This window comes from Molossus molossus, unplaced genomic scaffold (genome assembly GCF_014108415.1).
Source record: "Molossus molossus isolate mMolMol1 unplaced genomic scaffold, mMolMol1.p scaffold_m16_p_13, whole genome shotgun sequence".
NCBI classification, from domain to species: domain Eukaryota; kingdom Metazoa; phylum Chordata; class Mammalia; order Chiroptera; family Molossidae; genus Molossus; species Molossus molossus.
The window spans coordinates 59,740,672-59,982,116 of NW_023425348.1; the positions used below are offsets into that span (position 1 = coordinate 59,740,672).

General features: G+C 38.3%; 3 protein-coding genes and 2 pseudogenes across 12 annotated transcripts in view; 2 read left to right on the plus strand and 3 right to left on the minus strand.

Annotated features, from left to right (window-relative positions):
* Positions 1-1,189: 1,189 nt before the first annotated feature.
* PIK3C2A (phosphatidylinositol-4-phosphate 3-kinase catalytic subunit type 2 alpha) lies at positions 1,190-122,857 on the minus strand. 5 transcript variants are annotated; one of them, XM_036260136.1, is made up of 33 exons: positions 122,747-122,857; positions 95,027-96,165; positions 79,515-79,618; positions 70,217-70,374; positions 67,894-68,014; positions 66,392-66,503; positions 65,144-65,223; positions 64,847-64,910; positions 48,352-48,495; positions 47,037-47,079; positions 46,742-46,952; positions 44,383-44,505; positions 42,934-43,101; positions 37,346-37,457; positions 36,328-36,473; positions 29,189-29,377; positions 28,621-28,714; positions 27,823-27,917; positions 27,274-27,454; positions 24,692-24,796; positions 22,636-22,728; positions 21,020-21,149; positions 16,785-16,921; positions 14,309-14,478; positions 13,573-13,729; positions 12,607-12,716; positions 9,900-10,107; positions 8,078-8,202; positions 6,695-6,812; positions 6,527-6,599; positions 6,086-6,195; positions 5,873-5,998; positions 1,190-2,942 (listed from the first exon to the last, which is right to left on the minus strand). In XM_036260136.1, the coding sequence occupies exons 2-33, from the start codon at positions 96,098-96,100 to the stop codon at positions 2,760-2,762; spliced, it is 5,064 nt and encodes a 1,687-aa protein (XP_036116029.1). In that variant the 5' UTR covers positions 96,101-96,165; positions 122,747-122,857; the 3' UTR covers positions 1,190-2,759. The 5 variants fall into 5 exon arrangements, 4 of the variants coding, with proteins under 4 accessions (XP_036116029.1, XP_036116033.1, XP_036116030.1 ...); XM_036260137.1 differs by lacking the exons at positions 1,190-2,942; positions 5,873-5,998; positions 6,086-6,195; ... (1 more) ...; positions 6,695-6,812; positions 8,078-8,202 and adding an exon at positions 9,596-9,714; XR_004959341.1 differs by lacking the exons at positions 1,190-2,942; positions 5,873-5,998; positions 6,086-6,195; ... (1 more) ...; positions 6,695-6,812; positions 8,078-8,202 and adding an exon at positions 11,427-11,542 and having other exon boundaries at positions 10,001-10,107.
* A 3,969-nt stretch (positions 122,858-126,826) lies between these two features.
* LOC118628629 lies at positions 126,827-127,656 on the minus strand (annotated as a pseudogene).
* Positions 127,657-177,952: 50,296 nt separating this feature from the next.
* On the plus strand, positions 177,953-233,034 carry NUCB2 (nucleobindin 2). Of its 6 annotated transcripts, XR_004959237.1 has the most exons (16): positions 177,953-178,053; positions 180,162-180,274; positions 183,600-183,756; positions 190,125-190,268; positions 191,112-191,219; positions 199,408-199,534; positions 211,099-211,202; positions 213,968-214,153; positions 214,347-214,437; positions 215,294-215,352; positions 215,455-215,547; positions 216,573-216,662; positions 225,047-225,217; positions 225,489-225,567; positions 227,614-230,260; positions 232,124-233,034. XR_004959237.1 is itself a non-coding variant. In XM_036258653.1 (14 exons), exons 3-14 carry the CDS (start codon positions 190,125-190,127, stop codon positions 227,619-227,621), a joined length of 1,260 nt encoding a protein of 419 aa, XP_036114546.1. In that variant the 5' UTR covers positions 177,953-178,053; positions 183,600-183,756; the 3' UTR covers positions 227,622-230,450. The 6 variants fall into 6 exon arrangements, 1 of the variants encoding a protein (XP_036114546.1); XR_004959236.1 differs by lacking the exon at positions 180,162-180,274; XR_004959238.1 differs by lacking the exons at positions 180,162-180,274; positions 183,600-183,756.
* Positions 210,424-210,481, minus strand: LOC118629136 (annotated as a pseudogene).
* A 7,071-nt stretch (positions 233,035-240,105) lies between the features above and the next one.
* Positions 240,106-241,445, plus strand: part of NCR3LG1 (natural killer cell cytotoxicity receptor 3 ligand 1) — an 11,455-nt gene continuing 10,115 nt past the window's right edge. The window contains exons 1-2 of the mRNA XM_036258757.1: positions 240,106-240,497; positions 240,895-241,242. Of these exons, the coding sequence (XP_036114650.1) occupies positions 240,404-240,497; positions 240,895-241,242 (442 nt within the window). The 5' untranslated portion in view covers positions 240,106-240,403. The remainder of the gene's footprint in view (positions 240,498-240,894; positions 241,243-241,445) is intronic.

Below are 241,445 nucleotides of genomic sequence, written 5' to 3' on the forward strand. Positions count from 1 at the left end.
AGACTAATTGCCATATTCATTCATATTTGCACTGCTAGCCAAACAGCATGTAAATCAATCTATACATTATAGTAGTGTGGCTTTAGTCCTTTTTGATCTGAAAACTAAGTATCAAAATTGAATGTTTTATTTTTTAAATGCCACAATACCTGAATCCTAGAAAAGAATGGTTAACCAACTTAAGGCAAGATATTGAAACTTTTATTCAACTTTAATTTGAAAAGAATACTTTATCAAAGATCATACATGCCTTAACATTTAGATACCTATTCATTCTTATAAGGCAGTAATAAAAACATCAGTGCAAGTTCTACATTAGGTTCCTCAGTAGAGAAAACGAGGTTCTGGGAGTAAACTATTATTTTCAAATCCCAAAACACTTTCAGAGGAAAGAATTTTTTCTGGTGTGGGACTTATATAGTGTGTAATTATTTTTACTCCATAAAGATAGAAATAAAATGTGATTATACATAAAATTAGTGTCTTGGCCGGTTTGTTTAAACTTCTCTTTGATTTACTTGAAAAAAAAACCCAAATGATTTAAAATCTATTGATAGTACTAGTGCCTTTAAAGAGGTGCCTCTGTCCCCTTATTTTTTTATTTTTTATTTTTGGTAAGGGCTGAAGATTAGCATTTCACAAAGATATAACTTATATTAAAATATATGTAAAGTGTGTGTGTGGTGTTTTAATGACCAAAGCAAGCACAAAACGACTTAAATTAAGAGAAAACATTACCACTTGCTCTGAACTCTAGTTAACTATACAATATTAATCCTAATATACACTTTTAGATAAGAATCCAGATTTCTTGTAATAGAAAAGGGACATCACATTTTCTAGCTCTATTATTTGTGCTAAGAAACACTGCAGTAATTAACTGCAAGTAGACAATATATATTGAGTTCAGTTAACAATGACCTTTTACCAAAACTGTACTTTTACAATGGCTAAGTGACAACTTGTGGAATGGATTAGGTCTCAAAAGCTTAAGTGAAAATATCTACTATTTCTTCTGTACATTTATAAAGTTACTTACATAGTTGAAGAAACTGTTAACAGTAGGAAAAGGAAAAGGAAAATAAATGGTGGTGCTTTGATCTGTATTTTAATTATTGTATTAAATAGATGACAGATTTTAACATTAAAAAAAAAGACATTCATATATCATACTCATGGGGTTTTCTACAAATGGACCATTAGTGTTAGGCACCAAAAATTTCAAGTTTTTTTTTTTTTTTTTAGCCTGTCCCACTGATATATCCTCAACTCATCTACTTCTGCTCTGCAGGTATCACCATGTACATTAAACATTTGCACAGTTCATAAAAATTCTGTTCTGGACAACTGAATTGCAAACTGTCCTTTCTTTCTTGGTATTCTATATTGCATATTTTGTCAGTTATTTCACAGCACCCAGATTGTTACAATCTCTATTATCACCTAAAAAGTGAATTTCTATTTTAGCCATGAGAATATTATATATACATATTTATCCAAACTAAACACAACACTGAGCGTGAAGTTGATTAACTAATAAAAATGAATCTTATTCTTAATGATTACTGTAAATAATTTCAATCATGTCCCTTATGATTCGAAGTCACATTATATTAAGGAAAAGAATTTTTGAATGTACAATGTTTACAAATGTAAGACAGTCTACGAGACCAACTTTGCCATAAAAATCTACATTAAAATTCAGTCTAGACCCCAGAATTCTTGTCCTGGGCCTGTGAAGAGTCTGCCCTGCTCACTGGAGTTCTACAAAACAGGAATGAGTACATGGGTAAACAATTTTCACTCATTTAATGAGGGAGTAACATACAGATATATGGAAGTGAAACTACCAAACTTCAACTCTCACTCCTGGGAATAAATGTAGAACTATAATGGAATGATGTAATTTAGTGTACAGCTACATTGATGAATCTCATTCAATAAACAGATAACAAAAACAAAAATCAAATGGCTGACTTTAAATAACGAAGTCATATATCAGAAGTAGAGAAAATGATCTTTCTGTGGGAAAAACAGCAGTAAATGTAAATAATTCCTTGTCTTGAGTGAAAACTACTTACTATTTATCTAGCCAGGAAAAATAATCAGAATGAAGTACCAGGTAAGCATGTGAAGTTAAGGCACCATTATTTACAACTTCAGTAATTGGCACTTAATTCTGAAAAAGGCTTTAAAGACATGAAAATAGAAAGCAATATTATTTCCTCCTAGGTCTATAAACTACTTAGTAGTTCTTAACATATCTATAGTTTGTGCTTTGCTTTTCCACCCTGTGAATAGCAGCTGCATTTTACGGTAACGTCCTGCACCTTTCCTTTCCTTTGGTGTTTGCAAACATGCACAGTGGTAAAGGCTGTAGAAGGTGCAAAACAGGAAAACAAACCGTGTCTGTGTAAGAAACAATGAAAAACAAACCAAACTAAAGCTATTACTCTGAATTACTTGAGAGGATTAAATTGTTCAAGTCTTTTTCAGACTTGTTATATATTAAGTTTAGGGTCTGTAACATTCTATATAATGACTTTAAAACGGCAATGGTTTCAACAAATTCATAAAAGTTATGTGACTGTTGGTCCAACATGTGTGTTGAAATGTAGCAAGTACATTTACTTTATAATTTCTGAACAAGTATAAAAATACTATACAAAGTTTTCAAGTGTAGCGTGTGTACGTGTGTATGTGCGTGTATCCACATAGTTACAACTATTCTTACTTCCAAAGCTCAGAAATTCACTAGCTTACAAATAGGTTGCTGCAGTCAGCTGGTACCACTTAACCGTCTCTTTGCTCAAGTTGAAATCTTTCAAAGGCAAGGTTATTCCACCCAAGAAAAAATTTTCCCGCAGAGATTCTGCACTGAGAACACTTAGTTGAAGTTCTCTCTGTCTTAGGGTTTCTTTGCTATATCCATTGTACACAAGCTACAGCAAAGGCAAAAAGAAAACAAAAGTTACAAATTATGTATTTGTTTCTTGGATTATTTTAAGTAACAACATAAGTGAGATCAAAGAGTGACTATAATTCATGACAATGATTATGACACAACTGGTGGAATCTGTCCCATGCTTTAGGTGCACATTTTGTAATTCAGGAGTCCTGAATTGTATTATCAGCCATCTGAGAGCCTGATATAGAAATGTACAAAGTAGAAAGTTATTATGACTTAAAACTAAAACCATGGTTTTTCTGAGATAGAGGTATAGGGAAGGGAAAATAAATTATAAGGCAGCATGCACTAAGATGATCTAATAGCTGGGAAAAAGAGAATAGAAGGAAGTTGAGACAGCATAATTATAATTTTACAAAAGATGAGGGCCCTGGCTGGTGTCACCCAGTGGTTAGAGCATCAGCCCAAGCACCAAAGGGTCTTGGGCTTGATTCCTAGCCCCAGTTGGGGCATGTGCAGGAGGCAATTGGATGGGTCTCTCTCACATCAATGTTTCTTTCCCTCCCTCCCTCCCTCCCCCGCTCCCTTCCTCCCTCCCTCCCTCACCCCCTCACCCCCTTTCCCTTCCACTCTCTCTAAAAATCAATGGAAAGCCTACAGGTGTGGCCCAGTGGACTGAGTGTTATCCCATGCACCAAGAGGTCACTGGTTTGATTCCTTTTCAGAGCACATGCCAGGGGTGCAGGCTCAATCCCCAGTAAGGGGTGTGCAAGAGGCAGCCAAATGATGTTTCTCTCTCATAGATGTTTCTCTCTCTCTCCTTCCCCCTTACCCTCTCTCTAAAATCAATAAAAACACATTTTTAAAAAGTCAATGGAAAAAAAAAATGCTCAGGTGAGGATTAACAAAACAAAAAAGAGGGATTAAAATTTTCTTTTTTCTTTTTGGTCTTTTTCTGTTGGATTTTATATACAATGAAATGATAATTTCTGATTATCTATAATCCAGTGCAAACTCACCAACTACAAAAGTAGTTAACAGCAAATCTGGAGTACTGAAAAGCTACTCTCTTTCAAATACATTCAACACTTAGAATTTTTATTTTTCAAGAAAGTTTCACAATGAGAAACATATTCCCTAGTCTAGTCCTTTTTCATTGTTTGACTCTAAGAACTAAAAAACTGACCCATTTCATTTTATTGAAAGCACAACACTAACTAGAAAATAGCCAATACTGCTTTTAATATATATATATATGTTTTTATTGATTTTTTAGAGAGAGACAGAAACATCAGTGTAAGAGAAACATCTATTGGCTACCTACTGCATGCCCCTCACTGGGGATCAAGCTTGCAACCAGGGCCTAAGCTCTGACTGGGAATTGAACCAGGACCACTCAGTCCATGGGACGATGCTCAATCCACTGAGCCACACCAGCCGGCACATTTTATATGTGTTTAATGGGCTGAAAGGATATTCTAAAGTTTTAATACATTTATAATCTTGATGAAAGTTCAGAACTCTTTGCTTTCAAATTTCTATCCTGACATTTTTGTGTGGATATAATGTTAATGTGCACAAATAATGTTGTGTTTATCCTAAAGAAGCAGCTGACTAAGAATTAGTGGGTTTTAGCAGATGAGGAAGTCTGTAAGTTGACCGTGAGTAGCTGAGCAGTCACAGTTTTGCCAGTTCAGTCCAGGCCCTGCCTGCTGCTTTCAGTTTGGAGCACTCTATTTCAAGAGGGTTGTGACAGAATAAAACAAATTAGGAGGAGGATAGTTTTGAAACTACATCCTATCAAGCAAAGATAAAGGTAATGAAGATATTTTAGAAGTATTAACAGAAAAAGCATTTAAACTTCAATTATTTGAAAGGCTGGCATGTAGGAGGAAAACAATAATTCTGTGTGGTTCTAGGAAGAACAACTGAGACCCACAGGTACAAACTATAGGGAGGGAAGATTTCAGCTCAGTATAAAAAAACACAGTCCGGACCTGGACGGTTTGGCTTAGCGGTTAGAGCGTCGGCCTGCAGTCCAGAGAGACCCGGGTTCGGTTCCCACTAAGAGCACGTACCTTGGTTGCAGTTTGTCCCCAGCCCTGGTTGGGTCGTGCGGGTGACAACCACTCAATGTGTCCCTTTCATGTCGATGTTTCTCTCTCTCCCTCCCACTCTATCTGAACAAAATATCGAAAAATGTCCTCGGGTGAGGATAAAAAAAAAAAAATACAGTCTGCCCTCTTTTATTGCGGTTAATCAATTCCAGACTCTACCACGATAAATGACTGTCCGCCAAGTAGGATACTTTATTTACACACAGTCATCCCTCGCCACTTTGAAGCTTCAAAAACCGAGATAGAGCTCTGGCTGGTTTGGTTCAGCGGTTAGAGCATCGGCCTGCAGTCTAGAGAGATCCGGGCTCGGTTCCTGCTAAGGGCATATACCTCAGTTGCAGTTTGTCCCCGGCCCTGGTTGGGTTGTGCGGGTCCAGTCACTCAATATGTACCTTTCACGTTGATGCCCCCCCCCACTCTGTCTTAACAAAAAATGGGAAAATATCCTCGGGTGAGGATAAAAGAAAAGAAAAAAACCAAGATAGAGTGAAGCCGCGAAAGTTGAAGCGCAAAGTGGCAAGCGACAACTGTAATCTATGAGTTGGAGCTGCCCAAAACAAACTAGATTGCCTGGAAGTATTTCAGCACAGACTGAACATCCTGTTTTGAAAATGCTGTAAAAGGGGTATGAGCACTAAAAGGGTAACTGAATAATGGTCCCTAAGACCTTCTTAAAACCTTACGGTCTATGACTGAGGGTTCAATTCTGCATCACTTTGTTAAATACCATTGGACAGCTATTGATTGCTTTACTAGTACAACTAATACCTAAATAATTTAAAGTATTTGAAATTTACAATCTCCAAACAACAAATCTAGGAAACTTTTAGAAATGATTTTAACTTACCATTTCATTGAATGTTGGGTTCCTAGTTTTTCGTGAAATTTTGGTTTTACGTTTGGATGTTTTGTGGGGATCTGGAAGTAGGTAAGTTTTGACATATGGATTTGGGTCAGCCCCATCTTCAGTAACCTACAAAGAAAAGCATTCCTTTTACAGTAATGTTTCCTACCAAGATCTGGGTTTCCTCTACAATAACCATTGTTTGTAATTACTCACAAGGTCTTTGATGTGCATCACCATGATGAAAAGAGTCCCATTTCGGTAAGAGACAGATAATTTCACTGATCCTCCTATTTGGCCTGGAGTAGGACTGAAGGGACACACATCTGAAAATATAAATATGTTCATTTTTATTTTATCTTGCTTCAAGGCACAAAAAATTTTTTGCTTTAACTCCAGGACCATCACACGTGCAATAAAAAAAAGGTAAAGGACCTGGCAGACTACTGGATATATATTTCTTTAGTAATCACATTCTATTGGAAAAACTATGTTTATCTAGAAATAGACTAGCTTAGAAAGAATTCCTCCTCTCTTCTCACTGGCCCACAGCCAGCAACCCCACTGTCACTCTACCACATCCACTGATTAGTTACAGACTGGCAGGCCATAGGGAAGCCATAATCTATCATATAAAGAGGAAAAAAATAATCTTACCTGCAGACCTAGCTATTCCTTCAGCTTTCTCATCACGAAGTAAAGGGTGAAAAAAAGTACAAACAAGATCACACTAAGATAGAAGAGCAAAAAAGATCAATTAGTGTAAATATTATGTATTATGTAGCACAAAACATAGTATGTTATTTTTTCAGATAGGACAGTCACCTCTGCTACATCCATTGAAGCACTCATCAAACTCTGTAAATAACTGTTTAACTCAATTTTTCTTTTGGCTGCTACATCTTTTATGTGTGTTCTTCCTAGAACCATCCTATTAGGAAAGCTACAAAAGAAAAAAGAAACAATAAGTGAAATTTAAATTATTTCATCTGAAAGTATTTATAGAATCAAGTACAATATTTACTTAGAAATACACTTTTTCATATACTTAAATATAAACTGGAGTCTTAATCCACTATAAAGTAAATGTTGTGATTTCTCTTCAAAGTACTGGAGATGAAACAGTTCAAGTATCCATTATCCTTTTATGAACCCTGGTACAAAAAAGTACATGGTTTTGCTAATTTGCTATATTTTAAACTTATTTTCTTCTCAAGATTAACCATTCACAGATATTTTATGCAGATCTTATCCTTCAAAATAATCATTAACCAGCCACAGCTGTTGTAGATAACAGTAAAATCCACAAATGACAAAGGGCCCAAATCAAGGTAATCTTAACTCTGCTTATTTTGGTGGTAGTGGGAAAATGAGAATGCGCATGGAAATAAACTCTGATACCTATTTTACTGTCTCTTTACTTTTAAAATTTAGACTGAGAAGAATATGAGCAACTTGACATAGGAAATCTGCTGGTCACCAGCTACATTAAAACTGAGGGTCTATCTCTAAAGGGCATCAGATACAAAACTAAGCAGTAAGATTCTGATGAACAATCTCAATGCCTAAGCTTTTTATTATTCAGAGGAGCTCAGTATGATCATAATAGATTATTTCTGCAGTGATTTAAAATGTTTTTTAATTTTTTCAAGTTCCTGTTTTTTTAACCCTCACCCGAGGATATTTTTACATTTATCTTCAGGGGGGAGGGGGGCGTGGAGAGAGACATCAATGTGAGACAGACACATTGACTGGTTGCACCCGCATGACCCCAAATGGGGCGGGGACGAACCGTAACCAAGGTACATGCCCTTGGCTGGAATCAAACCTGGGACTCTTGATACTCTAACTGCTGAGCCAAACAAGCCAGGGCTAAAATCTTTTTTTTTGTAAAACCAAGATTCCAAAGTCTTATCTTGTATTGCTTACTATGGTAGAAACAACAAATTTAAAGCTTCAACTAAAATGAGAAAACTGTAAAATCACAAAATTTAAGATCTTGATCATTTAGTCATTAACTCATTCATCAACAACTTATAGTTCCTTATCTGAGTCTAGTACTGCACTAGGCCCTTGTGATACAAAGGAAAATAAGTCACCCATGGTCCATAGTATCTTACTAAGTATTAACACAAAACTTTCAACCTACACTTAATAATAAATTATTTTCTATAAAAAAAGGATTAATGTACATAAATGGGAACATACCCTGGTAACTTCCAAAGTGGAAAAATAATACTGAGTTTGTTGTGAAGTTCCTGAAATTCGTCAAATGTCCGGAACACAAATGATGGCTCAAGCTGTCCTTCCCTCAAAATTCGGACTACATAAACCTGAAGAAATCACACCCAAACACATTAGATTCATAATAAAACTTTTCCTGACAGAAAGAAAATTTACAGCTTGTTATATATAATCAAAGTGCTTTTAACTTATCGATATATATGTCACCAATAGAAAATAGCAAATATAAAACTTATATTTATAGTACATCTATCTATATTTTAAAAGTGATCTTAACCATTGAGCAATATAGAAATAAGAACTGGAAAGTGCAAGTCGTCCTATATCCAGGATTAAATCAAATAAATGTACTTCCCAAATTTATAAATGTAGTACATTCCCAATGAAAATATTAAGTTCATTTAAGAGAGTAAATAAGACAAAAGGCAAAATTTATGTTAGCTGGGGTATGAGGGAAAACTTATCTTACTAGCTGTTTAAACTATTATAAAGTCACAGTTCTTTAAAGAGCAAAATACTGGTGCAGAGTCAGATATATCTACAGAAGAAATAAATTCAGGAATAGGTATAAACTTAGTGTATTTAAAGGTGGCATAATAGCCCGGCTAGTGTGGCTCAACGGTTGAGCGTCGTTCCATGCACCAAGAGGTCACAGGTTTGATTCCTGGTCAGGGCACATGCCCAGGTTGTGGGTCCAATCCCCAGTGGAGGGCATGTAGGAGGTGGCCAATTGATGTTCTCTCACTGATATTTCTCTCTCTCCCTCCCTCTCTCTCTCAAATTAATAAAGACAAAAATAATAATAAAGGAGGCATAATAAATCATTGGGGGGAAAATGGACGACTCAATAAAATGGTGTTAGGATAAAATGATCAGTAAACCTATAAAAATTTACTAATAATAAAATAGGTGAAAATTAAAATAATAGTAAAGTCACTTTCTAAAATTTATCAGTTTGTCAAAAATGTAAAGATTGACAGTACTGCAAAGTATTATGCAACAAAAATATTATCAAAAGGGTGAAAAATGACAGCAAAAATTATGATAATGCTAGCCCTGGCTGGTTTGGCTCAGCGGTTGGAGCATCGGCCTGCGGTTCAGAGAGACCTGGGTTAGGTTCCCGCTAAGGGCACGTACCTCGGTTGCAGTTTGTCCCCGGCCCTGGTTGGTCGTGCAGGTGGCAGCCACTCGATGTGTCCCTTCACATCAATGTTTCTCTCTCTCTCTCTTCCTCTCTCTCCCTCCCGCTCTATCTGAACAAAAAATGGAAAAATGTCCTCGGGTGAGGATAAAAAAATATATATATATATGATAATGCTATACTATAGTGGGAGGAGCACACCGAAGACCCTATTTTTAAAAAACAAACTTTATATGTTTGTGTGTGTTTGTTGTAATACTTCATCATTCCTAAAGAGTAGAGTAAGAACTTAGACTTCTACTTTATATGCTTCTACATTGGTTGAATTTGTTACAATAAGCAAGCTTTACCTTTGAAATTAAGAACGAATTGAAGATAAGGAAGAAGAAAAAGCGCTACCCTTTTAGTCTCGTCTCTGAAAAGAAGAATATCATTTGTCCCTCATGGTTTTGGAGCAAATCTACCAAGAAATAAATACCAAAAAACAATTAGGGATGCTCCAAGTACATTTATTTATTTTTGGGCCATCCGTGATAGAAAGGACTATGAGAAGAACAAATGCTGGAAACTTCAGCCGAGTCAGTGAAGTAAGAAAGAAAGAACAATAATGCAGACATGAGTCTCTACAAATCAAACCAAACTTACGTAATGTTTATCTGGGTTGTATTTCTTATGGTAAGTGAAAACAGAGACTTCCTTGATTCGACCATCTTGTCTAAAGGAATATGTTTTGGGTGAAAATGAAAGGATGGGCTCATCATTGGAAGGAAGACCAGAAAAACGCAGTTGAGCAAGGTTGTGAATGAAGAAGTTAAACTTTGTGGCAATGCTTCCCAAACTTGATTCAATCAGCCTACAAAACAATCAGAAAATGTGTTAAGAGTAAATGTTCATGAGAACACATGACTAATTCTTTTAACATAATAAAAGATTAAAAAATACTTTCATTCCATTTAATATATTAAGCAGATTCTCACTCTGCTGAGTACTCCTTTCTTCTATAGGCCAAAAACCCATTAAAATACATCTCACCCCAACAAAACATACAACAGTCAAAATTTTAGTATAAGAGTCTATTCTATCCCATCCCACTGTCTCCAAGAAATGATGCTTTTATTTCTTGGGTCTTCTGGGGTCTAATACTAATTTAAAACTTTCAGCAAGAGAAGATGATTGATATAATGCCAAAAAGATGACTTCACTTTTTTATTCCCCTGTAATAAACGGGGGCGGTGACAACTAAACAGGTATAGGAGGAAGCATCCACAATAATTCAATTTTTTCTTTTGTTAATCCTCACCCAGGATCTTTTTCCATTGCTTTTAGAGAGAGTGGAAGGGAGAGAGAGACATGGACTGGTCGCCTCCCACATAACCCCAACCAGGGCCAGGGATCAAACCTGCAACCCAGGCACATGCCCGTGATCAAGAATCAAACCCGAGACCCTTTGGTCCGCAGGTCCAAGCTCTAACCACTGAGAACACCAGCCAAGGCAGTAATTCAAATTTTCAAAATCTCTTCTATCAAATGGTAGAAGAGTAGAATCTGGTATCAGAGTCCTTCAGATAATCACAATTTCCTTAGTTGAGAAAAGAAGTTTTGACAGGATGGGGAGTTTGGTAAAAATCAATTTGGAAGGCAGAAAACATTTTAGGCAAGCAAAGGAAACAAAACCTCCCAGAAACAGGATAAAGGAATCCAGAAAGAGAAAGGAGATTCAAACAGAGAAGTGAGAGAACCTCACCCAAAGATTTTTGCTTTGCTATGGACTAAATGTTTGTGTCTCCCAAAATGCATGTGTTAAAGCCCCAATGGGTAGGTTAGCAATTAAGGTTAAGGGTAGAGCCCTGATCCAAAAGGATTAGTATCCTTATAAGAAGAGACAAGAAAATTCATGCTCTGTTGCTCTATCCGCCTCTTTCATGAGAAAACAGAGAGAAGGCAAGTAGTCTGCTAGCTAGAGCCCTCACCAGGAAGCAAACTGGCTGATACCTTGATCCTGGACTTCCCAGCCTCTAGAATTATGAGAAAATAAATTTCTGTTGTTTAAGCCACCTCATCTATGGTATTTTGTTATGGCAGATCAAGCAGACTCATATATGCCTACTTTACAGCCTTACCCAGAGGAGCCAATGAATTTCTTTAAAAAAACAAAACAAAATCCAACAATACCTAAACTATCAGGATTAGTTTGGAAGGCTATACAAAAGTCAGCTTCCTTCAATTCAATTCAGCCCAGACTCTTGAGCCTAGGGAAGTCCAGTCCAATGTCTTCTACCTCTGCTCCACTGAGAGGAAGAAGGCAAAAGAAAAAGGAGAGAAAAGAACATGAGCTCATGTGCTCCCCTCGCTATGGTAGTATGTGGTTACACCACTAGTCACACTAGTCAGTGACCAACCTGGTCACCAGACATTTAGAACATATTTGCTTTTAAAGCAATAACGACAAGTTCAAATACAATTGGAGTAAATGTTTCAAGTACTACACCATAACAATTTACTATAGCAGTGTTGCAGTTTGCTGTTTTAAGCAATTAAGGTATCCATAAGCCCGGACGGTGTAGATCAGTGGTTGAGTGTCGACCCATGCACCAAGAAGTCACTGGATCGATTCCAGGTCAGGGAACATGCCCAGGTTGTGAGCCAAATCCCCAGTGGGGGTATGCAGGAGGTGGACAATCGATGTTCTTTCTCATTGATGTTCCTATCTCCCTCTCCCTTTCTAAAAAAAAAAAAAAAAAAAATCAATAAAGAAAAAAAAGATATCCATGAAAATTATTATGGTAGAATCTTTAAAAACAGATAAGAAAAACATACCTCGTATTTGGCACTGTAGAAAATATGCTTCACAGAAATAGTTCATAAAAAGGATTTTTTTTTTTTATTTTGGTTTTTTTCCTTTTATTGATTTGAGAGAGGAAGGAAGAGGGAGAGATAGAAACTTCAATGAGAGAGAACATCGATTGGCCAACTCCTGCATGCCCCACACTGGGGATTGGGCCCACAACCTGGGCATGTGTCCTGACTGGGAATTGAACTGGCAACCTCCTGGTATATGGGTCGACGCTCAACCACTGAGCCATACTGGCTGGACATAAATAGGATTTTTATCATTGAAATCATACTAAAAAAACGAGATCATGCTTTCAGAGAAAGAAACTAATTTTTTTAAATGTTGCAAATCCTTTACACTTATTCAGTAAACTTTTGACAACCTACTATTTGCTAATACTGTGAATCAATTTTTTTCCTATAAATCAGAATTTTGATATATAGCATTTGTTTATACTAAGGAAGACAAATCAAAGCTAAACTGTATGTGCTTTATCTAATATACGTAAGCATGCCTTACCTAGTAAAGAAAATTGTGGCTTCTGCATCTGTAGTTTGGGGTTGAAGCGCATCTCTAACATATTTCAAATCTTGAATATTTGTAAGTTCTGGTAACCCTGAGGGAATCATCTATAGAAAGGGAAAAAAGTTCGCGAGTTAAATTTTTTAAAAGGCTATTCCCCATTCTTCCCTAAAAGTTGTCCAGGTAATTAGAACTAAAGTAAACAAAAACAATCCTAGTTTTGAGGAGTTTATGTTCTAGAAATCTAAGTGATTCTCTTATAAATAAAAAAAAAAATTGAGGAAATTGAAGTCAATTGTTAGAAGTCACAAAGTCAGTTTATGGAATGTAAATTGTAAAATCCAGACATTTTTTATCTATTACTCTGGTTTTTTTTTATCCTCACTCAAGGACATTTTTTTCCATTTTTTGTTCAGAGTGGGAGGGGGAGAGAGAGAGAAACATCAAAGTGAAAGGGACACATTGAGTGGCTGCCACCTGCATGACCAACCAAGGCTGGGGACAAACTGCAACCGAGGTACACACCCTTAGCGGGAACCGAACCCAGGTCTCTCTGGACCACAGGCCAACGCTTAACCACCGAGCCAAACCAGCCAGTGTTGTTACTCTGTTTTTATATTAATTTGTCACAATAATCATAGCGAGGTTTTTTTGGTTTGTTTTTACTTAAAATACATCCAGAAAAGTACAGAAACCTTAAGTGTATAGCTTAATGATTGCTCACAATCTGAACATACCCAGATTAAGATGCAATACATCTACCAGCATTATTTTTTTTTTATATTTTCTAAAAATGGTGTCTGCCACATTTCAAATCGCAGCAATTTTTAAATATGTTGGTAATATTTGACATTTGAGACTATAGTAAGTTTTATTCCAAAATCACAATATACTTTTATTAGTTATTGAAATACAGAAGCATTAATGTAAAATTAATTAAATGCTTGTAAAGAAAAGTGTTACCAGTGAAAGGAGGTTAAGGAAGAGGTTTGTTTGCTTTCTTATCAAGTTGTAGGCCTGACAGCAGAGGTCCACAAATAACTGGAATCGAATGGTGGGCTTTTCACCCCCATTAATGACATATGCCATGTCAGAGGTCAGCACAAAAGGAGCCCGATCCCTATTTAAAAGGAAAGTACATATAAAGTATTATTTACAGAAGATGTTCAAATAGTGCTATTGCTATTACATGGTTACTGAACTAAAGTATATGAGCCATAGCAATTTCCAATCTGGAAACAGTATCAGGCAGTTTCGAATTTTCATAATTCTTAAAAATTCACATTTTCAGCAAAGTGATCATCTAATCTCATCAGTCAAATAGAATTTATATATGAAAATTTTCCCCAGGTGATATTTATAAATTTACACACTCAAATAAAGATTAAAAATCACTATAGTTACAAACATACAGAGAGAAAAACTTTATAGTCATTGACATTATACAAATGGGAACATTTCCAATTAGGTACCACTAGCTAGACAAAATAAAATACTCCAAATTCATTTCAGCAAAGGTTACACACACTTCATTCTTGTGGTAAAGTAATCTCTTAGGGCATTTTTCATTCCCCATTTATGTTCAAAAGGGCTACAAGGCAAAGAACAGCAAAAAAAAGCAGGGGGGAGGCTTGAGACATTAATTTTTGAAATTGGAAGTGCCTCTCTTCTTCAGCAACAACAATAACAGTATTAGTACCTTTTGAAGCTACCAAACATCTGTGCATGGCCCAAAAACTTCCCAAAGTCAATGTGAAACATGTGTCCTGTGCTTCGAAGCATTATATTGTCATTGTGTCGATCACAGATGCCTAAAACATAGGTGGCTACACAGCATCCAGCACAAGAATAGATAAAATTCTCAGAAGCCTACAATAAAGATTTAAATAATTTTAGGAAAAAATATTTTTAAAATCTATAATAAAGATATAAAATTATTTTAGAAAAATGTTATTTTAGGCAGTTACAAAGATTAATGTAATTCACCCATCTTTGAAATCACTATTGTAATCCACTTTCTAAACAGACCCTAAATTGGATTATGGTAAAAACAAAAACAAAAGCCAGCCTTTCGACAATTCAAAAACAAAAACACCCTTCTAACAGTGGTGATTGCCCCCTCTCTCTAGCTTTGTCCTTTAATATGGACAGAGATGCTACCAGGCCCTATGTAGGGTATGCACTGCCGTTGGGTATCATGTTTGTGAAACCCTGCTCCTCACAGGCTCTGCTGCTTACCACAAGTGGTAACACTGAGACAAAGATTAATCTGAAAACAATGAGTATTTTTCTGTTTTGGTTTTTTTTTTTTTTTTTGGCTTGTAGAGAAGGCATGTGTAAAGAAAGTCAGTTTATATCTTTAAACGTCCAATAATGGCCCAGGCTGGTGTGGTGCAGTGGTTGAGCGTCAACAGGTTGCCGGTTCGATTCCTGGTCAGGGCACATGCCCAGGTTGTGGGCCTGATCCCCAGTGGGGGCATGCAGAAGGCAGCCAATCTATGTTCTCTTTCACTGATGTTTCTATCTCTCTCTGCCTCTCCCTTCCTCTCTCTAAAAATCAATAAAGAAAAAATAAATAAAATAAACATCCAATAATGTAATGAATGTATTTTGTTGCTCATTTGGTGACTCATTATATGTCAGCTGTTAAATTTCTCAAAGCTGGACACTTTAGCTGTTCTTGGATTATATTATACAGACAGATACAGCAAGATCCATACAATGATTATTTTATCATTTAGTGTATTCTCAAGATACTACATTTCTGAATAAAGCTGTCATATGGTTCTATATGTCCATGTGGTTAATTTTATTCCAAATCCCCCAGAAATCATTACCAATGGTGACGATGATAGCAAATGTTCACATAGCATTTATCACAAACCAGGCACTGCACTTTCTCTCTCTGTCCCCCCCACCACAGACACACATTCACAGTACATGTGTGTACATGTATGCATATATGTATGTATGTATACATTAACTTATTTTAAATCTCACAACAAACCAATGACATAGGTACTATTATTGCCATTTTACATATGAAAGTAAAACACAGAGAGGTTATTTGTCCAAGATCACATAATTGTTAAGTGGCAGAGCCAAGATTCAAACCTAGACAATGAAACTCCACTATATTATATTCCCCAAATAAAAGAGACAAATGCATAAAAGGCACTCAGTGTATGTTACCTGACCATTATATTGTGTCAAACAACTTACCCGGAATCACTAAAAAGCCAGCACTACTATAAACAAGTATTGGCTTCTGCTGCACTGCTTTCCCCAAACCATAAAGTAAGAAAAGGAAGATTTTGAAAGACCAGCAAAATCCTTTACTTTCTTAGGTAAATAGATAGCATCTGTACATCTCTATCTGCAAATATGATGCATTAACGATTTGACATAAACTAGGCAGACAAATGACATGAAAACTGGGATCTTCTTACATCAATCACCATTGAAAGTATTCTTGAGTCTTCCTTAGGCCAATTTACGATCATTACAGGCCTTATGTCCTAAGAGACTTCTCTTTCCTCTTAAGTAATACAAAAGTATACTAAAACAAAAAATTGATGCCTCCAATAATAATAGCTATCAGTTACAGAACTGTCTATGTAACACTTTATATATATTAATTCATTTAATTCCCATAATAACCTATAGTACTATTTTTATAACCATAATATATACTATAATACCATAAAAATACTACAACATTTTACAGCAGATGTCACTAAGGCACAAAGAGGTTAAACAATTTTTCCAATGCTGTATATAGCTAGTGAGTGACTTGGGACCTGAATTCAAGCCCAAAAGTCTGGCCCATAATCTTGCTCTTAATAACCACACAATGTAGCCACTCATTTCCATAAGTTTTCCCAAGACCTTTGTAAAACAGAACATTTTGAATTATAAAAATAACTGTTTTGCTGGCCTCTAAATACATTTGAAAAGCTTTTTTGGTAATTTAGCATTGGTTTCACTCAGATTCCTACCATTAAATGCATTCTGTTTTTATATTATTTTTATATTATTTTCTTTACTTGGAGAAAGATACTAATTTCACAACTTAGACTAAATGACTGACACCAGAGCTAGAAAACAAAAACACTCAAAACCTATGTAATACATTTTTAACAAAGTTATTTAGAATAAGGAGACATGCTAATCACCTTTTCATATTCCTCTTCAGAGGGATTATATTTCCTCAGCCACTCTGCAAGTGGTTTATCTTTAAAGGATCCGGTCACACCATATTCAACTTGGATTTTCCTGAGGGTATCTGAAGCAGGAACTAACTCCACCATGCCTTTAACAACAAAACATTAAGCTATGTGAAAATATCTTCCAAAAGCAAGCCTTTAAAAAATGTATAGCTGTTAGCCCTGGCCGGTGTGGCTCCGTGGGTTGGGCATTATCCCATGTACCTAAAGGTTGCCAGTTCGATTCCTGGTCAGGGCATATGCCTGGGTTGCAGGTTCAATCCCCAGTAGGGGCGTGTAGGAGGCAGCTGATCAATGTTTCTCTCTCACATTGATGTTTCTCTCCCTTCCTTTCCCCTCACTCTAAAAATCAATTTAAAAAAAAAAATCAATTTTAAAAAATTGATAGCTTTCGATCTTTAACATAAGATACCAGCTAGCAATTATTGTTTTGTTTGGTTTTTTAAAACAACTCTAGAAGCCCATGCTAGAAAAAGTGAGCAATTCATATTATTTTTTATTTTTGGAAGACCCATAATGTAAAAGTTAATTTTAACTATGTAAGACTCTATAATCTATATACCCATGTGCTACTTGCCTCCTGCCCCTCGAAGAATAACAATTTTAATTACAAACTAGATAATATGAACCTCCTTAATAAAATTACTTATAAGATACATGCCGTCACACAATACTTTCATAAAATACTTTCTCTAATCACCTATTTGGGCAACATGAGAGTGTTTCAGAATACATTAAGCCCTTTCAAAGGGAAGAACAGACTAAGATTGTCCTTGTGACATGCTTAAGTCTCAAGTGGTTTGTCTTCCTAACTGAAATGTACATGTCTGGCTGGGTAAATAATTTTGTTCTATTTATAATTCCTTTAAAATAAGTATCACACAAATACATTATGGGACATCTACACAATGAAATAAAATGAGGTAGATCTCTAGGTGCTTATGCAGAAAGACCTCAAAAATATGTTTTTAAAGACAAAATTCAGATGGAGAGCTATGTTTTGTGTTTAATATCAATCAATTAATTAAAGAGTATTATGTATGTTGAAATATACACACAAAATTTATTACATGCTATACAGATATTTTACAAAGTGTACATATTATTTATATAATTTAAAAATTAGTTTTATATATTTTAAAAATCAAGAAAATGCACTGACATCAAAATATGGATACAGAGGCCTGCTCTGGACAAAGAACTAGAAGAAACCAAGCAGGCCAAGGCCTCTAGGCTACCCCAAAAGAAAGTATGCAGGGCTAGATTATAATTCTAGTTAAGTCTAGTCACATAGGGCAGAATTAATTCATTTGGATCTTTTATGTTATTTTGGTTGCATCAGCTGGTTTATAATTCATAATGACATCCTTTTTTTCCATTACTACCTGCATCCTGATTCTATGACTACATTTAATCTAATTATTAATATGCATACAAATTTCTAATTTCATCACCAAATATACATATGTGCAAATTACTATGTACAAAATGCTGGACCAAAGTTGATAAAAAATACAAAGTACTACTGTCTGTGTGATAAGACACAGTCCCTAACTGAGGGAACTTAAAATCAATCCAGTAAGGAAAATATAAAACATGAAGTAAATGTCTGGTGAGTATTAAAGACAATTGCTGAGTCTGGAGAAAGGAGGAATTAGTGTAGACTGAGGTACTTGTTAAAAACTTCAGAGAGGCCCTGGCCGGTTTGGCTCAGCGGTTGGAGCGTCGGCCTGCGGTACAGAGAGACCCGGGTTCGGTTCCCGCTAAGGGCACGTACCTCAGTTGCAGTTTGTCCCCGGCCCTGGTTGGTCGTGCGGGTGGCAGCCACTCGATGTGTCCCTTCACGTCGATGTTTCTCTCTCTCTCTCTTCCTCTCTCTCCCTCCCGCTCTATCTGAACAAAAAATGGAAAAATGTCCTCGGGTGAGGATAAAACAAACAAACAAACAAACAAACAAACTTCAGAGAGGATGTGGATATGATTTATTTGTTTGAAAACTAAGGATACAGCTAGATAACACAAGTAAAAGGCTTAGCACAGCCCTGGCCAGTGTGGATCAGTGGCTGAGTGTAGTCCTATGCACCAAAAAGTCAGTTCAATTCCTGGTCAGGGCACATGCCCAGCTTGTGGGCTCAATCCCCAGTAGAGGGTGTGCAGGAGGCAGCTGACGGATGTTTCTTTCTCAGATTAATGTTTCTCTCTTTCTCTTCCTCTATCTCTAAAATCAATACAAACACACACACACATATGTATATGTATTAGCACAGGGCAGGACACAGAGTAAGCACTCAATCATTAGTTAGAAACGACATAAAAAACAAGAGCAATCTGATTATCACCAAAGTTACATGGAATTCCATAAAAAGAAAGAGACGTTCAACTATATGCAATAAAAGTGTGACACTGAAACTAATCTAACGAGGTGGTAGACTATTGTTGAGGAAACTTACTTGATAAAACTTCCACCTTACAATACATATGAAAAACAATCAGCAAGAATTCTTAAATTGACTGGACTTTTTGACCAGATAAAATTTGTACATCCTAACCTGGAGGTAAAAAGTTACAAGGCTCTCATGTTGCCCTGATGGATAAAATGGCAAAATGTGGAGTGGCTGATAGCAAATTGAAATAGATAAGTAACCAAATAAAATACAATACCCAGAGATTTAGCAATCACTTGAAGGGAGATCTCTAGTGACTTTGCCACAAGGTTTGGTGCTTGGCCCTTTCTTAGTGAACATGTTTTTCAATGACTTACCAGAAGCTAAAGAATATACATTTTTCAAATCCATTCATGACACAAGCTAAGAGATTCAATGACAAATAACAAAACTCAAATTAAAAAAAAAAAAAACAAAAAACCAACAGGCTGAAAATAGATCGAATATAAGAAGAAAGTTAATAGTGAAGGTCCTACACTTGGGTCTAAGAATCAAAATGTACAAGTACAGAATGGCTAAGATATGGTTTAACAGGAGCTAGCATGATGGTTTTATTAGTTAACAAGCTCCTTATGTGTAACACTTTGCCCACCCTTTTGCATTCTACAAAATCCAGGCGCCATTCTTAGAGACTATAAATCAACCACTTGAGCCCCTATGGAGAAAACAATGAGGTGATAAAATAAGTTAAAGTCACATATGACAAAATCACTGAAGAATTTGAAACTCAGGATCACAATAGGTTATCATGAAGGATTCAACATTATATAATAGCCTATGAACAGAACTGGAACAGATGGTTAGAGGGAACCAGGAGTCAGTTTCCATTCATCTGAATACAAGAAAGAACTTTACAGCCATGAGAGCTATCCAGGACATAATGGACTAATTCAAAATACAGTGAATTCCTTTCACTATAGATATTTAAGCATAAACTGAATGCCAAATATTAGAAGGGTTAGATAAGATAATCTTTCAGGTGACTTCCTAGTGTCTATGATTAGAATCTGTAAAGCTTTTCTCATTTCCAGGAAATATCAGTGATCTTTCTCTCCTTTAAAACCCATAGCTTTACCTTTGTAATTATTCTTAGAACTTTTAGCTTACTAAAGCATTTTCTAATTACTTGCATATGCCTTCAGTCGCTTTCCTCTAAATATAAGCACTATTAGCATTCTATACATGATAGCTGCACAACAAACATTTGTTGAATAAGAATAATAATAATGGCTGCAATTTACTGAGCACCTAATATGTATCAGATATTAGGGTAGTTTACATTCATTATCTCATTTAAGTATCATTATGAGTGTAGTACTATTATTTTTCACACTTAATATATGTGGAAAGAAATAAAGTATTCAATAAATAATAAAATGAAGTTTATTCTTAGTAGAAAAAAACTTTGTAACTATTATTTCATTTTGCAGTAATAAAATCAAAGTTGGTTTGTCTTAGAGATGGCCTTAATTATAAGTCAAAAGCTAAAGACCATAAAGTCCTTGTTGGCTCAAATAATAAACACCTCTGATTACTGCAAAGCATTTATTAGGGCTACTTACTGAGTTGTTTAATCATGACCAAATGAATCAATAAAGCAAGACTAAATTAAAATAAGAAATAACTGAGATCATAGTACACCAGCATCAGAATCCTTAGGGCAGGTACACTGATAAGTTCATGGGAAAAAAAAAGAAAGAAACAACCAAAAACCCATTAAGACACAGCTTACAAGTTTACCTCGATCTCTGCCAGTTGAAAGACATTTGAAAATCACCATCCTCAAATCTAGTCCTTCTTTAAGCCAGATTTTGTCCATAATCTTTATCATCTGTAAAGCTAACATATCCTGCCGAAGATCTTCACCAACCTTAAAGTCAAGGAAACAAGATGAAACTTTTACCTTTCCAAAAGACTTACGTACTATAAAAGAGGGAGGGGAGAATAGTGAAGAGTAAAGAATGAGATGAACTGCCTTTTAATTTTTCTGCAGCATTCTAGAGACAGTTACTTAACCTTTTTATGTCTGTTTCCTGAACTGTATACTTTAAAAGGTTAGGTTTTATGGTTTGTGAATTATATTTAATGTTTTAAAAGGGTAATATGAGGGATCTTTGTGATGATTGAAATATTCCATATTTTGATTAAAAAAAAAAAAAAAGCCCTGGCCGGTTTGGCTCAGCGGTTAGAGCATCGGCCTGCGGTCCGGAGAGACCCGGGTTCGGTTCCCGCTAAGGGCATGTACCTCGGTTGCAGTTTGTCCCCGGCCCTGGTTGGTCGTGCGGGTGGCAGCCACTTGATGTGTCCCTTTCACGTCGATGTTTCTCTCTCTCTCTCTCTCCCTCCCACTCTATCTGTGCAAAAATGGAAAAAAATGTCCTCGGGTGAGGATAAAAAAAAAAAAAAAGAAATATTCCATATTTTGAACATCAATGCCAATATCCTGATTGTGTTATTGTACAACAGCTTTTGCAAGATGTCATGATTGAAGGAAATTGGGTAAAGGGTACACAGGATCTCTGTATAATTTCTTATAACAAACTATGAATCTACAATTATTTCAAAATAAAGTTTGTAAATAAAAAAGCTAACCCTCCCAAAATTAGTTAATTCTAAGTGGAATCACATCAAGTTTTCATTTTCTTTTTTAAACTGGATAAAATAACTTAAAAATACAAAATGATTGATATTTTTGAGATTGATGTATAAAATTTCTGTATTCTGAGACAGTACCATTTTTAAAAAAGGCATATACATTAATAAAATAAGAGAGTCCAAACTCCAGATCTGAATATTTAGAAAGTGTGTGTGTGTGTGTGTGTGTGTGTGTGTGTGTGTATATATATATATATATATATATATATAAACTACATATATTTGGAGATTCAAGAGAAGCTATTTTTATGAATCTGCACTAATCAAATTCATTGAATTAACTAAAACTCTCCATTCAAAATATACTAATTATGATCACAATACACAGAAATTTGACTGATAATAGAGTACTCAGCAGAGTACTACTTCCCTGCTGCTTCCACAGGTAAGTTTCCAAAAAACCAAAGCCACTGCTCACGGTTTTGCAATTTCATACTGCACAACTCTAGGGGGTACCATTCACATAGTCTTTGTGAAAGGCACTGCATGGAGTTATGATGTGCTCAACTAGCATGGCAGAAGCTCTAGTTCAGAGTTGCATTTATTTCCAAATCTTTTTGAGAACAGTTTATGTCAGTGATAACCTTTCATATAATTATTCAATTTAATTACATATTAAATAAATAAAATTACTTTTGCAATCTTGGAAAAGGAACTTGATAAAAAGAATTTAAAAAATAAAGTAGCCTTATTTTGCTCACCTTAAACATGACATTAATTTCTTCCCCCATTGGATCAGCATTCACCATTGTGACCTTTAGGGGCACAGCATTAGAACTGAAGAAGGAACATGACTACAAATACAACACATTAAGTATTAGAAAGATAACACTGGAATAAAAATGGGTTTAAGATTTTTTTTTTGTCCTAGGCATTTCTCCTTTCACCTGTTTCTCTGAATTATGGCAAATGGAATAACACAGGAGAGCTGCTTTTTAAATAAACTGAAAGATAAGAGGTATATCAAAATACTTTTTGAAACTTAAACATAGCATATAGGAGTAAAATATTATCTACTACCCTTTGGGCAGAGAAGCAAAACTTAGAAACTTGAAAGAGCCCTGGCCATGGTCTTAGTTGGTTGGAGCCTGGTCCTGTACAAAGGGATCAATTCCAGGTCAGGGCACATACCAAGGTTTCAGGTTTCATCCCCAGTTAGGGTGAGGCAACTGACTGATGTCTCTCTCTCACACTGACATTTCTCTCTCTCTCTTTCTGCCTTCCTCTCTCTAAACACATCCTCGGGTGAGAATTAAAATTAATAATGAGAAAAAAGCTATTCAAGTTTGAGCTTTAAAAGTATTATAATTCCTCCACAGAACACAAAATTGCATATACGCATCTTTCCTCTAAATCAGTGTAATCTGGAATGAGATCTTTACTTTTCTTATTTATGGTACTATTATAATTAATCATTAACCATGGAATCAACTACTGACACTAAATTTAACAATTTCATTAGCAAAAATGATATCTTATTTTAAAATAAAACTGGTTGAAGAAATAATTTAAGACAGTGAGACCAACTTAAAGGTAAACAACAAAACCAAACCAAAGGGGAAAATGTAATTATTCTATCCCCAAATGACATAATTATACAAGTCAGGTACCCATGGTTAAATTTCAATAAAGAGTAGCCATGTCAACTTAAAAAAAAAAATTCAAATCTGAAACTCCATTACGGATAGCTGTATCCTGGCCTTTCAAAACCACACTAATGGATAAATTAATTGTTTGCTTTTGTTGAATGCATGGTAGAGAAAATCCACTATTTGTATTACTATTAGTCCAGCTGAAAATACAATTACTTAATTTTGATGATTACTCAACTACTGTGTTTTAAATATATTTTTCTTGATTTTATTTATTTGTTGTTAATCCTCACCTGAGGATAAATTTCCACTGATTTTTAAAGAGCGTGGAAGGGAGGAAGGGGGCAGGGAGAGAGGAAGACTGAGAGGGAGAGGGGGATGGGAGAGAGAGAGAAAGAGATATTGATTTTAGAAAAACACATTGATCAGTTACCTCTTTGCATGCCCCCAAGTGGGGCTGGGTATTAACCTGCAACCCCACAACCCAGGTACATGCCCTTGACTGGGAATGGAAACCGTGACCCTTTGGTACGTGGGCCAATGCTCTAACCATTGAGCAACACACCAGCCAGGGCTATTTCTGTTGATTTTAGAGAGAGAAGAATGGGGGTGGTGGGGAGGGAAAGAGAGAGGTGAGAGAGAAACATCCATCGGGGTGCCACCCACATGCACCCTTACTGAAAACCAAACCCAAAACCTGGGCATGTGCCCTGACCTGGAACCTAACCAGTGCATGGGACGACACTCAACTAACTGAGCCACACCAGCCAGGGCGCCACTGCTTGTTGATGGCTCTAAAAGTGCTATAAACCCAGGAAAAGTTTATCTGGCTATTCACAAAGAAGGGAAAAAAATGCCTATCTGTGTGTGACTGAGTAGTTTTACCATTGCAATTACAACATATGCCTCTCATGTAGCTATTATACCACAGTAAAAATAATTTAATTTAAGGCAGTAAATAATTTTACACTGCTTTTTCTTTCAGGAATAGTGATTAGGAACACTGTACTGAGATAAATATAGACCTTACACCACAGACATCCACAAATACTTATAACCAATCTATACAGGTTTTATCCTCACTTGCTTTAAACACGACTGCCCATTTCTCTTCTTTCTACACATTATTTTGAAATGTAATATGAACTTATAAGTATTTTGTCACCTTAATATTTAATTCTTTTGCCACAAGACTTGGATTGAGAGGGAGACGACATTTATTTCTTAGAAAAAAGGACTGTACTCGTTCCATACTCCTTTGGAGGACAACCTAGGAAAAGAGATCGATACTGTGAGTACACAATGAAAATGAAGATCTGTTTTCAAGAAAAAATTATGATGCAGATCCAATTTTTAAAATGCCCAATTGCCAAATGTTGCTAAAGAGAATTAATTTTTACTATAAAAATAAAATTAGAAAGGTCAAAGGCTAGAAACATAGGAGAGAAAGTACGTATGTTCATATTTAACACATTAGTTAAAACTCACTAACAACCAAATGAACAGAAATTAAATGAAAACGAGATATAATTTTTCATAAGATGAAAAACTGAAGATAAGATCCAGTGCTGGCAACAGGGTGGGAAACAGATTCTTTCATAATCTATTGGTGGGAAAGGAGGTATATAGCAGCATATATAGATATATATATACACACACACATACATACATACATATAAATTTTAATTTTGGGGGGCACAGCAATCTAATAGAAACTATTATAACTAAAAATGTACATATCTCTTAACTATTTCACTTGTAGAAATATTCTATAAAGAAATACTACCAAAGGGGCAAAAACTTATAAAGTTCATTGCAGGACCGTTCAAGAAAAATATGTAAACAATATACATAGAGGTAGTTAATGGTTCATAATTTATGTTACAATTGGCTTATAATATTATGTACCCACTAAGAAACATGAAGTGTAGTAACTATATATGTACTGACATAAATTCTCCAAGATGAAATAATAAGAACAATTTTCAAAAAGGTGTAATTGCTAAAAAAATTAAAGATCTAAAAAAATGGAAAGACATCCCATGTTCATAAACTGAAAAACTTATTAAGATTGCAGTATTTTCCAAATCAATTTACAGATTCAACGCAATCCTTATCAAAATTCCAACTACCTTTTTGTAGAAATAGAGAAGCTGATCCTAAAATTCACAGAGAATTGCTATGCACTTCCAAATAGCTAAAACAATTTTGAAAAAAAACAAACCCAACAAAGTTGGAGAATTCATACTTCCTGATTTCAAAACTTATGATAAAGCTATAGTAATAAAAACATTATGGTATAAGGATAAACATATAGGGTGTCCCCAGAAAATGTATACACAGCTTTGAATAATTATGAAGCCAGTGTTTATTAAAATATATTTCATTTTCAAAATGTAATAGAATCTACAGACACCTTGTATAGTTCAATGGACCAGAAAACTGAGAGTCCAGAAATAAACCATTTTATCTATGGTCAAATGATTTTCAACAAGTGTGCTGAGCTCATTCAATGGAAAAGAATAGTCTTTTTAACAATAGTGCTGGGACAACTGGATAAACACATATAAGAGAATGAAGCTGGACCCTTATCTCATGCCTTATAAGGAGTGAGTGATTAGAGAGTACATGAAAATGTTTTGGAATTAGATTGTGGTGATTGTATAACACTGTGAATGTGCTAAAAGCCAATGGATTGTACACTTTAAGATGGTTAAATAGTGACCTGGCCAGTTTTGCTCAGTGGTTAGAGCATCAACGGAGGGAGTCCCAGGTTTGATTCCGGCCAAGGGCACTTACCTCGGTTGCAGTTTGTCCCTGGCCCTGGTTGAGGTCATGTGGTGGCAACCAACTGATGTATCTCTCTCACACTGAGGTTTCTCTCTCTCCCCCCCCCCCCCCGTCTGAAAATAAACGTAAAATAAATAAAATGGTTAAATAGTAAATTTTATGTTGTGCAAAATTCACCTCAACAACATATACATGTGTTTCTATAAAAATATATTTGAGCCCTGGCCAATTTGGCTCAGCGGTTAGAGCGTCACCCCGCAAACCAGAGAGGCCCAGGTTTGGTTCCCGCTAAGGGCACATACCTCGGTTGTAGTTTGCCCCCAGCCACAGTTGGGGTTGTGTGGGTGGCAGCCACTCGATGTCTCTCTCTCACATCGATGTTTCTTTCTCTCTCTCCCTCCCTCTCTCCCTCCCACTCTGTCTGAGGATAAATGCAAAAAATGTCCTCAGGTGAGGATAAAAAAAGAAAATTTTTGATTCCTAAAATTTTTGATTATATATACTTTAATTAAGTGTATATATAAGTAAAGTCACCAAGAATAACCAAGAAGGAAACAACAAAATGAACAATAGACACCTACAGATAGAAAATAAATCTGAAAAGGTCTTAACTTTTTAATTCTATAAAGTTTTTCATTATTTGGATTTTTTAAACTTTGGCATCTAGTCAGTTTTAGTATTTTTACAGTTAAAAAGCAAAACAATAAAAGAGAAACTCGAGAGCAATTTTAATCAGAAAGGAATTAATAGGCACGGGAATTAAAAAGCACTAATTTTCTGAGGTAGGTTGTGAATCTTTTCCTAAAGATTTTAATAACCTTTAAACTCATCTGCTCCAAATAGCATAGGTGTAGAGGTCTAGTAAATGTTTAATGACACAGAATAACAACCTCACTTGTCAGCATTATAAAGAGCCTTTAATATCAAAATATTGATGTTCCTCTTTTGAGTACATACCTGTCTGGCTGATCCACTAGCCTGCTTTACTTTTTCTGCTACTCCTCCTAAAAGCTGTACAAGTTTTGTCTGCTTCAAGAGTTCTTCTCTGAGTCCTTTTCCTCCTACTGAGAGGAGAGCACCCAGAACATGTTCATATCGGGCACCAAACTGTGCATCATGCAGGGCATCCTTGAGAAGCCTAACAGCAAAATATTTGTCAGCCACTTCTGAAAAGTGAATGAACATCTCTCAAAAGCCAATTTAACAAGTTCAATTTTAGGTATCTAGAAACTTATTTTAAGCCATATAAGCAAGTAAAAATTCATTAATTATCATAGAGCTCTAACATGCCAAATATCTTTACAATAGATAGTTTGGGGGGTTTTTTTGTTTGTTTTTTGAAAATTTCTAAATATACAAAAATTTAACTTTCATATCATAATGCCTTTATAAAACATCTGGTATCCACAGTAAGTGGTCTGGGCATACCATTTAAACTTTCAGAGTATATCAACTGTATAAATGCCAGGAATGGAAATACAGAACTGAAGAAAATTTAAATCTTACCAATATAAACTGTGTGCTATCTGTATATTTTCCAATGCCCTGGACAGAAGGAAGCGCACTAATGAACTGTTCAAATAAATTTCATATTTCAAAGCCTACACATAAAGGAAAATAAGAATTACTAATGGTCAAACCCATACTACACTGTTAGGATAAAATTATCAAAAAAGAACTTATATAAAGCCCATTCTTATTGATGAAAGATGACATTAATAAAAATGAAACAGATAGATTAACAGGATAAATTAATAAAATCAAGCAGAAAAGTGTGGACCTGAGAATAACTTTCATTAGCTATGTTTAAATGGCCAGTAAAGAGCCCGACTGGTGTGGCTCAGTGGTTGAGTGTTAACCCAAGCACCAAGGGGTTGCCAGTTCAATTCCTGGTCAGGGCACATGCCCAGGTTGTGGACCAAATCCCCAGTGGGGGGCATGCAGAAGGCAGCCAATCAATGTTCTCTTCTCTCATCAATCTATCTCTTCCTCTCTCTCTCCAATGAAGAAAAACTTTTTAAAAAGTCCAGTAAAAAGAAATAAAAGAAAGGCTCAAGTCTGGTTTGTTCTGAGAATCTAAAAGGTCAAATCTAAAATTAAAAATTCAAGGTACATATATGTAGTATTCAAGTGTGGCAGCTGATAGTAGTAGAAACAAAAGTCACACTAAATCCAAACGCAATGCACCTCAACATTCCCACAAGTACTTTTTATCAAAACAGAAGGGAATCTCTTAAGCAAGTTCCCTACTCATAAAAACTAGAGGGGGAGTAAGGACAGTAGGTAACCAAGTAAAAAACTCACCTGTACAAACTGTGGAAGAAGATCGGTCAGCTCATCATCACTAATAGCCTCGATCCAAGTCACAGCTTGGGACCTCACTTCCTGATCAGCAAATCTAGAAGAGTATCACAAAAATCAAGATTTGACGGTGTAATGGAGCTACATTTCCTGAAAACACAATCTCAACTTATTCCCGACAATGAATGCTCAAACAGTTCTTTATTCAAAAGCAGTGTGTTTCTTTTTTTTGTTGGTAGGAAGAAAATCTTACTGTGCTATACAAATTCTATTAGGGGGCTGGTTTAGAAACTTTAAGCTCATGAAAATTAATTTTGGCCTACATCATAAAGATATAACAAATTATTCAAAATTTACAACCTAATTCTCTTTAGATTAGTTTTAAAAATGACATGCCCTTTTAATAACTTTAATGAAAAGGTATGTAAGTAGAAATAAACTTACACATTTATATTGTCTTGAACTGCTTTCATGTTAAAACAAAAGGAAGTACTCCTACAACATAATACCTTACTGAAAAAAATTAACAATGACAAGACAGAGCAAATAAATTCAGTTATAGTTGACTTACTTTGAATCAAGAAGCTCCAATGCAGTAAGTGGGTGTAATGGAGGCCACTGCTGAAGCAATGAGTAAATTTTGGCAAGATTAACCCATTTCCAGTTTGGGGCACTTGCTAGTATTTTAGGAAGACAATTTGGGTGTTTGAGGCAATAATAACGTTTCTCCCACAAAAAGGCTTTGTCTTCTTTAGAAAGTCTGCATACATAACAGAACTAAATTACTTCTCAATGCTATCATAATAACAGTTATAGTTTCAATGATTAAAAATACAAAGAAGAAATTTTAGGACAGCTGTTGCTTAGTAGAATCATTAATACTAATTTGGAATGGAAAAGCACAATGAACAGCAAACAGCACTAATTTACTCTAATTTGGGGAATAGAAAATCATTTGCATTGATAAAAGAGTCTTAGTTATGAAAATGAAGGATAATTCAGTACAAAACAAAATTTATTGAGCTCTAACCAGATGTCAGGCACTAGAAAATCAGAGTTGAATAAGCAAAATCCACCCAATAAGCAGGAATTTAACCCATTCTATATGAGTAAAAGCAAATGTCATATAATACACAAATGCTGTAACAAAATGTTAGAAGATGATGTTAAAACTAAATTGAGGAATATTTAAAATGAAAAGGACTTGTTTTGGAGATTCTAATTTAATCTTAATGACAAATGTTTGTGTGAATGAAAGATTTCACTATTCCCATTCATCTTCTTTTGCATATATAATACACACACTGAAATGTATTCGTCTTATGTGGAATACTGAAAAAAATTCACATATTGAAAAAAAGTCCACAATGAGTCTACCTTCTTCTAATTCTCCTACCAGTTGTAATTGTCTACACTTACATATTCTTTCAGAGTACATTTGTATAGAAGCATATACATACATGTATGCAGATCTTTTTTCTTTAATGGTAACACACCATATACACTATTCTGCTCCTTACTCTCTTCATTTAACATATCTGATATATTACTACATAACTATAACTTCATTTTTAATAGTTACATGGTACTCAGTTCAATAAATATACCATAATTAACCCACATTGATGGACATTCCCTATAAGTTTTACAATAATTCAAATACATACTGCAATTTGCTTGTCTCTGTAAGCAAATACAAAAGGGTTTCTTTCCTCTAAGATATATAACTAACTGTTAGTGGACTTGTTAGGTCACAGACTATGCACACTGTGACCTCTTTCGATTTTGCCAAATTGCTCTCCAAAAGCTTTTTAGAATTCTGCCAACAGTATAATCTCCATTTCTCTGCATCCTTCTTTCCTCATCAACACTTTCTATCATGGGACATTTTAATTTTTAACAATCTGATGTGTGTGAAATGGTATCTTATGTTAATTTATATTTCCTTGATTACTGAGAGGCTACCATCTTTTCAGATGTTTAAAAGACATTGTAATTCTTTTCTAAAGAATTATCTATAGGGGGCCACAAACAGCAGAACACCAACACCCACAGGGAGAACCTGACAGGCTCCAAAGCCCATAGTGATAGCCAAAATGGTGAAACACAGAAACAGAAGCCAAATGAAAGAGCAAGACACCTCCACCGAAGATGAGATCAATGCAGAGCAATTAGGCATGTTAACAGAGCTAGAATTCAGAGCCATGATCTTGAGGAAGCTGAACAGCATGAGTAAGGACATAGAGACACTGAAAATAAGCCAATTGGAAATTAAAAACCAACAAGAAGAGATAAAAAATGACATATCCGAAATGAAAAACACATTGGAAGGTTTAAAAAGCAGAGTAGGGGAAGCTGAGGACCGGATCAGTGAATTAGAAGACAGGGTAGAAAAAATCAACCAATCAGAAAAACAAAAGGAAAAAACTATTAAAAAACAGGAAGACAGCTTAAGAGAACTATGGGACAACTGGAAACGTAATAATATTCGCATCACAGGAGTCCCCGAAGAAGAAGAAAATGAGCAAGGGATAGAGAATATATTCAAAAAAATAGTGAGAGAAAACTTCCCTAATTTGGTGAAGGAAGAAGGCATTCCAGTTCAAGAAGCACAGAGAGTCCCAAGTAAGAAGAACCCAAACAGGCCCACACCAAGACACATAGTAATTAAAATGCCACAAATTAAAGACAAAGAGAGAATCCTAAAAGCAGCAAGAGATAAGCAACAGGTTACCTACAAAGGGAACCCCATAAGGCTCTCAGTGGACTTCTCACAAGAAACACTATAGGCCAGAAGAGAATGGCATGAAGTAATCAAAGTCATGAAAAACAAGAATCTGAATCCAAGACTACTCTACCCAGCAAGGCTATCATTCAAAATAGAAGGTCAAATAAAGAGCTTCCCAGACAAAAAAAGGCTAAGGGAATACATTAGCACCAAACCAGCACTGCAAGAAATGTTAACAGGACTGCTGTAATTAGCAGTAGAAATGGGAAGAAAAATAGAACCACACTAAACAAAAATGGCAATAAATAAGTACATATCAATAATCACCTTAAACGTTAATGGATTGAATGCTCCCATAAAGAGACACAGAGTAGCTGATTGGATAAGAAAGCATGACTCATCTATATGTTGTTTACAAGAGACCCACCTCTCAACAAAAGACTCACATAGGTTGAAAGTGAAGGGATGGAAAAAATTTTTCCAAGCAAATGGAAAGCAAAAAAAAGCTGGGGTAGCAATTCTCATATCGGATAAAATAGATTTCAAAATGAAGACCATACCTAGAGACAAAGACGGCCACTACATAATATTAAAAGGATCTATCCAACAGGAAGATATAACCTTGATAAACATATATGCACCCAATATAGGAGCACCAAAATATATTAAAAATCTTCTGGAGGACTTCCAAGGAGAAATCGACAACAATACAATCATAGCAGGGGACTTCAACACCCCATTGACAGCACTGGATAGATCCTCTAGGCAAAAAATTAGCAAGGAAACAGAGACTCTAAATGAAGCACTAGACCAAATGGATTTAATAGATATCTACAGAGAATTACACCCCAAAACTACAGAATACACATTCTTCTCAAGTGCACATGGGACATTCTCAAAGATAGACCACATGATAGGACACAAATTAAATCTCTACAAGTTCAAGAAGATTGAAATCATATCAAGCATCTTCTCAGATCACAATGGCATGAAACTAGAAATCAATTGCAACAAGAACATGCAAAGACATTTCAACACATGGAGGTTAAATAGCATGTTATTAAACAATGAATGGGTCACCGAGGAGATCAAGGAAGAAATTAAAAACTTCCTGGAAACCAATGAAAATGAACACACAACAACACAAAATCTATGGGATGCAGCAAAAGCAGTTCTGAGAGGGAAGTTCATAGCACTACAGGCCTACCTCAAAAAACAAGAAAAATTTCTAATTGACTGTCTAACCTCACAACTTAAAGAATTAGAAAGCAAACAAAAAGAAAACCCCAGAGCAAGTAGAAGGAAGGAAATAGTAAAGATCAGAGCAGAAATAAATGACATAGAGACCAAAAAAACAATTCAAAGGATCAATGAAACAAAGAGCTGGTTTTTCGAAAAGATAAACAAGATTGACAGACCCTTAGCTAGACTCACCAAGAAACAAAGAGAGAGAACCCAAATACACAAAATCAGAAATGAAAGAGGAGAAGTAACAACCAACACCACGGAAATACAAAAGATCGTTAACAACTACTATGAACAACTATATGGCAACAAATTCGAAAATCTAAGCGAAATGGACAAATTTCTAGAAACACACAGTCTCCCAAAACTATTTCCGGAAGAGATAGAAAACTTGAACAGACCAATAACAACCAAGGAAATTGAAGAGGTAATCAAGACTCTCCCAGCAAACAAAAGCCCAGGCCCAGATGGTTTCACGGGGGAGTTTTACCGAACACTCAAAAAAGAACTAACACCCATTCTCCTCAAACTATTTCAAAAAATTCAAGAAGAAGGAAGACTTCCAAACACGTTCTATGAGGCCAGCATAATTCTAATTCCAAAACCAGAAAAAGACACTACGAAGAAAGAAAACTACAGGCCAATATCCCTGATGAACATAGACGCCAAAATCCTGAACAAAATATTAGCAAATCGGATCCAGAAGTACATCAAAAAAATTATTCACCATGACCAAGTGGGATTCATTCCAGGGATGAAAGGCTGGTACAATATTCGCAAATCAATAAACGTGATACACCACATCAACAAAATGAAGAATAAAAACCACATGATCATATCAATAGATGCTGAAAAAGCATTCGACAAAATCCAGCATCCATTTCTGATAAAAACGCTCAGCAATGTAGGAATAGAGGGATCATATCTCGACATAATAAAGGCCATATATGAAAGACCTACAGCCAACATCATACTCAATGGACAGAAACTAAAAACATTTCCATTAAGAACAGGAACAAGACAGGGATGTCCACTTTCGCCACTCTTATTTAACATTGTACTGGAAGTCTTAGCCACAGCAATCAGACATGAAGAAAAAATAAAAGGGATCCAAATTGGAAAGGAGGAAGTGAAACTGTCATTATTTGCAGATGACATGATATTGTACATAGAAAACCCTAAAGACTCCATCAAAAATCTATTAGACTTAATAAATGAATTTGGCAAAGTAGCAGGATACAAAATTAACGTCAAGAAATCGACGGCATTCTTGTACATCAATGATGAACTCATAGAAAGAGAAACTGAAAAAACAATCCCATTTACCATTGCGCAAAAAAAATTACGATACCTAGGAATAAACTTAACCAAAGAAGTAAAGGACCTATTTGCAGAAAACTACAGGTCATTAAAAAAAGAAATAGAGGAAGATATAAAAAACTGGAAGCACATACCCTGTTCATGGATTGGAAGAATTAACATAATTAAAATGTCCATACTACCCAAAGCAATCTATAGATTCAATGCAATCCCCATCAAAATACCAACGACATATTTCATAGAACTAGAACAAATACTTCAAAAGTTCATATGGAACCAAAAAAGACCCTGAATAGCCACAGCAATCTTGAAAAAGAAGAACAAAGTAGGTGGGATCACAATACCAGATATCAGGTTATACTACAAAGCGACTGTAACCAAAACAGCCTGGTACTGGCACAAGAACAGGCATATAGACCAGTGGAACAGAACTGAAAACCCAGAAATGGACCCAAGGCAATATGCTCAATTAATATTTGACAAAGGTGGCAAGAGCATACAGTGGAGTAAAGACAGCCTCTTTAATAAATGGTGTTGGGAAAATTGGACAGCTACATGCAAAAAAATGAAACTAGACCATCAACTTACACCATACACAAAAATAAACTCAAAATGGATAAAAGACTTAAATGTGACCCGTGACTCCATAAAAATTCTAGAAGAAAATGTAGGCAAAAAAATTTCGGACATCATACGGAGCAGAATTTTCACTGATACATCACCTAAGGCAACAGAAATAAAGGAGAAAATGAACACATGGGACTACATCAAACTAAAAAGCTTCTGCACAGCAAAAGAAACAATCATCAAAATGGAAAGGCAACCCACTGTATGGGAGAACATCATTGCCAATGATGTATCAGATAAGGGGTTAATTTCAAATATATATACAGTGCTCATACAACTCCACAAAAGGAAGACAAAGAACCCAATTAAAAAATGGGCAGAGGAGCTGAATCGACACCTCTCCAAACAGGACATACAAATAGCCAAGAGACATATGAAGAAATGCTCAACATCACTAATCATCAGAGAGATGCAAATTAAAACAACAATGAGGTATCACCTCACACCTGTCAGAATGGCCGCCATCAACAAATCATCAAACAACAAGTGTTGGCGAGGGTGTGGAGAAAAGGGGACTCTAGTACACTGCTGGTGGGAATGCAGACTGGTGCAGCCGCTATGGAAAACAATATGGTGCTACCTCAAAAAATTAAAAATTGAACTTCCATTTGACCCAGTGATCCCACTGCTGGGAATATACCCTAAGAAGCCTGAAACACCAATCAGGAAGAATATATGTACCCCCATGTTCATAGCAACACTATTTACAATAGCTAAGATCTGGAAACAGCCCAAGTGTCCACCAGTAGACGAATGGATAAAAAAGCTGTGGTACATATACACAATGGAGTACTATGCAGCGGTAAGAAAGAAAGATCTCTTATCCTTTGAGACGACATGGAGGGACCTGGAAAGTATTATCCTAAGTGAAAGAAGCCAAGCAGAAAAAGACAAATACCACATGATCTCACTTATATACGGAATATAATGAACATAACAGTCTGAGGAATACAGTAGACCCAGACACATGGAAGTAGGGCACATACTGACATCCCTCAGAAGAGGGGATGGGGGGTGGGGGGATGGGAAGAGATAAACCACAGAACTTATATGCATGTATGCATGACCAATGGACATGGACAACTAAGCCGGGGACAGGGTGGAGGGGGGGTAGGGTGGGGGGGTGCCAATGTGGTAAAAAGGTAAAATATCTGTAACAAAAAAATAAATAAAAATTCATAAAAAAACAAACAAACAAAAAAAAGAATTATCTATTAATATTTTTTGACTAATTTACTACTGAGTCGTTGGTTTTTCTACTGATATAAAAAGGTTCTTTATACACATAAAAAATTAATCCCCACTGGTCAGTTTGGCTCAGCGGTTAGAGCATCAGTCCCAGGACCGAAAGGTTTCGGGTTTGATTTCCGATTTCGGATTCAATTCCTCATTGAGGGCACGTGCTTGGATTGTGGGTTTGGTCCCCGGCTCCAATTTATCCAACTGATAAATGTGTTTCTCTAGCACCGATATCTCTCTGTCTCCCTCCCTCCCTTCCATTCTCTCTAAAAACCAATGAAAAAACATCCTCCAGTGAGGATTAACAACAAATATATATATTTCCTATTCTGTTGTTTACCTTTTGATCGTGTAAAAAGTTTGACCTGTACAAATTTCTGAACTTTTATGTAGTCATAAAGTCTTTTTGTATAATTATAAACAGATACAGAAAACGTTCCACACCAAAAGCATTGCTAAACCATGAACTAAATCGGGGCATTTAATAAAACATTAACTTGAGCTTTATACTGTAAAAGATAACCAGGCAAAACAGAGTCAAAGAAGCATACCCAAGTGATGAATCTTTGTGAAGAATATCAAGAAGTTTCCCTTTTATATCATTTTCCAATGTTTCTAAGTTGTGGTCCTGTACAATACTTCTGTCAACTTGAGGAGTGGTATAAATGATATCAAACGTGGGAGAAGGAAAATCAACCTTAAAAATTTAACAGAAGTTTATCAAATTACAGCTGAATAGGCCATACATTTATATTAACTTCTTTGTCTCTGAAAAAATGTTTTTTTTTCCTTAGCCATCAAGGTGAATTTTAGACTGTATATTAAATTAATGTCCTTTTGATGAAAGTGATTATCATTGTTGGTAATTCTCAATAGCACATATATTGCTTGGGATGGGTACAAGGGCATATTTTACTATTTCTCAGAAATAGGAAATAGTTTATTAACATTTAAATTTAAAATAGATCCTAGAGTTGAAATAAGATTGATTAGGCTTCTTTAGTAACAATCCAAATTATGGTATACATACATTCTTTATAAAGAAATTTAAATTTAAATCTCTCCACATGTCAAGAAGTACCATTATCGTCCTGGCCAGGTGGTTCGGTGGCTTGGAGCGTTGTCCCAGGTACCAAAAGGTTGGGGGTTCAATTCCCCGTCAGGGGACATACTTAGGTTTAGGTTTGATCCCTGGTCCAGATTCACAAGGGAGGCAACCGATAGATGTTTCTCTCTCACATCTTTCTCTCTCTCTCCCTTTTCCTCTCTCCCTAAAATCCATAAACACATCCTCTGGTGAGGATTTTAAAAAAAAGTACCGCCTTGGTCAGTTTGGTTCAGTGGTTAGAGCATCGGCTTGAGGACCAAAGAGTCTCAGGTTTGATTCCAGCCAAGGGCACGTATTTGGTTTCAGTTCAGGGTTGTATGAAAGGCAACCAATGTGTCTTTCTCACATCGATGTTTCTCTTTCTCTCTCTTCCTTCCTTCTTCCCTTCCTCCCTCCTGCTCTATCTGAAGATAAATAAAAAAATGTCCTTGGGTGAGGATTAAAAAAAAAAGTACCATTACCTGTAACACTATTCTTTCCATCACATATCCTTTTTTGGAGATTGTTCCAGGAATAGGAGTTATATGTGACGAAGTCCAAAGATATAGAAGCTTAGTTCCACATGTTAAAAACCTTTATAATGTAAACAGAAGAATACTGTGGTTTTCATTTTAAAAATTAATTCAAAACTCACAACACATGGCAATGAATTTGAAATGTTAGCATTCAAATACTTATGAAGAATATCATCTCTGAAAACATATCAGGAGTCACTCTCCATAGAGTACTGATCTTTAGGTAAATGAATTAACGTGTGGGAGTTGGAACAAAGGAATAGAGAATGAAGGAACATATCTAAAGAGGAATGCAGTTGAGGGTAAAACAGAACACACTGTCCTGAAAACAACTTCTATAAACAAGAAGGTGAACGATAGTCTTTGAAGATCATCTACAAAGAAATCTGGTTTACAGAATTATTCCAACTTCTACCCTAAGAACAAAAACATATGCCAAAAAACCAGTACCTATTTTGTGACAGCACCAATCATTTGAGATGTTTTATTGGTATCCTGAACCAGGGGTCAGCAAATATTATCTCTAAAGGGCTAGAGAGTGATTATTTTGGGCTTCCTGGCCATATAATCTTTGTAGCAAAGACTCAACACTGCCATTATAGTGCAAGAGTAGCCATGAACAACACATAAATAAATATGTGTGCTGTATTCTAACAATATTGTGTTTACAAAAAAACAGGTTGTAGGTTGTAGTATGCTAACAATTGCCTTAGACAACCAGTTTATGGCCTACTTAAATAAAAACATTTATCAATAAAAATACTGACATATCTTTCCACAGAAAAAATTTCTGAAAACATGAAATACATATAAAAGCTGAAAACTGCCCAGCCGGTGTGGCTCAGAGGTTGAGCATCAACCCATGCACCAAGAGGCCTCCGGTTTGATTCCCAGTCAGGGCACAAGCCCAGGTTGTGGGCCCGATCCCCAGTGGGGGCATGCAGGAGGTGGCCAATCGATGTTCTCTCTCATCGATGTTTCTCTCTCTCTCTCCCTCTCCCTTCCGCTCTCTCTAAAATTAATTAAAAAATTTTTTTAAATAAATAATAAAAGCAGAAAACTATAAACTGCATTAAACTTTGTTCATTTTATTAAAAATAGCAAAATCCTTTCCAAAGTTAGACTCTGGTCCTAATGTTTTCTCTTACAGGTTAACAGTCTTTAAATCTTTGACACATTATATTTTGTCCTTTTCAGGACCACTCTCACCCCAAACTAGATTATTTTAAAGTAAATTCCAGTCACATTATTTCACCTGTAGATACTTTTATATATCTTGAAATGTTAAACAGTTTTATTTTTTATTTTTTTATTTTTTTTGTATCCTCACCCGAGGACATTTTTCCATTTTTTGTTCAGGTAGAGTGGGAGGGAAAGAGAGGAACAGAGAGAGAGAGAGAGAGAGAAACATCGATGTGAAAGGAACACATCGAGTGGCTGCCACCGCACGACTGACCAGAGCCGGGGACAAACTGCAACCGAGGTACACGCCCTTAACGGGAACCGAACCCGGGTCTCTCAGGACCGCAGGCCGACGCTTTAACCGCTGAGCCAAACCGGCCAGGGCAACAGTTTTATTTTTAAATAAGTACAATGCCATTAACACTCCTACAATAATTAATAACTACTTAAAATAATCAGCTATCTAGTCAGTATTCACATTTCCCCAGTTGTCTCAAAAATTTGTTTTATACTTGTTTTGTTCAAATAAGGATCCAAGCAAGGTCCAATACTTGCATTTGGTAGATATGTCTTTTTAAATATCTTTTATTTCAAGGGTCAACAAAACTCCAGCCTGTCACCTGGTTTTGTAAATAAACTTTTATTTTAACAAAGCCACACATTCATTTACATACTGTCTATCACTGCTTTTGCCTCTGTGACAGAGACCATGTGACATGCAAAGCCTAATTTACTTCTATCTGGTTCTCTTTACAGAAAAAGTTTGTAGCCCGGCAGGTATGGTTCAGTGATTGAGTATTGACCCACACATCAAGAGGTCACCAGTTTGATTCCCGGTCTGGGCACATGCCCAGTTTATGGGCCAAATCCCCAGTGGGGGGGGCATGCAGGAGGCAGCCAATTGATGTTCTCTCTCGTCAATGTTTCTATCTTTCTCTCCCACTCCCTTCCCCTCTCTTTAAAATAAATAAATAAATAGCCCTGACCGGTTTGGCTCAGCGGTTAGAGCGTCGGCCTGTGGTCCGGAGAGACCCGGGTTCGGTTCCCGCTAAGGGCATGTACTTCGGTTGCAGTTTGTCCCCGGCCCTGGTTGGTCATGCAGTGGCAGCCACTCGATGTGTCCCTTTCCCATCGATGTTTCTCTCTCTTTATCTCTTCCTCTCTCTCCCTCCCACTCTATCTGTACAAAAAATGGAAAAATGTCCTTGGGTGAGGATATAAAAAAAAAAAAGAAAAATAAATAAATAAATAAATAAATAAATAAAAGCTTGCTGATTCATGTTTTAATGTATACATCCTTCCTATCTACTCCACCCCCCTGCCATTTGTTGAAAAAACCAGGTCTTTTGTTCTGAGAATTTTCTTTATCCTGGATTTTACTAATTGCATTACTCTTATTATTTAGCATGTCTCTTTATCATCCTCTATATTTTCTGTAGTAAAGTAGTAGTTAGATCTAAAGGCTTGATCTGCTTTGGGTTTAGTTATCTGTCAAGAATACTTAATAGGTGGTATTGTATACTATTTTCTATTGCCTTAAATAAAGAGGCACACTTGTTTGGTTTATCTCTCTTCCTGTGCTAACATGATCAGTCTATTTAGATGCTTTCAGTCTAAACCATCCATTATAAAGTTCCAGAAAAGCTAATCACTTAATAGATTTTAAGCAGGTATTGATAATCACTGCTTAAATCAATGGTTCTTAACCAAGAGTGATTTTGCCCCCAGTAGACATTTGGCAATGTCTGGATACATTTTTGGTTGGCAACTGGGGTGCTACTGGCATCTAGTGGGCAGAAGCCAGGGATGCTGCCAAACATCCTACACTGCACAAGACAACCTCCCACAACTATCTGACCCAAAATATCAATAGTGCTGAGGCTGAGAAACCCTGGCCAACATCTAACTCTGACCTAAATTATTTCAGTAGGAGTTGCAAAATTATGATATTCTATCATTCCTTCTGCATTTATTAGCTGAAATTTTTCTATAAAAAACGTTCTCACATCAATTATTTGGTAACCCTGAGATACAATTGTAAAGGAAAGGCAAGTTAAAGGCTCGATTCTAGCCCTGGCCGGTTTGGCTCAGCGGTTAGAGCGTCGGCCTGTGGTCCAGAAAGACCTGGGTTTGGTTCACGCTAAGGGCATGTACCTCGGTTGCAGTTTGTCCCCGGCCCTGATTGGGTCATGCGGGTGGCAACCACTTGATGTGTCCCTTTCACATCGATGTTTCTCTCTCTCTCTCTCTCTCTCTCTCTCTCTCTTTCTTCCTCTCTTTCTCTCTCTCTCTACCTCCCTCCCACTCTATCAGAACAAAAAATGGAAAAATGTCCTCAAGTGAGGATTAAAAAAAACAAACAAAAAAAACAATCCTCACCTGAGGATATTCTTAAAGGCTTGATTCTGTTTATTTAAAAATGAGCTAACTGCCCTGGCCAGTTTGGCTCAGTGGTTGGAGTGTCGGCCTGTGGTCCACAGAGACCCAGGTTTGGTTACTACTAAGGGCATGTACCTCGGTTGCAGTTTGTCCCCGGCCCTGGTTGGTTATACGGGTGGCAACCACTTGATGTGTCCCTTTCACGTCGATGTTTCTCTCTCTCTCTCTCTCCCTCCCATTCTGTCTGAAAAAAAAATGTCCTTGGGTGAGGATTTAAAGAATAATTAATAAATAAATAAATAAATAAATAAATAAATAAATAAATAAAACGAGTTAACTAATTTGCTGCTGAGGCTGACTGAAATGCCTCTAAGTCATTTGGTTTCCATGACAGTGACTTCAGCAGGCTGTATAAAAGGTGCCCCATAACATAAATTATTTTTAAAAAAGTGTCAAGACCAGGCCCTGGCAGATTTGCTAAATGGTTAGAGCATCAGCCTGCAGCCCAATGAGCTGCGAGTTCGATTCCAGTCAAGGGCATGTTATCTTGGCTGCGGTTCGTCCCCAGCCCTGACTGGGGTCGTACAGGGGGCAACCAGTTGATGTGTCCCTCTCACATTGATGTTTCTCTCTCTCTCTCTCCCTCTCACTCTATCTGAACAAAAACGGAAAAATATCCTAGGTGAAGGATTAAAAAAAAATTTCAAGACCAGGATTTAGGATTATGATCCTATAGCACATTAATTACCACTTTGTTTCTCTATATGCATTAATGTAAAATCATCTTCCCTCTTAATTTCTGAGTATCTTTTAATGTAAAGTACTAACATTACCTAGATTTACTGCACTACTTGGCAAAGTCTCAAACTGAATGCCATCTGATCACTATTTTATTAACAGCAGAGTGCTAGATGCAAATTATTTAATTGTCTAACATCACCTTACTCTCTTAAATTTTGAAAAATGTTATATCCTTCTCCTACAAATAAAATTCTACCACTTATTAGCTAAGTACCATAGGGCAAGTCACTGAAGCTCTCTGTAACAAGAAAGGGATAATAGCAATGCCTACCTTCATAGAGTTGCTGTGAGGAATATAAGGATATGTATCCAGCACTCAGACTAATAATACCTAGCACACAATAAATGCTACAGACTTATCAGAGAGTAACATTGTTATTAAACATAATAGGTTTCTTGACCCCAAAGGTAGCAATATGTACTTGAATATGCTAACATGCATTATCACTCTCCAACATGTTACCATGTAGCATATGAAACATATCCCAAACTTAATTTCAATTGATTTTTTTTTTCATTTAGAAAGACTCTTGATGGTCTCATGCAACATACTGCTACTTAAAACATAATTTAAATTGTAGCTGAAAGGTCAGGTAGATTACACTATCCTACTATTAGTAAACACAAAGCTTGGAATGAATCCCTTCACCCCTAAGGATCATTGAGTTTTTGTACCCATGTGGAACCTTTGGAGATTAAGGGCCAGGAGCCCATAGCAGTAAGGGTAGATCAGTCAGGTAGTCAGGTAAGAAGAGAATAATATTTAGTTGTAAACTCCCTGAAATTTGAGAAGTATGAGATAGGGATGAGAAGAGGAAAAAAATGGAATTGTCTCAATAATATCAAGGGCACCTAAAAGACCATAAGTATTATGTCAATAATATAGTGCTTGCATAAAATGACAGTTAGTGAACCAGTTGCTGCTTTTCTCCTGTAAGAGTGAGTGGCAAACAATCCTTTGAATACCCATATAGATATGTTCAAACTAGAGCAGAATAACTTTTGGTTTCCTCTGATCTGTGTCTCTGAAATGACCTCCTTTTATCACATTGAAAAAATTGAGGCAGCTCATTATCTCAGGTTTGTCATTATTCCCCACCCTGTTCTCTAGCCAATTTTGAGGCTGCAGATTTGTCCACAGTAACTCACCATCACAACTCAGTAACACTCACCGTTTAAAATCAAAAAGAGGTAAAGAAACTTTGCCCAAAACTTCTGGCCCCTTTCTCTGCTTATTAGAATCAGGGGAACTTCCACTGCTCTGATTTAAAATTCCAAAAAGAGTAAGGTGAAGAAGTGATTCTAATGGCAATTGTGAGATCTGGATGGGAAAAATAATTCTATGGGGGGAAAATGTATTAATAGAAAAAACACATTAGAATGAATATGAAGATTAACCGTTTAATGAAACTGACAATTTTAGGTATTTTATTTGACTTATCAAATAATCTTTAATCCAGAGTCTCCTTTACTTAGTAGAAAGACTGGCTAACATGTATGATAAATTTTTTAAACACATTTTATTAAAATTTCAAATATATAACATTTCTTTCTTCAAAATTTGTTAGTACCTTTATTCAAGACTTATAATGCTTATTTCTAGGCAAAATTATAGTAGTCATTTTTATTTCCTTTAGGAAAAACTAGATAAATGTTTTTGAGTATTTCTGATTCAGGATGTATACATGCACATACATACACAACAGTTATATATATGTTTACAATTTTTTTTTTAGTCTGAAAGGACACATAAGGTCAATAGGTCACTCTGAGGAGCCATGAGATGGTTAAGTGTTGAAAAGAAAGTGACACTTTTACCTTATGTGCATTTTATATTATATGATTAGTTTCACAGACAAGTTATTTTTGTAATTTAAAAAAGAAAAGAATAGGAAATCATTTAATAAATACAGGATAAAAAGTAAAAAGTTCTGCCCGGCCAGTGTGGCTCAGTAGCTGAGCATAGACCCATGCACCAAGAGGTCACTGGTTCAATTCCAAGTCTGGGCACATGCCCAGGTTGTGGGCTGGATCCCCAGTAGGGGGCATGCAGGAGGTGGCCAATCGATATTCTCTCTCTCTCTCTCTCTCTCCCCCTATACCTTCCTCTCTCTCTCAAAAAGCAATAAAGAAAAAAATTTTAAAAAAATTTAAAAAAAGTAAAAAGTTCTGCAATGGCCCAAGTAATGGAAACATTCTAAAAACAGTATTTTAAAAATATTAACAGTGCAAATATCATATTGTACATGGACTCGAGATCATTTTATCTGTTTACCAAAAACTTGGCTTCATATATACAGTATTACAGAATACTAAACTAAGCAATGTTATAACATACTACCTTTCTTGAGTTATTTGTAAATTTGTATTTTTAACTTGACAAAGTCTAGGAAGAATGGCATATTTCTGCAATTGCAAAACATTTAAAAGAGTATTTCAGATTTTTAAATCAGAATTTAAATCTGTTCTATAGAATCATATCTAGAAGAAACCTTAAGATGTCTGTAAAAATGTAATGGATTTTAATGAAAATTTGTAATAAAAATAAAAACTAGGATGCGTACATGGAAAAAAGTAAATAGGACATACTAAAAAAATCAAAAGTCATAAATTTCACTTACAGTTCATCCCATTTAATAAGATAGAAGAAATTCTTATAAGTGCCAACCTTCTTTGATTGAATAGGTTTAAAAAGATCCTTTCCATTGTGAGACAGGGAACATATCAAGTAGTACTTTTCATAACTGAGGAAAAAAGAGTATAATTTAATTTTTAATTGATAATACAAATTAGTTGACTAATACAAATCCATATATCATTAGCCTTCCTTCCTAAAAGTGACAATTATCTGAAATAATTTGGTCACCATTCATTTGAACTTAGGAAAAAAACCCTCAAATTTAACTACTGTAAATTCTGTAAAATAGAGAAGAGATATAGCAAAGAGAACACGTATCCCTAGCTGCTAGTCTAAGGGGGCAAAATGATACCAGCTAGAGAACTTATCTAAATTTTGTGCTCAGTTAATTTCTAGCTTCAGATATTAGCTGAATGACATTGAGTAATTATTCATTTCTGGGTAAATTCTAGGAAAAAAGAGTACAAATATTATCTCCCTTAGGTGTCATTTTCCTTTGCTAAGCTACTGAAATACAGTCAGTTAAGCATATGAATAGGGCATTAGTCTGACTTGCACTGAGTCAGTCTTTATTAGGAGGTATCCATCTTTGGGGACAGATGCTGTTATATTCTCTCATTAGACAGCAACAATTTAGCTGCAAATTGCCACAAGTATAGAGCTGGTTAGATATAATGAGGCAATCTTGTAGGACAGAAGTCTTAGGTGCAATAAAACTATATTTTACTAGTTTTCTAACTTACTGCAGGCTTACACATTAACCACTTTGTTCATATACACAATGTGTTATAAATATTTTTCAAATCTAATCTCATTGGCCCACAACACAACCCCAGCTAAGGATTTGATTGTTTTTCTCAATTTCATTCCATTTGTTCTTCTTTATTTCAGCATTTTATTAACTTTATTTCTTACTTATCATTGTAATTTTCTGCCTTGTCTTTTGCTAAGTATCTGTTCTCTTTATTAGTGTCCCTAAATTTATTTCTGTGTGTATAGATGATATAGAAGATATTATCCCTGTAACTAGTTAAAAGAAGAAATACCTTCAGAGAGCAGTAATACCCCTTTAAATGCAAGTTCCAGGAGGGCAGCATTTTGCTGCCTTATTTACTGCTGAATGTCTAGTAGCACAAAGAACACTGCCCACAGACAGCTCAGTAAATATTTCTCGAATGAATTAATACCACATTCAATTCATCATGTTATTTTTTATATTTCATTTTTTTATTTTATTCAAAGCTCAATTTAAGCAGAAGTGATGTTGATATCTCTTTACTAGGCTTTATTTTATACCTCCAACCTATTATGAAACTATTTAATTTAAAATATTCAATTCAGACTTTTCAGTTTATATTACTTATTTGTAAATAAGTTGAAGTTGGCAAACTTTATGGTATTGACAAAAATGAGAAAGGAAAAACCCATATTTAAAATTGTAGAAGAGCTCAGGTCAGTGTGGCTAAGCTGGTTCGAGGGTTGTCCCGCACACCGAAAGGAAACAGTTTCGATTCCTGGTCAGGACTCATGCCTAGGTTGTGAGTTCATATGGAAAGTAATCCATTGATAGTTCTCTCTCACATAAATGTTTCTTTTTCGTGAAGGAAGGAAGGAAGGAAGGAAGGAAGGAAGGAAGGAAGGAAGGAAGGAAGGAAGGAAGGAAGGAAGGAAGGAAGGAAGGAAGGAGAGAGAGAGAAGAGAGAAGAAAGAGAGAGAGAAAGAAAGAGAGAGAAGAAAGAAAGAAGAGAGAGAGAGAGAGAAAGAAAGAAAGAAAGAGAAGAAAGAAAGAAAGAAAGAAAGAAAGAAAGAAAGAGAGAGAGAAAGAAAGAGAGAGAGAAAGAAAGAGAGAGAGAAAGAAAGAAAGAGAGAGAAAGAAAGAAAGAGAGAAAGGGAGAGAAAGGGAGAAAGAAAAACAATGATTTTGTCCTCTGGTGAAGATTAAAAAAAAAAAATTATAGAAGAAAGCCACTCTTGTAGACCTCAAAGCCAAGCAATCACCAAACTACTAAAAAGGAAAAAAAAATGGCATGAAGTCTAGTCCCATCACACTGTTCCAAATTATTCTGGTTCTAAAGAAAAGGAAAAAGAATAGCAGTCGTAAACTGACTAATTTATTAATCAACGTTTGCTCTTATAAGTTTAAATATATTTTCCTGCCTTTTTTGCATGTAGTGGAAGTGATATTTTTTACTGGAACAACTCCAAAAATCTGTAATTTTTATGAAATCCACAAAGGTGTCTGGTGATTTAAATACCAAAATAACAATGAGTGCTGACATTTTATAAGACTGGAATAACTTCTAGGTAAAGCTGTACATATCTTCTTTTAAACAGTTACTTACGTTGACACCCAGTTACTTGAAATTCCATGTGCAGCAAAAATTGTAAACTGGAGCTGTTCTGCTGTGGTCCATGCTTCCTTGATATTTTTGTTACTTTGGGCACAGTCCATAGGACTCCTACCGGAATTTCCATGGAGTCTGAGAAGATCATAAATTGCTGCAGTTAACTGGTCTATGCTTACTTGAACAGGATTTTCAGGATTCAGCGAGCCTAGATATAAAGATATTGTTAATATAATTATCTGAAAAAGCAACAGTCATTGTTAAAATTTTAAAAACTTAAAGACATACATACCTCCAATTGAACTCTTGCTAGTCTCTCCCTTTCCAGAAGTCACCTGCATACACATACAAATCAGTCAAAAAATTGCCTAAGAAATAATTCAATTTTTTAAAAATCAGAGTAACTGAAAATTACTGCAAAATATACAAACTCAACAAAATCTGCCTCATTAAACTAAATTAAGATTTGAAACCCAAAGTAATAAATATTCTAATACAGTATTTTATTTTCCATTGGCTGCTCTACTTATGGTCTGCAATAAGGATAGTCTTAAAGAAACTAGAACTCTATTACCATTGAGTGTCTCAAAACTCTATTACCATTGAGTGTCTCAAAACAGCTTTTATAATTATTTAATTGAGCTCTCTTCAGACTCTCTGCTTCTTTATCCAGAAAATTAAAATAATGAATAGAAACCTCAAACAGTAGACCATGGTAGTTGATCACCTCCAAGTGATTTTACATATATTTAAAATTTTTTTAAAACAAGCACACAAGAAGGAAAACAAGCACACAAGAAGGAAAAAAGAGTCATATTTCTGTATACCATATTGACAGGCTTTCTGACAATAAATGGATTGAGCTATCTCCTAGATATTTGTTGAGGGGCATACCATCAACATAACTAAATTTATCATGTTTTGCGATCCACATTCTCTCAGTAAAAGCTATGAACATCCCTATGAACAGAATCAATTAAATCTCCATGGAAATACAATGGGGAGGGCTTTTACTAAGAGCAACAGCAAGCTATCAAACAAGGTCTCCAACCCTGGCCGGTTTGGCTCAGTGGTTGGAGCATCAGCCTGCAGACCAGAGAGTCCCAGGTTTGGTTCCCACTAGGGGCACGTACCAAAAAAAAAAACCGAGGACTCCTAACATGGTTTCTACTGAGGCAATAAGTCACTATTACTGAGGCATTTGGATCTTTTCAACAAGGAGGAGGTATAGTCCAAAAGAGGATGTCCCCTTTTGGTAGTCATCCACATTCCATCCAGGGGGAGAAATGGTACCTGCTACCATGCAGGCAGGTCTTTCAAGCCAACCAACTCATTTATGCTAGAGTTCCTGCTCTACATATAAAAGATTGAGAGCTTGGCATCCACCTATTCAATGTCAACTATCAAAAAGTTCTTCCAAGGCAGCCCATCTCCTCTTAGGAATTCCCCACTTCATCAAGTAAGTTACCCAATCAACTCAACAGTAAAAACTAAGTTAAAATAACCTTTCGTCCAACAGGAGCAGAAATCTGCCAATCTAAGTGATAGATGCTCACTTAAGTACATATCTACATGTAATAAAATGCTAATTACTATAAAATACTCACATCAGCACTTTTACTCCTTGGAAGATTAACTGCTCTCTTTAGCTTCTTTACTGATTCTGTAATAGCAGGAGTCTCTACACCATCTAAAGCACTACAGATTTTTCTTACGGCTCTAATTACTTGATCTACTGCTCGGTGCTGGTTCTTTAAAGATAAAAAGTAAAATAAACATAAGTATGTGAAATTAAAAGAATCAATTTCAGACATGAAGTCAGAAACTAGACATTTCAGATATACCTAAGAACAGATATCCTTTACTCTTTTGTGATGAAAAAGAAAAGAAACAAGATAGCATTTCAATTACATAGTTTACTTTAAAGTAGAAAAAAGCACGCCTGGTTAATTTTCACTTTGCCTGACACAATTATTTATATGCAATGTCATTAATTTCACATTAGAATCAGTTGTAATAGCAATAAATTACTGACAAATTATTAAATCACTTAAAAAATTATCTTTTTAAATTCTCATTTGGGAATAATTTCCACATTAAAAACATCAACCCTTGTCTCCCTCCTGCAAAAATCTGGTACCAAAAACCAAGTTATTGACAGGTTAGTAACATAAAATAACTCTGGGTAACAGTTACTGGAAATGAGCCAACTTTTAAGCATAATTTGTATTTATACAACCATCATTTTTAAAGTTCTATCCAATGAAAAAAGTTCCTTGAGCACAATCCCTGTGAATTATTCAACTACAGCTGATTTCACCATGACTCAAAAGTATACACGTACAAATATGTAATAAAACCATTTACCTGATAAGACTGATTTAAAAATACTTCTCCACTCCCCATCATCATTTTAAAGTATACATACCATTAAGAAACATTTTTATATAATGCATTAAATCACTAAATATTTATGCCAAACTTACATGTCAAGTACTGTTAGAATGGGCTGAAACTCAGTACTGTACCACCCCTTAAAAATTAAAATTTTTCCACCCTTGAGGCTTGGCTACCATAAACCGAATGTTCCCTTCACCTTCATGTTTAAATGAAACCACTTCATTTTCTCAAATACCTAATTACCCAGCAGTCCTCAGGGCCTGAAGGTCTGTTATCTAGCTCCCCATTTTTTGGTTACTTATATTTCTGCTTACTATTACTCCTCCACCTTCATGCAAAAACTTTCCAGTTTTGAGGCCCATGTAATTCTCCTATACTTTTCTTCATCATTTTTTATGTACCAATTACCAAATTATTGTGTGTCAGTTTTGAATCCACCCTTCTTTGGAACTAGACCCTGTCAACATTTCTCTTTTGCCATTTGGCACAATGTTAGGAATTGTCTATAGAGGGCATCAAAGGGATACTCAGAGGCACTAGTAGCACAAAAGTAACTCCACACCCCCCCCAATTGATTTTAGAGAGAGAGGAAGTAAAAGGGAGAGACAGATAGATACATGGATGAGAGAGAACATCGATTGGCCGCCTCATGCATGCCCCTCACTGGGGATCGGGCCCACAACTTGGGTATGTGTCCTGACTAGGAATCGAATCAGTGACCTCTTGGTGCATGGGTGGACACTCAATCACTGAGCCGCACCAGCCAGACGAAAAAGATTTTTTTAAAGGCCAGATAGTAAATGTTTTAGGCTTTGTGGGCCACACAGTCTCTGTCACAATTTAATTTTGTATTAGGACATGAAAATTGACATGAATAATTCATAAATGAATAAGCATGGCTATCTTTCAATAAAACTTTATTTACAAAAACATGTGACAGGCTAGATTTGGCATGTCAACAGTATGCAAATTCCTGCTTTAGAGTCCTCTTTAACCCTTTGTAGTAATTAACTACATTTTACTAATTAACGATTATTTCAATTTCCCTGTTCAAATAACTATTATAGTTTCTTTCTCCTGAGTTGGCCACTGACTTAGTGATCTGCCTTGCCATTGATGTGTGGTCACTTCTCCCACTGCATTTTTGTTCTGCATATTTATCTGACTTTCTACCCTATATCCTATAATAACCCTCAGTTACATAAATGTCTGTGTGGAAAACTCACATATCTTCAAACCCAAAACTGTACCCTATCAAACTCTCATCTACAGTGTCATGCTCGGATCACAATCACCTTTGCCTCCAGCCCTCACACTCTCATTCTGACAAAAAACGCGTTTTCTGAGCTCTGAAACTTCCTGGCTTCTTCTACCAGACAGTTCTTAAAAAAAAAATCTTAACAACCATACAGATTCAAGAATACCCAGTTACAGCAGGAAGCTGCATGCCACTGAAGATTCATTTTATCTGTCTTGGTCAGTTCTCTTTCCCATTTCTCTTAGAATATAAAGCCAAACCATATGTCTTGCCTCCAAACCCCTACTATAACCCTAACTTCATTTTATTAAAATAAATTAACATCGTTTATCTAGAAAACAAAAGTGAAGAGGAATTAAAACTTCTGCAACTTCCTGACCTCCCCTAAACATATGCAGGAGAAATTAAAACATATATCCACACAAAGACTTATACACAAATGTTTATAGCAGCATTATTTATAAGCAAAAACTGTAAATAGTCCAAATGTCATTATTTGTTGACTGGATAAACAAAAAGTGGTATATCAATACAATCGAAGTATTCAGCAATAAAAAAAGGAACAAAGTATGGATATACCCTATAACTTATATATTACAACATGGACAGGGCATAAAAATAGTACAGTATAACCTGGTCGGTTTTGCTCAGTAGTTAGAGCATCGGCCCGAAGACCAGAGAGTCCCGGGTGCGGCTCTTGCTAAGGGCATGTACCTCAGCTGCAGTTTGTCCCGCCCTGGCTGGGGTCATGTGGGTGGCAACCCTTTGATGTGTCTCTCTCACACTGATGTTTCTCCCTCTCTCTCTTCCTCCCCTTCTCTATCTGAAGATAAATACAAAAATGTCCTCAGGTGAAGATTAAAAAAAAAATTACATACGGTATGATTCCATTTACGTGAAATCTCTATTAAAGGCAAACGTATCAAGACAGAACCAGACGGTAGTTGTTTGGGGCTAGGAATGGGGAACGACGGCAAAGTAGCACATGTAAACTTTTGAGAATGATGAAAATGTTCTAAAACTGGTAATAATTATACAACTCTATGTATTTACTATAAGAATCACTGAATTGTACACATCCATACAATGGGTAAATTTTATGGAATATAAATTATATCTTAACAAAGCTATAAAAATATGGGGAGTAAATATGATAGTTACTCTTTTAGATAAGATGGTGAGTAAAGAACTCTCCGATAAGACATGAGCACAAGCCTTAATGAACTGAAAAGATAAGCCATGCAAGTATATGGGGGAAGAGCCTTAATAGAAAGAACAAACACAAAAGTCCCACTTGGAGGGCATACCTGCAGATCAACCACAACAAAGGAGGAGGAGGCCAGATTAGTGAGGTAGTAAGTAGGAATATATAGAGCCTTGAGGCCACAATTAGGGCTTTGAATTTTACTGAGATAGGAAATGAATTTTTTAGCAGAAGAATGGCATAATGTAACATTTTAATAAGGTTCATAAATTGTATTAATCTTTTCAAAGAACCATCTTTTTGGTTTTGATTTTCTTTTTTTTTTTTATCCTCACCCGAGGTCATTTTTCCATTTTTTATTCAGATAGGGCGGGAGGGAGAGAGAGGAAGAGAGAGAGAGAGAAACATCGATGTGAAAGGGACACATCGAGTGGCTGCCTCCCGCATGACCCAACCAGGCCCGGGGACAAACTGCAACCGAGGTACATGCCCTTAGCGGGAACCGAACCCGGGTCTCTCTGGACCGCAGGCTGACGCTCTAACCGCTGAGCCAAACCGGCCAGGGCTGTTTTGATTTTCTTTTCTTTTACATTTGCTTTCTGTGCTTATTTTCATTTTATAAAATAAATCTTTTATTTTGTAATAATTTTATATTATAGAAAAGTTGCAAAAATAGTAAAGAGTTCTTGTATAGCATTAAAGGAAACTAATTTAAGTAGCTTCTTACATCTCCCTGTTACATTTGTCAAAATTAAGACATTAGCACTGGTACATTACTATTGTACTTTATTCAGATTTCACCAGTTTTTCCATTAATTTCCTTTTCGTCTCCCAGGATAAAATCCAAGATACCACACTGCATTTAGAGACTTATTTTTAAACGATCATTTTGATTATCTGTGGAAGACAGACCACGTAAAAATAGAAGCTGAGAGACTGTAAGGAACTACTGTAATTATCATAATCGACTAGGACTGTAGCTTTGATAGTGATAAAAAGTGGTTACATTCTCAATATTTTCAAGGTAGAACAGGCAGGAATTAGATTGAATGTGGGATAAGAAAGATCTTTTTCTTGAGAAATCAAATATGACCCCAAGATTTTGGCCAGGGCAAACGGAAGGACAAAGTTATCATTTATTAAGAAGGGGAATTGAGCCCTGGCCGGTTTGGCTCAGCGGTTAGAGTGTCTGCCCGCAGACCAGAGAGACCCGGGTTCGGTTTCCGCTAAGGGCACATACCTTGGTTGCAGTTTGTCCCCAGCCCCGGTTGGGGTCGTGTGGGTGGCAGCCACTCGATGTTTCTCTCTCTCTCTCTTCCTCCTTCTCTCCCTCCCACTCTGTCTGAAGATAAATGCAAGAATGTCCTCGGGTAAGGATAAAATAAATAAATAAAAAATATTTTTAAAAATTAGCAAAAAAAAAAAGAAGGGGAATTGTGATAAACAGATATGAATAGTATTAAAAATTCCATTTTCTAGATCTTAAATTTGACATGTCAAGTAATAGATATCTGAATGTGGAGTTTAGGAAAGAGGTTAAGTCTGGAGATATAATTTGAACCATAAGCATGTGTAGGGTTATTAAAGACAAGAAATTATGTGAGATCATCTAGGATGTGAATACAGAGAGAAGAAAAGAGGTACTAGAACTGAACCCTGAGGCATTCTAATATTTAAACATCAGGAAGATAAGGAGATCGGGAGGAAGCCACAGGTAAGAGTGAGAACAGAGCAAACATTGGAAGTAGGAGAATAAAGAAAGTGATATCCCAGAGGCCATGTGAGTGCTTTAAGAAGGAAGAAGCAATCAACCATGCCAAACACTGCAGAAAATTTGAGAAAAATAAAGACAAAGAACTTATTACTGAAAACATGATCATGGAAGTCCTTTATAATCTTTATAATAAATGCAGTTTTAGGGAAGTACTGAGACTGAAAGCTTGACTGGAGAGGATTCATAAAAGAATGGGAAGAGAGGAAGGGGAAGCAGCAACAATAGACTAACTTTCAATAGTTATGATGCAATGAGAATAGAAAAGGGGGGGGAGGTGCAGCAGGGAAATATGGACTTTTTTATTCAAGGTGGGAGATATATCCAGGACTCAGTCCTTGAACTCTTTTTTCCCCCTCTACCTGCAATGCTGCTCTCATCCAGTCTACAGCTGAAAAATACCACTTACAGTCTGATAATTCTCAAGTTATCATCATCTCTAGCCTGGATCTCCTCCATTAAATTCCAGATTCATATCCAACTGTCTACTCAACATTACTATTTGGATGAATAATAGTCATATCAAACATAATGTCCAAAATTCAGTGCCAGGTAATCCCCAAAAACCTGCTCTTTTATAACTTTCCACATCTCATTAAAAGACAATTCCAAAGATCTAAATGTTCTGGTAGAAAATCTTCAAGTTACCTCTCTCCTCTCTCTCATGTTCCACATCCAATCTATCGCTAAATCATCTTAGCATAAACTTGAAAATATATCACAGAACTCAGTCCCTTCTTACCACTTCTACAGTAATCATCCTGGTCCAAGCCATCATCTCTCCTAAGGCTAGCAAAATATTTTCTTAATTGATCTGTTTCCACTCTTGCCCCCCTCCCTCATTCTATTCCAGCTACAAAGGTCCAGTGGACCTTAAATATATGGAGCATACTCCTCCTCCAGATCACTTCTTTCTCTCCTCCATCAGTTCTTCACTCAAATTCATCTTCTCAATGAGGCCTACTCTGATTACCTTATTTGAAAATGCATTACTCTCCTCCTTTATTTTTCTCTATAGTACTTAACCACCTGATATCATATAGACTTCGTTAGTGCATTTTGTTGTCTGTCTCTTCCAACTAGAATTAAACTGAAGTCAGGGATTACAGTTTCTTTTGTTTACTCCTGTGTCCTTAACACCTACAACAGTGCCTCACAGTGAGGAGATACTCAGTAAACATTTATTGAATAAATGAAGATGTATATATATTGATAAGAATGTTCTGCTTACTAGCCAGAAATAGCGAAGTTATCCTATACAATTTCTTACATCTCATTACCTATGAAAACCTTATTTTCTCTCCTAAGTATTGTTGGTCAGTTTCCTCCTTTTTAACCTTCACCTGTCATTATTTTTCACATAGATTACTATATAAAAAAACAACTTCCTAAGTAGTATTCCTAAAACCAGTCTTGCCAACCCTAAATCTAACTTCCACAGTATGGCCACAGTGATTTCAGAGCTCAGAACTAACCATGTCACACACTAAATCACACCCAACTCCACTTTCCACTCACAGCTAAAAACACCTTACATTGCTATAACAGGGATTAGCAAACTTTGTCTGTAAAATGGCAAACAGTAATTAATTTAAGCTCTGCAGGATATATGGTCTCTGTCCTAACTACTCAAATCTAGTATTAGAGCACAAACGCAAACATAGACAATTATATAATCAAATAGGTATGGCTGTGTTAAAAAAAATATTATATTTAATAAGAATAGACAGTGGACTGAATATAGTCCCCTTATCTAGAGGATAAAGTAAAATTCTTTAACATGAATTATAAGATGGTAACTTATGCCTGGCTTTCTCCAATGTCATCTCCCAACTTTCACTTCATAGTTTGTACTCTATTACATAAGTTCTTATATCTCCAACATATGTATCACACCTGCGTGTTTTTGTTTACATGCTCTTCCCAACTACCTTCTTCTAGTAACTCATAGTGTTTAAGAGGTAGCTCAGGCAACATCCCTTCTTAGAAGCCTTCCTTGTACCCTTAAGTTGAGAAATGTATCCTTACTGATCTCCCCAAAATCCCAAAGCATAACTCTGTCTTACATTTAATACTAAAATTTTGTTTAAATCCCCCATCACTAGCTTCAAATTGCTGGTAGATAGGGACTTGGTCACTCGTTTTGATAACTCCAATAACTAGCATATAGTAAATATTCAATAAATGCTTTTTTTGAACTGAACTAAAGGTTCCTCTTAGTAATAAAGCTGAAGTGAGAGTAGACGTGTTGACTTAGCATTATTGACAATTTTTGTTAATAAGCTGGGTCAGGAAACAAGTCATCAAACATCAATATCAAGAATATAGTTTGGTCTGGGTGGTGTGTCTCAGTGGTTGAGTGTCGACCCATGCACCCAGAGGTCGCTGGTTCGATCCCTGGTCAGGGCACATGCCCATGTTGTGGGCCCAATCCCCAGTGGGGGGGCGTGCAGGAGGCAATCAATCGAGGTTCTCTCTCACTGATGTTTCTACGTCTTTCCTTCTCCCTTCTCTCTCTAAAATCAATAAAGAAAAAAAATTTTTTTTAAGTTTTTGGGAAAAAAAGATGGCAGCGGGCAGCACAGGAAGGAGGTTGAGTGTGTGAGAGTGAGCAAGTGTGTGAGAGGGAGTAAGTGGATGTGAAGGTGAATGACCAAACTTGTGAAGTGCAGAGACGCGGAGCAGAGGGTTGCTGTGCTGTGAACAGGGAGCAGTCAGCTACCAAAGTAAGCGCTTCTTCAGGCCGCTTCTCCCTGCGCTGCAGGGAGGTCCCACCATTTTGGAAGATCCCAGGTCTTTCCTGGGAGGAGTCAGTAAAAGTGGCTAGGGCCCAGAAACCTGAGCCCACCAGTTCATCTGGCACCATCAGTCCAGTGGACACCCTGTGTCAACACAGACCAGTGCACAATAGTGGAGCTGCCGAGGTATGGTTTGTGAAAGCCACAAATGGCCGGAAGCCCAGCACCATCCCCCACAGTAGCAGCCCGATCAGACTCGAGAGACACCTCCAGCAACAAAGGCTGGGGAGCAGACATCCATCCCCAGGCAACAGAAGCACAGATCAGTAGCAGAGACCCATCCCCCAAAATACAGCAAAGGCTGGACAGGAGCTGAGCCCCACTGGGCAGTAGCACTTCCCAGCCACCAGCAGCGGGACCTGGGGCTCCATTGGGGCCTGTGCAACACAGCTGTCCACAAGAGCAGTGGTGAGCCAGGGATCCATAGGGTCCTGTGCGACCCAGAAGCCCACAAGAGCAATGCGGAACCGGGGATCCAGAGGGACCTGTGCGACCCAGCGGTCTACAAGAGTGATGTGGAGCCGGGGCCCCAGACAGACCAGTGTGACCTAGCTGCCCAAAGTGCGGGCAGGGAGTATAGCTCCAGCAGGGCCTGAGAATACGGCTAAAGATGGTACCAGCGACCAGCTGGGAACACAGCTTCAGAGAAGCCCATGCAATCCAGCAGCAGCACCTCCCAGGACACACCAATACCAGCCCTCAGTAGTAAGTCCTCCAGGATCCACAGCAGGCAAAAGGCGATACGCAACAGAATAGTCTGGGAGGCACAGTAGCCATATTTGATACACAGTGACCTGCCTACACATCCCTCCCCGGGGTCTAGAACTACCAGACGGCTAAAATGGGGAGATAAAGAAACAACACTCAAAGGAAAGAAAAACAGGAATCACTAGAAAAGGAATTACAGGAAATGGAAGAAAACAACCCGTCAGATAAAGAATTCAAAGCAGTGATTTTAAGGGTGCTCAAACAATTTGAGAACTACAATCAACTTAATAAGAATTATGAAGAGCTCACTGGGAACTACTTCAGCTTAAAAAAAGAGGTAGAAGCTACGCATAGAGAGGTAGAAGCTATGCATAAAAGTAAAGAGGAAATAAAGAACAACATAGCTGTTATGAAAAATACCTTAGAAGGGTTCAATAGTATCTTAGAAGAAGCTGAAGCCCGAATCAGCGACTTAGAAGACAAGGTAGAGAAAACACGCAAATAGAGCAGCAAATAGAAAAAAAAGTTTAAAAAGCAGGAGGAGAGTTTAAGGGAGCTGTGGGACTAAAGAGGACTTCCAGTCAAGATGGCAGTGTAGGTAAACGCGGTAACACGTCCTCCCACAACCACATCAAAGTTACACCTAAACTACTGAACAACCATCATTCAAAACCGCCTGAAATCAAACTGAATGGAAGCCCTACAACTACGGAATTAAAAAAGCAGCCACATCGAGACTGGTAGGAGGGGCAGAGGCGGTGGGGCTGGTCCCACACCCACGTGTGGCATATAAAAATCAGGAGGACACCTCGGCTGGGAAAGTCCTCCCTGAGGACTGAGGGGTCCCCGTCCCACACCAGGCACCCACCACAGGGTTCCAGTGCCAGGAAGAGAATCCCCATAACTTCCGGCAGGAAAAACAAGCGGGATGAGGCTCAGGGAGGCTGAGGCAGCTGGAGCCCCAGGCAGCTCCTCTTAAAGGGCCCACACCAGACTTATCAGACTCACTCCCTCTAAGCTTGGAGGGGATACAGCTCAAGGGGTGCCAGAGACACACAGCAAAGAACTGAGCCATTTGGCATTGGAGCAAGGGCTGGAGAAGGGGCTTTCTCGGGGATAGATGTGCTGTCAGAGGCCTTTGTTCCTTTGGTGAGCCCTTCCCTGGGGTGGCAGACAGCCGCCATATCTGGGACTCCAGCAACTTGGCTCACACTGGTTGCCCCGCCCTGGTGATTCCCCAAGGCCCGGCCCCACCCAACTTTCAGGCCCACCCAAGCTGTTGCCACTTGCTTAACCACAGGATTGGCCTGTCTTGGATCCTGCTTCAGGTTTTCCTAAATTCTTTCAAACAAGCAGCATCTGGTCTCAGGTAGCCCCATACCTCTTGTTAAGTAATACATAGAAACAAACACAGGGAGGAAGCCAAAATGAGGAGACAAAGAAACAGGTCCCAAATGAAAGAACAAAAAAAACCTCCAGGAAAAGAACTAAGCGAAATGGAGATAAGCAATCTAACAGATGCTGAGTTCAAAATACTGCTTATAAGGATGCTCAATGAACTTAGTGAGAACCTCAGCCAACTTAGTGAGGGTCTCAAGAGCATAAAAAAGGACCAGTCAAAAATGAAGGATGCACAGTCAGAAATGAAGGAGGTACTAACTGAAATAAAGAATAATTTACACAGATTCAATAGTACAGTAGGTAGAGCCAAGAAACAAACCATCGATTTAGAATCTAAGGAAGCAAAAAACACCCAATCAGAACAGCAAAAAGAAAAAAGAATCCAAAAAAAATGAGGAGAGTGTGAGGAGCCTCTGGGGCATCTTCAAGCGTGCCAACATTCGCATCTTGGGGGTGCCAGAAGAAGAGAGAGAACAAGAAATCGAAAACCTATTTGAAACATAATGGCAGAAAACTTCCCAGACTTGGTGAAGGAAACAGACATACAAGTCCAGGAAGCACAGACAGTCCCAAACAAGATGAACCCCAAGAGGCCCACATCAAGACACATCATCATCAAAATGCAAAAGGTTCAAGACAAAGAGAGAATCTTAAAAGCAGCAAGAGAAAAGCAGTTAGTTACCTACAAGGGAGTTCCCATAAGATTTTCAGTTGATTTCTCCAAAGAAACTTTGCAGGCCAGAAGGGAGTAGCAAGAAATATTCAGAGGGATGAAAAGCAAAAACCTACAACCAAGGTTACTCTATCCTGCAAAGCTGTCATTTAGAATCGATGGACATATAAAGAGTTTCCCAGACAAGAAAAAGTTAAAGGAGTTCGTCACCACCAAACCGTTATTATATGAAATGTTGAAGGGTCTTTTGGAAGAAAAACATAAAATATATGAACAAACAAAATGGCAATGAATACATATCTATCAACAATGGAATTTACAAACAAAATGAACAGGCAGAACCGAAACATTCTCATAGATACAGAGAACATTTTGTTGGTTACCAGATGGGAGGGAGCTTGGAGGAATGGGTGGAAAAGGTGAAGGGATTAATAAGTACAAATTGGTTACTAGACTGATAAACCTCAAAGGGAAGGGGGTTAGAGGGTGAGAAGAGAAGAAATAAACCAAAAAACTTATATGCATAATCAATGGACGCAGACAACAGTGTGAGAAAAGGCAGGAGCAGGGCGGGAGTGGGGAGGAGGGGGTCAATGGGGGAAAAAAGAGGAACATCTGTAATACATTCAACAATAAAGATTAAGAAAATAAAAATAAAAAAACAAAAAAATAAAAATCAGTGAAGAAAAATTTTAAAAATAAAGTTCTGATATGCTACAAAAAAATAAAATAAAAAATAAGGGAGCTGTGGGACAATACAAAACATAACAACATTTGCATATACCAGAAGGAGAAGAATCAGAGAAAGGAATAGAGAACCTGTTTGAAGAAATAATGACAGAAAACTTACCGAAACTGGTAAAGGAAAAAGTCACACAAGTCCAGGAAACACACAGAGTTCCAAGCAAGATGAACCCCAGAAGACCCACAGCTAGACACATCATAATAAAAATGGCAAACATTAAAGACAAAGAAAGAATCTTACAGGAAGCAAGAGAGAGACAGAAAGTTACCTACAAGGGAGCTCCCATTAGACTGTCAGCTGATTTCTCAATAGAAACACTGCAGGCCAGAAGGGAGTGGCAGGAAGTATACTAAGTAATGCTAGGCAAGGGTCTGAATCTAAGACTATTTTATCCAGCAAGACTATCACTGAAAATTGAAGGAGAAATAAAGAGCTTCACAGATTAAATAAAGCTAAAGAAATTTACAACCACCAAACCAGCACTGCAAGAAATGCTGAAGGGACTGTTGTAAAAAGAAGAAACAGAGAGAGAGAGAGAGAGAGAGAGAGAGAGAGAGAGAGAACACAACACAGGCATAAAATTAAAAGGGCACCCTGGCCAGTTTGGCTCATCAGTTGGAGCGTCGGCCTGAGGACCAGAGAGTCCCGGTTTCGGATCCCCCTAGGGGCACGTACCAAAAAAGAAAAAAAATTAAAATGGCAACTAATAACTATCTATCAATAATAACCTTAAATGTAAATGGATTAAATGCTCCAATCAAAAGACATAGACATAGAGTAGCTGACTGGATAAGAAAACATGATTCATATATATGCTTTCTACAAGACACCCATCTCACAACTAAAGCCTCGCACAGGATAAAAGTGAAGAGATGAAAAAAAATTTTCCAAGCAAATGAAAATGAAAAAAAGGCTGGTGTAGCAACACTCATATCTGACAAGATAGTCTTCAAAACGAGGGTCAAAATAAGAGACAGAAAAGGTCACTACATAATATTAAAGGGATCAATCCAACAAGAGGATATAACACTGGTAAACATATACGCATCAAATAGGGGAGCAACAAAATATATTAAAAAACTTCTGGAGGACTTCAAGGGAGAGATCAATAGCAATACGATCATAGTGGGTGACTTTAACATGCCACTGACACCACTGGATAGATCTTCTAGACAAAGAATTAACAAAGACACAGAGTCCTTACAAGACGAACTAGATCAGTTGGACTTCATTGATATTTACAGAACATTTCACCCCAAAGCTGCAGAATATATATTCTTCTCAAGTGCATATAGAACATTCTCAGACAGACGACATGTTAAGACACAAAGCAAATCTCTAAAATTCAAGAAGATTGAAATTGTATCAAGCACCTTCTCAGATCACAGTGGCATGAAACTAGAACTCAATTACAATAAACACACACAAAAACATTCAAACACTTGGAGGCTAAATAGCATGTTACTAAATAACAAATGGGTTACTATTGAGATCAAGGCAGATATTAAAAACTTCCTGGAAACCAATGAAAATGATCACACAACAACACAAAATCTATGGGACACAGTGAAAGCAGTCCTGAGAGGGAAGTTCACAGCACTACAGGCCTACCTCAAGAAACAAGAAAAATTCCTGATTGACTCTCTAACCCTACAACTTAAAGAACTAGAAAGTAAACAAAAAGAAAAACCTAGAGCTAATAGGAGGAAGGAAATAGTAAAGGACGGAACAGAAATAAACAACAGAGGCCAAAAAAACAATTCAAAAGATCAATGAAACAAAAAGCTGGTTCTTTCAAAAGATAAACAAAATCAATGAACCTTTAGTCAGACTCACTAAGAAACAAAAAGAGAGAAATCAAATAAACAAAATCAGAAACAAAAGAGGAAAACTAACAACTGACACCACAGAAATACAAAGGAAAATCAAAACATACTATGAACAATTATACACCAATAAGCTGGACAATCTAGAAGATATGGACAAATTTCTAGAAACACACAGCCTCCCAAAACTGAACCAGGAAGAGACAGAAAACCTGAACAGACCAATAACAACAACAAAGGAAATTGAAGATGTAATTAAGAAACTCCCAGCAAACAAAAGCCCAGGCCCTGGTGGCTTCAAGGGGAGTTTACCTAACATTCAAAGAAGATCTAATACCCATTCTCCTCAAACTATTCCAAAAAATCCAAGACGGAACACTTCCAAACTCATTTTATGAAGGCAGCCTAATCCTAATTTCAAAACCAAATAAAGACACTACAAAGAAAGAAAACTACAGGCCAATATCCCTGATGAACACAGATACCAAAATCCTTAACAAAATATTAGCAAATCGGATCCAGCAATACATCAAAAAAATTATTCATCATGACCAAGTGGGATTCATCCCAGGGATGCAAGGATGGTACAATATTCTCAAATCAATAAATGTGATACACCATATAAACAGAATGAAAGATAAAAAACCATATGATCATATCAATAGATGCTGAAAAAGCATTTTACAAAATCCAGCACCCATTTCTGATAAAAATGCTCAGCAATGTGAAAATAGAGAGATCATATCTCAACATAATAAAAACCATATATGAAAAACCTACAGTCAACATCATACCAATGGGCAAAAACTAAAAGCATTCCCCTTAAGAACAGGAACAAGATAGGGATGCCCACTTTTGCCACTCTTATTCAACATAGTACTGGAAGTCTTAGCCACAGCAGTTAGACATGAAGAAAATATAAAGGGGATCCAAGTTAGAAAGGAGAAAGTGAAACTCATTATTTGCAGATGACATGATATTATACATAGAAAACCCTAAAGACTCCATCAAAAATCTATTAGAATTCATAAATGAATTTGGCAAAGTAGCAGGATACAAAATTAACGTCAAGAAATCAACGGCATTCTTACACACCAATGATGAACTCATAGAAAGAGAAACTGAAAAAACAATATAATTTACCATCGCAGCAAAAACGTTAAGATACCTAGGAATAAACTAACCAAAAAAGTAAAGGACCTCTTCACAGAAAACTACAGGTCATTGAAAAAAGAAATAGAGGAAGATATAAAAAAGTGAAAGCACATACTTTATTCATGGACTGGAAGAATTGACATCATTAAAATGTCCATACTATCCAAAGCAATCTATAGATTTGATGCAATCCCCATCAAAATACCAACGACATATTTCACAGAACTAGAACACTCCAAAAGTGTATATGGAACCAAAAAAGACCCCGAATAGCCACAGAAATCTTGAAAAAGAAGAACAAAGTAGGAGGAATCACATTACCAGATATCAGGTTATACTACAAAGCTACTATAATAAAAACAGCACGGTACTGGCACAAGGACAGACAGATAGATCAATGAAACAGAACAGAAAACCCAGAAACTGACCCAAGACAATATGCTCAATTAATATTTGACAAAGGTGGCAAGAGCATACAATGAAGTCAAGACAGTCTCTTCAACAAATGGTGTTGGGAAAATCGAACAGCTTCTTGCAAAAAAATGAAGCTAGACCACCAACTTATACCATACACAAGAATAAACTCAAAATGGATAAAAGACTTAAATGTAACTTGTGAATCCATAAAAATTCTAGAAACTGTAGGCAATAAAATTTCAGACATCATACACAGAATTTTCACTGATACCACACCTAAGGCAACAGAAACAAAAGAAAAAATGAACACATGGGACTACATCCAACTAAAAAGCTTCTGCACAGCAAAAGAAACAACCACCAAAATGGAAAGGGAACCCACCATATGGGAGACCATAACTGCCAATGATGCATCAGATAAGGGATTAATTTCCAAAATATATAGAGTACTCATACAACTCAACAAAAGGAAGACAAAGAACTCAATTAAAAAAAGGCAGAGAACCTAAATAGACACCTCTCCAAACAGGACATACAAATGGCTGAGACATATGAAAAAATGCTCAATGTCACTAATTATCAGAGAGATGCAAATTAAAACAACTGTAAGGTATCACTTCACACCTGTCAGAATGACTGTCATCAACAAATCATCAAACAACAAGTGTTGGTGAGGGTGTGGAGAAAAGGGGACTCTAGTACACTGCTAGTAGAAATGCAGACTGGTGCAGCCACTATGGAAAACACTATGGTGTTACCTCAAAAAGTTAAAAGTTGAACTGCCATTTGACCCAGTGATCCCACTTCTAGGAATATACCCTAATATACCCTAATAATATACCCTAGGAATATTGGTGTTCTGAAACACCAATCAGAAAGAATATCTGTACCCTCATGTTCATGGCAGCACTATTTACAATAGCTAAGATCTGGAAACAGCCTAAGTATCCATCAGTAGATGAATGGATAAAATAGCTGTGGTACATGTACACAATGGAATACTATGCAGCTATAAGAAAGATCTCCTATCATTTGAGATGACATGGATGGACCTGGAGAATATTATGCTAAGCAAAACAAGCCAAGCAGAGAAAGACAAATACACATGATCTCACTTATTTGTGGAATATAATGAACTAAACAAACTGATGAACAAAAGTGACCCAGAGACATAGATATAGGGTACAAACTGACAAACCCCAGAAGAGGGTATGTTGAGGGGGAAAGAGATAAACCACAGAACTTATATGCATGTATGCATAACCAATGGACATAGACAACAAAGCTGGGGAAGGGGCGAGGTTATGGGGAGGAGAGTGTCAATGGGGGGAAAAAGGAGAAACATCTGTAACAAAAACAAATTAATAAAAATAAATAAATATGCCCTGGCCAGTTTGGCTCAGCAGTTGGAGTGTTGGCCCACAGACCAGAGATGGTTGATTCCCACTAAGGGCACGTACCTCGGTTGCAGTTTGTCGCTGGCCCCGGTTGGGGTTGTGTGGGTGACAACCAGTCAATGTGTCTCTCTCACATCAATGTTTCACTCTCTCTTTCTCTTCTCTCCTCTCTCCCTCCTGCTCTAGCTGAAGATAAATGCAAGAAAATGCCCTCAGGTGAGAATTAAAAAAAAATAATATAGCTTAAATAGCCTTTTATAAACATTTTATCCAATGCCAACTCTAGCATTTAAGAGAACAGAGACAAGAATCTGTAGGTCATTATGCCAAAATGTGAATTAAGACGTACTTCAATTCGAAGAGCCAGATCCACTTGGTTGTGATAAGAATCTAAAAGTTCTTCAATAGGGTGTCTGAAATAAAGAACAATTAGTTATTGTGGCTGAAGGATACTATATACAAAAATGATTATCTTATTTACTAAAATAAATGTCTTGCTATCCAAAAGCAAAGTTTGAAAACCTGCAATTAATACCTTTTTTTTTTTTTTGCAATTTTTATTAATTTATTTTTGCTACAGATATTTCTCCTTTTTCCCCCTCCTCCTGGTCCCACCCCCCTGCAATTAATACTTTAGTTGCCACACCTTGTCATGACTTCTTTATAAGGTTTTTCTATTTGATGCAGGTATTTGTTTAAATCCACAGGTGTTTCATCATCTTCAGCCTAAACAAACATATATAACACAAATATTTACCAAAATATAAAATCCATTCTTCGGTCTTTCTATTGCCAATTTAAATATAGTTAAAATGTATGATAAATTCTTAAAACTAAAGTGATTTTTCAAAACTGAGGTTAAAATATTATCAGAATTATAAATATTATTTATAACTGACTCCAAAAAAGTGACTCAACATCCTGAAATTTTTGTTTTTTAAATGAGTAAACATAAATGTTTTTAAGTCTAGTTTCTGATTCATAAATAGCTCCCAAAGCAAAAACTACTTCTGTTCTACACACAGAGACTAGGAAGCTAAAAATACTTTTAAAGATGGCTGACAGCCAAATGAAGTAGAGTGCATTTTTTTCCTAATGATATTCAGGTTTCCCTCCACCTTATTCCCAGTAATGAAGTACTTACTGGTCTCTCCTACCATAAGTCCTTACAACACAAATATACTCAAGAATATGGTTTCTTAAGAAAGTGAAAAGAGAAGTTACCAATTATTGCTAAAATGTACTGAATTTTGTAAAATACTTTCCACCAAATTGAAATAATTTCTACCTAACATAGAAGCAAAATTTAAGAAAATAAAAGAGAAAGTAGAAATGACTGATATTTTTCCACCCCAAATTCTACCAAATGAAGAGTAATTCTCCTTAGAGATTAAAATTCATCAAGTGCATATACAGTAATAAAATGGCCTCATTCCCTGCCAGCTATTTTGCTTAAATCTCCAAAGAAAGCACTGTACTTTAAAAACACAGAATTAGTGTTCATTTGGTGAAAAATAATGTATTTTGGTTCAAAGGTCAATATGGTCATGCCCTGCCCCAAACCATACTTAGTATTCAAAATCTTTCCTTCTTCCTCATTTGTCCTTGACTAGATCCTGATGTTTTCATTCTTGTGCAAAACTACTACAAATCAAATTTTTAATCTCTCTACTTTGATGTTCAAATAGGCCTTCAGCACTGAGTAGTATGCTACCTAAAACCTCCATGATTAAAAGTCACCTGCTTCTGCTGAAAAGATTCCTGTTGAGTTAAAGAGTTCATCATTTCCAGTCCAACCCAGAAATCTTGGAGAATATACAAACTGCAAATTGGCTCATTAGCAGAATTATTCAGTTTTAACTAAATGCAATTCAATTATAAGGTAAACACTTACTGTTCTGGCCAGATTTTGGCACATTGCGCCTAAGGTCAAAAGTTGCAGTTTAATCTCTGTATCCCATTTTCGACAGTTTTGAATATGTTCATGACTTCCAAGGCAATGATTACTGTTAAAATATATTAATTATTATTCATCAATGTTATTTTCTTTAAACTAGAAATTATAGAGGTGAAAGTAAAATATAAATTGTACCTGTATCAAAAATTGAAGAGAATAGTAAAATACAGAGAGAGTTTTTTTAACCAAGTGTGAGTATTAAAATAGAGGAATAATTCTACATGAGAAGAGTCAAAGCAAAGAAAAAAGAAGATGAAGAAGAAAATAAGAAAAACAGGGACAGGACATTTTTAGTAGCCTAAAAGGATGAAATCAGTAATATAACTAACTGCCAGATGCAATAATTATCTGGTTCAGAAAGTCATATAGTTATTTCAGGTAAAAAGAAAATCACAGTTTACCACTGTGTATAAAGTAATGGTGCAGCCCTGGTCAGTTTGGCTCAGAGGTTGGAGCGTCAGCCTGTGGACCGAGAGTCCCAGGTTCGGTTCCCGCGAGGGGCACATAAGAGGGGGGGGGTGGGGAATAATAGTGCATGCTACAAAAGGAAAATAGAGTCTGTAATAAATGATGTGACTATCGACCCTTTGCAGAAAGAAAAAAAAAATTACATTTACTTATCAACTAATTGCCCACCACTCTTCCTATCTGAGACTATAAGCTTTTTATTTTTCATTTTCATTTTCCATTACTGATTTTCAAGGGGGAGGGGCAGAGTTATTGTTTCGCTTATTTATGCATTCATTGGTTGACTCTTATATGTGCCCTGACCAGGGACTGAACCCACAACTTTGGCATATTGGGACGATGCTCCAACCAACTGAGCTACCTAGTCAGGGCTGATACCATAAGCGTTTTAAGGGAAATACCATTGTCTTTTTCTTTATCCTCACCCGAGGACATTTTTGCATTTATCTTGAGATAGAGCAGGAGGGAAAGAGAGAGGGAGAGGGAGAGGGAGAGGGAGAGGGAGAGGGAGAGGGAGAGGGAGAGGGAGAGGGAGAGGGAGAGGGAGAGGGAGAGGGAGAGGGAGAGGGAGAGAGAGAGAAACATTGATGTGAGAGAGACATATCAAAGACACATCAACTGGTTGCCACCCACACAACCCTAACCAGGGCTGGGGATAAACTGCAACCGAGGTATGTGCCCTTAGCAGGAACCGAACCTGGGCCTCTCTGGTCCGCAGGCCAACATTCTAACTGCTGAGCCAAACTGGCCAGGGCACCATGTCTTAATCATCTCTGAAATCCCTCCATTGTCTTAGACATGATTTCTTAGACAAAGTATATCTTGATACAAGTTGATTAATACAATGAATCAATTCATTTAAGACCCAATGTATTTTGGAATTACAAAATGAACTTGAAACTTTTCTAATTTAAGCTGTTAAAAATGTAATTTCCAATGATGTTGCTCAGTAATTAAATAAATAAACTTACTTCTGCAGCACTTCCTCTTGACCACAAACTTTCAAAACATAGCTGCCAACATCAACTTCATTCAAGTCATCATGCACCCAGCAAAGGGCTTGCATTATAATGATTTCTACAGTAGAACTCACTGTAAAAGAGTTAGTCATCATTTTCATTTTGCTGATTTAAGTCTAAGTATACATTTATTCAGATTGTATTTCTTATCATCTAAGACAGCACTATGCAGTAAAAATAAAATGCAGGTCACATGTATAATTTAGAAATGTCTAGTAGATACAACAAAAAAAGTAAAAAGAAACAGGTGAAGCTAAGTTTAATGTTTTACTTCATCTAAAATACCATTTCAACCTATAATCAGGAGTTTTAAATTTCTGATGAGATATTTTACATTCTCTTCAATTAAGTATGTGAAATCCAGTGTGTATTTTATACTTAGAGCACATCTCAATCTATTAGTCAAGTTTCAAGTGCTCAATAACCACATGCAGGTAGTGGTTAACTATATTAGGGCAGATCTAAGCTAAAAAAGCCACCTCCCTATTATAGACACTTCCAAGAAGAATGACATTTAGCAATATCTAGCAAATAATGATTTATATCACATCATAAGGGAAAGAATTACCATTTTAAATGTTTGACATTTGCCTCATAAATCTTCCGATAAAGAATAAAAATCTAACATGTAGGAAGTATTGTTCAATTACTCTGGGCAATAGCTGGATACTGAGATTACAACACGTTAAAACTAAGGTAACCTTTAAAGTAACCTATTTCTATACTTCAAACTCCTATGTTCAATTTAGAAGACATTGATTACATTCAAACCTCATGAAAATTAACAGCTTGGCAGAAAAGGCCATAAAACCTCTAATATAATGGCTACATTTCTGAATAGGCAAATTATGGTAATATTTATAATTTGAACAAACCATTTGTACCATAATATGGTTGCATTTCTTAACAGAGATGTGCATTATAAATGTGCACATTTATGAAGCACCAAATAGGCATTTGAAAATTTTTAAGCAATCAGATCTTGACATAGCCAAGTCAAAATCGGATACAAATTAAAACATTTGTTATCAGTGTGTAAGCATTGATGCTCATGCTTATTTCAATCAAAAGGTCTATTGTCTTTTTTCCTTTAGTTTTAGTATTAATTCTTACCGCATACTTAGATTTAAATGATTCCGCAAACCAAAATGTGAAATATATTTAAAAAGAATTCTTCCTTTAGAAACTAAAAGAATGACTGCTTATAATTGAGTAATATTTTTGTTTCAGATTATATTTTTCAAAGGGCCTTGAAAAGTACAAAGCTACAAAGAAAGTATCCAAATATTGGACACATTCCTAGTCATAACCATTAAAGAAAAAAAATGGCATAATTTTTAGGCCAAAGTACTATAGAAATAGAGGATCTTATTCTACTGCTGAAGCTCATTACAATAATGTACACTGTGAAAAGCAATAAACTATATAAAAAATAAATAAAAGTAGTTTTTAAACTTAAAACAAAAAATTTCCTACAGACTTGGGGATACATCTCTAGAAAGGATACCCATATCAAATTTCTAAGACTTATAACTAAAGGAGAAATAACTTCTCCTTAGAGCAGCGATTCAAACTGGTATGCTGTAAAAAATTTTAAAACGTGCAATTCCTGACTATTTAGTTAGAGGCACTGACTTCTTTCCCCTTAGATTATCAAATAAAAAAAGGACAATAGCCAACATTATAGCCAACTGGTATAAATGAATCAAAATTATAATTATTATTTTTTGTCAAATTTGCAAAAATTATATTTTTGGTGTGCCATAGAATTTTAGTAGTTAGGTTATGTGTGCCATGAGATGAAAAGGGTTGAAAATCACTGCCTTGGAGGAGCTTAGCAAGATAAATGGAATTTCAATCTCACTGACAGCTTTTTATAAACAACCATGCTTCTTGCCATAAAACAAAAAAAGAAAATAAAGAATCGGACTTTCTATTTAATTAGCTACCTATTTATTGGCCTTTTTATCTAATGTTTTGAGGCCTTGGCCAAGAGCCACTGATTAACCAAAGTTGCTCAGCATTTTTCAGAGAAATATGTACAGTAGTTACAAAGGTAAACTGTTTTCCCACTGATCCTAACCAGGAAAGTATTCAAACAAAATGTCAAGTTTTTGAAAAGGATAACTAATGAATGTTAAGTATTTCAACATAATTTTTTAAAAGGATACTAATAACAGAGTTGGTTTCTTAAGAGAAAGAAAATTATGAGCATTTTAAACATTTCCTCTCTAAATCAGAGCAAAACAGGATGGTTGGGGAACTATAAACCTACCATCACATGTAAAAGTAACCGGTAGTTGAAATCCTTCAATTTCAATGGAGACCTTCACGCTAGTATTTTCTCCACATATGTTTCTTTGCACTGTGACTGGACTTAACAAATAGCCTGGATTTGTGCAATGATCGGTATGTGGAAAGTTGGTCTTCAATCTGTTCACAAGGAAGAAGAAATTAAATTCTTTTTTTAAAAGCTGCATTTATTTGAGCCTTGAACAATGCTTTGCATGCTTACAGCTATTCAATTCTGTGCCTTTGTTCAATTCTAAAGCAGCTCATGAGAACTGCAATGAATGGAACCCTGTCAAAACTCCAAATACCAGCATTTGCCTTTTAAATCAAAGGACTCCAAGGAAAGAAATTAAGTACTGCCAGGATATCTTTGGTAACATTATCAACATTAACCAAGCACACACTGAACACATGGCACTAAATGAGGTGCTCTTCTTCAGATTCTTTGCTACATAATAATTATACAAAATGGTACATTTTTTACTAATACTGATAATATGGGTGATGCAGTACTACACTAACTGCCAGAAGAATAAAAAGTTTGTTGTTTTGCCCTGGCTGGTTTGGCTCAGCGGTTAGAGAGTTGGCCCAAGGACCAAAGAGTTAAAGGTTTGATTCTGGTCAAGGACATGTACCTCAGATGTGGTTTGATCCCTGGCCCTGGTCAGGGTCATGCAGGAGGCAAGCAATCAATGTATCTCTCTCACATAGATGTTTGTTTCTCTCCCTCCCTCCCTCCCTTCCTCCCTCTCTCTGAGAATCAATAGAAAAATATTCTTGGGCGAAGATAAAAAAAAAAGTTTGTTGTCTTTCAAAATTATTTTTTCTAAGATTCTTTTTCCTAGACATGGTTTCTAGTTGTTAGACAATGGTTAAAAAACAAACAAACATAGAAAATGGGTTTTATAGTACTATAAGGCCTTTATTTCCTCAAAGGAATGGTAAGAATGGCCCGTAAAAGTACCCATAGCATTCATAGATATTCAGAGGAACAATATAGTTTTTTTGTTGTTGTTGTTAATCCTCACCTGAGGATATTTTTTTTTTAGATAGAGTGGAAGGGAGGGAGGGAGGAAGAGAGAGAGAAACATCAATGTGAGAGAAGGACATCAATTGGTTGCCTCCCGCATGACCCTGACCAGGACTGGGGATCAAACCTGCAACCCAAGTACATGCTCTTGACCCGGAATCAAACCCTCAACCCTTTGGTCTGCGGGCTGACCCTCAAATGGCTGAGCCAAACCAGTCAGAGCCAGAGGAGTAATATCATTTAAATTTAAATACATAAGCATGGTGTATGGCTCATATCCAGACAGTACTTCTGTTATCAGAAGACAAAAGAGAGGATATGATGCCTTCTTTAAACTAAGGGGCTTCTTTTAACTTTTTTCTGGAGGTTAAAAGACAAGTTTCAATCTTCCAAATTGCTTTTTCACAGAAATGTAAATAGAATGAATACTGGAAGTGTTGTCTATTTGCTTCTGTAGAGATTAAAATAATCAAGTCACAGGAATAGAATAAAACAGTTTGGGCTAACAGAAAGAAAGGTTCTGGGAGGCAACAAGTATAACAGTTTGTGCACAACCTCTAGAGCCAGTCAACCTGAGCTTAAATCCTGATTTTACAACTTCCTAGATGTGTAACCTTAGGCAATATTATTGAATCTCCTTTTTGCTTCAGTTTCCTCCTCTATAAACTAAGGATTATTACTACTAACCTCATAGGGTTACTGTGAGAATTATGTGAATTAAGTAATTAAAACACTCAGAACAGGGCCTAGTATATGGAAAGTACTCTATGTACTGTCAGATAGATGAAAATAAATAAATGAAAAAAGTGAATGAGTAAATCTGGTTTCTACACTATGATCATGAGGGCCACAAATGATTTCATCATTAAAAAGAAATGAAATTGAAAACAAAAGGTAATGTAAGTAATAAAATTAAATTGATATTGGAAATGCACCCTTAGATGCAGACACATTATCTTCAGATATTTGATTGCTGACAAGCTTACTCCTCTGCCACACAATGTCAAGATCTTTATAGGACCCAGCCTAAGATTTTTTTTCTTAATAATCCTTACCCAAGGATACTTTTCCATCTATCTTCAGATAGAGTGGGAGTGGGGGAGGGAGAGAAGGGGTGGGAGGAGAAGGAGAGAGAGCAAGAGACAGATACACAGACAGACACATTGACTGGTTGCCTCCCGCATGACCAGGGATGGGGACCTAACCACAACCGAGGTACATGCTCTTGACCAGAATTGAACCTGAGACTCTGATCTGCAGGCTAACTCTCCAACCACTGAGCCAAACTGGCTAGGTTAAGATTTTTTTTTTATTCTACTAATTTTAAAGAGAGAGGAAGGGACAGAGAGGAGAAAAACATCAATTTGGCCTTCCACTTATTTATGCATTCACTGGTTGCTTCTTGTACATGCCCTAATCAGGGACTGAACCAACCTGGCATATCAGGATGATGCTCTAACCATCTGAGCTACCTGGCCAGGGATGACCTAGCCTAAGATTCTTATTGTTCTGCACATATTTGGTATTTTCTTGTTTTCTACGGTATGAATAAAATAGATATTCACAGCAAATCATATAATTAACTAATATATGAAGTGGTATAGAATTTTGCCTACAGTTAAGCAAGTTTTTGATTTTCAGAAATCTTTAACGATGATAAAAGGAAAATCAGAAATTCCTTATGACAGCTCAGAAAGCAAGAATTTATTAGACAAAAATTCCAGTGATAAAAACTGTATTCAATGAACTTGACTTGGGTAGGGAATAATTTCCTTTTCTTAAAATAAGTCCTTTTTTTAATACAATAATGTGAATGTACTTAATGTCACAGAACTGTATGTGTAAAAATGGTTAAAATAGTAAATTTTATGTCATGTATATTTTAGTACAAAAGAAACAGGTTTTTATAATGAGCCATTTTTCTCTCTGCTTGACATCATAGAAGATAGTCCAGAAAAATACAGTAATTTTCACTTTTTTTTTCTTTTTTCATTGACATTGGTTAATAAAATTTTTTAGATTTCAGAATACAATACTATAATACATCATCTATATACTGCCTTGTGTGTTCACTACCCCTAGCTAAGTCTCCTTCTATCACCATTTATCCCTCCCACAGTAATTTTGTTTTTCTATAAAATTGATAATTTCTTCTATTATTATGGTTTTGTCTGCTTTACAAGAACTTTGGGAAAAAACTAAAGTGGTAACAGATTCTTTAAAGTTGGGCTTTTTGGCCCGGCTGGTGTGGCTCAGTGGTTGAGCATCGACCCATGCACCAAGAGGTCGCCAGTTCGATTCCCAGTCAGGGCATATGCCCAGGTAGTGGGCCCAATCCCCAGTTGGGGGCGTGCAGGAGGCGGCCAATCAATGTTTTCTCTCATAGATGTTTCTATTTCTCTCTTACTCTCACTTCCTCTCTCTAAAATCAATAAAGAAAAATAATTTAAAAAAAAAGAAGTTGGGCCCTGGCCAGTTTGGCTCAGCAGTTAGAGCGTTGGCCTGCGGTCCGGAGAGACCCGGGTTCGGTACCCGCTAAGGGCGTGTACCTCGGTTGCAGTTTGTCCCCGGCCCTGGTTGGTCGTGTGGGTGGCAGCCACTCGATGTGTCCCTTTAGCGTCGATGTTTTTCTCTCTCTCTCTCTCTCTCTCTCTCCCTCCCACTCTATCTGTACAAAAAGTGGAAAAATGTCCTCGGGTGAGGATTAAAAAAATAAAAATAAAAAAAAATAAAAAATAAAACTCAACAACAACAAAAAAGAAGTTGGGCTTTTTGTTTTATGTTGGTAACTAAACACACAAAATCAAATTAAATGAGTAAACTGATAAATGCTGAGTAAAGCATTCATTTTCAATATAATAAACTATATAAGGTATTTTTATGGACACTTTAAGCCTACATAGCTTGATATTCTTAAGCAATTACCTGTAAAGAGTCTTTTTTAAACTTCGATTTTCTTTTTCTCTAAAATTTCCATTTCCCTATTACCAGCAAAGAAACAGCTTTGTTTTTCTTTTAAATATGTTTCTTTTGCTTTTTTAGACAGAAAACAAGGGACAGATAGAAAAATCAATGTGAGAAAGAAACATTTATCAGCTGTCTCCTGAATGCACCCTACTGGAGATCAATCCCACAACCCAGGCAAGTGCCCTGAACTGGAATCAAACTGGGACTTCTCAGTCCATGGGACAATGCTCAATCCACTCAGCCACAATGGTCAGGTTGTTTGTTTAAAGTGGCTCTACATTTTGGGAAATTTAATATCTTTATGCATACAGTAAAATCTTTTACAGTTTACTTTCCTACTATGTGTTTGGTCAAGCTAAAATTACATATAGACAGAGCCAAATCATGCAAAATCAAAAGGATGGAGAGATTAAAGTGAGGGGTCACAGGTCCTATTCCCAGTCAGGGTACATGCCAATTGGGGGTGTGAGAGAGGTGGCTGATTGATGTTTCCCTCTCTCTCTCTCTCTCCCCGTTCCTCTCTCTCTAAAATAATCAATAAAAACATTTTTAAAAGTTAAAGATAAAAATAAGGGCCTAAATGGAATGTCACTTTACAGAAAAGTATAGACTCAGAGTTGATTAAAATAAAATTAACTAAATGCAGAGGTGCAGTTATTGAAAACATATAGGCAGTCCTTGGGGTCAAGACACTATTATCAAGATGGCGGAGTAGGTAAAAGTGGTATCGTGTCCTCCCACAACCACATCAAAGTTACAACTAAACTACAGAACAACCATCATTCAAAACCACCTGAAATCAAACTGAATGGAAGTCCTACAACTACTAAATTAAAGCAGCAGCCACATCCAGACTGGTAGGAGGGGCGGTGGCGTGACGGGCTGGTGCCACACCCAAGTGTGGCGGATAAAAATCAGGAGGATACCTCGGCTGGGAAGGTCCTTCCTGAGGACTGAGGGGTCCCTGTCCCACACCAGGTGCCCTGCTCAAGGTTCCAGTGCCAGGAAGAGAAGTCCCCATAACTTCTGGCTGGAAAAACCAGCGGGAACTGAGGCTCGAGGAAGCGGAGGTGGCTGGAGCCCCAGGCAGCTCCTTAAAGGGCCCGCGCGCACGAGAGACATACAGGGAAGAACTGAGCTGTTTGGGGCACTGGAGTGAGGGCTGGAGAGGGGGCTTTCTCCGGGACAAACGTGCTGTCAGAGGCCTTTGTTCCTTTGGTGAGCCCTTCCCGGGGTCGGCAGACAGCAGCCATATCTGGGACTCCAGCAACCCGGCTCACACTGGTAGCCCTGCCCTGGTGACTCCCTGAGGCCCCGCCCCACCCCGCCCAACTTTCAAGCCCACCCAAGCTGTTGCCACTTGCTTAACCATAGGATTGGCCTGTCTTGGATCCTGCTTCAGGTTTTTCCTAAATTCTTTCAAACGAGCAGCATCTGGTCTCAGCTAGCCCCATACCTCTCGTTAAGTAACACACAGAAACAAACACAGGGAGGCAGCCAAAATGAGGAGACAAAGAAACAGGTCCCAAATGAAAGAACAGAACAAAACCCTAGAAAAGAACTAAGCGAAATGGAGATAAGCAACCTAACAGATGCTGAGTTCAAAATACTGCTTATAAGGATGCTCAATGAACTTAGTGAGAACCTCAGTGAACTTAGGGAGGGCCTCAAGAGCATAAAAGAGGACCAGTCAGAAATCAGGAATACACAGTTAGAATTGAAGGAGGCATTAACTGAAATAAAGAATAATTTACACAGCTTCAATAATAGAGTATGTAAATCCAAGGAGCAAACCATCGATTTGGAATATAAGGAAGCAAAAAATGCCCAATCAGAACAGCAAAAAGAAATCAGAATCCAAAAAAATGAGGATAGTGTAAGGAGCCTCTGGGACAACTTCAAGCGTGCCAACATTCGCATCTTGGGGGTGCCAGAAGGAGAAGAGAGAGAACAAGAAATCGAAAACCTGTTTGAAACAATAATGGCAGAAAACTTCCCAGACTTGGTGAAGGAAACAGACATACAAGTCCAGAAAGCACAGAAGAGTCCCAAACAAGATGAACCCCAAGAGGCCCACACCAAGACACATCATCATCAAAATGCAAAAGGTTCAAGACAAAGAGAGAATTTTAAAGGAAGCAAGAGAAAGGCAGCTAGTTACCTACAAGGGAGTTCCCATTAGGCTGTCAGCTGATTTCTCAAAAGAAACTATGCAGGCCAGAAGGGAGTGGCAAGAAATATTCAGAGGGATGAAAAGCAAGAACCTACAACCAAGATTACTCTATCCTGCAAAGCTGTCATTTAGAATCGATGGACATATAAAAACTTTCCCAGACAAGAAAAAGTTAGAGGAGTTCGTCACCACCAAACCGTTATTATATGAAATGATGAAGGGTCTTTTTGAAGAAAAACATAAAATGTATAAACAAACAAAATGGCAATGAATACATATCTATCAACAATGGAATCTACAAACAAAATGAACAGGTAGAACAGAAACACTCTCATAGATACAGAGAACATTTTGTTCGTTGCCATTTGGGAGGGGGGTTGGGGGAATGGGTGAAAAAGGGTAAGGGATTAAGAAGTACAAATTCATTGCTAGACTGACAAACCTCAAAGGGAAAGGGGTTGGGGGGTGGGAAGAAATAAACCAAAGAACTTATATGCATAACCAATGGACACAGACAATAGTGTGGGAAAAGGTGGGAGGGGAGCGGGAGTGGGGAGGAGGGGGTCAATGGGGGAAAAATGTGGAACATCTGTAATACATTTTACATCCAACAATAAAGATTAAAAAAAAAAAAAGACACTATTATAGAATATAAATATTAGATCTGAACCATATATGAAGAAAATAAATACAAGGCTACTGAAAATGGAAAGTCTAAAGTGTAGTTTCTCATCATATTCTAGGAAACCACAAAAGCAGCAGCAAAAACGTCTACTGGTACCTAATGTTCCTCTAAGAACATTCTCTGAACTGATAGCTAGTAGATACAGCAAGCTTTGTCAATTAATGTTGAGTGTGAAAGAAGAAAACAAAAAATGAAAACCACTGCCTGGCTGGTATGGCTCAATAGTTGAGCGTCGACCGGCACCGAGAGGTCACTAGTACGATTCCCAGTCACGGCACATGCCCAGGTTGTGGGCCCAATACCCAATGGGGGGCATGCAGGAGGCCGCCAATTGATGTTCTTCCTCCCTCCCTCCCTCTCTATCTGAAGATAAACAGAAAAATATCCTCAGGTGAGGATCAAAAAAAAGGTAAAGAGAAACAGTTTTGCCTAGCTGGTATTGCTCAGTGGATTGAGTGTCCTCCCATGGACTGAGAGGTCTCGGTTCAATTCCTGGTCAGGGATCATGCTGGGGTTTCAGGCTCGATCTTCAGTAGGGGGCATGCAGGAGGCAACCAATGGATGAATTTCTCTCACATAGATATCTCTTTCTCTCCCTCTCTCTCTAAAAAATCAATAAGAATATACTTTTCAATAACAACCCCTCCCCCCACCGTGGCAATCCACTTTCCCTTCTTTTTTTTAAATTTATTTTTCATCCTCACCCGAGGACATTTTTCCATTTTTTGTTCAGATAGAGTAGGAGGGAAAGAGAGAAACACTGACGTGAAAGGGACGTGGCTGCCTCCCGCATGACTCAACCAGGGATGGGGACAAACTGCAACCGAGGATGCGCCCTTAGCGGGAACCGAACCTGGGTCTCTCTGGACCACAGGCTGCCGCTCTAATTGCTGAGCCAAACCGGCCATGGCCACTTTCCCTTCTTTTGATAACATATCTCATCCCCCTAGCCACAATGTTTGTTGTTTCACTTTTTCCCTTCCATGGGTTTTTTTCTATCTAGTGCTGGCTGAGAGGTCTCCCTTTTGTCTTTGCTAGCAAGACATTTAGAATATGAAATCTAACCTATAAGTGGCTATATTTCCTGCCTTCAAAACACCATCTGCAGTATAAGAAAATGAAGCCAACATGCATGCAGAAAGAACAGGGGGAGAAAAGACAGACAGAAGGATAGAAAATGGGAAAGAGTCCGGCTGGTGTGGCTCAGTGGTTCAATGTCAACCCATGCGCCAAGAGGTCATTGGTAGTCAAAATATATCACTGGTTAAGATTTTTTTTTAAATTCTTACCCGAGGACATGTTTAGAGAGAGAAACATCAATGTGAGAAACATTGACAGGCTGTTTGTCTCTCACACACGCCCCCACCAGGGATTGAACCCACAACCTGGGTATGTGCCCTGACTGGGAATCAAATCCACCACCCTGTGGTGTACGGGATGATGCTCCAACCAACTGAGCCACATCGGCCAGGACAGGATTCCCAGATGTTATAAAAGCAAAATACAGCCCTGTCCAGTGTGGCTCAGTTGGCCAAAACATCATCCTACACACATGCTCAGGTTGTGGGCCTGATCCCCAGTGGGGGTCATGTGGGAGGCGGCTAATTGATGTTCTCTCTCATTGCTGTTTCTCTCTCTCTCCCTCTCCCTTCTTCTATCTCTAAAATCAATAAAGCAAAAACAAAAAAGAAAAAGAGAGTCCAAAGGGAGGGATCCTTACAGTGTTTGAATTCCCGGATCTGACTGTCACTTAGCACTGTCCCATCCTTCCTCTTTCTGTTGTATGGGTTTGTGAACCAATATATAACCTTTCTTGATTGAAACTAGTTTAAGATGGGTTTCTAGTATGCATAATGGAATTCTGGCGAATACAGTGATGTGATAGAAAGAAAACACACTGAACGAGAGGCAAAGAAAATCTGGCAGACAAGCTGAGTAAGCTTTGGTAGGAACTTTCCTGAGTCTCAATTTTTTCATCTATAAAGAATATTAGATTTAAGATTAAAATTTTCAAAATGCATTTTCTCACCTTTAGAAAATATATTTACTCCTCTAGTCATGCCTGTTATTTCTTAAGTATGACAGTATTTTGAATGATAGAAAAGTATGTGGCAAAACTAAGTGTCCCTAAAACAAAAAGAAGGCATATCGAAGTGTACTGAAACTTGAACGTTTAAGCCACATTTTCACTGGTTAATAGAATATAAGGGATCTATTGTGTGACTTCAATTTTTCTTCTAAATACTCAGAAATCTCACAGATAATATAGGTTCAACTGTAGTTTGTTACTGTGCCAATTGAAATTTAAAGCCACAGGGAGAAAACAATTAAAAATTTAAAATTTTTAGAATTATTAGCATTAAACTAATTTTCAAACAAGCATTTAACAAAAAATAATCTTTAACTTATAAAGAAAAATTCCTTACTTTGTAATGGATTGACAAAATGCTGCCACTTCCTCGTTTTGTACTTCAATTTCTTGTAGAAGAGAACTTCCAGTTGGCAAACTACTGGTCCCATTTGGGTCTTTCTGTAATCAAAAAAGTGTTTTTATTTTAAAAGTAAAAAATCCCCAAAATGCTAAGTAGCAAAATAACACAAACGCATTTTTACAAAAATAGGTACAAAGATATGGAGGTAAAATAAATCATATCAATAACAAAGTTTTAAATTACTGACTTCTCTATCCATACAAGTAATGCCAACTTAAGCTTTATTTTTAAAGTTCATTGGTTTTATTTGCTCAAAAGTAGAAATATGCTATTTCATGTATTGGTCAGTAAGAATGGAATGCTAAAGACATTTCCATTCAAAATCTTCGTGCAATGAACAGGAAGTTAATAGCTGAATGAAATTAAAGGACTAGCCCATTTGAGACTCCCCTAATAAACCAGGAATTCCAAATGCAGGGTGGGGCGAAAGGAGGTTTACAGTTTTGAGTACATGAAATACAGAGTTTATTCTTGTATTATTATTTATTAATCACTGTATTATCTTCCATACAAACAACAGTAAACCTACTTTTGCCCCACCTAAAATTCCAACAAAGCAGCTGGTTCTTTATGTAAGACGGCCTTGAATGAGTTCTAGGAGTTAGTGGGTATTTTCTATGTTAATAAACTTACGCAAACAACCTGATAGTCCATCAAAAGTTGAGTTTATGTCTGATCAAAATTTGTGTGTAACACTTAGGAGATAAATTTACCACCCAAGCAAAGCCAAATAGCAGAGTTCATATGTAGAAGCATTTTATTTACAACATAAAAATACTTAATTTGGCACAAATTTCAAATGTAAATTTCCATTAAAATTAGAATTGGAACATTCACAATTCAAAATTAAGTGAATCAGAACACAGTGTATAAATGTCAAGAGTTATAATGAATTTCAATGAACATTTTGTCAGAAAATTAAACTGGAAACTTAAGGCAATAGTTCCTTTAAGAATTTTCTTCTTTTATTTATTTATTTTTATTTTTTTAGAGAAAGAAGAAGGAAGAGAGAGATAGAAACACTAATGTGAGAGAGAGAAACATCAACTGACTGCCTCCTGCACGTCCCCTACTGGGGATCCAGCCGACAACCTGGACATGTGCCCTGACCAGGAATTGAACTGGGACTTCTCAGTCCATGGGACAACACTCAATCTACTAAGCCACACTGGCTGGGCAAGAATTTTCTTCTTTAAAACATGGCAGAGCCCTTTCTGCTGGAATGTGATATGCACATTTGGGGATGAAAACAAACAAACAAATCTTGAGTTCCAGAACATCGCATCTAAAAATAACAAAGCTTATGAGAAAAATAGTTAAGGCAGATTACTCAAAGTCAGTGTAACTTTATAATCAAGGCTCCAACCTACACAATAAAAAAAAAGTATAAAAACACTAGCACAGTTATGTCTCCACTTGAATTTGCACCTAGAATTATGGTCTCTGAACCTTAAACCCTGGAGCTCCTGCTTCCTGACTTGTGATAATGGATTCTTGAGGGCATTTGCTTCTAGCCAACCAACTGAAATTAAAAATATTATCTAGGATATATATTTCAACAACAACAAGGTTCTTAATGTAAAGGAAATGTCTTCACAGCTTCTTTGTCTGTACTAACTGCTTCACCAGAGAGTTTAACACTGGTGGAATATGAAACCAATCTTAGAGCTATTCATCCAACCACCATTTTTACTAAATAACACTTCTGCAGGATTTTCAGTGTTTTCCTTAATATTTTCTTATATTACTAATACTTTCTTCTTAATTGGGAGAACGTTTGTTCTTGATTGCTTTAGTAAGTTCTGTAATTTGTTTTTTTTTTAATCCTCATTTGAGGACATTTTTCCATTTTTTGTACAGAGTGGGAGGGAGAGAGAGGAAGAGAGAAAGAGGGAAACATCGATGTGAAAGGGACACATCGAGTGGCTGCCACCCGCACGACCAACCAGGGCCGGGGACAAACTGCAACCGAGTTACATGCCCCTAGCGGGAACCGAACCCGGGTCTCTCTGGACCGCAGGTGGACACTCTAACCGCTGAGCCAAACTGGCCAGGGCTGTTCTTGATTGCTTTAAAATGTTAATATGCTGGTAGAGATGTGTGAACTAATGCTACTTTCCCATTATACTGACATCAATCTTATATTTACCAATTACATCAGTTAATTTGTGATATAGAAACAAGCACTGAGCAAACAGATCATACTACTCTAAAACTCAGATTTGATGTTTCTAACAAATCCTTGGTCTGACACTTCAATCTAATCCAATCATGTTTCTGAGAACTTCCTAAATGATTTCTGTGTTCCAGTTAGCTTGAATCATATCCTGTTCCTTTTAAAAAAAAAAAATTTGTTTCCCTTTATTAATTTTTAGAGAGAGAGGAAGGGAGAGGGAGAGAGAGACAGAAACATCACTAAGAGAGAACATCAACTGACTGCCTCCTGCATGCCCCTCATTGGGGATTTGGCCCACTACCTGGGCATGTGCCCTGACTGGGAACTGAACTGGCAACCCTTTGGTGCATGGGTCGATGCTCAACCACTGAACCACACCAGCTGGGCTCCATTCCTAATATAACACAAATGAGCTATCCTGCCCTCGGAAACTTTGTCTTCATTACCTTCCACCCAAATTTCCCTCATAAGTGTAAAACCTATTCATTTTAGGGCCCAACAGAATGCCACTTCTTCTATAATGCCTTTTTATAATTACTCAGTATGAAGCAATTCTTCCCTCCTGGCATTTTTAAAACTACTTAGTCTGAACCAAACACCGTATCATTACATCCTGTTTAATATTTGACTTAATGTAAAAGCTCCTTGAGGATAAAAATCAACCCAGCAAGTGTGGCTCAGTAGTTGAGCGTCAACCCACGCACCAAGAGGTCACCAGTTTGATTCCTGGTCAGGGCACATGCCCAGTTTGTAGGTCTGATCCCCAGTGGAGGACATACAGGAGGCGGTCAATCGATGTTCTCTCTCATCAATGTTTCTCTCTCTCTTTCCTTCTCCCTTCCTCTCTCTAAAATCAATAAAGAAATAAAATATTTTTTAAAAAGATAAAAATCAAATTTTACTGAACTTTATATTTTTGTAGAACTTTTTATATCCAGTTCAGAAGGCACGCAAACCATTGGTTCAATTTGTTGAATGTTTTTCTCCCTCTAAACATAAGTTAAAATTCACTTACCACCTCACAGCCATTAGGATGGCTACTATTAAAGAAAAAACAGAAGACATGTGTTGGTGAGGATGAAAAGACAACAGAACCTTATGCACTGTTGGTCGTAATGTACAATGGTACAGCCAGTATGGAAAAACAGTATGGTGGTTTCCCAAACAATTAAAAATAGAACTACCATATAACTCAGCAATTTCATTTTGGGGTATATACTAAAAAAACCTGAGAGCAGTTCTTGAAGAGATATTAGTACACCCCTGTTCAAAGCAGCTTTTTTTGCAATGGCTAAAATGTGGAAGCAACCCAAGCATCCATCAACAGATGAATGGATCAGCAAAAGAAATATATACCCACAATTAAATATTATTTGGCCTTAAAAAGGAAATTCTGCACTATGCTACAACATGGATAGACCTTGAAAACATTATACTAAGTGAAATAAGCTAGTTACACACCCAAAAATACTGTATGGTTCCACTTACATGAGGCAGAGTATTCAAAAACCATAAAGTCAAAAGGTATAATGGTGGTTGCCAGGAGCTTGGGGAAGGAAGAAGGGGAAATTGCTGTTTAATGAGTATAGAGTTTCAGTTTTACAAGATGAAAAGAATTATAGGGATTAATGGTGGTAATGGCTGCACAAAAGTATACATGTATTTAATACCAATGAACTGTAATATTAGAAAAGGCCAAGATGGTAAATTTTGTTATGTGTATTTTACTGCAGTCAAAAATATATCCAGAAATTACTGAGCATTTATTAGATGTTAGGCTCTGCTGTAAGAAATTTACTAGTAGGTATGTATGTATTATTTATTTCTAACAAAGCCCTAGTAGGTGGGTACTATTATCCCCATTTTACAGATAAAAAATGAAGCACAGAGAAGTTAATTAACTCACATAAGGTTACACAACTAATATATTCAGTCAGAATTTCAACCCAGATAGCCCAGCTTCAAAATCACATCCTTAATCACCATGCCATTCTACCTCTCAAAAGTCTCTTTAAAAAACAACAAAAACTGCAATGAGAAAAACAACATGTGTGACCTTTGCAGGAGCAATGTTATAGAAAACCTCTATTTTTGCTCGACCCAATAATCACTTTTCCTTCTTTAACTGTTTAGCATGTTTCACTTATTAACAGATTTTAAATCTCCTTAGTGACATTTCTAGATTTTTAAAAAATCAAAATGCTGCATTTTCTACAGTGCCATTCACGAAATTAGTTCCATCCTTTCAAGCATGTTATAAGTTTCAACTGACAGTAACAAAAATAGATTATAATAACTAATACTCTAGTCATACATTAAGGTAATAATAAACTCTGGAAAGTTAACTCAAAAGTTCTGTCCACAAAGTAAAAAATAGCTGGGCTTGCCCAGGCAATGTGGTTCAGTGGGTTGAGCATCATCTCATGGACTGAGAGGTCCCAGTTCGACTTCTGGTCAGGGCACATGCCAGGGTTATGGGTTAGATCCCCAGTGGGGGGCATGCAGGAGGTGGCCAATCGATGTTCTCTCTCATCGATGTTTCTGTCTTTCCCCCTCTCTCTCCCTCTAAAAATCAATAGACAAAAAATAAAATTAAAAATAGCTGGGCTGCCAATGATTTGTCTCACACATTAACATTAGCGTGTTTTTTTTGTTTGTCTCCCATCTCTCTTAAAAAAAAAAAAAAATTTTTTTTAAATTGTACACCTAGTCCCTCAGCTCTCGTCCCTAATCCCTCTCAACTCCATTCAAACCTAAGCATCAAAGCATCTCTTTTCTCCACTGATCTTAACACTTTTATGTGGCGCTCAAGGCTTTCTATTTTGTACTGCAATTACAAGCACACACATCCTGTCCTTCTCTTCTAACCCAAGTTCTTTAAGAATGAGGTCTGCAAATGACTAATATTTGTAACCCTCACATTGGATAGCCTCAAATATTTTTCAAAGAATGAAAGAAACAAATGATAATCAGTAAGAAAAAACTGCTAATGCCATTATCCAATATACGGAACAAAGAAAGGTTTGTTGTGGAAGATACTGAGTTCTCAAGTAAATATAGTGGTTTTGGAAATCCATGTAGATGTTTGATCACCACCTATAAATATTTTATTCCAGAAATTCTATTCCAGAAGTAAAGATCTAGATTTGGGGACCATTCATCCAATTTCTGCAGTTTTCTACCAGGAAATTTATGTCTGCTAATTGCTGTCAGCATCCATCGGATCACTGAGAGGACAATAGTTCCATCAATAGGAGACAGTCTCTTTAAGAAGCTGAGGGACACATAAAGGATTGTACTCACTGGGAATGAAGCTAGGACACCTTTGTCTCTCTCTCTCTCTCTCTTTCTCTCTCTCTCTCACACACACACACACACAGGGAGAGACTGACTGACTGACTGGTTTTATTATAAGAAATTGGATCACGTGATTATAGAAGAGCAACAAGAATCAAGATCTACAGTTGGCAAGCTGGATACCCAAGAGAGTCAATAGTGTAGTTCCAGTCTGAATCTGTCAGGCTCAACATCCAGTAAGAGCCAATATTTCCGTTTGAGTCTGAAGGCAGGAAAAATCCCTGTTCCAGCTTAAAGACACTCAGGCAGGAGGAGTTCCTCTTAGGCAGTAGGGTCAGCCCTTTTGTTCTATTCAGGCCTTTGACTGATTGCACAAGGCCCACCCATACTAGAAAAGGCAATCTGCCTTTACTCAATCTACTGATTTAAACATTAATCTCATCCAGAAACACCCTTACAGACAAACACAGAATGTTTGATCAAATGTCTGAGCACCCATGGCACAGTCAAGTAGACACATAAAACTAACCATCATAGCCTCTCAACCATAAAGAGCCACGGAGTCACATTGCTGCAAGAGTCTAAACCAGTAGTTTTCAAGTTCTGTATTTTGGCGCCTCAAGAATACAGTACTGAACAAGAGAGAACAGGTAACAAATGTTAAAGACACTCAAAAACAAAACCTTGGGGGGAGTCCCTATGTTTAGAAGCTAGGCAAAGGAAAATGAGTTAAAGGTCATAGAAAAATTAGGAAGTATGTTTAACCAGGGCAACAGAAAAGAATTTTCAAAAACAGGATGTACTCAATTGCTGCAATCGAAGCAAAGGCGTGGACAGTGAATATGATCACTAGATTGGCAATTAGTATTCATATTACCAGAAGTAAGTTTCTGCAATATAATGGGAATAACAAATGACAGAGAGAGACTGTAAAGGCAGTAAGTACAAATTCCCTTTTAAAGAGTAACGTTAGCGCCCAGACCAGTTTGGCTCAGAGGTCAATGTCAGCTCTTGCACCAAAGGGTATCAGGTTCAATTCCTGGTCAAGGGCATGTACCGGTCAGGATCATGCAAGAGGCAACTAATTGATGTGCTTCTCTAACGTCAATGTCTGTCTGTCTGTCTCTCACCCTCTTTCCCTTCTACTCTATCTAAAAAGCAATGAAAAAAATATCCTCGGTGAGGATTAACAAAAACAAACAAAGAGTAATGTTAGAAAATACTTTGGGGAGACAGAAATAACTCACAAAAATTTATCAGTATATACTCTGTAAAGCAGTTATAAAAATATGGGAAAGCTTTATGCCTACAAAAGTCCAAGGTTAGTACCACATTACCCAGAAATTAAATGGAACACAATACCAAATTTTCAATAAATATACTGTAGACCTGGCCAGTTTGGCTCAGCGGTTAGAGCATCAGCCCATGGACCAGAGAGAGCCGGGTTTGGTTCCCGCTAAGGTCACATACCTCGGATGCAGTTTGTCCCTGGCCCGGGTTGGGGTTGTGTGGGTGGCAGCCAGTCAATGTGTCTCTTTCACATCAATGTTTCTCTCTCTTCCTCCCACTCTCCCTCTCTATCTGAAGATGAATGCAAAAATGTTCTCGAGTGAGGATTAAAGAAATAATAATAAAATTTTAAAAAATAAATATACTGTAAGCATAAAATATATGTATCAGTTATTATTCAAAACTTGGTTACTTTCTTATTTGAATTTTTAAAAATTTTTACCAAAAAAGACTTCAGTAACCTATTCAAATAGTGTACTACATTCAGTTATACAATAAAAATCATGTTTTCCTCGTCTTTAAAATTAAATAATAAACATTCTGCCAATGGGAATATAAATGTTTATAACATTAATATAATTAACTTTTAGAAAGAGCAAATATCCACAGAACTTTGCAAAACCAATTCTATGAAAATAATTTAATTCACTACTCAAATGTTTGAAATCTGCTCAAAATAACTAAATATACAGCTCTTAACTAAAAGTCTGATTTAAATTTAAATTGCCAGAAGAAGGTTTTAAGTAGAATTCCTTTTCCTGGTTTTGTTAACAAAACATCTGAACTAAAGTATTTAGATTATTATTAACAAAACAAGACACTAGAAGGAAACAGGAAGTAAGCTTGCTGAGTGAGAAGAAAAACACCCTTCTGAGTTTTTACCACAAAGCATAAAATTCTAACAGGAAATGAATATTTAAGTACATAAAGTAACAAAAAGAATAAACATTGCAATCTTACCCCCCCCCCCCAATATATAAACCTCACGGGAGCTTTTATATAGAGATGAATGGTGTGTGAAAAATTAAAAGCTCCATCTAATATTTGTGCCACAAACTTCCAATACTACTAGTGTTCTGTTTGCTTCCCCCTTTTTGCCTAAATGAAACCAAACTTTATCCTCTTGTACACAAAAAAAATGATGAAATCTTAGTGTTAATAAAAGGGCTTATAACTTTTCTTTAAATATAGAAATACCTTTACAGCATTTATAATAAGTGCACACCAAACCTCTGATTGAAGATCTTCAGTAATTGTACTGACAACCTATTGGCTATTTTTATAAATTCCTTTGACAACATTTAACTATAATACCTGCCTCCCTGAATTTTCTTCCCTCCTTGCTCTACTTTTGGGCCAATAAATTTTGAAACTAAATTACTACCTTGAATTTCTCAATTCACATAGAAATATAACATTTGCTTAATTTTAAGTTTTCTATAAAATGTACTTCAACGTTCAGCACCTGCTACCATTTGTCTCTTAAAATTTAGCACACGCTTGCTACTTAATGCAGCACAAGTAACATAATATATTGAAATTTTTAGTATATCACTCTTTTATCTCTTTTTATTAGAATAGCACGGGCCCTGGCCAGGTAGAGCTCAGTTGGTTAGAGCTTCATTCCGATACACCAAGGTTATGGGTTCAATGCCCTGTCAGAGCACATACAAGAAACAACCAATGAATGTATAAATAAGTGAAACAATAAATTGATGTTTCTCTCTAAAAATCAATCAATAATTTTTTTTAATTTAAAAATAAAACTGAATACTATGATATTCAGGTATTCTACTCCCTGAATTGGTTTGAGAAACTATGTCCAAAACACAATACTTAAAAAAAAAATCTACTTCCTCTTTTACATGGCAACTTTTCAAAGTTTAAATATTATTCCTGAAAGGAATAATCTAGCCTAGAGAAATCATCTAGTCTAATCAATTTTATTTTACAGATAAAGAAACTCAGATCCAGAAGTGACTCATCTCCAATTAATACTCTCCAGGCAAAATATCTCCAATCTTTTCAACAGTTCTTTAGCTTCTAGATCCTGAACACTGTAGTCTTTCCTTTTCAAGGCACACTCTAATGATTAACAGCAATATGCCTCTCCAGCCATGTTGCAGTTAGACTCCTTTAAGATGGGCAAGGAAAAAAAAAAAAGATGGGCAGGTAGCCCAGTCAGTGTGGCTCAGTGGCTGAGCATCAACCCATGGACCAAGAGGTTGTTGGTTTGATCCCCACTGGGGGGCGAGTAGGAGGCAGCCGATTGAACAATGTGTCTCTCTCATTGATGTCTGTCTGTCTGTCTGTCTCTCTCTCTCTAAAAATCAATTTAAAAAAAAAAGATGGGCAGGTAAGCCCAAATCACCTCAAACTCAGATGCTGTGCATTTAATAAAGTTGTTAGTGTAGTAATCTAGTGCCAATCTCTGATTGATCAGCTGATCAAATACTGTTATTTTTGCTTTCCTAGCTTTGACTCATGTCTCTCATAACCAATTTGCTTACTCCCTGATCCTTTCCCTTATCCTTTAAATAAAATGTAAGAACATGTTTCTGCTAAAACTGATCTTGCCAAAAAGCCTAGTTAATTCTTAGAGTCAAACCGACTAGCAGTTCTTGCTCTCTGCAACTCCCATGTGATGTGATTTCCCAGATCTTGCTAGGGAACGTCTACCTTTAGAAGACTACCTATCCTCATTAATCCTGTAAAAATGCTTTCTGAACACACCCTAAATAAGGAAAATATCAAGATGTTACTGTGACAAATATTTAAAATGAGCAGGAAAAGATATAGATAGGGAGACAACATAAGTATATGGGTATCACAGCCCTAATCCACTGAAGGAAAGGGTGGAGAAAATGTGAGTTGAACCTGAAGTGATCAGAGGGCAGCAGGGAAAGAAAACAGTTTTCCAGCAAAAGCATTAGCAGCCTATGCTGGGGGGTTTAAGCTGCAAAGAAATTGTTCCCAGGGTACTCTATTTTTACATTTTGCTATTTGTCTTGTCACCTTCCCAACTTCATAGGTTCCTGGGATATGGTTCCAAATGCCAATCCAAGGGAACGGGTTGGCTGCATTAAAACCACTTAGGGAAATTTTTGAAAAAACAGTTCTTTCTCCTCAAATTTCACACTCTACTTCCTCTCCCCACCCCCATTCCCAAACACATGCAAAATAAGGAGTGAGTAGGCCTAAAGTCCTCAGCAGGACACTGACATATAGAGTTTGGGAAGCTGGTTGTTTGACCCATGTTTGAATATCTCCTAAAACAGGGAACTTATTACTTCCAAAAAAGCATTTTCTATCACTAGAGTTAAAAAAGGGGGTGAGGGTATTTAGTTGCAAAGGTTTGTATATTACCTTTTCTTCTTACAAATATTCTGTGGCCCTCTCCTTAACTGCTAAGTTATTATTATGGAAATTTTCAGACATAAAAAAACAGAGAGAATAATGTAATGATCCTGCCCTCATTTCCTCACTTGATTTTATTAAGGCTATAATATACTATATTTCATTTGTAAATTCTTCAGTATACATCTCTAAAATATAAAAGTTCATTTAACTAAATATAATACCATTATTACATGAAAAAATCAATAATTCTTCAACTTCTTTACATCTCAGATTCCTCAACTATAAAATAGAATACTCTGGTCTCATAGAATTCTTAGCAACTCTCTACTGTCTCACTGGCTATAAAAATAAGAGAGTTCAGTTTGAACATCTACAGCATAGATAAAAAGCATCTAGCTCTTAGGTTCCGAGTTCCAGTTATTCTGGTTCATTGAACAGTAAATAATTCCAGTCGAGTCCGGCTGGTGTGGCCCAGTGGTTGAGCGTAGACCCATGCACCAAGAGGTTGCCAGTTCAATTCCCAGTCAGGACACATGCCCAAGTTGTGGGCCCGATCCTCAGTGGGGGGCATGTAGGAGGCGGCCAATCGATGTTCTCTCCCATCGATGTTTCTGTCTCTCTCCCCCTCTCCCTTCCACTCTCTCTAAAACCAAAGGAAAAAAATTTTTTTTGAAAATTCCAGTTGACCCAGAACCCTCAACTTGTTTAAGATAACCACAGTTCACTTTTTAAAAAATTATTTTTTTCTTTTTTATTGATTTTAGTGAGAGAAGGAGGGAGAGGGAGAAACAATGATGAAAGAGAACATGGATTTGCCACCTTCTGCATGCCCCCCACTGGGGACTGGGCCCACAAGAGGTTAAACTGGCCACCTCTTGGTGCATGGGTGTGGCTCAACCACTGAGCCACAACAGCCGGGCCCACGGTTCACTTTTAATGGTCATCTCAGCTCACCTAAATAATCTGTTTCCTTTGGTGGATAAATGACTTTCCCAATGCTGGGAAAATTATAATTTAATGTACAGAGATAATGAAATAATCCACAGTCATTTATAAATATTTTATTAAATTCAAGATAATCTATGTGGGAGCCCTGGATGGGCAGCTCAACTGGATAGAGCATTGTCCCAATATGCCAAGGTTGTGGGTTCAATATCGGGTCAGGACACATACAAGAAGCAACCAACGAATGCATAAATAAGTGGAACAAATCTGTTTCTCTCTCTCTCCCCCACGCTCTAAAATCAATAAATAAAAAATAAAAAAAATTAAAACACTAGAAATTAGTTTTTTTCCCCAAAAGGGTAATCTATATGTTGTAGCTATAATGCATACATTATAAAAGTGAATGCATACATACAGAGGTGTGCTGCAAAGAGCAAGTGACCAGGATGCTCACTCTGGGTTTCCAGGAAAATAAGGGGCTCTGCCTCCTACCAATGGGAGGGCTGAACCTAAACTTAGTTCCTTTACAGAACCAGAAGCTTCCCTTTCTCTGATAACAGAGACTGTAACTTTCATACTTCCAAGATATCCAGGTTCTAGGCAGTTGTCCTTCCTGAACAACTCCTGTAAATATCTAATATCCCTAATCCAGACTTCATGGTGTCAAACACCATGCTCTCATGTTTAACCTGTAAAAAGGAGACCCACAGTTGGGAAGGATATCTCTATTGGAACATTGCCTCAATTATGAATTCAGCAGTGACCTGGCCTAAGCAGGATGGGAAGATCAGGAGGACCAATGACTCCCTTTTCTTTTTTAACAGAGGTAAAATTCACAGAACATAAAATTTGCCATTTTAACCATTTAAAAATGTACAATTCACTGGCTTTCAGTACATTCAGAGTATTTGTGGCCATCACCACTACGGTTAGAACATTAAAGCATTCTAATTACAGAACATTTTCATCACCCCCACCCCCCCCAAATCCATTAAGCAATCATTTCCCATTCCCTCCTTCATCCCACCCTTGGCAAACATTAATCTACTTTATTTATGTATGGGTTTGCCTTTTCTGGATGTAGCATACAAAACTGAATCAAAGAATACGTGGTCTTTTTGTGTCTGGCTGCTTTCACTTATGTTTTCAAGGTTCATCCATGTTGTGCATATATCAGGACTTCATTCCTTTTTTAAAAAATCCTCACTTGAGGATATTTTTCTATTTATCCCAGATAGAATGGGAGGGAGGGAGGGAGGGTGAGGGGGGGGGGGAGAGAGAGAGAGAAACATCAACCCAGAGGGACACATCAAGTGGTTGCCTCCCACACAACCCCAACCAGGGCTGGGGACGAACTGCAACGGAAGTACATGCCCTTGACCAGAATTGAACTCGAGATTCATTGGTCCATGGGCCAAGGCTCCAACCGCTGAGCTGAACCAGCTGGGGCAGGACTCCATTCCTTTTTATGGGTGAATAATATTCCATTGTATGAACATACCACTTTTGTTTACCTATTCATCAGTTCATGGACACCTGAATTGTTTCCACTTTTGAGCTATTATGAATAAAGCTGCCATGAACAATCCAGTTTTTAAAATGGGCAAATGAGCACTCTCTTCTTCCCAGGAGCAAGTCCACACCACCCCCCACCCTTTCTTCTCCCACAGGCAAGTATCTCCTAAACTCTAAGGGAACCCTTGAAGCTTGCAACCAAGCAGCAATAGCAGTTGGTCCCAGACAAACCCCTTAAACCTGTCCCAAGGCCCCCTTTTCTCTGACTTCTTAGTGGGCCAAAGCAGACCAGCCTAGGCTCATTTCTCAGCCCTTTCTTATTTCACTGTCCCCAGCTTTAATAAATATCCTCTAAAATTCAATAAATAAATAAAAATTAAATGGGCAAATGATTTATACAGACATTTCTCCAAAAAAGATATTCACATGGCCAATAAGCACCAAAAAAGGTTCTCAACATCATTAGCCTTCAGAGGTGTAAAAATCAAAACTACTGCCCTGGCCAGTTTGGCTCAGCGGTTAGAGCATCGGCCTGCGGTCCAGAGAGACCCGGGTTCAGTTCCCGCTAAGGGCACATACCTCGGCTGCAGTTTGTCCCTAGCCCTGGTTGGGTCGTGCGGGTGGCAACCACTTGATGTGTCCCTTTCACGTCGATGCTTCTCTCTCTCTCCCTCTCCCACTCTATCTGAACAAAAAATGGAAAAATGTCCTTGGGTGAGGATAAAAAAAAAACTCAAAACCACTTTATATCCATTAGGATGGCTATAATCCAAAAAATGGAAAATAACAAGTACTAGCGAGGATTTAGAAAAAGTGAAACCTTTCATACAATGCTTGTGGGAATGTAAAATGGTGTAGCCACTATGGAAAATAGTTTGGTGGTTCTCAAAAAGTTAAACAAGAATTACCAGCAATTGTACTCCTAGGTATATCCTCCCCCAACTTTTTTTAAAATAATTTTTTACTTAAAGTTTCCCCTTCTCGCCCTGGCCAGTTTGGCTCAGCAGTTAGAGCGTCAGCCTGCGGTCCACAGAGACCCGGGTTCGGTTTCCGCTAAGGGCATGTACCTTGGCTGCAGTTTGTCCCCGGCCCTGTTTGGGTCGTGTGGGTGGCGGCCACTCGATGTGTCCCTTTCACGTCGATGTTTCTCTCTCTTCCTCTCTCTCCTTCCCCCTCTATCTGAGTTAAAAATGGAAAAATGTCCTCGGGTGAGGATAAAAATAAATAAATAAATAAATAAATAAAGTTTCCCCTTCTCCCTTCAAATATTTCTGGAAATTAAGAGAAATAATCTTACATAAATTATATTTGTTATTAAATTTTAAATGTGTAATTAACTTGTGGTTTTTTAACTGCAAGGTGTTCAGAGGTTATGTTATTAAATCTGTAAATAGTATTGAAAAGCTTAAGAGAACTTAATAAAGTGCTTCCTAATCAATGGTTAAGATTTTTTTTAATCCTCAACCGAGGATATGCTTAGAGAGAGAAACATCAATGTGAGAAACATCAACAGGTTGCCTCCTGTACAAGCCCTCACCAGGGATTGAACCCACAACCAGGGTATGTACCCTGACCGGGAATCAAACCTACCAGGCAACTAATCAATGTTTCTCTCTCGCGCATCAATCTCTCTCTCTCTCTCTTTCTCTTCCCTTTCCTGTCTCTAAAAAAAAAATTCTAACAAATTTTTTAAATTGATTTTTTAGGGAGAGAGAGATAAAATCATCAATGTGAGAGAGAAACATCGATCAGCTGCCTCCTGCACACCCCCTACTGAGGATGGAGCCTGCAACCTGGGCAGGTACTCCAACCAGAAATTGAACTGAGACCTCTCAGTCCATGGGATGATGTTCAATCCACTGAGTCATACCGGTCGGGCTAAAATAAAAATATTTTTTAATTATAAAAGCAAAATACAAATCTGCGATTAGGTAAACTATTTTTGGAAGGAAAAGTCTAAACCCTGCTGCCTCTCTTCTGAGGGAAGACATCCTGCCTTCCTCAACCACCCTTAACTAATTTTTGCAAATAGTAAGACTATATGAATTCAACAACTACTATAGTTCCATTCCTCACTTTGATCAATATAGGGGATCAAAAAGAGGTATTTAAATGGCTTTTCTCCTTTCTCTGTAAGGTTATCCTCCCTCCCTCCCTTCCTGCCATTCATTCATGATTTAAATCATCAAAATAATATAACAAGGAATATTACAATATAAAAAATAAAATGAGAATTTCTATAATGGAGTTAAAAACCACAATTCCTGCCCTGGCTGATATGGCTCAGTGACTGTAGCATCAGCCCAAGCAACAAAGGGTAGTGAGCTTGATTCCTGGTCAAGGGTATCTATTTGGATTACAGGTTCTATCTCCAGCCCTGACAGGGGTACATGGGGAAAGCAACCAATTGATGTGTCTCTCTCACATCAATGCTTCTCTCTTCCCCACTTCCAGTTTCTCTGAAAAACAATGGGAAAAAATATCCTCGGGTAAGGATGAAAACAAATTAAAAATAACAACAACAGAAAAAATACAATTGCTTGTTTACCTTGAAAAATAAGAGATAAAGAAAAAAACCCGGGCCATATATAAGGAGAAGACACAGAAACAGATAAAAAATTATCTTAAGTGCCTATTAGTGATAGTCAGATTTTGATTAGAGGTTTTTTAAATTTATAATCCCTGATATAACATTACCAGCAAGTAATTTTTCAATTGGCCTAAACACATTTAATCCTTTACTGTAGTCACAGCACACTTAACATATAAAACATGATTCAAAATGAAAAATATTTTTTACCTAATAAATTATACACACAAATACGAATTCTGTTTGAGAAGTTAGTAAAAAAAAATACTATACCTGAGCTATTTGGCCCTGGACTTTTGTAAGCTGAGTTGTTCGAATATTTAAAGACTGGCTTCTTGTTACCACTGCCCCAGAAAGAGATTTTCCATTCACCTTTCTTTCAAGGTGACAACTTGCTAGTGATCTCTCTTCAAGAAGAACAGCATCCCAAGGATCCTCTGCTAGCAAACCTGGAACATTTTTCTCTTCTTCATAGTCTAATACCTCTACATTATCCACCTTAGGCTTACTTAGAGGATCCAAGTCTAACCAGTCAAATTTACTGATATCTTCAGACTTTGGAGATACCTGTAGATTGCTGATTGTAGCTTTTGAATTTGCTATCTCCAAATCAGTCCTTGCTTTTCCATTTTTTAAAAATGCTGATGTACTAGCTATTTTGTCAAACAGCTTTGCCATGTCAGGACTGACTACTGGACGACAGGTAGGTAAGCTTCCTTGTGGATAAAAGGGTGTGGCAGGTGTCAAAGGATATGAAAAATATGAAGACTGTCCTGGAAGACTTAAATATAGAGGTTCTGTGGATGGAAAAGTAGGCATTCTTGGATTAAAGCCATTTTGGAATGCAGTCTGTTTACTGCTGTAAGTTGACTGATAAATAGAAGGTAAAGTATAAGTGGAGGGCCCAGATAAACCAGTTGGCCACTGTCCTCTCTGAACAGGAGGTCTAAGATACAGCTGTGCTGAAAATGAAGGGCTCAGAACAGGAGTAACTGGCATCACAGGTGTTTTCCTTGTCTCGAAACTGTCATCTAGCAACAGTTTCTCCAGTTCTGCCTGGGTGAGCTTTTCTACATCAATATCTACTACTCTTTTTTGGGTATCTGATTCAGGAAACACCATGAGGTCATAATCCTGTTTGTTATAAACTTGTGCTTTTTGTCTAGTGCTGCTTGACAACTCAAAGCCTGGCTGATTATCAGTTACTTGTCTATCTTTTTGCAGTTTTGCTAAAGCCTCTGCTTCCATCTGTAACGCTTCTTCTTTGTCCACATCATTTGTTCTTGTTGGTTCCAGATGTGAAGATGAACACTGCTTAAATCCATTGTTGCTGGATATCTGAGCCATGTCCACTTTAAAAGACCAACTTTCTTCTAATCTATTTCTTTTCTTGAAGCTCCCAATAGCAAGACCTACACACAAAAATAAACATAACAATGAGATATTTTTTAACATAAATTTTGTTTGTAACCTACTTCATATAATTTAGTTATGATTTAAAGCTACTTACAAACACACCACCAAATAAAATAAAATGAACAGTTGCCCAGATGGTATGGCTCAGTGGTTGAGCAGTGACCCACGCACCAAGAGGTCGCCGGTTTGATTCCCGGTCAGGGCACATGCTCAGGTTGTGGGCCTGATCCCCAGTGGGTGGCATGCAAGAGGCAGCCAATTGATGTTCTCTCTCATCAATGATTCTATCTCTCCCTCCAAAATCAATAAAGAAAAAACAATTAAAAAATAAAATGACCAGTTGAGGGAAATTTGGGTGAAGGAACATTTAAAATGTCTTATACACTCACTGATAGGTTAAGAAAGATGTTTAGACATACATAATTGTCCCATTCCCTGACCTACCAGGAAAGCTAGAACAGTAAATGAACTCAACAAGCTTTCACTTCAGCTATCACAATGGCTACCCTGGTTTAACCAGTAGCACTTCTGCCACAATTCTTGACATGAAATGACTTAAATGCTAGTCTATTTGCAAGAGTTTCAACAGGATTTACTATTATGCAAATAGCAAGTCAAAAAGAGTTTCAGTCTTGCTATTTGTTAAACTGTTCTCAAGTCAATTAGCAATAAAAGTCCTTAATACTGCTCTGGCCAGTTTGACCCAGAGGTAGAGCATTGGCCTGCGGACCAATGAGTCTTGGACTCGATTCCTACCAAGGGCATGGCATGTACCTCAATTGCAGTTCGTCCCGGGGCCCTGGTCGGGATTGTGCAGGAGGCAACCAGCTGATGTGTCTCCCTCTCACATTAGTGTTTTTCTCTCCCTCCCTCCCACTCTATCTGACAATAAATAGAAAAACATCCTCAGGTGAGGATTAAAAAAAAAAGCCTTAATACCCAGCCAATAAAACCAAATATCATATGAAAAACTGATTGAGTTTGTCACATAGTTTTTTGTTATCCTCACCCGAGGACATTTTTCTACTTTTTGTTCAGATAGAGTAGGAGGGAGAGAGGGGGAAAGAGAGAAACATCGACGTGAAAGGGACACATCGAGTGGCTGCCACCCACACAACCCAACCAGGGCCAGGGACAAACTGCAACCGAGGTATGTGCCCTTAGTGGGAACTGAACCCGGGTCTCTCTGGACCGCAGGCCGATGCTCTAACCGCTGAGCCAAACCGGCCAGGGCAAGTTTGGCACATAATTTTTATCACACTTCTAGACTGATTATCTTCAGTTAAACTATAATACTAAAATTTCTCCTTTCCCAATTGCTAAAATATTTATTCATAGACTAGAAGACAGCTTATTAACTTTCTTATAGATCAGTTTTTTAATATTTATACTTCTCACCTGGCTGATGTGGCTCAGTGGATTGAGCATCATCCTATGGACTGAGAGATCCTGGTTTGATTCCAGTCAGGGCACATACCCAGTTTATGGGCTCAATCCCCAGTAGGGGGCATGCAGGAGGCAGCCGAATGATATTTCTCCCTCTCTCAAAACTCAATAAAAACATATTTTAAAAAATAAAATAAAATTTATACTTCTCTATTTAAGACAAACACTTAATTCAGATCAAAATTACCCTATGAAGCAATAGGACCAATTAAAGGGTTAGTTATCTACTATTTAATAGGACATATTTCCTGCTTCTAATCAATATAATACAGGGGTTAAATGTGGATTCTAGAGTCACGCCACCTTGATTTATGAAGCTGTAAGACTGGACAAATTAAAACTTTTCCACATACCTTAGCTTCCTAACTTCTAAAATAAAAAACTATTTGTCTCTTAAATTATAAGGATTAAATAAAACAATGCAATTAAAAGTGTTTACCATTGGCCTTGAGTATAAGCACTAAATAAATGGCACCTATTATTGCTCTAATCTGGTTTGAGATATACCTGGTCTGAAGACTTAGAAAACAAGAGAGCTGTTTGCCTTGGCCAGTGTGGCTCAGAGCATTAGCCTGTGAACCCAAGGGTTGCAAGTTCGATTCCCAGCCCTTGTTGTGGTACGTGTGGAAGGCAACCAATCAATGTGTCTCTCTCACACCGTTGTTTCTCTTTCTCTCTTTCACCCCCATCTCCTTCCTTCCCTTCCACTCTCCCTAAAACAATCAATGGGAAATATATCCTCAGGTGAGGATTAATAAACCAAAAAGGATAAACAGAGTGAGAACAGATGGTTAAAGATATATTAAGGGAAGTACAGGAAAATGTTAGCAGTAGAATCTAGATGGTAAGGATATGGGTAGTCACTCTGAAATTGTTTCAACTTGGCTGCATTACTGAACATTTTAAAAATACAACACTTGGGCCCTGGCCAGTTTGGCTCAGCGGTTAGAGCGTCAGCCTGCGGTCCGCAGAGACCCGGGTTCGGTTCCCGCTAAGGGCACGTACTTCGGTTGCAGTTTGTCCCCGGCCCTGGTTGGTCGTGCGGGTGGCAGCCACTCGATGTGTCCCTTCACATCGATGTTTCTCTCTCTCTCTCCCTTCCTCTCGCTCCCTCCCACTCTATCTGTACAAAAAATGGAAAAATGTCCTCGGGTGAGGATAAAAAAAAATAAAATAAAAATACAACACTTGGTTGCAGGGAGAATAGGCACAAATTCCTCCCATTCCAGTATGTGCTGCCCTTTGCAATTTGACTTAACTGCTCCTCCCCTAAGGAGGTGAGGTCTACTTCTTGACTACATAGGAGCTGGTTTTGTGACTTTTCTTTGACCAAGAGAATATGAAAGAAGTGACAGTGTGGGAGTTCTAAAACAAGGTCATAAAAGGCCTGATTGCTTCACCTCTTCCTTTCTTGAGTGCAGCCATGCTATGTGAATACTCATAAAAGATGAGTGTATACAAGGAGTGAGAGGCCCAGGCAATAGCCAGCACCAACTACCAAACATGTGAATGAAGTCACCCTTTTAGACCATCCACCCATAGTCCAAATGAGCACACCCACATGAGTGATCCAAGTCATGGCCAGAAGAAGAAACCACCCAACCTACATTCAAACCAAATTGCTAACCCACAAAATCATTTTGGAATGGTTTGGTACACAGCAATAGATAACTGATAAATCATTTATTTATTTATTTATTTATTTATTTATACTTTTAGAACACAAAACGGAAGCTACTTACCTATTTAACAGTATATTTCTGTGTTAACCAGCATAGCCACCACCACCAACTTCCTTTACTTATTTTCAGAGAATGAACAGTTCCTCTTTCCTTTCTAAGGCTATTCCTTCCACTTATATCCTAAATCCCACTAAATTCCTCTACTTCTTTGTAATGATTGCCTCCTTTGCATTAACTTCTCCTTTCCTTGCTTTTCTGCTCCTCTGCCATAAAAATGTTCAAGTTTTCTCCACACAGAGGAGGAAAAATTCTCAACATTCTCCTTTAGACTCTAGTAGCTTCCATTTCAATTTTCTTTGACAGCCAAACTTGTCAACTGAGTCCTTTCTTTACTAATTCTGCCTGGGAAAAAAATCTACTTGTCCTTCAGGGCCCAATTCAAATACAGCTTTATGCCTGAAGCTTTTCTTAAAGCAGCTCCTATCAGAATTCATCTTTTTAACGCAACTAATAATCCTTATCGTTATTTTGCAGACTTTATGCTGTTTTTGCCTGCTTGGCATCCTTTCTTCTGGTAGTAGTGTCTATAACTTCCTTTTTGGAAACTACTTAGTTTGAATAGGGCTAGACCTCACTTACTTCCCACCCCACCTCCCCCAACCACTCCAGAGCAAGTCTGGCCAGAGTTAACCCCAGGACTTCTGAAACTATTTGTGAAGGAAGTTTATCATTGAGATTGCTAAACTGACAGAATGTAAGCCTAACACGCTGAGACTATCTTCACTGCTGCAGCCTGAGAACATATCCAAGCCAGAAGAGAGCAAAGATCAATGAGACAGATAAATGAATGTGGTATTTCACATCATCAATTCATTTGCTTGCTCTATCCCTAGTAGCAACCCAAAGCAGTATGTATACACTAAAGTAAATTCAACTTAATGGCCCTGACCAGTTTGGCTCAACGGTTGGAGCGTTGGCCAGTGGACCAATGAGTCGAAGGTTCTATTCTGGTCACAGGCACGTACCTCGGTTGCGGTTTGTCCCCAACCCTGGTTGGGGTTGTGCGGGACGCAGCCATTCGATGTGTCCCTCTTATCTCTCCTCTCTCTCTCTTCCTCCTTTCCTCCCTCCCTCCCATTCTATCTTAAGAAAAATAGAAAAATGTCCTCGGGTGAGGATTAAAAAAAAATCAACTTAGTGATAGTGATCTATTAGCAGCTAAATTACTATATTTTAGTTTTCCAAAAGATTATCAAATGGTAATAAAGGACTTAAAAAATTGTCCAAAAGTAACTCTACTTCAGCTATTTCCTTGGGGCTGCTGTACTGACTGACATGCTCCATTAATTTTTAAAAATGAAACTTCATTTGATGACATTTAGCAGAAAATAATTTCCTGAATGCTAATTCAAAATGAAAACTTCAATGCTAATGTTCTAATTCAAACTGGGAAAGACAATATAAGTAGTGTTTGAATGATGACTATATACCTACCATCTGCCAAAAATTTGCCAACATAAAGTAACCAGTGATGATCTTAAGGCCATAGATACTTTAAAAATTCTTCAAAAGAGGTCAATTAAACTGTTCACTTAAACTTTTGGATACTATTTGCAGAATCAAAAGAATTAGTTTTAAAGCTCTCTTGGCTTATTCTGTGGTAGACATTCATTTAGAATTTAAATTTAAATCTCAGGAAAAAAATTAAGTAAGCCAGGCCTGTTACCCATCTAAATGCTTTTCCATCTTAAAATTCAAGATACTTGGTAACATGGAGAAACAATGACTTGAGTTCAACAATACAAATATTTTTTCTCTAAAATAAACACAAACTATAGTACCTCCTTGGAATTGAATATTATGCCACCATTAAAAAGAAAATTATGGCCCTGGCAGGTTTTGCTCAGCAGTTAGAGCATGGGCCTGCGGTCCAGAGAGACCCGGGTTCAGTTCCTGCTAAGGGCACATATCTCAGTTGCAGTATGTCCCCAGCCCTGGTTGGGGTCCTGCAGGAGGCAGCCACTCGATGTGTCCCTTTCACATCAATGTTTCTCTCTCTCTCTCTCTCCCCCCCCCCCATCTGAACAAAAATGTAAAAATGTCCTCCAGTGAGGATTAAAAATAAATAAATAAAAAATAAAATTATGAAGACTATAATAACCATGGAAAATATTTGTTAAAATTGTAGCAAATATACCATATGCCGAACATCGCTTTAAGCATATTAACTAATGTAATCCTCACAAATTCTTTTTTTTTTTTTTTATCCTCACCAGAGGATATTTTTCCATTTTTTGTACAGATAGAGTGGGAGGGAGAGAGAGGAAGGGAGAGAGAGAGAAACATTGACGTGAAGGAACACATCGAGTGGCTGCCACCCGCACGACCAACCAGGGCCGGGGACAAACTGCAACCGAAGTACGTGCCCTTAGCGGGAACCGAACCCGGGCCTCTCCGGACCACAGGCCAACGCTCTTAACCGCTGAGCCAAACTGGCCAGGGCAATCCTCACAAATTCTATAAGTAGCTACAATTTTTACCCCAAGTGTACAAATGAAGAAACTTAAACACATAAGTTATATAATCTGCCCAAGGTCATAGCAGCTAATGGTGAAACCAGGACACAAATCCAGGCAGTACTATTTTACTAGGATATATTTTTACATTAACAGTTATCTGAAATCAGTAAGTATCTAAATAATACCTTATTCACTGTAAATGCCAAGTTTCTTCCTTAATCCTAGGGTTATTTCTATCTATACTAATAAAGTTCATGGTTTCTTTTAATTCTATCATGAAGTAGTTAATATTGCTAGTTAGTTATAACATGCCTCAATTTATCAGTTAATTTTTTCTCTCACCAGATGACTAGCAAATTTATAAGTTCATTGAGGGCATGAATTCTTATTTTATTCATCCTCTCTCAAACCTACTGTAGTTGTTGAATGAATGCATCAATGACTAGAGAACTTAAGACATCATTCCTTTAACAAAGAAATTAAAATTCTGAAACAAACAAAAAAATACTTAAAGAGCTCATTTATTAATAATTCAACTAAAACTGAAAAATCATGTGTTTGAATTTAGTATAAACAAGTGGTGAGAGAAAATATTATCTTGAAACTAGAAGAGAGATGGCAACAGAAAACTAAAAACAGAAGAGAAGTGCTCCATCTGTGCTAGAAGGAAAAACTTCAGTAGACAAGAAGATAATATTCTCCTATCTCTACTGATTCACAGAGGAAAAAAAACCTCATCTGTCAAAAGAAACCAAGTACTTTGGGTGACAAAAGACAAAATGGAAGACTGTCCAGGTATTGGGTGACATTAGGTTAGAGCAGCACTGTTTCAATAGAAATAGAATGCAAGCCACATATGAAATTTACAAATTTTTATAAATTAATGAACATAACAGATAAAATTAATTTTAATATACTTTACTTAATCCAACCTATCTAAATTATCACTTAAATAAGTAATCAATAAAAAAAAAACCATGAAAGGGATATTTTTTACATTCTTATACTGTCTTCAAAATCTGGTATATATTTTCACTTACCACATTTCAACTTAGACTAGCCACATTTCAAGTGCTCAACAGCCAAAGGCAGCTAGTAGACAACACAAGATTAGAATTTTATGAAGAAAGGAACAAAAAACATGACAAGCCTCGTTACTTTCTTGATGGTAAGGAAAAATGTATCTTCCCAAAGTCACCCCTTCTCTCAGGTCAATAAAGTATTTCAAATAACTATTAGTTATTTTTCAGATGAAAATTTTATATTTTTAAGTCCCACAGATATCACATAGCCTTTTAACAAAAGCCTGTCCTGCCATCTCTTATAACTTTTTTACTTTTAAAGTATATAATTTCCAATTACTCTTCTACAATTGAAAAAATGTTATGATTTTATAGAGAAATGTGTTGACACTCTGCCAAACAGGATAAATTACAAAGATTCAAATTTTAAATGTAAAAAATAAGATAGAATCGAAAGAAAACAGAATTCATATGTAACTTCAGCATAAAGGAGGCCACCCTAATATGATTTAAAACCAAGAAGCCATGAGAAAATATTCAAGTACATAAACATTAAAAATAAATAACTTTTGTTTGGCAACAAGCTCCACTGAATGTATTCATTTATTCAATAACTATTTATTGGGCGTATACTATATGCCAGGCACTGTTCTAAGTGCTAAAAAGTAAAATAACTTAATCAGTAAAAATGTTAATAAAAAAATGAACTAGGAAAAAAATATTTGCTACTCATATCACAGAGAAAGCTAATTTTACTAACACATAACAAGGAGCTCATGAAGAAAAACAACCACATGGGGAAACGAATGAAGACCGAATAAGCAGTTCACAATAAAGACGTTTACTCTTACACATATTGAGGCATTGCAATTTAAAAGTTATACTAAAGCTAATTATATACCAAATTGATAACAAACTCACAGAGAAAGGGAAAAATATTCATCATACTAAAATTTATTCAATACATAAGACAGTAAAGACAAATTTATAGTAATTTTTAATGATGTTAGGGAAGTGGAAAGATTGAAAAGTTAATGAACTAAGCATCCATCTTATGAAAGAGAAACAATAGCAAAAGAAAAGTAGAAGGAAGGGAATAAAAACCAGAGAAGAAATTAGTGTTATAGGAAATACACAACAGAGAAGATCAACAAAGGCAAAAGTTGGTTCTTTCCAAAATACTAATAAGATATCTGGTGATGATCAAGAAAAAAAAAACTAGAAGAAGAAACAATATCAAGAATAAAAAGGGACATCAATAGATGCAGCAGACATTAGAAAAGATACTGTGTATATGTATAAGCAAATAAAATTTAAAATGTAGGCAAATTCCTAGAAGATAGTGAACTCAAACAGAAACATAAAGTTGAAGAACCTTTTTTTAAAAAATAATTTTTCTTTATTGATTTCACAGACAGGAAGGGAGAGAGATAAAAACACTGATGAGAGAGAACATTGGCCGCCTCCTGCATGCCCCACCCTGGGGATAAGGCCCACAACCTGGGCATGTGCCCTGACTGGGAATCGAACCAGTGACCTTTTCGTGTGCCTCTTGGTGCATGGGTCAATGCTCAACCACTGAGCTACACCAGCTGGGCAGGTTGAATAATCTTATAACCAATAAAGAAACTGAATTATTAGTCAAAAATATTTTCCTCAAAGAAAACTACAGGACTAGATGGCTTCACTGCTTTCCTATAAGGAAGGAAAAATCATCCACAAACTTTTCCAGAGAACAGACAATAAGGCAAGGTCCCCAAATCTTTTATTAAGCTACTGTAACCTTGAAACAAAACCAGGCAAGGGTGACAAAAGACAGTAACAGATCAATCTTACTCACAAATACAGTAAGTCCTAAACAAAACTCAGTTGTAAGTACAAAATACATTTACCACATCAATAATAAAATAGAAAGGCAACAAAAAGTTATCAACGGTAGGATAAAATAGGAAGAAACAAGATATTACTTACAGATAAAGTAAAAAAAAAATCCAAAGAATATGCAGATAATAGAATTACATGCCATAGTTTAGCAAGGTTACCGGATATGATACTAATATACAAAAATTGATTGTATTTCTATATACTTACAAAAAAATGGTCAGAAAAGCAATTTTGAAAAGGTAATATTTACTTTAACACACACATGAAACCCACCAACTAATAAACTAATAATACATGTAACAAAAAGTTGTAGGGGAAATATAAAACTTTACTGACAAATAGTAAGACTATGTGAATGTAAGGGATTAACAAATTTATTTATTATTTTCCACATTAACAAATTTATTAAGACTTAATTTTATAAAGATGCCACTTATGAAAGAAATCTATAGGTTCGATGCAATCCCAGTCAAAATTCAAATAGACTTTTAAAATAAAACTTGACAAGGTAATTCTAAAATTTATATGCTAACCAAAAGGGCCAAAATAGCCAAGAATCTCTTGAAAAAAGAACAAGGTGAGAGGACTTGTTCTATTCAATAAAGACGTATTATAAAGCTAACTTTACTTAGGACAGTATATTATGTATGCAGGAAGAGATAAATCTAAAGAACAGGCTCAGAGCCAAAACAGACTTGATTTAAGACAAAAGTGGCATATCAGAGCACAGGACAGAACTTTTTCAATAAATGGTAGTGGAGTAAATGGAGGGGGGAAAATGGATTTCTACATCGCACACCTTAAGAAAAATCAACTCAGACAAACCAAATATCTAACTGAAAGAAAAAAACTATCAAGTTTTCAGAATCAGAGAAGGGAAAATTTTCTTAACATATAGAAGGCACTAACCATAAGAAAAAACATTCATAAATTTTACTATAGTAAAATTCAGAACTTTTATTCATCAAAAGACACCTATAGAATGATTTTTTTAAGACACAGAAAGGAAGATAACACATAACCAAAGGACTCAAATTCTAGATAAATAACTCCTACAAATTAAAAAGACAGTGAGTCTAAAAGAAAAATGATCAAAGGCACCAACTTCACCAAAGACAAATCCAATGACCAATATATGAAAATAGGTGCAAAAAATGTGTGTTAAAACCATAGTGAGATACCACTACACATATAACACTGGGAAAAATTTTTAAATGTTACAATACTAAGTGATAGTAAGGATATGAAACAATGGGAAAACACCCACTGCTGGGATGAACATTGATAAACTGTATGTTCATGGTCTGTTTCTACTCACAACAATGACACCAAATGTGTGTGAGTGTTGGGCGGAGGGGGATGAGGTTTTCCACACCAACATCCAGTTCTCCAACTCTCCAGATACCAGTACAATTCAATTCAGTTCTGACAGTGAGACTCTACAGGTTTACAGGCTCAGTCCCATTAGACTGTCCTCACTTCAGATGTCAGTTGAAAGAACTGGGTTCTCAAGGCTACTCACACTTCTATCCAACTTAAGTACAAATCAAGGGTTCCCACAATCCCCACTCAGGTTTGGTAATCAGCTAGACAGTTCACAGAAAAACAGCTTATTTACTGTAACTTGTTTATCACAGAGGATACGATTCAAGAACAGCCAATGGAAGAGATGCACAGGGCAAGGTTGGGGGTGTAAGAATGCATAGAAGTTCAATGGCCTCTCTGAAAGTGCCATCCTCCTAGCACCTCAATGTGTTCATTAACCTGGAAGCTCCCAAACCCTGAAATTTAGAGGAGATTTTATGGAGATTTCATTACATAGGCATGGTTGATTAAATTATTAGTCATGATGATTAGTAAATTTCCAGCTCCTCTCTCCTCCCCAGAGGTCAGGGGTTTGGGTTTAAAGTTCCAACCCTCTAACCAAGTCTAGGTCTTTCTGGTGACCAGTCCCCATCCAGAAGCTATCTAGGAGTGCCAGACACTAGTCATCTCAATAGCATACAAAAGACTTTCAGCACTCTGGTGATTCCCAGGGGGTTTTAGAAGTTGCATTATAGGAACAGGGACAAAGGCCAATTGTATTATTATTTTTTTAAATCCTCACCTGAGGACATATATTTTTTTCCATTTATCTTCAGATAGAGTGGGAGGGAGGGAAGGAGAAAAACATCAACATGAGAGAGACACATTGTCCCGCTGCCTCCCACGTGACCAAGGCCAGGGACTGAACCATAACAGAGGTACGTGCTCTTGACTGGAATTGAACCCGTGACTCTTTGGTCTAACCACTGAGCAAAAACGGCCAGGGCTATTTTATTATTATTATTATTGTTATATCACAGTTCATTTAATGAAATTCTATAAAAAAAGAAAAAGAAATTGATAGCCCTGGCCAGTTTGACTCAGTGGTTAGAGCGTTGGCCTACGGTCCAGAGAGACCCGGGTTCAGTTTCCGCTAGGGGCACATACTTCAGTTGTGGTTTGTCCCCAGCCCTGGTTGGGTCATGCAAGAGGCAGCCACTCGACGTGTCCCTTTCACGTCGATGTTTCTCTCTCTTCCTCTCCCTCCCTCCCACTCTATCTGAACAAAAAATGGAAAAATGTCGAGTGAGGATAAAAAAAACAAAAAAAACTTAGAAACAAATGTTAAGCAAATGAGAAACAAATATACATACAATTCCATTCATATAAAGTTCAAAAACATAAAAAACGAAATTATATTGTTTAAAAATGCTTTAATAATGGTAAACTGTGAAGGAAAAGAAAAGGTTGTTAAAAGTTAGCACAGTGAACCTGGCTGGTGTGGCTCAGTGGTTGAGTGGCAACCTATGTACCAAAAGGTCACTGGTTCGATTTCTGGTTAGAGCACATGCCTGGGTTACAGGCTTGACCCTCAGTAGGGGGTGTGGAGGAGGCAGCCAATCAATATTGACGCTTTGCTCATCGATGTTTCTATCTCTCCCCCTATCTCCCTCTCTCTAAAAATCAATAAAAACATTTAAAAAAATAGTTAGCATAGTGATTACTCATGGAGGAAGAGAGATTTATGATCAGGAAAAAGTACCCTGGGGAATTCTGGAATACCAGCAATGTTCTATTTCCTAACCTAGTTACTGGTCATATAAATGTTTATTTTACAAGTATTCAATAATTATATATGCTTTATGCACGTTTCTGTTATTTCACAACAGAAGGATCTACTCCCGACATATTTTAAATATCACATTTTCATATCTATATTATGAAATGTGAAAAATAACAAAGAACACCTGTATTATAAATAGTATGTGGGTTGTGTTTTTATTAAGCTACATGTGGCAAATTATGTAAACACAAGTAGTTCAACTTTTTAAAAAAATGGTATCTATTTATTTTATTTATTTATTTATTTTTTTATTTTTATTTTGGGGTCAATCCTCATCTGCAGATATTTTTCCATTGATTTTTAGATAGAGTGGGAGAGAGAGAGAAACATGGATGTAAGACAGAAACATTGAATGGTTGCCTCCCACATGACCCGTTCAACTTTTTAGTGATACCATTTAAAAATACAATTAAAAGCTGTACTGTCCCTTTTCATTTGCCAATCTATAGGCTAAATTAAGGACACCACCCTTACCCATTAAGAGATGGAGAAAAGAGTAAGACTGCAAAAGAAAATAAACTATAAAATATGGTTTCTCAAATTTTCATAATCTGTGAATCACTTAATGGGTATTGTACATAACATGATCAATTTATGTAAAAATACTCACTGCATTTTAAAATGCAAGTAAAATATTTTTAAATGAATAGTTAGATATTCTTATCAGTAAGAGATGATTGCTCACCAGTAAATCTGTCTTACTTCTTATTCGAATTAAATTAGAAAATACTAATTCAATTATAGCTCGTCAGGAAGGCAGCAATGTTTGGTGTTGGCTCTATAAAACAGATATGGATATATACATAAAATCTCATAGTCTCCCTTTTCCGCCATCTTGGAGCTTATGGAGGCCTGCTGGAAACTAGACTTCTATAACGACAAATATGTCTGGAAGGCTGTGGTCCAAGGCCATTTTTGCTTAAGGAGGGTGGTGGTCTCTGGAACCAGAGGAAACACACAGCTTTTTTTTTTTTTAACATACATTTATCTTTTATATTTATTTACTTATTTATTTTTTATGTTAATCCTCACCTGAGGATATTTTTCCCACTGATTTTTAGAGAGAGTAGGAGGGGGAGAGGGAGGTGGTGGGGAGGGAGATAGAAACATCAATGTAACAGACACACATCAATTGGTTGCCTCCCACACGCAACCCCACTGGGCCTGGGGACTGGACCCAAAACCCAGGAACATGTCCTTTACTAGGAATCGAACCCACAACTCTTCGACGTGTGGGTCAGTGCTCTAACCACTGAGCACACTGGCCAGAATCACACAGCTCTCCTTAAAATGTAAAGGGTTTATGCTCACAATGAAACTGAATTCTATCTAGGCAAGAAATGTGCTTACATGTACAAAAGCAAAGAACAACACAGGCACTCCTGGTGACAAACTGAACAAAACCACAGTAATATGGGGAAAGGTAACTTGTGCTCATGGAAACAGTGGCATGGTTTGTGCTAAATTCCAAAGTAACCTTCCTAAGGCCATTGGATACAGAATCTATGTAATGGTGTACTCAAGAATTTAAACTTATTGAAAGGTAAATAAATAAAATAGATTTGTTCTCTTGTGAGTTTAAACAAACAAAAAAAACCTTATAGGCTCTACCTTAAAATATTTCAGAATCTGAGCATTCCTTCATTATACTCCTGTTACTATCCTAAACCAACCTATTATGATCTCTTGCCTGGATTACTGAAACAGCCTCCTAGTCTGTCTCTGTCACCCCTCTATCTCCCACCTTCAGACAATTCCCAACACAGTAACCAGAGTAATTCCGAAACACCTAGATCTTCTTAGCTCTTTGCTCAGAAATTTCAACAGTTCCTATCTTGCTCAGAGAAAAGGTAAAATCTTGACAACAGTCCACCAACACTCTAACATCTGGCCCTCCTATTACGTCTCTCCTGTTAACTCTCCTCTCTGCTACTGTCACACAGGCCTTCTTGTTCCTCAAATACATTTATGCTTCTCACTCAGTGCCTTTGCTTTTCTGTTCCCTCTGACTGGACTGAACTTCCCCTGGATAGCTGAATGGCTCACTCTCTAGCTTTCTACAAGTTTTCACTGAGAAGGTGACTTTTGAGTCAAATCCTCACTGATAGCCTAGTTAAAATTGTAACTTTCTCTAACTTCACTACCTATGTACTTTATTTATATTCTCCTTAGCATTTAGTACCTTCCAGTATACTATATATTTTATTTATTTTATTGTCTATCTCTCCCCTCAAGACTATAAATGTCATAAAGCTAGGATTTATCTGTTAGGTTCACTCCTATATCCCAAGCACCTAGGACAGTCCTGAAACAAGCAAGCTTTCATTCAGATGTTTGTTAAACCAATAAATGAAATTAACTTTAATATAGACCGTTAGGAAGCAATTCTTCACTGTAGAGTGTCTTCGGTAAGATACTTAAGAGCATACAAAAATATCATACTTAAAAGGAGTATTTTAACTTTAGAGATACAATATTTTTAATCTACTCATTACATTCATTTTCATTTAAAGTATTTGGAAGTCATCTTAACTGTGTCAAATAATAAACCGTTAATTTCTTTCTCCAAGAGAAGAAAATCATGTGTATGTATTCTTAGAATTGTTTTTAAGAAACACATCATCCTTATTAAGTCAGACCAAAACACTATTTTGAAGTACCTGTGGGACATACAATTGAAGTCTGCTGGTCGACGAAAAATACTGGGCCTTTGGCTCAACAGGGAGATTTGTCTAGAGGATGTTACTAATGTAAAACTGAAGACCTGAAATCATGAAAGTAGTTGAGACTGCCTTGGGAGAATGTGTAGAATGAAGGGAGAGAAAGCAACAAGGAAGAAATCATGAGGGCCGCTAAAACTTAAGCAGGAAACAAAAGGTCAGAGGACAATAACTGATAGGTATGAAGCCTGGTATCAGAGAAATGCAGGAACAGTGTGTCCTAAGAAGAAAGCAGTCAGTATTGTCAGAAATTACAGGGAGGTGACATAGGATGAGGACTAGAAAATAGTTAGATCTAAGAGCTCATTTGTGATTATTTTTAAAACAGTTTTATTGGGATATAATTCACTTATTAAATTCACCCATTTAGCCCTGCCCAGTTTGGCTCAACAGTTAGAGCATTGGCCTGCGGTTCAGAGAGACCAGAGTTTGGTTCCCACTAAGGGCATGTACCTCGGTTGCAGTTTGTCCCTGGCCCTGGCTGGGTCTTGCGGGAGGCAGCCACTTGATGTGTCCCTTTCACATCGATGTTTCTCTCTCTCTCTTCCTCTCTCTCCCTCCCATTCTATCTGAACAAAAAATAGAAAAATGCCCTCGGGTTAAGAAGGATTAAAAAAAAATTCACCCATTTAAAGTATGCAATTCAGTTGTTTTTAGTATATTCAGAGCTGTGCAGTCATCACCACTACCAAAACATTTCCATCATCCCCAAAGAAACCCTTTACCCATTAGCAGTCACTCCTCACTTCCCCTCCTCCACAGACCTTCATTAGTGATTTTCAAAGAGGACAGTTTACGCAAGTATGGCAAACTGAAAAAATAAGGAATTACAAATAATAAGAGCATATTATCCTTTCAACTCTTTGACAGTAAAGAGAACCAGGAGAGACAGGCAGAGTGGAGGAGGTGTCAGGGATGGTTATTTAAAGCAGGAAATAACTTCAACATGTGGTAGGTTGAAGAGAAGGATTCAAGGAACAAAGACTGAAAAGTACAAGAGCTAGGAGATAAATACTAGCTCAGATCCTGGGTATAGTTGAGTTGAGTAAGACAGAATCAGGAGCACAAGATGGAAGGGTCTGACTTAGTGAAGAGGAGACACCTTAGGAGACTGAGGCAATAAAGGTAATAAATTACTAAGTTAATAGCTAAAATAGATGACAATGAGTGGGGAGAAGCCAATGGTGGAAAGTAGATTTATTTTTCATTATCTAAACTTTAAGAGGAGTTTTATGCCCTGGCCAGTTTGGCTCAGCAGTTAGAGCGTCAGCCTGCAGTCCAGAGAGACCCGGGTTCGGTTCCTGCTAAGGGCGCATACCTCGGTTGCAGTCTGTCCCCGGCCCTGGTTGGGTTGTGCGGGCAGCAGCCACTCGATGTGTCCCTTTCACATCGATGTTTCTCTCTCTCTCTCTCTCTCTCTCTCTATCTGAACAAAAAAAATGGAAAAATGTCCTCAGGTGAGGTTAATAAATAAATAAACTTTAATAGGAGTTTTAAATACTTCATCACTGGCAAGCTTTACTGCTTTAAAATAAAAGTGATAAATATGCAATAGAGGGATTTTATCTTCTTATTAGTCAGGAAAAAGACAAAATTGGAGCCATAACCTGGACATAAGAAAAGAATGAGTCATGGGAAAACATAAGAACCTTCCCCAGTTTCTTCAAAAGTTTAAAGATGGAAGAGCCTTGCCTGGCTCCAGCATTATTTAACCTCCATACCACACGTAAAAATTATGCTTTACCCAAGTACTACAAACAATTAATCAAGGGCTTAATTCTCCCATTTTGACAAAAATCAATAGCTACACTGAAGTCTAATAAGGACTGGTAGTCATTATACTTACTACCTTCAATCCTTAGAAGTAACATTCTACACATAAAAGATTCATAACCAGGGCATTCATCCAGAATAACTTTCTATATCTGCCTATGTGTATAACTGTATATGTTTGGGAGGGGGACAAGGAAAGGGGGGATAGAGTCACAGTAAGAGGTTCCTGTTGAAAGACATTTTACTGACAAAGCAGTTTTCATTCTAACTCAGAATCCCAACAGTAGTACTGCTTTGTGGAGATAATTGCTGAACTTTAGACTACTTTATTGTTCATTCATTTAACATGAATAATTAAATACACTCTAACATCATCCAATTCCAACATGACAAGTAACAGAAAGCTTTTGTGTTAAACCCTATGGTATATGCTTCCATTACAAGTTGGATTAAGGAAGAAAAAAATAAAATTGAATTGCAACTGAGAACCCCCAAATAGGGAATAATAATAACGAAAACTTGATGGTGAATACTACTGGAATTTTGCCCCCAAACTCCATCTATTTCTATGACTAACAAAATCTTGATTTCACATGACACCAATAGCATGAAATTGCTAGTTTCATAATAACAGTGATAAGAGGAGAAAATGATGGACTCAAGCTCAAATGTCACACCTCCCTCTTATTGTGTAATCTTATGCAAGCTACTTTATCTGCCTTTGTCTTAGTTTTCTCACCTGTAAACACAGATCACATGTTGTAGTGTTGTGGGATTAAATAAAATTATATATATAATGCCTAGTACATAATGACATTAAAAAATACAGCTGTCCAGCCCTGATGGTGTTGCTAAATGGTTAGAGCATCAGCCCAACCACCAAAGGCCATGGGTTTGATTCCCAGTCAAGGGCACAGACCTAGGTTGCAGGTTCGATCTCCGGCACCGGTCGGGACCCATGCAGAAGTCATGTCTCTCTCAGATATTTCTCTCTCTCTCTCTCTCCCTCTCTTCCTCCCTTCCACTCTTTCTTTTTTTTTTTTTTTTATCCTCACCCGAGGATATTTTTCCATTTTTTGTACAGATAGAGTGGGAGGGAGAGAGAGAGAGAGAAACATCGATGTGAAGGGACACATCGAGTGGCTGCCACCCGCATGACCAACCAGGGCCGGGGACAAACTGCAACCGAAGTACGCGCCCTTAGCGGGAACCGAACCCGGGTCTCTCCGGACCACAGGCCGACGCTCTAACCGCTGAGCCAAACTGGCCAGGGCCCTTCCACTCTTTCTAAAAAAAAAAAATCAATGGAAAAAATATCCTCGGGTGAGGAATAACAACAACAAAATATATACATAAACATATCTGTCCAATTATTGGTCCTACCATTAAAAACTGCAGCTTACTGCCAATAAGCATATAAAAAGATGCTCAACTACTAAATCAAAACCACAATGATATATCACTTCACACCTACTAGAATTGCTGTAGTTTAAAATAAAAAAGAAGAAAGAAAATAAGTGTTGACAAGGATGTGGAGATATTGGAACCCTCATATTTTGTTGATGGGAATGTAAAATGGTGCAGTCACTTTGGAAAACACTTTGGTGTTTCCTCAAAAAATTAAACAGAATTATCATATGACCATTCCTAGATATATATCCAAAAGAATTTAAAAACAAGGACTTATAAAGAGCATTTGAGATCTTGCTCCCCAACATATGTTGTCAGTTTAGCTCAAATACTCATTAAAGTTCAAGAAAGACAACAACAAAAACAACAACAAGGACTTACATACTTGTACACAAATGCACAACAGCACTACTCACCATAGTTAAAAGGTACCAACAACCCAAGTATCCATCAACAAAAGGATGTACAGAATGTGCTATAATACATACAATGGAATAGTTATTCGACCATTAAAAGACATCAAGTTCTGCCCTGGCCGGTTTGGCTCAGCGGTTAGAGCGTCCGCCTGCGGTCTGGAGAGACCCGGGTTCGGTTCCCGCTAAGGGCATGTACCTCGGTTGCAGTTTGTCCCCGGCCCTGGTTGGTCGTGCGGGTGGCAGCCACTCGATGTGTCCCTTTCACATCGATGTTTCCCTCTCTCTCTCTTCCTCTCTCTCCTTCCCACTCTGTCTGTACAAAAAATGCAAAAATGTCCTCGGATGAGGATAAAAAAAAGACATCAAGTTCTGTCCCGGCAGGTTCGGCTCAGCAGTTGGAGCGTCAGCCCGCGGACCAGAAAGGCCCAGGTTTGGTTCCTGCTAGGGGCATGTTGCCAGCTACCTGGCAGCCACTCAATGTGTCTCTGTTGCATCGATGTTTCTCTCTCTCTCTTCCTCCCACTTTCCCTCCCACTCTATCTGAAGATAAATGCAAAAATGTCCTAAGATGAGGATAAAAAAAAAAAGAAATCAAGTTCTGCCCTGGTGGGATGGCTTGGTGAGTCGGAATATTGTCCCCCACACCAAAAAGTTGTAGGTTCGATTCCAGTAGGGGCACACATGGGAGGCAACCAATCGATATTTCTCTCTCACATTAATGTTTTTCTCTTTCTCTCTCTCTGAAAGTCAATACAAAAACATGTCCTCAAATTAGAATTAAAAACAAAAAGAGAACAAAGTTCTGAAACATGCTACAACATGTACGAAACGTTACACAAGGTTAAATAAGCAAGACACAAGAGACAAATATTGCATGATTCCAACTATATGAAATATCTAGAATGGGTAAAGTCTAGACAGAAGGTACATTAGCAGTTACCAGGAGCTGGAAAGAGGGGGAATGGATAGTTACAGCTAAACGGGTAGAGAGTTTCTTCTGTGTAGGATGATGAAAAGGCTTGGAAATAGAAAGTGGTAATGGTGTACATGCAACTTGTAAATATTAATGTTACTGAATTGCTCTCTTAAAAATGGTTAAGCCCTGACCAGGTAGCTAAGTTGGTTAGAGCATTATCCTGAGATGTCAAGGTTGTGGGTTCGATTCCTGGTCAGGGCACATACAAAAATCAACCAATGATGAATAAGTAAGTGGAACAACAAAAACTGATGTTTCACTCTCTCCTTCCCTCTCTCTCTAAAGTCAATACAAAATTTTAAAATAGTTAAAACGACAAATTTTTTTTTGTCCTTACCCAAGGACATTTTTCCACTTTTTGTTCAGATAGAGTGGGAGGGAGAGAGAGGAAGAGAGAGAGAGAGAAACATCGACATGAAAGGGACACATCAAGTGGTTGCCACCCGCACGACCCAACCAGGGCCAGGGACAAACTGCAACCGAGGTATGTGCCCTTAGCAGGAACCGAATCCAGGTCTCTCTGGACCACAAGCCGACGCTCTAACCGCTGAGCCAAACAGGCCTGGGCTAAAATGACAAAGTTTATGTTACAGAATTTACAAAAGTCATCTTGACAGAAACCTTCACACAATTTTCCATCTTCAAAAACTTAATTGTAGCCCTGGCCGGTTTGGCTCAGTGGTTAGAGCGTCAGCCTGCGGTCCAGAGAGACCTGGGTTCGGTTCCCGCTAAGGGTGCATACCTCGGTTGCAGTTTGTCCCCGGCCCTGGTTGGATTGTGTGGGTGGGAACCACTCAATGTGTCCCTTTCACGTCGATGTTTCTCTCTCTCTCTCCCTCCCACTCTATCTGAACAAAAAATGAAAAAATGTCCTCGGGTGAGGATTAAAAAAAAAACTTAATTGTAGAATCTTGTTTTTGACAAGCAAATTATCAATAGTTTGCATACATAAAAAAATAATAGAGGAAAGTAGGTCTCCATACTATTTTTATTTTAATTTTTGTTATCCAAAACTGTTCTAAAAATTAGTATAATTTTTTTAAGGCAATCTATTGAATATCAAAATCATTACGCTAGCCCTGGCCGGTTTTGCTCAGCGGTTAGAGTGCAGGCCTACAGTCCATAGAGACATAGGTTTGGTTCCCGCTAAGGGCGGTACCTCGGTTGCAGTTTGTCCCCGGCCCTGGTTGGGTTGTGTGGGTGGCAACCACTTGATGTGTCCCTTTCACATAGCTGTTTCTCTCTCTCTCTCTCTCTCTCTCCCTCCCACTCTATCTGAACAAAATATCGAAAAATGTCCTCGGGTAAGGATAAAAAAAAAAAAAAAATCATTACGCTAAGTAAAAGAAGCCAGACTCAAAAGGCTGTATATACAATATGATGCCAATTTACATGACATTCTGGAAAAGCAAAATTATAGGAAGAACAACAACAAAAAATCAATTGTTGCCAAAAACTGGAAGGTGAGTGGAAGGGACTGATTACAAAGGGTCATAAGGAAATAACCTATATTTTCATTATGGTGGTAGTAATTACACACTGTTGCTAGTTCTCATAATCTATAGAGCTGTACACCTCAAACAGATTAATTTTATTGTAAGTAAATTATATTTCAATAAATCTAATTTTTTCAAAAACCTAAACAGTTACAAAGTCACGTCATGCATTGCAATTCAGGCAGAACTCCAGTCCGACAGTGTCATTATGAGGTTTAGTCAGATAAAACCAAGCTATGAAACCTAAAGCCAAAGAGCACCTTTTCCCATCTCAGCTCTGTGGTCTAAAAAACACACATACTGCCCTGCCAGTTTGGCTCAGCAGTTGGAGTATCAGCCTGCGGACCAGAGTCCTGGGTTCAGTTCCCGCTAGGGGCACATACAAACACACACACACACACACACACACACACACACACTACACTAAAAAGAGGAGTCAGAATAGTTATATATTACATCAGAAACAACATACAAAGTGACTTAATAAATAAATTTGGTTATGGCTACTCATAGCACTATGGTTTTGTTTATAGGTTTAATAAGGTCTCCTTTAGTGCTTATCTTGGGGGGAAACACGTTTCTTGTAATTCCCAAAACTGCAAATAGAACATTTTAAAAAGTGTTTTCCTGTTTCCTAATTAGACAGGTACTTTCCTAAATCTGGCTATCTCTTTCATCAACATCTGTGTTTTTCCCCACCTCACCAGAAAGTAAGTATCTGCACTGATTTCTCTCATTTTCTGCACCCTTTTATCTTGAAAGAGGATTTTTGTCTTTGCTTTTTCCTCTCATCCCACAGCAGAACTTTGACAATACTTAATCTCTCCCGGCTTCTGCTGTTATTTTCTGAAGGTAAACTGCCAATTTCTGTTTTTATAGAAAAATACTTCTTTTTTAAATATGTTTTTATTGGTTTTTTTAGAGAGGAAGGGAGTGAGAGATAGAAACATCGATTGGCTACCTCCTGCAGCCCCCCTACTAGGGGTCGAGCTTGCAACCGGGCATGTGCCCTGACCAGGAATCGAACCAGGACCTCTCAGTCCATGGGACGACGCTCAATCTACTGAGCCGCACCGGCCAAGCAAGGAAATACTTTAAAAAAACAGCCTGCCTCAATACCGCAAAATTTAAGCCAATGATCTTAACACTGCTATTCCTTTCTCTTCTCATAGTCAAATTCCTTATTAAATCCCTAACTCATTTCACAATAGGAACAAGCATTACTCTGCTGCTCATTTAGTCACTGACCTCTTCTTTAGTCCTCTTAACTATGTCTTCCACACTGCTCAAGCCAGAGTTCACAGGCTGTGCTAACATTTCCTTAATCATCCAAATAATATAAAATTTGACCATTGGCCTCTAAATTCTTTATAGCAGATGTCTATTTATTCCCATCTCTTACTTCACCTATGTGCCGTCGTTATCTTTTCAAATAAGCCTGGCAAATCTTTCCTTAAACCTATTTCTTCTTTTCTCCTAAGTTTTCCTCCAAGTTGTTCTCTGTGCATTGAAATAATTGTCATTGACACCTCATCACCTTTTTCCTACAGCAACAGTTTAAGATCTAAATTCTTTATTCAAAAATCTTGCCTCATTAACTCTCATCTTTTAAAAAAGTACCTATAGTATCCCATACAGCTTTTCTTTCCATTAACAAGTTTTTATAACTACTTTCTGCTATATGTATTATAGTTGGTCTCTCCTAAGTGGAATATAAACTCTCAAAAGGCAGGAAGTATTCATTCTTTAACACACACTCCAAAATCTGATTATGTGCTATGTATCTAAACACTAAAGTACTATATGAAGAGATGCACTGAAAAAGAAAAAAATACCAGGCTTAGTTAGCATTGTAAGACATTTGTGAGTTCAAGGAATGCCTCTAATGTACTATGCTAGGCAATTCACAAACTCACTGGGCCTCATCTTCCTCTTTTAAGAAAATGAGAAAAAGACTTGTGGGTTTACTCCACAAAAAATAAGGTCTGTGGAGGGGAAAAGGCATCCGTTAAGTTATAATCATCGCCTGGCCAGTACGGCTCAGTGGTTGAGCGTCGACCCATGCACCAAGAGGTAACTGGCCCTGACTCCTAGTCAGGGCACATGCCCAGGTTGTAGGCCAAATCCCCAGTGGGGTGCATGCAGGAGCAGCCAATCAATGTTTTCTATCATCAGTGTTTCTATCTCTATCTCTCTCTCTAAAATCAATAAAGAAAAAAAAGTGTTGCCCTGGCCGGTTTGGCTCAGCGGTTAGAGTGTAGGCCTGTGGTCCAGAGAGACCTGGGTTCGGTTCCCGCTAAGGGCACGTATCTCGGTTGCAGTTTGTCCCTGGCCCTGGTTGGGTTGTGTAGGTGGCAACCACTCGATGTGTCCCTTTCATGTCAATGTTTCTCTCTCTCACTCTCTCCCTCCCACTCTATCTGAACAAAAAAATGTAAAAATGTCCTCGGGTGAGGATTAAAAAAAAAAGTGTTTTTTTTTAAGTTATAATCATCAATCAATACAAATATAAGGATATTATTTACTTGATCATTGTTAGTCATAGGTACTTGTTTAAAATAAGCCTCTAGTGTTGATTTGCTTTTAAACCAAACTTAATGATTAGCAAATTAAATGAATCAGAATTGTACATGACTTAATCACATAAATAATGCAACTTTTGAACTATAAGACTAACAAAGACATAAGCTTAACAGTAAGGACGTTAATTATATAGTATCTTAAATGCATTCTCAAGGTTAAAAGATAAATACTTGTTGCTAAGCCAGTAATTGCCTTCAAATCTATTAAAATCAAGAATGTTTAAAAATCCCACTCACTTTTATACACAAATAGCTGAATTTAACTGCCTAAAATGTCCATGTGTATGTACTTTGCCATTGTGTTTTAAATCCATCACATGTTGCAAAAAACAGATTGCAGAAAAAAGGAAAGATAAAAATATAAATGCACAAAATAAAGATATCAAAAATGTGACTCTACCACAGAGACAAGGTAAAGTTTCTTCTAGTCCTAACCATGACCCTATGAACAACTTGAAAGATATCCTACAACAATATCATTTCCAAGTATGACCATAGTTCCAATAAAAGGATCATGGGCCTGGCCAGTGTGGCGCAGTGGTTGAGTATCGACCCATGCACCAAGGGGCTGACAGTTCGATTCCCGGTCAGGGCACATGCCCAGGTTGTGGGCCCGATCCCAGTGGGGAGAATGTAGGAGGTGGCCAATTGATGTTCTCTCTCATCAAGATTTCTATCTCTCTCCCATTCTAAAAATCAATAAAGAAAAAAAAATTTTTTTAAATCATCATGGATGAGTACTACCAAATTGATTAGAAATTAAAAATTACTACCAATACATTTTCCTTTTCGAGCAGGAATCCAAGACACAAAAGCAGAATTTTTATACTGAAGATCTGCACTGTCCAAAATGGTAGCTACTAACCATATGCACCTATTGAGTGTTTGAAATGTGGCTACTCCGAAATGAAATGTAAGTATAAAATGTATACCGGATTTCCAAGACTTAACACAAAAAAGTGAAATAGATATGTGGCCATCATGTAATATTTCTACTGGACAGCATTGATATAGTAGTCAACTCTCAAATAAAAGTGTATACCAGAGGTGTTAAGTAGCTTGCTTAATAACTCACTGCTTGATAGTATCACAGCAGGGTCTAAACCTAATCACAGTAATCCCAGCCTTATTAATAGAAGAAATTCACCCTTCAAAACTCAGAGAGTATCATCTTCTTTATCGGATGCACTCATTCCTTCTCCATCTCCCAGCCACGTGATCTCATCCTTTCCCGTACTACTTGGATCTACTACTACTGCCCTAATAACCATATAGTTTTAAATTTGTGTGTCTGTCTCCCCAGATAGACTAGAGAACTTGAGAACAAGCACTGTCTCATTTCATTTTTCTATCCCTGGAACCACTGCAGTGCCAGGCACCCTTACAGGGACTCTGAAAACAATAAGATCTTTCAGAGGGTCAAGTTTGAGCCCTACTGAGGTACAATTAACAAATCCAATAATGTACTATGTGAATGCATGGCACTAAAACATTCACCTTTATCTGAATTTACCTGCCTTAAATTCTTTTTGGAATATGACAAATATATAATAAAATGGTTAATTTATGTGATCAAAGCAATACAAGTTACAAAACACGAAAAAAAAAAAGTGCTTTGCACTGCTGCTCTTAAAAGTTTGGTCTGATGCTCAGATAGGAACTCTGAGCTCGTGGGAAATCCAACACTCTCATTAGGTTAAGTTCACTTTACTCAATGTGCTTTCTAAGTAAGAACACCGTGCAAGATGAAAGATTCCTAGACGTAGAAATTGATGCTGCCATCTTCAATTAATTGAAAAAATTGGAACCATTCATGACTGAAGGGAGAAACAATCTTATGTTGATAAGCAGCTAATTATATAAAGTTGTAGTTTCTAAAACTAAATGCAAGCATGCCAACGTTCACATTCTATAAAACAGAAAAACTGTGAAACCTATGGACGAAAGCATTAAAATATATTGCTTGCCAAGAAAAACTGCAAGCAACATGCATACAAAATACAAATTGCAAGAGATTTTCATCAGAAAAAAAACTGCTTTTTAATCTGTTAAGTTAGGCAAAATAACTTGTGGAAATTCTGTATGTGCTTTGTACCCACATAAAAATCACTTTTGAATTAAATTTGAGTTAAATAATAAAATCTCTCTATTCTCATTCAGTCATAGTGCTTTTTTCAGTACTCAAAGACTGTCTTAATGTTAAAGAAGCAGTTATCTTCAACTATACAGAATTCAACTTAAGGCACTTCAGTCTAATTTGCTACCATGAATAAGAGCACTAACCCAACTATGTCAGAGCTGCTAAAGCTCCTAGGAGGACTTGGCCACAAGCCAAGGAGGCAAAGGTACAAAGTCTCTCCTGGAATCAGTGTTCCTGGACCTCCTAAGTGCAGTCTTCCCCCTTTAACTGGCTTCACCACTCTTCTAATAGCTTTCTTTTTTCTCCATCTCTTCTAATCTATGCCTTTGATACTCCAGCACATTTAAAAAACAAACAAAAAACTTCCCAGCATAGCTTTTCTGCCTGACACCCACCTGACAAGATTTTAGGGTATGTCTTTAATTGGTAATCTTGTTCAAAGACCAAGGCCTCTTTCCTTACCCTAACACCCACTGTTAAAAATAAAAATATAATTACAACCTCAACTTCGATCAGGAGACCATAGGGAAAGAACTACTACAGGTTCTTCCACGTTGTTTATCTCCAGACTTTCCTCCTCACTTACTTTTCTCCTTCCTCACTTCCCTTTTCAAGCCCTGCTCCCCACTCCCCCCCCCAAAAAAAATTCCACAGCTAGAGAATCTCGTTGTTAGAGCCAAACCATTTAGTGAGGAAAATAAGCATGTACTTTTTTCTTCAATTATTTATTGTTCCTCCGTCACTCAGGAAGTTAATCTGACCGCCCTCCCAGAAAGATGATGCGCTCAATACACACTGAAATAATTGTCTGCCCCAAGCAAGTGGATTCGCGGCAAAAGAGCAACCTCTGGCAAGTGGGATGAAAAAAGGATCATTAGCCCCCAAAGCCCGAGATGGACGGGACAAGGGGGTGAAAAGGGGGTGGGGAGAGAGAACATAAGTGAGAAGTGTAACACACACTCCCCGGACTTAACAACTTAACATTTCGTCAAGAAAACAGGACCGGCCATTGCGGCTCCAGCCCAGTCCCGGGGGACAAGGGGATGGCCTTTCCTTCCCCTTTGGGACAAAACTAACTCCCAGCCCCCCAGCCCCGTTCCCGACAAGAGGGCCTGATAGGGGCGCAGGCCCCTCGCACCTTCGGCAGAGCAGTCGACAACGGCCCGGGTGGAGGCAAGGCCCGGAGGGAGGTGGGTCGGGCTGGGGCAGTGTCAAGAGTAAGGGATGAAGGGTCAGAGGTGGGCTCCCACGGGGCTGGGGGCTCCGGCAAGGGACCCTTCACCCTGGAATCCCTGGGCCCCTCGCCGTCCTTGAAGAGCTGGGTTCCAGGTACCAGCCCCCGGCCGCACCCACCACTCCTCACCTCACGCTTCCTGAGCCTCCGTCTCCACCACAACCCAAGCCGTAACAGCCACCACAGTCCGAGCCATTTCCCACTCAGCTGCCTGAGCCGCCGAGAAGAGCTTCGGCGGACTCCGCGGCCAGCCAAGCACAGAACGTCACTTCCGGTTTCGAAAGCACCGCCTTCCGCGCCCAGGCTTCTTGCGGATTGGCTGGTGCCGACGGCCTACCTGCGGCAGCGGGGCGGGGCTTGGGGGCGTCTTGTGAGGCGCCAGCTGTGATGGTGGGTGCTGAGGTCCGGCTACCCACCCGAGACTGTCGAGCGAGCACCGAACATCTCTCACCTCAGTCACAGACTAGTGGAGTGGGGCCTCGGTGGCCGGTGGCCGGGCCTCCAAAGCCGTGCCAACCACTGAAGTGCTCTATTGTTTCCGTACCCTCTCCCGGGACGCCGCGCTCGCCTCCATCCGGCTGCGGTTCCCAGATTCGTGGTCTCCGCCCCAGGCCCCGCCGAGATTCGTTTGTGATTGGAAAACTGAAAGGAACAGACATGATAACAAAAATAATTCAGCCCAGGCAACATTTACCGATTCTTCACGTCGGATCGGGTGCTGTGGATTGTGTGGTTAGAGACCCATATGTGGAGTGTGTAATGCGCTTTCGAAGCGCTCATTTAATCCTCACAAGTCAGGTAAAGAAGCCCGGTAATTCCCAGCCAGACGTCTCTTTTCTGCGTTACAAACCATCTTCACATCCAATCCCCATAACACCTTTCTCATGAGAACTGAATGAGATTGTCCTTCTAAAGCGTTTTCCCCTTAAATGTTAGATCAAAAAATTACATAACCATGTCAAGCAGATAGGGAAATTATCTATTTACAGACGGTGAAGCTGGGGACACGATTCAAATTGGGTTCTGACTCCAATCGCTTGCATTTTACAGCGGGTTTCCCTTAAATCTGCTCCTTCCAGATAGTCACAATCTAATGTACTAATTTGAACTGTACCATCAGTTAAAAAAATTATTTTTTAATTTGTGAGAAGTCTGTATGAAAAGTAGAAACTTATCTCCAACACATAATGGGAAAGAAATACTTTTTTTTTCTTTTTTGGGGGGATGTCGGGTCAGGAGGATTTGAGGTGGATGAAGCTCTCTAATTGCTGTAATCAACATGCCTACTTACACTTCTGGGATAAAACTGGATGGAGTTGTTACTCTGTGAGAAATTTCGAAGCAACTGTATTATTCCTTATAGCTCTGGCTACCAACTCTTGTCTACCCACCTTTCCTAATCCTAACTTTCCAACCCCCTCCAGGCACACACACTTCCAAGCAGGCTTTACACACCCTAGAAGAATGTCCCTTAGGAATTTGCTCAGTTTCACAGCATTGTTCTGCTTTATCTTCTCATCAAAGGAGGAATTTCTAGAATTGGCCGCTTTTATGTAAGATTAAAAGGAGAGGGAAATCAATTTATCTTGGGGTTGGTTTCCTAGCTTCTGCTCCAGAACTGAATGTGCCTTCTTTTTTTTTTTTTTTTTTTTTTTTTTTTCAGGGAGGGGGCGGGAGGATGGGATGGGGTCAAGGATTACGGTTTATTTATTTATTTATTTTATCCTCACCCGAGGACATTTTCCCATTTTTTGTTCAGGTAGAGTGGGAGGGAGAGAGAGGAACAGAGAGAGAGAGAGAAACATCGATGTGAAAGGAACACATCGAGTGGCTGCCACCCGCACAACTGAACAGGGCCAGGGACAAACTGCAACCGAGGTACGTGCCCGTAGCGGGAACCGAACCCGGGTCTCTCAGGACCGCAGGCCAACGCTCTAACCGCTGAACCAAACCGGCCAGGGCTGAATGTGCCTTCTTAAAAGAAGGAAGAGTCTTTGAGAGAACAGTGTATCTTAGGGGAAGATTAAATTTGACTTACTTGTGTTTTTCTTCTATTTGTCTCATGAAAAATATTTTCCCTGGTTCCAGCAGCAGAGGACTCTTGCTTGAGTGACTTCCTTGTTGCAGTTCCAACTTCATTCTTTTCTAGTGGCTCTTAAATGGTGAGTGCGTAGTAGGCTGGGATCCACCAGAAGGGTCCCAGTAAGAAGAGAAGACCTTTCACCATGTGAAGATACACTGCTGTGTCCCAGATCTGTAGGAGGATCCTCCCCCAAACGTGCTGGCACTCTGATTTCAGATTTCCTGCCTCTAGAAATGTGAGAAATAAATTCCTATTGTTTATAAGCAAAAGAAAGAGAGAAAGAAAGGAGCCCTGGCAGATTTGGCTCAGCAGTTAGAGCATCGGCGTGCAGACCAAAGGGTCTTGGGTTCAATTCTGATCAAGGTCACATATCTGGGTTGAAAGTTTGATCCCAGCCCTAGTGGGGGTCATGCAGGAAGCAACCAATCAATGTATCAGTGTTTCTCTCTCCCTCCCTCCTTCCTTCCTACTCTCTCTAAAATAAATAAATAAATAAATAAATAAATAAATAAATAAATAAAAATGGGTGCTGGATTTTGTCAGCCACTTTAAGAAAAAAGTATTACTCTGGCATTTCAAAATTGTGTTAACCTAGATGCACAGGGCTTGCTTAAAGCAAAGATAAACCTTTTACTAAAAAAGTTATACGCCTGGAATATGACTACCTACCATGACCTACCCAATTACAAATTTATAATCAAATATCCCTATGAGGTTACTTTCCGTAGAACCCCCTTTTCAACCACAATTCTGGTCATAAATCAGTATGAAGAAGGCATTGATGACCAATAGTTTGGTCAGATAATATGGTCTCACAGCACTAGGGAGGCTCATTCCTAGGAAGTCTCATCTTGTTGAAATGGTGGACCATTGCTAATGGAGGCAATACTATAACCATGGGCTGTGAGTTGAGGCTGAATTTTTCTAAAAAAGGGAGGGGCAGGTAAATGGAAGGAAGTCATTTTGACCTTCATTGTGAAAAACACTCTGGGTCATTTCTATCCTGTGAACTATCAAGATTCGAGTTTTGCCATCTGTCTCATTTTTTCATATTTTGCATTCACTATAACATTTATATCAGTAATCATAAACAATTGGAATTTTTAGAAAAACTCACCCTGGCCGGTTTGGCTCAGCAGTTGGAGCATTGGCCTGAGGACCAGAGAGTTCCTGGTTCAGTTCCTGCTAGGAGCATGTACCAAAAAAAAAAGAAAAACTCAAAAAACAAGCATAAATATCATTATGACTAATATCACTTATCAGACACATAAACACAATCAAACAAAATGGTTTGCGTTCAATATTAATCCATACGTATCCGGGCGTTGTCAGTATGTTGGAATTACTTTCTACCTGTGATGTCAGTGGTTTCTCATCCTTGAGGAGCCTTTGGTATCTGTGGTAGGCGGAGGTGAGTGTCAGAGACAGAGGTAGATGTCCATTTGTGGTTATGTGGGCTGGAAAAAGCCCCTTCCAAAAAGGTTGGAGAGTATTTTTTATTTGATGTCTTTTCCAAAAACAAAATCTCCAAGTGGCAGTCAATGAATTTAAAAATCTTTGTCTCCTTGCCCAGCCAGTGTGGCTCAGTGGATTGAGCATTGTCCCATGCACAAGAGATCATGTTCAATTTTCGGTCAGAGCACTTGCCCAGGTTGTGAGCTCAATCCCCAGTAGGGGGCGTGCAGGAGGCAGCCTATAGATGTTTCTATCTCTCCTCTCTTTCTAAAAAATATTTCTAAACATATTTAAAAAATAATAAAAATCTTTGTCTCCTGGAAGCTCACTGTGAAAGGAAGCAGTTACCAATTTGGCATATACCAAATAGCATTTTAAACACTGATATGTAAACTTCCTAGTTCATATATACCCCTACTAGATAAAGAAAAGACAAAAGTGTTTATCTTATGAGAAATGAGATACACCATCATTTACAGTCTTCAAACATTATTGCACTTTAACTTTCATAATTTGACAATGCATTCATGAAACAATCTGCAGATAACTAGTTTTAACAGACAAATTAAGGAACACTTGTAAACAGACATGACTCTCCTAAATTGTTTATTAGGTAAGAATTTCACAAACATTATATTAGCAGTATCGGAGCTGGCAAATATTGCACATTTTCAAGCTGCACGGTGAGAACCACCAATAGTGTGGTGAAACTTATGGCTCTTTTCTTTTCTTTTTTTTTTTTTATCCTCACCCAAGGATATTTTTCCATTTTTTGTACAGATAGAGTGGGAGGGAGAGAGAGGAAGGGAGAGAGAGAGAGAAACATCGATGTGAAGGGACACATCGAGTGGCTGCCACCTGCACGACCAACCAGAGCCGGGGACAAACTGCAACCGAAGTACGTGCCCTTAGCGGGAACCGAACCTGGGTCTCTCCGGACCACAGGCCGACACTCTAACCGCTGAGCCAAACTGACCAGGGCCTTGTGGCTCTTTTCAACACCATAGCTCTTGCGGCCTGCAGATGTTAGCCCTTGCTTCTCCCCTATGTTTGTGGACTGAGTATCAGGATTTCATCTGATAGCTTTATGGAATGCATCAATGAGGATAACCTCAAAGAATTTGTATGTGGAATCTTCACTAACCCAGTAAGAATTCAGGACTCTCAGATCCCCACAGTGTCATCCAGCTCACTCCTTGGCAACAGAATGAAGGCTTTAGCTGACTAACACCACGTTGGATAGGCTGCCATAGGTTGCACACTTAGGAACTGAACATTTGCAGCCACCATGGCTCACATGAATCTGATATATGACATAATCTTGCTTGGCCTTATATTCCAGCCTGCATACTTTATCGGGCCAGGTGGAGTGGGGGTTCTGTAGAGCAGAGAACTGACAGTACTGTCAGCAGTGCACCCTGAGAAGAAATTGCATTACATTGGACTGCTTCTTCCTCCATAGCTCCTGGATGTACTTGTAAGCACCTGTCTTGGCTTGCATAATGGCTGCGGCCAGATGGAAAGGAAAGACCAATTTGGCATTTTCTTTTTATTTGTTAATCCTCACCTGAGGATATTTTTCCATTGCTTTTTAGAGAGAGTGGAAGGGAGGGAGGGAGGGAGGGAGGAAGAGAGAGAAAGAAAACATCAATGTGAGAGAGACACATCAATCGGTTGCCTCCCACAGGACCCTGACCAGGGCCAGGGATTAAACCTGCAACCCAGGTACATGCCCTTGACAAAAATCAAACCCGTGACCCTTTGGTCCACAGGTTGATGCTCTAACCACCGAGCCAAATCAGCCAGGGCAATTTGGCATTTTCTTAAAGTGACTTTATCAAACCTTGGCAATAATAGTTTAAGGTATCTTATTTCAATAATGTCAGCTCATAGATTCTTTAATTTTTGTTGTTATAAATTCCTTAATTTAAGTCCAGCTTAAATGCACTGTGATGCATGAGGAGAGTAAAAACTGAAAAATAGGTTTTCCCAGGGAGCCTTAAGGAATGAAGTGGCCATTTTGGATTTCCCATAGCCCTGACTGTTCATTTAATTTACGACTATTGTCTACCTATACAATAAACCTTAGAAGTTTTTCATGACTTATTTTACATTACTTCCCATGTAAAATAAAATAAAAGACTAATTTAAAATAGACTAATCTTTTAGGGTGTTCCAGGAACCCTTCTAGAACACTGCTAAGTTTTTCCTATATTGAGATTTTAACCCTTAAAACCTCACTTTTTAATGAAAACTAAGAAATCAAATGTATGAAGACATTTTAAAACCTTTATTAACATAGGCTCTTTTACTGGCAAATAATAGATTTTATAATTTTAGAAACATATGCTTCCTCAGCAAAATACAAGAAATTTCATTAACAGATAACCCCAAAGTAGGAAAACCTATGTTCAGTAATTAATCATTTCTTTTTGTAAACCCAGGTAAAATAAAGACATGTCTGGCCCTAGCCAGGTCACTCAGTGGTTGGAACATTATCCCATACACCAAAAAGTTGTGGGTTGGATCCCCGGTCAGGATTCATAGAAGAGGCAACTCATCTCTTTCTCTCTCTCTCTCTCTCTCTCTCTCTCTCTCTCTCTCTCTCTCTCTCATTCTCTCTCTCTCTCAAATCAAAAAATTAAAAAAATGGAGTATGTTGTAATAGGATAGGACACCTCTGGTAGAGTACACATAAGAAATTGAGCCCTGGCCGGTTTGACTCAGCAGATAGAGCATTGGCCTGTGGACCAGAGAGGCTCAGGTTTGGTTCCTGCTAAGGGCACGTACCTCGATTGCAGTTTGTCCCTGGCCCCGGTTGGGGTTGTGTGGGTGGCAGCCACTCGATGTGTCTCTCTCATATGGATGTTTCTCTCTCTCTCTCCCTCCCTCTCTCCTTTCTGCTCTATCTGAAGATAAATGCAAAAGTGTCCTCCGGTGAGGATAAAAAAAGAAAAGCAGTGGCCATGTCTATAAAGAAGACCTTGGAGGCTGGGGGTCAGCAAGAGGAGGGAGCTTTCCTTTCTACTATATATTCCTTTTCTGCAGGTTGACTTTGTTACCATGAGCATGTAATACTTTCAAATTTAAAAAAATAATGTAAGAGAGCTTAGTCATTTTGGCATGAGGTATATTTAGACTGCACTGGATGCTAATACATTTTGATTAGAAATGAAATACATTTTGATGATAAAAAAAAGATAAAAAATGCCCTGGCCAGTGTGGCTCAGTTGGTTGAGCTTTGTCCCATGCACCAAAGGGTCACTGATTTGATTCCTGGTCAGGGCACATGCCCAGGTTGCTGGCTAGATCCCTAATAGGGGGCATGCAGAAGACAGCCAATTGCTATTTCTCTCTCACATCGATGCTTCTCTTTGTCTCCCTCTCCCTTCCCTGCTCTCTACAATCAATAAAAACATATTAAAAAAAAAAAAGATAAAAAGCAACTTTTGTTTGTTTGTTTGTTTGTTTGTTTTTTAAGTGGTATAAAACAGCTCTGGAAGTATGTGGAATTGTGAGACTCAGAGGATGTGATAAAGGATGGGGTCCTGATTATTCTCCTATTATAAACCTGTTATAAAGTTGTGGTGGGGTGTTTACATTATCAGTCCTTCAAGGACATGTGTCCAGGATTTTCCAGCACAATTCTAATATTAGATTCAGTTGGGTTCCAAAAACATTGATTGAGATCAGTCAGGAGCTGAGCTGGGTGCAAGGGAAACAAAATGAATACAATCTGACCCTGCCCTGGAAGAGCTTACAGTCTAGAAAACCCAAAGAAGGAACAAGAAAAAAACAAAAGGTACATAAACCGAAAATGTCAATACTCTGTGTTAAAAGCTATGGTAAAATTGAGCACCAGGTGCCAAAAAAGGAGCACCCAGCTCCACTGGAGGGGAGGGTGAGGCCAGGGAGGCTTCCCAGAGGAAGTGACCCTGAAGAATGAATGGGGTGGGGTGTTAGGTAAAGATGGGAAATGGTGCATCAGGCAGAAGGAAAAGCATGAGCATAGGAACAGAGGCCTCAAAATGCTTCAGGGTATTTGGGGATATGTGGATTTGAAACATTTCCAAAAAAGGCCAATGTTTAAGCAGGTGGTTAAAAAATTGTAAATTTGTAGAGCTTTGCAAATTTTTTCACATGAATATATGAACAGATTTTTTAAAATCCATTGTCTCATGATGAGTCCTGTTTTTTTTAATTTGTTTTTTCCCCTTTATTGATTTTAGAGAGAAGAAGGGTGAGGGAGAGAGAGATAGAAACATCGATGAGAGAGAACATCGATTGACTGCCACCTAAATGCCCCCAACTGGGGATTTGGTCCACAACCTGGGTATGTGCTCTGACTGGGAATCAAACTGGTGACCTCTTGATGCATGCATGCATGCGTCGACACTCAACCACTGAGCCACACCAACCTGGGAAGTCCTGGTTTTTAATTGGAAGGTATGGACACTGTGACAGTAATGTCTCTATTTTCTAAAATCCTAACATCCTACCCTGGCCAGTTGCGGGTTTGATTCTGGTCAAGGGCACGTACCTTGGTTGCACTTTGGTCCCTAGTACTGGTCAGGGTCATGCAGGAGGCAACCAGTTTCTAAAAAATAAATAAAATAAAATCCTAACATCAAATTACTCAGTTTAGTCCTTAAGTACCTCCTGTCTTAGAGTGTTTTCAACTTGTTTTGTAATTATAGCTTCCTTCCGTCTACTGGGTTTTTACTGTAAGGCATTGTACTCAGCAGTAAGATACTATTTTATTTAACCCAAAGCCTAATTTAAAAAAAATCACTGCTATCTTCAACTTCTCCCAAACAAGATCATAAACTCCCTTAAGGAAGAAACCAGAGCAGATCTTTGCTTTCCCTTCTCACAGCTTCCCTACCCACATGCTAACTCCCCATACTCCCTTGACCTTACACCCCCTCCAGCTTCTGCTTGGTTTCTCTGCTTCCTATTACATAGCAAACTCAAAAAAATTGTCTGTTTGATGACTCTACTTTGCCACCCACTGGGCTTTACTCCCAACATACTGAAATGTCTCCAGTCAAGTCAATATTAACCCACAACTTGCCACAGTCAGGTAAACTGTCATCATCCTTCTGGACCACTAAGCAGTCTTTTACATTAGTGATCACTCCCTCCTGGAAGCACTTCATTCTCTAGGCTTCTGTGATGCCAGGTCCATCTTATTTCCCTTCTACTTTCCTGCTTACCTCTTAGTCTCTTATCAGCAACCCCTTTATCAGACTTCCAAAGGTATGAGTGCTCCAAGACTTAGTATACAACTTGTTTCCCTTTGTTTATAATGTCTAACTGGGTGAACTCATCAAGGCCCATGGTTTAAATACCATTCCTAAGCCAGTGATTCTCAAATTTATATCTCCAGCCCCTGACTTCTCCCTTGAACTCTAGTTTTGTGCAACTGTCTACTCGATATCTCCATTTAGATGTTTGATAGGCAACTCAAAATTAAGAATTGAGAACTCTCAACTTATTACCCCACACCTGTTCCTCACTTCCCCAAACCTTATCACCCCCAGGACTTATCCATCTCAATAATTGGTACCATCAGCTCAGTTACATAGGCCAAAAGGTCAGGAGTTATCTTGATTCCTCTCATTTCCTCACATCCTAATCAATAAGTTCTACTGGCTCTCTACCTCCAAAATACACCCTAATAGCTAAGGTGACCTTCCTTACCATCTTGCTGCTGTAATCCTGGCCAAAGCCACAGCCTCACCAGTCTTTGCATATCCAGTCCTTCCCCTCTAAGTTCATTCCCCATGCAGTAGAATAATTTTAAGTGGTAAATCAGATAACCTTACCCTGAGAATTGCACTGAGTATAAACTTTGCACTTTACTTAGAAAGTCTCATACTATCTGATCCCTGTTTACCTCTCTTTTATGGCTCTGCTCTTTGCTTACTATATTCCAGCAACAGCAACCTTTTTTCCATTCCTAAACAGATAAGAACAGGTAAGCTAAGCTTAGCCCTGCTCTAATGACTTCGCCCTAGCTATTACCTTTGCTGGAATACTTAAATGTCACCTCCTTAGAATCACTCAATCTAAAATAGTCACCTGGTGTTGGGAAAATTGGACAGCTACATGCAAAAAAATGAAACTAGACCATCAACTTACACCATACACAAGAATAAACTCAAAATGGATAAAAGACTTAAAAGTGACTCATGAATCCATTAAAATTCTAGAAGAAAATGTAGGCAACAAAATTTCAGACATCAAACACAGCAGAATTTTCACTGATACATCACCTAAGGCAACAGAAACGAAGAAGAAAATGAACACATGGGACTACCTCAAACTCAAAAGCTTTTGCACAGCAAAAGAAATAACCACCAAAATGGAAAGGCAACCCACTCTATGGGAGAGCATAATTGCCAACGATACATCAGATAAGGGGTTAATTTCCAAAATATATAGAGTACTCATACAACTCAACAAAAGGAAGACAAATAACCCAATTAAAAAATGTGCAGAGGAGCTGAATAGACACCTCTCCAAACAGGACATACAAATGACTAGGAGACATATGAAGAAATGGTCAACATCACTAATCATCAGAGAGATGCAAATTAAAACAACAATGAGTTATCACCTCACACCTGTCAGAATGGCTGCCATCAACAAATCATCAAACAACACGTGTTGGCAAGGGTGTGAGGGTGTGGAGAAAAGGGGACTCTAGTACACTGCTGGTGGGAATGCAGACTGGTGCAGCCACTATGGAAAACAATATGGTGTTACTTCAAAAAATTAAAAATTGAACTGCCATTTGACCCAGTGATCCCACTTCTAGGAATATACCCTAAGTAGCCTGAAACACCAATCAGAAAGAATATATGTACCCCCGTGTTTGTAGCAGCACTATTTACAATAGCTAAGATCTGGAAGCAGCCCAAATGTTCATCAGTAGACAAGTGGATAAAAAAGCTTGAGTACATATACACAATGGAGTACTATGCAGCTGTAAGAAAGAAAGATCTCTTATCCTTTGAGACGACTTGGAGGGACCTGGAAAGTATTATCTTAAGCGAAACAAGCCAAACAGAGAAAGACAAGTATATGATCTCACTTATCTGTGGAATATAATGAACATAACAGTCTGAGGAATGGGGTAGTCCCAGAGATGTGGAAGTAGGGTACAGACTGATAATCCCCAGAAGAGGGGGTGGGGGGGGAGAGATAAACCACAGAACTTATATGCATGTATGCATGAACAATGAACATGGACAACAAAGCTGGGGACAGGGTGAGAGGGGGGCAGGGGGAAATCAGTGGGGGGAAAAGGAGAAACATTTGTAACAAAAATAAATTAATTTAAATAGTCACCTGGTCCTTATGTATATAACATCACTATTTTATTTTATTTTTTGAAGGTTTTGAAAGTACTTTATTTCTCTAATCATGCTATATTTTAATGGATACACAGTGCTTTCACTTGGCATCAATTATGAGTTGGTTTAGAAACAATTCTTTTTAAAATTTATTTTCTTTTTATTTTTAATCCTCACCTGAAGACATTTTTTCATTTTTTGTTCAGATAGAGTGGGAAAGAGAGAGGAAGAGAGAGAGAGAAACATCGACCTGAAAGGGACACATTGAGTGGCTGCCACCCACACGACCCAACCAGGGCCAGGGACAAACTGCAACTGAGGTACATGCCCTTAGCAGGAACCGAACCCAGGTCTCTCTGGACCGCAGGCCAACACTCTAACCACTGAGCAAAACCGGCCAGGGCTGAAACAATTCTTTATTACACACCAGCTGGGATAATTACTAATCTCTCCATTCCTCTGGGGTGACTCTGCCAACAGGTGACATGTTCCATTCTATTCCAATTTGTGTTGCTGTATATGCCCATGCAGCAATACAGAAAGTGGCTCACTAGCTAGTACAGCATTGCCATATTTGTCATGGAAATCAGGTGTCTGCTTCGGGTGGATCTGCCTTGACATTATTTGCTGATTGCTTTGAACTGGGAGACAACATGGAGCATTTTTTGGCCGATGGAAACATCATGAAGCTGAAGAAGGAACTGCAGCTGCTGGTTGTTGAAACTTGGTATCAAGTACCCTTGTAAAGAACCCTGAAAAACAAAATGGCCAACATCATTTTATTTTAATGGTCTATGAAGTATCAGTTACCTCCTGATGCTATTGAAAATTTATTTTAGGTCATAGTTTGTCTTTCACTCTAGAATGTAAGCTCAATGACGGCAGGAACTTTGTCCTGTTCATCACGAATTCCTCTGCATTTAGAGCAGTGCTTGTCACAGAACAGGAACTTAATAATTGGTGAATGAATGAATGAATACATTTATTTCCATTTATATTTACTATCCTCTCCCCTCAGTTAAAATGGCATAGCCAAGCCTCACCTCTTAAAGGTCTTAGGAATGAGCATGAGCCCTGGCTGGAGTGGCTCAGAGGTTAGAGTGTTGCCCATGGACTGAAGGGTTGCAGGTTTGATTTTTGGTCAAGGGCACGTACCTGGGTTGCAGGTTTGATCCTCAGCCCTGGTTGGGGTCATGCAGGAGGCAACCAGTTGATGTGTCTCTCTCACATCTCTCTCTCTCTCTCTCTTCCCCCTTCTCTTTCTTCCACTCTCTCTAAAAATATAAATAGAAAAAATATCCTTGGGTAAGCATTAACAAGAAAAGAAAGAAAGAAAGGTGCTCCCCCACCCCCAAAGCAGGACCACTTCTTTTTTTAAAAAAAATACCTCAAAACAGCTGTTACAGGCACTTGAAAAAGTAGGTAACATTTTCTGAGAACTTACTATGTACCACATTCTAGGAGATTTAATTATTAACTTATTTATGCTTCACAATAACCCTATGAGGAAGGAACAATTGTAATTCCCACTTTACACATATGAAACACAGAGCGGTTAAGTAACTTGCGTGGGTCACACAGCTAATAAGTTGTGGAGCAGAGCAAGCTCACTCCAGTGCCCAAGTTCTTAATCATCTACCATTCTGACTTAGGGGATGGCATTTCGATGAGTCTGAATGCTTGTCACCACTCTAGTCCTCTTTGAGGAGGGTGAGTAAGGAAAAATACCTGGGGTGTGGAGGGATGTGTCAAACCCAATAACTCATAGGTTTTTCTTTTTTGTATCATGGATCTTTTTGGCAGTCAGGTGAAGTCTATAGACTTTTTTTCAGAATAATGTTTTTACATACAAAGCTAAACTACAATTGGAAGTCAATTACATTGAAATATAGTTCTCAAAATAATAAATTAGCATTGCTATAGTAATATACACACTTCTTTGAAAAAATTATTTATAGAGCCCTGGCCGGTTTGACTTAGTGATAGAGCATTAGCCTGTGGAACAATGAGTCGCGGGTTCAATTCCGATCAAGGGCATGTACCTCAGTTGCGGTTCCTCCCTGGTCTTGGTTGGGGTCATGCGGGAGGTAGCCAATCAATGCGTTTCTCTCTCTCTCTCTCTCTCTCTCTCTCTGTCTCCCTCACACTCTGAACATAAATGGAAAAATATCCTCAGGTGAGGATTTTAAAAATAAATAAATAAATAAAATAAAAATTATTGATTGATTGATTTGAGAGAGAGGAAGGGAAGAGAGAGAGAGAGAATTTGTTGTTCCATTTATGCATTCATTGGTTGAACTGGGGACTGAACTTGAAACTCTGGTGTATTAGGACAATGCTCCAACCAATTGAACTACCGGCCGGAGTGTGCTTCTTTATTAATGTACTAAATAAAATATAATGCTATATCTAGTGACTACCATAATTTTATAGTAGTATGAGCATAAACAATATTTCAAGACATTTTTAATTGCTATAATATGACAGAAATATCTACTGGGACATCCGTTGATGACAAAGACACAGATACTGCTAATACTGCTATGACTTGTTGCCTACATTAATTATGGAAGGAATTGCTAAATTGCAGTTATACGTTAGTAAAAATAGAGATGTAACTTTTTCCCCATCCAACTTCATAGGCCTCCTGAATTCTGTACATGGATTTCTTGGGGGTTTCTTGGAGGGGGGAGGTCTATGGATCTCAGGTTAAGAGTTCCTGTCAGGCCCAGCTGGTGTGGCTCAATGGATTGAGCATCCTCCCATGGACTGAGAGGTCCTGGTTCGATTCCCAGTCAGGGCACTTCCCAGGTGTCAAGCTCGATCCCCAGTGAGTGGTGTGCAGGAGGCAGCTGATTAATGTTTCTCTCTCACATCGATGTTTTTATCTCTCTCCCTTTCTCTCTCTCTAAAAGAACAATTTTTTAAAAATCTTAAAAAAACAAAAGAACTCCTGTCAGCCAAATCTAGGAGCAGTTTCCGGATATACTGTGTTGACCCAGTTTGTGGACAAGATGTGGATAAAGAAGAGGCTCAGGCAACTGACCAGGAATTCCTGGATTCAATGTTGTAAACTGGTCACCCTTCCCATATGCCTATTATTGATTGACAATGGAAAATTAAATGAATTAAAACTTATTCTGTGATATCTAAGAATAATTCCTTAATTGTGTTGGTAACACTTACTGAAATGCAGTGAAGTGTTATGCAAATTTTTAAAATTAAAGCAATTTTGGAAAAAAACATATCTATATGTAGGAGTCTATTTTGGCATCTTGAGTGTTTATAACTTTGGACCAAATGAGAGGCATCACCCTGGGCAGGATCAGCACACTGTGATGGCAAGCCTTTCTTTTTTTAAATTTTTTTACTTTTATTTTATTTTTTTTACTTTTTTTTTTTTTGGTACGTGCCCCCAGCGGAAACCGAACCCAGGACTCTCTGGTCCGCAGGCCAATGCTCCAACCGCTGAGCCAAACCGGCCAAGTTGGCAAGCCTTTCTTATTCTGCCATCCCCTTTCCCCAGTCACTTCAAAAGTGGTTAACAAACAATGATATGGAGATCAGGGAAGAACAATTTCAGAGCATTTGTGGGACAACACAAGATGCCCAGAAATGTACTGAAGCCCTACAGTGATGGGGCACAGATTAGCACAATGCAGATAGTAATATTAATGTGATATCACTGTTACTAGAGTCTGAATAATCAGAGGAAATTTGAGTCATATGTATATAAAAACTGCATCTTAATACTGCTACAAGGATTTGTAATAATAACAATAATAGTTAACATGATTAAATGTTTACTCTGTACCAGGCACTGTTTGAAGCACTTTATATGCATTAACATATTTAATTCTTAGAGTAAACTTATGAGGTAAGCACTGTTAATATCTCCATTTTACAGTTGAAATTGAGGTACAGAGAGGCGGAAGTATATTTTGACTCCACTTAAATGCTATATTGACTGTATACTAGCTGCTGTAACAATAAACTTTGAGATCTCAGTGGCTTAACACAATAGAAAATTATTTCTCTTTTGTGTAAGCCCAATAAGAAGTTGGGTGTTTAGAGACCAAGACTGATGGAAAGGGCTAACATTTTCAATACATCGCAACCAAGGTCATTCCGTGGTTTATTGTTCCAGCCTGAAGGTGAAATGCATCTATTCCACTGGACAGAATTCACTTGCCCACACCTAACTGCAAAGGAAGTTGGGAAATGTAGCTGCACTGTGGGCCCAGAGGAAAAACAAACAGATTTGGTAACCAACTAGTCAGTCTGTCATGCCAACAGATCAGATAACTATTGGCTCAAGCAGAAAGCCTCTCACACTTTTTTTTTTTTAATCCTAACCCGAGGACATTTTTCCATTTTTTTGTTCAGATACAGTGGAAGGGAAAAAGAGGAAGAGAGAGAGAAACATCAATGTGAAAGAGACACATCGAGTGGCTGCCACCCGCACAACCCAACCAGGGTCGGGGACAAACTGCAGCCGAGGTACGTGCCCTTAGCGGGAACCAAACTCGGGTCTCTCAGGACCGCAGGCCAACACTCTAACCGCTTAACCAAACTACCCAGGGCCCACCCTTTTTTTTCTCTCCAAAATGTGCTATTTCTTTTTTCAGATACATTTATTTAAGGAAAGATTGTCAATTTAAAAGGATAATATTGAGTTAAGCATTCTGGTGGTTCACGACTATGGCAAAAGTCACAAAGGTGAGCCCTGGCCAGAGTTTGGCTCAGCGGTTGAGCATTGGCCTGCGGACCAGAGAGGCCCGGGTTCAGTTCCCGCTAGGGGCACGTACCACACACACACAAAAAGTCACAAAGGTGGTCCCCTAATGATTGATGTTTAGGGTACTCTGGCATAGAGTATAAAGCATATGAGGATGAGAAATGTGGGGCAGGGGGAATCTGGAAGGGGATCAGATCATGGAGCATCTGAACACCAAGTAGGGAGTGTGGGTTTTATTCTGTCAACCACAGGAAGACATTGGCTTGAGAACAGGCAATGAACATACTCAGAGCCCTGCTTGGCAGGGCTAGCTCTGTCTGACCTCTGGGTGCGGAGGGGAAGACCAGAGGCTGGGACTGCACTGGGGAGGCCATTGTGAGATTCAAGGTGAACAGGAATATAGCGCCCTGAACCAGGGTCAGGGTGGTCCAGCTGAAAGGAAGGAAGGACTGGGTTCTAGAACCATCAGGTTGTGTCATAGGGTGCTATCTGGCTGATCTGGTGAGTAGATCTCTGTTCCAGAGGTGACCTTTCAGCCTCCAATCCTCTTCTCCAGTGTGATTTACTAAGGAGATCCAATAATCTCTGATGGGGTTTTACTGAGTAAAAGAAACCAGAAGAGGCCAGCCCACCCGTCTCTCCAACCTCATCACGGGGAGTTGGAAGTACATTCAGAGAAAATGGAGAAGATGGAATACTGCTTTCTCAGTCTGTGCTTCCCCACAGGAAAAGTCCACTGCTACTTCGACCTCTTGTGGTGATTCCTTTTATTCCATAGGATGAACATCTGATTCTCTAAGACCTTCAGCTTCATTTCACTGAACATAAACCGTTCAAGGATCTTGTCCTGGAGGGCAGAGCAGGTATGCGGTCTCTCAACTTCTTTCATGTTCATGAAGTTGCAGTTGGGCTTGGCTTCGGAGGTTTTCCGTTTCCCTGTCTTTTCCTTCCCATTAGCTGGATGAGGGAGGAGATCGTCTTTGCCTATATTGAATGTGGTTTTTATGCTGGGACCAGGCCCTCCTGGGCAAGGGGGATTGATAGGAGGGCTAACTCACTCGTTACATTTTGCACACCTTTTCATTTTCCTGACTGGAAAAAAATGGCTCCCTGATGTGGAGTCATTATGGTTGGAGTTGTTGGAGACAGACATCACCCATTTGTCCCCAGGTGTGCCTGGAAGCTGCTAAACAATATTTACTGCCTTTTTTTTTTTTTTTTTTTTAATTGATTTGAGAGAGAGAGAGAGATGCTGATTTTATTGTTTCACTTATTTATGCATTCGTTGGTTGATTCTTGTATGTGTCCTGACTGGGATCAAACCCAAAACCTTGGCATATCTGGATGACGCTCTAACAAACTGACCTACCTGGCCAGGGCCCCAAAATGTGTTTCTTTTTTATTTTATTTTATTTTTTTAAATCCTCACCTGAGGATATTATTCTATTTATCTTCAGATAGAGTGGAAGGGAGAGGGAGAGAAAGGGAGAGAGAGAGAAATAACCATGTGAGAGGGTCACATTGACTGGTTGCCTCCCGCAAGACCCCTACCAGGGCCAGGGATGAACTGCAACCGAGGCGCGTGCCCTTGGCCAGAATCGAACCCGGGACGCATTGGTCCGAGGACTGACACTCTAGCCAAACTGGCCAGGGCCAAAATATTTCTTAATGGGCTAAAACCACTCTTTGATAAGCTTAGTGCATGGAATTTTTTTTTTTTAAAGAAGGGAAAATTGCCCTGGCCAGTTTGGCTCAGCGGTTGGAGCGTTGGCCTGTGGACCAGAGAGTCCCGGGTTCAGTTCCCACTAGGGGCACATACCAAAAAGAAAAAAAAAAAAAGAAGGGAAAATTGATTATTTGCCTCTATGCTAAGGATATGGTGTTATTACCACTCAGCAGGCTCTAAATTTTTCTGTATAATTATTGTCAGAAAGCATGGCTCGAGACCAGCTCTTCTTATGTTCAGATGTGATTTTTTAAAAATCTTTACCTGAGATATTTTTCCATTGATTTTTTTTTTTTTTGGTAGCGTGGAAGGGAGGGAGGTGGAGAGAGAGAGAGAGAAAGAGAGAGAGAGAGAGAGAGAGAGAGAGAGAGAGAGAGATATGTGTGAGAAACGCATTGATTGGTTGCCTCCTGAACAACACTGACTGGGCTGGGGATTGAACCTGCAACCCAGGTATGTTCCCCTGACAAGGAATCAAACTTGAGACCCTTGGGTCTGCAGGCTGACGCTCTAACCATTGAGCAAAACTGGCCAGGGCCAGATAGTCTTTTGGTAGCTGCCCTTCAACATTTAATTGATTTATTGGCAAAAGACTTAACATATAAACTATACAATTATTTGGAAAGTAATTTTAAAACTAATTTGTTAACTAAGGTATTCTCTTAACTAATAGAGGCTAGAATGATCCTGACTACATGTATGGGGTCTGAGTAATTATCTGTCCATGTGTTTAGGTGGCTCTAGCTCTATTTTTTGAGGAAAGTCTTAGGCCCACTTCAAAACAGCAATAGGATGGCCTTCCTTTCAAGCTATCACACTGTTAGACTCTTTATTTCTCTCAATGTTAGTAGCTCCATTGATTGTCAAAACAACTATTAATTAACAGCAAAGATCATTTCCACTGTAGTTTCTTGCTGGAGAAATAACTTCAAGCTCTCTACTGCATATTCATCAAAAACCCAGGGAAAGAAGTAATGTTCATTGAGGATTACTTGTAGGATATGTAATGCATCAATTTCTTTAGACCATTCTAAGTGTTACCTCTGATTTACAGCTGCTTGAATTGCCTCTGGATCCTTGTAAAATTGCTTTTACTGAGTTGTACTTTGGCTTTACACATGGAAGTTAGTTTATTTATTTATTTATTTTATTTATTTTTTATCCTCACCCGAGGACATTTTTCCTTTTTTTTTTTTTTTGTACAGATGGAGTGGCTGGATGAGAGAGAGGAACAAAGAGAGAGAGAGAAACATCGATGTGAAAGGAACACATCATGACCGACCAGGGGCGGGGACAAACTGCAACCGAGGTATGCGCCCTTTGCGGGAACCGAACCCGGGCCTCTCAGGACCGCAGGCCGATGCTCTAACCGCTGAGCCAAACCGACCAGGGCGAAGTTAGTTTAAAAGATGGCCAAAGGAATCTTGCTGTTTTAATTATTGTAGGGATATTGTTGAGGACTTTGATCATTACGTCAAAGAGTGACTTTAATAAAGGAACATTTCTCTCAGATGTCAATACCAAAAGCTACATTTCTCTTAAGAGCTACTTCATTTTTATCATAGAGACACTGAATTTCATAATTGTTCATATTTCCCTATTGCTTTCTTCCTGGAATCTCAGAATCAAATATGCAGCCCAGACATAACTATTGTTTAAAACTATAATATGCACTTTGTAAGCCTATCCTAATAGTTGACTTTGTTTTCCTTCTGTTTGCTTTTACTTCTGACCTTTGCTCCACTTACTTAACTCATTTATTTTCTGTTATATTTCTATAAGTTGCTTTGGATCCTTCTGGGAACATATAAGCTTTACATATTTGAGAATCTATTTGTATGTATATGTTTAAAGTATTCTCAAGGCCCTGGCCGGTTTGGCTCAGCAGTAGAGCTTCCGCCTGCAGACCAATGAGTGAGGGCTCGGTTGCGGTTTGTCCCTGGCCCTGGTCGGGGTCATGCGGGAGGCAAGCAGTGGATTTGTCCTTGTCACGTTGATGTTTCTCTCTCTCTCCCTTTCTCCCTCTATGTCCCTCCCACTCTATCTGCAGATAAATAGGAAAAAATACCCCCGGCTGAGGATTAAAAAAAAAAGTATTATCAAGTATTTGAAATAATAAACATAAGATTTTTAGCTAGATGGTTGCTTAAATACTATTATTGAATATTTTTAATAAAAGCACATTTTGCATTGGAATTCATGTTTGCTTCTTTCCCTATATGCCACTGCTTCTAACATTTGTCCAACCCATGCTGCAAACCCCTTTCCACCCTTGCTTTTTCTTAAGCTCTTCTTCACCCCTTCTGCTTCTCATTGCCAAATCTTCCTCCAAGGACCTCAGACCTTGCTGTTCTCTCAGCCTGGAATGTTCTTCCTAACTAACTCCTTCTTGATGACTCCTCAGAGAGGCTTTCTGACCCCCATTCTCTCTAAAGCTGATGTTTGTCTCCTACCCACCCTGCCACATTATTCTCCCTCATAGTGCCTTGCTTTTTTTCTTCATAGCAGCACCTTCTGTCTTGTTTTATTAATTCACTTGTTATTTATCTGTCTCCTCCATTAGAGGATGAGCTTGTGAGGGGAAGCACTGTGTTTCATCTAGGTCTTAAGATGAGCCCTGGCCAGTTTGGCTCAGCGGTTAGAGCGTCGGCCTGCGGTCTGGAGAGACCCGGGTTTGGTTCCCGCTAAGGGCACGTACTTCGGTTGCAGTTTGTCCCCGGCCCTGGTTGGTCGTGCGGGTGGCAGCCACTCGATGTGTCCCTTCACGTCGATGTTTCTCTCTCTCTCTCCCTTCCTCTCTCTCCCTCCCACTCTATCAAAATGGAAATATACAAAAAATGGAAAAATATCCTCGGGTGAGGATAAAAAAAAAAAAAAAATCCTCGGGTGAGGATGAACAAGATGAATGAATAAATTGTCCAGTCCAAGAACTGCAAAAAATCTCTTCCATACCCTAATGATAGTTCTTTTTTCTGAACTGAATTTACTCCTATCTGACCACAATCACTCACCACATTTAAAGGGTTTGATTCCTCTTTGTTTCACGTTTTAACATGGTTTCCTCAGAGACATTGTGAGTTTTTAATTATTTGGCAAATACTTATAAGAACACAGCACAGCCAGTAGTGTCTGGATTTCAGCATGGGATTTAAAAACAGTCTCTTCCTGGGGGTAATGATGACAGAGGACAAGAGAAGGAGGTAGACAGGAAGTTTATATTTATTGAGAACTGCTTAGATTAGGCAAGACGGGAAGCAGTGAATGCAAGTGATAGGGAGGTGGAACTGGCTCGCTTCTTTAACAATGAGGATAAATAAAAAATAGAATGTTTCCTTGGAAGGGTTATTGAGTACATTTCATTTGCCAGGCACAGTTCTGGGCACTAGATATAGAGCATGAACAAGACCTGCTTCCTGTTCTCATGGTACTGGTGGTCTAGTGAAGGTTGAAAGGAATTATCTTAGAAATGTTCTATTAGACTTGGAATCAGGGATTCCAGCCCTGGGCAGAAACCAGATTCAGAGGTGGAATGACAAAGCGTGTGAACATTTGTTGAGTTTACTGTATGACGTGCACCATTAGAAGCACCGAACACAGCTTCCACATTCCCTAAAGACCCAGTGGAACCTTGAGGGAGGAACATTGTGGTGTTCTTGGGTCCCCCAGTGCCCTGAGTGTTGCTGTGCACATAGGAGATATTTGATTACTGATATCATTCAAGTGCTTCGATGGCAGTGAGAAGCTAGTAGCATTCTTATGTCCTTAACACAGAAGGTAAAATAAAAATTAATAATAACACAAAAAACAAACTAAATTATTTGCCAGAGGCCATTTTTTGCAGTTGTCATCAAAGCTGGATTTATACTCAGGACTTTCTGGCCTGTAGTCCCGGACTTAGGTTCCACAGCCATACCTCTCCCTCCATATACATGAGGTAACTGTAATTGTGTGTTTTGTTTTGTTTTTTTTTGGTACATGTCCCTATCGGGAACTGAACCCAGGACTCTCTGGTCCGCAGGCCAATGCTCCAACTGTTGAGCCAAACCAGCCAGGACATAACTGTAATTGTTATGTAGCCAGTCATTATAGAAATCCTGGAATTTCATAGCTACAACTATGCCATCTGTGATAAGAAGCTTGATGAAAGGCTCTAGATACTATTTTACTTTATTTAGATTCTATTTTAAATATGCTACAAGTTTTGTTTCCTCTGCCTTTACATAAATGGATTTTTGAAGCATTTTACTTTAGATCCAGCAGGGGGAGCAAGGCTCATGTTGACTAAAGGAAAACAAAAAACTCCCCCTCCACAAAAACCCCACAAAAACTCCCAAACCAAAAAACAAAACAACAAACAAAAATACTTAAAAATGCCTTCTAGTTTCCAAAGTATTCTATTTCCATCTTCCTTTAGTGTCCCTGAACAGCTCTTTATTTTTTCTCTAAGACCTTAGAGCATAAAAAAGAAGTTAAACATGTTACAACAAAAATCTTTTATTTTTTGAGTTCTGTTGAAGGCACAAAATGTCAGTATTCCATTTACTCATTTATCCAGACAAACATGAATTGTTGCCTACCTGGTCTGATGGTCTGGGACAGGAGGAGACACAGACAGAGAGGGAAAGGGTCAGACTAGAGATCAGGGATGGAGCTGCTAATAGGAGAGAGCAATCCCCCTCAGGGAGGAAGACATCTTTGAACTGGGTCTTTTTTTTTTAATCCTCACCTGAGGACATTTTTGCATTTATCTTGAGATAGAGCGGGAGGGAGAGAGGGAAGAAGAGAGAGAGAGAAACATCAATATCAGACAGACACATCGAGTGGTTACCATCCACACGACCCCAACCAACCCAACCGGGGGTAAGGGACAAACTACAACCGAGGTATGTGCCCTTTCGGGAACTGAACCCAATACTCTCTGGTCCACAGGCCGATGCTCTAACTGCTGAGCCAAACTGGCCACGGCTGAACTGGCTCTTAAAGGTCAATTAGCACTGCTCAGGTAATCAGGGTTGGAATTGGCATTCTAGACTGTGGGAATAATACGAGCAAATAACGGGTGCAGTGTATTTGTAGATTTATAAATAGGAGAGGAGCATGATTGAGGGTAGGTAAGGTAATTCTGGAAAGGTAACTTGACTAAGTGTGGTTTCTTTCAACAATGTTGGATAATAGCTAACCATAATAACTAATATTCATGTTAAATAAATATCTAATACCAACAAACACTGACATAGCACTTAATATGTTCCAAATGCAGTTTTAAGCACTTCACAAGTATTAACTAATTTAATCTCCTCACAATCTGATTATTGTACCCATTTCTAAATGAAGAAATTGAGGAAAATTGAGGTTGAGTAATTTGCCCAAGGCCATGCAATTTGAGAGGGATGGAGCCAGCATTTGAACCCTGGCAGTTTATTTTCAGAGTCTGCTACTGATCTAAATATTTAACCTTTGTAATCTCCTTTGATTCTCATAGCAACTCTGAAGTTGGTGATATTATTATACCCATTTTGTAGATGAAGAAAGGAACACACGGTTTTAAGTAATTTGCCTAAGGTCACACAATCAGTACATGATGGTAAAAGGTTTAACACAAGCAGTCTGACTCTGGAGCCCATGTTTTTGTGGTTGGTTGGTTTGCTTGTTTCCTTTTCCTTTTTAAAATATGTTTTTATTAATTTTTTAGAGAGAGAGGAAGGGAGAGAGAGATAGAAACATCGATAGAAGAGAGAAACATCCATCAGCTGCCTCCTGCACGCCCCCTACTGGGGATTGAGCCCTGACCAGGAATTAACTGGGACCTCTCAGTCCATGGGATGATGCTCAATCCACTGAGGCACACTGGCCAGGCCTTTCTTTCCTTTTTAAAATTAATGTACATTCAAAATTGTTCAAAATTTAAAAGGTCTAAAACAGTATACAGTGAAAAGTCTCTTTTCATATTTGTTACCAGTTGCCCAGTTTTCTCCCTGAAAACCAATGCTATTGATTTCTTATGTTCCCTTCTAGTAAATAAAAAATATATATGGCCCTGGCTGGTGTGGCTCAGTTGGTTGGGCCACTCATGCACCAAAAGATTGCTGGTTCTATTCCCAGTCAGGGCAGATGTCCGGGTTTCCAGCTTGATTTCAGGAAGGGGGTGTGTAGGAGGCAGCCAATTGATGTTTCTTTCTCTCTCTCTCGCTCTCTCTCCCTCCCTCCCTCTCCTTTCCTTTCTCTCAAAAAATCTATTTAAAAATCTTGAAAAAATTATATATATAATTTCCTCTCTACTATCACACAAACTGTGATAGTATTACACACACTGTTCTGCATTTGCTTTTAAAAACTAATGATATATGTTTTGAATGGCTGCATAGTATTTCTGGGTATGAATGTACTACCTTTTGTTTAACCAGTCCCTTACTGTCAGGTGGTTTCCAATCTTTTGCTATTGTAAAAAATAAATAACAGTGAATAAAAATCATTGTGTATATGCCATTTCCCACATGGATGAGCCTACCTGCAGGATAGATTCCTAGAATATATTTGCTGGTCAAAGATATCTGAATCTGTAATTTTGATAGAAGTTGTCAAATTGCTTTGTGTAGAAGCAGTACTGATGTATACACCCTCCTGCCATATAAGAGAATGTCTGTTTCTCCATTTCTTTACTATAACAGGGTGTTCAGTTAAGAATTATTATCTCAGTGCAGGTTTAATTTGCATTTCTCTTATTATGAATGAGATTGAACATCATTCCATGTGTTTAAGAATTTAAGAATCATTCAACTTTTTTTGTGTGTGTGGTACGTGCCCCTAGCGGAAACCGAACCCAGGACTCTCTGGTCCTCAGGCCGACGCTCAACCGCTGAGTCAAACTGGCCAGGGCATTCAACTTCTTTTTTGTGTGTGGAGTATTTGATCAAAACCTTTGTCCATTTTTCTATTGGGGTTGTTGAGTGAGTGAGTGTGTGTGTGTGTGTGTGTGTGTGTGTGTATTTCAGCTCCTAACCCAAACTGTAGGCAGTTCCAAAGGCGTTACTTGGCAGGCCTCATGGGGAAAAGCTGTCCCCACTCAACTTGATGCACATTGCAGTCTCCAAAGGGAGCTTTAGTCAAGGACTCAGGCCCCTGCAGGCAGGGCATGGTCTAGACCAGGGGTCTTATTTGGAGGTCTCTTTATTTAGGACTTTCTTCAGGGTATTCTACTAAAGCCTCCTTATTGGTGGGGGAGAAGCGAGGGAGAAATCTTGAAGATATTTTTTGGCCCTCTGACTGAGTACTAAGTACTTTTCTACTCCTAGTTTTCCTTTAAACCCCAACCCCCACATCTGTGCTGATTCCTCTGATGTGTGATCTTCCATGGGGAAAATGTAACAGGAGGGTGTCAGAACTTTGTTGTATGAAATTATATCAGCAGAAAGGAAACTCCTCACGTTTGCCAAGAGGTTTTAAGTCACTTTGATATAGAGAAGCTGCCTTGAATTCCAACCTCGGAGAGGAGTTGCAAATAAATTCTGGCTATAACATTCCATATCTAGATTAACTTTGTAATATTCAAGGAGACAAGTCCCTTGGTCCATTAGCAGTCCAAATTTGATGGAAACCTATTACAGTATAAATAGCTCTGTTTCACTTTGAATCCATCAAAACACTGCTTCCCTCAATTACACCTAAAATTCTACCCTTTCCTCGGATCCTTTAGTGATTCCATATTTTCCTGTTTGGTGAGATGCCCCATAGCTTCTTTAGTGTGCAGTCTCCCTCATAATAAGGTGGTCTTGGGTTGACTGGAGTAGGAGAGATTTGAACCCAGTTTTGTTTATAGCAGACTCTAGTGTTTAAATGCCAAGCTAAACTGGAAATTATCTAACTTTTATGTCACATATATTCTCAATGGCCTTCAGCCAAAGACCACCAGGAACACTTGTACAGTTGAACAGTTTGGTTTATACCCATTGCAGCAGGAGAGAACATATACCATGGGGAACCACAGGGCATCTCAGTAAGAGGTGTTAGAAAGAACTCATTTAGGACTTGCTTTGGTTGGGTAATTTTTTTTTTTAATTTTTAAAAAATTTGTATTTATTTTTAAATTTTTATTGTGGAATGTATTACAGATGTTCCTCATTTTTTCCCCCATTCACCCCCTCCTCCCCACTCCTGCCCCCCTCCTGCCTTTTCCCACACTGTTGTCTGTGTCCATTGGTTATGCATATATGCATGTAAGTTCTTTGGTTTATTTCTTCCCACCCCCCAAACCCCCCTTCCCTTTGAGGTTTGTCAGTCTAGCAACCAATTTGTTCTTCTTAATCCCTTCACCTTTTTCACCCATTCCTGCAACCCCCCTTCCATCTGGCAACCAACAAAATGTTCTCTGTATCTATAAGAATATTTCTGTTCTGCCTGCTCATTTTGTTTGTAGATTCCATTGTTGATAGATATGTATTCATTGCCATTTTGTTTGTTCATATATTTTATGTTTTTCTTCCAAAAGACCCTTCAACATTTCATATAATAACGGTTTGGTGGTGACGAACTCCTTTAACTTTTTCTTGTCTAGGAAACTCTTTATATGGCCATGGATTCTAAATGACAGCTTTGCAGGATGGAGTAATCTTGGTTGTAGGTTCTTGCTTTTCATCACTGTGAATATTTCTTGCCACTCCCTTCTGGCCTGCAAAGTTTCTTTTGAGAAATCAGCTGACAGTCTTTATTTTTTTTTTTTTTTATCCTCACCCGAGGACATTTTTCCATTTTTAGTTCAGGTAGAGTGGGAGGGAGAGAGAGGAACACAGAGAGAGAGAGAAACATCGATGTGAAAGGAACACATCGAGTGGCTGCCACCCACACAACCGACCAGGGCCGGGGACAAACTGCAACCGAGGTACACGCCCTTAGCGGGAACTGAACCCGGGTCTCTCAGGACTGCAGGCCGACGCTCTAACCGCTGAACCAAACCGGCCAGGGCCATCTGACAGTCTTAAGGGAACTCCCTTGTAGGTAATAAACTGCTTTTCTCTTGCTGCTTTTAAAATTCTCTCTTTGTCTTGAACCTTTTGCATTTTGATGATGATGTGTCTTGGTGTGGGCCTCTTGGGGTTCATCTTGTTTGGGACTCTCTGTGCTTCCTGGACTTGTATGTCTGTTTCCTTCACCAAGTCTGGGAAGTTTTTTGCCATTATGTTTCAAATAGGTTTTCGATTTCTTGTTCTCTCTCTTCTCCTTCTGGCACCCTCAAGATGCAAATGTTGGCACGCTTGAAGTTGTCCCAGAGGCTCCTTACACTATCCTCATTTTTTTTGGATTATTTTTTTCTTTTTGCTGTTCTGATTGGGTGTTTTTTGCTTCCTTAGATTGCAAATCAATGGTTTGCTTCTTGGCTTTACCTACTCTACTATTGAATCTGTGTAAATTATTCTTTATTTCAGTTAGTGTCTCCATTTCTGACTGGTCCTTTTTTATGCTCTTGAGGTCCTCACTAAGTTCACTGAAGTTCTCACTAAGTTCATTGAGCATCTTTATAAGCAGTATTTTGAACTCAGCATCTGTTAGGTTGCTTATCTCCATTTCGCTTAGTTCTTTTCCTGGAGATTTTTTTCTGTTCTTTCATTTGGGACCTGTTTCTTTATCTCCTCATTTTGGCTTCCTCCCTGTGTTTGTTTCTATGTGTTACTTAATGGGAGGTATGGGGCTAGCTGAGACCAGATGCTCCTCGTTTGAAAGAATTTAGGAAAACCTGCCCTGGCCAGTTTGGCTCAGCGGTTAGAGCGTCGGCCTGCGGTCCAGAGAGACCCGGGTTCGGTTCCCGCTAAGGGCACATACTTCGGTTGCAGTTTGTCCCCGGCCCTGGTTGGTTGTGCGGGTGGCAGCCACTCGATGTGTCCCTTCACGTCGATGTTTCTCTCTCTCTCTCTCCCTCCCACTCAATCTGTACAAAAAGTGGAAAAATATCCTCGGGTGAGGATAAAAAAAAAAAAAAAAATTTAGGAAAACCTGAAGCAGGATCCAAGACAGGCCAATCCTACGGTTAAGCAGGTGGCAACAGCTTGGTTGGGCCTGAAAACTGGGTGGGCGGGGCCTCAGGGAGTCACCAGGGCGGGGCTACTAGTGTGAGCCAAGTTGCTGGAGTCCCAGATATGGTGACTGTCTGCCGCTCCAGGGAAGGGCTCACCAAAGGAACAAAGGCCTCTGACAACACGTTTGTTGTGGAGAAAGCCCCCTCTCTAGCCCTCACTCCAATGCCAAACAGCTTAGTTCTTCCCTGTATGTCTCTGGAGCCCGTGAGCTGCCTCCCCTCCAAGCTTAGTGGGAGTGAGTTTGATAAGTCTGAGCGCGGGCCCTTTAAGAGGAACTCTTTGGGGCTCCAGCCGCCTCAACCTCCCTGAGCCTCAGGTCCCGCTGGTTTTTCCAGCCAGAAGTGATGGGCACTTCTATTCCTGGCATTGGAACCTTGAGCGGGGCGCCTGGTGTGGGACGGGGACCCTTCAGTCCTCAGGGAGGACCTTCCCAGCCGAGGAATCCTCCTGATTTTTATCTGCCACATGTGGGTGTGGGACCTGCCCGTCTGCCTCCTCCCCTCCTACCAGTCTAGATGTGGCTGCTTCTTTCATTCCGTAGTTGTAGGACTTTGTTCAGCTTGATTTCAGGCAGTTTTGACTGATGGTTGTTCTGTGGTTTATTTGTAACTTTGATGTGGTTGTGGAGGACTCAATACCGCGTTTACCTACACCGCCATCTTGACTGGAAGTCGCTGGTTGGGTGATTTTTGAAGAGGGTAAAAGAGGTACGGGTACACTCTGGATTGGGTGCTGTTAGAAAAGTGTGGATAATTCTATCATTGAGTATCTCAATAAATCTTACCTGTAGGAAGGAAGACTATAGTGAGGCTAAAATTATACTTGGTCCATCACATTAGCCAGGATAGCAAGATGTGTGGTATTTTATGGCTTGAAAAATGTTCATGTTTTGTCTGTGCTCAGACATGATTCTGGAGTGGTCTTGTTTTTGTCTAGATCCATTATGGTCACTGAGTGGCCTTGTTTGATGTTGATGTTCTATGAAATAGTTCATGTGAAATAGAACATCAAGACCTAGCTGTGAGTGCCAGATGAGCTCATAGGGAATCCATGGCCCTGCACCTGGCAGTACCAGGTCAGCTCCTGGATGTCAGGAGCTTCTTTTTGTTTTTCTCAATACCTACATATATGTATATGTGCACATGTGTGCATATGCATATATGCATATCTCTATTAAATTTATTTAAAATTCCAACTCTAAAATTCAAACAAAAGAAAACTGATATTTGGTATGTTTTCCATTTAATTAGAAGTGTACATATTTATGGTTTGGGCATGGGCTATATTTTGTCTTGTTGTGGGTATGTATTTATATATTTACTTTATTGAATATAAAATATATTCACATGGTTAAAAATTTTTTTAAGTGTATAAAGTCTCCTTTCTGTTCCTCATCTATTAAATTCCCACATTCTCTTATAGGTAACCACTATTATTAGTTTTTTGTGTGTCTTTCCAGAGATACTCTTTATATAGGTAATACATAGAAATGTAAATATATTCTCCTTCTTGTGTTTCTTTTATCAACTTAAAGAAAACAGATAAACATGGAATTTTGCATCTTGCTTTTCTATTAATACATGTAGGAGATATTTCTGTTTCATAATAAAGAGAATGTCCTCATTCTCAGGGCAGTTTTGTTTAAACTATAATTTACTTAATGATGTATATTTTATGTTTTCAATCTTTGGTACCACAAAAATCATTGCAATGAATACCTTTGTATGCATCATTTCACACATGGAAGAGAACATCCTTAAGCTAGTTTCCCAAAATGAAATTGTGTTAAAGGATGTATACATCGGTAATTTTGAGAGATATTGCCAAACTGTCCTCTACTGGGGTTATAAAACTTGACAATCTTATCAGCAGAGTAAACAGGTGTCTGTTTTCCCACAGCCTAACCCACACTATGTTAACAAACTTCCTGTTTTTTGCCAATCAGATGGTGAAAAATAACATTTCAGTGGTTCTAATTTTTTTGTCTATTACTATGAGTCAGACAAGCCTTTTAAAAAATAGACTTATTTTTTAGAGTAGCTTTAGATTCATAGTAAAATTGAGGAGAAGGTACAGAGAGTTCCCATATACACCCTGTCCCCTAACCCCCCAACCTCTCCAACACATAGCCTCCTCTACTATCAAAATCCTGCACCAGAGTGGTACATTTGTTTCAACTGGTGAACCTATATTGACACCATAATCACCCAAAGTCCATAGTTTACATAATAGTTATACATTTTATGAGTTGAACAAATTTACAATGACCTGCATCTACCATTATAATATTGTTATTGGTGGAAATGGGATTCTTGGGGTACCACTGGAAGAAGCATACCACTGGAGGCACCCATGGGAGGATGAAATATGGTAGAAAGCTTTATTTCTGTGGAATTATACCCCTGGGTTTCCAACGTCCCATTTCCCTTAGTCCAATCAGAGAAGAATTGTAGCTGGGGTTTCAGTAGAGCTAGAAGCAAAGCCAGTGTCCAGAATTTTCTTTCCATGTTGGAGCAGGGTCCAGTACAGCATCAGCCTAGCTGCAGTCCATTAGTCCATTGCATACGGGGTCCACATGGCCATGGGTCATGTGGGTGAATGCAGGGAAGCAGGAGCAAAAGAGCCCCACAATCTCAGAGTCACAGGAGTCCCAAGAGAACCAAGAGAGCATAAAAACATAAGAGAGTAAACCCTTATGTTTAGGGGGTTATGTATCCCAAATCTTCCTGCTCTTGCTGTGGCTATGCCCATTCCGCCAACCATCTCTGTCCCCAAGTGTGATTGACAGGCAAGTGTCTTCGTTGGTTCCCTCAACTTTACCGGGCATGCATCTATCTTCCCTTTGTCCAGTCCCATTTCTCCAGTGTTTTGCAGGGAACATGCCTATAATGTCTGGTCTTCCCTTTGCTCCTTTCCTATTATTAATAACCAGCTAATTACAATGGTATCAGTATCATACAGAATAGTTTCACTGCTCTAAAAATCCTCGGTGCTCTGCCAGTTCATCTCTCCTGCCCCTCTAACCCCTGACAACTACTGATCTTTTTATGCTCTCCATAGTTTTGCCTTTTCTAAAATGTCATATAGTTGAAATTATACTGATAGCCTTTTTAGATTGGCTTTTTTCATTTAGTGATAAGCATTTAAGGTTCCTCCATGGTTTTTTGTTTTTTGTTTTTTGTTTTTTAAGGCTTGATAGCTCATTTCTTTTTAGTGCTGAATAATATTCTATTATCTGGAGGTACCAAAGTTTATTTATCCATTCACATACTGCAGGACATCTTAGTTGCTTCCAAGTTTTGGCAATTATGAATAAAGCTGCAACAAACATCTGTGTGCAGATTTTGTGTGGATATAAATTTTAAACTCATTTTGATAAAAGCCAAGAAGTGCAATTGCTAGATCATATGATAAGAGTATGCTTAGTTTTGTAATAAACTGCCAAACTGTCTTCCAAAAAGGGGCTGTAATATTTTGCATTTCCTCTGCAATAAATGAGTTTCTCCACATTCTTATCAGCATTTGGTGTTATCAGGGTTTTGGATTCGATCATTCTAATAGGTGTGTAATAATATCTCATTGGTGTTATAATTTGCAATTCCCTAATTATATGTAATGTTGAGCATTTTTTCATATGCTTATTTGCCATCTATATATCTTCTGTTAGGTCTTTTGTTCTTTTTAAAATTGGATTGTTTGTTTTCTCATTGTTGAGTTTTAAGACTTCTTTGTATATTGTGAAGAAGCCATTTGTCAGACACATCTTTTGCAAATATTTTCTCCAATTCTGTGGCTTGTCTTCTCATTTTCTTGAAAGGCGAATCTTTTTTTAATATGATGAAGAGCCATTCTAGCTATTTTCTATGAACTCTCTATTCAAATCTCTGGATGGGCTGCATTTTAGAGTCATCTGGTTGTTAGATTTGAGCAGAAATTATATCTTTCTAGGGTCATCCACGTTTTCACTCATAAACCCCTCCCAAGTGGAGTCTCAGATCAACACATTCTTTTGTATTTATAATACCTGCGGGAGCTAATTCTGAATTAAATGATATCTAGTGGTAAAATTGTCTTCTAAAAATTCCTAATTTTTAGGACAGTAATATTTGCTGGCAATAACCACTTACCTTCCACTATCACTTAACTAACAGAGAGCAAACTTTTGGCCTGTAGTGTTATGCTGGAGCTGTTTCACACCAGCTCAAAAGAGCCAACTGTTCAACTTTCAGAAATTTTGTGGGCCAGTCATTAAACAATGTCATTATTAAAAGTGGACTTATATAAACTTACAAATAAAAAACTTACATTAAGAACAAAGGCAAAAGAAAGTGATCAAAACTCATCACTTACCCCTGGCCAGTGTGGCTCAGTGGTTGAGCATCGACCCATGCACCAAGAGGTTAGGCACATGCCCAGCTTGTGGGCCAAATCTTCAGTGGGGGGCATGCAGGAGGCAGCCAATCAATGTTCTCTCTCATTGATGTTTCTATCTCTCTCTCCTTGTTCCTTCCTCTCTCTGTGAAATCAATAAAGAAAAAAAGTTTAAAAAACAAACAAAAAAACTCATCACTTCTGACTAGTTCTGGTTAAGACAAAAGGAGCAGGTGGATGCTGCACTCATCTCCTCTTGTGACCACATCAAAATTACAACCAAATTATAGATCAACCTGGAGAACCGTCTGAAAACTGGCTGAACAGAAATCTTATAGATAGGGTATGAAGAAGAAGCCATGTGAAATGGTAGGAGGGTCAGACACTGGCCCCCAAACACACATGTGACAGTTGAAAATATGGAGGGATATCTCAGCTGCAGAGGTCCCCCTTGAGGACTAAGGGGTCTCAGCTCCATGCTGCACTTCCCAACTCAGAACACCAGTGCTAGGAAGAGGAGCTCATCTGCTATCTGGCTGTGAAGATAAGTGTAAGAACAAGGCTGAACGAGGCGGTGCAGGGTTTCCAGAAGTTCAGGTTTATTGGGTATTAGCCTGCCGAACTTCCTCTAAGGAGAAAGTAGCAACCGGTTTGTACAGACTAGGGATTTTTAAACTCAGGGCTGGGGCGAGGTGGTCGGTCAGCTGAGGAGACGTGGTCGCCTTTGATTGGTCAGGCCTGGGGTCTCCCGAGTTCTTGATTGGTCGGGGGCTGGGGGGTCTCCTGAAACTTGTTTTTCTTGTGGAGCAACCGTTTGCAGTTTTGAGTGGGTTAGGGTGGTTCCATCATTCTGTTCTGCCTGACTGGAGTGATGGGTTTTGGTTTTCTGGAATGAGAGGTTTAGGGCAGTAATATGGAAGTTAAGAGCTAACAATAAGTGGGAAATCCACCAGGGTGAGACAGAAGGCTGTTGGAAACCCAAGTGTCCTCTTAAAGGGCCAATGAACAAACTCTCGAAGGTACTCATCTTGGGCTCTGGTGGAGGGACAGCAACTTGGGGGTGTGCCAGAGACATACAAGGAGAAACTGAGTTGTGTGGCTTGGGGACAGTGGCTGGAGGTGTTGGGGGTGGCAGGAACAGTACGAGGTTTTAGACCAGTGGTGTCAGACTGGACCTGGGTTTAGCAACCTCGGTCCTTGAGTTTTGGCTAGGAAAGGATTCAGAGTTAAGATTCAAACTATAAGAGAACACTTATTTAGAAAATCACAGAGGTAGAAGTAATTCGAAGAAATGGGCTTAGGAAATAAGTTATAGAGGCAAAGGAAGGGCCCTTGGAGCTTAGAAGTGAGGAAGGTAAAGGTGACGTGCCTGGGAGATGGGGAAGAGGAGGAGGAAGGGAGAAGTGTGCCATGAGCTCCCAGGAGTTAGATTAAGCTTAGTCATTTGTCCTAAGGGTTTTAAGGGTGGAGATTTCAGGGGAGCTCTTAGGGGAAGATCTCAATAGAATATTCAGCAGATTACCAGGTGTGTCCTTTCAGGGATAGGATCTCCACTGATTGATTGGTTGGCGACAGGGGTCATTCAGTGCAGCTGGTCCTGAGGTCAGGTGTGCTGTTTTTTGTCTGGTTTTGCTGCTTTTCTGGGCCTAGAGCTGAAATATAACTGAGCTTAGATGTCATCTCTAGGTAGGAAAGGTCAGGGGGTCTGAACAGCCTGACCAGTGATATGCTAGGGGAGAAAAGGTCATCCTGGGGATGAGGTCCCACACTACAATTGTCCATTGCTGGGCACTTGGGGCTTTCACCCTGGGGATCTTCTATACCTGGCTCATCTTCCTTGTTCTATGCAGGTCTGTCTAATTGCCTACAGCAGGGACAGCTGCCATTGTCCCAGTATTGAGCTGTCCTCTTGCACTGCTGACTGGTGCCATCTTTCCTGTGTTGAGCCCTACCCCAATAAGACCAACTCTGAATCTATATTAGCCTGGTGAACTCCACTAGCTCCACCCTGATGAATCTCCGAGACCTATCCCCACCACAGAACAGGTATGGCAGGCCCTGGGTGGGTGGTGGCTGGACTCTGCGGACCCTGAGAATTTTGCTGAATCTGTATTAGCCTGGTGAACACCACTTGCCCCACCCTGGTGACTCCTTGAAACCCTGGATTAGTCCCTCTCATCTTATCTAGACCAGGATTTTGTAGGTGGTGTCAGGGAATTCGCCAGCCTCTTGAAATGAAATGCAAAATTTTGTGTATGTGTATGTGTGCTTTCTCTGGGGGAGAAAGTCCAGAGACTTAATCAACTTCTCAAAGGGATGTGGGATGCTGAAATTTCAGGCCAAAGGGTAAGCCTTACTTATCTATCCCCTTTAGTAAATATATATATCCCTGGTCTAGCTTTGTACCAGTACTCCTTAATTCTTTTTTTAAATATATTTTTTTCTTTATTGATTTTAGAAAGAGAGGAAGGGGAGGGAGAGAGAGAGAGAAACATCAATGAGAGAGAACATCGATTGGCTGCCTCCTGCATGCCCCCAACTGGGGATTTGGCGCACAACCTGGGAATGTGCCCTGACCAGGAATCAAATCGGTGACCTCTTGGTGCATGGGTCGAAGTTCAACCAGTGAGCCACACCAGCTGGGTCCTTAATTCTTTTTTTTTTTTATCCTCACCTGAGGACATTTTTCCATTTTCTGTTCAGATAGAGTGGGAGGGAGAGAGAGAGAGAGAGAAACATTGACGTGAAAGGGACACATCGAGTGGCTGCCACCTGCACGACCAACCAGGGCCGGGGACAAACTGCAACCGAGGTACGTGCCCTTAGCGGGAACCAAACCCAGGTCTCTCTGGACCGCAGACCGACGCTCTAACCGCTGAGCCAAACTGGCCAGGGCTGGGTCCTTCATTCTTAACTAATGGCTTCTAGTGAATTATTTTGTTTTTGTTTTTAACATTTAGGATAGATACTTTTAAATGGTGGGCAGAATAAATAAAGGAAAACAGATGAACAAATTAGAAGTAGTGCAGTTGAGGCATTTAAGATGATGCCTAGCATGTTTGGAACACACACAAAAATAGTAGCTATTATTGGCTACTAATCAAATGCTTATCAGGTGAGAGGCAATGTAGCATGGGCTCTAGAGGCCAACCAAGGTTTGAGTTCTGGCTTTGGTATTTATTAGCTGTGTGATCTTGGGTGAGTTGCTTAGATTCTCTGTTTCACTTTTCCTCATCTCTGAAATGGAAATAATAACAATACCTAATTAATGCAACCGTTGTGATAAACGAGATGATGCATGTAAAGTGTTCTGAATGGCATCTGGTATGTAAATGCTTGAAAATAGTTGCTATGTCACCCTGGTCAATTTGGTTCAGTGGATAGAGCGTCGGCCTATGGTCCAGAGAGACCTGGGTTCAGTTTCCGCTAAGGGCACATGCCTTGGTTGCGGTTTGTACCTGGCCCTGGTTGGGTCCTGCAGGAGGCAGCCACTCGATGTGTCCCTTTCACGTCGATGTTTCTCTCTCTCTCTCCCTCCCACTCTATCTGAACAAAAAATGGAAAAATGTCCTCGGGTGAGGATTAAAAAAAACAGAAAATGGTTGCTATTATTCCAGACTAAAATACTTTCACGTAATTTTTAAATTTTCACAAAGACCCATCGGTTTTTTTCTCACATTCTTTTAAATAAAACATTTCAAACATATACAAAAATAGGGAGAAGTTATTCCTAGGTACCCATCACCCAACTTCAACAATCAACACATGGTTGATTACTTCAACTATACCCACTCACTTTTCCCCTACACTTGGATTATTTTGAAGCAAATTCCAGCTATCATATTATTTCATTCAATATGTATGTCCAAAAATAAGGACTCTTTTTTTAAATGGAAGAGAATGAACATTTAATTAATTTATTTATGTATTTATTTATTTTTTATTAATCCTCACCCGAGGATATTTTTCCATTGATTTTTATTTTTATTTTTTTATCCTCACCCGAGGACATTTTTCCATTTTTTGTACAGATAGAGTGGGAGGGAGAGAGAGGAAGAGAGAGAGAGTGAAACATCGATGTGAAAGGGACACATCGAGTGGCTGCCACCCACACGACCAACCAGGGCCGGGGACAAACTGCAACCGAGGTACGTGCCCTCAGTGGGAACCGAACCCGGGTCTCTCCGGACCGCAGGCCGACGCTCTAACCGCTGAGCCAAACCGGCCAGGGCTTTCCATTGATTTTTAGATAGAATGGAAGGGAGGGAGGGAGAGGGGTAGAGAGAGAGAAACATCACACATTGATTTGTTGCCTCCTGCACGATCTCAACTAGGGCCAAACCGCTAAGCCAAACTGGCCAGGGTAAGGACTCTTAATTTTAAGAGTTTATTAACATCTTTTAAGATGTAGACTAACTGAGGCTCAGTGAAGTTAGGTAACATTCCTGAAGTGTGACCCAGCTGGTAAGTGTACTAACCAAAATTCAAATGTAAGACTGACTTCCTTTCCATTGCTAGTTACTGACTGATATAAATATCAGTGATCTGAAGGTTAGGTATCAAAATTCTAAATTTCAATAATAAATCTTAGCATTTTGAAATTTGAAATGAAATCAGAATAGAATAAAAGCACAAGCATTCAACATTGAGCTGTAATAGACCACAGATTAAATTCCTTTGGATTTATTGTTTCTCTGATTGAAGGGATTTGTTTTGATCTTTGAAGCCATTATGCATGAAGTATGAAAGCAGGGCATCAATTGTTCTAATTTTGTGTCTGGTGAATAACTGAGCAAATGTTCTTTCTCCAGCTTCCAGTCCTGAAACAAATAACCTCAGCACCTGCTTGTAGTTTATCAGACTTTCAAAAGGAATTCCCATATTCTTAGCAAAGTGATTATATAAAAAGGAAGAGTGCAGGCAGAAACTGCAATGTAGGGAATTAAAACTGTAGTGCCCTGCAACATGAGAGATTTCAACAAATGATTATTGAGGATGATGAAAATGATAGTAATCACAATGATGAGGTTGACACGTGACATGAACCACATGAAGGAGCAGGAAAATGAGTCAGTTATTCATCTGTAAATAACAGCTTGTAGAGAAGCTTCCGAGCTTGCCCGAGGAGAAGGCCAAACAGGTGGTGTGTATATTGCAGGGCTGAAAACCACAGGCTGGGTAGCCAGCCAGAATTCTGATCCCCTGCTATTAGATGTATGACCTTTGACTATGTTACTTATCATCTCAGTTTCTGCATTAGTTTTTGTTGTTGTTGTTGTTGTTTTTTTGGTGTGTGTGTGTTTGAATCCTCACATGTTTAGAGGGAGGAAGAAAGAGAAAGAGAAAATAAAAATATCAATGTGAGAGAGAAACATCAGTGGGTTGCCTTCCATATGTGCCCCATCTGGGGATCGAACCCACAACCCAGGTATGTGCCCTGTCTGGGAATCAAACCAGCAACTTTTTAAATTTTTTTTTTGTTGTTGTTAATCCTCATCTGAGGATATTTTTTCCATCAATTTTTAGAGAGAGTGGAAGTGAGGGAGGGACAGGGAGAGAGAGAGAGAGAAACATCCATGTGAGAGAGACACAATGATTGGTTGCCTCCCGCATGTGCTCCAACAGGAGACTGAACCTGCAACGTAGGTATGTGCCCTGACAGGAAATTGAACTTGAGACCTTTTGCTGACTCTCCTGAGCCACAGTGGCCAGGGCCCAGCAACCTTTTGGAGCACAGGACGACACTCAATCAACTGTGCCACTTCAGCTAGGTTCAGTGTATACATTTGTAAAATGTAAAGTACCTACTGCATAGTGTTGTTAATGAGGATTAAATGAGATCATATGACTGATTTAGGATTTTATCAATATTATTTGGAAATTACCAGGAGATATCCTCTGAGCTTAAGAAAATGAGTAAAGTGAGATTGCTTTTCAGAAGCAAAGAAGACTGAAGAGTTCTCAGGCTGTCATTCATGTACCCAGAGAAAGACTGGTCATTTAGGAGAGTAAACATTCCGGGTTTACCTGGTAACCTGATGAGGACTTAGCCTCCTGGCTTAAGTTTACCAACAGGGAAAAATGAGGTGGCATTCAGCCTTTAAGTATGCAAGTCCTCTGGCAGTGCTGTCTCTCTACATATGACTAGATTAGCATTTGATTTCTATGCATTTTGATCCAAGTCTGTCTCTCAGGCCGTGGTCACTCTGAGGCCTTTCATAAGAAAGAACAGCCCTGGCCGGCCTGTGTGGCTCAGTGGATTGAGTGTTGTCCCATGGACTGGGAAGTCCTGGTTTGATTCCTGGTCAGGGCACATGCCCACGTTGCAGGCTCGATCTCCAGTAAGGGGCATGCAGGAGGCAGCTGATCGATGTTTATCTCTTACATGGATGTTTCTATCTCTCTCTTCCTCTCTCTCTAAAAAAATTAATAAAAACATACTGAAAAAAAAATCAATTGAAAAATATCCTCAGGTGAGGAATAACCAAAAAAGAACAGATTAAAAAAAGCCAGATTTACCCTTAGACAGCATGCCCACCAACCACCTAGAGGTCTTATTGAAATACAGATTTGGATTCTCCGGTCTGAGGTGGGGCCTGAGATGCTCCCAGGTGAAGCTGATGATTCTGCTGGTCCCTAGACCACACTTTGAGACAAAGCTGCAGATAACACACCACCAGTTCCAGTTACACCTCTATTTTTTAACAAGAATTCATCAATATTTATTACCCTTTTTTTCTTTTGGGGTTTATAAGTTTCCAATTCAGAACCTAACGCTTGCTTCCCAAGCACTCTACATTAACGGATTGGAGGAAGCCTTTGACTTGATTCCTTTGTTTTGTTCCCTTTTACCCAGACAGAGGTCCGGATGGGATAAAAATGGGTATCTAAATCTCCCTCTCTCTAGTCCACAGCAGGCCAGCAAGGGCGCTGGCTAAATGGCTGCTTTAGCTAGGTATCCTCTCTGAGATAGACTGAAGAGACAGAAAAGAGTGGTTGAACACAGGTCTTGGGGAAGCCCAAAGGCAAAGCTGGGGAAGCTAAAATGAAATTAGCTGGGGGAGTGAGAAGAGAACCAGAGAAAGTGATGAAGAGATGGTGCTGGGTGGTTTCTCTGGGGATAAGAAATCTCACCTTAACTGGTAGACCCTGAACTGGTGGCTAGCATGATGGTATCATCACTCCTGTTACAGGCAAAGCTAAATTTGAATCAGAGGCCACTTAGAAGCCTTATTCAGACTTGAATTTGCTGAAATATGGGACAGGCAGAGCTTCGGAAAGAATCTTATTTATGAAAATTTTGATTTGTTCATCTGAAAACTGAAAGAAAAATTAAAATAAATGGAATATATGAAACTTAATTATAGAAAAGATTAAAACTCATCTATAATCTTTAGATGCATGGTGTTACACAAGAATAAAGTACAACATGTCAGAAGAAAATTAAGTGCCACTGTATTAATTATAAAAACTTTCATGTCTTGGAAACTTGTCCCTATTGTTTTTCTCTCCCAAGGAAATCCTGTTATATTTCTTAACTACAAATAAAGGCCTTTTAATAGCCTGACGTTTTTCCTGCGTGCTAAGTGCTTTGTTGAATTATAAAATTAAAAAAATGTTTATCTTTCAGAAAGTTTTACTTTTTTTGTATCCCACAAATAATGTTTAAAGCTGTTCAAGGTTTAATTATTACAATCAACAACAAACATAAAAGCTTGTAATCCCTCAAAGTAAATCACTTCAAAGGGAACTATATGAATAAAGGAAGAAAACTATGTATTAAGCTAAGCATCATATCATTTGCTGCTACATAGTAACCAACAGGCACAATATGGCTTGGGGTCTAGCAAAAAACAGAGCAGCCTGGCCGGTGTGGCTCAGGGACTGAGCATCAGTCTCATGGACTGAGAGGTCCTGGTTCGATTCCTAGTCAGTGCACATGCCCGGATTGTTGGCTTGATCCTCAGTAGGAGGCGTGCAGGAGACAGCTGATCAATGTTTCTTTCTCACATCTGTTTCTTTCTCTCTCTAAAAAACTAAAAATAAAAACATTTAAAACAGACAAAATAAAAACCAACAGAGCACAGTTCTTCATTACATAGTCTTGACTTTTATCTCAGCTAGATGTCTGACTTTGGTCAACCACTTCACTATTAGCCTCCACTTCACTATTACCCCTCTCTGTAAAGAGGGATTAGAGTAGTTGGTATCCAGTTCCAATGTTCCATTGATTCAGTAGAAGCCTACTTTTCATTCTGAGAGCATTAAAAAGTATTTGTCGCCCTGGCTGGTTTGGCTCAGTAGTAGAGCTTTGGCCTGAGGAACAATGAGTCTCGGGTTCGATTCTGGCCAAGGGCATGTACCAGGTTGCGGTTCATCCCTGGCCCTGGTTGGGAGGCAACTAGTTAATGTGTCCCTCCCACGTCGATGTTTCTCTCTTTCTCCCTTTCTCTCCCTCTCTCTCCCTCCACTTTATCTGAAGATAAATAGAATAATATCTTTGGGTGAGGATTAAAAAAGTATTTGTCATTTCCCATACCACTGAATGTCTTAGGAAGTGGGGGCTCAGAGAGGCAAAGCAACTCACTCCCAGTGTCATAAGGGCAGAGCTAGGATTAAACTCCCAAGATGCTTGACTTCTAGCTAAGGATACTTTCTATAATATCATGCAACTTAAAATTCTTTCCAGACATGATCTTTCTTGTTATCAAAATAAAAATGAGCCCTGGCCGGTTTGGCTCAGTGGTTAGAGCGTTGGCCTGCGGTCCAGAGAGACCCAGGTTTGGTTCCTGCTAAGGGCATGTTCCTTGGTTGCATTTTTTCCCTGGCCCTGGTTGGTTGTGCGGGTGGCAGCCACTCGATGTGTCCCTTTCACGTCGATGTTTCTCTTTCTCTCTCTTTTCCTCTCTCTCCCTCCCACTCTATCTGAACAAAAAATGGAAAAATGTCCTCAGGTGAAGATAAAAAAATAAATAAAATACAATAAAAATGAGCCAGAATACATCACAGAAGATGTTTGTCTAACACAATTTCCTCTAAGGAAATGATTATTTTTCTGTGTGGTTTAATACAAGTCATAACTGACAGATTATGGTCAGAAGTATGGTTGCAAATTATGCCAGAAACCACAAGAAAGCAGGTCAAGTTCTCATATACACGATAGCCAAAAGAGCCAGCTTCAAGATTACACAGCACTCATCCCCTTGGCCTGTGAGTGACTTGTGGGCAGAGGTCTGGCAGATCTGTGTTGTTAGCAAGCCAGGCATTGGGCAGCTTGGAAATCTTCCCACTAGTGCAGGGCAATGGGGGCAACGAGAGAACAAAGGAGCAGATCTGCAGCATTAGGAAGGGAAACTGAAAGGGAGAGCACTCTCAGGACTGCAAAGCAGGCTATGGAAGGAGATTTTACAATGGAACCTGAACACGTGTCTGTCCTCTGCACAGGCAACGTGAGTAGGGATGTCAGGTGTCCTCAACAAAAGTTCTGTACAACTAAGGAATGTGGAAAGGAATGTGGAAAAGAAAAACACCACCCCATCCATTTTTTGTAGATATACCTTGTCCCTCCCCATTCTTCTTCCTTTGAGAAAGTTGTAACGTTATTACATACTTAACATTAGTGTACTTGAACATATTACTTGAAAATGGATAAACTAGATAGTGAGATTATTCACATATTTATATGTAACATTTATATAACACCTAATATGTGCCAGGCACTATTAGAAGCACTTTCCAAATAAATATTGTCATTTTATCCTCATCACAACTCTATGAGGTACATACTATTGTAGGAAACTGAGGCACAGAGAGGCTAGGTAACTTGCCCAAGGTCATACAGCTAGTAAGTGGCAGAGCCCAGGCAGTTTTCTTTCTAGTCCACACTTTCCTTTCTCCTTAAGAATAAAACATAAAGCAATTGGTAAAAGTGGGCAGTTGAATCTTTTGCTGCTTGGCCTCTGGACCTCCACTTCTTGTGTTAGAGGAATCTTGGTGAGACTTGAGAGAGGCAGAGTCACTTCCCACCCTAAAACCTGAGAGTGAAAGATAATCATTTTCCAGCACGTACTCAGGCTCGGCCTTTCAGATGCACTAACTAGCTTGAATTTGGAGCTAATGATAAATGAAGGAGAAGCTGTAGAAAGAAAGTCCTCTTCACTGCAGTGGGCATGGTGCTATAACTGGTTTAGGCACCACGGGGAGAGTTAGAGTGTTAGTGGTAGGAGGGCTTTAGAGGCTGACTGTCTGGCTTTGAATCCTGGCACTAATCTTTGAGCGAGATGCCTAATTTCTTTGTGCTTCAACTTCTCATGTATAAAATGAAAATAATAGCACTATCTCTTGGATTGTTGTAGGAATTGCATAGGCCAACAGAGGTAAAACATAGCACCTGGAAGAGAGTAATCTCTCAATAAAGGTCTGAAGTTGTCATTTACTTAAGTGCCCTATTTTACAGATGAGAAAATTGATGCGCAGAGAGAGAAACCTATACAAGAACATGCTGCTATAAAATGAGGGACTTTAAGTAGATGTAATTCAGTTCACTATGATAACCGTCTAATGAATGTTTACCATATCAGTAATTTAGAGTGTCTTGACTTCAGTGAGCCAGCAAAACAGTTCTTTCATGGTCTAGTGGGCTAATGAGGCTTCATACTGGTTGAGTTGGCCTGATCTCTGAGCGTCACATTAAAAGAAACAAATACATAAATCAAAATGTAACTAGAAGTGGAAAGAATACAGAGAAAAAGATTTTTATTTATTTATTTTTTAAATTGATTTTTAGAAAGAGGGGGAGGGAGAGGGAAAAAGAGAGAGAAACATCTATGTGAGAGTGTAACATTAATTGGCTGCTTCCTGCATTCCCCCTACTGGGATCCAGCCTGAAACTCAAGCATGTGTCCTGACCAGGGATCGAACTGGCAACCTTTCTGTACACAGGACAACACCCAACCAACTGAGCCATACCAGCCAGGGCAAAAGAAAAAAGATCTTTACATTGTCCTCTCCCTATCTCTGCCACTTGCTATAGTACCCTTATGGCAGTTGCTCTATGACTTCACCTTCCACTTTGAACGCAAAACAACCCAAACCTAGTTTGTGGAGACTTCTCTGCCCCTAGCCTTTCCTTTAGTCTCTCTTCAACATTCTCTCCAGAAAGAAAATTTCAGTCTTTTCTTTTTTTAAAAAAAAATGTTTTCATTGACGTTAGGGAGAAAGAAAGGGAGAAGGAGAGACAGAGAGAGAAATATTGATGAGAGAAATATTGATCAGCTGCTTCCTGGGAGTCCCCACTGGGGATCAAGCTGCAACCCAGGCATGTGCCTTGACCAGGAATGGCACTGGGGACCTCTCAGTACATGGGATGTCACTCAATCAACTGAGCTACACCAGCCAGGGTAGAAATTCTCAGGTTTTTGGTCTCCAGATTCCTTTACACTTATACTTCCATATTGGAAATGGAACCAAGAAAACTTTGAAGACATTTTTATTGATTAATTTAAAGTTAGCAATGATGAATCCATTGCATGTTAACATAAATAACATCTTAGTATTATTATAAAATACCTTTGTGGGGGATCAGAATGAGGGTGTCAATGGGGAAAAAGGAGAAACATCTGTAACAAAAATAAATTAATAAAAAAATATCTTTGATCTCATGTACCTGAGAAAGAACCACTTTCCTAAACATTAGTAAACTGTTAGTTTGTTATAATACAGGATAAAAATTTTAGAAGTTAATTTTATTTGACTTGTGTTTTCTTAGTCCATGTGGGTTGTTATAATGAAATACCACATTACTTGGTGGCTTATAAACATCAGAAATGTATTGCTTATAGTCCTGGAGGCTGGAAAGTCCAAGATCAAGGCACCAGCATGAGTTAGTTCTTTTATCCTTGAATTTTGATCATAGTCTGTGGTTTGGCTTAGCTCATGATTTCAGTTAAGGGCTAATTTCATAGCCAAGGAAAATGCCAAACCAATTCACAACCCTGGGACCTATATCTAAGATTAGACCTGTTGACCAGTCCAAGCATCAGTTCAGAAACCAGCTTACAGTACAGTCAGAATCCCAGCCAGTACCATCTCAATACAATGTGGTACCCAAAGTTATGTCAACATAGACAGACAACATAGTTGTGCTCAGCTAAGAGATCAACCCAACTCAGAACATAGTTATGTGCCAGGCCACCTTGACATAGAGAAAAAACATTCCCGACTAACCCAGATGAGAACCAAAGCCTGGTTCAGGATGGCCTAGAGCCTAGAATATACTAGCTTATTCAAATATTCATTCACTCATTAATTAATTAAGCAAGGATTTATTGGAGGCCTACTAGGTTCCAGGAACTGTGGTGGATGTTAATGCCTATCTGGACCTGGGAGGATTCCCAAGAGGCTCATATCACCTTAATGGCCTAAATGCAGGGTCCAGCTTCTCTTTCTGTTGTAGTCAAAACTTCCAGACTAGTGTCACTAGATACATTTTCATAAAATTTTCTCATAACATATTCTGCTTCATCCTCTTATGACACCTTTTTATTGCATAGTAGCATTTTATCATGGCTCCACCCTGTAACCTTTTGACCTAGCCAATTTCTATATCTGCTCATGACCATTCATGCAACAAATATTTATTAAATGTCTTTGGGTGCCAGGCCTTGGATTCACCAAAATACTGCCTATAAGTAACTCAGTCTTTAATTCTACCAAAGGAGGTTAATAAATTAAAATATGCTCAGTGGTTGAGCACTGACCAATGCACTGAGAAGTCGCTGGTTTGATTTCTGGTCAGGGTACATGCCCAGGTTGTGGGCCAAATCCCCAGTGCGGGGAGTGCAGGAGGAGGCCAATCAATGTTCTTGCTCATCGATGTTTCTATCTCTCTCTTTCTCTCTAAAATCAATAAAGAAAAATAAATAAAAAATTTAAAAAGTATCTTATGAATTAATTACTTGATTCCTTGATTCATGCATAGACTGCAAAGTTCTCAAATACATAATGGGGGGGAAATGCTCTGAGGTCAGAATGGCAGGATCAGAAAGAATGTTCTTGGTATAAAAATGGCAGGATATAAAATCCTGCTGCTTATCTCCTTATCACAATGAGTTTCTAAGGTCTGCATACCTTCTTGTGTCACAGATTGCCTTCCCTCCTACAACATATTTTCTCAACAATGACTCACCTCTGTTATGTGGAATTGCCAAATCAGTGTCACAAACTTAAATGCCTACAAGTGCTAAGTGAATAATGAGTAAAGCTGGCTAAGTGGGGACTGGTAAAATAAGAGTATTTGCCCTGTCCAAAGATGGAAGCTGCCACTTTGCTCCAGAAAGTCATTGCCATGTAGGAATGCAGGTCAAGGGTTCTCAGAACTCCAATATGTTCAGGAGAAGCAAGAAATTCTGTTTTTTGTTTTTTGTTTGTTTTTAATGGAAACTCTCAATTTGATAACTAATTGGAAAAAAATCCAACACAGCCTAAGACTGGCCAACAAAACATGTTCATGGGCTGAGTCTATCCTTGGGCACCAGTTTGACACCTTTGTCCTACAACTTTTCTATTTTTCTATGATATAATACTTGAAGGAATGTGGAATTTTTCCATCTCCTCTGACATTACTGACTTCCCAGATATAGACTCTACCTCCTTCCTCTTGTGAAGTACTATTTTGCACCACTCTCTAGTGATTTCAGAGTTTGCCCACCCCTTTAAGCATCAAGCTTTACCCGTCTCTTTGTGATATCATGAAATATACTAACAGTCTTCCCCTTCACTTTTGCAGGTTGCCTGGCTACACCATTTATGACATCATGAATTTCCCTACCACCTTGGAATGATAACTCATTCCTCTTTTGCATATTTTTTTGTATCATCCCCTTGTGACATCACATGTTAATCTCATCCTAGGACTGCAACCTAGAATGGGAAGTGGGAAGATTCAAACTGTGTGGCACCATAAAAGGATGAGTTTGGGAGTTCATGTCATAAGAAAATGTCTGCATAACAGAGATTTAAAAAAGAATCGTTAAAGTTAGAGAGGGACATTTAAATACTACAGTTTAGAGTTCTTTAGAGTGAATAAAAGGTATAAACTCAGTTTTCCAAGAATTTCAGGTCAACTTTTATCATAGTAAAGTTTTATAGGAGATTGCTGAAGAGACTCTGCTCTCTGGATGTACTCTCTATTCCTCAGGGAGAGTGAGAAGTTATCTTCTTTTAACTTCATGAAATGAAAATCCAGAGATTAGAAATAAGATTTATATAACTGCAATGATTACATATTTTTAAAATTTTGTTGGAAGAAAACACAAATGATTAATGTAGCATTCAATATTTATTTGACAATGTTCCTTACTACAGCCCTACTGAACTTTATTCTCACTAAATTCTTATAATCCATGAAATATATACTTCAGGATACTTCCTACTACTTTGTTTCTAGTTTATTCTTTTTTTAAATTAAAATTGTTTAGTGGAAGTAAGATTATTGTTCTTAGGACATTATAAAACTTTTGGGGTATGTATAGTATAATTTTTAAAGTAAGGGACTCTTACAATTATGATCACCATAACATGGACCTAGATGTTATGATTTACTGCTTTTTAAAAAAATAATTTTTCTTTATTAATTCTAGAGAGAGAGGAAAAGAGAGGGAGAGAGATAAAGACATCGATGAGAGAGAACATCGAATGGTCACCTCCTGCATGCCCCCCACTGGGGATCAGGCCCACAATTTGGGCATGTACCCTGACCGGGAATCGAACCGGCGACTTCTTGGTATATGGGTAGATGCTCAACCACTGAGCCACACCAGCCGGCCTGATTTACTGTTCTGTTACAAATTTTTATTTATTGATTGATTTTAGAGAAATAGAGAAAGAGAGAAACATCAATTTGCAACTTTGGTGATTCGGGAGAGCGTTCTAACCAACTGAGCTACCTGGCCAAAGCCATGATTTACTCTAATTAATATTTATCTTCTATATATTAGTCAGTATAATATTAGCAAGCAGAGGATACAATTTCCATTCTCTTTCTAAAGGAAAAAAAGGTAAAAAGAAAAATCAAATCCCTTTGCTGAAACACTTAGAAAATAATCCCTAACAATCTGAGAATCTAAGAATTATCTAATTATAGGTGATTTTCCTTTTATTCTTATTCATTCATTCAACAAATATGTATTGATTGCCCATTATATGCATCAGACACTGCTATGCTAGGTTCTGAGTAAATGGTGATAAACAAACCAAATATGGTTTATACTCTCATGGATCTTATGGTCTAGTGAGAGGACAGACAAAAGACAAGACAAAAAGTGCATATTTATGTAAACACATATATGTGAGTGAATTTCATATACATACAAACATACATACACATACATACATACATACATACACACACATACTATTCATTAGGGAGAATAATGGGAGGAAATTGAGTTCTAATAAATGAGAAGGATCCATTCATGTAAAATGTAGGGGAAATAGTGGTCTACTGAAGTTAGTACAGCATGGACAAAGGCCTTAGGTGGAAATGGTTTCTAAGAACAACAACAACAAAAAACAACCCAGCACGGCTAGGGTATTGTGAATAAGAAGGAGGCTAGTGAGAAGTGAGGTTAAACAGAAACACAGGAGACATCATGAAGAGCCTTGAGATAGGTAGTATGAAGGAAAACTAAGAATCAGGGATGACTCATAGGGTTTTGGCTCCAGCAACTAACTGGGTGCATACCATTTACTAAAATAAGAAAAACAGAGAGAGCACCGAGTAGGTTCCTTGAGAAGAAGATGCTGAGACAGTTAGGTGTATAAAAGGCTTACCAGGGAATAATACTTGTAAAAGTTAAAGAGGTAGAAGCAGAACTGAGTAAGGCAGGGGTGTGGGGGTGGGGGTGGGGGGAGTTGTGAACAGTGTTACAAAGCTGACAAAAGTTTTTGCCAGCCCAATGGGAGCTCCAGAGCAAAGATTGTCAGTTAGTGGAGTTCTGTGTTGGAATAGGCCCTTGTACTACCACCTTGCTCATTCAGTGGCTGGGACCCTTCCCAAGAATAGTGTAACTTTGGTTCTAAGGCTGAAGCAGCTAACAGGACACTGTCAGTGAACCACGTTCCTCATAGCTGGGCAGCCAGTCCTTTCCTGAAGGAGGATGTGAGCAACATATCTTCATGTTTCCCACAGGGAACAACAGGTAGAAAAAGATCAAGAATTTAGTTTTAGACAAGAGTTAGGGCTAAGACAGTTAATTAGATCATTCATTCATCAATATTTATTGAGCTTTTATAATAGGCCATTCAAATAGAAATGTCATGCACATACTTGGATGCAGTCTAGAGTTCAAAAGAAATATTTGGGGCAGAGATATTTGTGAATATATATATATATATATATATATATATATATATATATATATATATATATATTTATTCATGGGATCATGGTCTGGCTGGGATCACCCAATGAGAGACAAAATGATTTTTTTTTTTTTTTAATCCTCACCCGAGGACATTTTTCCATTTTTTGTACAGATAGAGTGGGAGGGAGAGAGAGGAAGAGACAGAGAGAGAGAAACATCGACGTGAAGGGACACATTGAGTGGCTGCCACCATACGACCAACCAGAGCCGGGGACAAACTGCAACCGAAGTACGTGCCCTTAGCGGGAACCGAACCCGGGTCTCTCCAGACCGCAGGCCGATGCTCTAACCGCTGAGCCAAACAGGCCAGGGCCAAAATGATTTTTAACTCCCAGAAATATCACTTCTCTAGGGACTGTTTTGAGGCAACCAGGGTGGTCACATTGACTAGAGGGACAAGTGGGACACTACTGGCACTTAGTGGGTAGGGTTTAGAAATGCGAAATAACCTGAAACGCATGTGAAATCCTGGCCAATGAAGTGTCTAACACAAAATGTCAGTAGTGCCCCTGTGGAAAAGTTGGCTGTAGACAGGAAAGTGGTCCCAGAACCAACCCTTGGGACATTCTAACCTTTAGAAGCTGGCTAATGAAGAAGAAGCTGGCAAAGGAGACCAAAAAGAAGTCTCTAGAAAGGGAGAAAGAAAAACAGAAGAGTGGTGTCAGATGCCAAGAGTGCAAAGTGGTTCAAGGACAGAGAAGTTGGCAGCAAAAAATGCTGAACATTTGAATGAGATGAGGACAGAAAATTATCCATTCAAAGGTGAGCTCAATAAGAGGAATGGTGGAGATGGAAGCCAGATTGGCATAAGCCAAGAGTAAAAAGGAAGGGAGAAAGTAGAGGAAGGAATTTGAACAAACAATAAGCAGAGAAACAAGTTGGAGGGTGATTTACAGTCAAGGAAAATATTTTATTTCAACTATTTTATTAAGACAGTTTTAAATATACTGAAAAGTTTAGAGAGTTTTGCAGTATAGATCACTAAATTCGTTTTACTCTACTTGCTTTATGACATATTTTTGTCTATATATAGGAAGTGATTTTTAAAGATGAAAAACACTCCTAGAGCATGTTTATATGCCTAGAGTGTGATTCAATTACTAGGGAAGATTAATGATGCAGGAAAGAGGGGACAGCTGAGTGAAAAAATGAAGTCCTTGAGAAAAGGGTGAGGGGAACGGGATTCAGATTACACAGGTAAAGAGATTGCCTTTTATTGTTACAGAAGGGAAGAAAGAGGAAATGGTTACAGAATGAATTTGATATTGGGAAAATGTTGCAGATACTATACCACTTACTAATTAACAGCATAGACCCTCTTATCTTGTTAATAGAACCCCAAACTTAGCATTAATGGGCCCATATCCAGGGCCCATTAATTGGTATAAGCCAATCATGATCATTGCATTCTCCTTTGCCAGATGCTAACTTTCCCATATCTTGCAGTGAGGAGAATGGTCATATAACCTATTTCTGGTCAATGGAACTTAAAGGTTGTTTGCTGAATAAAAGCTTTTCCTTTGCCGATAAAAGGAGAAGGACCTTCTCACATCAAAGATCCCTTTGCTGCCTCCCTGCCCTCTGTGTTTCTTCTACTTTTGAATGTGATTATTATTCATGATGTCAGGAAGTATGACAGCCATCTTTCAACCTTCGATAAGCTTGAAGATGAAAAGCCAGAGCTGAGGAAAGGAAAGAGGCTATGATGATACTGCTTAGCAGCTCAACCAATGCCCCAAACTCCCTACCTCCAGACTAATTTTTTTCTATTTTTTTTTATATCTGCACTATAAGCACTTTATTCAGACTTATTTTTATCGTACAAAATAAATTCCAATTCATTAAAGTCTCTGTAGTCAGGTTTCACGTCACTTTAGCTAATACAGATATAGAATGTGGGGAAAGTGTGGTGGCTATTGCTTGTTTTGTTTTGTTTTTTCCTGCTGAAAACCTCTTCCAAGCTTGATTGTAGTTATATATTCTATTCTCCAGGTGACAGGAATGACTTGACCTAAACAGTACTTAGATTCTTCCTACTGAGAAATTTAAACTTAATTAGGAATACCCAAAGACAGAGGGAAATAACCTACTTATTACTTGCCCAAGATCTCCTGCCCCTGCGATTCTTTTCCCACTCATTTTGCCTGAGTTACTCCACAATCTTCTCACTAAATCCCCCTTTTCATTAAGTTAGATATAATTAGTTTCTGCTGTTTTATTACTTCTAATTAAAAAATTTTAAATTATGTTTATAAACACTTTATTACAGTGGACGAATTCCCAGCTAATTGCACAGACACACGTGAGGTATTCCTGGGTTAATGCAGAAACTGGTGGATTACATGGGACTGAGATCAAGGCCAAGCAGCACCAAAGTTTCAAGGAGAGACCTAGCCAGAGACCCTGAGCCGAGGGAGGGGCTAAAGGGTTTCTGCTTTAAATCAGTGGTTCTCAACTGGGGGTGATTCTACTCTTCAATGGATATTTCGCAATGTCAAGAGATATTTTTGGTTGACACATGGAGGGTGGGGGTGTTATTGGCATCTAGAATATAGATACCAGGGATGCTGCTAACATTCTATAAAGCATAAAATAAAACTTTGTCCCAAAGTGTCAATAGTGTTGCTCTTGAGAAATGCTGGTTCATTAAAGAAGAGTTCTTTAACTTGTACAAGCGTGTCCTCAACAAAACTGACTTAGGATCAGCTGTTAATGAGTGGGAAGGAGAAATGGGAGATCTGCGGTACAAGAAGTGTGAAATGGCCTTTGAGACAGAAGAGAAAGTATGCTGAAGAAACACAGGAGGACTGTTAGGCAATGGTTAGGTTCTGTCTGAGGTTGATGACCATGAATTTAGAGACATGGGACTAATGGTATTTCTTCTGCAGAGCTATAGTGGTACAGACAAGGATAAGGCATATTTTGGATTCACCTAGGGCTGGGTTTTTGTCAGGTGAGAGAAAGAGAGTAAAAGAAAGATAGGTAGTTGATGTTTGTATAGAACTTATTTTACTGATAAACCACAGGGAAAAATAACAAGAAAAAATTGATAATAAAAACTGATTAAGAAAACAATTCTATTTATAATTACATCAAAAGAATAAAAGATCTAGGAATAAATTTAACCAAGGAGTGAAAGAACTGGGCACTGAAAACTATAAGACATTGATAAAAGAAATTAAAGCAGACACAAATAAATGGAAAGATAGTCCATGTGCACAGATTAGAAGAATTAATATTGTTAAAATATCCACACTACCCAAAGCAATCTACAGGTTCAAAGAAAGCTTATTGAAATAACAATCTTAAAATTTGTCTGTAATGACCAAATACCCTGAATAACCAAAATAACCTTGAGAAAGAACAAAACCAGACGCATCATACTTCCTGATATAAAATTATATTATAAAGTGATAGTAATTAAACAGTATGGTACTGGCCAAAAGCAGAAACAATAGCTCAAGGGGAAAGAATATAGAGTCCCAGAAATAAACATGCACATATTTATGATAAAGGAGCCAAGAACATACAATGGCAAGTCTCTTCAATAAATGCTGTTGGGAAAACTGGACAGTGACATTGAGAAGAATAATACTGGACCACTAGCTTATACCATACACAGAAAGAAACTAAAAAATGAATCAAAGACATGAGTGTAAGACTTGAAACCATGAAGAACTTGGCCAGTTGATGTTCTGTGAGATCTTAGAAAAAGTGACAAGGGGAAGAATTGAAGTATTAAATTTCCAGAATCTCTTTCACACTTTTTTGCCGCTCCCCCTCCCGGAGTATCACAAGCAGTAATATGGGGGTGGGCTTCACATCAGCTAATTCTCTGTTGTTTCACTTTTATTTTCTCCTGGCATCCAGTAAACTTTTTGAGTTTCTCAGCTGAGCCAAGGAAAATAAGGATATTTTATCCTTGCTCATACCAAGTTAAGCAATAGCCCCTTGATGGCAGTGACATTGGTAATCAGTGAGGGGTTCAAAGGTAACAGGCTGGGGAGGGGGGTGGTTGTGGCAGGAAGCTGGGGGATGTGAAGGGGAAGAGAAATAATACCTATTGAGCATCTCTGAACAACTTACATGCATCATTTGAATCTTTACACTAAGTTCAGTATTATGATCCCAGATTACAGATGGAGAAACTGAGGCCAATGTTTTATCAAACATTAATATAGCACTTACTATGTATCACACACTGCTCTGCTTTACAAATAAAAACTCATTTAATCCTCACAACTCTGTGAGGTGGGCACTAGTATTGCCTCCATGTTAGAGATGGGGAAGTTATGCTATGAAGAGAGGTTGTTAAGTAACTTGCCAGAGGACATTCAGCTACTAAAGGTGAAGCTGAGTTTTTAATACAGGCAGAAGCACTGTTCTAAGTATGTAGATGAGAAGTATATACAATTAAAGACTGCTGATCAGTCAGAGCTGGGACCCAGTTCTGATTCCAAAGCCTTGTTTGTTCCCTTGTACAACACAGCGGTAGGTATGTTCTCTAGTCCTCCTTCCCATCAGGAGATTTTACATCAGTGCTAAACCCTCCAGTTTTGGGTTTTACCTATTAAGTGAAGTAATATTTCCTCATAAATCTCTCGGATCACAGAATGTTCCAGGGCTCACTATCAACATTCCTATTTTTCTCTACTACAAGACAATCTATATTAGTATGAGAGATGCTGCCACCTGTTTTGTATGCACATGGCATTCTGAAATATTTTTCTCAGTGATTTTTTTTTTTTAAATGAGAACATTTATTTGGAAAATCTCAGAGGTAGAAGAATTAATTCATAGAAGAAAATGGCTTAGGAAACAAGTTATACAGGTAAAGAAAGGTAAAGGTGACACACATCAGGGGAATGGGAGAGGTGAGGGAAAGACTTGGGCATGCTTCCTGGAGAAAGAGCCAGCAGAATCCTCATCCTAAGGATTTTAAGGGTGGAAATTTTAGGGGCGGTCCAGGGGAAGATCTGAATAGAATATTCGGCAGCTTTCCAGGTGTGTTCTTTCAGGATCCTCTTAATCCTGCATCTTAAAAAAAAATTTTTTTTTTCCTTATTGAGTTTAGAGAGAGAGGATGGGAGAGGGAGAGAGAGATGGAAACATTGATGAGCGAGAACATCAATTGGCCTCCTCTTGCATGCCCTACACGGGAGATTTGGCCCACAGCCCTGATTGGGAATCGAACTGGCAACCTCTTGGTGCATGGTTCGACGCTCAACCACTGAGTCACACCAGGCAGGCTTAATCCTACATCTTGCTATTTCATTTGTTTGCTCTGTCTTCCTTGTTTTCTCTTTATCCTTCACCCCAGAATATTGCTGAGAATAATGCTGGTATCTCAGTTACCAAGTTAGTGTTCATTTATCCTTTTCCTTTCATTGTATTGTTGGACTGAACCAATCTTTTCATTTTCCATTCTTCATCTCCACTGGGTTACTAGAAATAATCTATATTAGTACCAGATAATAATCGATTAAAGGGTCTAACCCAAATTTTAGTGCCTGAATCAGACACTGTATTTGGCCCTGTGGTAGGTAACAGGTAATAAAAATGCAGAAGATAGGTCTTGCCTTTAATGTATTCACAATTCAGTGTTTCCCAGTGTTGGGATATGGTATTATCTTCTGATCTTACACCAATATTGGTTACTAATGATACATGACCAATACTAAAATATTTCTCATGTTTTCAAATTGAAATTTAGTGCTCCTACATCATAACTCTTGAATATCCTTTCTTTCTCTAGTCCGTTTACTCTTCAATCTATCCATGAAAGCAGAAGATGACTACTTTCCTTACATTTGCCTCCACTATTAAACCTTCAGGGGAAGCAGAGTCACCATGTTCTAGGACTTTCATGACGATGAGGGAGATAATTTAAGATTTTGATTTAAAGAAAATGGAAAAGTGTTTCTTCCCGAGCCTTAAATAGGATCTTAACCTTGAGGCACTGATCTAAGTATGTAGATGAGAAGTATATACGAGTAAAGATGGCTGATCTTGGAAACCAGAGACCTGAATTATAGTCCTAGCTCAGTCACTAATGTGAAAATAACTAACATCTACTGAGCACTTACTGTGTGCCAGTCACCTTTCTATTAACTTGTTATGTGTAAGGAGGAAGGGCATTTTAATCCTCGTCTTTGAGACAAGGAAACTGAGGTACAGGGCATTTAAGTACTTTGCTCTGTCATGGAGTTGGTTTGTGATAAGCAGAGTCTGCTTTTGCAATACATGCAGTCTGGCTCCAAAATTGGCACACTTAGCTCCTACCCCTATTACTTCCTGATAAAAAGCTACCATTTCTAGCATATGCAACAGGTTCTGTACTGGTTTTCTGGAATGTCATCTCATGTAATCTTCACTAACAACTGTGAAATAGATGGTACCATTTTCACAAAGGAGAAAACTGGGGCCCAGAGAGGTGCTATTATTTAGCAGACTCAAACTCTTGAAACCAGTCTTGGGGCTCCGAAAGCTTCTCTAACCCTTGAGCCACGTGTACCTTTAAGCCTCAGCTTCCCCATCTTTAAAATGAGGGTTGTGTAGTAGGTGTCCCAGTTGTATGAGGGGCGTGGGTGTAGAGATGGGAGCTATGTCCGTAGATGGGTGTGAGAGAAGGTGGAGCAAAATGCAGTCAAGCCACAGTGGCCAAGGGCCCAGCCTAACGGAGGGGGTGTGGAGGAAGCTCGGGGGGTGAGACCCAAACGAGGCCTGTGGGTGAAAATGGGCCTGACGGCCTGTCGCTGACTGGTTTGGGCGCTGCCGGCGCCGGCCAGCAACAAGGAGGCCCGCTCCCAGTACAGTAGCTCACCCGCCCAAATCTTGCTCTACGAGCTTCCCGGTGAAAGCAGACGAAGGAAGGGGCGCGGCTTCCCCGCCCGCGTAGCAGAGCGCCACGTCCCTCTTGGCTCAACCTCCCTTAGGCTCCTTAGTGTACGCGCTAGAGGCCGCTAGCCTCCCAGCCCGCGGCGCGGTCTCATCTCCGCCCCGGCCAATCAGCGCCTTCCGCTATTGCAGTCGGACCAATCACAGGCTGCCTGGGGCGGGAGCTATCGCCATGGCAGCGAGGAGGCGGGAGCTCGCGTTAGACAGAAGTACAGAGCTAAACTGCAAACTGGGAGCTGGCAAGACAGGACAGGTCTGTGCCGGGCAGGCATTCATCAGGCGGAACCTCACGCGTCGAGACAGGGGCGAGCTAGGTAAGGCCGGTGACCTCGAGGTGGGTGCGAATCAGTACCGCGGAAGGCTGGGGCGGGTCCTGATATAAGGCTCAGGTCTTCTGCCCTGCCGGGGCACTGAGGATGGCTGGGGCCGCACTGTGGGAGGACATGGGTGGGAGTGGGATTCTAGCTCGAGCCTGAGGCGCGGGGCCCTTTCCTCCGCTCCACCCGTCGCAGGGCACCCAGGATTTCTTTGGGGTCGATAAGGGTGACAGGCTCTTGGCGAGGAGCAGGCGCGGGTGCGTGCTGGACCGAGACCCAGGCGGAGTTCCAGCCTGGCCTTTGCAGGTCTATTCGTGATGGAGGTGCCAACTGTTGAGGAGAGTGTACCCACAAATTCCAGGCTAATACTCACCACCCCCCACACCCCCCTCGCGCCGCCGAGCAAAGCTAGGCCTGTGAATCCTCTCTTCTGCCAATTCTGTTAAGCCGGTAACCCCTGACACTAGGGAGAGGAGAAAGTTCGTGTCAGTTGTGGTACTGTTTTCCCTTAAATGACAAGTCGTTGGGTGTGAGATGAGCTCTTTTGGTTTCGGAGTATGAGGAAATGATACTTTCTTGTTGCACCTGTTAAGTGGTAACTCGGTGAGCAAATGTGGTTATTGTGGCTGGTGCTGTTCACTAAACTCCTAAAGTGGATAATGCACATTTTACACAATTGAGTAAGTAAGTGCTGTCTGCCATCTGTGCCTTTTGGTAAGGCTATTAAATCCATGGATGAATATGAACACCAAATGATATATTATCTTGTTTTAAAAAACGTGGACAGAGAGCAAGGTTAAATGCAGATGTTTCTGATAGCTTTGTTTGAAGGAGACTGTGGATTTAGAATTGATGAGACAGTTGCTTTAAGAAATTCTTAAAGTAATATGGCTAATGGTATTATAGATTTAGATCAGAATATCTATAGCTTCTTGCACAACCTATATAAATATTTTTTTCTTTAAGGCTTTCCCTGGTGAATTCTGTTGAACAATATCCAGATTGTAGCATCTTGCCCCTTATAGAAATTGTCTCAGGATTCATCCTGACTTAAGCTGAGTGTGAGTTCTTGTTTTATAAAACTTGTACAAGTTGAACAAAAAAATGTTTCCACAAATGTTCCTCAGTTAATAGGATCGAGAATTTTAAAAAAAGACAAACACAAAAACAAACAAACATGGACATTTAGAATTAGAGGTGAAATCTCGAATAATATCACTCTTGTTATTAGGATGAACATGAAACTTCTATTTCTCATTTTGGACTTTAAACTCTCCATGATCTGGTCCAACTTTGTAGTGTAAGTGAAAAATTTACTTCTGTTTTCTTCTGGTTACTCATATTGTTCTCCAGCATCTATGCTAATTTTACCCATCTTGCAAGGGTCAGGTGCATGTTGTGTTTACCTTGCTCTGACCTCCTGAGATAGTTATTATTCACATTACACATTTTGTATATACCCATTCAGCATGCTTTTTGCCAAGCTGGTTTGTGGTCTGAAAGACCAGTTAAATGTAATGCACAATTAAAGCAATGAGGGTACCTTTCTTTTTTTAAAAAAAAATTTTTTTCTTTATGATTTTAGAGAGAGAGGAAGGGAGAGAGAGAGATTGAAACATTGATGAGAGAGAACATTTATTGGCCGCTTCCTGCATGCCCCCCAGTGGGGTTTGGTCCCACAATCTGGGCATGTGTCCTGACCAGGAATCGAACCGGTGACTTCTTGGTGCTTGGTTCATGGGATACATTCAACCAGTGAGCCACACTGGCCGGGCAATGAGGGTACCTTTCAAAACACTAGTTACTGAGCACTGGCCATTGTGGCTCAGTTGATTGGAGCGTCTTCCCACACCCGAGGGCATCGGTGGGAAAATATCCTTCGGTGAAAATTAACAACAAGAACAAATCAATTAAAAACAAAACAAAAAACCCACTAGTTATTGATATGGTACAGAGTATCAGTAACATGGTTAACACCAGGGTCTTTTTGTTTTGGGATTTGCTGCGTAAGTCTCTATACTAAACCAATTTTGTGTTTTTAAATTTTTTTGTTAATCCTCACCTGAAAATATTTTTTCATTTATTTTTAATTTTTGTTTTTTTAGGTAGAGTGGAAGGGAGGGAGGAAGAGAGAAAAACATCAATGTGAGAGAGACATATCAATTTGTTGTCTCCTGCATCACCCTGACTGTGGCCAGGGATTGAACCTGCAACCCAGGTATGTGCCCTTGACTAGGAATCAAACCCACAATCCTTAGGTCCGCAGGCCGATGCTCTAACCTCTGAGCCAAACCAGGAAGGGCACAATTTTATGTTATTTAGAATAATATTTAAATTGCTTTTCACTTTCTAAGGACCCTTTGGATGACTTAGGTGTTCAAAATACCTGTGTAAATTTTGGGTAGCTGGAGGAATCAAGTGTAGGATTTAAAAATGTATTTAAAATAATCCTTAAAGTAGATAATCTTTTAAGTATTGTAAGTAATTGTGTTGACTATATTTGGCATGATAGATGATTAACTTTTTCTAAATAATTGAAGGTCTAAAAAGGGGAAATTTGTTGTTTTTATGTTTAATACACGCAATTAGTTTATAGACTTTAGAAAACAGGCTCCTAACAATTTCAAATAACTTATTAGGAAAAGGAAAAACCTTAATCACTTTAATGATTTTCAAACTAAAATATATTAAAAAAACACCCCCCCCCCCACCATGATATGGTAAAAAGTATGCTTAATTAGAATTTGATAGCCAGATTCCAATCCTGGCTCTTCCAAATGATATTGGCCAAATTAGTTAAATTTACTTTTAAAAAAGTAAGATCTGGATCAAACCACCACTAAGATAATTTCTAGTCCCAGAATGCTCTGATTTAAATTTTTCAAAGCAACCTAAGGGATATTGAGAAAGAAGTTGCATGCTTCTATTTTTGGCAGGACTTTTTGACATTGTATTTTAGTTATCTGAGGTATGTGTAAATATTGAAGATGTAATTTTAATAAATTTGGGTATTGAGTGATACAAATGAGCAACAGTATCTACTTTTCATAAGCCTATTACCAAGGATACTGTAACTGATGGTCAAGTGAAAAAAAGGCCATGTAATGGTTTCCTTGATTGATGTACTTTTTTGCAAATATGAGCATTAGAGATACTAACATCTATACTGATGTATTGATACAGGGAAAGGTTAAAGTTCAGCTCAGCTGGTATTTTATTTTGAACTTCACTTTCCCATTTATTCTCATTTTCAAAGGGAAAAATGGAGTTGAGCATCAGGTTACCCGTTGTGGTTGTCACTGCTGTCACTGAGAAACTCGGACGCCATTTTTTCTCTACCTCATTGTTAGAGTTATGACATTAACAGCAAGAAGAAGCAACCCAGGTTTGGCTCAGAGATGTGCCTTGGAGAAAGAAACCTGGGCCTCTGCAAATATCTCTGTTTTAATGCCAGGGAGGAAGAGATTGTGTTCCTCTTTGTTGGATATATTCTTTTTATTGGCCTACAGCTGCATCAGGACTTAGGTTGTGGCAATGCTCAGAGGAGAGTTCTAATGTAGCCCTTCAAAAAATGACATTTAAAGGTTGTATGCACACAGGTTTATTACTTTTTAATAACAGGTTTTCATTATTTCAATATATAGCTATTTCATTTTCAAGACAGGAAGGGCATTAATATTTATCGAGCATTTACTATTGCCATGCACTGTGCTACTCACATTGTGTTAATTCTTATTTTCATTCAATCAAAAACTTATGAAGAAGTATTAGTTTAATTTTCTAGATAGGAAAATGGAGGCAAGTAACATTCTAGTAAATAGGAGTGGTTAGGATTCAATCTGCTATTTATTTTTGACCACGCTATGTCAATAAAAGTCTTAGATAACACAGATAACATGCATATGTATGATCACTCTCCTGCTTATGATTTTTATGTTAAATATATCATAAAAAGAAAGAAATATATCCGTTCTTAAAACTTGAAGACATTTTATTTGCTTATTTTCTTACAGACTACTTAGAAATAATTGCGTTCACCAGTGAGTTTTCACATGAGCTAACCACCTTGAATTTCATAGTTAGGTAGTGGGGTTTCAACAATTTTATTGAGATGTTTTCCTTTATTTTATTTAAATAAATTAATAAATTTATTTATTTTTATCCTCACCCGAGGACATTTTTGCATTTATCATCAGATAGAGTGTTAGGGAGAGAGGGAGGAAGAGAGAGCGAGAAATATCATTCTGAGAGAGACACATCGAGTGGTCTCACCCACGCGGCCCCAACTGGGGCCAGGGACAAACTACAACCGAGGTATGTGCCCTTAGTGGGAACCAAACCTGGGCCTCTCTGGTCTGTGGGCCGATGCTCTAACCACTGAGCAAAACTGGCCAGGGTGAGATGTTTTTCTGTATTACTTATCTTGTGACTGAGACTGGGGCCAAGGTGAATTTTTTAATTAATTAATTTTTTTATCCTCACCTGAGGACACTTTTCCACTTTGTGTTCAGATAGAGTGGGAGGGAGAGAGAGGAAGAGAAAGAGAGAGAGAAACCTTGACATGAAAGGGACACATTGAGTGGCTGCCACTCTCTGGACCACAGGCCGATGCTCTAACTGCTGAGCCAAACCAGTCAGGGCAAGATGAATTTTTAAAAGTAGTGGTAAGGATGAAGAAAGTTTCCAGTTAAGGATTTTTTTTTTTTTTTTTTTAATCCTCACCCGAGGACATTTTTTGATATTTTGTTCAGATAGAGTGGGAGGGAGAGAGAGAGAAACATCAACGTGAAAGGGACATATCGAGTGGTTGCCACCCACACGACCTAACCAGGGCCGGGGACAAACTGCAACCGAGGTACGCGCCCTTTACAGGAACCGAACCTGGGTCTCTCCAGACCACAGGCCGATGCTCTAACCGCTGAGCCAAACCAGCCAGGGCCCAGTTAAAGATTTTTTTTTTTATCCTCACCCGAGGACATTTTTTCACTTTTTGTTCAGATAAAGTGGGAGGGAGAGAGAGGAACAGAGAGAGAGAGAGAAACATCGATGTGAAAGGAACACATCGAGTGGCTGCCACCCGCACAACCAACCAGGGCCGGGGACAAACTGCAACCGAGGTACGCGCCCCTAGCGGGAACCGAACCGGGTCTCTCTGGACCGCAGGCCGACGCTCTAACCGCTGAGCCAAACCAGTCAGGGCCCAGTTAAGGATTTGATGGGAAACTATATCATGAAGTCTTATTGCTGAGCAAAATAAGCTTTTAGTTGGAATTCTTATTTATTTAAAAGGAGAGCAGTATGGTGAAACCTGGGCACAACAATCAATATCTTTGTCTATTCTGGTTTTTGATTCCGTTTATTTAATCTCTCTCTCTCCCTTCACAATGGAATATGATAGAATTTAGTCTTCCACATCATAAATACTTGGTACTTTTTTCACAGGATGTGACAAATTCATACACTGTCATGTGCCATTGCCACTGAAATAAGCCTACATTTATGTTTATATTTAATGTGTTTTTATTTTATTTTTTTACATTTAGAACCTGTTAAGAGACCATTTGTAGTAAAAAAAAACATTGAACTCGGAGCCCAGACCCACCTCCTTATTAATTTGGTATTGTGCAAGTCATCTTACTTCTCTAGATCTCAGTTACCTCATCTGTGAACAGGAGATAAAAATTCTTAACTTATCTGAAGGTAAGTGATCAGTTAAGAAAGCAAAAACAAAAAAACCCCACAAAATGAAACAGAACAACAACAAAAACAGACTTAATAATGGCTTAAACACACATTATTTATTTTCTCATATGAAATAATTCTTGAAGCAGGCAGTCCAGGTTAGGTATGGTAACCTTATAAAGTCATCAAGGATCGAAGCTTTTTCCAATTCTTTATTCTTCTATACATAACGTGTGGCCCTGGTCCTTGTAGTCCAAGATAGCTGCTGGAGCTCTAACCACCACAGCCAAGTTTCAGGCAGCAAGGCAAAGACAAAGAAAGATGTATTCTTTCCTTTTAGAGAGCACATGCTCAGGCTACCAGGGAAGCAGGAAAAGGTAGCTGGATGCATGGCTGACCTGAATAAAATTGGGCTATTGTTATTGAGGAAAAAGGGAAGATGTGGATATTGGCAGGCAAATAGAATTATCTTCCACGGTATGGATCTTTTTCTTTCATCTCTGTGCACTGTAAGCCATGATAACCACTCATAGAAGCTTTGGGACTTCTCCATAGTAGAGCTTTAAATCTGACCACTTCTACAGAAGAAAATAACTTTCATCTAATAAATTGTTACTTTTTAAACTTTTATCCCATGATTCATTATAGAAACATTTCTGTCTTGATAATTTCTGTCTGGTTATTTTTAAAAAATTACCCATAAATGCTAATAGATATGTTTTGTTTTGTTTTTTGGCAATTTATGGATGTTTTAAAAAAAGGCTAACAGCCCAGCCAGTGTGGCTTAGTGGATTGAATGTTGTCCCATGGACTGAGAGGTCCTGGTTTGATTCCTGGTCAGGGCACATTCCTGGGTTTTGGGCTTATCCCTGGTAGGGGGCGTGTAGGAGGTAGCTGATCAATATTTCTCTCTCACATGGATGTTTCTATCTCTCTCTCTCTTTTTTTTTATCCTCATCTGAGGTCATTTTCCCATTTTTTTAAATTTTTTTTTTATCCTCACCCGAGGACATTTTTCCATTTTTTGTTCAGGTAGAGTGGGAGGGAGAGGAACAGAGAGAGAGAGAGAGAAATATCGATGTGAAAGGAACACATCGAGTGGCTGCCACCCGCACAACCGACCAGGGCCGGCGACAAAGTGCAACCGAATTACACGCCCCTAGCGGGAACCAAACCCGGGTCTCTCAGGACCGCAGGTCGACGCTCTAACCGCTGAGCCAAACAGACCAGGGCTCTCTTTCTCTTTAAAAAAAAGGAGTAGAGTAAATGTTTTACTTACCTTTAAACTTTAGTAAATTATTGTCCTAATTATTTCTAGAACAAACACTAAAATATTAGAAAATAGTAGAGGGGGGAAACATATTTTATTTTATTTTATTATTTTATTTATTTATTTTTAATCTTCACCCGAGGACATTTTTTTCCATTTTTTTTTGTTCAGATAGAGTGGGAGGGAGAGAGAGGAAGAGAGAGAGAGAGAGACATTGACATGAAAGGGACACATTGAGTAGCTACCACCTGTATGACCAACCAGGGCCAGGGACAAACTGCAACAGAGCTACGCACGCGCCCTTAGTGGGAACCGAACCCGGGTCTCTCTGGACCGCAGGCTGACGCTCTAACCGCTGAGCCAAACCGGCCAGGGCAAGTGGGGGGGGGGGGGGGGGGGGGATATTTTAAAAAATTCTCCATCAATCAAAAAGAAAAAAAGCAAGAAAGGAGAGGAAGTAAATATTAACGAATCAGGATAAATAGAAAGAAAATGATACATTTAAAATTCAGTATAAGGTATTTCATTGACTCTAAGACATTAGTGACATTAAGACACATCATTATACACATGTAGAAAAAATACTGCCAATTAAACTATTACATTGCTTTATCACTTACCATTTCATTTTTGTTTATAGAAAGTGCTTTTTAAGATTCATTTAGACATACAGATTTTTCTCATATCACTTTTGTGCATATAGAAAGGAATTACAAGTTAAGTAAACTCATTAAGGTATTTCTAAGACTTTATCACATTCTGAGTCTCATTCTTTTGGAACAAACTTGATTCAGACTAGTCAGGGTCTGTTTTTTTCTTTTTTTTTAAATCCTCACCTGAGGATACGTTTTTCCATTTTTATCTTAAGATAGAGTGGGGAAGAGAGAGACATCAACATGAGAGAGACACATCTATTGGTTGCCTCCTGCACAATCCCAATGAGGGCCAGGGAGGAACCGCAACCTAGGTACATGCCCTTGACCAGAATTGAGCCCAGGTCTGCGGGCCGAGGCTCTACGGCTGAGCCGAACTGGCCAGGGCAATGTCTATGTTTTTTCACACAGAATTGTTCTCTCTGCTCTGGAGAGTGATGGTAATTTTCTTCTGGAAGTTTCTTCAAGCCCCTTTGCCTAGAATTTTCTTTCAAGCCTCTGATACTCATTTTGCAAGCTCTGATGCAAGTGCTTTTCAAAAGATGACAACAGATTTCGGCATCCTCTTCTTTCCTTAGCTTCTCCTTTAATGGTTTGTTGGCTGAAATGCTGAGGGGTTGCAGTTGTCTAGAGGAATAAAATCGAGTTGTATTACTTTTCAGGCATCCTGTTTAAATTTTCAGATACACAGCCTCAGGAGGCATCTAGAACTAAACTAATACACTTGGCAGGTTAGGAAGGGCTCTTAGACATTCAAACTAGATTCAGTCAGCCTTTCTTTCCTTTTTTTTTTTTTTTTTTAAATATGTTTTTATTGATTTTTTAGAGAGAGAGATAAAAACATTGATGAGAGAGAAGCATTGATCGGCTGCCTCCTGCATGCCCCCTACTGGGGATCGAGCCGACAACCCCGGGCATGTGCCCTGACAGGGAATTGAACTGGGACCTCTCAGCCCATGGGAGGATGTACAATCCACTGACCCACACAGGGCCAGCTAGTCAGCCTTTCTTTAGCTCAGCCATCATTCATCCCCTATTATCCCTTCCTAATTTTAATGCATACAGTAACACTTTTGGGAAATTATTTTGTAGTTTAAGGTTTAATATGGCAGCAACTTTTGGCCATTGGCATTTATGACAGTATTACAGAGATGGGCTATTTCCTAATCCATTCTCAGGATACCATCACTAGCATCTTCAGCATTAGTGTATTACTTTGAGACATGTAAAAGGACATCAGGATTTTGTTAGCATTTCCTGTTGACTAAACTCAGCTTTGTTTTCTCAAATTTCATGGAAGTTATGCAGCTTCTGTTCAGTGTAAATAGGAAGTTTCTGACAAATTGACATTTGCCTTGAGACATGAATTCATCAAATTAGCCTTATATTCCATATACATTTTAAAAAATCATTTTCAGTCTTTGTCAGTTTATACTGTTTTATTAGCAGTGTTTGGCTGCTTATCGGTATCTTGTATCTCAGTAACAAATGTCATGCAGCTCTGTCTACTTTGTCTATCTTCCTGTTTAAATTTAGGTAAAGCACTTAGTTGTTTCTTTACAAGAAAATATAAAGTTGCTGTTATTCTCTTAACATCAAATATTTGCTTCACGAATACCAGCTGCTATATTTCTTTCTTTTTTTCTTTCTTTTGTTAATCCTCACCTGAGGATACTTTTTCCATTGATTTGTATATAGAGTGGAAGGGAGGGAGGGAGGGAGGGAGGGAGGGAAAGAAACACTGATGTGAGAGAGACACATGGATTGGTAGCCTCCACAGCACCCTGCCGGGGATCAAACCTGCAACCCAGCCCAGGTACATGCCCTTGAGCAGGAATCAAACCTGTGACCTTCCAGTACACAAGCCAGTGTTCCAACCACTGAGTCACACTGCTCAGGGCTCAGCTGTTATATTTCTATGTTTATAAAATAACTTTGCATTTCAATACTAAGTCATAATTTAACCCTTTGAAGACATTTAAAAATGTTAATTAAATTCAATTTGTAAAGTACCAATAATGCAAAAACTCAATTTAAAGTTATTGCAGTAAGAGTAGTTATGATAAAATTTGTAAATGTGTAGACAGTAAAGATGTTACTATTGCCACTTTGTCAACCACAATTTTAATATTCCATCAACTGAAAATCATCCTGATTTCTGAGATGTTAAACTGAGAAATTGTGTATCTTGGAATTGATTAAGTACATTATTGGTAATTGTGTTCTGTGGATAAAAACATGCTACTTAAAAAAAAGTCCATGGCCAGCTGAGCTGAGGAAACACAGTTATTTGCATTCTCCACATTGTTGGTCAGACTGTTATTCTTGACTTGGACCCTAACATGAGTCTTTATGTATGAAATCAATTAAATAAGAGTTTTAGCTCAGCTGGTGTGGCTCAGTGGTTGAGCGTTGACCCATGCACTAGAGGTTGCTGGTTCAATTCCCGGTCAGGGCACGTGTTGGGTTGTGGGCCAGGTCCCCAGTGAGGGTATGCAGGAGGTGGCCAATTGTTGTTCTCTCTCATCAATGTTTCTATCTCCCTCTCCCTCTCCCTTCTTCTTTCTGTAAAATAAATAAAGAAAAAAAAGAGGTTTCTATTGATTTTAATTCTTTTTAAAAAAATCTTCACCTGAGAATATTTTTCCATTGGTTTTCAGGTAGAATTAGAGGGAGTTGGGGGTGGGGATCCAACTGCAACCGACGTACAAGCCCTTGACTGGAATTGAACATGTAACTCTTTGGTTCTCGGTCTGATGCTCTAACCACTGAACAACTGTCCAGAGCTTAATTCTTGTTTTTTTTTTTTTTGTACAGATAGAGTGGGAGGGAGAGAGAGGAAGGGAGAGAGAGAGAGAGAAACATCGCCGTGAAGGGACACATCGAGTGGCTGCCACCCGCACGACCAACCAGGGCCGGGGACAAACTGCAACCGAAGTACGTGCCCTTAGCGGGAACCGAACCCGGGTCTCTCCGGACCGCAGGCCGATGCTCTAACTGCTGAGCCAAAGTGGCCAGGGCTTAATTCTTGTTTTTAAAAAATTGATTTTTAGAGAGAGAGAGAGACATCGGTGGCCCTCCACTGGCCCTAAGCAGGGATTGAACCCACAGCCTAGATACATCCCCTGACCTTGAATGGAATCTGCAACCTTTTGGTACACGGGACAAGCTGAGCCAACTGAGCCACTTGGCCAGGGTCATTTTAATTCTTGTAGTATATCCTCTAGAGTTACTAAAATCTTTATGGAGTAGAAACTGTTTGAATAAGCAAAATTTGAATCATATTGTGGGACAAGTAATAGTTGCTCCTTGTTTGTATCAACCCTGTTACATTTATTGACCTATTTATTTGAAAAATTATTGACCAATAAGAATTTTATTTTATTTTATTTATTTTTTTATCTTCAGCCGAGGACATTTTTCCATTTTTTGTTCAGATTGAGTGGGAGGGAGAGAGAGAGAGAGAGAAACATCGACATGAAAGGGACACATCAAGTGGTTGCCACCTGCACGACCCAACCAGGGCTGGGGACAAACTGCAACCAAGGTACGTGCCCTTAGCGGGAACCGAACCTGGGTCTCTCTGGACTGCAGGCCGACGCTCTAACCGCTGAGCCAAACTGGCCATGGCGACCAAAAGGAATTTTAACAAAAGACTATTGGCTATGATAATGTTTAATAAAGTTAAGAGAATATTTGTAGCTACTTATTTGTCTCTTTTAATCAACTTATGTACATAGAACATCTTATTTTCAAAATTTGAAGGTAATTAAATATTATATCCAGAAATAATTTTGTCCCTCTAATATTTTAATTGAGAAAAAATATGCAGGTTTTTTTTTCTTATTATTTTCTCTTTTGTAAACTTGGGCCATTAAAATATATATACATATAATTTTTTAATCCTCACCCAAAGACATTTTTGCATTTATCTTCAGATAGAGCGGGAGGGAGGAGGAGGGGAGAGAGAAACATTGATGGGAAAGAAACACATCGACTGGTTGCCATCCACATAACCCTAACTGGGGCCGGGGACAAACTGCAATTGAGATACGTGCCTTTAGTGGGAACTGAACCCTGGACTATCTGGTCCGCGGGCTGATGCTCTAATTCCTGGGCAAAACTGGCCAGGGCTAAAATATTTTTTTTGAGTCCCTTGTTGCCATCTTTATTTGAAGCTTTTATTATTAACCAAATATTTTCTTATACTATATAAACTTTAAAATTTTATTTCCTCGTCTTTTAATTTTAGCTGAAAAACATTTCTACCCTGATTTTCTTTAGTGATAGATTTTAAGCATTATTTTTATGCTATAATCTATTTTAACCCTTTTCCTAGAATTATTTTGTTGTATTAAATATCCTGAAATCGATTATATTAATAATGTGGCTTTGGGAATGCATGGATATATATTTTGGAAACATCCTTTCAGGACCTTACTGTAATTATACCTCTATTTCAGATGAGGTGGAGGACCGTCCTACTGCAATATTGTTTCCTTTTGGTTACGTGTCTACTTACTACTCTTGAGGCTGTGCCTATAGACATAGACAAGACAAAAGTAAAAAATACTCACCCTGTGGACAGTGCAAAGATAGAACCACCAGTAAGTCAAATAAGAAATATAATCTTGTGGGAAGAATTTTAACTAAAATATTGCTAATATTAGTTTTAAAATTGGATATTTAGAAACAATGAAAAGAGTATAGGACAAGTATATGTTGTTTAATGTTAAAAAATGTAGTTAGTATACTAGATAGTGTATAGAAGCATTCACCATACATTTATAATGTAGAGCTAACCCCTGCCACCAAACCCATTTTATTATATTCAAAGGAGAGACAGATAGCAATGAGGAGAAACAGGTAACAGTGGGGTAAAACCAATTAACTTGTTCATTCTTTTCTTTTTTTGGGTTAATCCTCACCTGAGGATATTTCCCATTGATTTTTAGATAGAGTGGAAGGGAGGGAGGGAGGAAGGGAGGGAGGGAGGGAGGGAGGGAGGGAGAGAAACATTGATGTGAAAGAGACATATCAATTGGTTGCCTCCCACACAACCCCAACCGGGGCCAGGGAGGGATTGAACCTGCAACCCAGGTAGGTGCCCTTTACTGGGAATTGAACCTAAGACCCTTCAGTTTGAGGGGCAATGTTCTAACCGCTGAGCCAAACCCAAGTAATATTTTTAAAGTTTTCATTGTCTAAGCCATATAGAAAATCGACCTTTAAGTATCAGTGAAACATGATTTGGGTGTGATCCCTAAAACATGATTTCTGCAACTCTTCATTTGTGGTTTTTAACTTTGACTGTCCAAACTATCAAAGTAGATATGTTCATTGCCATTTTGCTAGACTTTTTTTTTTTCTTTTTTTCTTAGAATTGAGATCTTTAGATGCAGGGAAGGAAAAGCTTTCAGAAGCTTTATTGTTTGTTTCTTAATTTGAAGGATACTGGACTTTATTATGATGAATATCTCAAGCAAGTGATTGATGTGCTGGAAACAGATAATCATTTCAGAGAAAAGCTCCAGAAAGCAGACATAGAGGAAATAAAGGTAAATGTAATGAAATAATTATTTAAAATCATTTGAGCATGCCAGACACTGATCTAAGTGCTGGGGATGCAAAGATGAGACTCACTCCCAGCCCTTATAGAATCTCAAGGGAGACTAACATCCAGAAGAAGATTGTTAAGATGAATATACGATGAGTGTATATTTTGGATTTGCAGAGGGTGGACTCATAATTCAGTAAGAAGCAGTGGGGGAAGATGGGAAGTCATTCTTTTTGGTAGAGATTATGTCAGTGCTTAAGGATATGACTTAGAAAAGGAAAAAGATAGGGAGACATCCTAAGCCAAGGTGTAAGGGTTCTGAGATAAGAGATATACAGGAAACTGGAAGTAGTAGCTGTTCCTGGAAACTAGACTGGGAAGTGGAGGCCATGATTGGCTAAAAGATGAGGTTGGAAAGAGTCAGGGATTAGATGATGGAGGGCCTTGTACATGCTAAGGGGCTTGGATCACGATGTGAGGACAGATGGAAGATATTAAAAGGTTTAGAGTAGGTTAAGTTCTGGTGTTTTAACAAGGTCCAGATTAACAGAAGAGGTAATGGGCCATATGTCAATAGGGGAGATTTAACTATTTACCTCTGTCTTAAGGACACTATTAGACATAATCCTATCCCTAGACATCTTAGTACTCATAACAAAGAAAGAAAGTTGTAAAATATCTGACTAGAGAGATTCTTTTTGCCTCCTGCATGATCCCAATCAGGGCCAGGGACTGAACTGCAACCAAGGTACGTGCCCTTGACCAGAATCAAAACTATAACTCTTTGGTCCGTGGGCCAAATCGGCCAGAGTCAGAGAGATTCTTTTTAATTTTTTTTTCCTTTATTGATTTTTTAGAGAGAGGAAGTGAGAGGGAGAGAGAGATAGAAACATTGATGAGAGAGAACATTGATTTGCTGCTTCCTGCATGCCCCCACTGAGGATTTGGCCCACAACCTGGGCACATGCCCTGACCAGGAATCGAACCAGTGATCTCTTGGTGCATGGGTTGACACTCAACCACTGAGCCACACCGGCCGGACCAGAGAGATTCTTTTAAAGCTCATCCTTGAAGGGCAACACATCAGTTCAGCAGTAAAGAAATTTCCAATGATTTAATTTTAAACTCTCAGTTATACCTCTCAAGATAATGTTGTTTGCTTATGCTATTTTTGTTTATTTTTTTAAAGTTTCCTTAAAAAAAACAAAAACAAACCTATTTCTAGAATCAGAATTAGAGAACTTTGTTAGAAGAAAACTTTCTGGGTCAAACGTCTCTAAATTTAGTCTCTGTCCCTGATGTGGGCTCCTTTGAAAGACTGACCCCCATCAGGTGGTGGCATCTGTCAAAACCTTTGTGTGGCTTTTAATTCACAGGTCTCCTCTGGGAGGTGATGAACTGTTCTGGGCCAGTAATTCCCTTGAATTGTCTTGAGAATAATCTTATATTTCCTTTGAAGAATTAATTTAACCTGTGGAACTAATTTCCTGGTGTGGATGATATTTAATGTAGAACTTTCAATATCTCTTATTTACTTAAATTAGTATTAAGAGCATTATTTGGGGGTAACAAAATGTGGATAATGGGAGATACTATGCAGGATGGGACAAAGGTAGGTTTACAGTTGTTTGTATGAAAAATAATATAATAATTAATAAATAATAATACAAGAATAGACTGTGTTTTGTGTACTCACAACTGTACACCTACTTTTGCTGGCCCTGAATAGAGATAATCAAAGAAAAGAAGGCAACAACTTCCTGGTTTGGTATAGGAAATACCTTTATAGCTGTCTTCCTTTCATAATCAATTCCTATTCCCTACTGGGGGTGTGGTGACATAAAATGAAGTTAAACAGTTATCCAATGATAAATAAGAATAAAAATAGACAATAAAACCCAAGCCAGTGGAATTATTACAAATAGCTTAGCAAGGACTCTTTATTCAGGAAGAATTGGGAAAAATATTAGAATTTATCTTTTCCTTTAAATGGGTACTGGATTTTCTGAAATGCTTTTTCTGCATCTATTGATATAATCATATGATTTTTATTCTTCATTTTGTTTATGTGATGTATCACATTGATTTGCAGATATTGAACCATACTTGCATCCCAGGAATAAATCCCATTTGAACATGGTGTATGATCTTTTTAATATATTGCTGAATTTGGTTTGCTAATTTTTTGTTGAGCATCTATATTCATCAGTGATATTGGTCTATAATTTTCTTTCTTTGTAGTGTCTTTATCTAGTTTTGGAATCAAGATGATGCTGGTGTCGTAAAATGAGCTTGCGAGTCTTCCCTCCTCTTGAAATGTTTGGAATAGTTTGAGAAGGATAGGTGTTAGTTTTTCTTTGACTATTTAGTAAGATTTACCTGTGAAGTCATCTAGTCCAGGACTTTTGTTTGTTGAGAGTTTTTTGATGACTGCTTTGATTTCATTGGTTGTAATTGGTCTGTTCAGATTTTTTTATTTCTTTTTGATTCATTCTTAGAATATTGTATGTTTCTAAGGATTTATCCATTTCTTCCAGATTTTCCAATTTTTTGGCATATACTTGTTCATAGTATTTTCTTAATGCTTTGTATTTCTGTAGTATCAATTCTTACTTCTCCTTCATTTCTTATTTTATTTATTTGGATTCTATCTCTTTTTCTTGATGAGTCTGGTTAACAGTTTATCTATTTTGTTTATCTTTCAAAGAACCAGCTCTTGGTTTCATATCTATGTCTCTTTATTTTACACACACACACACACACACACACACACACACACATACACACACACATTAGATTCTACTTCGTTTATTTCCATCCAGATGTTAATTATTTCCTTCCTTCTACTCACTTTGGCTTTGTCCTTTTTCTAGTTCCTTTATTTGTAGGGTTAGATAGTTTATTTGACTTTTTTGGGGGGGGGGTTCTTGATGTAGACTTGTACTGCTATGAATTTCCCTTTTGCTGTGTCCCATAGATTCTGGGTTGTTGTGTTTATGTTTTTATTTGTATCAAGCTATCTTTTGATTTCTTCCTTGATCTCATTGTTAACCCATTTGTTGTTTAGTAACATGTTATTTATTCTCTATGTGTTTGTGTGTTTTTCAGTTTTTTTGGTAATTGATTTCTAGTTTCATACCACTGTGGTCAGAGAAGATGCTTGAAATAACTTCAGTCTTGTTAAACTTATTGAGTCTTGTTTTATGGCCTAATGTGGTCAATCCTTGAAAATGTTCCATGTGCACTTGAAACAAATGTATTATTCTGCAGTTTTGGGGTGAAGTGCTGTTGAAGATATCAACTAAATCCATCTGGTTTAATGCGTCATTTAAGGCCAGTGTTTCCTTGTTAATGTTCTGCCTGGAAGATCTACCCATTGATGCTAATGGGGTGTTAAAGTCCCCTACTATGACTATTACTGTTTGTTTGTTTTTTTAATATGTTTTATTGATTTTTTTTTTTAGAGAGAGAGAGAAAGATAGAGGAGAAAAAGAGAGAAACATTGATGAGAGAGAAACAACAGATGACTGCCTCCTGCATACCCCCTACTGGGAATCAAGTCCACAACCCAGGCATGTGCCCTTCCCTGGAATCGAACCAGTGACCTATTGGTGCATGGGATGATGGGATGATGTTCAACCCACTGAGCCACACCAGACAGGCAGGACTGTATTACTGTTGATCTGTCCCTTTATGTTTATCAATATTTGATGTATATATTTAGGTGATTCTATGTTGGGTACATAAATGATTGCTTCCTCCTTTCTTATTATGTAATGGCCTTCTTTGCCTCTTGTTTCTCTTGTTATAGTCTATTTTGTCTGATATAAATATTGCTTCCCCAACTTTTGTTTCATTTCCATTTGCATGAAATATCTTTTTCCATCCATTTATTTTCAGTGTGTGTATGTCTGTTGTTCTGAGGTGGGTCTTTTGTAGACAGCACATATATAGGGCTTGTTTTCTCATCCGTTCTGTCTTTTGATTGGAGCATTTAATCCATTTACATTTAAAGTGGTTATTGAGCCTGGCTGGTGTGGCTTAGTGGTTGAGTGTTTACCCATGCACCAAGAAGTCGCCGGTTTGATTCCCAATCAGGGAACATGCCCAGGTTGTGGGCCAAATCCACAGTGGGGGGCATGCAGGAGGCGGCCAATCAATGTTCTCTCTCATCAATGTTTCTATATCTCTCTCCCTCTCTAAAATCAATAAAGAAAAAAAAAGTAAACTGATTATTTATTTATTTATTTTTTATCCTTACCCAAGGACATTTTTCCATTTTTTATTCAGATAGAGTGGGAAGGAGAGAGAGGAAGAGAGAGAAACATCGATGTGAAAGGGACACATCGAGTGGCCACCACCCACACGACCCAACCAGGGCCGGGGACAAACTGCAGCCAAGGTACATGCCCTTAGCAGGAACCGAACCCGGGTCTCTCTGGACTGCAGGCTGATGCTCTAACCACTGAGCCAAACTGGCCAGGGCTAAACTGATTATTGATAGGTGTGTTACATATTTATTGTCATTTTATTTTTTATAATTATGTTATTTTCCCCTCTTTCTTATTATTATAGAAATCCCTTTAATATTTCTTATAATACTGATTTGTTGGTGATGAAATCCTTTGGCTTTTTCTTATCTGGGAAGCTCTTTATTCTTCAATTTTAGCTTTTTTTTTTTTTTTTTTTTCCTCACCCGAGGACATTTTTCGATATTTTGTTCAGATAGAGTGAGAGGGAGAGAGAGAGAGAGAAACATCGACGTGAAAGCGACACATCGAGTGGTTGCCACCCACACGACCCAACCAGGGCTGGGAACAAACTGCAACCAAGGTACGTGCAACCAAGGAACCGAACCCGGGTCTCTCCAGACCGCAGGCCGACGCTCTAACCGCTGAGCCAAACCGGCCAGGGCTATTCTTCAATTTTAAATGATAGCCTTTGCTGGGTAGAATAGTCTTGGTTATAGGTCCTTGCTTTTTATCACTGGGTTAAGGAGCTTGGTATGGGGCCCAGGCTCCTTGCTCCTTTAGGAGGACCTCTTCAGCTGAGAGATCTCTCTGGATTCTTAACCTCCCTTCACTCTCATGTGGATGTTGGGCCAGAACATCTCTTCTCTTTCTTGATCTCCCTGGTGGGATTTCTTTCCCTTTCCTTTTTCTTGATGTGTGTTCCTCTGTATATTCTTAGTTGTAAGACTTCTGTTCAGTTAATCTTTAGATAGTTTTCCAGGTTGATTGTTCCAACTTTAGTTGTAACTCTGATGTGGTCTGGGTAGGATGTGAGTGTAACTTCCACCTACTCATTGCCATTTTGCTCTGAACTAGTAACTTCTTTCTTTCTTTCTTTTTTTTTTGGTTTCATCTGAATATTATATTTATTAAATAAATATTAGAGGTTGTCATATCATTTCACTACATACAGCTTTGCATCAGTGATTTCTCTCTTTTTTTTTTTTTTTTTTATCCTCACCCGAGGACATTTTTCCATTTTTTGTTCAGGTAGAGTGGGAGGGAGAGAGAGGAACAGAGAGAGAGAGAGAGAAACATCGATGTGAAAGGAACACATCGAGTTGCTGCCACCCGCACAACCGACCAGGGCCCGGGACAAACTGCAACATAGGTACGCGCCCTTAGCGGGAATCGAACCCGGGTCTCTCAGGACCGCAGGCCGACGCTCTAACCGCTGAACCAAACCGGTCAGGGCTGCATCAGTGATTTCTTAATTGTTACGTCCAGTAAACACTTTTTATTCTTCTTTTTACTGAACTCTTTTACTTGATTTCAATGGTTCTCAGATTTTAGGGCTGGTTAAAACACAGATTTAGGGCCCCACCTGTAGACTTCCTGATTTAGTAAGTCTAGGGCCTGTATTACTAAAGTTCCCAGGTGAGCCCTGGCAAGTTTGGCTCAGCGGTTAGAGCGTCGGCCTGCGGTCCGGAGAGACTGGGGTTCGGTTCCCGCTAAGGGCACGTACTTTGGTTGCAATTTGTCCCCGGCCCTGGTTGGTCGTGCGGGTGGCAGCCACTCGATGTGTCCCTTTCACATCGATGTTTCTCTCTCTCTCTCCCTTCCTCTCTCTCCCTCCCACTCTATCTGTACAAAAAATGGAAAAATGTCCTCGGGTGAGGATAAAAAAAAAAATAAATAAAAATAAAAATAAAGTTCCCAGGTGATGCAGATGCTTCCACTTGGGGACCGCACTTTGAGAACTATTTTATTTAGTAATAATGACCATTCTCTCCTTAAAATATACTGTGCTGCTCTTTTTGCTTTTATAATAGCATATTTTCTAGTTCTCCTTCTTCCTCTCTGAACATTCTTTCTTGGTCTCCCTTGTGGGGTTTCTTTTCATTATCTTCTTCAGCAGGTCCCATTGACTCAATCCTAAATGGTTTATCTGTCTGATTGCTAGTTAGACTTGCAGTTTGTGATTGCAAATGCATTTATAGATAAGAGAAAGTAAACTAGTAGCTATTTTGTTTTTAAATCTTGGAACATGTATCTGATTACTTATCTATGAAAAAAGTAATCAAAGGAGAAACCCTAATAATTTCAAAGATGAATTCTGAAGTTTTTTATGTATGAGATGACTACAGCTGAAGTAGGCCAACTTAGTTTTATTTATTTATTTATTTATTTATTATCCTCACCTGAGGACATTTTTGCATTCATCTTCAGATCGAGTGGGAGGGAGAGAAGGAGGAAGAGAAAGAGAGAAACATTGACATGAAAGAAACACATCGACTGGTTGCCACCCACACAACCCCAGCAGGGCCGGGGACAAACTGCAACTGAGGCACGTGCCCTGAGCGGGAAGCAAACTCAGGACTCTCTGGTCTGCAGGCCGACACTTTAACCACTGAGCCAAACTGGCCAGGGCAGGCCAACTTACTTTTAAAAAACCTTATTGAAATATAATTCACATACCATAAAAATTTGCTCCTTTATAGCATACATTCTAGTGGTTTTTAGTGTATCCACCAAGTCATGTAATCATTACTACTAATTTTAGGACAATTGCATTTGCCCCAGAAGAAATCCTATACCCATTTTAAGCAACCACTCCCTATTTTCTTCTCTCCTTAGCCCCTGGCAGCCATTAATCTACTTTCTATCTCTATAGATTTTCCTATTCTAGGTCATTTCATATGAATACAATAATGGAGGCCTTTTATGTTGGCTTCTTTGACTTTGTATAATGAATGAAATCAAGTTTTCAAGGTTTATCATGTTGTGGTATGTATTAGTACATTGATTCCTTTTTATGGCTGAGTAATATCCCATTGTATGGAATTGTTTATCAATTCACCAGTTGATGGACATTTGAGTTATTTCTACCGTTTTGGCTAGTATAAATAATGAATGCTACTATGAACATTCATGTACAAGTTTCTATGTGAACAGGTTTCAATACATTTGTTATATACCTAGAAATGGAATTGCTGGGTCATATGGTAACTCTGTTTTTAACTTTTCTTTATATAAGAGAAAGTTTATTTAATTTTTATTGCTTTATTTTTAGAGAGGGAGAGGAAGGGTGGGAAAGAGAGAGAGAAAGAAGCATCAATTGGTTGTTCCATGTATTTATGCATTTGTTGGTTGATTCTTGTATGTGCCCTGACCAGGGATTGAACCTGCAACCTTGGCATATTGGGATGACGCTCTAACCAACTGTGCTACTTGGCCGGGGCAAAAGAAAGTTTGTTTTGAAAGTCACAGAGGTAGAAGAAGTGAGCTGTGGAAGAAATAGGATCAGGAAATAAGTTACATAGGCAAAAGAAGGGCCCTTAGAACTTAGGGGAAACAGAGAGGCAAGGAAAACACCCCTGGGAGAAGGGGGTGGTGAAAAGTGCAGGCATATTCCATAGAGGGAGTTGCTGTGTTTAACTTTTTGAGGAACTGCCAATTTTTTCCAAAATGGATGCACCATTTTATAATTCAAGTTACTTTTTGAGTTTCTCCTTTGTGCTTTAATCATGCTTTTATACATTTTATGGCTTTTAGATATCTTGATTTTAGACTTACAAACTGAATATCTTCTGAAAGAAATGCTTTTGTAATATCAAATTTATCTAAATTAGTCAAAAATATCTATCACTACTTTATTGTAACACTATTTTTAATATATGGTATCTGTTCTAAAAATGCAGTATAATAGACAAAACTAATTTATTATTGTGTCAACAGAGTGGGAGGCTAAGCAAAGAGCTGGATTTAGTAAGTCACCATGTGAGGACAAAACTTGATGAACTGAAAAGGCAAGAAGTAGGAAGGTTAAGAATGCTAATTAAAGCTAAATTGGATTCCCTTCAAGGTAAGTGCTAAGTAAAAGGTAGGAAAATGTCAGTATTTGGTTGTTAAGGTCAATTTACATTAGTATATGCCATGTTTTCTAGTCAAAATTTAATGTTAGTATTAATTTGCCTTTCCTTAATTAAAAAATTTTAATTATTTACATGGGTAATATATTCACATCATTCAAAAATCAAATGGTTAGCTTTAAATAATTATGTCAATTAAAAGGAAGAATGAAAAGTAATGAATTAAGCCACTGATTTAAAAGAGGAAAAACAACATCAAAGCAAACCAAAAGAAAGCAGAGAGAGAAAACCTAACTGGAACAATTTCCATACATGCAATAGAAAATTGTCAGAGAGGTAGGTAACTCCACACACACACAAAAACACCAGCCCAGACTGTGTGAAAGGGAATTCTATTAAACCATTAAAAAGCAGATTGTGAATGCTATTTAAAGTATTCCAGAGCACAGAAAAAGAAGGAAAGCTTCCACACTCTTATTATATATTGATGTCAAGACCAAAATTATTACTGTAAAAAAAATTCTATATGTTAGCAAGTGGATTTATTTTAGGAGTATAAAAAACATAATATTATAAATAGTTATATAACTAGAAATAAGGAAAAAAGATTTTAATGTGACAAAAGAAATCATAAAGTCAAAGGAGCTCTGGTTGGTGTGGCTCAGTTGGTTGAGTGTTCTGTACACTGAAAAGTTGCCGGTTTTATTCCTGGTCAGGGCACATACCCAGGTTGCAGGTTCAATCCCCAGTCAGGGTGTGTGCAGGAAGCAACCGATGGTCAATTGATATTTCTCTCTCACATCAATGTTTCTCTCTCTCTCTTCCTCTTTCTCTAAAATCAATAAAAACATATTTTAAAAAAAGTCAAAGGACAAATGATAAATTGGAATAATTCTTTGAAGCTTGTAATTTTTTAAAAACTGACAATTTTTTAAGAACAATATAAGGTTCACAGCAGAATTGAGGGGAAGGTACAGTGATTCATTATATACCCTCTTCTGCTAAACATATATAACCTTCCCCATTACTAACATCTTCCACCAGAGTGGACATGGCTACCACTGACAAACCTACATTGACATGTCATTATCACCCAAAGCCCATACTTTAGATTAGAGTTCACTCTTGGTGTACATTCTATGGATGGACATGTTTATAATGATGTATCAACATGATAGTATCATACAGAATAGTTCCATTACCCTAAAAATCCTCAGTGCTCTGCCTGTTCATCCCTCCACATATTCTTTTTAAAAAAATTTATTGATATGAGAGAGAGAGAGAGAGAGAGAGAGAGAGATGAAAAGAGAAAGGGAGGGAGAGAGAAACATTGATTTGTTGTTCCACTTATTTATGTATTCACTGGTTTATTCTTGTATGCGCCCTGACTGGGGATCCAACCCAGAACCTTGGCATATTAGAATGATGCTCTAAGCAACTGAGTAACCCAGCCCAGTGCCCCATATTCTTTAATTTTAGACTATTAGAAGATAAAATAGCTATGAAGTAGATTTTTTAAATGTGAGGATATTTTGAAGAAAATAATCTTATAATTCATCTAATTATTTTCATATATACAGAAAAGGCATTTGACAAAATTTAACACCCCTCTTATTTGAAAATGTAATAAAATATGTAGTAATCAATAGCTAATTCTGTAATATGATCAGATGTGTTTAATTCAGCTATATCATACTTAAGGGGAAACCCAAGTATGTATTATAACTAAAATCAGGAACAAAACAATTGATGCTCATTATTACCACGACTAATTAACATTATATTGGAGGTACTAGTCAAAACAGTTATAGCAATGAAAAAAAATCGAGGTGAAGTAATTGGAAAGGAAATGATAAAGCCATCTCTATTTGCAGACGATATGTTGGGAAAACCCAAAGTAATTAACTGAAAACTTAGTATAAACAAGAGGAAAATTCATCAAAGTAAAGTTGTTATACAGAAATCAATATATTTCATATGTACAAACAACAGCCAGTTTGAAGATATAATGGAAGAAAAGACTCTATTTGCAATACCAACATAGAAAAAAATAAGAATAAACTAATTAAGAAATGTACAAGATTTACAGACAAAAAATTTAAAATACTCCTGAAGAACACAAAAGTAGATTTGAAAAAAATGGAAAGACATAACATCTTTTTGATACAAAGATGCAGTATTATAAACATGTCAATTATCTGTAGGTTAATTTCTAATTTTAACATGATCCAAATAAAAATATGTGCTCCCCCCGATAATAACCAAGTAATATTAAAGTTCATATGAAAGAGGAAACAAGCGAGGAAAGCTACATACCTCTGAAAAAGAAAAACAGTGAAGAAAGACTAGATATATTAGATGTTAAAATATATCACTAAGCCTCAGACATTAGAACTATATGTTTGTGACATGTAAGAAAGACCAGTGGAATCAGAATAGAAATTCTAGAAGTAAAATTAAATATACATATCATTTAGTTTGAAATAAAGGTGGTATCTCATTTTTAGTGGGATAAAACTAGATTTAAAAAAAAGTGTCAGTACAATTGGGTATCCATTTGGAAAAAGGTACAGTTAGGTCTATGTCTTATATACATCAGTATAAGTTCAAATAAATCAAAGATTTAAGTGTAGAAAATAAAAGCATTAGGTGACAACATAGGTGAATTCCTTTATTATCTTAGAATAGCGTTTCTAATAATGAATGAAAATCAAGGATCTAGATTTAGCAGATGGGAGACCCTTTAAGCTGCCTCCTGTGTCCTTGTGACTTGCTCCCATAGGTTGGTTATCTGGGTGGTACATTGCCATTGATAGAATATGAACATTTATTGTTGGTGGAATAGTAGTTTTTAATCTTCAGATTGCATAAAAACGACCTGGGGAGCTAGTTAAAAAATGTAGATTACTGGATCTCACCTCCAGATATTCTGATTCTGGGAATGAGTAAACTGCATTTTAAACATGTACCTCTGGTCAGTGGATTATATTGGAGAAATATCTGTGTAGAGCATTAAAATCCCTGCTGGTGAATAGACTTAGAAGACAAGTACCAAATACTCATTATCCTGAAATTAAGGATATCAATGAGAGGTAAATTGAGCTCATACCATACTATTTCAGGTCATTAGACACATGAGGTAATTTCATCCTTGAAACCTGGCCTAAGATGTTTTGAGATTTCTTTCCCCTTAGACAACCTCATTTCCTCAATCTTGGCAATATTTTCTTTATTTCAAGATAGAGACTGAATTTTACTATCTAGTGAAAGTCTAATATGCTTAGAAAACTTATGAATATTTTGTCATTGATTCAGAACTTATGAGTTGATATTTGATAATTTGAAGAAGGGTTTCAAAGATCTTAATTTGAGGAGGTATATTTTCAAAGTAGGTAATCCATTCACATGGTTTAAACCCAGGAAATATAAGCAGGTATATAGCAAAAGGCTCCCTGATATTTTTGTAACCTGCCAGTTCCCACTGTTCCCAACACTACCTTCCTGAGTTTCTTTATTCTTATATAAGCAAATACAAATAAAAATTATTATTTTTCTCTCTTTTTATATAAAAGCTAGCATATAATCCACATTATTTTGCCTTGTATTTTTTTCTTTAACAATATATTTCAGAGATCTTTCTGTATTAATACATGAAGAACATCTTCAGGTTTTTTTAAATTTATTTTCTAATTTTTGTTACAGATATTTCTCCTTTTTTACCCCCTTGACACCCTCCTCCCCATCCCCCCAGCCCCATCCCCGGCTTTGTTGTCCATGTTCATTGGTTATGCATATATGCATATAAGTTCTGTGGTTTATCTCTTCCCACCCCCCACTACCCCTCTTCTGAGGGTTGTCAGTCTGTACCCTACTTCCGTGTTTCTGGGTCTACCCTATTCCTCAGACTGTTATATTTATTATATTCCATATATAAGGGAGATCATGTAGTATTTGACTTTTTCTGCTTGGCTTGTTTCACTTAGGCTAATACTTTTCAGGTCCCTCCATGTCGTCTCAAAGGGTAAGAGATCTTTCTTTCTTACAGCTGCATAGTACTCCATTGTGTATATGTACCACCGCTTTTTTATCCATTCGTCTACTGATGGACACTTGGGCTGTTTCCAGATCTTAGCTATTGTAAATAGTGCTGCTATGAACATTGGGGTACATATATTTTTTCTGATTGGTGTTTGAGGCTTCTTAGGGTATATTCCTAGAAGCGGGATCACTGGGTCAAATGGAAGTTCAATTTTTAATTTTTTGAGGTAACACCATATTGTTTTCCATAGTGGCTGCACCAGTCTGCATTCCCACCAGCAGTGCACTAGAGTCCCCTTTTCTTCACATCCTCGCCAACACTTGTTTGATGATTTGTTGATGGTGGCCATTCTGACAGGTGTGAGGTGATACCTCATTGTTGTTTTCATTTGCATCTCTCTGATGATTAGTGATGTTGAGCATTTCTTCATATGTCTCTTGGCCATTTGTATGTCCTGTTTGGAGGGATGTCTATTCAGCTCCTCTGCCCATTTTTTAATTGGGTTCTTTGTCTTCCTTTTGTTGAGTTGTATGAGTACTCTATATATTTTGGAAATTAACCCCTTATCTGATGTATCGTTGGCAATGATGTTCTCCCATACAGTGGGTTGCCTTTCCATTTTGATGGTTGTTTCTTTTGCTGTGCAGAAGCTTTTTATTTTGATGTAGTTCCATGTGTCCATGTTTTCCTTTGTTTCTGTTGCCTTAGGTGATGTATCAGTGAAAATTCTGCTGTGTAGGATGTCCGAAATTTTGTTGCCTACATTTTCTTCTAGGATTTTTATGGCTTCATGGGTCACATTTAAGTCTTTTATCCATTTTGAGTTTTTTTGTGTGTATGGTATAAGTTGATGGTCTAGTTTCATTTTTTTGCATGTAGCTGTCCAATTTTCCCAACACCATTTATTAAAGAGGCTGTCTTTACTCCACTGTATGCTCTTGCCACCATTGTCAAATATTAATTGAGCATATTGCCTTGGGTCCATTTCTGGGTTCCCTATTCTGTTCCACTGGTCTATATGTCTGTTCTTGTGTCATTACCAGGCTGTTTTGATTACAGTCGCTTTGTAGTATAACCTGATATCCGGTATTGTGATCCCACCTACTTTGTCCTTCTTTTTCAAAATTGCTGTGGCTATTCGGGGTCTTTTTTGGTTCCATATGAACTTTTGAAGTATTTGTTCTAGTTCTGTGAAATATGTCGTTGGTACTTTGATGGGGATTGCATTGAATCTATAGATTGCTTTGGGTATTTTAATGATGTTAATTCTTCCAATCCATGAACAAGGTATGTGCTTCCACTTTTTTATATCTTCCTCTATTTCTTTTTTCAATGTCCTGTAGTTTTTTGAAAATAGGTCCTTTACTTCTTTTGTTAAGTTTATTCCTAGGTATCTTAATTTTTTTGCTGTGATGGTAAATGGGATTGTTTTTTCAGTTTCTCTTTCTGTGAGTTCATCATTGGTGTATAAGAATGCCATCGATTTTTTGACCTTAATTTTGTATCCTGCTACTTTGCCAAATCCATTTATTAAGTCTAGTAGATTTTCGATGGAGTCTTTAGGGTTTTCTATGTATAATATCATGTCATCTGCAAATAATGACAGTTTCACTTCCTCCTTTCCAATTTGGATCCCTTTTATTTTTTCTTCATGTCTGATTGCTGTGGCTGAGACTTCCAGTACAATGTTAAATAAGAGTGGTGAAAGTGGACATCTCTGTCTTGTTCCTGTTCTTAAGGGAAATGTTTTTAGTTTCTGCCCATTGAGTATGATGTTGGCTCTAGGTCTTTCATATATGGCCTTCATTATGTCAAGATATGATCTCTCTATTCCCACATTGCTGAGCGTTTTTAGCAGAAATGGATGCTGGATTTTGTCGAATGGTTTTTCAGTGTCTATTGATATGATCATGCGTTTTTTATTCTTCATTTTGTTTATGTGGTGTATCACATTTATTGATTTGTGAATATTGTATCAGCCTTGCATCCCTGGGATGAATTCCACTTGGTCATGGTGAATACTTTTTTTTAATGTATTGCTGGATCCGATTTGCTAGTATTTTGTTAAGGATTTTGGTGTCTATGTTCATCAGGGATATTGGCCTGTAGTTTTCTTTCTCTGTAGTGTCTTTTTCTGGTTTTGGAATTAGAATTATGCTGGCCTCATAAAGTGAGTTTGGAAGTCTTCCTTCTTCTTGAATTTTTTGAAATAGTTTGAGGAGAATGGGTGTTAGTTCTTCTTTGAATGTTCGGTAAAACTCCCCCGTGAAGCCATCCAGGCCTGGGCTTTTGTTTGCTGGGAGAGTCTTGATTACATCTTCAATTTCTTCTGTTGTTATTGGTCTGTTCACGTTTTCTATCTCTTCCTGGTCCAGTTTTGGGAGACTATGTGTTTCTGGAAATTTGTCCATTTCACTTAGATTGTCAAATTTGTTGCCATATAATTGTTCATACTAGCTGTTAATGATCTTTTGTATTTCTGTGGTGTCAGTTGTTATTTTTCCTCTTTCATTTCTGATTTTGTGCATTTTGGTTTTCTCTCTTTGTTTCTTGGTGAATCTAACTAAGGGTCCATCCATCTTGTTTATCTTTTCAAAACACCAGCTTTTTGTTTCATTGATGCTTTGAATTGGTTTTTTTTGGTCTCTATGTCATTTATTTCTGCTCTGATCTTTACTATTTCCTTCATTCTACTTGCTCTGGGGTTTTCTTTTTGTTTGCTTTCTAATTCTTTAAGTTGTGAGGTTAGACAGTCAGTTAGAAATTTTTCTTGTTTCTAGAGGTAGGCCTGTAGTGCTATTAACTTCCCTCTCAGAACTGCTTTTCCTGCATCCCATTGATATTGTGTTGTTGTGTGTTCATTTTCATTGGTTTCCAGGAAGTTTTTAATTTCTTCCATGATCTCCTCAGTAATCTATTCATTGTTTAATAACATGCTATTTAGCTTCCATGTGTTCAAATGTCTTTGCATGTTTTTGTTGCAATTGCTTTCTAGTTTCATGCCATTGTGATATGAGAAGATGCTTGATATGATTTCAATTTTCTTGAACTTGTAGAGATTCAGTTTGTGTCTTATCATGTGGTCTGTCTTGAGAATGTCCCATGTGCACTTGAGAAGAATGTGAATTCTGTAGTTTTGGGGTGTAATTCTCTGTAGATATCTATTAAATCCATTTGGTCTAGTGCTTCATTTAGAGTCTCTGTTTCCTTGCTAATTTTTTTGTCTAGAGGATCTATCCAGTGGTGTCAATGAGGTGTTGAAGTCCCCTGCTATGACTGTATTGCTGTTGATTTCTCCTTTGAAGTTCTCCAGAAGATTTATAATATATTTTGGTGCTCCTATATTGGGTGCATATATGTTTATCAAGGTTATATCTTCCTGTTGGATAGATCCTTTCAATATTATGTAGTGGCCTTCTTTGTCTCTAGTTATGGTCTTCATTTTGAAATCTATTTTTATCAGATATGAGTATTGCTACCCCAGCTTCTTTTTGCTTTCCGTTTTCTTGGAAAATTTTTTTCCATCCCTTCACTTCAACCTATGTGAGTCTTTTGTTGTGAGGTGGGTCTCTTGTAAACAACATATAGATGAGTCATGCTTTCTTATCCAGTCAGTTACTCTATGTCTTTTTATCAGAGCATTCAGTTTATTTACATTTAAGGCAATTATTGATATGTACTTATTTATTGCCATTTTTGTTTAGTTTGGTTCTATTTTTCTTCCTATTTCTTCTGCTAATTACAGCAGTCCTTTTAACATTTCTTGTAGTGCTGGTTTGGTGCTAATGTATTCCCTTCGCCTTTTTTTTTTTTTTTTGTCTTGGAAGCTCTTTATTTGACATTCTATTTTAAATGACAGCCTTGCTGGGTAGAGTAGTCTTGGATTCAGATCCTTGTTTTTCATAACCTTGATTACTTCATGCCATTCCCTTCTGGCCTGTAGTGTTTCTTGTGAGAAGTCAGCTGAGAGCCTTATGGGGTCTCCTTTGTAGGTAACCTGTTGCTTATCTCTTGCTGCTTTTAGGACTCTCTCTTTGTCTTTAATTTTTGGCATTTTAATTAGTATGTGTCTTGGTGTGGGCCTGTTTGGTTTCTTCTTACTTGGGGCTCTCTGTGCTTTTTGAACTTGAATGCCTTCTTCCTTCTCCAAATTAGGGAAGTTTTCTGTCACTATTTCTTTGAATATATTCTCTAACCCTTGCTCATTTTCTTCTTTGGGCACTCCTATGATGCAAATATTATTACGTTTCCAGTTGTCCCACAGTTCTCTTAAGCTGTCTTCCTGTTTTTAAATTGTTTTTTCCTTTTGGTTTTCTGATTGGTTGATTTTTTTTCTACCCTGTCTTTTTTTATTTATTTATTTATTTTGGTATGTGCCCCTAGTAAGAACTGAACCGGGGCCCTCTGGTCCGCAGGCTAACATTCCAACCACTGAGCCAAACTGGCCGGGGCATACCCTGTCTTCTAGTTCACTGATCTGGTCCTCAGCTTCCTCTCCTCTGCTCTTTAGACCTTCCAATGTGTTCTTTATTTCTGATATGTCACTCTTGATCTCTTCTTGGTGGTTTTTACTTTCTAATTGGTTTATTTTCAGCATCTCTATGTCCTTACTCATGCTGTTGAGCTTCCTCAAGATCATGGCTCTGAATTCTAGCTCTGTTAACTTGCCTAACTGCTCCACGTTGATATCATCCTTGGTGGAGGTCTCCTGTTTTTTCATTAGGCTTTTGTTTCTGTGTTTCACCATTTTGGCTATCACAGTGGGCTTTGGAGCCTGCCAAGTTTTCCCTGTGGGTATTGGTGTTCTGTGGTTTGTGGCTCCCTCTCCTGGGTTTAGATGAGCGAGGGAGGACCCACGTTAAACACACTGTCAAGTCTTACTTTTTTGGTTAGAGTTGCTAGCCCAGGAATGGTACTGTTATCCTCTAGCTTTTTGCCTGGAGGCTAGCAGTCCAGGTTACTTGACGAGTTTTGGATTGTTAGTTGATTGAAAAACTCCCTCAGGTGCTCAGTGTAAGGGGATTTTCCAAGGGTGGGGCAGATGCTGGTTGTAGTAAGCCTCAATTTGCATTTCAATGGCCCACGTGATGGGGTTGAATCTCCGAGGGAGGGGCTGCTGCCTCTCCCCAGACCCTGGGAAGGAGCAATATGGACACCTTCCTGCGTGGCTGCAACTCAGCAAAAGCTCTGAGAGCCCTCCAAATCCCCAGTATCTCCACACAATTCCAGTCCAGTCCACCCTCCTTCTGCCGGAGCCGAAGGTGAGTGGCTGTGGCTATTTTAGCCTCTGTCCCGGCTCTGCGCTGTGGAGCCACTTGGGAGTGTAGCCTGAGGGCTCCGCTCCCAGCTAACGCTGTTGCCAAGCTGCCAACCATGGGCTCCCAACCCGTCTCGTGCCTTCGCAATCCTACCAGGATCGAGTCAGTGTCCCTGGTTATATGGTCCTCGCAAGCTGCTTTTCTGTTGCTTTTTCCCATTGATTTGTCTGTGTTTTAGTTGTAATTCCAGTTTGGTCCTGGGAGATGGTCTGTGTAGCTTCATTCACTCCGCCACCATTTTGGAATCCACCCATCTTCAGTTTTTTAAACAGCTGCATAGATTTCCATTATATGGAGATACCATAATTTATTTAACCAGGCCCCTGTTGATGGACATTTGAGTTTTTACTGGTGAACACTCTTGTACACATATTGCTGTGTATCTGTGTAAGATTACCTGTTAGATAAGTTCCCACAGTAAAATTATTAAGCCATAAGATACATGTATTTGTAATTTGGATAGATATTGCCACCTCCACAAAGGTTGTATCAATACACATTTCCACCAGCAATAATTTCTCACAGCCTTGCTAATAGTATGCATCTTCAAATTTTAGGAGTTTTGCCATTCTCCTGTATGGTATACTAGTGACATTTTAATATGTTTTTTTTTTTTTTAATCCTCACCCAAGGACATTTTTCCATTTTTTGTTCAGATAGAGTGGGAGGGAGAGAGAGGAAGAGAGAGAGAGAGAAACATTGATGTGAAAGGGACACATCGAGTGGCTGCCACCGGCACCACCAACCAGGGCCGGGGACAAACTGCAACTGAGGCACGTGCCCTTAGTGGGAACTGAACCTGGGTCTCTTCGGACCACAGGCCAATGCTGAGCCAAACCGGCCAGGGCTGAAGTTTTAATATGTATTCTTCTTATTTTGAGTGAAGTTAGTATCTTTTCATGTATTTCACTGTTTGGTCATATCCTTTAGGGCTAAGTCTTGTAATAAATCTTTTCTTTGTCAGTAAAACTCTTAGAACAGTGCTATACTAAGAATTCAATGAAAGCTCGATTGAATTAAATTGAACAGTTTTTTCTTTTTCTTTTTGCATAACAAAATGTTCCAGGCTTATCTTGTACCTACCCTGCCTAGCCCAGGAATCAGCCATTTTTGTGAGCATTTATGTTTTGTTTTGTTTTTTAGTGAGAAATGATATTACAAAACAAGGGCTGGCAGCAGCTGTGCTCATTGCTCCTGGAATATATATTCTTCTTGGCACTTTCATCAGATAGAGTTAGGGAATACATGCATGTCTATACACATATACATGTATGCATGTTTGTGTGTGTATATATATATAAATATATATAAGTACATACATGCATATACACATGAAATATACATGTACATATACATTTTAGAAATAAGTTCACACTGATAGCACTAATTCCCATTCATTTCCATGGGTTTCTTGCCTTCCATCACTCCATATTTGTATTTTTCTTTTTCCTGAGTGGGAACCCTGACTTCTAACAAATCAACACATTTACCTACTTTGTTCAATTCTTTTTTTTTTTTTTCCCTTTGGGGCCCTCTGGTAAAAACTGGAAGACCTACCAAATTTAAAAAGAACTGTAACACTACTACTTTATTCAATTTTATAATATAATATAGTCCAGAATAACTTCACCCATTCAACCATAATATACTTCTATAGCTTGTTTTTAAAAATTATTTTACAAAGAAAAACAATTGATGTTTCTTTATAAAAGCCATTATTCAAATGAATTTATCCGAATTGGACTTTGTCTAGATTCATTGGATCATCATGCAAAAAAAATATTTTATATAAATTTTAGAGCTGTTCTTTTTAAAAATTCTACTTAGACCTTTGATGAGGGCAGTGTATTAAGATTTATATAATGAAAAGTAGAAAATTTGGTAATTTTATGATAATGAAAAGTTTTTGCTACTAATTATACTGATGGTCTTTCTAGAAATAACGTTAAAATGTACACATTAAATTGTATTTCACTCTAGATTCAAGGATATCATCTTTACCTAGAATAACAAAATGTACAATATTCTAAAAGAAAATATGAACCCTTGATCTACAACTTTGAACCCTTGATCTACAACTTTGAATTTTGTTATAAACTCCAATAGGAATAAATACGAATGCTTACTCTTATGTATCATTTATATTAATGTTTCTACCTTCTAGTAATTTATCATTTATAATTTTCTCCTTTTCTTTCAGATACGGGCATAGACTACCATGCTCTTCTAAAACAATTTGATCACCTAAACCACATGAATCCTGACAAGTTTGAATCTACAGACTTAGATATGCTAATCAAAGCAGTAAGAATAATTCAAAAAAATGTCTTTGTTGTGCCTTTGAGGTTTTGTAAGTAAATATATATATAATGGTTATTATAATATATATATATATAATGGTAAATATATATATATAATTGCTATTAATATGTATGTAATTTGACAGATAAATTCAATGAAGTGGTAATATAACTTTTATGTACCACGCTCTAGAATATCTTTAAATGGGTATGGCTTAACCTTTATTAGTACAGATAATAATTTGTATATACAGGTCTGTAATCCCTTATCCACAATTGCAAAATCCAAAAAAAAACATAAAAACTGAAACCTGGCTTTAATTATAAGTAAGGCTATTAATATTTTTTATTTATCTTACTTAGTGTGAGTAGTCATAGATTTTGCTGAAGAAGTACTATTCTGTTTGATTATAGACTCTGCAGAGATGTTCCATAATGTGGTATATACACCATATTGCCTTTCTAAAAAGTCTAGAAAAAAAATTTATTTTGCTTCCAGTTTTAATGAGATATAATTGACATGTAACACTTTAAATTTAAGGTGTACAGCATAATGACTTGACATTGCAAAATGATTACCAAAATAAGTTTAGTTAACATCCATCACTCATATAGTTCTAATTTTTTTTTTCTCTTGTGAAGAGAACTTTTAGGATTTGCTCTCTTAGCAACTTTCAGATATACCATACACACTGTAACTATAGTCATCACGTTGTACATTACATCCTAGGACTTGTTCATCTTATAACTAGAAGTTTGTGCCCTTTGACCACCTTCACCCCTTTTTCCTACCACTCTGCCTCTGGTAACCATGAATCTGATCTCTTTTTTTATGAAATTAGTTTAAAATTCCACATATAAGTCAGTTCATACAATATTTGTCTTTGTCTGATTTATTTCTAGTATAAGGCCCTCAAAGTCCATCCATGGCAGGATTTTCTTTTTTTATGGCTGAATTGAGGGACACTTTAGGTTTTTTCCATCTCTTGGCTATTGTAAATAATGCTGCAGTGAACATGGGGGTGCAGATATCTGTTTGCCATGTGATTTTGTTTCTTTTGGCTATACACCTAGAAGCAGAACTGTTGGATTATATGGTAGTTATAGTATTTTTATTTTTTTGAGAACCTTCTTACTGTTTTCCATAGTGGCTACACCAATTTACAATCCTACCAACAGTGCACGAGGGTTCCCTTTTCTCCACATTCTCACCAGCATTTATCTTTTGTCTTTTTGATGATAGTCATTCTAAAAGGCATAAGGTAATATCTCATTGTGGTTTTGATTTGCATTTCCCTGATGATTAGTGATGTCGAGTATCTTTTTGTGTGCCTTTTGGCTATCTGAATATCTTATTTGGAAAATGTCTATTCAGGTCCTTTGATCATTTTTAAATTGGATTATTTGTTTCTTTGCTATTGAGTTTATGAATTCTTTATGTATTTTATATATTAACCCCTTGTTAGATATATGATTTGCAAATATGTTCTCCCATTTCATAGGCTGTCTTTTCATTTTGTTGACTGTTTCCTTTGTTGTGCAGAAGCTTTTTAGTTTGATGCCATCCCACTTGATTTTTATTTTGTGGCTTGTGCTTCAGGTGTCATATTTAAAAAATCATTGCTGAGACCCATGTCAAGAAGCTTTTTCCTGTGTTTTCTTCTAGGATTTTTATAGTTTCACGTCTTACATCTAAGTCTTTAATCCACTTAGAGTTAATTTTTGTGAGTGGTGTAAGGGGTTTAGTTTTATTTTTTAACATGTGAATGTCCAATTTCCCCAGGATGATTTATTGATGAGATGGTCATTTCTCCAGTGTGTATCCTCAGCTCCTTTGTCAAATATTAGTTGGCAGAAAATTCTGAAACTCATCCGGGCATAGGGATTTTATTTATTTTTTATTTTTTTTATAGTGTTTTCATTGTAATGTTTTTATTTCTAGACTTAGAGGGTTGGTGCATGATTTTCTCATAAATAATATTCTGTAAACTGATTTATTTATTTATTTATTTATTTTGGTTTCCTAGCGGGAACTGAACCCCAGGACTCTCTGGTCCGCAGGCCGATGCTCCAACCGCTGAGCCAAACCGGCCAGGGCTGGTCATAGGGATTTTAGATAAGAGTTTGCATACCTCTCATGTTGTACTGTACCAAGTTACCAAACTCAATGTTCTTGCCTGGATGTTTTGAGATTGAGTTAAGTGGTTAGAAACTAATCTAGTTTTCTACTGTACAGATTTGATATAGTCCCTTCCTTCTTCTGTTTCAAATCAATTTATATATTATATATACTTATGAGAAACATCTTAAACATTTAGCTTCTTTGAATGCCTGCATTTCTGGTATTAATAATGACTGAAATAAAATGGTAGAATGTATTTATTTTTTGTTAATCCTCACCTGAGGATATGTTTCCATTGATTTTTAGATAGAGTGGAAAGGAGGAAGGGGAGAGAGAGACAGAAAGAAACAGTGATGTGAGAGAGACACATCGATTGGTTACCTCCTGTAGGACCCTGATCAGTGCTGGGGATCAAACCTGTACGCAGGATGTGCCCTTGACTGAGAATTGAATCTGAGACCCTTTGGTCCTCAGTCCGACTCTCTAACCGCTGAGCCAAACCAGCAAGGGTTAAAATGGTAGAATTTAAAAAGAGGAGTCCAGTATTTTTTTTCTCTTCTATACGTCTTTTGTTAGAAAATGTGCTATATGCAAGAATGCCTTTTATATTTTCAAACACATCTTTTTATTTAAATGTTACATTTTAGGCTACAAGTGATCTGGAAGACTATGATAAGACTCGACATGAAGAATTTAAAAAATATGAAATGATGAAAGAACATGAAAGGAGAGAATATTTAAAAACACTGAATGAAGAAAAGAGAAAAGAAGAAGAATCTAAATATGAAGAAATGAAGAAAAAGCATGAAAATCACCCAAAAGTTAATCATCCAGTAAGGATTATGACTTTATGAAACCATAATTAGATGGTTCTTTGTACCAGATAGTAGAGTTTTGTGATAAGTTATTGGTACTTAATATTGATTCCTAATTCTGCAAAGTTCCTCAAATTTAAATTTTCTTTTGAGTATATACACATAGATTATATTTTAAGTTTTTTTTTTTTTTTTTTTAATTGATTCACAGGGAAGCAAAGATCAGCTAAAAGAGGTATGGGAAGAGACTGATGGATTGGATCCTAATGATTTTGACCCCAAGACATTTTTCAAATTACACGGTAACATATTTGATAGAAATATTAATGTTTACATCTGCTGTTTGAAAAATTATTGTTGCTTTACTTTTAATATTTCTGCCAAAGTCTGTTATTAAATCCGATTGATAGTAAATATTTCGAGTTTTTCTCTGGGGTAATATAATAGTCTTTATTGCTGATATGCACTATAAAATATTTTGGGTCAGAAGCTGTGTCTTTATATCTGCTTTTACTGGTAAGTCATTATATGACTTATTACAAGATTCCCTGTAAAATGAAGATATTTCTGTGACTAGGTAGGTTATATCTAACAGGTTTTGTGCTATAATACTAATATTTAGTTTTATTCTTTTTTTTTTTTTTATCCTCATCCGAGGACATTTTTCCATTTTTTGTTCAGGTAGAGTGGGAGGGAGAGAGAGGAACAGAGAGAGAGAGAGAAACATCGATGTGAAAGGAACACATCGAGTGGCTGCCACCCGCACAACCGACCAGGGCCGGGGACAAACTGCAACCGAGGTACATGCCCCTAGCGGGAACCGAACCCGGGTCTCTCAGGACCGCAGGCTGCCGCTCTAACCGCTGAGCCAAACCGGCCAGGGCTTTAGTTTTATTCTTATAGTATATTGCTCTACTTTATATTTTTGGAAAAAATTATTTGACATATTTTTCTAAAAAACTGATGAATTATAAATAAGTGAATTGTTATCGTTGGACTGATCTGAGGCTTCATAAGAAAGACGAAAGTTTTTTCTGTAGCATAGTAATGCTTCATGTCAGTACTACTTTTGCAAATCATTTGTAAATAGTTGTATGTTAATTATTAATTTTCTGAGGCATTAAAATCATTTTTTTTTTTTTGCATTGGGAACTTTAGATGTCAATAATGATGGCTTCCTTGATGAACAAGAATTAGAAGCCCTATTTACTAAAGAGGTAAATGAGTTCACTAAGTATTTGGTTGTTTTGCTCTCTCTTTTTTTTTTTTCTTTTATTATCTTTCTTTCTTTTATATTGGTGTTAAATTTTCTTTTTTAGTTGGAGAAAGTATATGACCCCAAAAATGAAGAGGATGATATGGTAGAAATGGAGGAGGAAAGGCTTAGAATGAGGGAACATGTAATGAATGAGGTATGTTTTAAAAATTTAAGATATGTAACAGTATTTCTGTGGATTATTCGAGTTGTTGAAATAAATCTTACCACAAAATGGAAGACAAATATATGGAATAGGTATGTAATTGGACTTTATATTTTTGATCCAGAATATTCAGTAAATTCCCTTACTGTAAATAAAATTATGTTGTTAACTCCTTTAAAATATTTAAAAAGATTAAGATGCTGCTGCATGTCAGCTATAAAGCATACTTTTGGAAGTAAAAAATAATGTAGTTCAATATTTGGTATTTTAAATGGCTATTTTCGTTTTTGCTAAGAAAGTCCAAAACCCAAATATCTAAGTAATTTATAACAAATACTTATATCTTGTTCACATTACTAAGCTGAAAACTCTGATAGACATCATAAGCAGGGTAACTAAAGCCCACTGTTTTGCTTCAGTAATTTTCACCTGATATTGATGAACTGGGATTTCTTTTGACTGCTGGCATCCCAGGTATCAAATGAATTTCTTTGGTTACTACTTTTGTAATTGAATTTGCCTTAGTTTATGAGAGCCATTGGAGGTTTTGGAGAGGATGTAAACTTTCATTTTCATTTACTTAGTTGTTTGTTTTTAAGAAAAACTGTTGAGAGCATTTTAACTTAAACTCCTTTACTTATAGCTAAACAATCCTCTTACTGGAAAGATTATTTTTCTTGCCCAAACACTTCAAGAAGGGTTATACATGATGTGGTGAGGGAGGAAGACATTACTAGCCTAAATAGTCAGATCAGCTACTAAAACTTAGTGATCTTTGGGAGTATTAGGGATGTAAATATTTCACTGTATTTCCAAATTGGGATTATATAGAAGAATATCTGTTTTCTGGTTCTGGTATAATGTTGAGTGTTCTGTTTTGTTTTTTCTGTTCAGTGTTTGTGGATGTTCGGCTAGTTCTAACTGCTGTATGTTTATGTAGTAGCATCTACTGAAAGATAGTTTCTAGTGTCTAAAGATGAGAGTTATTTGATTTTACTACATTTTCCATTAATCAGGTTGATTCTAACAAAGATCGATTGGTGACTCTAGAAGAGTTTTTGAAAGCTACAGAAAAAAAGGAATTCTTGGAGCCGGATAGCTGGGAGGTAAGAGAACTTGTTTGAAATGGGATATATGGTTCAAGAAATTCTACACCAGTCTGTTCTACTTTTAACTTTTATTCCTCATTATGTTTGCTTGTATAGTCTTACCATTCTGGTTTTTTATATAAAATGTCACTTTAAAATAATGAGCTTGATTTCTTGGGAAGCTTGTGGCAATCAATCTCTTTTAAAAGTTGTAAAATAGTGTTCATTTGTGAAAATTAGAAATATAAATACATTTAAAGAATAAATTAGAAGTTACCTATATATAATTCTACCATCTAGAGGTAGACATTAAAATTATGTATTATGTTATGCCAGTTTAGAAATAGTTTATGTATTTAGTATATGCATATATAACATACAGTCCCATTTTTTTTTTTTTTATCCTCGAGGACATTTCTGCATAGAGCGAGAGGGAGAGAGAGAGGAAGAGAGAGAAACATCGATGTGAGAGAGACACATCGACTGGTTGCCACCCACACGACCCCAACCAGGGCCGGGGACAAACTGCAACCGAGGTATATGCCCTTAGCAGGAACTGAACCCGGGACTCTCTGGTGCCAGGGCCAGTGTTCTAACCATTGAGCCAAACCGTACAGTCCAATTTTTAATTTACATATACATGTAAATTCATAGCTCTCTATTTTTAAAAAAATGGCTTTATACTGTACAAATGACTTTGTATGTTTGTGAAATTCTGGTTTTTAAAAATTTATCAATATTTCACGAATATTTTCTAACTCCATTCCCCAAAAACATGATTCAAAAAATGACCACTTAGCATGCAGTTGTGTGGTTGTAGCATAATTTATTTAACCATTCCTCCAGATTTAGACATTCTGGATCCATTCCACATTTTTTACTATAATAAGTAACACTATTATAACTGTCCATTTGTTCATACGTTTGTGGCATCTGTGATTTCCCTGGGATTAATTCCTAGGCAAAGAACTATTTTCAAAGTTTATGAACATTTTTTTTTTTTTTTTTTTTTTTTTTTAATTTTATTTATTTTTTTATTTTTTTTTACAGATATTTTACCTTTTACCCCATGGCACCCCCACCCCACCCCCCCTCCAACCCTGTCCCCCGGCTTAGTGTCCATGTCCATTGGTCATGCATACAGCATATAAGTTCTGTGGTTTATCTCTTCCCACCCCCCCACCCCCATCCCCTCTTCTGAGGGATGTCAGTCTGTGCCCTACTTCCATGTGTCTGGGTCTACTGTATTCCTCAGACTGTTTGTTTCATTATATTGCCGATATAAGTGAGATCATGTGTATTTGTCTTTTTCTGCTTGGCTCTTTCACTTAGGATATACTTTCCAGGTCCCTCCATGTCGTCTCAAAGGATAAGAGATCTTTCTTTCTTACCGCTGCATAGTACTCCATTGTGTATATGTACCACAGCTTTTTGATCCATTCGTCTACTGGTGGACACTTGGGCTGTTTCCAGATCTTAGCTATTGTAAATAGTGCTGCTATGAACATGGGGGTACATATATTCTTCCTGATTGGTGTTTCAGGCTTCTTAGGGTATATTCCCAGCAGTGGGATCACTGGGTCGAATGGAAGTTCAATTTTTAATTTTTTGAGGTAGCACCATATTGTTTTCCATAGCGGCTGCACCAGTCTGCATTCCCACCAGCAGTGTATTAGAGTCCCCTTTTCTCCACACCCTCGCCAACACTTGTTGTTTGATGATTTGTTGATGGCGGCCATTCTGACAGGTGTGAGGTGATACCTCATAGTTGTTTTAATTTGCATCTCTCTGATGATTAGTGATGTTGAGCATTTCTTCATATGTCTCTTGGCCATTTGTATGTCCTGTTTGGAGAGGTGTCTATTCAGCTCCTCTGCCCATTTTTTAATTGGGTTCTTTGTCTTCCTTTTGTGGAGTTGTATGAGCACTCTGTATATACTGGAAATTAACCCCTTATCTGATACATCATTGGCAATGATGTTCTCCCATACAGTGGGTTGCCTTTCCATTTTGATGATTGTTTCTTTTGCTGTGCAGAAGCTTTTTAGTTTGATGTAGTCCCATGTGTTCATTTTCTCCTTTATTTCTGTTGCCTTAGGTGATGTATCAGTGAAAATTCTGCTCCGTATGATGTCCAAAATTTTGTTGCCTACATTTTCTTCTAGAATTTTTATGGATTCACGGGTCACATTTAAGTCTTTTATCCATTTCGAATTTATTTTTGTGTATGGTGTAAGTTGATGGTCTAGTTTCATTTTTTTGCATGTAGCTGTCCAATTTTCCCAACACCATTTATTAAAGAGGCTGTCTTTGCTCCACTGTATGCTCTTGCCACCTTTGTCAAATATTAATTGAGCGTATTGCCTTGGGTCCATTTCTGGGTTTTCAGTTCTGTTCCACTGGTCTATATGCCTGTTCTTGTGCCAGTACCAGGCTGTTTTGGTTACAGTCGCTTTGTAGTATAACCTGATATCTGGTATTGTGATCCCTCCAACTTTGTTCTTCTTTTTCAAGATTGCTGTGGCTATTCGGGGTCTTTTTTGGTTCCATATGAACTTTTGAAGTATTTGTTCTAGTTCTATGAAATATGTCGTTGGTATTTTGATGGGGATTGCGTTGAATCTATAGATTGCTTTGGGTAGTATGGACATTTTAATTATGTTAATTCTTCCAATCCATGAACAGGGTATGTGCTTCCACTTCTTTATATCTTCCTCTATTTCTTTTTTCAATGACCTGTAGTTTTCTGCAAATAGGTCTTTTACTTCTTTGGTTAAGTTTATTCCTAGGTATCGTAATTTTTTTGGAGCGATGGTAAATGGGATTGTTTTTTCAGTTTCTCTTTCTGTGAGTTCATCATTGATGTACAAGAATGCCGTCGATTTCTTGACGTTAATTTTGTATCCTGCTACTTTGCCAAACTCATTTATTAAGTCTAATAGATTTTTGATGGAGTCTTTAGGGTTTTCTATGTACAATATCATGTCATCTGCAAATAATGACAGTTTCACTTCCTCCTTTCCAATTTGGATCCCTTTTATTTTTTCTTCATGTCTGATTGCTGTGGCTAAGACTTCCAGTACAATGTTAAATAAGAGTGGCGAAAGTGGACATCCCTGTCTTGTTCCTGTTCTTAATGGAAATGTTTTTAGTTTCTGTCCATTGAGTATGATGTTGGCTGTAGGTCTTTCATATATGGCCTTTATTATGTTGAGATATGATCCCTCTATTCCTACATTGCTGAGCGTTTTTATCAGAAATGGATGCTGGATTTTGTCGAATGCTTTTTCAGCATCTATTGATATGATCATGTGGTTTTTATTCTTCATTTTGTTTATGTGGTGTATCACGTTTATTGATTTGCGAATATTGTACCAGCCTTGCATCCCTGGAATGAATCCCACTTGGTCATGGTGAATAATTTTTTTGATGTATTTCTGGATCCGATTTGCTAGTATTTTGTTCAGGATTTTGGCGTCTATGTTCATCAGGGATATTGGCCTGTAGTTTTCTTTCTTCGTAGTGTCTTTTTCTGGTTTTGGAATTAGAATTATGCTGGCCTCATAGAACGTGTTTGGAAGTCTTCCTTCTTCTTGAATTTTTTGAAATAGTTTGAGGAGAATGGGTGTTAGTTCTTTTTTGAATGTTCGGTAAAACTCCCCCGTGAAACCATCTGGGCCTGGGCTTTTGTTTGCTGGGAGAGTCTTGATTACCTCTTCAATTTCCTTAGTTGTTATTGGTCTGTTCAAGTTTTCTATCTCTTCCGGGAATAGTTTTGGGAGACTGTGTGTTTCTAGAAATTTGTCCATTTCGCTGAGATTGTCGAATTTGTTGCCATATAGTTGTTCATAGTAGTTGTTAACGATCTTTTGTATTTCCGTGGTGTTGGTTGTTACTTCTCCTCTTTCATTTCTGATTTTGTGTATTTGGGTTCTCTCTCTTTGTTTCTTGGTGAGTCTAGCTAAGGGTCCATCTATCTTGTTTATCTTTTCGAAAAACCAGCTCTTTGTTTCATTGATCCTTTGAATTGTTTTTTTGGTCTCTATGTCATTTATTTCTGCTCTGATCTTTACTATTTCCTTCCTTCTACTTGCTCTGGGGTTTTCTTTTTGTTTGCTTTCTAATTCTTTAAGTTGTGAGGTTAGACAGTCAATTAGAAATTTTTCTTGTTTTTTGAGGTAGGCCTGTAGTGCTATGAACTTCCCTCTCAGAACTGCTTTCGCTGCATCCCATAGATTTTGTGTTGTTGTGTGTTCATTTTCATTGGTTTCCAGGAAGTTTTTAATTTCTTCCTTGATCTCCTCGGTGACCCATTCATTGTTTAATAACATGCTATTTAGCCTCCATGTGTTGAAATGTCTTTGCATGTTCTTTGTGCAATTGATTTCTAGTTTCATGCCATTGTGATCTGAGAAGATGCTTGATATGATTTCAATCTTCTTGAACTTGTAGAGATTTAGTTTGTGTCCTATCATGTGGTCTATCTTTGAAAATGTCCCATGTGCACTTGAGAAGAATGTGTATTCTGTAGTTTTGGGGTGTAATTCTCTGTAGATATCTATTAAATCCATTTGGTCTAGTGCTTCATTTAGAGTCTCTGTTTCCTTGCTAATTTTTTGCCTAGAGGATCTATCCAGTGCTGTCAATGGGGTGTTGAAGTCCCCTGCTATAATTGTATTGTTGTCGATTTCTCCTTGGAAGTCCTCCAGAAGATTTTTAATATATTTGGTGCTCCTATATTGGGTGCATATATGTTTATCAAGGTTATATCTTCCTGTTGGATAGATCCTTTCAATATTATGTAGTGGCCGTCTTTGTCTCTAGTTATGGTCTTCATTTTGAAATCTATTTTATCAGATATGAGAATTGCTACCCCCGCTTTTTTTTGCTTTCCATTTGCTTGGAAAATTTTTTTCCATCCCTTCACTTTCAACCTATGTGAGTCTTTTGTTGAGAGGTGGGTCTCTTGTAAACAACATATAGATGAGTCATGCTTTCTTATCCAATCAGCTACTCTGTGTCTCTTTATGGGAGCATTCAATCCATTTACGTTTAAGGTGATTATTGATATGTACTTATTTATTGCCATTTTTGTTTAGTGTGGTTCTCTTTTTCTTCCCATTTCTACTGCTAATTACAGCAGTCCTTTTAACATTTCTTGCAGTGCTGGTTTGGTGCTAATGTATTCCCTTAGCTTTTTTTTGTCTGGGAAGCTCTTTATTTGATCTTCTATTTTGAATGATAGCCTTGCTGGGTAGAGTAGTCTTGGATTCAGATTCTTGTTTTTCATGACTTTGATTACTTCATGCCATTCTCTTCTGGCCTGTAGTGTTTCTTGTGAGAAGTCAGCTGAAAGCCTTATGGGGTTCCCTTTGTAGGTAACCTGTTGCTTATCTCTTGCTGCTTTTAGGATTCTCTCTTTGTCTTTAATTTGTGGCGTTTTAATTACTATGTGTCTTGGTGTGGGCCTGTTTGGGTTCTTCTTACTTGGGACTCTCTGTGCTTCTTGAACTTGAATGCCTTCTTCCTTCACCAAATTAGGGAAGTTTTCTCTCACTATTTTTTTGAATATATTCTCTATCCCTTGCTCCTTTTCTTCTTCTTCGGGGACTCCTATGATACGAATATTATTACGTTTCCAGTTGTCCCATAGTTCTCTTAAGCTGTCTTCCTGTTTTTTAATAGTTTTTTCCTTTTGTTTTTCTGATTGGTTGATTTTTTCTACCCTGTCTTCTAATTCACTGATCCGGTCCTCAGCTTCCCTACTCTGCTTTTTAAACCTTCCAATGTGTTTTTCATTTCGGATATGTCATTTTTTATCTCTTCTTGTTGGTTTTTAATTTCCATTTGGCTTATTTTCAGTGTCTCTATGTCTTTACTCATGCTGTTCAGCTTCCTCAAGATCATGGCTCTAAATTCTAGCTCTGTTAACATGCCTAATTGCTCCACATTGATCTCATCTTCGGTGGAGGTGTCTTGCTCTTTCATTTGGCTTCTGTTTCTGTGTTTCACCATTTTAGCTATCACTGTGGGCTTTGGAGCCTGTCAAGTTCTCCCTGTGGGTGTTGGTGTTCTGCTGTTTGTGGCTCCCTCTCCTGTGTTTAGATGAGCGAGGGAGGACCCGCGTTGAACACCACTGTCAAGTCTTACTTTCCTGGTTAAAGTTGCCAGCCCAGGAAACGTACTGTTATCCTCTAGCTTTTTGCCTGGAGGCTAGCAGTCTAGGTTAATTGATGAGTTTTGGGTTGTCAGTTGATTGAAAAACTCCCTCTGGTGCTCAGCCAAGGGGCTTTCAGGAGGGTGGGGCAGATGCTGGTTGTTAGTGAGCCTCAATTAGCACTTCAATGGCCCACAGGGTGGGGTTGGATCTCCGAGGGAGGGGCTGCTGCCTCTCTCAGAGCCCTGGGAAGGAGCAATGTGGCCACCGTCCTGAGTGGCTGCACTCAGCCAAAGCTCTGAGCGCCCTCCAAACCCCGAGTGTCCAGACACAGTTCCAGTCCAGTCTGCCCTCCCTCCGCCGGAGCCCAAGGTGAGTGGCTGTGGCTGTTTCAGCCTCTGTCCCGGCTGCGCTGTGGGGCCGCCTGGGAGTGTGACCCGATGGCGCCGCTTACAGCTGAGGCCGCTGCCGAGCTGCCGACCGTGGGCTCCCAGCCCCGTCTCGCGCCTTCGCAATCCTACCGGGATGGAGTCAGTGTCCTGCGTTGTATGGTCCTCCAAGCTGCTTTTCTGTTGGTTTTTTCCGTCGATTTGTCTGTGTTATAGTTGTAATTCCAGTTTGGTTCTGGGAGACGGTCTGTGTAGCTCCGTTCACTCCGCCGCCATTTTTTCAATCCCATTTTTTAAGTTTCTAAATATATCTGTCAAATTGCTTCAGAAAGGTATACCACCTTGTATCATAGTTTACTATGTATAAATGAGTGCATATACTTCTTTAAAGAGTGTTTGAAAGGCACCAACCGAACTAGACTGAAGAAAGAACATTGTCTTTTTCTTTATAGAATATAAAATAAAAAGATTACCATTTATATTAGATTTTTAATTGTCCAGAAAATGGTTTGAGATAGAGTGACCAACTGTCCTGGCTTACCTGGGATGGAGGAGTTTCCCAGGATGTGTTCCCAGGATGTGGAACTTTTTAGTGCTAAAACCAGACAGACCCAGGTAAATTGGACAGTTGGTCATCTTAGTTTGATATTAAAGAAATCAACTGCTTTTTGTTATAAGTTTTTGTCTAACATTTGAAATATGTCTGGACTTTGATGAAGAAAAATTCTAAAATTATTTAAACATGCAATCCCTTTAGTACTTCTGGCGAACCAGATCAATAGATAATTATGTACTATTTTAATTTTGACATAGTTTCAGATTTACAAAAAAGTTTTAAGATCAGACCAAGAATGAATTCCTGAATACCCTTTGCCAAGATATCCTATTTTACATTTACCTTCTCTCCCTGTCTTTTTTTCCCTATTTTAAATCTGGGTATTTGTGTATGTATATATAACATATAATTATTTTTGAGAATAAGGTGCACACGATACTGCTTTAACCTTAAATACTCAAATATATATTTCATGCAAACAAGGATTTATCTTACATAATCACAGTAAAGTTATCAATCCCCCCGACACAATACTCTACTCTGTAAACTTTATTGAGATTTTTGTCCATTTCCCCAATATTGTCTTTGATAGCAAAAGAAAACCCAAGATAATGCACTAAATTTAGTTGTAATGTCTTTTTAGTCTCCTTTAATCTGAAATAGTTCCTGAGTCATTGTGTCTCATGGTACTGATATTTCAAAAAGAATACAGACCAGCTACATTATAAAACATGCATCAGTTTGAGAGTGTCTGCTGTTTCCTTAGGATTCCTCCTTTTGATAGGAATATAGCTAAAGTGATGCTAAGTACATTGTATCAGGAGGCATATGCTGCTGATTATTTCATTAACTGGCAATGTTAACTTTGATTTTATTCACTTAAGATAAAATAATTATTTATTTGCTTCTGTTTGTATTCAATTTGGGGAATTTTTCTGTCCCTGTGAATTTTACTTATTTGTGTTTTGAGTATATGAAATATTGAATGTTTCCGAAAATCAAAGCTGTACAAAAAAGTGCATTCAGAAGAGTGTGTTTTCCTTCCCTCATTCCCTTTGTTCTTTCCACCCAGTTTTCTCTCTTGTTCTGTAGGGAAACAGTCTCACTAGGCTCTTCGTTTTATCTTTTGCTCAGATGAATACATAAATATATATTCTTATTTCCCCTTCTCTTTTTACCCAAAAGGTATAATACTATATTCTATTGTACCTTGCTGATCATAGAATTTTAAAGCTGAACCAGACCGTATCGTTGTATTTCTCAGATTATTCTTTCATTGTGTTTTTTTTCTTTCTTTTAGACATTAGATCAGCAACAGTTCTTCACAGAGGAAGAACTGAAAGAATACGAAAATCTTATCTCCTTACAAGAAAATGAACTTAAGAAAAAAGCAGATGAGCTTCAGAAACAAAAAGAAGAGCTACAGCGTCAGCATGATCAACTAGAGGCTCAGAAGCTGGAATATCATCAGGTGGGATTTTGTAAAAGGATTGTGGCATTAAAAAGAATTTGATTTGGGGTGCTTTGCTAAAAGCCTGTGTTGTTATAATATTTCAAGGTACTACTATTAGCTGCAGTATTTTAAAAACTGCTTTATTGAATATTAATCTAAAGTTTAGAATTTGACTATCTCATTTTAGGAAATAATTTTCAGTTAGTTTGTTGTGATTTGTTACTGGTCACACATATCAGAGAAAATCAAACAGTACTTCCTTTTAAAACATTCTTTTCCCATTCCCTAGGTCATCCAGCAGATGGAACAGAAAAAATTACAAGAGATTTCTCCATCGGGGCCTGGTGGGGAATCGAAGTTTGAGCCACGTATGTAATTTTGTTTGCTTATTTGTTTGTTTACAGAAGTGAATTGAAATCCACATTTATTGCAAATACAATTTTAAATTATTAATATTTATGCTATTTTCTCTATAAATTTGGAAACAGAGCACCTTGCATTATAGAAGGCCTGTAAAATTTTATGCATCTGTACATTTCAAAAGCTATATAATTTGATAGCCATATTTATAGTAAAGTGATTTATTTCAACGTTATTTGTTATTTCTAATCAGAGAACATATTATTTTTATTTATTTATTTATTTATTTTTTTCTTAACTGTAGCCTCCATTCTGACTTTATTATTAACAGTTTTGGTTTTACAACAGTTGGTAGGATAAGCATTCCCAGCCAGACAGAATATCTATTCCCATAAAACATTCAGGTAAAGAAGACACAGTTATTTGCATAATCCTGGCCAAACATTCCAATGTCCATAATCCCATCAACCCTTTTGTAGGGAGAACAACTTTTATGTTCTCTCAATCTAATTGTCATTCACACCAGGGCTTTGCTGGTGGATTTTGGTACCAGTTTGTGGAGCTGCCAGGTCAGTGAGTCCAGGAACTTCTCTTCTCTTCCTCCTGACCATTTTACCCACTCTGGTGTAAAGGCTTTCGGTCCCCAGTGAGGGGTTGAGTCAAGGGACCCTGGTCCTTTTGGCAGCTTTTATCTTGGTTCTCTCTCTAACCACTGCTCGAAGCAATTGCAGGTCAGATGTTTTATAATCTTTAAATCGTGGCTTTCAAAATGTCTCTAAACCAGGACAAATAAAGCAGATTTGCTTGGGGCTCTTTAATCCTGGGGTGTTAATAACAGGTCCTTTTGGCCTGTACCACCTTGGGTAGTACTGTATTAAAACCTTTGCTTGAACTCTATCAATGTCCACTGTATTTACACCTGATTATCGAGGGTGTGGCTCAGGAGACTCAGAGGATAGAAATTTCAGGCAATGATGAAAGGTAGAGGGAGTTCTTTTTATAGAAAACGATAAATAACTGGTCTTTTTAGACTGGAGTTAACCCATTGAAAGTGTTTGGAAATGTCTCTCAGTCTGGCAAGATTTGGATCACAGACCTTTCTCAAGAGCTGTGGATATATCAGCCATCACACTGAGATCAGTCCTAGCCATATCCCCTCAACCAGGGTACTATGGGAAGAGGTACTGATCTAGACCACTGGGTGATCATCCCTAGGTAAGGCATATAGTTGTATAAACTGATCTATGTCGTAGGGAGGTCCAAGGAAGATCAGAGGCACCCAGATATATCTGCTGGAGATCATGAGGCTGAGAATCCTAAAATGCATTCCACATAGAGGCACCAGCTCCTCAAGGTTGCCTAATATCAGAAGTCTTAGGTAGTTCAAGGTCATAGGCATTCTCAATTCTGGGATTCATGGGACAGATGTTTGTAGAAATTATAGGTAAAGGGGTCTCCTCCTTCTCTGAAATGATTTGGTTCAGTGCTTCTAGTGTCAAACTTGACCAAGTTTGCTGCTTCCTCCTTTTGCTGTGCTGGTTCTTGAACCAAGTCTATATTACTAACCCATCAAATTGAGTAGCTGAAATAAGTTCTGCTATGGTAATCCAATGTGGGTACATAGTCTTTTCAAATGTATCTTTCAGTTTTTGAAGCTGTTCCAGACTAAAGGTAGTACAGTATTGGAGAGCAGACCTTGGCTTTTTCTGATCCATTTTATATGGAAGATTTATGTAGGAGGCCCTTATTCTTTATACAAACACATGCCCCCAAAAGCCATCATGCTGCCCAATTGCCCAAATGTGGTTTGACCTCTTGGTCAAACACCCAGATTTCACTTGGCTTTTCGGTGTCTGCCATAACAACTTGTAGAGTAGAATGATCTGCTGTGTGTGTTTCTGAGCTCCTGAATTTCATCTGTGTTCGAACACATTGTTTTTCATTGGCATCTATGATTAGTTAAGTGTATTTAAAAAACAAATATATGTAAAAGAAAATTAAGAATAAAGGAAGATACCTTTAAAATGAAAGTAAACATTTTTTTCTTTGAACAGTTATTTAAAGTCCGAAGTCCACCAGAACTTGGAAGAAAACTGTAAAATCAACACCTGTGTCATCTTTTTACCTCCCTTCCTTTTCTCTACTCAATAAATATTTTAAAGCATATATGGAATAAAGGAAGATACTTTTAAAACAAGAATACATATTATTTTTGGACACAGATATTTAAAGATTGAAGTCCACCAGTACCAGGAAGAAAACCTCAATATCTGCTCTCACTTTCTTGCCTCCCCTTTCTTTTCTTTGTTCTCCTTTAGTGATTTAATCAAGTGGCCGTGGGCCATAATCTAATGAAACTATCAGTAACTACTTAAGTGAGAAAACTCTGTCTGTTGCTTTTAAAATAAATTGCTCTCACTTACTCATGAAGATAGATATTCTTTTATGGGTGCTTATCATCTCGTCTCTCAAGGAAAGTCTCTTAGATATTCACAGTTCTCCTCCTGAGAAGACCATTGTATTCCTCAGTGTTCCTTGGTTAACTTCTCCCTACTTTCAGCACCATTAACTGCTAGAAATTCTTCTACTGAATAGCTTTTGCTACCACTTTAGGTCATTTTTCATTCATATTTTGCTTTATACTCTTGTCGTTTAAGATCAGGTGTGCTACATATAACCAAAACCAAAAAACAAAAACAAACCACACACAAAAAAAATCAAAGATAAAAGTGTTATCTTTTATAGAAAAGAAATCTGTAGGTGGGTGGTATCAGGTTCGTGTCTTTCTGCTCTACTCTCCTCAGTACACGGTTTTTATCCTCAAGTTACTTCATCCTTATTATACAAGATTGCTTTCTGGAGCAAAGGCAAGCATAGGAACTTTCTCTAGCTGAATCAGTTTCCTCGAGGCAATTTTCCCGGAGAACCACACAGCATTTGAACTTAATCTCATTAGCCCAAACTGAGTTACATGGCCATCTCTAGCTGCTAGGGAAGCGGAGAAATCCTTGTGGCAATGTGACGAGCTAAAAGTTAGGATTCTTTAACTAAAGATGAGAAGAGGGAATGTTTGGTAGGCAAGTTTTAATTTAACCCAGACAGCCTTGTTGGCTACCAAAATATCTAAGTACACTCTTCTAAAACATAGAAAACCCTTACTTCCCTGACCTTGAAGTGAAACCACCAAAATTCAATCCATTATTGCATATAGTTTAAAGCCATGATATCTCCAGCCATCTACAAACTAAAAAGCAACGTGTCTGCCCCATGGATACCATATGCATAATGGTGGAATAGGTACAAGATAACTGCAATAAAATCAGCCTTTTTGAAAATGGGAAACATAGCAGTCACTGACCCATAGCAAGTTCTCTCTGCCCTGTCCATAAATATATTCCCTGGTTTTACCATCACACAACTCCTGATTCACCCTTTTGAGAGTAACTCCCTTATCTAATGTCCTCAGGGGCCCTTGGCGTTGCCCTTCAGGAAGTCTTTATTGTCCACAAAGTTTTAAGGACACATCTAAGTGGGCATTGAAAAGGGTGTCCCTCTTGGAGGCTGGACAGTCTTAGCACTTCACTTCCTGTCATTTTGGGTTTGGGGGCTCGGGGATTGTTTTAGATAGTTACAGGCTGTTGCAGGCCAAGTTTAGGGTTTTTGTTTTTGGCAAAACAGTTCCCTAAAAACTTAGTAAGTTTCTGATCTTTTTTCTTCAGTTATTATCATGAGTAACCACAAAGATCTTGTCAAGACATAGTTTTTAAGAAAGGACACATCTTTACTTGCTGGCTTCTGTGTTCTCTCCCCTGGGATTGTAAATGAATGGCATCTACTTGGGACCGTTTTACACTGTAGGCTTGGATGGGATAACAGCAGTGTCCGATCTTTTGCCTTAGGATGGCTCCAATTACTTGGCAGAAAATTCCTAAGGGAAGTTTCTTGAAAAAGGTTAAGGAAGTTTTAGCAGCTTCTTCAGAACCTTTACGTATGGAGTATGGTAGTAGTTGACTTTTTCAATTCTTCAGGGCCTCAGATTTGGGACTTTGTTAATTTATTTTGTAGACAGAGCACAATTCCTTCAACAAAGCTATTTACCTTTCTATCTCTGCAGACTTGTTATCCTTAGCTTGAGTCCCATCTGTCTTATAGGACTTTGCTGAAAGAGGCAGAAGCAGCCCCACATACTAGCATTCTGAAGTTCTACCACCACTTTCTTTGATACCCTAACTTCAGTTGGCATGAGGTCTCATGGCCCAAAGCCCTACCTCCTCAACTCAACCCACTTCATATATTTAAGACCCTTTTATTTGCTGCACCTTAACTTCCAGCTACCGAATTTTGTATAGGTCCAGATTCTTGGTTGTAGGGAATGGAATCTCCTTTAGCTATTAAACTGAATGGGATTGATGAAGGGGTATAGAGAACTCACAGAACCTTTGAGAGGGCTGAAGAAACAGAACCTAGGCTGAGCTTCTAGGAACTATATCACAAGAAGAGGTCTGCCAAAGAAGCTGCTGCTTTTGGAACAATCAAGAAGCTGTCTGCCACTTTGGGAAGCTGCCTGCTGGATTAGGAAGACATGAACAGTTGCCAGCTCCAGAAACACACCACTGCTGCCACTGTTTTGTATTGGCAAAAATGGATACCTTATGTGCTGCCTCTCTCCCTGTGTAACTCGGTTCCAAGTGAAAGTCTCAAGTGAGTGCCTCTGATTGTTGGACCAATTATACCTGTAACCCTAGCTGCAAGGGAGGCTGGGAAATAATAGTGTTTAACTTTCCTACCTCTGTAGTACAGGAATGCATGTTTAAAGTTTTCGAGTGAACCAATCTACTGTAACACCTCATAATTTTACATTGTTTCTCTTAACATTAATAATTTTTAAACTCTGCCCTGGCTGGTTTGGTTTAGCAGTTGGAGCATCAGCCCACGGACCGGAAAGTCCAGGGTTCGGTTACCTCTAGGGGCACATGCCTCAGTTGCGGTTTGTCCCCGGCCCTGATTTGGGTCATGTGAGTGGCAGCCACTCAGTGTGTCTCTCTCATATCAATGTTTCTCTCTCTCTCTTCCTTCCTCTCTCCCTCCTGCTTTAGCTGAGGATAAATACAAAAATGTCCTCGGGTGAGGCCAAAAAGAAAAAAAATAATAATAATTTTTAAACTCTTAGTTTTCATTTTACAAATTTTAAAATAATTATTGCATATTCCCCCTAACATACTGTAGATTTTTTTCTTAAATCATGGATCCCAAAATTAAATATAGCAATCTAGAAAAGTTCTGCTTATATTCAGCTTAAGAAAACTCCACAAAAATTACTTAACAGAGTAATGCTACATTTTTTTTTTCAGGGATGGAGAAAAATTTCTATCTTTATTGTTTAAATTGTAGGAAACATTGAAAAATGGTCTGGAATATCTTTTTATTTATTACTGTATCTATGCCCAGAAATTGTGATAAAACAGGGATTTTCCTAGGGTAAACTTATGTATTTATTTATTTATTTGCTAATCTTAACCTGAGGATATTTTTCCATTGATTTTTTTTTTTTTTTTTTAGATAGAGTGGAAGGATGCTAGGGAGAGAGAGAGAGAAAGAGAGACACATCGATTGGTTGCCATCCCCACAACCCTTACTGGGGCCGGGGATTGAACTTGCAACCCAAGTATGTGCCCTTGACTGGGAATCGAACCCAGATCCTTTGATCCACAGGCTGAGGCTCTAACCACTGATCCAAATCAGCCAGCGCTAGAGTAAACTCTTTTAGATGGTGGACTGTGGTTAAATTGGAAAGTAATAGAACTAAGAGAAATTTCTTAAAATGCTTTTTGGGCATGAATGGATAGATATTAATCTAGACATACCTCATAGTTTCCAGCAAATTATATAATTTATATTATTGTAAAAAGAATTGTTAGCTTATAATTATTTATGGACTTAAGGAATTTCAGTCCTTGTGAGTATTGGGCATTTGTGAATGAATATTGTTTCTTAGAAAGTAACTAATAGTACTCTTTCCAGCTCTGTTACAAAGTTTTCGTTCTGTGTTTCATTTATATCATTCTCCTTCATAACTCTTTAGACATTAGTCCTTGGTTTCGCTGACAGAGTGGTATATATTAGTAATTTGGAATTTTGTTTCATATATGAATTTTCATGAAGCATGTACATGTTTTAGTATACTTCGGTGTATATAATTACAATTTTATTTTAAAAGATGATGGTCCACTATAATATTTAACTCTCATTAAAGAGAACTGCAATTTAGAAATAGCAGTTAAAATCCTTTGAGATGTGGCTATATATTTATTTTAACCAAGTTTTGTTCACAACAGCATGATTTTTATGCTAATTGAATAGGATTGTATTATTATAAGCCTAAATCCAAATCTGGTTTTCATGTAAGAAAAACCTAAAGACAATTTTAATGTTTTGTATTTGCTATTTTTAGGATAGCCAACCTAATAGAAGAGGAAGTGAGAAAAGCATTTTCTTTAGGGTGAAATATAAACCTACCCAGTTCTGGTTAGTGGCTAAAATGTGATATTTGTTTTATAATTGCAGTACAAGCAAGGAGAAATGGAAAAAGAGCCAGAGTTTGATGACCAGTTTCATCATTTTCATGCAAGATTTTTATCCCCTGAAGAACCTACTAGAGAAGTCCGTCATCACCCTTAACCGCTGGTGCCTCTAACTTCACACTAATTTAACTCACTTATTTTTGTTGGAATGGAGAGATTAAGGTTATTACATAGAAAGCAAAGTTTACTTTTTAGTTCCTTGTGGTTGATAAAATGGAAGTCTGTAATGACAACTTGTTTTAAAGGTGTGAGATTTGAAGGAAATTGGATGTTTTCCTTTTTTTAAACACAGTATTATTAGCAGAGCTGCAATCTCTCCTACTCACATTATAATTTATGTTTTAAATGAGCAGTTAGCTATGAATTAGTAACCATTTCTTAGAGAATCTAAGAACTGAACCAGAACAAGCAGCTACACTCACAGCAAGTGGTAAAGACACCAAATTGAAAAATTAGGATTTATGGTTACCAGCATGCCAACCTATCTATTCAGACAAAAGCAAAGCAAAATAAAACCAACAAGACCTTTGATTTAATTTAGGATTCAAATTTATGTTTAAATATGGCCTATAGAACTATGTAGAAAAACCAATACATTTCATGTTTACAAATGTCTATAGTTTTCACGGCAGAGCTTTTAGTATACAGTTTAATTGATGTCAGTCATGTTCTTGATTGTTGGCCAGCCCTTGACAGTATACTTTACCTTACCCTCTTACCCTTCCTGTTGCCTTCAAAGCTCTGCATGATTGTACACAAGTTTTCTTTTGTTTATATTTGTATATAATCTATAGCAAGCAATAGATTTGACTTTTCCTGTGCAAATTTTCTTACCCTCTTTTGTTTTATCTTTAAGAATAAGTATAGTTTCCAAGACTTTCTAGGATTATGAATTAAAATGTTAACATGTTTGTCCGGCTAGTTTGGCTCACTGGTTGAGCATTGAGAGGTCGCTGGTTTGATTCCCAGTCAGGGAACATGCCCAGGTTGTGGGCCCAATCCTCACTGGGGGGCATGCAGGAGGCAGCCAGTCAATGTTCTCTCTCATCGATGTTTCTATCTCTCTCTCCCTCTCCCTTTCCCTTTTTCTCTCTCTAAATGAGTAAAAAAAAACATTTTTTAAAAAGTTAGCATGTTTTATTTTACAATTCTTATACTTTTGCTACTCCAAAGAATTTAAAAAATGAGTAATGATTTATTTTCCCCATGATTTTAAAGTTATGACTCATCTGAGTGCTTTATAATTGGGAGAGAAAAAGTAAAACTTAATCAAGTTCTTTTTGCCATCCCCCTGTGAACCGTTGTATTAAAATGTTATTTTTGTTCAATTTTAGTCCATTTTAAATGTTCACTTTTGGAGATACGAGAGTATCTGTCACTTAATTAAATCCCTACCCTCACTTTAGATGCCCTGGGTGTGGAGTGTGAAACATGTGCAACCCAGGCTATATTTGTTTTGTACCATGTTGCTTTATCTATTTTGCTATCTATTATTAACCTTCAGTTAAATTATTAACCTTCACTTTTGTAAAAGTGATTTGAATTTGTTTTACTTTGGAATTTTACCCTTTCTGTTTTGGGGTTTGATATTTTGTAAATATTTTTTATTAGAGCATTGATCTTATGGATCATTGCCTTTTAAGAACATATTTGCCATTCTTGATATTTTAAACATTTTCTTGTTAGTATTGAAGCATTTTTGCCAAACACGGCAATTGAAAACTATCATCTTTGTGTAGTGGTTCCTTCTTACGCTATAGCATTGAGTAACGTACCTTAGATTTTGTATCTTAATTTTTTTTCTGAGTTCTGATCCTGTACATTTCTTATTTCCTTTTATGTGTATGTATTTTCACTCTCTTTGATATTCTTAATATGTTTAATTGAGATTCAAGGTTGATCTTGGCTTAAACAAAACTACATTTGCAGAAAAGTCAGTTTTTCTAGAACTACTTAGACATGCAGGCAGTCACTCCTAGAATGGTTTCTGAGCACTGTGGAGAGTGCTTTGAACCCTGAAGAAAGTCTGTAACTTGTGTGCAGACTCTGACTCCTGACTCCTTCCCTTTGACGCAGTAAAACTCTGATGACGATCCCTTGCCCAATTCTTTAGCTTTTTTATACCCTCCTTAAATAATAATAGTTTAAAAAAAAATACATTGTGTGCCCCAGCAGACATTTTCTATTTCACAGTTGTTAATAAAGGGGAAACAAAAATTTTTTTTTATAGATGAGGACATGAATTCAGCAATCTCTGCTTAGAAGAGAAGTAGCATCATTTATTGTTGCTTTATTACTTTTGCCTGGATGATCTGAGTTTTAATTAAGGTCTTCCCTCTCTAGGTACTCTCCCATTTTTCTACTTCTGTATTGACTCTTCCATTATTGTATTTCTCTTTTTTTCCCTCACTATTATTAATATAACCCCTTTTATTGTAATTTTTAAAGGAATTTATTTATTTATGCATTTTTTTTTTTTAATCCTCACCTGAGGACATTTTTCGATATTTTGTTCAGATAGAGTGGGAGGGAGAGAGAGAGAGAGAGAGAGAAACATCGACGTGAAAGGGACACATCGAGTGGCTGCCACTCGCACGACCCAACCAGGGCCGGGGACAAACTGCAACCGAGATACGTGCCCTTAGCGGAAACCGAACCCAGGTCTCTCCCGACCGCAGGCTGATGCTCTAACCACTGAACAAAACCGGCCAGGGCTATTTATGCATTTTTAAATCCTCACCCGAGGATACTTTTTCCCATTTTATCTTCAGATAGAGTGGGAGAGAGAGAGAGAAAAAAACATCAGTGTGAGAGAGACATGTTGTTTGGTTGCCGGCTGCACGACCCCTGAGCAGAGCAGGGACTCATCTGCAACTGAAGTACGTGCCCTTGACTGGAATTGAACCCATTACTCTCTGGTCCATGGGCTGATGCTCTAACAGCTAAGCCAAACTGGCCAGGGATTTATTTTAATTTTTATTTTTTTAGTGTTGAAAGTATTACAGATGTCACCCTTTTTTTTCCCATTGACCCCCTCCTTCCTGCTCCCACCCTCCTCTTGCCTTCCGCAGTCTAGTGTCTGTGTTGATTGGTTGTGCATATATGCATGTAAGTTCATTTGTTTATCACTTTCCACCCTTCCATCCTCCATCCCTCTGAGGTTTGTTAGTCTGTTCTGTACTTCCATGATCTGTATCTCTTTTGGTCGACAGCTTATTTTGTTCATTATGTTCCACAAATAAGTGAGATCATGTGGTACTTGTCTTTCTCTGACTGGCTTATTTCACTTAGCATAATACTCTCCAAGTTCCTCCATGTCGTTTCTGAGGGTAAGAGATCTCTCTTTCTTATAGCTGCATAGTATTCCATTGTGTAAATGTACCACAGCTTTTTTATCCACTCATCTACTGATGGAAACTTGGGCTGTTTCCAGACCTTAGCTATTGTAAATAGTGCTGCCATGAACATAGGGGTGCATATATGCTTCCTGATTGGTGTTTCAGCTTCTTAGGATATATTCTAAGAGGTGGGATCACTGGGTCAAATGGCAGTTCTATTTTTAATTTTTTGAGGAAGCACCATATTGTTTTTTCATAGTGGCTGCACCAGTCTGCATTCCCACCAGGAGTGTGCTAGAGTCCCCTTTTCTCCACATCCTCACCAGCATTTGTTGTTTGAGGATTTGTTGATGGCCCCATTTTGGCAGGTGTGAGGTGATATCTCATAGTCATTTTAGTTTGCATCTCTCTGATGATTAGAGATATTTTCATATGTGTCCTGGACATTTGTAAGTCCTGTTTGGAGAGGTGTCTCTTCAGTCCTCTGCCCATTTTCCATTATTGTATTTCTAATGCACCTCCCTAATCACCGGAGAAAGCTTTGAAGGATGTAGAATGTTGTAGCACCATTGTCAGCTGTCTTAAAATTTCATAGCCACTAGCTTCATGGGACTTATTATCAGGCCTTTCAAATGAGTTCTCCCCCGCCCTCACAATCCCGAACTACCCATTTTTTCTCTAAGAGAGTCTGTTGTATTACTAATATGATATAGATGTGACTTAATTAAAACAGGACTCATTTTCAAAAGATTTATATAAAAGATAAAATAGAAGCTAAGAATTTTACTTTAAGGACAACCTTTTAAAGCCAATTAATACCCAGAGTGACTGTTTCATTCTTTTGTGATTACTTTGGTGACTCCTGGATAGTTCTCTCTGCACCTCTGTATCCAGTTTTAGGGCCTAAGAATGGAAGCTGAAATACTGCAGCAAGGTGGACAAAGGAGCTCCTTTTCAGTGAAGGTGTTTCTTTCTCTGAAGCTTTTAGTCCATCATCCATTAGCACACATGAAGGTCATAAATAAGCCCTTGCAACTTTCAAAGTATCTGTCTATGTACCATTTAACATAGACTCTAACTGAAATATCATATTTTGGGAAAGAGTATGTATGTGTTTATATGTAAGCTTGTGCCTAAAATAGATCTGGAGGGAAGGCCATTAATTATTCCATGTCTTCTGAAAAACAAGTCTTCTGGAATTTAAACATAGAAAAACATATTTTTAAAATTATTTCTTTTCATGAAGGAAACCAGTGCTGCTAATTCATATTTATTATGTTATAAAAATTATTTAATAATGATTTATGTATCCTATTTTCAAGTCAGGATTTTAAAGACTATTTACTTTGTTGTTACTAATTTGGGGGATTTTGAAATTTTTTCAATTTAAATGTTGAATTAAAAATTTAATCATTTGTAAATATGTGGCCAAAAATGTTCTGTTAATTTTAAACTTTGGAAAGAAATTTCATGACTCTAAAGTTTATTTAATTTTTCTTGGCCTAGATAATTGGACAATTTTTAAAACTACAAAGAAATCATTAGATTTTAATTTGATAATCAGGAAGACACAAAGACTTTTTATAAGTTTGTTATAATGAATTTGTTGACTATATGTTGTGAAAATTCTTTTAGTGCAATAGCGGAAAGTACTATTCTAGTCATTTGTATAGATTCATTTTTAATTATATTAAATGTGAAATCCGGACAATGTGTAATATTTGTTATATTTTTTTTGGGGGGGGGGAGATGAATTTGACAATGTTGAAAGAATGGATTGTTTGCACTAAGAGTCATAGTCTCAGCGCCTTAGAGATCATTCACCCTTGAAGGAACCCCTTCTCCGGGATTTCCCAGTAGACTCTATTCACCCCGTGCTTCCATTCTTCCAGTGATAGCACTGAAATGGAAATCACAGTGGTTCCCAGGTTTGTCTGCATAATGGAATCACCTAAGAGCGTCAAACAATATCAATACCTCATCCCATCTCCAGAGATTGTGATTTCATTTTTCTGTAGCGTGGTCTGCACTTTGGGATTTTCAAAAGATCTCCAGGTGATTCTAACATGAGGACCATTTTGGGAACTGCTGATAAATCATGTAGAAAACCATATTAACTTTTACCGACATTAGATAATCTACACTGGAGGAGAAATCTGCTTAATGTTATGAAGGCTCTTCTATAAGCATTTAGATATCACTTCAGAGGATTTATAGCTACACACATGCACACATTAGTGTTTGTGTATTATATAGGAAACACTTCTTTCCACTAAAATATAAGAACTATTTGGCCCATGTGGCTCAGTGGACTGAGGGTCATCCCATGGACTGAGAGGTCCCAGTTTGATTCCCGGTCAGGGCACATGCCCTGGTTGCAGGCTCGATCCCCAGTAGGGGCTGCAGGAGGCAGCCAACCAATGTTTTTCTTTCCCATCTACATTTCTATCTCTCTCCCTTCCTGTCTCTAAAAAAATCAATAAACACACACACACACAATGTATAAAGAACCAAATAATAGGAAGATATCACAGTGGCAGAGACTCCATGATGATGGTTTGATGGAAAGTACTGGGGACTGGATGTTAGGACCCTGGCTCTGTCATTTTTTCACTAGTGTTGACCCTTGAACAATACGGTTTGAACTGTGCAGGTACACTTATATGTGTTTTTAGTCAATAAATATTGTAAATGTATTTTCTCGTCCTTATGATTTTTTTCTCCAGCTTACTTTATTGTAAGAATACAGTATATAATACATATACCATACAAAATATGTGTTAATCAACTGTTTATGTTTTTGGTAATGCTTCTGAAGGTCAACAGTAGGCTGTTAAGTTTTGGGGGAGTCAAAAGCTATACATGATGCACTAAAGCAAATGGATTTAATAGATAGTTATAGAGAATTATACCCCCAAACTGCAGAATTCACATTTTTCTCAAGTGCACATGGGACATTCTCAAAGATAGACCACATGTTAGGACACAAACTAAGTCTCTACAAGTTCAAGAAGATTGAAATCATAACAATCATCTTCTCAGATCACAGTGGCATGAAACTAGAAATGAATTACAATAAAAACACTCAAAAACATTCAAACACATGGAGGCTAAATAGCATTATTAAACAATGGATGGGTTACCAAGGAGACCCTTCAACATTTTATATAATACTGGTTTGGTGGTGATGAACTCCTTTAGCTTTTCCTTGTCTGGGAAACTCTTGATATGTCCACCGATTCTAAATGACAGCTTTGCAGGATAGGGTAGTCTTGGTTGTAGATTGTTGCTTTTCATCACCTTGAATATCTCTTGCCATTCCTTTCTGGCCTGCAAAGTTTCTTTTGAGAAATCAGCTGACACAGGGGAAAGCCCCACGCCAGACTGAAAACCAATAGTGGCAACGGCAGCGGCGGGGCAGGGCTGTCCTCACCCAATGAAAACCAACCGGAATGAAAACTAAGGGCAGCCGCTGCCTCATCCGGGGGCACTCGGCGGTCGTGGCGGCGCACTGCGGTGCAGGATGGCGCAAAAGAAATATATCTATGCAAAACTGACCCAGTTTTTAAGGGAAGACAGAATTCAACTTTGGAAACCTCCAAATTCAGATGAAAATAAAGTTGGTTTGGCATTGAAGATTTTATTTATTTATTTTTATTTTTATCCTCACCAGAGGACATTTTTTTCACTTTTTGTTCAGATAGAGTGGGACGGAGACAGAGGGAGAGAAACTGATGTGAAAGGGACACATCAAGTGGCCACCACCCACACGACCCCAACCAGGACCGGGGACAAACTGCAACCAAGGTACGTGCCCCTGGTGGGAACCAAACCCGGGTCTCTCTGGACCACAGGCCGACACTCTAACCCCCGAGCCAAACTGGCCAGGGTTCCCCAATTCTCTAACTTTCCAGTGTGGCTAAAAAGAGCCCCACTTCAGCTCACTTCTTTCCTATAACATTTCTAGAGAGCCAAAGCTGCCCCACCTAGGCTGTCTCTTGTTGCTTGTACTGCCTTAAGTCCTTCCTTTGCTTCACTATTCCCAGCTTTGATAAAAATACTCTCAAAATCACCTAGATTCATCACATCTTTCCTGCATGAAGTCAAGAACTGACACACTACAGGCTGGCTGAGGGAGACCCACTGTAGGCAGAAAGAACAGTCACCCTGCCCCCATTACCTGCCCAACACTCTCCTAGCACTTTGCTGGGGATCCTCATTGAAGCCAGGCCAACTGGCCAAGGCTGGGAAGCCCGGCTCTGAGGCCCCAGAGTGGGAGAGGCTTGCTGGACAGCCCCAGGAGGCTGCCAGGGTGTCCGGAAGCGCTTGCTGCCGGGATCATGTTGAGCTCAGAGGCGGGGAAACTGCTGGGGTGGGAGGGGCTTGCGATTCCCTGAGGCTGCCGGCGGGGGCGGGGCGAGGGGTTTGCGATTCACGGAGGCTGCCGGCGGCGGCGGTGGAAGGGGTTTGCGATTCACGGAGGCTGCCGGCGGCGGCGGTGGAAGGGGTTTGCGATTCACGGAGGCTGCCGGCGGCGGCGGTGGAAGGGGTTTGCGATTCACGGAGGCTGCCGGCGGCGGCGGTGGAAGGGGTTTGCGAATTCACGGAGCCGCCGGCGGGTTGGAGGGCGTGGGACCGGCTTGCGATGATTCGCGGAGGCTGCCTGTAACGTGAGGAAACTTAGAAGTTCCAAGGCTGCGAGGAAGTTGTACGTGCGCAGTGTGTTCCAGCTAAGTCCGGTTGAAGAAGGGGCTGAAAGATTTCGAAGGGGCAAATAAGCCATTCTGGTACCAACCACGTCACCGCCCCAAGAGGATTTCTTCTGCCCACTGCCCTTTTCGGATTGGTATTAGGACCTGGGGCTTTCCTACTTGGCAGTGGCCGCCTGTGCAGACCCAGGCCGGGCGTTCGTGCCCAAAGCACGCATGACCATGAGCACTGAGGCGGCAGCCGGGACAGACATATTGCGGGGCTTTCTGATGCTGCAACTGATTCTGTGGTGCTGGGTGCCCCCCGCAGGTAAGACCGAATGGGGGGAGGGGTGTTTTCGCTAGGCAGCCCCTCCCTGGTCAGCTCCTTTGAGGGCCCCGCCTGAGGTCCGCAGCCAACTGGGGCTGTACTTGAACGATCCCCGACTCTGAGCTTTCCTTTGTAAAATTGGAGACATTAATAAACTGATTTGAAAATTTCTATGAAATTACAAGAGACTCAGAATAGCCAAAACAATCTTGAAAAAGAAGAACAAAATTGGAAGATCATATGTAGATTAACGAGGGGCCATGAACAAAAGGGCCTCTATACCTGAGACCCCCCCCCAAAGAAATCTGTTTTTAATTATATGGTAGTGTTTGAGTGTACAAGGCCTATGTTTTTCTCCCCAAGGTTCTCCCATAACTGAGTTTTCTTAATGTCACAGATTTCTTCATAGTGGAGATGGCAGGGAAGACTCAGACTGTGCTGCTGAATGCCACTGCCACCATCTACTGCAAGGTCCCTGGTTCCCAACGCCATAACATCAGAACTATGGCCATTACCTGGTTTCGGAAGCATCAGGTGAATGGAGCAGAGGACAAGGTGTTTGAGTTTTATGGAAGCCACCAAAAGGCATTCCGACAAGGAGCCAGCGTGAGTCCACAGAGTCTGGAGATGGGGGATGGCTCACTGAAACTGCCTGGAGTCCAGCTGAGGGAAGCAGGAGAGTACCGATGTGAGATGGTGATCACCCCTGAAAAGGCCCAGGGAACAGTCTATCTGGAGGTTGTGGGTAAGTGCCTGATGCAATGTCCTGTGGTTCCCATGGTGATGGGACTTGGGGTGGAGATGATGGGCCCAGTAGAGCAGAAGTTTGGAGCATGGGCCTTGTAGTCAGTTAGACATGAGTTTGGGTCCTGGGCTTCCATGGACATCTGGACAACTTAGAGAAGGTTATTAATTACACTGAACCTCAATGACCTTAGCTCTAAACAG

Excerpts from the sequence above, each read along its gene's own strand:
- PIK3C2A (XM_036260136.1), bottom strand. The coding sequence starts at position 96,100 with ATGGCTCAGATATCCAGCAACAATGGATTTAAGCAGTGTTCATCTTCA. Across the intron at positions 24,797-27,273 it reads CTAGTGGATCAGCCAGACAG|GTTGTCCTCCAAAGGAGTAT; the intron begins GTATGTACTCAA and ends CTCTTTTCCTAG. Across the intron at positions 16,922-21,019 it reads TTCAACTGGCAGAGATCGAG|GCATGGTGGAGTTAGTTCCT; the intron begins GTAAACTTGTAA and ends TTGTTGTTAAAG.
- NUCB2 (XM_036258653.1), top strand. The coding sequence starts at position 190,125 with ATGAGGTGGAGGACCGTCCTACTGCAATATTGTTTCCTTTTGGTTACG. Across the intron at positions 199,535-211,098 it reads TAAATTGGATTCCCTTCAAG|ATACGGGCATAGACTACCAT; the intron begins GTAAGTGCTAAG and ends CTTTTCTTTCAG. Across the intron at positions 211,203-213,967 it reads TAGATATGCTAATCAAAGCA|GCTACAAGTGATCTGGAAGA; the intron begins GTAAGAATAATT and ends GTTACATTTTAG.